The sequence below is a fragment of the Phocoena phocoena genome, chromosome 5, assembly GCF_963924675.1.
Source record: "Phocoena phocoena chromosome 5, mPhoPho1.1, whole genome shotgun sequence".
NCBI lineage: Eukaryota > Metazoa > Chordata > Mammalia > Artiodactyla > Phocoenidae > Phocoena > Phocoena phocoena.
In genome coordinates this window covers 8,908,985-9,189,026 of record NC_089223.1, presented here as the reverse complement: position 1 = coordinate 9,189,026, position 280,042 = coordinate 8,908,985, and the positions used below count along the sequence as shown (strand labels likewise).

General features: G+C 37.5%; 1 protein-coding gene across 4 annotated transcripts; it reads left to right on the top strand.

The window, feature by feature from the left end:
* The first annotated feature begins 51,749 nt into the window (after positions 1 to 51,749).
* SNCA (synuclein alpha) lies at positions 51,750 to 181,305 on the top strand. 4 transcript variants are annotated; one of them, XM_065877458.1, is made up of 6 exons: positions 51,753 to 51,873; positions 61,143 to 61,184; positions 70,930 to 71,072; positions 116,246 to 116,266; positions 179,053 to 179,115; positions 181,272 to 181,304. In XM_065877458.1, the coding sequence occupies exons 1-6, from the start codon at positions 51,753 to 51,755 to the stop codon at positions 181,302 to 181,304; spliced, it is 423 nt and encodes a 140-aa protein (XP_065733530.1). The 4 variants fall into 4 exon arrangements, with proteins under 4 accessions (XP_065733531.1, XP_065733530.1, XP_065733528.1 ...); XM_065877456.1 differs by lacking the exon at positions 116,246 to 116,266 and adding an exon at positions 72,809 to 72,813 and having other exon boundaries at positions 179,037 to 179,115; XM_065877459.1 differs by lacking the exon at positions 116,246 to 116,266 and having other exon boundaries at positions 51,750 to 51,873; positions 179,035 to 179,115; positions 181,272 to 181,305.
* Positions 181,306 to 280,042: the final 98,737 nt, after the last annotated feature.

Sequence of the window (280,042 nt, the reverse complement as noted above, 5' to 3'; positions counted from 1 at the left end):
GAAATATCAAAGAAAACAACTGGCTAATTTGAAGACAAGTCAAAAATAAATTGTCGAAACTGAAACACAAAAAAGATAAAGGTGTAGACAAAAGGAACAGTGCCTGAGATCTGTGGAACGTTTTCATATGGTATAACATAGATATAATAGGAATAAATAAAAGAAAAGAAAGAGATTAGGAAAAAAGATAAAATTTTAAAAGATAATAGACAAGAATTTTCCAAAATAGGTGAAACACATTAACCCAAACACTAAAGAAGTTCAGAAAACCCTGAGAAGGAAACTGTGCCTGGACATACTGTAGGTAAAATCCTGAAACACCAAAGAACATTTTGAAAGCACTCAATAATTTTTCTAAAAGGTCACAATTACATAAAGGGTACAGTAATTATGGTTGACTTTTCATTAAATACAATGAATGAGAGAAGACAGTGGAATGACATCTTTAAAGTACTCAAAGGAAAAAAGCCAGTTAATTTAGAATTTTATATCTATCTAGTAAAAATATCCATAAAAGTAAAGGAGAAATAAAGGTATCTACAATAGGCAAAACCTAAAAGGATTTTTCTCCAGAAGACCCACATGCCAATATGTTTGACAATTTAAATGAAGAAGATATATTATTTTTTTAAAAACTTACTAAAATTGATAGAATCATTAAAAATAATCTAAAAATCCCCATTCATAATAAACTTTCCAATAAAGAAAACTCCAGGCCCAGATGGTTTCACTAGTAGGTTCTATCAAACATTTAAAAAAGAAATATCATGTCTCCATGAGCTCTTTAAAAAAAGGAAGTAATATATTCCAACTCAATTCATGAGGTCAGAAAAACACTAGTACAAAATATTACAAAACCAAATACTTCAATAAAAACAAAACCACAGACTAATGTCCTTCACAGACATGAAAACAAAAATAACTAAATACGAACACTATGTAAAAGGCTATTATATCATGACCCCATGGCAAAAAAAATGGTAGAAAAATGGAGAAAAATGGTAGAAATTCAGATATTTGAACAAATTCGCTATCCAGAATATAAACTGAATTCCTGTAAGTAAATAATAAAAAGACAAAGAATCCAATTAATAAGTTGGCAGAAGCCTGGAACAGACACATAACAAAAAATATACACAAATAGCTAATATACACATGCAAAGGTACCCAGTATTTTTTGTTATCAGAGCGAAGCAAAACAAAACTATAATGAGATACCATTCTACCATTAGAAGAACTGAAATTTAAAAAGACAACACCCAATGTTGGAAGGGGGTAGAGCAATCAGAACTCTCATATATTTCCAGTAGAAGTGTGAAATGGTACTACCATTTTGGAGAGCTGTGAGACAATTATAAAGTTTAAATATATATCTCACCCTTGATAGAGGAATTTTACATTGAGATATTTACCCGAGAGAAATAAAAACAAAAAGATCTTTACAAGAGTATTCAGAGCAGCCTCATTCATACTAGTAGCCCCAAACTGGAAACAACACAAATGTCCATCAAGAGAAGAAGATATAAATGAAGACTGGAGAGATCTGAGATAGAAAATATAGTAGAGAACACAGTTCTATCTATATGATATCCAAGAATAGGAAGCACTAATTTATGGTGGTAGAAATCAAACAGTAGTTTTTTCTGGGGGTGGGTAGGAGGATTTATTGGAAAAGGACATGAAAGATCTTTCTTAGATGATGTAAATATTTTACATTTTGCTTTGGGTTGTGAGTAATGATTATGCACGATCGTCACATCACTTAAGAGCTGTGAATTTCATTGTATGTAATTTACACATTAATTTTTTTAAGTGCAAGAAAAAGAATTTAATAAGCTTGAAATCAAGAACAGTTGCCCCTTCTTAGCAGTGTGTTGAACTTTCTTATATTAAGTGTACAGTCTTTCCTTTATCAAGTACAACAAATCTAATATTTACATTCATCTGTAGAGCAGAGGTGATCTTCAGGGTAAAAGTCAACTTCAATTGAATTGATATTTACCAAAAATTTAGTATGCCTAGAACATGAAAGAAAAAATACAGTAGGACACTGAGAAAATTTTGCTGTTAGAATCAGGACTAAAATCCAGGGTTTGTAAAATGGAGTCAGTAATCCTTCTATACCTAATTTTGTCTTCATACACATTCTCTTACAACCATCTTAGTAAAATTTAGAGCTTAGAAGATTTGTTCTAATTTCATTAAACTGGAAAAACTTTTAAGTGCTGTTTCCAACTAACTAACCATGATATATATATATATATATATGTCATTTATTTTATATATATATATATATATAAAATAAGTAGCTGACTAGCAATCCAACAGTTTTTGTTGTTGTCGTTGTTTTCTACCGTGACAAAACTCAGTTAAAATAGAAAAATGAGAAGCCAATAATATCCCCCCATCTTAGAGGAATTAAAGAATTATGGTCATTCTACAGAAATGTGATTCAAGATGGCGGAGGAGTAAGACGTGGAGATCACCTTCCTCCCCACAAATACATCAAAAATAAATCTACATTCCTATGACTATAGGCAAAGGGACTCTCTGGATTTGCCTTGAAGCAGTCAAGAAATGACTTTCCCTTAAGTTTATCAGTCCTTCTGCTCCTAAATCCCAGTAGATAAATCTCTCTTCCAAAAACATCTCTACCCTAACAAAGCACATAGTTTTTCTCATATTTTCATGGACCCCTTCTCTCCAAATTCTTTAACTATTTCTTTTAGAACCATAGGCAGTGCAGTGTAGAAAGAAGGCAGCAGGGCAAATAATCTCAGGTTTGAACCTGAGACCTTCTTTCTCATCCTTGCTCTGTCATGGACTGCTGGTATGATCTTAGACATGTCCCTCGATCCTGCTAAGCTTCAGTTATCTCATCTGTCTTCTCCTTCCGATGATTACATGGGTCAGTGCACATGAGATTTTTTATACAATGTAAAGTAATATACTGGTCAAAGTTGGGATGTTACTATATCAAGAAACCAGAGCTATATTTTATCAACCCTATGCTTAATTTCCATTATATTCTCTCTACTCTTGACAAAGTAAGCTTCGACCCACCTATTCGTGAATTCCTTTGATCTTCAAGGAAGGATTATTCTTACTCAAAGCACCAGAAAGCCTTCTGTGCGGTTCATCTGTTTTATAAATTTTTGTCGGACACATAAATTTTGTTTTTCCTTCTTATGCCAATAGAAGGGTTAATGCTGATTTAACTTCTGATAATTATAATAATTGTTAGCTTAGTACGCACTGACTCTGTGCCAAGCATTATCTTAAGTGGCACATAAACTGCGTTGTTTTATTTCTCTCACAACCCCTGATATGTGACTCATAATCCCTATTTTACCGAGAAGTCAAGTAACTGCCCAAGGCATGGCAGCTGAAAAGTGACAGAACCGCCATTTGAACCCAGGTCCTTTAACTCTGAGGCTTTGCCCTCTTTCCAGGTTACCCTGATCTCATGTATTAAGTTAGATTCTTAGTTTTTGTTGACACGCAGAGGTCAATTTCTGTTATATTAGAAAACTGGTTTAAATAGTTAACACAGAGCTTGGTTTCAAAACAAAAGAAAACAGTCAAATTTGCAAATGCACCAAACGTCCTTCTCCAAGGTTTCTATATCCAGAGCAATCAAAATATCTGTAAAATTAAAGCCGCAACATTCTATTGTCCGAAAGATTAACAGTTTCACAGTACAAAGTCTCTTGATTTAGTAGTTGATTTAGTCTATCAATTAAGGAAATAGCTAAATAATTGTGCCATAAGCAATAATAACATGATAACATTTTTCAACATAAATGCTTTTTTTCAGGCTGTTTTCATATATATTGTTAATTTCTGCCAAAAAGTTTTTCTCTACATAAGCTCTTACTGGATTATGATAAATGCCACATATTTTAAAGGAAAATTAATGCTTTAAAAAATAAACTTATTATATGTTCCACAAATACGAACACTATTAATACTTAAAATAGACCTGTAATCTCATTAGAGGCAACAGTAGCAAACTTCTGTTTAAAACAAATTCTTTCAAGCAGAATGTTAATTGAGAAAAAATCCTTGGTAGCTCTTACCTTAAAATTCTTTGCCCAGGGATATAAACTAGATGGAAGCATGCGGAAACCTCTGTTGGCCTCTTTGTAGGCTGCTTCCAAATAGTCACTTATTTTCAGAACCAGAGAAGCAGCAGCTTAAGAAGGGCAAGGGGAAAAGCACCCTTACAATAGCCCTGCCATTATTCTTTCTGTGAGCGCCTAGCAACAGAAGCCCAGAGAGGGAGCAACTAAGATGCCTGAGGGCACTGACCCCCAGCCTGCCTCCTGTCCTTTCAGTGTTGATGTGAGCCTAAGGCTCTTACTGAAAAGTGTTATCCAACCTGAAGGTTTAGCCACTGCGATGAAAGTGTTCTTACTAATGCAAGGCTAAGAGAGTTTTCTCAAAAATCTTGATGGCATTATATTTTGTTAATAATATTTAAGCCAATATTGAAAACAGACATAATGTATAAATCTTATTTATTAAGATTTAGACTTAATTCTACCAGATTTGGAAACAAGAAAAAAAAAATGGTGGAAGCTAGGGTAACCTGCTCTAGCTTTTTGTTAGCACCATTACTGCAGACCTGGGTTGCATTACTGAGAGCATTTCACAGTCAGCCACACCTCACTGATAAAATCTGCTTTAATTCTTTGCTAAGGCATTCTATAGTTTCTCACACAGCTCCAGAGAGTGGATGGAAAATGAGTTCTTGGGAGTCTGCATCTCTGACAGAATTTTTCTAGAGTGTGGAGAAGTTTCAGTCAGCTGAATCTCTTTACACTTAGCTTCTGCCTCTGTTTCAGCATTTGTAGTATTTCTTCCGTTGAGTAAATAGATTTTCCTCTGCAAGCTTGTGGGAGGGGCCCTGTGCTTTGTTGTCTTTTGAATTTCTCAGGCCCAATCGTGCACATGATTGCTGATCAGTAAATAATGTGTAGTTCCCTTCTGTAGCTCGAAGCTTTGACATAAGTTTGAGTTCATTCCCATATATATTTTGATCCCTTGAAGATTTTTCTGTCTCTGATCAGCTGAGACTCCCCAACCAAGAGCTTTACTGTTGAAAAAGTCTACAGATTATAGCACATGTAGGTCTCTGTCTAAAACACTTTTGAAAGTTTAAAGGCATATGGATGGAAGTGTACCTAAATTCCAGTGAGTTTTCAATGTTCTGCTTTTGAGACACACACACAAAAAGTCTAACAACAAAAAGTCAAAACAACAAAAAAAAAAACCCAACTAGAACAGTGTTCTTTTTTTTAATTTAAATTCCATTTATAGTTCAAGTATTTGCATGCTTCATGTCCAAAAATTGTTTATACCTTTTGGAAAGAAAACGAATGGTGTTCTTTTTTCTTTAATGATGTAAGCATTCCAATAGCTACCCGACTACTATGAAATAGGTAGAACCATAACAAAGTATCATAAATCTCTCATGTGAAACAATCCAAAATTCATTCACAGATTTTATGAAAATACAACATCTAAAAGAGCACTGCATTCAGCTCTACATTCCACTAACCTATCCTATTTAGAGTCAATCTAGAAAACTTCCAAATTGCTTTATAGGTATATGTCACAAATAGAATGAATTAAATAATAATTAGTCATAGGCAAAGGAAAATATTTTTGCCTTGACACTAACATTTGACTTGAACTTATATTTTAAAATAAGAAATTATGCTTGATTAGACACGTATTTTCACATAAAATTGAAAAAGATGAAGATATTTAAAATAATAATTGTTGGAGCTTCCCTGGCGGTCCAGTGGTTGACTCCAAACTTCCACTGCAGGGGGGACTGGCCAGGGACCTAAGATCCCATATGCCACGTGGCATGGCCAAAAAAATGCATAAATAAATAAATAATAATTTATTAAAATAAAAATATGAAATTATTTTTATAAAAACATAACACAAGTTTGTGAATTCAACAGAGAATATCCTGTGGGTTTGATATACAGTATTGGACCTGACAAAATTAAGATTACACTATAAATTATTCTAGTAAAAATATTTTTACTCAAATATTTAAAAAACATGAAAACTCTATATTAATGCATAATTTAACATAAGCATATTATAAATAACATCTATGTAGTATATATATACTATATATAATATCTATACTGCATATACATAATATATACACATATATACATAATATACACATACAGCATGTAGGATATATACATAATTTAGTATATATAGAGATAGTGAGTGTGTGTTTGTATCCCAAATAACTCTAATACAAGGTAAAAGAATGACATTTTTAAAAAAGCAAAAATAAATAAATGAAGAGCTATGGGAGTTATTCAGAGATTACTCTTCATCCATTCATTATTATAAATGCGTGTTTGTGCATAGAGAGAGTGATAGAGATAGAAAGGAGAATCTCTTTATGGAGAATTAAACTTCATGAGGCAAGAGATTTTTGTCTTTTTATCTCATCACTGTATCTCTAGAGTGTGGCATATTTATGTGTTTATTAAATAATTGTTGAAAGCAGTTCTCAAAAGTAATGTCAAGTTTTCTGAAATCTTTTTAATCCCTAAATATCACTTTCTCTACTGTAGCCAGAGGTAACTTATGTACAGTGTTAATCATATCATGTATGCTTTCATGGGTGTTAAATCATCATCTTGCATCGTGCCTAGAATATCACCCAGATTCTCAGGCACTGAATGATCTTCTTACCACTCCAATCTCATCTCACACCACTCTCTTCTTTGCTACTGTGTCCCAGTCAAGCAGGTGCTCTCTTAGTTCTCAAACTTGTCACTTTGTCACTGAACTTTTTTTTAGACCCCTTGCTTAGAAATCTGTCTTCCTGTTCTCCCAGAGGCTGCTTCCTTCTCAAAATTAATTCTCAGCTTATGTAGTTCCCTCTTTCCTATGAGCATCTCCTTCAATATATATTTCACAATTAGTCATTCATTTACTGTTTATTTCCTTTCTACCACATGTCACAATTAGCTGTTATTTCACTTATTTACTTGTCTTCAGTCATTCTCCCAAATGAGTCACTAAATTCCATGATGGCAAAGGAACACACCGTCACCTTCATTTGTTTTATCATATTGCCTAGCATGGTATCTAACATATAGTAGGTGCTTAATAAGAATTGTAAATGAGTGGATTAAAATTACCCTCTGAAAACCCATCCCTCTTCATTTGTATTTCTCTTTAAACACTTAATTCTTCCAACCTTATGTTAGAGTTCTTTGAAGTGTAACTGGAAGGTAAGGTCCTCATTTGTCCAGGGCAAAATGTGTTTTGTATTTCCTATTTTATCCTCCATAGCGCAGATACTGCTAGCAGTCTGCTATGGTAGATGCTGTGATGTACCACCCAGGCCCCTTTTCAGGAATGGAGAATTTTCTCCCAACTGCTGGAAGACAGCCCTCAACTGCCAGTCTTCTTTGGGAATGTTCTCAGCTGAAGAGAACTGTCTTGCCCAATATCATACTTTCCAGCAACAGCCTGCAGCGAATGACCAAAATTGAAATATAAAGACCGACCACTCCCCGTCACTCCAACTATGGAGTACTCTGAGTGGGACTGGCTTAAGTCTTGGTTGGGACTGAAGAGCAGCTGAGCTTCTCCCTCTATCCACAGCCATTCCCTTCCCAAACCTTGCGTAAAGTGTTGATCCCAGGAACAGTCTCTAATAAACTCCCTTGGAAATAATCTTCATCTCAGGTTATGCTTCCCAGGGAACTTGAACTGCAACATCTGCAAATATTTATTTCCCTCTTTTCCATAGTAATAGAACACCTTATTTTTAGCTGTATCACCCCGAATGAAGGCTACACATCCTCATTTTCCCTGCAGTCAGTCACGGCCATGCGGCGAAGTTCAGTGTGTTGTAAGCAGAAATTGCGTGCCTAACTGCCAGAAAACATCTTAAAGGAAAGAAATGCACTTGCATCTTTCTTTACCTCTCCCTCCTTCCTGCTGGATGGACTATCTGGAGATCTGACAATCACCTGTTATCATGAAAATAACGAGAAATCAAAATTCATGCAGGGCAAAGCGTTAGGATGGACACACCTGGGTCCCGGACATCGTGATTATTGTTCCAGTGCTAGGCTGACCATATCCAGACTTGCTGAGTAAGAGAGAGAAGTAAACTTCTATCCAGTTTAATTCACAGTTAATGAGAATTTCCAGTGATGGGCATCCAACTCAAATGCTAACTAACATAGTAACTGACACAGAGCTTCAAACATTGTAGACTTTGACTTAAATAATTTTGAAAGACTTTGAAAATAATTCTGAAGGTTGACTCAATCAATAAATAAGTAATTATGGAAAAGTTACTATTTTTAAGGCAAATTTTCACTATGATTATGACTAAAAGATAAAAGAACAAAAGAAGGCAAAAGTATCTTCATAATGAGACTTTCTTGAATGGCACCTTAACAATTTATGGTTGAAGACAGAAAAAAACATCAAATATCATGCTTTGGTTTAAATGACCTTGACTAGGACTAAAAAAATATGCATCCTCTTCCCAGTGCCCCAATTTCCCTCTTTGCTTGTATTTCTATTATAGATATAATTTCATACCTTCTTAGCTATATTTGGTAAAGTCTAAGAAAAATGGAGTGTTCTATACAATCCTCTATTAGAATTATTCAGCTTCAAAAAGAATAAATCATGCTAAAAAGTTGACATTTCTCTCTGCACTTGGTGAAAATCAGCTGGCTCCTAAGAAACTAGTGTACTAATAAAATACAACTCAAATTTAATTTTTTACCTTATAATGGGAAAAAAATAAAATTTGGTACTCTAAAAGTTATTTATATCAGAAATGTCATCAAGATAAAATGTCATTATTCAAGGGAAGAAAGAATAGTCATGGGTGTTGAGTCTGGAATCAGTCAGATCTGAGGTGACTATCATTTATTTGCTGTATCTTAGGCAAACTACTCAGGTACTTCTGTCTCAGTTTCCTTACCTCTTAAACGGGGTGTACATAATAATGCTTTCTTCACATATCATAGCCTGTACTAAGTTGACGTGGATCTTTCATGTCTTTTCTAATTCTTGGTATTGATTGGCATAACCCGTCTTACCAACTTTACTTATGTCTCCTCCTTAGTCAGCCTAGTCTACTCAGTATCTCCCCATCTTCTGCATCAACTGCTCCTGTGTGACTCCCGAACACACGAAGACATGCACAATGTCTTCATCTTTTTTTATGACTTTGTAATGTCTCCCACTTAAGAAATTAAGATATAATTCACATGCTATAAAATTCACACTTTTGAAGTCTACAGTTCAGTGGGTTTTAGTATATTCACAAGGTTGTACAACCACCACCGTTATCTATTTCCAGAACACTTTCATCCTCCCATAAAGAAACCCCGGCCCATTAGCAGTAAGTCCCCATTCTCCCCTGAACCCCTAGCAAAAACGAATCTACTTTTAGTCACTATGGATTTGCCTGTTCTGTATATTTCCTATAAATGGACTCATACAATATGTGACCTTTGGCTTCTTTCACTTAGCATAATGTTTTCGAGGTTCACTCCTGCTGTAGCATGTACCAGTACTTCATTCTTTTCTTAGGCTGAATAATATTTACTTGTGTATATATACTACATTTTGTTTATCCATTCATCAGTTAATGGAGGTTTGGGTTATCTCTCTTTTTTTGCTATAATAAATAATGCTGCTATGAACATATGTGTATAAGTTTGTGTAGACATCTGTCTCAATTCACCTAAGAGTAGAATTGCTGGGTGATAAAGCAACTCTATGTTTTTGAGTAACTGTTAGATTTTTTTAAATGAATTTTTATTGGCGTATAGTTGCTTTACAATGTTGTGTTAGCTTCTACTGCACAGCCAAATGAATCAGCCATACATATACATATATCCCCTCCCTTTTGGATTTCCTTCTCATTTAGGAGACCACAGTGCATTAAGTAGATACTAGGTGTTTTTTCAAAGTGATTACAATATTTTACATTCCTACCAGCAATGTATGGAGGGTTCCATTTTCTCCACATCCTCAACAACACCTGTAATTTTCTGTCTTTTTTATTATAGTCACTCTGTTGGGTGTGAGCATCATTATTTTTGTTTGTTTGTTTTTTTGTTTTTTGTTTTTGCGGTATGCTGGCCTCTCCCGTTGCAGAGCACAGGCTCCGGACGCGCAGGCTCAGCGGCCATGGCTCACGGGCCCAGCCGCTCCGCAGCACGTGGGATCTTCCCGGACTGGGGCACGAACCCACGTCCCCTGCATCAGCAGGCGGACTCTCAACCACTGCGCCACCAGGGAAGCCCTTGTTTTTGTTTGTTTGTTTGTTTTTCTTTTCTTTTTTTTTTTCATTATTTTGGTATCCCTGCTCTTAAACATATAACACAATAGGAGTCAAGGAGAATATTTTTAATTAACTTGTTAACAAATTACTCTAAAATTTTCTTCTCTTTTCTGGGAATGTTCTTTCCCATTTTATTTGCCTTTCCAGATTCTACACATGCTTTTCATTTACTGCCCTTACAGAAGACTTAACCAATGATTCTAGCTCATAGTTGTTTTGTTGTTGTTGTTTGTTTGTTTTTGTCCTGCACTTTGTGGCACTTACTGTCTACACTGCCCACTTATTTACAGCTTTGCAATATTATCTTCTTATTCATACTCCTTATCTTCCCAACTCTATCTGTATGTTGTTTGATGTGTAGAACCATGCCTCATACTTCTGAGTGTCTCCTATAGCACTTAGCATATTCCCAAATTTATCTAGTAGGGCCAAAGTAAAAGTCTTTGAATACTGCTTTATTATTAATTTGGGAATATCACAATTTCCTGGTTTTCTCTTGGCTTTTGTTTTTTTCTACCTTATTTTCTAAATACTGTAAGTGTTATTTTAGCAATAAAGTTTAGATATTCTTAACTGAAATATTTATTTCCATGCTTTATTCTGTAGCCTTTTAGGATATAAAGCAAAACATTTTTTTGATAAAATGAAATGAAATATTTCTTTCAAGTAACATTCAGCCCTTTAAAATTGTTTGTCTACTCTAAAACCACTTTTAACAACCTGAGTAATTTTGGTAAGATTTGGTAAATTACTTTCAATATATTTACCGTTTGATTTGTGTTTCAGTGAGCCATTGGGTAATGGTAGGTAAAATAAATAAAATAAAAATTTTTGAAGTTGGCAAAATCATACATTTCTTCGTTAATAGATGTCTCTGTCAATGTAAACATGGCAAAGAAGAAAATAACAAAGAAAGAAAGGAAGGAAAATCCTTCCTAAACTTTGTGCTTTCAAAATAACCCAATTCTCTGTTCTTTTGTTCAGAAAACCAGTGGACTCTCCTCCACATGTCCACTTCTTTATCCCCTGGTCTTCCCACACCCCTACCAAGAGGAAGGTTTTTATTGCTTCTCGTTTCAGTTGAATCAGATATTCTCAAGCTTGCCTTGACCTGGCTTCTTGGTGACCTCTTTTGGCCAAATACTAATGGTCCGTTCTCAGGCTTCCTCTTATTCCAGTGATCAGCAGTATTTCACATGTTGGTGCCACGATCTTTCTAGAAATGCTTTCTTCACTTGGAACGTGGGAAATAAGACTGTCCTGAATTTTCATCTCATCTCATTGGCCACTCTTTCCCAGTCTGTTTCTTACTCCTCCTATGCTCCCAACATCTAAAGTTAGAGCATCCCCTAGCTTAGTACAGTACATGGTCCCCTTGCATTCCCTCTCTCCATTTAGTACTTAGATGTCATCTGATATCCAAAAAATTTTAATATCACCTATGTCCAGTTGACTCTGACATTTATGTCTCTAATTCAGTATTTTCCCTCTGAATTCCCCACAGCCATAGAAAATTGCCTACTTGAAATCCTCATTTAGATGTCTAATGGGTAATTTCAAAACTGAACTTTTCATTTCTCTATCCCCATGTTAACAAAACAAAACATCTCTAGCTGTTTCACTCGTAGTAAATAACCATAATTCACCCAATTGCTTTCTCTCACGATGCACATCCAATATACAAACAAAAGTGATACCTCTATTTTCAACATATTTGTAGAGTCTAACCTATTCCTATGACCTCCACTATTTCCAACTGAGTATCCAAGTCACAGTCTTCCCTCTCCTAGACCTCTGTGTTTCTCACTTCTACTCTGGCTTCTCTGTTATAAGTACTGCACAGCAGTCAGAGTGGAGTTTTGAAATGTAAGTCATATTATAAAACTGCTTTTCAAAACTACACACTGACTTCTTATTACATTCACTATAAAGTAAAATCCAAATGCTTTGTCATAATCGTCAAGGCTCCTCATGACTCCCTGCCCGATCTCATTGCCTATAACTCTCCATCTGGCTTACTTCTCTTGGCCATATTGACATTCTTCCTGCTACAAAAACACATCAAGTTAATCCTATTTCAGGACTTTTACTTACTGTTTCTCCTGGTTTCATCTCTGTGTGCTTTTCTCTCTTACATTTATGTCTTTTCTGACATATATCAACTTTTCTAAGGGTCCTTTTAAGACTAATCTATTACATCCATCCCTGTGTATCCTTGTTGCAAACAGTAGAATTCACTATAGGCAGTTTAAGAAGAAATAAATGTTATTAGATATTAAGTAACACACATTACACACCAACACTGCAGCTCATACCAATGATGCTGGGGTCCCACTTGCATCAATATTTTTGGGAAATAAATACCAGAAATGGCCAGTACTGTTCTCCTGGACTGTGTACTACTACACCTATCAAGAAACTCAGTGTCCTGAATGAAATAAATATCTTCAAGTTGTTCAATTCCATATTGAAATCTTAACGTTAGTGAATCTGTTTTACAGAATCCAAGATACTGCCTGCATCCTAGGTGAAAGGTGGCTGAGAAAGTAAGTTTTCTATTTTCCATTTTGGGAAAGGTCAAAACTCAGTGTAGAAAATTATCAAAATGTAATGCAAGTGCTCAAAAAACTGGTCATCCATAAATGACACATTCATTGCATATGTAAATGACATATATAAATGTATTTACTGCTTTTATTTTTTACTGCTCTATCACTTTCTGATATTATAGGATATACCTATTTATTGCCAGGTTGTCCACCCATTGAGATACAAGCTCCCTGAGAGCAAAAACTTTATATCACTGTATATTCAGCTCCCAGTATGACACTCCTTGATATTCTATGATTCTGTTAGCATGCAGATAGACATACATTTCAACTTGGAATTGAATATAATGAAGATTTTTAAAATTCATTTAAGTCATTGAATTTCTTGAAAGATAGAGGTGTCTGTGTCTTCAGGAGCAGTATAAGCAAAGTATCTGGCATCCAAGTTAATCTCACTTTGGCATCCTCAGTTGCCTCATCTGTAAAGTAGAGATCCCAGGAGTACCTGCTTCATGAGATTGTGGTGAAGAATCAATGAAACAACCTAGGACTTAGCAAAAGTCTTTCCATCTAGAAAATGTTCAATACATATTAGATAAAGTTATTATCAATAATAATATCTATTTTACCTCCATCTTTGTATATTTCTAAGCCAAATCTCCAGCCTAGGGGGGAGAAATAAACCATCCATGTGAGAGATACATCCTTGAGTGAACACAACGACTCATGTTTTAAATTAAAGTCATAAGTTAGTTGAAAGCAAGTATTTTTCTCTATTAAATAATCCATAGAAATTTTGATAGAAAAGAATCCAGGGACTACACTGGATCATAGGAAAGAAAAAACATATCAGACCACCAAAAATTAATTGATGTGGAACATACGTATCAAGTTTATCTGTAAAAGTGGAGGACTGTACAATGTTTTACAGTCAAAGCATACCTGCGAAGGTGGAAAAACAATTCTAGTTGCAGGAAATTGATGTTATAATATTCAATGTCAGTCAGAGATCAATGTATATTATGAAAAATTTGTATGGTGACTTGAATATCTTAGAATTTTCAAATCCCCTCTCCCTCAAACTTGAATGACAAGGATAAATTTACCATCAGTCAGCATATGATTGTGGGAAAAGGAGGAGGAAATGATTAAGGTTGAGGTCAAGTTCAGTAATGTGCAATGGAAAATGACACAAAATCATATTTTTCTGGTATTTGAAAAATGGGGTCATCAGCATCAAATAATTTTGAACATTCTCTACACCAACTGGTTTGCTCTTGAAGAGTGTTTAATAGAGAAAGGTAACACGACACATACATAGAGAGAAAGTACTATCATTGACTTTGAGCCAGAAAGGGATGGAAATGCTTAATTTTTATAAAAACACATGTGTAACCTTTCGGGAAATCTTTGAAGGAAAAAGGGAAGGCTTTGTACAAATCCCGACAGATTTTATTGCTAAGTCTTGATGTGACCTAAGTCAAATGCTGCTTTGTAAATGTGTCACAATAGCACTGGAACTAAAACCTACCATTTCTAATTGTAATATGTGGAATACGTGCTTATTTGAAAGAACCCTGAACCTCCATTTATCCCTGCTGGGATCATTTTCGTTTTCTATGCTGTTATCACCCGGTCTGCCTTTTCCATTTTCTTTTCTCTAGCTATTTCATGTAACATTTAAATGTATCTAAGCTTTATGTGTGTGAGCTAAGCACTCTATGATTTAAAAAAAATAATAAAACCGCAGATATGAGATTTAGGTGATAGTATAACGAATTAGTTGCCTTAGTAGTAACAATAATAAAAATAATACCAGTGCGTTATTTTTTGTTTTTGTTTTTGTTTTTTGTTTTTTTCGGTACACGGGGCTCTCACTGCTGTGGCCTATCCCATTGCGGAGCACAGGCTCCGGACGCGCAGGCTCAGCGGCCACGGCTCACGGGCCCAGCCGCTCCGCGGCACGTGGGAGCCTCCCGGACCGGGGCACGAACCCGCATCCCCTGCATCGGCAGGCGGACTCCCAACCACTGCGCCACCAGGGAAGCCCCCAGTGCGTTATTTTTGAGCCTCCTCACTTAAAGTAACAGATGATGCAGAATGTAAGATGCTTATGATTATAATTAACTGCTCAATTCTCTGATTAGGTGCTTAAGATTAAAATACTTTAAAATAAGTAGATTCAAGGAAAAACTATATGAACAGTAAAATGGTCATTTCTGTTAAAGAAGTGCCACTGAGTCTGGGCAATGGTGTAAAAAGCCAATTGCAAAACCCATTTTGAAAAATCAGAGAAAGTTGGCTATGGGCTGGGTATCTGATAAACAGGAATAATCTGATATAGTTACATGTGATAATGGTTTTGTAGGTACTTATGAGTGTGGCTTTATTTTTAGAGATACTGATTAAAGTAGAGGGATGCAATGAGTAGGTCTGGAATTGCTTTAATATATTTCAATAAAGGAAAAAAGAATAATGACCAGAATTTTGTCACAATCTTGATACTTTCATTTGGGTATAGGGCATGTGGGAGTTTATTTTATTATTTTCTTTTTTCCTAAATATATATTTTAAAGGAGGACTGAAAGCAAAAGCAATGAAAAATTGCTTAGAAATGCATAAAAAAAGAAATGCTGATAGTTTAAAAATTGCCATTTCTTTTGCTTATTTACTTTACTTCTCGTGCAGAAGGTGATTTAGACCACAGAATTCCACTGTAGGGATTTGTGTCACTGTCTGAACCACTTGATTGCCTTTATAGAATGGTGGATGAGGCCATACAGCTAAGTCCTGACCACATCTGACCACAACTCTCCTCCCTGTGGGCACCACACTGGCCTCCTTGGATGCTCTTACCTCAGCACTGTGCACAGGCTATTTCTTCTGCTAGGAACACTTTTCCCCAGGTAACCACGTAGCTTGCTTCCTTACTCCTTCAGGTCTTCCTTATTTGTCCTACCATTGAGGCATTCACTGATTATTCAATTTTACTTATCTATTTTTGTGATTTTTAATTTGAGGTGTAATTGACACATAAAATTGTAAGATATTTAAAGTGAACACCTTGATGATTTGCTATAATTATTCTCTGCAAAAGGATTCCCCCATCAAGTTAACACATCCATCACCTCGTAGACTTACCTTTTATGTGTGTGAAAACTTTTAAATTCTACTCTCAGCAAATTTCAATGATACAGTAGTGTTATTGATTGTAGTCACCACGTAATACATTAAATCTGATTATTTAATTTAAAATAGCAACACCCACCTCCCCTGCCCTAATAGTTTTTGTTTCTCTATTTTTATCATCTCATATACTATACAATATACTTATAATTTTGTATGTTGTTGACCCCCTCCCAACAAGAATGTAAACTCTTACTCAGCCATAAAAAAGAATGAAATAATGTCATTTGCAGCAATATGGATGAACCTAGAGATTATTATACTGAGTGAAGTAAGCCAGACAGAGAAAGACAAATATCATATGATATTGCTTGTATGTGGAATCTTAAAAAAAAATGATACAAATGAATTTATTTACAAAAAAGAAATAGCCCCACAGACATAGAAAGCAAAACTATGGTTACCAAAGGGGAAAGAGGTGGGTAGGGACAAATGAGGAGTATGGGATTAACATATACACGCTACTATATATAAAATAGATAACCCACAAGGACCTATTGTATAGCACAGGGGACTATACTCAGTGTTTTATGATAACCTATAAGGGAAAAGAATCTGAAAAAGAATATATATATCTGAATCACTTTGCTCTACACCTGAAACTAACACATTGTAAATCAACTATACTTCAATTAAGAAAAGAATGTAAACTCTATGAAGGCACCTCCATAGTTCCAGTATTGCTAACTAAGTTAATAGGGCAGATTCTGAAAGATAGAAGAGTAGAAATACAACAATTGTTATATTTTTGCCAATGTTTACCAGACAAGAATTTGGAGAATGGGAGAGGGTATTAAAGGAAGAAGGGCAGTGTTGCAAATGTGGTTCATCCCAGACAGGCCAAGAAGCACGGAACCATTCTCCTGGTTCAAAAATATCTCAGACAACTTTTCACAGCACAAGATTCCATCTGAGAGATATTTTGGCTGGGTGAAGAATTCTAGGTTAATAGTTTTTTCTGTTAGTACTATAAAGATGTTACTCCAAAGTCTTCTAGCTTGCATTTTGCATTGTCTCTGACGAAGAAAAGGATCTATTGACATCTTTATCTTTGTTCTCCTATATGAAGCTATCTATGTTCTCTGGCTGCTTTTAAATTTTTTCTTTACTACTAGTTTTAAGCAATTTGATAATGATATGCACTGATGTATTTCTCATGTTTCCTGTGCTTGCAGTTCTTGGATCTGTGGGTTTAAAGTTTTCATCAAATTTTGGGGAAAATGACCATTATTTCTTCAAATACATCTATATATATGTATTTTTTCTTCCTTTACCTTTAAAGATTTCAGTTACACATATATGTGACCACTTGAAATTATCCCACAGTTCACTGATGCTTTGTTAAATTTTTTTTCACTTGCTTTTCACTCTTTCATTATGGATCATTTCTAGTACTATGTCTTCAAGTTCACTCATCTTTTCTTCTGCAATGTTTAATCTGCCATTAATCCCATCCAATGTATTTTCCATCTTAGATATTGTTCACCTTGCGTCTTTTTTATATCTTCTATGTCTATACTTATCATGTTAATCTTACCTCTAGCTTATTAATCATATGGAATACAGTTAAAAGTGTTCAATATCTTTGTCTACTAGATCTCTGTCATTTCAGAATCATTTTAATGGATTTATTTTTCTCATCACATGAGTTGTTTTTTATTTCATCTTTGCATGCCTCGTAAATCTCAATAGTATGTCAGACATTGTAAATTTTTCCTTGTTGAATTCCTTTAAATATTCTTAAGAGTTGTTCTGGGATATGATTAAGTTACTTGGAAACAGTGCGTCCGTTTCAGTTCTTGCTTCTTATATTTGTGAGGCAGAACCAGAAAAGCACTTAGTTAAGGGCTAATTTTTCTTGACTGCTGAGGCAAGACCATTCCTTATACTCTGATGCCTTGTGAAGTAGTGTGTGTGTTACACTACTAGTGTGAAGTAGTGTGTATACACTCTGTGTATTAGGAACACACACTATTCCTGGCCCTATGTGTTCTTAGGAGTTTGCTTCCTCTAACTCTTCTGTGTGGTTTTCTCCCTGGCCTCAGATTGCTTCCTCAGATGTATATGTTCAGTAGTACTCAACTGAGCACTCGAGGATGACCCTCCACAGGACTCTGGTGTTTTCTGTTTGTGCAGCTCTCTCTCTCCAGTACTCTGCCCTGCAAACTCTCACTGCCTTTGCTTCTCCAGTCTCCCAATTTCATTCACATAACTCAAAGAGAACCCTCTGCTCCCTATGCCATGGCCTGGACCCTTTCTCCAGGTAGTAATCTCAGGCAACCACAGGGCTCACTTCATTTGTTTCTCATGTATCACTGATCACTGTTGCCTGATATCCAATGTCCAGAAAGCCATTGTTCCATATATTTTTCGAATTTTTTTAGTTGTATCGACAAGAGGATAAAGCCAATCCCTGTTACTCCATCTTGGATGAAATCAGAAATTTGCTAATTCATCTTCCTTTGGGGTCTATATCTGCTTAGGACATGTAAGACTGAGGACTTGTTTAAACATTTGGATTCATATACTGATTTGTCAGGTTATACTCTAAAATTAATTCATTACTGTGAGATTATTACCAATGAATGTCATATACAGCTAAACATAAGAGAAGAAAATAATCTTCATGAAATCTTTCCTTATGTGAGCTATCAGTAGTGTCAAGGAGATGAACATATTTGTTCATTCTGGAAAAAATAAATGGGATTTTTCTATTTTTTACCATTTCTGCTTTTAGAATAACTATAGGTAAGAATTTAATTCTAAAAAATAGTTTTACAATTCCACCACAATGTCCATGTAATAACATTAGAAAAGACTCTGACTTAAGCCAAGTTGAAATTACCTACTGTGGAATGTTAAACCACCTCTGTAAACAACAGCATAAATAATTTGAAATGTTGCTCAAACTATGGATAGTTTTGTAACATCACAAACCCTAATTGTTCAGAACTTTCCTGGATCTCCTTTTTTTTTTTTTTCCGGTACGTGGGCCTCTCACTGTTGTGGCCTCTCCCGTTGTGGAGCACAGGCTCCGGACGCGCAGGCTCGGCGGCCGTGGCTCACGGGCCCAGCCGCTCCGCGGCATGTGGGATCTTTCTGGACCGGGGCACGAACCTGTGTCCCCTGCGTCGGCAGGCGGACTCTCAACCACTGTGCCACCAGGGAAGCCCCTGTTTTATTTTTTAACATACTGAAATAAACTCAGGAGTTTTTTAGTAATAAATAATCACAGACAACAATCATGTATAATTTGAATTTTCTTTTTCCTCTGCAATACCAACATTCATTTAGTAAGTTGATTTCGTTATTATTAGTACTTTATATCTTCTGGCAACATAAAAACAAAAACTACAGCAATTAAACAGATAATCACATAAAAATATTTTTCCTGTATCACCCAAATAATTAAAATATATTTATATATTTTTATAAAAATTATTTTGTATAAGAATCTACAAATAAATATTTTTAGTGAATGAATAAAGTCATTCTTTAAGTTTTATCTGCTTCTATAATATTAATTACATAGAGTATTTGAAATTTTCTGATGTTTTATTAAACAAGAAGGAAATTATATAACTCACATGGCTAAACAAGTTGAATATTTTAAAATAGCGAATTTTATTCTTCCAAGTCTAAAATATATATTTATGTATTGCCATAGTTACATGATCATTCATAATTATCCTCATTGTTCAGAACAAAAAGTCATTCTCATCTTTAACATTTGTATACAAATTAAGGTTTATTATCTTTTGAAACAATCCTTAGTATCTCCTATATCTGCTGTTTTGCTTTTCATTTTTAGTTCATTTTCATTAAACTAAGTATCTTTTTAAATAGTTGTTAACTTTTAAATAGATACTTATATAATATTTATATTTATAGCAATTCCAAAACTATGACACATGTTATACAGTATAAAAGAAATGGCACATGCACTTGAATCCAAGTTCAGAAATATAGTGTGAATAAAGCACCATAGTTTTCTCTTTTTAATGGATTGACAACATGAGCTAAATTGATCCTATACTATTTTTTCTTGAAAATTAGAGAAAGAAATTTTAGGTTTAAGGTACATGAAATTTTGTTTTTAAATAACAGATGGCAGTATCAAATTCTATATTCGCTACCATTTTTTTCTATTTTTTCTTTTTTTTACTCTTTTTTTTAAAAACTCATAATGACTGTCTTAGCCTCAGAAACACAATTAGCTTTAATTCAGGAAATACAGTTTTACTGGCAATAAGTCTTGAAGAAAAATGTCTGCAGTATCTTGAACAAAATACTGTTATTTCAGCATTAATGACTGACAGCAGTTGAAAAGCTGATTGCTCAAATTTTAGAGGCATTAGCATCAAAACAAATGAAGTCAAAGTCATAATCTAATTGGTGACACTAATAGCACTGGAATGCTCCACTGTTAAACCAGGATAATCTTCTCTGAGCATCAGTAGGGATTAGGATGGCTTGTGAGGGAAAAGGCTGCACTGAAGAACCGTAGGACTAAGTAGCCACTGGGAAGCCCAAGGCCGTCACAGAGATTTTAAAAGGTAAAATAAAATATAAAATTTGCCAAATCACCTTTTTTTTCCCCCTCAAGAACTATAGTCTAGGGTAGAATATGTAGAAAGAGTTGAGGACAAGGAAGAAAGATGGAAAAAAAAAAAGGTTGTTCTCACAGAACAGAGACAAGTCCAGTTTGGTGTAGGAAGAACAGATTCATTTACCATAGAGTTTCGCCAAGAACATTAGTTCTTTAGTAGAAGAATTGAGAGTCAGCAACTTCATCCCGTTGGCTCCCCTCTTTTAGTCCATCCTGGAGCTTCAGGTAGCGCCGGAGGTAGCGTTGCCAATTTGAGGTGCTTATCTGTTTATGTGTTCTGTTACATCTCACTTTCAGTATTCCCAGTGATATGCCATGCCTTTGTGCCAGGTGTTTTTCTTAGAGCAACATTTTGGAAATTTAGCGTAAAATATTCTCTTGAATGATTATAGTCATTCCACTTGTTTATATCCTTTTTCCTTAAAAACACACTTTTCCTTTCTATTTTCTTTATCACTGAACAGTGGATTATCATATGGCTCTGTCCTCATCACTTAGCAAAGTGTTAATAATTTATCCTTTTCCATGTTTCTTACCTCATTCTTTTCAAATTCTTATTATGCTAGACAGAATAGATTTCGAATATAACTAAACTGTTTTAATCCCCTTCAATGTATTTTTTCTACTTTCTCTTTTCTATGTCAGATTATTGCTGCAGGTGTAGCTTAGAAGAGACCTCCAGTGTAGTTTATATATTCTCTATTTTCCCTTCTCTACTGCAGTTATATAAATGGTTCAAGTATTTTGACTGTACTATAAACAGTGTAAATTTGCTCTGCTGATTTAATCACATCAAGAGTATTAAGAGTTGGGCTTCCCTGGTGGCGCCGTGGTTGGGAGTCCGCCTGCCGATGCAGGCGACATGGGTTTGTGCCCCGGTCCGGGAGGATCCCACATGCCGCGGAGCGGCTGGGCCCGTGAGCCATGGCCGCTGAGCCTGCGCGTCCGGAGCCTGTGCTCCGCAATGGGAGAGGCCACAACAGTGAGAGGCCCGCGTACTGCAAAAAAAAGAGTAGTAAGAGTTAACTAAATTTATCTATTTTCCCAGAAATGAAAAACAAAAAGCTTTAAGTAAATCACTCCCCATTCTTGGTTGTGCAGAACTCTAGGGTGTTATTATACTGGGATGTCATGAGGTTTTCAAAAACAAACAAGCAAATGAACCAACAAACCAAGAGAAAACTCAGTAGTGTCTAAGGTAGATTGGGAGCTGAGGACGACTCAGGTAGGGGCAGGGGTGACAGCGCTGACACAGCTGCTGGCATTCTATGAACCATCTAGAATCCACCCAGAGAATAAGAGCAGTAGCAGAAGTAGCAAACCCAGGTGTTTACAGGTGACAGATAAGTACATATGTGAATGAGGAAAGATCAATCTTTCTTGAAAAATATAGGTATCTAGTGCTACTTTCCTATTTCCACTCTTCATACAGATGTGTCACATTACGATTCCCTTCAACGGCAAACAACAGAAGAATGCAAAATGTCAATAACAATGGCTTGAATAAGATGGGAATAATTTCTCTCCTGTGGAGAAATTCAGAGACAGTCAAGCGCTGGGATGGCAACTCTATTCCAGAAAGTTCTCGGAGACAGAACTACATCTAATCCACGGCTCTGCCATCTCTAGTATATAGCCCATGTCCTCAGGGTCCAAAATGGAAGTGAGCATCAAAACAATAAAAAAACACAGCACCATATCTGTGTTTCAGGAATTATATGCAGAAATATATAAAGAAGAAAAGGAAGCCAAAAGGTGTGCACCAGCTGTCTTTTATGGATTGTTCCAGAAGCTGTCATGTGACACTTATGCTAACATTTAGTTGGCCAGAACTTAATCTTATATCACACCTAACTGCAAGAGATTATAGAAAATGTACCTTTCTCCACTCTGCCTGGACATTATCCCAGAGCATTTCTCAACACAGAAAACCATGTAACCAATGTCAAAAAACCGGAGTGGAAGTACAAATGCTGTACTAACTGTCTGTCTCATTATTGGTTGTGGCAATCAAATCCAAATGAGTTTAAATGAAACTGGAAAATGGGAAAATGCAGTATACTTTATTGTTATGGTAACTGGAATCGTTGAAATACGTGCATTATTTTCACAGCATAAATGATACAGTTCTAAGCATGTATTTTGAAAAATTGCTGTAGGGTTTGCTTAATAGCCAGCGTATAAAGGAATATTTGTTTCTCAGTTGGCAAAAATCACAGTTTTGACGAATTTGACAAATTTTTAGCAGCTCTGTAATTTATTTGATTAAATGAAATTTTCATCTTATTTTCACAATTAGTAATTTGAAATAAAATTTAAAGGTCTAAATGGGAGAAATTTAAATTTGAATGTATTGGTTGAACTACTTATAATTTTCATTGGTAATTCAGTAACAGAATAAGTCATTTTACTAGGTGTGAGCCAACTCAAAGAGAACATGACCAAGTGCAAGTTCACTAGGTATTTGAAGTAACCTACAGAACTTCCCTGGTGGCATAGTGGTTAGGATTCTGGGCTTTCACTGTGGTGGCCTGGGTTCAATCCCTGGTCGGGGAAGATCCCACAAGCCCTGAGGTGTAGTCAAAAAAAAGTAAAAAAAAATAACCTACAGATTAAGGTTATGTTTTTATAGTCCACAAAATGTTACAGTCCATATATTCAGAAAAACGTTTTGTTTATGACATATGCATGAATAAGATGTATATATGGATAAATGGGTATAAAGTTGTGAAAGATAAGGCAAGTTTTAAACTTTTGACCACAGTTGAAACTCTCAGATTTCAAAACAAAATTTTAAATATTTAGTTTTTTGATAAATGCACCATGGTTATATAAAATGTTAACTCTAGGGAAAACTGAGTGAGAGATACACGGGATCTCTCAGTACTTTACAACTGTTTTCTAAATTTCATATTTCAAAACAAAAAGGTTTTTTAAGAAGTCTAGTCTTAAATATACTAGAAACACTTGTTCAGAGTTTTATTGGTGTTATAGCTAATATATTAATGATATTACATACAGAAAGACAGGGAAAATAATTTGAATGTGACTTGCTTTTAGTCATTCACATTCAGCCTTATCAACTTTACCTCAAGTCAGAGTATATCACCTCCCAGCTTAGATATGGTTACACTCAGCATTTAAACTAAACAGCAGGAACACTGAGATATCAAGGACTCACTATGTGTCAGGAAATGATAAAGTCCCACCTCCTCTTTGCACCGGCTCCAGGCTGTCTTAGAGAAAGCACACCCTACATTCACAAGTGGTGATCTACAGCTTCAAAAGCCAAGTGTGGAAGGAAATATTTAATCCAAGGATTCATTAAAATGTTGAAAAAAAGAAAAACTATTTCAGCTTTCCTTATAGCCCAAGTATTTTCCTACCTTCTTTTTCACAATTGAAGCTACCACCATTCCCCCAGATGCCCAAGAGAAAAACTAATTCAGATTAACGTATGATTTTTGTAGTGCACATGTGGGTTTGTTGTTTATGTTGGGCCACACCTCTCCATGGAACCCTCCAGTTCAGCTTGCTCTTGATCTGAACTGTCCAGCATCGGCTTCCGCATAGTCCCTACCTTTTTTGCTCATACAATTCATTCCATGCAGACCATCAGCTTTTTCTAGTGCATGTCCGTATCTCTGGACCTTCCCTGAAACATACGCACCCCGCAACATACATACAAACATATTCAAGGATTTTAAGGCCCAACACTGAACTCTGCTTCTACTCAGTTCAACAAATCAAAAGCATACTTTACTCTAGGCTGTAGACTAAACACTTTTCTTTTGGCCACACCGCGGGGCATGTGGGATCTCAGTTCCCCACCATGGATCCAACCCGCTTCCCCTGCATTGGAACGTGCATTGGAAGCACGGAGTCTTAACTGCTGGACCACCAGGGAAATCCCTAAACACTTCTATTCACAGAGAATTAAGACCAAATTCCTGCACTTGCAAAAGCAGTGGGGGAATTGGCCATCTAACATTATATATTTTTTTGGTATTGTCCAAATTTGGTCTATTTTAGTCCAAATGGACTGTGAATTTTCTAAATCTGCTCTACACACCTCTTTTCCCTTCATTTAAAATGCCTACCCTTTCTCTATCATTTTCTTTACAATTTTCCATAAAGATTGATCTGAAGGATCTCTGTTGTGAATTTTTCCCTAAACCATACAGCAACAAATGATCTCCTCACTTTCTTTTAAAAAAACTTTTTTACACTATTACTACAGGTCCTATTAAGTTTCAAGATGCATGAGGCTTGCCTTTACAGTTCCCTAATACCATTTATTTAATGCTCCTTACGGAATTACTTGTGATGCTGCCTGTGAATACTAGCTTCCGAAGACATTCAGAGGTTGTTCCTGTGTTTTGTTGATGAGGACAACTCCTGCAAGTCTTTGAATATGCAGGGAAATGTCAACCACAGTTGCTTTCCCCCTTAACAGTAAACAGTTAAATTTACTGTTTGGAATTTTATGTTGTGAACTTAGGACAACACATCTTCCAGTCGTGTCTCCTCTTGGACTCTTTAGGATATAACCACTAAACTTGCAGAGTGTGATCTCCTTCCATGTTGACTTCACCCTGCCTCTTAACACACCACCACCAGAGGGAGGATTGGGGAAGGGCCAGGGACAGAGCAAGAATAGCAGCCGTATTTGAGCCAAAATGTTCATTCCACCCCCACTCAGCTTAAGACCATTCATGAGAACATGACTTCACCACATTGAGGAGAAGCAAGAGAGGACACGGATCAGAAAGACCCATAGGTGATGTAGAGCAGATGTCTTGGAAGCCCTCAGAGGAGATAGGTGCAGCTACCCTGGAGTCTGGAGGTATGTCTGACTGGTGACACGGAGCCTGCCGAGTGAGTAGCACAGTGGCTGGAGGGCACACAGGGCAGAGGGTGCGTTTCAGCACTTTGGTCTCTCCTAGTGCTGTAGACCAGAGGTGGCACCCTGAAGGAAACGTGGACAGTTGAGAGGGCTTGTAAGAGCTCAGACATATGGCTCAAGACCCTGGAGCCAGCCATAGCTGGTGGCTAGCCCAGAGCCTTGAACTGGTCCTATGTCCAACATGAGTGGGTCACCAAAATAAGGCGTATGAGTGAGATAGATTCTGACTGTGCAATTGGGAACAATCTCACTAAAGAAATGCTTCTCGAAGTGATGCCGTGGTGCCCTCCTGGGTCTGTCCTGACCATAGGGTCCCAGAACAAAGCTATAAACATGAGCCTCGGGATCCTCAGGGGCATCTGGTCAACTCCACATGGAAGAGGACTAGAGGGTTGGAGAGTAGGGAGAAGGGACTGATCGATAGGAATCCTTTTCTAGGCTGTGAGTGTCCCTTCTGGAAAGCTCTGTTGACAGATCCCAACACTGGAGGGAGAAGGATTTAGAGAATTTTGAGGAAGGTACTCCAAAGGGCAGCAGGGTTAAGGGTACATACAGAGTTCTATCATGAAGAAATTAAAAAATAATATCTTTCCCCAAAGTGGTAATAGGAAGAGGTTGAACCAAGCCTAATAAGGTATCTTTCCCAGTTTTACCATTGTTTAAGTTACCCCATCTCCCCTGGGACAGAGTAAGTGTTAGGGAAAGAATTCAGGAGAATTTAGGGAACATCTCTCCTTATGGAAATGCCAGAAATGTGGGAAAACTGTTTGAGCCTAATAATAGAAATAGCTACATTTTCCTTCAGCCGCCAAAATGAAATTTAAAAAGTTCATGTACTTCTCCTCTCACCTGCTAATACCTTGGTCCCAATAATCGGAAGTGAATCTCAAAGCAATATGTATGTAATGAAGAATGTTTCGTTCACCCACCCCACTCTCCAATCCTTGCTCTCTTCTGATCATCTTATAAGTAATGCCTATGAAACTGACTCACTTAAATCATAATTTTTAGCTCCCTTGCTACCCGTTTGGAGGTTCAGATACCTCAGTTGTACACATTCACTTCCTATGCCAACAGAGTGATGCATATGAAAAGCTTCCTAATTAAAAACCACCTGGAAAAGGCTCCATCTTACTTCTTCTCTGCTTTAGATAACCTCTGTTTTAAGATTGATTTCAACCACAGATCTCCCCTGGCGCGTGAGAAGTTAGTGTTCAAACTGGAATTTAAAGCATTGTCATGCGTTCCTGAGGTATAGCTTCTGCTTCCCCATTTGGGATCTTTCCACAGACCCTATAAACATGCATTTAAATGAGCCTCTATTATTGTCTACGAAACAAATTGTGGACCATAAGAGTAAAATACCCAGTGTGTTTAAATATATAAATATGCACAGCAGCTCCGTATGCTTTTTACTGGATTAACAACGTGCTGTTACACTGTGATACTGCCAAAACGCCCTGATATTTCAAAGCAGGGAACATTCGTGCTAGAACAAGAGGAGCAGTAGCTCCAGGTTATGTCCGTGACCCCTGTGTGAATATGTTGTCGGCTTCATTGCCTAAAGCAAAACAAGAATGTGTGGAAAAGAGCAAGACTCTAGGTCAGCCCAACCAGGGTCCTTCGCCCTAACCTACGGCTTTGTGATTCTGTTGCCTTTTCTGCAAAGTGAATATCGTTATTCGTACCCAATGTAGTTCAGAGGATTGAATGAGGTTAATTAATTTAAAGCACTAAGGTCACTGCGTGAGCCATAATAGAATATCAATCAACGCTTACCATTGGTGTTAGCAATCTCTACTTTTATTTGAGTGGTACAATCATAGTATGTTTATAACTTAACATATCCACAGGATTAATATAAAGAAAAATGAATTTTCATAGTCTAGGTGCTAAAAGAAACTTAAATTAAAATAGTAAAATTGTCATTTACTTTAACTTGTGTTTCCTGGACATCAGCGCCTTGGATGTTTCAACCAGCTTAGTTCAGTGGTTTTCTAAGTATCCTTCCTGGGCCAGCGGTGTCAGCATCACCTGGGGAAGGAGCTAGAAAAGCCACTTGCTATAAAATTGTCTACACCGTGCTTACTTCAAGTTACAAATATTTACTGCGTGCCTAATGCCTCTGGGCATTTGACAAAGCACTGGGAAGAAAGAATAATAGGGTGTGTTCCCTGCATTGGAAGTGCGTATACCCCAATAGGCATACGTATTATAACAGAATAGTATACACAGTGACCTGTGAATGCTAAGGCCGATTTCACAGATCAGGAAAGGTTTTTAGGAGTATTTTAAGATAAAATTTGCATCTATTTTTAAACTGCTAAATATGTTTCAAGAGACAATAAATTTATATGTTGTATAACTATTATAAATAGCATGCTTTATTCAAATGAGTCCAGATCACATTTTCAATAGCAAAATAGATTTGTCTCATATACTTTCTTTTAAATAAAAAGTTTATTAACTTAAAGCATTACCCAGTATATCTTGGAGTCATCTTCTTATTAGAGTTCCTTAACATCCTTACATACTTCCAACACAGAGATCAGAAAGTCATTTGACTTCTCCCTCTCCTTCAGTTCTCAGATCCATGGTATCTTTAAATCATATCCACGGTATCTCCCATGTTTCTTAAATCTATTTTCTCCCTTTATATTCCCACTGCCAGTGCCTTCTCTTTAGTTCTCATAATTTCTTTCTAGACAATTATAACAACATCCTAACTGATTTCCCTGAATGTAGGTTTCATCGTCTCTAAACATCTACAGGATAACATCAGAGTGTGCTCTTTAAGCGAAATGAACCAGATTACATTGATTACATTTCTCCCTTGTTTGAGCTCTATCATTCTCCCTATCATTAGGATAAACATACATCTCAAATGTTTGTCCCAATGTAGACAGTCCAGTTTTACATCCAGTTGTGCTAGTGCAATTATTTGTAGTGTTTCCTTTTGCTCTTAGTATCTGGTTTGAATAGTAAATTGTGTAATTACCCTTTTCATTGCTTTCATTATTTAGTTTGAATCCTATATTTTGTGTATACAAAGTCTTCACTCACAATATGGGTCCTTCTATTAGGAGAGACAAGCTTGATCTCACAGCCTGATTTGTCTGTTGTAAAATCTGAGTACATCAAAATCATGGATTGTGTCTTAAACATTTTTGTACCCCTAATATTCAATACCATGTTTGGCAGTGAATAGGCATTTAATGATGATTATCAAATTTTGAATAGTTCTATTTAAAATTAAAGCTTTGTATTAGTGACAGTCTACGTGTATCATCCTCGGATTACTGGGTATAGCCAAATGGTTTTTGACCTTCTTTTTAACATGCAGATTTACTCTTTCACCAAACTGTTATTGACCATTTAATATGTACTAGTTGAGCAATGCCCTGGTAATGCTTGGAGCCAGAGAAACTGAAAAAACAGACATGTAACCAAATAAGGGCACAAGTGTTACAAGAAGACGCTGTGATTAGATTCAAGGTACAGTAAGGGCACAAAAGAGGAAGTGATCAAACATGAGGAAATGGAGAGAAAATAATGGCTTTCTGAAAGAAAGGACTCTTGAACGGAATCCTGGAAGATGAGCCGTTGTTTCTCTGAGGGACAATTTGGGAGAGGCTATCTAGGGTCAGGGCATGGAGGTCTGAAATACGCACACTCGGAAAGGAATAACTATTCAGTAGAACCGGAGGAGGATATAAGAGGAGCCACTGAGGAGGCTAAACAGGTACCCAGAGGCCAAGCCCAGAGAGGATTATTGGCCAGTCCCTATAAACGATGGTCAGTCTCTGATGTCTGTGAGTTGAGGGAAGGGCATGAGAATTATGGAAATTCAGAAAGATCAGCCTGATGGCAGTGTGGTGGCCATATTGAAGGAGGGAGGTACTTGTCTTGGGCGGCAAAAATTATTCCATAGATCTACAAAGGTGAAACAGGGTGTACATTTAGCCTCCACTCTGGAAAGTAGGAGGAGATCGATGATGGACAAAATATTAGGGAGGTAGATTTGAAGGACTTACTAACTGGATATGAAGGGTGAAGAAAGATGATCATCCAGTAAGTTACAGGTTTTTATTTTGAAGAATTTAGTGTTTGGTGTATGCTGCCATTCAACAAAACGAGAACATCAGGGTGAGAAATAAACTTTAGAGGAGTAATAAATACACAGAGAAAGAGAAGTCTGTAAAGAAGACCAAGAAGAAAAGTAGGAAAATAATCATAAAAGTACCATGTTGTAGAAACTTAGGGCTGGAGATTTCGAAGCGTAGAGGATTATCAACAGTTAAAAATGCTATAAGCCGGCCTTGGATTGTAAGGACTGAAAAGCATAAGAAATATATTAAGATATACACAGCTGAGTTCAATAGTGCCTTTGACAAAACCTTGGCATAAGGTGTAAACGTTTATTCAGTTACAACCCACGTTTATTGGAGTCAGTTCTTCTAGGTTTCGAGTTCTGGACAAGGAACTGTGAATACCGACCTGAATAAGCCAAGCTTTCTTCAAGGACTCATGGCTCCAGAGGGCAAGACAAACTTGTCAACCAAGGTAGCCACTTGATGGAGCAACCTTGCCTTGATTGAATATAAATGTGAAGCCCTAAAGATATTCTTTATTGCCTTTAACCATAATATGCCCATTTTCTCTTTCCGATACCTGAACAGAATCTGGGTAGAAATGATAACTTTCTGACACATTTCAGTTATTAAATTTAGTCCAGGAGATGTTAAAGCTTCAGTAGCATAACCACGTCAAACTTCCTCTTCCCCCACGTTAGGCCAGACCTGTAGATCCAAAGACGTGTAGTGAGAAGAGGGAGGATGGTGTCTCTGGAGATACCCCTCCCTCCCTGTCCTTTGGAGTACGCAGAGATGAATTTAGGCACTGGTTGCCTGTACATGGTGTGTGCATGTCCCAGGCCCATTTGTTTTCTTCGGATTCTATCAGTTTATTGTAGCCTTTGCCAATACTTGGCTCTCTGCGTAGCATTTGTGGGCAGTGTCACTTATTCCTGGTCTCTTTTCCTGATGGAGGAGAGGTGTCGTCCCTCACGTGATAGCCCTACTCCACGTGCCTCATTAGTGACTCTCCCAGGAGCCCTATAGCGCCCTCCTGCAACCTCTGTGCTCCATCACTGCATGCATAGGAAGTACGGAGTATGATCTCACTTGCTCCGGGGCTGCTGCAGGGAACTGTAATGGAGAGATGCTTATCCAAGCCTTCTCAGGAGCACACCACCACTGTCCCTCCAAGGACTTCAGGTGACATGTGGTTTCCCCTTCAGAAATGTCTAAATCAGAAACTGTAACCATGGCTCCAGTCACCATGTCTACATCCCCCTCTTAATGTAAATGGATCCACGTCAGAAGTCAATTTTCTTGGCCACACCAGGTAAATCTGTAGATCCTATAGCTCAGCAACCATCCAACAAGGGCAATAGACACAACCTCTTGTTCTGGACATCTTTTCTTGGAGCAAGTTCCAACTTAGCTGTCCAGATCTCTCCTTATCTCCATGATATAGAATTAAAAGAAATAGTTTTGCTTTAAGTAAATTCTGGAGAAAAGTGTCTAACCCGAGTTGTTGGTGAATCTCTTTAGAATGTGGGTGCTGGCACTGTTTATTCTTCAGTTTGGAGTCTTTGACAAAATTCTGGGAATACGGGAAAGTCACAGTCAATAACCTGTTAAAGAAATAACTCTAAAATGCTATGCTCTATATAATTATATATGAAAAGTATAAGCATATACCATCTATAAAGAATAATACTGAGGAGGCGGTAATTAAAAATAGGGAAAACAAGAGGAAAGAAATTATGCAAATCAGAATAAGATTCCCAGCAAAAGGCAAGTCGGAATTGGGTTTTCAAGAATGAGTAGGAATTCATTAAAGAGATTATGGTGTTTATGCTAAGAATATTCTTTTAATAATCCATTCTGGCTACCCTATGTAAAGTGGAATTTAGGTGTGCGGGATAATATTGTATAACTTAGTTCTGGGAAGCATAAGCAGGTCCATGAACTTGGGAAGGTCACTGGGCAGCGATGCTCCGTCACTCTCATTCCCTCTGTGTGGACAAATGACTTGCCCTTTGATTCTTCTCTTCTCTCTCTGTAAATGGGCTTCTTGGCTCACTCAATCTTCTTGGCCATGGCTAATCATGGCTACCTCAACAGGAAAACCAGACTGACCTTCCGGTTTAGTTCCCCAAGGACAACTGACTAACCATTTGTCCTCCTCTCTCTAAGATTCCCTGAAGAAAAATGCTGACTACCTGGACAGATGCCATGAATCCACTCCTAATCCAATTACATAAGGCCAATCACTAGAAAGCGGCATAAAGTGGTTCATGGGAGGAGGTTGTGGACAAAGAAAAGTATCTGCTGGGAGGCGTGCATAGAAAGGAAATGGCCAGGCTGTGTTCAGACAAAAAGAAAAGGAACTTCAGACTAATGAAGGATTTCGGCTTAGGTGTAGGTTTAAGGAAGTTCATTGTATGTTTGTATGTTTCCCAGTAACTTGGGAACTCCAGGTTAGACAGGGTTTCACTGCTGAAGAAAATTTAGGGGACCCAAAAGGATAACGTTTAAAAAGTTATGTTTTATTTCAGGGAAGTGGTGTAGTATAGCAACAACGTTAGAAGAAGTACAGCATCTGAGCCAGAGACTGTCTCCTGACAAGGGACAGTCAGGTGTGAGCTCTTCTCCTTCCCCCTCTGAACCAGTGAGTCTAAACAAACAGGGGGCATGAACATCACCAAGCTTCACACATTGTTTATGAACACTCTGCCCCATAATAGCGAATTCCAGTGACCCTGGAACTGGCCTTCGTGGGTGGGCTAGAGTAGAAGATCTACCTGCATGTCTCTGACGCCTAGTCAAGGCATGAAATGTGGTGATGAGTAGTATTGTTCTGTAACCATGAGGGCGAGATAAGTTTCGGGGGGTTTGTATCAGCTTGTCAGTATTGTTCCTTAAGATCCATGAGTTCAATGATTTCCACTTAGTCTCCGTGAGACCCCTGAAGTGTTATACCACTGGGGATGGTTACATAACAAGAATATACCTACATGACCAGCGAAGTATAAGAAACCTGACCTAGATTCCATATTACACTCCCTGGTTCAGAAGAATTCCGTGCCCATGTAGGTTGTCCCTAATCCAAGAGAGGCAGTAGACAGCCCTTACAGAGGGGACGACGGTGGGAGCCTGCACTTGACCTTTGTGGACCCCTTCTTGGAAGACGGTCTTTGGCTCTGATGAATATACTTACTTTACTGTTCTTGCTGTATCGTATCACTTTTCTGCAGTGAGGTATGAATTTATAAGTATCATTTTAGGTGCTGTAAGGATTTTCTGGCAGCTACAGGTGGTAATGATATTTATTGAATGTTACCCGGGTAGCAACAGTTTAGCTCTTCTAAACATGTGCATATTCATGTTACCTAAAGCATAAAGCTTTCCAATAGTGTGTACATCTTTAAGGTCGGTTGATAAACTGGTCTGGACTGCTCCTAACCTAAGAGCATAACCTACTGGATAGTCAATGTCAGTTAGATATGAGGCTTGGGGAAGAAGGCGTTTGTAGATAAGAGAAGAAATACTTGCTTATCCTGGTGATGACACCATCGTGAAAGGTCTTGAGCCAGTAGTCTTATATGGAGTTATTATTCTGGGGAAAAAAATCCGACTTTAACCACTTGAAATGTTATTCCTTCTTGTGAACATTCTGTGTTGACTTGAGAAAGTTGCTGGAAGTGGCCGTTTTTCATTTTGATCACTTAAGGTCTAGCTTGAAATCTAGCATTATGAATTCAGTATGTTGACTGCTGGTTCCTCTGAATCCAGCATATTCCCTGGATAAAAACTGTCTGACACTTTGTCCTGTGGGAGTTGTCCATATCTGAAGTAAACACTGAGCGTTAATGCATGTCAGATCTCCTCTTGCCACTTTGAGATTTTTAACACCTGCTAGCTCGGAAAGTTAAAATGTGCAATCAGATGAAAAACACTACAATGTTTTTAAAATAAAGAACTGAGGACGTAGTTCAAGAATTTTAAAAGTTCAAGTGTTTTGTCAATAAACAATAAAAAGTAATTTGTTGTCTTACAGAAGGACAGCAACAAATATGTGATGCAACTGAAACATTCGAGCAAGGGCTCTATTAAATTACTAAAGTCAGTTCAAAGAAACATTAGACCTATGTATTAATATACTTGACTGTTTCTGAAAAGAATATGAGTTAAAATTTTTCTCAAAAATTGATACTAAATGAAATGTCAAACACAAATGAGCGTTTAATTTGGTGTTCTTAACGTAATCATGTACTTTAATTTAGACTGTATGCTAGTTAAAAAAGCAAATGGATCTACTGTGAGACCAGCCATTTAGGAAACAAATATAGCTGAGGAAATTATGACAGTTGTTATGACTTCCTACTCATCACCGTAAACACGTGTACTTATATACATGCATGTATATTTATATGTCCACATACACTTACAGATATACAGATATATTTCAAAGCTATATGTTACATGATTTAAAAAAATGACTATACATTAGTGGGAAAGCAACTCTTGAGCTTTTCACAGATCTTAAAAACAAGCATTTGAGAAATGAATAAAGAGGAGAAGCAAGAGGGGAGAAAAGGGAGGAAGTGGGAGGGAGACGGGAAATGCCCCTGGGATAACAGTGTGATAACTTGGTGCATTCTGAAAACGTTATGTAATAGAGAAGTGACTCATGTTGGCAACTACAGATTGGACTCACAGTTTCATGTCATAACTGTGCTAAGTACCAACCAGGCTAGAAATGCATTAATAGAAAAAGCACTGGGATTGAAGGCAGGAGGTCTGCTTCAGATCCGGGACTGATACTTGAAGCCCTCTAAAGACTCAGTTTCCTCCAAGTGAAAGAAATAAAGGGACTAATGATTCATACCTCAAAATTTGATGGGAGGGTTAAATGCTATAATGAAGCAATGAGAATATTGCCTGCTGTCAATGAGTGTTCAAGAACTACTACCCCTTCTCTTTTTCCCTATGAGAGGTGGTGAGTTCTTAATCTGTACATTTTGTTTGTTTTACATCCAGACAGGGAAAGGCAAGAAACTATCTCAAGTTTTTCTTAATCTGTGATTTGGAGAAAACACGTTTTCAGTCAAATTATCCTTGTGCATTGACTGTGCGATACTAGATAGTGAGAGCGTTAGTTTTCAGACTTTTGTGCAGGAATAGTAAAACAGAATTCTATACATCGATACGTTTAAGCAGAATTTCCACTGAGCAGTTCTAAAAGAATTAAACTTTTTTGTTCATATCCTCCTAATTCAAATTTTTAAATCAGTTACTGAGGCAGAGACTAAAGATGGCTTTTTCTTGCCTCATTGAAAGAACTACAAAAAGAACATTTAAAAAATACTAAAATATTATTGTGCATTTTATTAATATGTTTAATATTAATTATTTTAGGTATCAGATAAGACCAATAACCTAAAAACTTTGTTTATTCCATCTGTTTTTTATGTTCCTAAGATAAACTTTTTGTAAACTATTCTATAATTTTAGTTTCACTAGATCAGAATAATCTTAACTTTGTTTTACCTAAATCACTCAGTAGATCGATAAAGTTTTAGTCAGGAAAATGGGAACAATAGTCAGTTTTTAACAGAGGATATTTAATATAAGAATTGGTTAAATTGTATTGAAGGACTGAAAAAGGACATAATAGGATAGCGCAAAGATTACTGAGTGCAAGAAGCAGGTATCGCTCCCGAGACTGGGGCCACAAAGGCCCAAGTTTGGAGTTATGGGAACCTAAAATCTGAAAGCAGGCCTCCTGTCGAGTTGGCGTTCACGCTTCTGAGGAGATGGTGCCACCAGGCTTGTGCTGGCATCACAGGAGCTCAGAGGTGCAATCAGACCCATGAGGAAATCAAACCCATCAGGAGGAAGCACTGCCTAGTGGCTGGTGCCGAAAAGTAAGAAGCCCAGGAGAAGAGTCCCTCATTGTAGGGCCTCAGACATCTGAGGAGAGGGTGCTGCCCTCCTGGTCCTGGAAACCCAGAGGGGAGCAATGAGATTGGTTCTGGAAATTAAGAACAAAGCTAGAGATGAGGACCGATTGCTGCTGCTGGAATGAACGAAGATGGCTGGAGTTGGGTGACACTGACGACAGCATCAAGTAAGAAGGGTCAAACCTCTTCTCCCCTGCATCTACTCTGCCTCTAAGGTCCCCATTTGGCAGAATCCAAGCAGAAAGTCAGCAGGCAAGGGACCATGATCTGTGGATCCTAACCCCAGTACCAGAGAAAAAAGAAAGGAAAAATAAACTTGGACTAAACAGCAGTAGCTCTGTAACTGGCAGAGTGACACTTCGTAAGTTTAGCGAAACCTTTCTTATCATCACTTTATTTTCAGCAAATTTAGTTACCCAGGTATTAATGTGTGCTTTTTTGGTAATACTCCATCAACAAAGAATTGAGTATCTGGTATTCATGGAAAACAGTGTTGTCATATAATTTTCAATTCAATGTTAAATATCTTGATTTAAATACAATCAGAGAACTGTTGAATTATCATCATCTGTTCAATTGATTACCCAAATATGAGGATCTAGTGCTGAAGTCAGCATTAGTTCTGATAAATTATTACTTTTTATCAAAACTATAAATATTCATTAATAAGATATATCTTCTTTGAAGACTCTGTAAAATGATGAATAATTTATTATTATAAACTATTGTTATTAATTATTATTATTATCGTCATCTGCACAAATACTCTGCTTTGGTATTTATTCTTACAACAGAGTCCTGTATCCTGAATCTGCGCAGTGTTGAAATCAAGCTCCTCTATTTACTGTATCCAATGCTGGAAAATGTGATAGTGATTTGATTAGGCACATAAATATATGATTTTAGTATATAAAGAAACTAGCCCTTCATGTTGCCAAAATTTTTCCTGCTTCTGTAATCATCTCTGTTCCTGGTGTCTCTTTTTAGGCTGAATTTATTTTAAAGTTTCACTTGAATCACAATTTTGTCACTGAATATACATAGCAGAACACAAAACACATTCTATCACAGTTGGAAGGACAGGAAATTTGAGAAATATAGTATAAAATTAACACAATAACCAAGAATATTCTAATTTTCCCCAAGGAATACATGAATCTACACCCTACTGGATGGCAGCTGTCACATTTTCATTTTCTTTTCAGCGTTTCCAATAATTCTGTCTTTGAAAAGTGTTTTTGTCAGGATTGACAGCTGCAGAACTGAGTCTGGGAAATAAACTATCCAACATCCAGGTAAAAAGAATGAAGAAAGATGAGTGAGTTCTTCAAAGTTGTTCTTTACTATTCTGATGTTTCTTCACCCTATAAAAATAAACAATTTTATCATCTGGATAAGTTTGTTATATTAATAGGACAGTAAGAGTAATAAAAAAGAGTAAAGTAGAAAACTGGATAAGAAAAGGGAAAGAATTAAATGCCTGAACCAATCTTATTCTAATGAAAATTTTAAATAGCCAAACTAGAATGATAGCATATTTTTGTTGAAGTATAATTGATTTACAATATTATATTAATTGATTTACAATATTAATTGATTTACAATATTTATTATATTAATTTCAGGTGCACAGCACAGTGATTCAATGGACTCTATAGATTATAATCCATTAAAATTATTAGAAGATGATAGGTATAATTACCTCTGCTTTACAATATATCCTTGTTGCTTATCTATTTTGTACATAATCGTTTGTATATCTTAATCCCATACCCCTAATTTGTTCCCCCGTTGGTAACCACTAGGTTGTTTTCTATATCTGTGAGCCTGTTTCTGTTTTGCGTATACATTCATGTTATTTATTAGATTCTACATGTAAGTGATATCATACAGTATTTGTCTTTCTTTGTCTGACTTATTTCACTAAGCATAATATTCTCTAGGCCCATCCATGTTGCTGCTAATGACAGTATTTCACTCTTTTTTATGACTGAGTAATATTCTGATACACACACACACACACACACACACACACACACACACACACACACACCCCACATCTTATTTATTTGTCTGTTGATGGACACTTGGGTTGCTTCCATATTTTGGCTTTTGCAAATAGTGCTGCTATGACCATTGGGGTGCAGGCATACTTTCAAATTAGTGTTTTTATTTTTTTCCAGATATACCCAGGATTGGAATTGCTGGCTCATATGTCAGTTCTATTTTTAGTTTTTTGAGGACCCTCCATACTGTTTTCCATAGTGGCTGCACCAATTGACATTCCCACCAACAGTGTACAAGGGTTCCCTTTTGTCCACATCTTCTCCAGCATTTGTAAACTTTTTTTTTTCTTTTTTGCAGTACGCGGGCCACTCACTGTTGTGGCCTCCCCCGTTGCGGAGCACAGGCTCCGGACGCACAGGCTCAGCGGCCATGGCTCACGGGCCCAGCCGCTCCGCGGCATGTGGAATCTTCCCGGACTGGGGCACGAACCCGTGTCTCCTGCATCGGCAGGCGGACTCTCAACCACTGCGCCACCAGGGAAGCCCGCATTTGTAAACTTTTTGATGATAGCCATACTGACATGTGTGAAGTGTTATCTCATTGTCGTTTTTATTTGTATTTCCCTGATAATTTTTTGAATAATATTTTGGATCAAAATTAAAATAGCATTTAAGTCATCTCACATATGCAGCAGTCTGCCTTTAGGAAGCTTCTGGAGCAAATTGCCAGGTTTTCAAGATAAGTACTGTCAACATCAAAGCAGAACCCTGGTCCCTGGCAGGATTCCCTTGGGTAAGTGGACAGTTTCCTGCACAAGGAAACATTGGAATCCAAGGAGAGACTGAATCCTGTAAACTGGAAATCAAGGGGTGAAGAAGTGCTTGGGGACCTCCTGGATCCTTCCCCTGGACACATATGCCAGGCACCAAAGATAAATGAAAGAGTGGGTCTCATTTGTTCAATAAATAGTCATTGTATGAACTGAATATTTAGTAACACATGGGTCCACAATCAGAATTTCAAAGCCCAGAAAAATACATGTAAAAGATAAATGCCTTAGAATATAAATCATGCTCTCCATCATCCTGTTTAGTAGTGAACATGCACACCTTCTATTGAATTGTCTGGACAGTTTGGAAATGAAAGTCCTACAGGCTAGAAAGTTTAAGAGCTAATGGATGCTTTTGACCTTCCAGCTGCTTATAATAAGGGTGGTGAAATCAGACAATACATTCTTTATAACCTGATTATAATTCAGTTCTTCAAATTCTCAGTCCTAAACACCAATGATTTTTAGGTTAACCTGTCCACCACACCTTTTTTAAGAATGAGAGCTGAAATGATGTCATATGATATTGGATAGAATGGTTTTAGAGCCTTAAATTCAAGCTTTGAAACATTAGTTTTGGTTGTGCCTATTTATTTTAAAATATTCATAGTGCCAGTCTTTGTTCTTTACCCCCAGATTTTGTTCTCCACCCTCTGAAGCCTATAAAATACAACACAAGCACTTATGAAGGAGGAGATGCGCTGGTGCTTATTCTATGTATTTTATTCCCTGGCATATTTAATTATGAGAGAGTAGACGAAGGGATTAGTATGTGTAGGAAAATTACAGCCTCCACATCATCCACTGGGGTGATACTGGTTGGTTAATCTTGGGCCAGTCCCATAGTTTCTACAAACTTCAGATTTCCTGGGAAAAAGTATGATGACAAGGCTCATTGTGTAGCTGCATAGTTTTATTTGAAAATATGACTAGCATTCTGAAGTATGTTATCTAGAGCTACCGTAACAAAGTGCCACAGAGTGGGTGGCTTAAATAACAGAAATTTATTTCTCATTTTTCTGGGGCTAGAAATCTGAGATCGATGTGTCAGAAGGGTTGGTTCCAGCTAAGGTCTCTCCCCTTGGCTTATAGCTGGCTGTCTTCCTCCGGTGTCCTCATATTGTATTCCCTCTGTGTGTGTTTGTATCCTAACCTCATCTTCTAATAAGGCCATCAGTTATATTGGATCAAGCCCACTTCAATGACCTCATTTAAACTTAGTTACCTCTTTCGAGATGCTGTCTCCAACTACAGTCATATTCTGAAGTGCTGGAGGTTAAGACTTCAACGTACAAGTTTGGGAGGGACATGATTCAGCCCATAACACTTGGGATATTAATTCTACTAGTTTTTAGTGCCTTGGTAAATGAAGACCAGTATTTTAGAAGGAGAAAGTCATGAGAAATAAAAAGACAAAACTGAAAGAGAGAAAGGTTAGGGTTAAAAGAGGGAAAGAAAAATCCTGACTAAATGACAGTCTGCCTAATTATGTAAAGCTTCTGCATTCTATCCTCTATGTATTCAGAGAGGTTTCTGTATTGCTCTTTACCTTCATTAAAGGTCTCAGTATGTCAATCAGAATACACAGTTCACATATGGGAAATTTCTTCATGATACCTTCTCTAAATCCATAGAAAAAATAAATTTTCATATCTGGCAAGTGTGCAGAAGCTCACCACCATTCCAGCACTGATAGAATAATTCAAAAGGATTTTAGATGAGACCTGTCATATTATTACCATCTCTAATTAGCACTCTAAAAGGTATAACATTCTTTCTACGCAATTAAGCTCTACTCAGAAAGGTGTTTAAATTCACTTTGTCCTGGGGAGAGGAACGATGTGGAAGAAATCTTGAGAAGTGGGATTATAGTAATTATGAGGGTATACATCATCCAGGCCAAAAAGCCAATGCTTTAATAGAAAAAAATATCTTGTAAAAAATAATTCCATGGATGTTATTAATTAGTTACTATAAGCAGGAATCAATAGAATACATATTCTGCAGTGTCCTCTTGTTTGGGTAGGAGTTAAAGGGCATGCTCCTCTCTGACAGGGAAAAGTGACTTTATCTGGACGTTTCTCCTTGGAGAGCAGTCTCGCAGATTCTGACCCTTTCCACAATGGAGAGAAGCACTTGCCTTGCTTCGCTACTGCTCTCCTCTGCCACTCTGCTGGGTCATTTTTAGGCCATGATAATAAAAGATGCCTGAGAAACTCTGCTCATCTTCAGATAAGTCTCTGTGTACCGTTGCAACATGCATCCCATAGCTTTGTAATAAAGATAGGGGACCCTCACCACTGGCAATATTCTCAGTCAAGATTTTAAATTTCCTGAAGAAAAACAGTGTATTTCAAATACACTTAATGTTAAACAACTCTTTAAATTACAGACATATATATATATGATTATTAACTAGATATTGTATATATACAAACAACGTTGAAAGCTGTTCAGCTGTTTCAATTGATGGCTCCCAAGATGCAGCTGGCAGTACTGATGCAATTTGATAGATTTTTGGGGGAAGCTATTCTAATAGAGCTGACTTTAATGATAGGGAAGAGAATTGTCTTGGACAAAATAATTTTTAATGTCTTTAAATATTTTCATCTCTGACAACTTTTGGCTCTTCTAATTTGTTTCAAATTTTCAAACTTCTAGTTTAAAATACAACAGCATGTACTATGTATATGTTGTGAATGGCTGACTCTACCTCCTTCAGCTTCACTTCTTGATGCCAATCACTTCTTAAAGTTTTAATTTTACAGACAATAAAACTGAATGGTTTTAAATAAATTATTTTGAGAAGTTACTAATACATACAAGATACTCTTGGGCTAATTCTCCTTTGCTTCTAAGTAAAAAAAAAAAAAAGAATTGTTGCTTGACCTTTGTCTTGGTGTTTTTCTGCTTAACTGGAAAAGTTTTTATAACCTCATTGTCTTTTTCCTAAAGTTAGTAGCTCTTCTATGTCCAGAACTAAAATCTATCTCTCACTTCTGCAAGCATTATTTCACCATATGCAGCATTTGTCTCAGGAGAAGAGCAGTAAAATGATTGATTAGCCTGTTTTTTTCCCCCCCTAGAATATGCTTTATAAGTAGAATCAGTTCTTTCACATACCATCAAAATAATTATTTATATACATTATTTCAATCCATTTTCACCAAGTTGTGAGGTTGGTACCGATAACCCTTATCTTTTCAAGAGCAAAGAGCAAGTGGAGAAAAAGGTCAACCGCAAGCACGTGGGGCTGCATTGTGTGCTGCTTAGGAAGAAAGAATATGGAGACAACACGGCTCATCGTTTACTAGTTGTGTTACATATCACATAAAGAGTAAGTGACCTTAGATATCTACCTCATCAGAAATTTAACTGGGAAAATGGCATTGGTAAATCCTTTTGTGTAAAATGCAAGAACATTCATACAGCTGTATAAAACAGCATAAAATACATTTCTTTGAGAATATGACTTCTGTTTTTTCTAAGGATGTATTTCTAGCAGTGAATTGCAAAGGTATGGACATATTGAATGGTTTTGATATATATATATTTTTAAAAATTTTTTTATAAAAGGTAATTTTTAATAGGAGAGTCAACAGGTTATCTTATGTTGCTGGACATACTGATATTTTTTTATTTTCCTTTTTCTTATATGCATTTGTGTACTTTAATGAGCATATACTTTTCATGTAACAACAAAAAATAAAGGAGAATTATATTTATAGAATATCATTTCAGTCTATCCTGTCATGGCAATCCATTGACTTTTAACATATCTTGAGAGTGTTTTTTAATTATTTAAATATTTCCTGCAGGTTAAGACCATAATCCAAGATGATCAAGAAGATTGAATTCTCAATTAATTGATTGTTGCTAAAGACTCTCATACAGAGATAAACTAAGACATTAAACAGAGGTCCCTTTTATATTGAAAGCACCTGGCAAATAACTTGACTACTATTCTTTCTTTACTGTATATACTGTATATCTGCATTATGTGTATATGTGTGTATGTGTTTGTGTATTATATTTTTTTGTCCACATCTTGATGATCTTGTAAGTATATGCTATTTCCTTACTTGAAAATCAGCTGCATACATTTGAGTAATATCAGTTAGATTTTTTATATAAATCAGTTTTTCCTTTTTGATGATTACATTATATGAAGATGTCTGAATATTATTTTTTTCTTTCTTAGACATGTATTTGAAGACATATCTATGAAACATCTAGATTTCCTGTAGAAATTGGACATTTACATATTTAGCCAGTCTATTTCTGCACTTTAAATTTTGGTAATGTAAAATAAAAATACACAACTTTGTTTTTAAATCATTTTCATAAGTTTAATAGCCAGTACTATTTAAAAAATCCTTTTTTGTGGTAATCTGATTACTTGGAGGTTCTTCTTATCCTGATCTAAAAAACGGAAAGCATTTAGTCCAATATTTTAAGGAGGAAAGTTAAGGGGAATTTAAATGGAAATAGGCTCAGAAAAGAATCTGTGACTTGAAGAACAATCATTGTTTACCATAGAGAAGTTGATTTAAAAGGAACTCATTCATAATACTTTATATATGAAAAAATTATTAGACTGAATATATAGATAAGTTCTTGTCCTACTTTTGTGAAGATAATAGAAAAAAACTCCTTATATTAATAAAAAGTAATAAAAATAAATTAAAAATAGACGATTAAATACATGATACAGTGTAATATATTTAGGCAAAATGATATTACAACTGTGTGTTTATTTACATGGATATGTTTTGATGTTAACGTACTTATCAGGTAACCATTAAGAAATAATTTCTTATTTTCTTGTCTTTCTTAATAATATAAATTTCCAATTTTAGGTGGGATAACTAGCTTTCAAAACATTAGTGATGTGCTTTTTATATAGTGTTGAAGAAAATTTCTTAAATGTCACTTCATACTGTTAAATTATCTACAGAGGAAGGTACATCAGATGCCTTGATAATTATGGTATTATAAGAAACATAGTCCTTTTGCTAATTTGTTGTGATTTCTCTGTTTATGAAGGCATTAAAACTTGTTTAGGGCTTCCCTGGTGGCGCAGTGGTCGACAGTCCGCCTGCCGATGCAGGGCACGCGGGTTCGTGCCCGGGTCCGGGAGGATCCCACGTGCCGCGGAGCGGCTGGGCCCGTGAGCCATGGCCGTTGAGCCTGCGCGTCCGGAGCCTGTGCTCCGCAAACGGGAGAGGCCACAACAGTGAGAGGCCCGCGTACCGCAAAAAAAAAAAAAAAAAAAAAAAACCCCAAAAAACGTCAGTTTAACACATCATATGCAAACATTAATTTTCCTGAAATGTTTCTTCATCCATTTATTTTGTGCCTTTCTGCACACAGATGCTATTGAAAAGTATAAGTCGGTCTGTCACTGTCCCATCAGTCTGTCCATTTTCTTCACTCAGCTGGAACATGAGAGGCTGAGTTTATCTCTGAACTGGATATTCATTCTGAAGCCTTCAGGGTTGCTTTCACAATGAGTCTGGCAAACTTGGAACACCATTTGTTGTATCATTTTATTTTTCTCTCTTAGAAAATTAACATAATTCAAACAGAACTCTGCCACCACCCCTTTAAAGAAACCAGGTTCCAAGAATGTAAAACTATCAATAAAGACAGTGATATATTTCTATTTCTCTATTTTTGCAGGGTCCTGAGGCAAATTGCCATGAGTGATGTTGTTACTGTAATCTACACATTAAGGAGAGAAAAGAGATATTGGCAGATTTTCTGCTAATGACCTCTATCAATGTCTCTAGACTCCCCACACTCTCATCTCCCCACAACTTCTATCCCTGGTTGGAAATGTTTTCCTTGCCATAGTAAGGCAAAGTTATTGACGGGGAGGCATCAGATACCTCGGGCGTGTGTGGTGGGAAGGGAGGTTGGGGAGGGCTGGTAATAATGTTGAAAACTACTGCAAGGAAAACAGTGTTTCCTAGGGCACCCTAAAATATAGAGGCTAGATAACAATAATTGCCTCTTGTATTGAGAGATTCCACTGTGCTTGGTTCTTTCCTAAAAAGCATATTATTTATTCCTTACAGCAATCACATGAGATGTCATCCCCATTTTACAGATAAGAAAATTAGAGGTTAGAGAGTTTGGATACTTGCTCTCAGTCCTGCTACAAAGTAGTAGAGCCTAGATAAGTCCCTGCATTTAACCTGTACCCAGTTCCTCTACTTTCTGAAAGTCTACCATGCTTACTCACTTCTTGAGTTCATAAATATGCTTTCCCTTCAAATATTAAAGTTATTTGAATTTTTTGTTCGTTTCATTTTTAATTTAAAAAAATTTTAAATTGAAGTATAGTTGATTTACAATGTTTCAGGTCTACAGCAAAGTGATTCAGAATATATATATTCTTCTTTTTTTTTTTTTTGCGCTTTGCGGGCCTCACTGTTGCGGCCTCTTCCATTGCGGAGCGGAGCGCAGGCTCAGCAGCCATGGCTCACGGGCCCAGCCGCTCCGCGGCATGTGGGATCTTCCCGGACCGGGGCACGAACCCGTGTCCCCTGCATCGGCAGGCGGACTCTCAACCACTGCGCCACCAGGGAAGCCCAAAAAAATATATATTCTTTTTCGGATTCCTTTTCCATTATAGATTATTACATGATATTGAATATAGTTCCCTGTGCTATACCGTAGATCCTTGTTTTTTTAAATCTATTTTATATATAGTAGTGTGTATATGTTAATCTCAAATTCCCAATTTATCCCTCCCTCTGCCTTTCTCCTTTGATAACCATAAGTTCATTTTCTATGTCTGCGAGTCTATTTCTGTTTCATAAATAAGTTGATTTGCATCATTGTTTAGATTCCACATATAAGTGATATTATACGATATTTATCTTTGTCTGACTTACTTAGTATGATACTCTCTAGGTCCATCCATGTTGCTGCAAATGGCATTATTTCATTCATTTTTATGACTGAGTAGTATTGTCGATGGACATTCGGGCTGCTTCCATGCCTTGGCTATTGTAAATATTGCTATGAACATTGGGGTGTGTGTATCTTTTTAAATTAGTGTTTTCGTCTTTTCTGGATATATGCCCAAAACTGGAATTGCTGGATCATATGGCAATTCTATTTTTAGTTTTTAAAGGAACCTCCATACTGTTTTCCATAGTAGCTGCACCAATTTACATTCCCACCAACAGGGCAGGAGGGTTCCCTTTTCTCCACACTCTCTCCAGCATTTATTATTTATACACTTTTTGATGATGGCCATTCTGACCAGTGTGAGATGGTACCTCATTGTGGGTTTGATTTTCATTTCTCTAATAATTAGTGATGTTGAGCATTTGTTCATGTGCCTGTTGGCCATCTATTTGAACTTTTGGATCCCCCAATATTTAAACATCTTTTCTACCTAGCTTTAAAGGCTTTAATCATAGAATCTTGCATGTCTTAATATTCTTAGCACCAAAACCCACAAGGCTATTTAAAATGATGTCCAATTGAATTTTACATCTTTCACATGGCACTTTCTTGTGGTTACAAATTATGGTCATTCGACATTATTGAGGATATACTACAGTATTAATAAGTATGATAAATACATCGTGCTGGAATAAATGTCAATTATTTTTTGCTGCATGGGGTATCGTAGAAACAACATGAAGTTGTCCATGGGGTCAAATTAAATAATCTTCTCTGAACCCTATATGTCCTCTTCATTGTTTTTCCTATTTCTTTGGAGTAACCCTGTCTCAAGTGCAACCCCTTTCCAAAATCACACACAATGCCATCCCAACTGTATGCATTAGGCTCTCCCTTCTGTGCCCACCATGAAGTGACAAGAGAAGCCTACCAAGATCTCACTGCCTCCTGTTTTCCATACATCTACTGAAGATGAGAGGAAGGTGCAGACAGAGAGAAACAAGAGGCCCAAGAATCCACATTACATTGCTCCTTGTGTTTCACGACAAATATGGAATATTATTCAAAGACAGTAAAGATTGTATTTTCCTTACTTAAACACATTCAATCAATTCTTATCCTTCCTTTAGTATATGGTCACGGGAAGCTTCCGTATTTTTCATGTCGTTCCACTTTGCAAGCTCAAGCTTAGCACGTGGCACACGTAAAAAATCAGTTGTTTTATGGGGAAGATAAAGAGAGCCTAGGTTAATCATGCATTTCATAGACTGTTAATCTTTAGCTAAATTACTCTATTAAACTCAGATAAAACAATCCTATTAAAAAGTAGCAAGATATTTAGATTTCATTTGTCAAAGAGAAAAACAAACATGAGTGTAGTCATTAACAAAATACGCACATCAGTAATGCCTCCCAATAGGTTATCCTTCCATATTCCTTATGAGGTACAGGCCATTCAGTGAGTTAATTTGGTTTTTTTGTAGTTTGAATTTTAAAGTTATATTCAAACAGTTACAAATTTTCTCAAGACTATGTTGTCACCTAATGATGAAAAGAAAAAAAAATCTATTAACTTTCGGTTCCCTTCTTTGTCCTCGAGTAGTTCTGCCTCCTTAGGATTGCTGGGCTAAGAAAATCCAGGTAGAATGTAAGGAATGTCACTATTAATATCACCAGTAATTAAAAGTTTATTGAATGCTTACTTGTCCAAGGCACTTTAAGGGATGAAAAGAGGAGTATGCAAGAGGGAAGAGATACGGGGACATATGTAAATGTATAACTGATTCACTTTGCTTTAAAGCAGAAACTAACACACCATTGTAAAGCAATTATACTCTAAGAAAGATGTTAAAAAATAATAATGCTAATGTGAAGAGTTTTGAAAGGTAAGAAAAAGGAGTAAAATATAGACTTAAAATTTTAAATGACAAAAAATTATTTTATAATTTTTTCTTTTTTGTGGGTGATGGAATCATCTTCCCCTATAATTACCAATATAGAAATGGCAACATTTCAAATATGAATGCAATGTTTTAGAACATAAGTTCTCCTTGATTTCCATTGTCACCTCCAAATTCAAATGCTATTTCTAACAGAAGTGGGTCCCACTTTTTACCTCCCACCCTATGCCGTGCCCAATCTGCAAGGTTCCAGAGATTACTGCCAGTTCAGGAGACGATTGTGCCTTTTGGAACAGTTCCTGCTGGATTATCTCAGCTTTGCCACTTAAGAGCTATGCAATTTCTGCATTTTACCAAAATTCTTTGAGCTTCAGATTCCCTGTCTACAAAAGATACATAATAAAACTTAACTTACCCACTTGTTATGATTAAATGATCATACATTAGTCCTTTGCCAAGCATAATGTACCATATAAAGGTGCGGAATCATACCTGTAAGAAGCACAAAAATGTAACGACCGCTTGAAAATAATTCTCTCATTGGTCTGCACAGGGCCTAAAATATCTGTCACTTTACTCACCCCTTTGACTTCTCAAGGAGGTCCCTGTTAACCTATAAATATGTCATATCATTGAATATTAAATATTCATCAAATATTTATATTAAATAACTAGTTGTGATGGGTCACAATGGAAAACATTTATTATTGGCAGTAATAAAAAGAAACATCCGGAAGCAATAAAAAGAAACTTGATTCGTGCGACAACATGAATGAACTTCACAGGTATTAGGCTGAGTGAAAGGAGCCAGAGACATACAAAAAAAAATGTTCATAATGTATGGTCTTATTTTTATGAAATTCTAGAATATGTACAACTAAAAGGGGTGGGAGGGAACTTTCTGAGGGATGAAAATGTTTTATTTCTTCAAAATGGTGAGGATAACACTAATGTATATATTTTTCAAAACTGATTTAAAGGAACACTATAAAGAGATGAACATACCACTGCATGTAAATTTTACTTATATTTTAAAAAAGACCATCGAAACATTATTGTGTTTATTTAAAAATAGTTCTTATATTTTATGGATGCATGCTTAATTGCTTACAGATGAAAAGATATATGCAATTTTGGGGATTTAGTAAGGAAAAATGGGGGAAGGGAGTAGTGGTAAAAATGGGGAGTGGATGAGAATATAGATGAATCGTGCATTGGAAAGTAGTGGAAGTTGGGTGATATTCCACTGAGAGTTCTTTATTCTCTCTGCTTTTGTATATGTTTGAACATTTCCCATAATAAAAAGTTGAAAAAAGAGGGATCATTTTGGTTCATCTCCCTTCACAAGAGAAAACTGAACAGAAGAAGAAGGACATAACTTGTTCAAGCTCTCAAAGCCAGAAAGCAATCCAACTCCCAAGTTTAACCTACTTTCTCTGATCCCAAGGAAACAAAATATAAGCGTTTTGGAAAGGTTACTTTTCAAATGCGCCCACCGATAATGCAAGGAGTTGTTTAAGCAACAAATATACTTGCTCCCTGTCTCTTTTGGTTTCAAATGGCTGTTTTGTAGATTTAAATTCCTTTTTACTCCCATTTCAGAATGTGAGTGCAAGGATCAGAGAAAGCTTTTTTTTTTTTTCTACAAAAAATAAACACAACACAAACAAAAAAAACATACAGCAAAGACTTCTTTTCCCCTTCCAGCTCTAAAAGCATCCTCCCATTCCAGGCAAAAAAAAAGCAGAGGCAGATCTGTTACGGGGAGGCGCTTGGGTCTCCATTCCGGTGTGATCCAGAACACCTGTTCTCCCTCCAGCTCCCTCCAATTAAGCAATGCAAAAATTGTCTTGAAACCCGTGCGAGTGTCTGCCTGTGTGTCTGTGTGTGGGATGCGGTAGCGTGTCAGCACCGAGGACAACGGGAATCAGAAGTCGGAAAGGTGAGTGGTGTGTAGAATCTCCCTTTGCAGAAGGGGCGGAAGAAATTGCATCTGCTGGGTCAGGAGACTCAATCACGCTGGATTTGTCTCTTCCAGCCAGGCCCTTGAATCTGCAAAGTAAATTCCACTGTGAGAACGAAAAGCTTTACAGCCGCTTGGTTTCGACGGCTGGGGAGACTATTCCTTCCTTGTTCCACTGATGGGAAAATCAGCGTCTGGCCGCCGCTGTTTGGTGGAAAAGAAAATGGTGAGAGTGGGGGTGGGAAGAGGATTTGACGAGCTTCCTCCTGCCTCTTCAACCTGTAACTCTTCTTTACTCGTCTTCTCTCCACCCGCGAGACCATTTCGGGCTCATGAGAGGTTAAGAGCAAACGTTCATCTGGAGGCTCTTTAAACAAAAGCATCGTTAACGTTGTGTCCTACGACCATTAATCAAATTTCAGCGATCCGAGGGAAACGTGCTCTTGGCAGTGCCGATGGGAGCACCCTTCCTACGCTGCCTGTCTCCTTCAGCGGCTCCCCGAGAGACTGGCTCTATCTTTGGTGGTCGGTCGCCCAGACTTCCACTTCCTCAGGCTGGTTCTGACATGGGGGTCCCCGTGAGGAACCAGAGGAAAAGGCGGAGACGGGGAAGGGGGGGGATGGGAAAGAGGGAGAGACATCAGTCCAAGCCTAACCGCTCCGAATCTCCGCAAGAGCCCCCGTGACTTGAAGTGAGCCCCAGAACACCCCCACCTTCCAGTCTCCCAGGACCTGTGCGGGCTGCCGGAGCTGGAGGGCCAGCCTTCCTCCACCCCCCATCCCCAGCCGAGAAGAGGAGTGAAGAGCGCGCGGCGGGGAAAGCGGCGAGCGCCGGGAGAGGGGCGGGGAGAGGAGCTGACAAATCAGCTGCGGGGGCGGTGAGCGGAGGAGAAAAGGACGAGGAAGAGGAGGAGACGGAAGGACCGGGAGGAGGAGAAGGAGAGGGGGCGAGCGAGCGCGCGCGGCCACGCGGGGTGAGGTGTGTGCCGGCCTTCGAGCTGACCCGGGGACCGAGCCCCGCCTTGTGCGTCCTTGGCGCTCTTTTCCCTGCCTTCCCTTGAGACCTTCTGTCTTCTTCTCTCGAATCCTCCCGTGCGGGGGACGGGGAGTGGCAATTCGACGCCGGGTTCGCGGGTTGGCGTCCCACGCCCCCAGCCTCTCCTCTCACGGTTATGCAGACAGCCGCCTCCTCTGGGGACCATCCCTCTTCTGGTGCCACCTCCACCCTTCCTGTGCGCTCTTCATCCTCTCTCCTCCCACTTAAATAATATTTGGGAATTGTTTTACATTTTTTAAAAGTGCGGGTGGGGGAAGAATCCGAGTTCTGAGGAGTCGAGGGAATCAGGTAAGTACCTGTGGATCTAAACGGGCAGCCTGGGAAATCATGGAGAAAACCTGGTGGGAGAAGAGTCATTGCGAACGCCCGGGAGGCGGGGTTGGTGCTGCAGTGAGGACCGGCCGTAGTCGAGTCTCTCCCGGAGGTGGGTTCTCTTATACCTAATGGTGAGCTTGCGGAAAGTAAATCCACCTGGCTTTCCTTCTGCTTCCGGTACTCCCCGCGTCTTGTCCTCAAAGGCTGAGAGGTCCGGTTTCTCAGGGGTAAGCTGTTTCTTTGGGAAAGGCAGGATGCTCGGTGGAGTATGAGTATTCAACTTTTATTTTCCGCTTTCCTTAAATCCCGCAGTCCGCTCTCTCTTGTTAAGTAAACAAGCTGTGTTTGGCAAATCATTAAATGGAAGAGCAAAGAGGGCAAGCCAGCAGGTGGTAAGGGGTTAACAGGTGCGGGCGCCGGGTGGCTGGCGGGATCAGCGCGCGGAGAACGCCCCCTCGGGGAGCTGGCGCGCATCCCGAGACTGCCCGCGGGTGTGAACGCGCGCCTGCTTGCGCAGGGTAGATGGCCGAGGGCAGGGTGCGTGGTGGGGTGGATTAGGGCGAGTGCGGGGGCGCTGAGGTTCAGCCACACCCAGAGTGAGTAGTTCCCTCCCTTGCCCTCCTGACGTTTGACCTGTTAGCTGCCTTCGGGGATTTATTTTAAGAGTGTCCCTGACCCCGTGCCCCCAGCTCCCTTTACTTTTCCTGTAACCTGTCTTCTAAACGCACTTCTAAGTTATACTGTTACCATTTGGACCCTGGGAAGTTAAAAGAGGGGTCCATCTTTTCATGTAATTCCACTTCGGAAGGGCTGTAAGAACAGCTGAGATGATTCATCCTAATCCATGTTTAGGCGGCTAGACTTTTACCAGCCAAGATGGATGGGAGATGCTAAATTTTTAATGCAAAAGCTAAAAAAAAAAGGCTGCTTTGTCCGATGGTGGAAATGGAGGTACACTTAAAAGAATCCCACACTTTTGGGGAGTCTACTGATCTTTCAGTGGTTTTTACCTTGGGTGGTTCTAATTTCGTTTTGTTTTACCCAAAAGTTCTCAAAGTGTATTTTGTGTTCTCCAGTGCGGTGTAAAGGAATTCATTAGCCATGGATGTATTCATGAAAGGACTTTCAAAGGCCAAGGAGGGAGTCGTGGCCGCTGCTGAAAAAACCAAGCAGGGTGTAGCAGAAGCAGCGGAAAAGACAAAAGAGGGTGTTCTCTACGTAGGTAGGTAAGACCCAAGTGTCACTTGGTTATTTATTTATGACTGATGCGTTACGATGACTGATATTTTATTTATTTATTTTTAAAATTAATTAATTTATTTTTGTTGTGTTGGGTCTTCGTTTCTGTGAGAGGGCTTTCTCTAGTTGGGGTGAGCGGGGGCCACTCTTCATCGCGGTGCGCGGGCCTCTCACTATCGCGGCCTCTCTTGTTGCGGAGCGCAGGCTCCAGATGCGCAGGCTCAGTACTTGTGGCTCACGGGCCCAGTTGCTCCGCGGCATGTGGGATTCTCCCAGACCAGGGCTCGAACCCCTGTCCCCTGCATTAGCAGGCAGATTCTCAACCACTGCGCCACCAGGGAAGCCCTGACTGATGTTTTAAATGCTGGTGTTTCCCGCTTGATTCAGTTTTGCATCTTCACTTGTCAAAATGATGGACTGAATCAGAGGTATGTGTAGGTAGGTAAATGTGTGTGTGTTTGGGCTATAGTAAAAAGTGGGGCTATTTTCTTTTTCCAGATCATTTAATTTTGCAGTAATACTTAGGACTTGGTTTCTTTTTTAAAATGAATGTTTCTATGCATAAGTAACTATAGCTCCGAGGACAGTTTTTAAAACTCAGTCTTAAAAAATAATCGAGACTATTTTAAGAATCAGACTCATCCATGGGCTTTTGATTTCTTTTATCATCATGTATAATATATGCTAATTTCAGTGTATTCTAATTTAAAAATAAGACTTTGATATGACCTTGAGATATGTAAAGACAGACCTTCTGTGGCCCTGGAAAGGAAAGGACAAAAAAGTCTTTGGTGGAGTTACTTCTTGCTACCACTTGGTAAGCCGAGGACTAAGCTCAAGAAAATGCTTAAAGGCTGCTGATATCTCCGAGACATTTATATATTTCATTTGTGTATCAAGTGATACACACAATAAATGATGAGATTGATGCTTATTATTTCTACTTGTTTATAAATTCCCACCTTGGAGTATTCTTACAGACCCTGACTCTCTTGAACTGTGTTAGGCTGGGTGTTATTTTACAAATCACCTCAACCTCTTTGGGGAAGAAGCAGGCACACACTCATGCATAGGGATAGACACATGCACGCACACACATACACTTACCCACTGCCCATCCTGCCTCTCCTCTTTCTCCTTTGAGCTCTTCCACATTCTCTGGTGGCAGTTGTAGCAATAGTAGCCGAAGGATGAGCAATGAAGTGGAGGATACGCGCATTTAGAATACTCTGCCTGTGTCTGTGGGGTGAAAGAAAGCTACACCGTCTCTCCAACATCGATGGGCTGGAGAAAAGTTATACTTGGAATGATTTTTATGAATCCTTCTCCTATTTTTATCTCACTGTTCATAGACTCTTTTTGTGTTGGCTTAATCTTACCACAGATCTCTTTACTTTGAAACATATATTCATTGGATTAAAAGATGTTACAAGAGGGAAAAAAATTGATGAGTTAACTTCAAGTTTTTTTGTGAAGTGCGGATTACATCTTTTCAGAGGGAATTTGGGATACCGAATCAGTGACGTGCAGATAATCAATATCTTCACATTTGTCCTCAGTTTTCCAAGTTGGGCAAGTGCATGCTTGCAACTATTCTTTGATTTCAGTTACTTTATAACTTACTAACTTTAAAGATTTTTTTAGTATGATAATATCCACTTTATTAGTTTGTAAGGAGCCCAGAAAATACTGAATATTAAATTAATATATTGCAGTTTTCCAGGTAATAAGCAGGATTATCATCTGGAAAGCGTTGTATTTGTTTTCATTGTCAACTATGAGTTTGGGCAAATAAAATTATTTTACTTTTTAGAGGTTAATTCTGTTATTTGTCCTGAGATTATTAGATGAAGTTTTAATTTGTTTATGTGACACGTGTTTTTTAAACATCACCTTCAGTGTTTATTTTGGTATTTAAAACATGGTGCATTCTATAAACTATTCATCAGTTATGTTTTAAAGTCAATTAAAAGTTGAATACAAATACAGGATTCAGGATGAAGAGTGACCATGTGAAGACATAGTAGTATAGTTCAGGTGTTGGCAGGCTTTTCCTGTAAAGGGGTAGATAGTGAATATTTTAGGCTATGATATATGTTTCATCTGCTCAACTTTGCTCTTACAGTGTGAAAGCAGCCATAGACAATAATTAGGGTGGCTATGTTCCAATAAAACGTTACTTACTAAAACAGCTGGAGAGCTTATTTGGCTCATAGGCTGTAGTTTGCTGACTCCTGATAAAGGAGAAAAAAACATAGATTTGGCATCAAACTTAAATTCCACTCCAGGCTACACCACTTATTACCTCTAGGATACTGGGGAAGTAACTTAACATATCTGAGCATCACTTTCCTCATTTGTAAAAATATGATTTGGATAAATGCAACTACCTTGCAGAGTTTTTGTGAGAATGTCATAATAAAGCAGAACATATGAATAATAATAACACATTTTTAAAAAATTAAAGACTTTATTTTTTATAGCAGTTTTTAAGTTAACAGAGAAATTGAGAAGAAGGTACAGAGGTTTCCCACGTACCCCATCCCCCCATACATTCATAGCCCCTCCCATTACCAACATCCTTCACTAGATGGTACATTTGTTACAGCTGATGGACCTACACTGACACATCATAATCATCCAAAGTCCATAGTTTGCATTCGGGTTTGCTCTTGGTATAATATATTCTGTGAGTTTGGACAAATGTATCATGATATGTATTCATCATTATAATATCTTATAGAATATTTTCAGTGTCCCCCAGCCCCAGGCAACCACTGATCTTTTTCTTTCCATAGTTTTACCTTTTCCAAAATGTCATATCATTGGAATCATATGTAGTTTGTTCAGATTGGCTTCTTTCACTTAATAGTATGCATTTAAAGTTCTCCCATGTCTTTTAATGGCTACACCTGGTTGCTTGCAAGTTTTGGCTATTATGAATAAATCTGCTGTGCAGGTTTTTGTGTGGACATAAGTTTTCAGCTCCTTTGGGTAAATACCAAGGGGCACAGTTTCTGGGTCATATGGTAAAAATATGTTTAGTTTTTAAAGGAACCATCAAACTGTCTTCTGCAGGGGCTGCACCATTTTGCATTCCCACCAGCAATTAATGACAGTTCCTGTTGCTCTAAGTAGAGCAATATTTGATGTTGTCAGTGTTCTGCATTTTGGCCATGCTAATACGTGTGTAGTGGCATCTCATTGTTATTTTAATCTGCATTTCCCTGATGACATAGGATGTGGAGCATCTTTTCAAATCCTTCTCTGCCATCTGCACATCTTGTTTGATGAGGTGTCTGTTAAGATCTTTGGCCCATTTTTTAATCAGGTTGTTTGCTTTCTTGTTGATTTTTAAGAGTTCTTTGTCTATTTTGGATAACAGTTCTTTTTCAGATGTATCTTTCATGAATATTTTCCTGTCTGTAGATTGTTTTCTCATTCTCTTGACATTGTCTTTCACAGAAGTTTTTAATTTAAATGAGTTCCGGCTTATTAATGATTTATTTCATGAAGCGTGTCTTTGGTGTTACAGCTAAAATGTCATTGCCATACTGAAGGTTATGTAGATTTTTTCCTATGTGATCTTCTAGGAGTTTTATAGTTTCACATTTTAGGCTATGATATATACTGGGTTTTTTGTTTGTGAAGGGTGTAAAGTTGGTGTATAAAATTATTTTTTGCAAGTAGATGTCCAGTTGTTCTAGCACCGTTTGTTTAAAAGACTGTCTTTGCTCCATTTTATTGCCTTTTTTCCTTTGTCAAAACTCCACTGATTATATTTATGTAGGTGTATTTCTGGGCTCTCTTTTCTGTTCCCTTGATCTATTTGTTTATTCTTTTACCAATATCACATTGCCTTGATTACTGTAGCTTTATAGTAAGTCTTGAAGTTTGCTAGTGTCAGTCCTCTAATTTTGTTCTTCATTACCATTTTGGCTATTTTTGGCCTTTTGCCTCTCCACACAAACTTTAGAATCAGTTTGTCAACATTCACAAAATAACTTGCTGGGATTTTGATTAAGATTACATTGAACTATAAATCAAGTTGGGAAGAGCTGACATCTTGATAATATTGTATCTTTTATCCATGAACATGGAATAGCTAGCTCTCCATTTATATGGTTCTTTGATTTTGGTATCAGAGCCTTGTAGTTTTTCTCATATAGATCTTGTATATATTCTGTTAAATTTATATGCTGCCATTGTATTTTTTTGGTGCTAATGTTAAATGGTATTGTGTTTTTAATTTCAAATTCTCCTTGTTCATTACTGGTAGATAGGAAGGTGATTGACTTTTTAACCTTGTATCCTGCAACCTCTCTGTACTAACTTATGAGCTCCAGGAGATTTTTTTGTTGATTCTTGACAGTTTTATTTCTTCTTTCCCAGTCTGATACCTTATATTTCCTTGTTTTATTGCATTAGCTAGGGCTTCCTATACGATGTTGAAAGAAGTGGTGAAAGGGGATATTCTTGCTTTGTTCTTGGTCTTAGTAGGAAAGCTTCTAGTGTCTCACCATGAAATATGATGTTAGCTGTAGCTTTTTTGGTAGATATTCTTTATCAAGTTGAGAAAGTTCCCCACTATTTCTAGTTGACTGGAGTTTTTTTAATCACAAATAAGCGTTGGATTTTGTCAAATGCGCTTTCTGCATCTATTAATGTGATCATGTCATTTGTCTTTTTGAGCCTGCTGATGTGATGAATTACTTAATTGACTTTCAAACGCTGAACCAGCCTTTCATACCTATGATACATCCCATTTGACTGTGGTATATAATTCTTTTTATACATTGTTGGGTTTGATTTGTTAATATTTCATTGAGAGTTTTTGTAAAACACACTTTTATATGTAGGAGCTATGGTTATTACTGTCAAATAAACTCTCTAACAGAATAGTTACTTTGTCAATATATTTTCTTTCTATCATTTCATCCTTCATTACAAGAACTATTATCAATAACTAGCTTGAAAGATTAGAAATGCCTAAGGAAATTTTTCTAATTTCACTTATGGCTGAAGAAGTTTGGCACACGTTTTTCCTAAGCCTCATGAGAAAAGTAACCTCATTCCTTTACACTATTATGCTTTTGACAACTATCTTTTAACTAATTGAAGAATCACCATAAGAATCAGTGTTGGGGCTTCCCTGGTGGTGCAGTGGTTGAGAGTCCGCCTGCCGATGCAGGGGACACGGGTTCGTGCCCCAGTCCGGGAAGATCCCACGTGCCGCGGAGCGGCTGGGCCCGTGAGCCATGGCCGCTGAGCCTGTGCGTCCGGAGCCTGTGCTCCGCAACGGGAGAGGCCACAACAGTGAGAGGCCCGCGTACTGCAAAAAAACAAACAAACAAAAGAATCAGTGTTATTTTTGTGATTTTTTTTCTCCTTTTGTGATATCTTGGTACATAAATTTTCGATCAACCTACTTCAACTTAACGGACAAAAAATTTCTCAATCAAATAGCTTAGAAATTATAAATTGAGAGTCAAATTCAAAAGCAAAAAAAAAAGTAGTTCTTTTTATGTAATGTCAAGTATTGTAACAGTAAAGGCAAGGCAAATCTTCAAAACCCTTCCAGTGACACTCTGCTCAGTAAGTAGCAGTTGTCAAGACTGTGGATTGATATCAAACCCCCAAGTCACAATGTGCTTCACCTCCACCGTATTCAGATAGCATAACTGCACAATAGCATAACTGAGTCCTCGCAAAGATTAGGCATGACTTCTGACCTCCTCCACTCTGTAGCTTTGTGAAGTCCTGAGAGACAAGAGGGGAATGGGTGTGGGCCACCTCAGCTCAGGGAAGCCATCAGATCTAGTGTCCCTTCAGCTATATCTATTATGAACTCTACCTACCTATCTCTCTCTCTCTCTCTCTATCTATCTCTCTATCCATCTATGTTACTAGTCACATAGCCACTTGGCACCTATTTTGTAGCTATATCTTTTCAATTACAGATTATTCATCAATTAAAGGTTAATCATCAATAACATACACTAATGAACAATTATGACAGCAAAAAAAGTTCATTGGTTTAAGCAACCTCCTCAAGACTTTCACGTATCTTAATTCAGGATACATTCCATGATTTAGCCAAAGATCAAATTATCAGTTATAACTGAGGTAGAGAGGAAAGACCACAGGCCAACTGTTAAAAATTTTTTTACTAGTCATTTTTTTGAAATAAGGGGTTCAAGGAGTGGCAGGTGGGTAGTGATAAGAACTGTTCTCTTAAATACAATTGCATAGTTCCAGTATACATGAACTTCAGTTACCACAGTCAGTTAAATAAAACCAGTCCCTAACAGTACAGTTCAAATTTCTATCACCGCAATACATAAACTGTGAGTTATTACATAAAGTATAAACTTTGCTCCTAGCTCTTTAGCCCACAATCACTACATAAGTAACAGAAACTCATTATTTATGATCCATGGCCAAATCACATGACTTCTTTCAAAGTTTATTTGTGATCAGTCCGTTGTAACAGGCAGTGGCTCTATGATCTGTTATTCAGTTTGTACAGACAGCAAAGCCCATAGTTAAGTTACCTCCTTGCCTCCCAATGATAAACACAGAGGATATTTTACAAAGATGCATAATTGAAAGAGGAAATTGACCAAAGAAGTGAATGTCAGCAAAGAAATGAAGTGAAAAATGCTGAAAGTAAAATTTGAATCAGACATAAATGTATTTATAGAAGGAATAGCTGACTGTGAGAATGTGGATACTGCTGCCATTGAGGAGACTCTTGATATGCAGCCAGAGGAACTTCTCGAAGGTGAAGGTATCAACATAAATGGAAAATGTGTTTGTGATGAGTAGGCTGAAGCTGTCCCAGAGCAAGTGGTGCCATATAAACACCTCACATGAAAGAAACCATCAGAGATGTATCATGACATTAAAAATACAAAAGCTAAGGTTTTGGAAACTGGCCCAAACTTATGGAGGAGTATTAAAACTTTCTAAGACCTAGAAAAGATGCTCAGCTTAATATTGAAAGTTATACAATGGGGAGAAGACAAGCACTGTTTAAACCACTCATAAGTTTTTTACAAAGAAATAAAACACTTGTCAATGTTTTAAATTACAGTATACAAAATAAATATTACTTTACTTAGTTTTTAATTTCCCTGTACATTTTAAAATGACTAGAGGAATTTTTAATGTTTTGACAGAAAATTTTAAAGGTCATGGAACAACAGTCATTTTTATCACTGATTAATCAGAATTTTCCTCATTGATTATTAAGATCACTTTCTATAGCTTCACCTCAGTCATTTTATGTGCAGTCATTTTATGATTCCACAATACTATGCAAAGTGATCATTGCCTGAAACATACACACACACACACACACACACACACACTTCATATTGCATATATGTAAAATACTATCCTGTAACCTTTAACGTATTTAACAACTGCATAATTTCATTTATATGAGTTTATGATATGGTGATTTGTCCTGTGTTTTAAACTGAAAATCTCTTTACAAATATTATATAAGAAAAATAATAACAATTATCACTTACTAAGTACTATGTACTAAACACTGTTTTAAGACCTGTGCATGTATTATTTGCTTTGATCTTCATGTTGATTGTGTGATGTGTATTTGTTTATTATGTAGTGAAGTGAAGATTTAAATCTAGAAAATCAGAATCCAGAGCTCACTTTCTTAACTACAAGGCTGTATTTCATTTTATGCTCTATATTTATTAGAGGTCCTTAAATACGTTCAAATTGGAAGTTCTTAAAGATACTTAAATTGCTTTATTAAATGTAGAAACTCAGCTGGACTGTTTTGTACAGTGTAAGTTTAAATATAATGCATGCAAGTGATACTTAATGCCTTATTTATATATTTTTATTAAAAAATTCAAAGAAAAATTTCAATATGATCATGTATATTTATTTAAATCACCTTATTGGTCATCATATTATTTATATCATTGATATGCACTTCTAAATAAGTTTGGAACTAGAAACTGCCTCAGACCAGTGTTTCTCAGATTTGATCCATGTATTACCTGCAGTAGATGGTGAGGATTGTTAAAAATGCAAATATCTGTACCGGATATTTAGTGAATATTGAAACCCTGACTCAATAGTCAACATTTTTTAACCTTGCTTCCACTTAACTGATTCTGCTGTACTCTCCAGTTCAAGAACCAGCTTCTTAGAGATTATTTAATTAATCTTATATATTAATTTTGTTGGTAAGGATTTTTATTTGATAAGGAACTGAGGCTCTCTTACACTTTTTTCCTCTTGTAAAATGTGTTTACAGTTATTTCTAGTATACTCAGTGAGAACTACTTTATTTGACTTATAGGGTAGTTTTCAAATGAATCTTCATTTTGTTGTTATTCAAAAACATTTTATGAAAAAGCTGGTGTCAATTACACTAAAAAATCCAACATTAAAGGGCTTATGAATAAAATTGTTCACAAACTTAGTTTTAATGACACATATTAATAAATGACTTGTGTAAAAGCTTAGTAATGGTCAAGAATTGGGGCAAATTCCTCTCTTGCCACTTCTTGAAGCTGGCATTAATCATACTTGAATGATAAAGTACTGCATTCCTTCTAAAGGTTTGCCTGGCTTCGTAGAAAATATGGGCTTAGGGTCATAGAGCCCTTAATTTGAATGTGGTTGTAGCCAGTTATTACCTGTGTGACTTTAGGCAAATCATTTAACTTTAATTTGTAATTGCTTCATATGGAATAAAATGGGCATGATATGAAATGGGTATTACAAAGTTTAAATGAGATGAGATGTAAAATACCTTTTACATAATAGGTGTTCAACAAATGTGAATTCTTTCTCTCGCTCCCCCATCTGTTTATGTTTCATGGGTTACCTAATCTCTTCTGTATTGTACTTTGGTAGAACTTCTGCAATTCTGAATGCAAAATCACCTACCCACCCAGCCCCAGTATTATCTCAACATTTTTTTCCCCTCTGTAAGTTGATGTGGGAAGTGGGACACAAGGGGTTGAAAAGTCATCACTCTGTGCTAAAATCATAATTGGAAAGTATCCTGTTAGCTTTGCTTTCTTCTATTTGCTGTAGTGATTGCTGGATTTCTTTGTTTTAGACTTTTTTCCCCCCTGAGGATATCTTAACACATGGGCTTCTGAAGACTGAGATACTGTTTTTCCATTAGATGTATTTCAAAGTGGCTCATTAGCAGTAAAGGTGACTTTGAGACTTACGGTTTCAATTTGTTTGTTTTTATAGGATCCAAAACTAAAGAAGGAGTGGTTCATGGTGTGACAACAGGTAAGCTTTGTGGAGCTTATATCCAGGGATGATATTGAAAATATCTAGTAAGCAGTATAGCCCTAGCACTGATCATTCAGAATGTAAATGTAAATAACCACTCTGCCCATAGAGGAGCATTCTAGGGAACATCAGCTTTGTTTAATCTTGATTCTTTTTTTTTTAATCCTTTTAAAAAATCTTGATTCTTTATTAAATATTTTTAAATAGTTTAAGTATTTGTTGTAAATAAATAAAGCACAATGTGTGTAACTGTCAAGAATGATGATTGAATTAACCAGTTTAATTGTTTATAGTAGTGTAGATTTGAGTATTCAGACCAACTTAGTGTTCTTGGCAAACCAATAGCATAAATATCACATAAGGATTGCCATTTTCAAGGAATGAATTAAAATTTTCTGTAGTGTATAATGAAATATTCTGACACTACAATATATGAATTATAACATTTCCTTGATGATTCAGAAGACTTTTTAGGAAACACCCTTGGGATGATCAGTAAATTACTTATTGTCTCTTTTTGGCCTAATTTCACCAAGATTTTGAATAAGTCTGTAAGAAGATTACAGTAAATGAATAGCAAAAATTATGAAAATTATGGTGGTGATAATGAGGAAGAGGAGGAGGATAATGATAGAAACAGAAAAATCAAGGGAAAAATCACAATTTAACAACCTTAAAAGCCCACAGACTTGCTGTGACTGAGTTTCATTTTGTACGTACTCCAAGCTTTCTGACAGGTGTGGTAAAACAAGAGATATAATCAGAAATATAATTCATATAATCAGAAAACAGTAAACATAACAAGCCTTCAGAAAAATAACATGCTCCTATTGATAAATTATAAAATAGAAATTGGGAAAATCAAACGGGAATATTGGGTTTTTTTTTTTGTGTGTGTGTGGTACGTGGGCCTCTCACTGCTGTGGCCTCTCCCGTTGCGGAGCACAGGCTCCGGCCGTGCAGGCTCAGCGGCCATGGCTCACGGGCCCAGCCGCTCCGCGACATGTGGGATCTTCCCGGACCGGGGCACGAACCCATGTTCCCTGCATCAGCAGGCAGACTCTCAACCACTGCGCCACCTGGGAAGCCCCAAACGGGAATATTAATACTGTATTGTGGTTAAGGCCATAAACACTGGAGCAAGACCACTTTAGTTCGAATTTCTGCTTACCCCTTACTAGCTGTGTGATTTTTCTGCAAGATTCATAACCTCTATGTGATTCAGTTTCCTCATCTGTAAGAGAATTCAGTGAATGAATATATATAAATATATAGAATACTGAAGGCAAATAGTATATATTAACTAGGTGTTACTTACTATCAATCTTGAGCTACATTTTTGCAGCTAGTGGAGAAAAGTATTTACATGACTATTTTATACATATTTTTGATAAAAAATTAGGGTATAAAATTAAAACAGGGAGTTCCCTGGTGGCCTTGTGGTTAGGATTCCCAAAATCGAGGCTGTGGACTTTGGGAGCAAATGTAGACTTGGGGTTTGCTGTATGCTAAAGACTAGTTTTTGATCTTTATGTTTATCTTAGTATAGTTTTTAGCGCTTGTTATCATTGGTGGATTTGTTTATTGGTATGGTTGCTTGCTCTCTTTTTTTAAAAATTTTAATAATATTATTTTATATTTTATTTTAATAACTTCATTTTATTTTATTTTATATTTTTTCTTTCTTTCTTTTTTCTCCTCCCTTTTCTTCTGAGCCATGTGGCTGACAGGGTCTTGGTGCTCCGGCCTGGTGTCAGGCCTGAGCCTCAGAGGTGGGAGAGCCAAGTTCAGGACATTGGTCTACCAGAGACGTCCTGGCCCCACAAAATATAAATTGGTGAGAGCTCTCCCAGAGATCTCCATCTCAATGCTTAGACCCGCTCAATGCTTAGACCAGCTCCATTCACTGACCAGCAAGCTCCAGTGCTGGACACCCCATGCAAAACAACTAGCAAGACAGGAACACAACCCCACCCATTAGCAGAGAGGCTGTCTAAAATCATAGTAAGTTCACAGACACCCCAAAACACACCATCACACGCGGTCCTACCCACCAGAAAGACAAGATCCAGCCTAACCCACCAGAACACAGGCACCAGTCCCCTCCACCAGGAAGCCTACATAAGCCACTGAACCAATCTTACCCACTGGGGGCAGACACCAAAAACAATGGGAACTATGAACCTGCAGGCTGTGAAAAGGAGACTCCAAACACAGTAAGTTAAGCAAAATGAGAAGACAGAGAAATACGCAGCAGATGAAGGAGCAAAGTAAAAACCCACCAGACCAAACAAATGCAGGGGTAATAGGCAGTCTACCTGAAAAAGAATTCAGAGTAATGATAGTAAAGATGATCCAAAATCTTGGAAATAGAATGGAGAAAATACAAGAAATGTTTAACGAGGACCTAGATGAACTAAAGACCAAACAATGATGAAAAACACAATAAATGAAATAAAATATTCTACACAAAGAATCAATAGCAGAATAACTGTAGCAGAAGAACAGATGAGTGACCTGGAGGATAAAATAGTAGAAATAACTACCGCAGAGCAGAATAAAGAAAAAAGAATGAAAAGAATTGAAGACAGTCTCAGAGACCTCTGGGACAACATTAAACACAACAACATTCGAACTACAGGGGTCCCAGAAGAAGAAGAGAAAAAGAAAGGGACTTAGAAAATATTTGAAGATATTATAGATGAAAACTTCCCTAATATAGGAAAGCAAATAGTCAATCAAGTCAAGGAAGTGCAGAGAGTCCCATATAGGGTAAATCCAAGGAGAAACACGCCAAGACACATATTAATCAAACTATCAAAAATTAAACACAAAGAAAAAATATTAAAAGCAGCAAGGTAAAAGGAACAAATAACATACAAGGGACTCCCCATAAGGTTAACAGCTGATCTTTCAGCAGAAACTCTGCAAGCCAGAAGGGAGTGGCAGAACATATTTAAGTGATGAAAGGGAAAAACCTACAACCAAGATTACCCAGCAAGGATCTCATTCAGATTGAACAGAGAAATTAAAATTTTACAGACAAGGAAAAGCTAAGAGAATTCAGCACCACCAAACCAGCTTTACAACAAATGCTAAAGGAACTTCTCTAGGCAGGAAACACAAGACAAGGAAAAGATCTAAAATAACAAACCCAAAACGATAAGAAAATGGTAATAGGAACATACATATTGAAAACTCCTTATATGTAAATGGATTAAATGCTCCAACAAAAACTCATAGACTGGCTGAATGGATACAAAAACAAGACCCGTACATATGCTGTCTACAAGAGACCCACTTTAGACCTAGGGACACACAGACTGAAAGTGAGGGGATGGAAAAAGATATTCCATGCAAAATAAAAAGAAAGCTGGAGGAGCGATTCTCAGATCAGACAAAATAGGCTTTAAAATAAAGACTATTACGATAGACCAAGAAGGACACTACATAATGATCAAGGGATCAATCCAAGAAGAAGATATAACAGTTGTAAATATTTATGCACCCAACATAAGCTAACAGCCATAAAAGGGGAAATCGACAGTAACACAATCATAGTAGGGGACTTTAACACCCCACTCTCACCAATGGACAGATCAAAATGAAAAGAAATAAGGAAACACAAGCTTTAAATGACACATTAAACAAGATGGACTTAATTGATATTTATAGGACATTCCATCTAAAAGCAGCAGAATACAGTTTCTTCTCAAGCACCCACAGAACATTCTCCAGGATATATCATATCTTGGGTCACACATCAAGCCTTGGTAAATTTAAGAAAATTTAAATCATATCAAGTATCTTTTCTGAACACAATGCTATGAGACTAGATATACATTACAGGAAAAAAAACTGTAAAAAGTATAAACACATGGAGGCTAAACAATACGCTATAAATAACCAAGAGACCACTGAAGAAATTAAAGAGGAAATCAAAAAATACCTAGAAACAAATGACAATGAAAACACAATGAGCCAAAACCTATGGGATTCAGCAGAAGTAGTTCTGAGAGGGAAGTTTATAGCAATACAGTCCTACCTCAAGAAACAAGAAACATCTCAATTAAACAACCTAACCTTACACCTAAAGCAATTAGAGAAAAAAGAACCAAAAAAACCCCAAAGTTAGCAGAAGGAAAGAAATCATAAAGATCAGATCAGAAATAAATGAAAAAGATATGAAGGAAACAGTAGCAAAGATCAATAAAACTAAAAGCTGGTTCTTTAAGAAGATCAACAAAATTAATAAACCATTAGACAGACTCATCAAGAAAAAATGGGAGAAAACTCAAATCAGTAGAATTAGAAATGAAAAAAGAGAAGTAACAACTGACACTGCAGAAACACAAAGGATCATGAGAGATTACTACAAGCAACTATCTGCTAATAAAATGGACAACCTGGAAGAAATGGACAAATTCTTAGAAAAGCACAACCTTCTGAGACTGAACCAGGAAGAAATAGAAAATATAAACAGATTAATCACAAGTGATGAAACAGAGACTGTGATTAAAAATCTCCCAACAAACAAAAGCCCACGACCAGATGGTTTCACAGGTGAATTCTATCAAACATTTAGAGAAGAGCTAACATCTATCCATCTCAAACTCTTCCAAAATATAGCAGAGGGAGGAACACTGCCAAACTGATTCTACGAGGCCACCATCACCCTGATACCAAAACCAGACAAAGATACCAAAAAAAAGAAAACTACATCCAATATCACTGATGAACACAGATGCAAAAATCCTCAACAAAATACTAGCAAACAGAATCCAACAGCACATTAAAAGGATCATACACCATGATCAAGTGGGATTTATCCCAGGAATGCAAGGATTCTTCAATATACGCAAATCAATCAATGTGATACACCATATTAACAAATTGAAGGATAAAAATCATATAATAACCTCAATAGGTAAAGAAAAAGCTTTTGACAAAAGTCAACACCCATTTATGATTAAAAACTTTCCAGAAAGTAGGCATAGAGGGAACTTACCTCAACATAATAAAGGGCGTATATGACAAACCCACAGCCACCATTGTTCTCAATGGTGAAAAACTGAAACCATTTCCACTAAGATCGGGAACAAGACAAGGTTGTGCCCGCCCATTCTCCCCACTATTATTCCACATAGTTTTGGAATTTTTAGCCACAGCAATCAGAGAAGAGAAAGAAATAAAAGGAGTCCAAATCAGAAAAGAAGAAGTAAAGCTGTCACTGTTTGCAGATGACATGATACTATACATAGAGAATCCTAAAGATGCCACCAGAAAACTACTAGAGCTAATCAATGAATTTGGTAAAGTAGTAGGAAACAAAATTAATGCACAGAAATCTCTAGCATTCCTATATACTAATGATGAATAATCTGAAAGAGTTATTAAGGAAACACTCCCATTTACCATTGCAACAAAAAGAACAAAATACCTAGGATTAAACCTACCTAAGGAGACAAAAGACCTGTATGTAGAAAACTCTAAGACACTGATGAAAGAAATTAATGATTCAAACAGATGGAGACATATATACCATGTTCTTGGATTGGAAGAATCAACATTGTTAAAATGACTATACTACCCAAAGCAATCTACAGATTCAATGCAATCCCTTTCAAACTACCAATGGCATTTTTCACAGAACTAGAACAAAAACTTTCACAATTTGTATGGAAACACAAAAGATCCCAAATAGCCAAAACAGTCTTGAGTAGGAAAAACGGAGCCGGAGGAATCAGGCTCCTGGACTTCTGACTATACTACAAAGCTACAGTAATCAAGACACTATGGTACTGGCACAATAAAAGAAATATAGATGAATGGAACAAGATAGAAAACCCAGAGATAACCCGCGCACATATGGTCACCTTATGCTTGATAATGGAGGCAAGAATATACAATGGAGAAAATACAGCCTCTTCCATAAATGGTACTGGGAAAACTGGACAGCTACATGTAAAAGAAGGAAATTACAACACTCCCTAACACCATACACAAAAATAAACTCAAAATGGATTAAAGACATAAATGTAAGGCCAGACACTATAAAATTCTTAGGGGAAAACATAGGCAGAACACTCTATGACATAAATCACAGCAAGATCCTTTGTGACCCACCTCCTCGAGAAATGGAAATAAAAACAAAAATAAAAATGGGACCTAATGAAACTTAAAAGCTTTTGCACTGGAAAGGAAACCATAAATGAGACAAAAAGACAACCCTCATAACGGGAGAAAATATTTGCAAATGAAGCAACTGACAAAGGATTAATCTCCAAAATATACAAGCAGCTCATGCAGCTCAATATCAAGAAAAACAACCCAATCCAAAAATGGGCAGAAGACCTAAATAGACATTTCTCCAAAGAAGATATACAGATTGCCAACAAACACATGAAAGGATAGTCAACGTCACTAATCATTAGAGAAATGCAAATCAAAACTACAAAGAGGCATCACCTCACACCTTTTAGAATGGGCATCATCAGAAAATCTACAGACAATAAATGCTGGAGAGGGTGTGGAGAAGAGGGAACCCTCTTGCTCTGTTGGTGGGAATGTAAACTGATACAGCCACTATGGAGAACAGTATGGAGGTTCCTTAAAAAACTAAAAATAGAACTACCATGTGACCCAGCAATCCCACTACTGGGCATATACCCTGAGAAAACCATAATTCAAAAAGAGTCATGTACCACATTGTTCATTACAGCACTGTTTAAAATAGCCAGGACATGGAAGTAACCTAGGTGTCCATTGACAGATGAATGGATAAAGAAGATGTGGCACATGTATACAATGGAATATTACTCAGCCATAAAAGAAGCAAAATTGAGTTATTTGTAGTGAGGTGGATGGACCTAGAGTCTGTCATACAGGGTGAAGTAAGTCAGAAAGAGAAAAACAAATACTGTATGCTAAAAATATATATGGAATCTGAAAAGAATAAATGGTTCTGAAGAACCTAGGGCCAGGACAGAAATAAAGATGCCGACCTCAAGAATGGACTTGAGGACACGGGGAGCGAGAAGGGTAAGCTAGGACGAAGTGAGAGAGTAGCATTGACATATATACACTAGCAAATGTAAAATAGATAGCTAGTGGGAAGCAGCTGCATAGCACAGGGAGATCAGCTCTGTGCTTTGTGACCACCTAGAGGTGTGGGACTGGGAGGGTGGGAGGGAGACGCACGAGGGAGGAGGTATGGTGATATATGTATATGTATAGCTGATTCACTTTGTTCTACAGCAGAAACTAACAACATTGTAAAGCAATTATACTCCAGTAAAGATGTTAAAAAAATTAATCATCAAATAAAGAAAACAAGTATTCAGCTTATGTTTGCTCTGTTCCAATCCAAGATATATATAAACTGCCCTCTCGGGACCTTCTGTAAATGGCATGTTATGAAGCATTATTTTTTATAAGAAATGGATATCAGACAGTTGTAGACTATGCTGTATGAAGGGAGCTTATGTAGAGTAACAACTTTCCATTTTAATAGTTGAAGGAGAATCCATGTGGTTGAGAAAGCAGATAACCACGTTTTAAGGTTCAGAGCCTGTGGTAAAAATTAAAGAATACAGCTAATACTACCATCTAATGGAGGCTGTGGAGATGCGCTGCAAGGATAACTGTTGACAAAGTCAGAATTTTTGAGTCTTCTCCAGAATGACAAAATGTAAACATGGGTTTTGGGGTTCGTGTGTGTATTTGTGTGTGTGTGTACATGCACGCACGTATGTGCATGCTGGAGGTGGAGAGACATACTGGGCAAGGAACAATTATGGTGCAAAACAACAGTTCAGTAGTAAAGATACACCTAAAATTTTATGGGATCACGGGAGGAGGAACAAGGACATTTGTTGGGAGGGGAGGTTTTTAACATGGAGGTTGACATTTGAGGTGGGTTTTAACAAAGGAGTTCGAGGTCAGTGAATAAGCCACTAGATAAATCAAGTCTAACAGAAATCTTTTAAAATGTGTGTGTCATTGCTATATGTAAACTCTGCCATTTTGTAATGTAACGAATTTACTTATTCTTACAGTGATAAAATCTAATAAGCTTGTAATGAAGTACAAAGTACATTTTACTGTGCTGTTTATGTGCATTAAGTGTATATGTATGTAAATCTAGAATTATAAAAATAAACTTGTGGCTGGCAGAAAAGTGAATCTGTAAAAAGATCAAAATTTATATTTGTCTTTGAGATTTTGTAACCAGAAATGTTCATTTTCAAGTAAAATTTTCTATTCATGTTCTTAGAAAAGAAAAAAATGAAAACTTAGCGCCCATCATTCACTATTTTTAAAGCATCAACATTCTGTAAATGTTTAAAAACATGAGATTTCCAGTACAGCTTTTCACCGGCATTTAAACTGAACTTTGCATTGAGAATAGCCATGACTAGTTAGCAGGCATCAACCATATCACCTGTTGTGAACTCTTCCTGGTTTTAGACTCTAGGGTCACATCTGCTTCCCCACGTTGCCTGGACTGAGGAGTGAGGGTCTTTGTCCTTACAGCCTCTTCAGCTTCCTTGTCCTACATAGTGTTTTCAAAACCCAGTTGTTTTGTCCACACGATTACTGTTTAATCACTGGCCTCTCCCAACTGGTGACATGAAATCTGTACAATAATCATGTGACTAGCACATAACACTTAACAGCTAACATAGTGCAACTCATCGGATTCCTCAGAAAAGAAGGCAAACGTTACATAGATATAGGTAAGAATGCAAGACCAAGGCTTTATGAGTATAAATGTTATAAAGTTTAGGTGAAGGGTTGTTTTGTTTCTCTGTTGACCTTGAAATTGTTAACAGTGCAGAATCTCATCTTTTACCTCTTTAACATAAAACTCTTCATTTAATTGCAACAAACTTTTTAATTGCAACTTCCTTTATTTGATATTTGTATGGAGGTAATATAGAAAGATTAAATCAACAGTTATATCAGATATAGTCTTAGAGAATTTTTGATGTGAGATTAAATCTCTTCTAAGTCTAATCCCGAACTGTTTATACCCTCTTAAAATTTTAACTTATTTTTAAAAACCTACTGAATCACCATATTATATTTTTTTAATGAAAAGAAATTGTAAGTGTGCTCAACAAACCATTTCATTTTCATACTTTATGTCTAGCTCTTTTGTTCCCATTAAAATGGTTGAAAATCAATCTCATCACTAAAACCCCTTCTGTTTCAACTATCTGATGTTTCATAAAAGGATCAAAGTTCCTTCGTAAGCTTCCCTTACTCTATTGTTTATTTCTGATGGTAACGTGTGAGAGCTCATACGTGTTCTGTGACTCAGAAGTTGTGATGAAACAAACATCCTGAGTGAGATCGAAGAATTGGCATTGAAATTGAAATAAATTTCATGCTAAGTTTGATACAACTGCCCCTGTAAGCATCGCTTGCTGTAAACTTTCCTTAATAAAAAGTAAACCAAACGGAAATTGCTTCTGGTTCTAAATTTTTGATCATTAAGCTTGAAACACCTCTTAATATCTGCATGATTACAACAGACTATCTTAGCAAAGATTCTGTTGATATGTTTGGCTAAGCCACGCTCACTTAGAAATCTTGGTAGCTTTTATTTCTTCTTACTCTTTAGTTATCTACGTGTGCAAATATAGGCCTCTAGAAGTTGATGTCTAGTGGAAATGAAATTATTTTAAGTGGCGATCGGTCCATCATCCCTTAATCTGTCATTCTTGATTTATTCCAGTGGCTGAGAAGACCAAAGAGCAAGTGACAAATGTTGGAGAGGCAGTGGTGACAGGGGTGACTGCAGTAGCACAGAAGACAGTGGAAGGAGCAGGGAGCATTGCAGCTGCCACTGGCTTTGGCAAAAAGGATCAGTTGGGCAAGGTACGGCTGTGTACATTTTTTTGTTTTATATGTAAGCTTGTGGATCACGGTGAGTTTTCAGGCAAGGCACTAGGCAGGAATAAGATGCTTACTTGTGGGAGGGCTGACTGACCTTCCCTCATAAAAAAGTACTACCTTTATATGTGTATTCTTTTTGGAGGTATTCACCCAGATAAATGCCATGAAAATTGTACAATAATCATGATTGTTTTATTTTCCGGAAAAAAGTTAATGAAATGGACAGTTTAACAAATACCCAAAAGAACAGTGACATTCAGAAAGAATGGGTGCTTTTATGTTAGCTATGAATCTTGGAATTTCTCTTTGTTGGAATATAGCAAATGCTTTGTGCCCGATCTCTAAATGTTCAAAAGTGAAGATCTTTTACTTGATTTCTTTATAGTGACATCATCTCTTATTAAAGGGCAGATTTGCTTATTGCGTAACAGTTCATTGCCAAATATACGTCTGTGGAAACTGAGAGACTTAAACTACGTTACCAACCAGAGATCATTGTTTTGGGGTGGTTTTTCAGTTCTCAGAAGAATTCTGACTTCGCCTTTCTTGACAAATATGAGACTCTAGGAAGATTATTCAAGAGTTATTATGACTTTCATTTTAAACAAGTAAGCAATAGAAAATGAAGTGTCAACTGGAAGATGAAATTTTACAAATTTCCTGACCACAACAGCAGAATGATTCTTTTTTTAACTGAAGTGCAGTTGATTTACAATGCTGTGGCAATCTCTGCTGTACAGCAAAGTGACTCAGTTATATCCATAAATACATTCCTTTTTAATCCTCTTCGCCATTATGGTTTATCCCAACAGATTGGATATAGTTCCCTGTGCTCTAGAGTAGGACCTTGTTATTTATCCATTCTTAATGCGATAGTTTTCACTTACCAACCCCAGACTCCTAGTGCATCCCTCTCCCTCCCCCACTCCCCCTTGGCAACCACAAGTCAGTTCTCTCTGTCTGTGAGTCTGTTTCTGTTTTGTAGATGGGTTCATTCGTGCCATATTTTAGATTCCACGTATAAGTGATATCATATGGTATTTGTCTTTCTCTTTCTGACTTACTTCACTTAGTATGATAATCTCTAGTTACATCCATGTTGCTGCAAATGGCATTATTTCGTTCTTTTTTATGACAGAGTAGTATTCCATTGTATATAGGTACCACATCTTCTTTATCCATTCATCTGTTGATGGACATTTAGGTTGTTTCCATGTTTTGGCTATGGTGAAGAGTGCTGTTATGAACGTAGGGGTGCATGTAATATTTTTGAATTATAATTTTGTCTGGGTATATATGCCCAGGAGTGGGATTGCTGGATCATATGGTCATTCTATTTTTAGTTTTCTGAGGAACCTCCACACTGTTTTCCATAGTGGCTGCACCAACTTACATTCCCACCAACAGTGCAGGAGGGTTCCCTTTTCTCCACACCCTCTCCAGCATTTGTTATTTGTAGACTTTTTAATGATGGCCATTCTGGCTGGTGTGAGGTGATACCTCATTATAGTTTTGATTGGCATTTCTCTAATAATTAGTGATGTAGAGCACTTTTTCATGTGCCTACTGGCCATAGATCTTCTTTGGAGAAATGACTATTAAGGTCTTCTGCCCATTTTTTGATTGGGTTGTTTGTTTTTTATTGTTGTTGTTGAGTTGTATGAGCTGTTTGTATATTTTGGAGATTAAACCGTTGTCAGTAACATGATTAGCAGCAGAATGAGTTTTGCTTTTTCCCTGCCATAGTGCCTCCTTGCTATTCCTTGAACATATCAAGCATACCCTTGCCTTGACTCTTCCCACTGTCTGGAAAGCTCTTCCCCAAGATTATACACTTGCCTCACTCCCTCATCTCCTCAGGTCTTTACTAATCAACAGCTTCTCAGTGAGGCCCTCTCTGACCTATTTAAAATTGGAACCATTCTCCTCATCTCTGGTATTCCTGATTTCCCTACTCTTTCTTTCTTTTTTTTTTTTGGCCAAAGCATTTATCACCTTTAAAAATAATAGCTAACTTATTTTAATGCATATCATTTATTTTATTTCTCCCATTCTGAAATGTAAGCACCACGAAAGTAGAAGATATTAGTTTGTTCACTGTTATTTCACAAGTGTCTAGAAGAGTGCCCTGACACATAGGAGACAATTAAGGAATATTTATTACATTAAGAAGGGAAAGAAGGAAGGAAATCAGTGATAAGATAGTGACTTTTATTTCTGTGTCTTTAGTAAATATGTGTGTACTATAGCAACCATGGCTCTTCAACCATCCAAAAGTTATCATCAAAATGTTTTGGAATAGATATCCTGAAAGCTCTAAGAAAGTATCTTTATTTGCTGACAGACTACTCTGGATCGTTTCCACTCCATGTAATCCTATGTAGCAGGCCTATCTTGATGGATCATTAAAACATCAATGAAAAGGAAGGACTGAAAACCTGTGACATACTGAGATTTTATCACGTGTAGTTACATTGTCTGGAACAATTGATGCTACTTCTGGAAAATCTGGACTGGACTTCCAGTGAAGTTCTTCAGCTAATACTTGAATGTATGGTTGATGATAGTAGTATTCCTTTGTACAGACTATGCTTTTCAAGCTATCTTATTACTCATGCTAATAATTATAGTATTTCCTATTTCCATCTGAAATTATAATTCTATGTATAGCTTTATTCCATTTCCAAAGTTCAGAGGGTCCCTCAGATTTTAGCACAAACGCAGTTAATGTGTTTTGTGTCCCAGATCCTTGCCAACATCATAGAAATTATGGACCCTCTTCCCAGAAAAATGTACACTCATATACATACACCAAAGGGCTTAGTGGGATCATGGAAGCCCATCAACAGACAGAGCCCATGATTTAGATCAGTTTCCTGATTGTACAAATGAGGAAATTTACAGAGGGGAAGTAAGCAGTCCAAGGTCACATAGCCAATTGTAATAGCCTGGGTACCAGCAGAGGTCTTCCATCTACTAAGGTCATTTCTCCAACCCCTCCCTCAAAATTTACCTTGCTTTTGGTTTTTCATAAATGAAATTTGGACAACCAGGTTTAACTGGGAAAATTCTTTACTTCAGAATATTAAGAAACCAGGGAAGCATGTACCGTCTGCATCACACCCTCATTTAAGGTGTACAATGTGAATTGCAAATAAGGCATGAAAATGTTTCATTTCTTACAAAATTGGGCTTGCTTTTTACCTTTCTAAAAATATTGCTCTTTGTTTTAATGTTTTTTAAAGCAGAAATCTAAATGATGTGACAAAATTAACCATTTGGAGATATTTCTCTTGTGGGTACTTTTCGGGTCTTACAAATTTCTAATATGAAAATGAAGCCATAAACCTAGAAATTACAGCATAGTTGTAGCAAAAAAAAATTGAACTGGGAGTTTAAATGGCTGATTTTCATCCCTGCTCTGTCACGAACAGGCTCAATGACCTTTTGAAGATCTCATAAGACTCTTTCTTGTATAATGAGGAATATACAAGAAAATTGTTAAATCCCAATTTAGCAAATAAAGTTCTGAGTTTCTGTAGTAATTCAAGGAAGATGCTACTAAACTTTCGTTTTGGCCACATCTACAGGATGCCCCAGATTCCCGAATTTAAACAAAATTGTTGAATTTGTTCGTTATGAAATTTGAAATAATTTAATCCTTCAAACTCTTATCAAAGTGATGCTGGTGAATGGCAATAAGTACTTCATTGTTGCTTTAACCACTTGTTTATGACCCCATTTTGACACTCATTATTCATTGAAGAAATAATGCTTGCTCACTGTGTGCCAGAAACTTTGCAAGATATTGAGGTTAAAATGATAAGAAAACCATACAGTTTTTCTCTTCATTGTGCTTATAGTCTAGTGACAGAAATCAGTAGTAATCATCTAATCACCACACAATAAGTGTGTAGTTATAAACTGTGATAAATGCAATGGAGTACATACATAATGCCAAGAATATCTAACTAGAGACTTGACCCAGCTACTGCAGGGTAAGGGGGAGGGGGAGGCAATACAAAGGCTTCCCTGGGGAAGTGATGTTTGAACTGAGATCCAAAAAAATGACTAGCAATGTTCAGAAGTGAGAGTTAGAGGAAAAGGATTCCAGGCTAAAGCATCAGCAAGAGGAAATCTAACGTGGTAGGAGGGGAGCATGGCCAATCAAAGAGGACAGCTGGGACCAGAGAAAATAAGGATGTAGCCGGGCCACGTCACAGTTGGCCATGATAAAGACATTGTTCTTTGTTCTAAAAATAAAGGAACCTATTAAAGCATTTTAAACACTTAATCTGGATGTCAGGTTATAAATTTGCCTGTGGAAATGATGTCTCTGCCTGTAGGGTGAGAAACAGATCAAAAAGAGGAAAGAGAGGAACCCAGGGACCAGTTAGCAGGCTATGATAGAAAGAGGAGATGATTGTGAATACCAAGGTGTTGGTGAGGGAAAAAGAAAGAAATGGATTAATTCAAGGGCTACACAGGAAGTATTATCAACGAGATTCAGTGATGCATTTCTCAGGGCTTGGTGGAAGAGGAATGTGATAAGCAGGGCTACTAGGTGTTAGCTTGTTGAAGTGGATTCGTGGCTGTGCCATTCTCTTGGTCATTGGTTTCTCCCTTTGAATATCAGGAACACTGCAAAAGGACTGGCTGCATTGGTGTTCAGCCCGTATGCCCTTTGAGGGCATTTGGCCCGTCATTCCCAGATTGATGAGGGGACAAATCTTTCCTTTCTCCCTCCCTCCCTTCCTTCCTTCCTTCCTTCCTTCCTTCCTTCTTTCCTTCTTTCCTTCCTTCCTTCCTTTCTCTTCTTCTTTCTTTCTTTCTTTCTTTCCTTTCTTTCCTTTCCTTCTTTCTCTCTCTTTTTCTTTCTTTCCTTCTTTCTTTCTTTTCTTTTCTTTCTTTCTTTCTTTCTTTCTTTCTTTCTTTCTTTCTTTCTTTCTTTCTTTCTTTCTTTCTTTCTCTTTCCCTTCCTTCCTTCCTCCCTCCCTTTCTCTTTTCTTTCTTTCCTGCCTTTTGTGTTTTCTTGTGTTTTTTTTAAACCAAGAGGTCTAGTACTCCTTCCTTTCTTTCCTTTCCTTTCCTTCTTTCTCTCTCTTTTTCTTTCTTTCCTTCTTTCTTTCTTTTCTTTCTTTCTTTCTTTCTTTCTTTCTTTCTTTCTTTCTTTCTTTCTTTCTTTCTTTCTTTCTTTCTCTTTCCTTTCCTTCCTTCCTCCCTCCCTTTCTCTTTTCTTTCTTTCCTGCCTTTTGTGTTTTCTTGTGTTTTTTTTAAACCAAGAGGTCTAGTACTCCTTTTTATTTTTCTCTTTCTATCTGCTAAATTCATCTCTTCGGGAATGATTGTTCTGGTGTACTCATCTCTTTTTGATGAGAGGTATGACCACAGACACCTAAGTGTTTTTGTGAATTTGAGCATATGAATGAAGCCAGTAATAATTTCTAATTATAAGATACTAGATTAAAGGACAAATAAGATGTCCCGAATTTTAAGAATTTTTTGTAATCAAGTATTATTAGCTTCTTTATTTAATACATCAGAATAGTACATCTACTGATCTCTGTGTTTACCTACCTACACACAAGAGGTTACCAGCCGTACAATTCATTTCCTGAAGCTCATTCACCCGATTAGCACAATAGAAACAAGCTACAAATTGGCAGAGGTATTCACGTTTTAAGTTCAAACAAACAGTGATGTTATATAAATAAAATTTGTTTCCCACTTCTATTGAGAACAAATGATCTTCTTGTACCAAGAATATTATAAAAGAAAGGCACTTGAGTAAGAGTTATTATGTAGTGCGTCTGTGTTTACAATATACAGCGGTTCACTACGGTGTTTGCTCCATTCCAACCCCTCAGTAGTGCTCTGCATGTGTTTGCTGCTCAAATAAATCCTTACTGAATACGTGAGCATCTCTTCAATGCTATCTGGAATGCCCTAGAACAGTTGGATCCTTGGTGTCCCTGAGGTTTATATTTTTGTAATTTTCTGCACATGTAGAGAGTGAAAGCTCTGAATAAGCTATAAAGCCACTGCCTGACAAATAGTACAGCAGTCAACTTCATTATCACATCCCATTTAGGCACTGCCCTATCTACATGGAGATGAATAGGTTTTATAGAAGAAATAAGCTTGAAATATTTATGGCCTCAGATACTTGAAATATTCAGGTTTCATCTGTTTATTTTTTTCTTCAGAATCATAATAAAGTTCCTAATCAGTGCCATTTTGGAAAAATTAGATCATATTATAAACCATTTTTAATATCCCCAGCACAGTTACCCAGAAAATACTTATGTCAAATGTATAGAAGCATGCATAATCTGTAATCCTGCCTTAATTTGTAAGAGGATAGCTCACCAAATGTGTGCTAGGTGACTAAAACAGAGCAGAAATGAAAAATTTCAGATTTGACACTGTCATCTATAACATTTAAGTGTCCTTGTTTCCTTTGACTTACCAGAGCTATTGTGTTTAGCTTGATCCAAATTTACTTTTAAACACTTGAGTGTTACGGACCTTCTAACTAAATGATTAATCAGATGATAAATGTTGGCCTCAGCTAGCTCATTTGATGCTGATTTCACGGGTAAGGCAAAGGTCACAGGTAACCTTTCAGATTTCTTTGAAGAAGCATACGCATATCACAGACGTGGTCTTAATATCGTTTATAAGAAGGTAATACGAGATGTCAACATTAGTGAAGTATTTTAATTTACAGTAAACTTTTTCCTTTAATATTTATTAATGATTGATACACTGTATTTTCTCACATAATTAGAAGTTTGAGTCTTGCCTTGTGCTTGACCTTAGAACATAACCAACATGACTGTTAGTTGTATTTAAACCTAAACTAAAACTTCGGAGGCACAGTGCTCTGCCTGATTTGTGTTTGTGGTGGAAGCAGTGTATACGGCTAATATCACTGTAATCTTAGATGAAAGCATAATGTAAATAAAGAAAAAACTGATTGACCTAATTGATTTGTTTCAAAATGAATATGATCAGTAATAGTTTGCAATGTGGTATGTAAAAGTCAGTATTCTATACTCGTGTGAAAGACTACGAGTGTTACGTAAACTGTCTCCACTAAGAAACTCGTCCATTATGATGGGATTTCTGTGTATTTAATAGTATTTCACTGGGTTCAGGATGGATGAATCACGATTCTTAATGACCCTTAATCTTGTAAGGTTGTAAGTAGGAAAGCACCCTATAATTATATATAAGATTGTAAGGGACATAGGCCTACGGTTAAATTTTCATTAAAATTCAATAGCATTCAGTCATTTAATGGGTACTTTGTATGTGCTGATGCCCAGCTGGGCACCATGGGGAATACAAAGGCAAATAACACGTGGATGGCTCCTGCCTTCAGGAGATGTGCAACCCAGGCAGGCGACCGATGTATTTACCCCTGGGAAGGACGAGCATCTCTGGTCTTTGAGAGCATGTATTTGTAACAAGTGTATATCCATTATAGGGAAAAAAGTGCTTTCTGTTAGTCATGAGAGAGACTTTTCCTCTCAGTAAATATTGTCTTTAAATTTTGTTTTTGTCAGTAGACTGTGAAATTACCACACACAGAGATAAGAGCTACAATATTTTAGTTGTTTAGACGCAGCTAAAATATAAAACACTTCCACCTGAATCCTAGGACCAGTGTAAGCATTGTGTAATACAACAATAAACAATAAATTTTAAAATTGTCATAAAACAATAATGTGTAAGCATTACAACCCTGCAGTACATACGTGAGTACAGATCCAACTTCAGTCTTCAGAAAACCAATTGTGATGATAGTTTTGTTTGTTAGAGAAATATATTATAAGAAGGGTATGATAGAACTGCTCCAGGGCACACCAACAAGTAGCTTTAAATCACATTTGTGCGATTGGTTTATTCCTTCATAAATGCTTAACATGGATTGCAGTTTTGCTGAATGCGGTGTGAGAGCAATACCCATACTTTTATGAACTCATTGTCATTGCGCTTGCGGCTAACGTGTATTGCTACCATCCCTTCACATGCAAAGATGACATGATATTTTTGATAGTGTTTCATTAATCAGATACTACTATGTGTCAGATGATTTCAAATTTAGGTGTTTTTTTAAAAGCTCTATTAACATCTGAGCCATATTTCCACCTTGTAATTCAATGAAAAACAATATTAGTAACAATAATTTTAAGTGGCAGGAATAAAAGAAATAAGGTGTGTTTATTTATCATGATATACAGTAAGCTTATTCCACACTTCAATGATGATCAACTTGTGTATTCCTAAAAAGTAAGAATAATTTGATTTTTTTGTCCCTTGAAAGAAAGGCTTTTAGTTTTCTAATTTTCAGGGAGATGTTTGATGGTGGTCTTTGCTTTATCAAGAGACAATAGAAAAAGAGGTCCTAGGTTCTCAAAATATTCAAAATATACACAAATCTGGAACAAAATATGTTTACTTGAGTTTTAGAGGAACAGAAATAAGATAAATGAGATGTCGATTTGCATGCAAATACGTAATTATGGGAACTAGAGTTGGGCGATTCATCTTATCAATCTAATTCTTCTGTGAGGGGAAAATGAGTAGTTTGTCACCTCAAATATGAGGTAAGGCTTTTATAAAAAAACTTCATTAAAACTTTACCAAACATTTGTATATCTTACAATTTAAATATTCCTCTTTACCAGGTAATTCTGGTGTCACTAAACAGATGTATTAAGAAAAGTATTATTTAATTCTTACTAAAGCTATAGTGTACATTAATACAAAGAACACTGAGACAGAAATTATGTTTGTTGAGTGAATAAACAATCGAATGAACAAAAAAAATAGAAAGAATATATATTTTATCTTCCTGATTAGAGGTGGAAGCTGTCTTATTTTTCTTGTGTGTTCTTCACAGCACATAGTATGATGAACGTATTTGGAGCTCCAGTCATAAGAATGAATTCAGTTGCAGCTTTGGGGATTGGGAAGAATAATGTGAATTTATAATGTAAGAAAATCACATAGAATTTAACTGTCTATGCTTACAAGGGGGTGATGTAAGTCTGAGAAGCCATAGTAGCAAATCATCTCCAATTAACACGTATACACATTTTATCCTATTTGATTGTTGGGGATCCTCAAAAAAGCAGAAGATTGCCCTTTCGTTATACACTGTACTGTTTCTTGCCACACGGGTTTTCTGGTACATACAGCTTTGCCTTAAGGTCCCAGTTTTTACTTGGTGGATTGTGTATTCTCTACTATCTGTAGCAGAAATGGACGAGGCACATCCTTCCGACATATGTCCCTGAATTTGGGGCTTAATATAATTATCACGCAAAGCATATGATGTCATTAAAAATACTTCACCTTTAATTCCTGACACTGCAACATATGTAAAATAGGCACCTTTAAAAATAATAATCTCCACTAAATACTAATAACTGCTTATAGTGGCAATCCTTCTTCCATGGTATTTTTCCTGCAAAGGGAAGGGAACATTTGTGTTTGAGGCAGATCACAAGTGTTCTGACTAAAGCTGCCCTCAATCTGTTGTTTCATCTACGATGATAGCCAGCTGGCCTCTATCTTTGTACTGGGCTCCTGGTTTACCCACACCATTGGATTTGGTCAGCTATAGGAGAAGCATGGCTTAGCGCAGAGGGCATGTGCTTTAAGTCAGGGAACATGGAGTTGGTCTTGTCTCTTTGGATGACGCCATTTTACCCCTCTGAGCATGGATTTTCTCCTCTGTGAAATAACAGTGTTGGATTAAATGAGTTCACAGTGTTTTGAGTCTTTGTTTAATGGCTTGAATTTTAGGCCAGTTTGTTCAATTTCTCATTGCCAGACTTCTGGCAACTCATTTAACCTTTCTAAACCGAACCTACTCATCTGTAACTGGCCAGTCACTGCACAGAGTCGGAGTGTGGATGAAATGAGGTATGGCAGACAAAAGATAAACAGCCAGCTGCAATGCATTGGAGTTATAACATTTCGCTAAGAGGAGCCTACGTTTTCTCTTAGTTGTGTTAGATATATGATTATAGAAGGTGTCTTCTATATTTGTTTATATTTTGATGATACTTAACAAGGAAATTGTAAACACAAAAGGAAAAACCATTCACTGAACAGTCTATTAAATAACATAAAGTCATACTACTATTATTTTGTGTTCGATTTCCCCAGTATGGTCCCACTGATTATTACATACGTGTTATAATTAGAAAGAAACAATTTTGGGAAACACTGGAGGAAACAAAGTTAAAAATCTCTTTTAAACTAAAGAAAATCTAGAGCCCTAATATGTTGTGTTAGGCATATAGTTGCTGTCTTTCCTATTGCTTTTTTGACGCAAAACCCTTGGAGAGTAGTTCTCGGTATTCTGTGGAACACAGGTTTGAGATGCCCCAGGCTAACTGAAGCTGTCCCCACTCACTCTTCTCCTCCTCTTCTTAATATGCCTTGTTTCTTGGTTCTGGATTAGAGGTATTTAGAGAGATTACCAGGACTCAGCACCCCATATCCAAATCCTCTTCTTTTATACCCATTTTCTATAAGATCCCTTGGGACAAGGCCAAAGAGAGGACTCTGTTCATATGAAGCTTTTGTACCAAATCCTGACAAAGCTCCCAGATGGGGGCAGGTCTAAGTAGTTTGCAGCTGTGAAAATTGGCTGAGGCATGTTCTTGGCCCTTTTCCCTTTTACTCAAAGGCAAGGAAGTCCTTCAAAGGCAAGAGGCCAGAGAGGTTCTCCTCAAGCTAATTTTCTAGAGTGGGAGCAGTTCCAGAGGAGGAACGACCCCCATACTCATCTGACTTTGGCACCTTCATGATAAGCGCTAAGGCCTAGTTTAATGTTTAAGGACTTGTACTTAATCTTATTTTAGTTATTTTTAGTATAAAACAGACTCATTGTATAAATATTCAATCAAATTCAAGATTTATTTGTTGCCAGAGCTTAACATGAGCTCAGAGTTCCCTCTCCCCAAGTTCACTTAAAATGGGATGGTAGGTCTGCAAAGGGCGAAAGGACGAGGGATGGGGCGGGAATATCCTTGCTCTTGATGGGTTCTGGTTTTCATTCCACACAGCCACTGATGTCCTGGGTGACTGTCTGATGTGGCCTCAGTGTGCCTGGCTGGTCCCCTGCTCACCTCGGGCGTCTGGGACAGCCATGTCATTGTCTCCACATTTTGGCTGGCCAGAGCCTGCCAACACTTCTTTCCAAGGCCTGATCTGGACCCATGGGAAACCTAGGAATCCTTCCCACACCAGCCTTAACTCTTAGAAGTCAGGGTAGGCAGGGGTGATGGAGATTGAGTCTGAACTCGCCAATGTTGTATGTCAGCCACCAGGTCTCTGTAGTTGTTGCCTCACACTCTGCCGGCACTGGGAGAGCTCAGCAGGCCCTGTTCCTCAGGCAGCATCCCGCCAGGGAACAAGGCACCAGCCTCCTTGCTCACAGACATCCCCAACCTCACAAGGAGGGTCCACGGGAAAAGACAAACTCTAATGCTCCACTTCACATCTGTTCCCCTGAAGATCTCTTTTTTCTTTTTATACTTTACTGATGGAATAAGACGAAAGGGTCTGGTATTTGAACTTTAATGATTTAGTTTCACTGTCTCAGCTATGAGTCCCTGCACCTTCTACTTGGATGTGGGATAGGGAGGGGACCAGCTGTTAGCTGGGGTTCAGTTGGTGGGACATTTTCAGCAACTTGATGTTGGAAATGTCCTTCCCACAATACGGTTGGCGAAAAATTGATACAAATCATTCTTGAGGACATGTTGGAAATCTCTATTAAAAACATTGAAATTATGCATATTCTTTAAATCAACAATTTCATTTCAAAGAATTTAAATGATCATAAACTTCAATATAAGGATGCTCACCTCATCATTGATTATAATATTAAATTTTAAAAAAATACTAGAGGGCTTCCCTGGTGGCGCAGTGGTTGGGAGTCCGCCTGCCGATGCAGGGAACACGGGTTCATGCCCCGGTCCGGGAAGATCTCACATGCCGCAGAGCGGCTGGGCCCGTGAGCCGTGGCCGCTGAGCCTGCGCGTCCGGAGCCTGTGCTCCGCAACGGGAGAGGCCACAGCAGTGAGAGGCCCGCGTACTGCAAAAAAAAAAAAAAAAAAAAAAAAAATGCTAGAAGTTTGACAATAGGGACTTAGTTAAATACATTATGGTTGATCTATACAGTGGTTACTCTGAGCCGTCATCAAAATGTTGGTGTAAAAGAATAATTGATGGAGAGGAAGAAAGCTCTTGCTGCATTAAGTGGAAAGAACATATAATAAAACAATATGAACAGTTTGTGTAGTATAACCTGTTTTTATCAAAAACAACCGTGTGTGTTATACGTGTGTACAAAGATCTGAGGTGAATGCACCCGGCGCTCAGTTTTTCTCAGTGAAGCACTCTTTGCATTTCCAGCTGGGTAATTCTTTGCTTTGGGAACTCTCTCATTCACTGTGGGATGTTTCCCAGCCCTGGGCCTTGCTTGTTAAATACCAGTAGTGCTCCCCAGGCATCGTACCAACCACACAAAGCCCTCCTTGAGGAAACACTGCAACTGAGTGACTATTTCTGGGTCCCGGATTATAGTCATTTATTGTTTCCCTTTGGTTACTTACACTTTCTTCAATTTCCTTTAATAAGTATGTATTGAATTCATAACAAAACATAATAAATGGTATTTGTAATATTCCACCCTAAGCATTCTTCTGCTTTAACCATAACGAGACCTTCAAGAGACTAATTTCTTTCCCTAGTTCCTGCTTACATTTGTTCTACTGATTTAAAAAAATCATCTTAGCTTCATAGATATTGAAAATACAGTGGTAGTATGTGCTGTCCATCCTTCACCGGTCTATTTATTCATCCATTCATCTGATTCATATTTATTAGAATTATGCTACGTGCAAACTCCTGTGTCAGCCATCATCAGAAATGTAGAGATGTATAAGACCAATTTCTTATGCTCTAGGCATTGACATCTAGCTGTTAATCATGATGAGTATATGTAGGAGTCTATTAATGTATTAATATTGTGGACCCTGCTTGAAGATTTCTTCCCCAACCTCCTTCTCTTCCCTTCAAGTTTGAAGGAAGGCTGTCTCTGAGAGAGGTATCATAGCACTCACAGTCTCTTATTATTTCTCAAAATATCTGGTTTAATACACTGCTTCCATTTATTCCTCTTGATCACAATTATCAAACCAAATTAACATACTATCTCAGCAATTCTATTTTGCTATCTAATAATATTGCTTTCCACATCCAAATTTCAAGATAAATTTTAACTAAGGTTTTCGAGGAGTAATGGGGTGTTCTGTCCAAGTGAATTGAATCATTTCTTTGTTCTCTCGTTTTTGGCAAGTATATCTGATCATTTAGGGCCTTACTCACAATCTGACTTTGCCAAATATTATAACAAAATCTGATTATAAATATTTTGGGCTCTGAGAAAGCTGTTATCCTCTTATATTCATGTATCCTAAAAACTTGGCCTTTCTCATCTCAATATGGTTTAGCCACAGCACGCCCAAATCCCCAAGTTTACAAAGAACCTTTCAGTGTTTTCGTTAACCTGTCTCATAATATCTAGGAAGTTGTAAAAGTGTCACTTTTTTGATAGACTTTTTACTATAGTAGGTTTATTCCTATTGGAATTAGATAACTCCATCCACAGTGTTACATAGGAACAAAGGCCTTGTCCCTGGACCGGGAGGCCCTTACATTCTTTAGACTCTGTAACCTCAGGTATCATCTCGTTAATAGGTACTGCCTTTGGTTAATAGTAGCTAGCAGATCTGATCATTCCAAATGCCTAGGCTCACATTTTGATATAAATTTATATTTTTAGACCTAAGGTTTATTGAAGTGTAACAAGGATTGAACCATTAATGTATGTATTTGGAAGTAGAATTCAGTTGCAAATAGAAATTAGTTTTTCACACTTAAAAAATATAGGCAGAGGACTTCCCTGGTGGCACAGTGGTTGAGAGTCCACCTGCCGATACAGGGGACACGGGTTCGTGCCCCGGTCTGGGAAGATCCCACATGCCGCGGAGCGGCTGGGCCCGTGAGCCATGGCCGCTGAGCCTGCGCGTCCGGAGCCTGTGCTCAGCAACGGGAGAGGCCACAACAGTGAGAGGCCCGCGTACCGCCAAAAAAAAAAAATATATAGGCAACTATAAGAAAACAAATTAAGGCTTTAAGGGGGTAAAAAAATTCCACAAAGTGCCTATTTTTTAGGTGATAAATACCCTGGAACTGTTTGAGAAAAAAAGTATATTTCTTATATCTAACAAATATTTGTGTTTTCATTCTTTATAGAAAGATTGAAATTTCTTTCCTCCTTTACACCTTCCTTTTCCTTATTTGAAACTAATTGATTCCTTTATAAAAAGAAACTGCAAAGACTTGTGGGGTGGGAGGTGCTCATGTTACGACGGGTGGTTCAGAGAGTGTGTGTGTGTGTGTGTGTGTGTGTGTGTGAGAGAGAGAGAATGTGGGTGTGGATTGTATGTGTGTAAAATGCGATTTATGGTAGCGTTTTCTTTAGAAATCTTCCTGATCTTCTCAGAATTCAACCATTTTATAAATGCATCTCCATAAATCTCTATCTTTGGAATACATGAAATGGCTTTTGGCAGTACTTCCTTTAATGTAGTATACTGGAAATTTGCAAGTTACTAGCCAGGTTAGCCAGTGGCTGTCCGTCACCCATAGAATGAAGCCCTAAGGTCTAATCCTGTTATTCAAGGCCCTTCTTTATCCAGCCTTCCTTTCTTTTCAACCATATGTTTCACAATTACTCAAGAAAACTCTTCAGGCAAGGCAGACAAGTGTCTTCAAAATACCTTCCAGTTACTTAACAGAATATGTAACTTTTAATTCTGCCTTACCTTTGAGAGGGCTTTATGCCTCCTGTCTGAATTTTATCCAGGCTAAAAAGCCCAGATCAAGCCTTCAGAAATCCAGAAACTTTCCCTAACTACTGGAATGCACAGTACTTTTACCTCACTTAGTCCTCTTAGCGTTTGCAGATACAGCATACATATTTGGTTGATCGGGCCAAAACCTTGATTCTTTTCCTTTCACATCCTTCATCCAGGTCTTTAGCTAATCAGTTTACCTGTATTTCAAAATATATGCCTGATCTCCCCGTGTCTCCCTTTTCCACTGCCACCACCCTTGCTCAGGCCCTCATCATTTCTCACCTACATTCCTTCCCTCGCCTCTTAACTGATCTCCCTAATTCCACTCACACAACCTAGATAGTCTGTTCTTCACCACAGTAATTCTTTTGAAACAAACCAAATCATCCCTCCCCTGTTCTTAATCACCCAGTGGCCCCCCATCACACATAGAATGAATCCACATCCTTCCTGTGGGTACAGGCCGTATGTTGTCTGGTTTTCATTAAGTTTCATTTCCTGTCCCTTTACCCCTTATACACTGCCCTCCAGCTACACTGGGCTTCTTGCTGTTTTCCAGACCTGCCAAGCACATTTCCAATACTCACGAAGTATACGTAAAATGAGTTTTATTCATTTAAATGTGGACTATTTCCTTCTTCTAAAAGCAAAGACAAATGCTACAGTTGCCTTTAAAAAAAAAAACTACCCAGAATTTCTGATCCTAATTTTAAAAAGACAAACTGTAAGAATGTGTGAAATGAGAGGGTGTGGAGAAAAAGGAACCCTCTTGCATTGTTGGTGGGAATGTAAACTGATACAGCCACTATGGAGAACAGTATGGAAGTTCCTTAAAAAACTAAAAATAGAGCTACCGTATGACCCAGCAATCCCACTACTGGGCATATACCCTGAGAAAACCATAATTCAAAAAGAGTCATGTACCACAATGTTCATTGTAGCTATTTACAATAGCCAGGACATGGAAGCAACCTAAGTGTCCATTGACAGATGAATGGATGAAGAAGAAGTGGCACGTATATACAATGGAATATTACTCAGCCATAAAAAGAAACGAAACTGAGTTATTTGTAGTGAGGTGGATGGACCTAGAGTCTGTCATACAGAGTGAAGTAAGTCAGAAAGAGAAAAACAAATACCATGTGCTAACACATATATAAGGGATCTAAAAAACAAAAAAAAGGTCATGAAGAACCTAGGGGCAAGATGGGAATAAAGACGCAGACCTACTAGAGAATGGACTTGAGGACACGGGGAGGGGGAAGGATAAGCTGGGACAAAGTGAGAGAGTGGCATGGACATATATACACTACGAAACGTAAAATAGATAGCTAGTGGGAAGCAACCGCATAGCACAGGGAGATCAGCTCAGTGCTTTGTGACCACCTAGAGGGGTGGGATAGGGAGGGTAGGAGGGAGGGAGACACAAGAGGGAGGAGATATGGGGATACATGTATATGTATAACTGATTCACTTTGTTATAAAGCAGAAACTAACACACCATTGTAAAGCAATTATACTCCAGTAAAGATGTTAAAAAAAAAAAAAGAGTGTGTGAAATGGCAGATATTCTCTCCTTCAGATTTCCATGTAATTTGGGTGCATATTATTAATTTGGTATATTATAGAATATGAGCCTCTTCTAATGAAATGACTTGTATCCTTCATACTTATCACAAAAGTTTTGGCTTTTCCATACTTTTATAACCACTCTAGTTGATGGTACATGGAGACATGAAATTAACTTTCTCAAGAACAAAGCAACCGTTTCACTTAAAAGGTAAATCCTGGAGATTTCAAAACTGCTTATCACTATACATTATTCATTTTGCAATAAATATTTTCTTAGTAAACCACATAAATTAGAACGACTGTTGAACAGATGGGCAGAACCACAGGCATCCAATATTAAGCAGTTGGTGAGCATAAGATGCCAGAAAGAAGATTTAGACCAACAGGCAGGAAGTTTCCCATTGCTCTTGAAAAGGGATGATCCTTTGCTTCTGACTTTTTGCTATATGAAAGTAATGCCTTCCAAAACAACTTTCCATGTTTTATATCCAAACACACATTCAGGGCTTTCACATGGTAATTGATATATAAATAATAAAATGAAATGTTTAGGCGGATTGAAAAAGGAACTTCCCCCCTGCTTTTGCCTTTTATGCGAGGATGACAGCTCTGAAATGTCTTTCCTCTGTATGGAAATCTAACAGTGTTCAGTCGCAAGACAGTGAGAGGGAGGGAAAGGCTGCACACTGAGGAACAGGGTGTCATTTGTCGCTGCCTGGATTCATCAGCCGTGTGGAACTCTGAGCGGTCGTGGCTGACAACAGACTCCTTTACTTATTTCTTCTGGAATACTTCAGCAATACAGATTTCACTAAGAGCAGAGAAAAACATTAAGAACTAGATAGCTAAACTTAAAAGCTTTTACACAGCCAAGGAAACCATAAACAAGTTGAAAAGACAACCCTCAGAACGGGAGAAAATATTTGCAAATGAAGCAACTGACAAAGGATTAATCTCCAAAATTTATAAGCAGCTCATGCAGCTCAATAACCAAAAAACAAACCACCCAATCCAAAAATGGGCAGAAGACCTAAATAGACATTTCTCCAAAGAAGATATACAGATTGCCAACAAACACATGAAAGAATGCTCAACATCATTAATCATGAGAGAAGTGCAAATCTAAACTACAATGTGATATCACCTCACACCAGTCAGAATGGCCATCATCACAAAATCTAGAAACAATAAATGCTGGAGAGGGTGTGGAGGGAAGGGAACCCTCATACACTGTTGGTGGGAATGTAAATTGATACAGCCACTATGGAGAACAGTATGAAGGTTCCTTAAAAAACTAAAAATAGAACTACCATACGACCCAGCAGTCCCACTACTGGACATATACTCTGAGAAAACCATAATTCAAAAAGAGTCATGTACCACAGTGTTCATTGCAACTCTATTTGCAATAGGCAGGACATGGAAGCAACCTAAGTGTCCATTGACAGGTGAATGGATAAAGATGTGGTACATATATATAATGGAATATTACTCAGCCATAAAAGGGAATGAAATCGAGTTATTTGTAATGAGGTGGGTAGACCTAGAGTCTGTCATACAGAGTGAAGTAAGTCAGAAAGAGAAAAACAGATACCATGTGCTAACACATATATATGGAATCTAAAGAAAAAAAAAGGTCATGAAGAACTAGGGGCAAGACGGGAATAAAGACGCAGACCTACTAGAGAATGGAATTGAGGACACGTGGAGGGGGAAGGGTAAGCTGTGAGAAAGTGAGAGAGAGTCATGGACATATAACATATATACACTGCCAAATGTAAAATAGATAGCTAGTGGGAAGCAGCTGCATAGCACAGGGGGATCAGCTCAGTGCTTTGTGACCACCTAGAGGGGTGGGATAGGGAGGGTGGGAGGGAGGGAGTTGCAAGAGGGAAGAGATATGGGGATATATGTATATGTATAACTGATTCACTTTGTTATAAAGCTAACACACCATTGTAAAACAATTATACTCCAATAAAAACGTTAAAAAAGAAAAAAGAACTGGATAGCTTTTGTGATGTGGAGTAGTCATCTCTGAATTTTGATCGAGATTCAAGAGAAAGGCTTTGTAACTTATTTTCTCTAGGTTATACTGGTTTATCCAGAATATTCTAATTTTAAGGTGTATCTTTGGGTGTGATAGATTTTCTTTACAGTAAATAAGATTCATTGAAAGCCACAGATAAATTCTGCCTCTTGTAAATGTCTGATCTGACTGAAACCATTTTAGTTTAACAATTCCTCCTTTGTAGGAGGGAATCAATAGATATCCTACCTATAGGAAAATTATGTGTAAGGGCCACTAGCTTCACAGCCAAAGCAAAATTGGCATATATTTGCTCTTTCTTAATCCAAAATATATGTCTCAGACTTAGATGCCAGGGAAAATTGTGTGAGCAAGATGACTTGAGGACCACAGCCCCTCTCACTTCCTGTGCTCAGACCCCTTCTAATTGATGGAGTCAAATTTGAGGAGCCGGAGAGCAGACCATTGTGCCCCTGTCCGTACAGCCTCACAAAGGTAGAGGTCATGGCAACCACAGTGATGGCGATCATCTGTACATTTTTTATGCCCAGATAAATTGGGATATTTGTTTGGAACTCATACTTTCTTCCACATCAAAAATTTTGGGGAATCGGTGATGTGAATCAGTGTGCCAAGTTTTGTTTGATTTATTCATTGTATTTTTTGTGGAATTATTTCAGTCCAAGATGTTCATTTAGTTGATCTCTACCCAAACTTTGAACCCAAATCAGCCAAACACATAGAAAGAGATGGTTTTTGCTGCCCTCATGGTTAATTCCTTTTTTTAATAATGAATTTTTAAAATTTAGTAAAATGTGCTTTTGAAAATGTTTATTCATGTACTGATTTTCATGACTTCTTCCCTTTTACTTTAATTATATGTCTATATTATTTGTTGTTCAAATTGATTTACAGCTTGCTTTTTTTTATTGGGATATAGTTGCTTTACAATGGTGTGTTAGTTTCTGCTGTACAGCGAAGTGAATCAGCCATATGTGTACGTATATCCCCTCCCTCTTGAACCTCCCTCCTGCAACTTGCTTTTAATGTTAGTACCTCTGAGCTTCTCTCTCAATTCTAAGTATTTCTTTCTTAATGTGTTTCCTATGTGTTCCTTTTCAGATTATCAATAGAAGGTTTATTAGTTATTTTTTAGAGTTGTATTTGTTACTTTAGGGAATCTGTTTTAAAATATTTAAAATGCAGTCCCCAGTTAATATAACATTGGAGTTTTTCCTGTTAGAGATACGTTGTTTTCTCTACATCTCACTGGGAGAAAAGTTGGCATGATACTGTTATAGTGTACTTGGCTGATATTAACTTTTCTAAGGTGCATTGTTTCTGAGAATACCATTGTTTGGTTTTATCCAGGCACACTTCTCACTAGTTGGTACAGTCAGTTCTTTTTTTCAGAACCAGTTATTGTCTAGATATTAAAACCTGCCATTTTTTATCTGCTCATTTCAGATCCTTCATGTGATCTATGTTAAACACAATTTGCGTTCTCAGTTTTCATTCTTTTTAAACACTGTATTTTCAATGAAGGTTGAAGGTGATTCCCTAGATAGCAACCAGTAATGACTGTAACAGCAAAACTCTTTAAAAAACAACCTTATAGGCAAATATAGAACTTAAAGAGCCCATGCAAATTATATGAGGTCCTATTTATATTACTACCTCTTTTCACATCTAATAGTCAACTAATATTTAATGAATTTCTGTGCAGTGCCATATGCTATGGTAACTTTTAGGATATAAGAATGAACAAGAGATGTTCTTATATCTTAGGAAAAAAGAACATCCATCTCTGTGTAACAGTTATTCTGACAAATCTCAGTAACGCTAAAGGAATAGTTTTCCCAGATCTATTTTAGACTCTAGACACTGAGCTCCATGTCGTTTTCTCCTTATCAGGCTGGAATCATTCCAGGCCTCCTAGCTTCTGGGCAACCATGAAAATGAGACAGAGAGGATACTAAATCTGCAACAAATTTATCTTGATATTCTGTTCACTCTTGATCGGTAATGAAGGTCGCAAATAGAATGAGGTGGTTGTTATGTGTATTTTTCTTTATTTTCCTTTTCTTTTTTTGGTTGATAGGAGAAAAACGTAAAACAGCAATATGAACACAGGGCCAGTCTCTAAAACTAATTCTTGAGTAAATAGGAATCTTGCCCTTAAGGATCGCCACGTGAAGAGCTCCCACATTCTCCTACTGTCGACAGAGTAATCTATTGTATGTGGTACAGTTTGAGTTCTAGAAATGGCCACTGCAGTTCAGGATATACGATGTAGCCTTCTCCACTTCTCCATGAAGAGTGGAATTACGCTACAGTCATTAGCTGTGTAACCATGAACAAAGTGCTTTGTTATTCAGTCACATCATTTGCATGAAATGAGAATAATAAAATTCACGTCTCAAAGATGTGGTGACCGCCTGGGGTAAATGTGGGCCCAGAACCTGGCACAAGAGTTTCATATTTATAGTTCTCTACCGTTCTTCCTTAGTGCTCCAGAGGACATGTGTAGTACCACAACTACAGCAGTGATCATACCGTGTGGTACTTAGTTGTGAACTTCCCTGCCACACGGTGAACTCTTTAAAGACCATCACTGATATGACCTTATCTTATACGTGGTGCTTTGTGATTCTCCAGTTGTTCGCCTAGTGTCAGACATACAGCATAGTTATTAAGTGCTGGTTGTTCTTGTTACAAGAGCTTCACAGTAAGATGGGTAGAAAAAAAGAATGTATTTTCCATTTTACAGATTCAGTTTTGAGTCTTGAAGAAATCAAGTGAACCAAGGTTACATGATTAGTGAGTGGCTCAGATGGAACAAACTGAAACTCGGTGATGCAAAGCTCAGTGCTTGCCCCACTACATCATAGAGATCGTTGCATGTCCCAGGAGAGTTTCACATCTTGTATCACATGATTCTCATCTGTGTATTCGTATGTACCAGAAAAAGTGTCCTGCTACTCAAACTTGCTAACAGTTAGCAGCCATTAGTGCTTAAATCTTCACCAAATGAAACATTGATATCAATGCAAGAATGCACGGGGAAAGGTTTATATCCTATGTACATCGTTAAGTCAGCATTTTTCAACCACTCCTTAGCTAAACCGTTTAACTGTTAGAAAATTCTTTATATTTAGCATACAGCCTTTTTATAATTTCAATACATTTCCTCATCACCATCATAGAAAAGCAGAACCTTTGGTACCCTGATCTTTCCTTGGCCATTTGCCTAGCCACAAAATAGCTATCAAACTGTAAAGCCCACTACACACCTATTAGAATGACTAAAATCCAAAACATTGACAGTGCCTAGTACTGGGAAGGACGTACAGCAACAAGAACTACCAGTTGTTGCTGGTGGGGATGCAGAGTGGTGCAGTCACTTTGGAAGACCGATGGGCTGTTTCTTACAAAACTAAACATACTCTTCTCGTGATCCAGCAGTCTTATCCTTGACATTTACCCAATGGAGCTGAAAATACATTCCCACAAAATCCTGCACATAGATGTTTCTAGAAGTCTTACAGATAAGTCCCAAAACTTGGGGAAAACTAAGACATCCTTCAGTAGGTAAATGGATAAACTTTGATACATTCAGACAATGAAAGATTATGCGGTGAGAAAAAGAAATGAGCTATCAAGCCACAAAACACATGGACGAACCTTAAATGCATATTTCTAAGTGAAATAGGCCAGTTTGAAAAGCCTACATACTATGTAATTCCAACCATATGACATTCTGGAAAAGAAAAAAGTATAGAACAGTAAAAAGACCAGTGGTTGCCAGAGGTTGGGGTAAGGACAGAGGCATGAGTGAATAGGTAGAGAACAGAGGATGTTCAGGGTAGTGAAACTATTTTTAATGATACTGTACTGATGGATACATGGCATTATATATTTATTAGAACTCACAGAACTATACAAGACAAAGAGTAAACCCTAAGGTAAACTCTGGACTTTAGTCATAATAATGTATCACCACAGAATAAGAGTAGGGTGGAGAGAGTTTCTGAAGGGTAAAAGGAAGAAACCAGTATATCCACAAAAGAAACCAATAAAAATGGAAGACATGGGAAGAAATAACACTGAAAATATAGAAGTCTCAAAACTATGTTTGGTAACGTTTTATGGAATTTATTAAAATTCAACCTGGAGTGTATAATATTTGGCAGGCCAGGTTTGTCTTTAGAAAAATCCTTGTGAGATTTATACAAGAATTTATTAATAATGAACACACACAATACTCAGATTACAGGCAGTCATGTTATACAAAACATGGACAAGAATATAATAGAACAAAGGATTTCATGACTACACAGGCAATCCTCGTTTGCTTTCATTTATGTACTGTTAAAGGCTATCGTGTACGTAGTAATATAGCCACATAAGATAGTAAACTTGACATTTATGCAACTGTATGTTTGCACACACCAATATGCATGGCCTTTCTACCTAGCTGATATTTGATTCATTTTTTTCTTCTCTAGTTTATTCCCTAGAACATTCTCTACAAAAACTGTTTCTCACATTTTTCACAATGTAGGCCTTTATTTTAATGTTATGTAGATTCCTGACTCACTGTCTTCTGAGTTTTGCTTTCTCTCTCAGCAATGTCGGATATTCTCATGACTATATTTTTGCCTGTTTCTAGCAGGATCTCTTTCCTAATATACACTCTCATGTCTTTTGTCCACTGAACATGTTTACTTAGATATCACACTATCACTTTGATTTCATCCACTCTAAAGTTGAACTTAATCTTTACTGCAAACAAGGAATCCCTCCACTGATTTATCACCATTGACACAAGTATTTTCCCTTTGACCCACAGTATAAACCTTTGGTGTATTCATAATACCCTCTTTCCCACATTTAGCCGTAAAATGATTCTGGGATCCTTATCTTTTCCATTATTCCTCCCATCTCTTCCATTGTGGTTTGGATAAGACTCTCATCAGCTTATGCCTACATCAGTGCACCAGGCTCTCAGCTCATCAACCTGTGGCTTTCCTTTTCCTCCCAGTAAAGTTTTCGCTGCCGTATGTTCCACCTCACACGTCATATCCCATTGAAACACACTTAACTGGCTCCTCATTCATTAGAAGCCAACGTGTATGGCATTAGACTGATATTTTAGTGTTTACATTTTTTGTTACAATGTTATATCTTTCTTCATTTGTTTATTCATATGCTTAAGAGCTGGCTAACCTTTGAACACCCACCAAGTTCAATATCTAGCTTATGAAGTCTCTAATGATGGCTCATCCACTGTCACCAGATAGATCAGGCTTTTCCTACTTCTGTGTGTGTGTGTATCTTCTATACCTAAAACCCCTTCTTAAATCTCACATGTTTAAGACACACGTTTGCCCAGGATCTCAAAAATCCCTGCCATAAATTCATACAGAACCTGCTGTCTACTACTTCTACTGAACTTCTCAGAGATGGCTGCATTGCATCAATTATCTTTTCAGTACAAAATCTTTTTTTCCACTTCCTTGTAATTACTTTAGTGGTGCACTGTGATTTTTTTCCTCTTGGTTTCCTTAGTAGCTAATACAATTTTTTTTTTTTTTGCATATGATAGGTACTTAATCAATGTTTCCTGTTGATTTCTACCCCTGCACTGTCCGATATGGTAGATGTTAAACTCGTGTTGCTGTGAAGCACTTGAAATGTAGTCAGCCTGAGTCGAGATGCAGGTGTAAAACACACACTTGATTTCAAAGACTCAGTATGAAAAAAAACCTGTAAAATTTCTCAAGAATTTTTGTGTAGATTACAGGTCAAAACTGTAATATTTTGAATGGTATGTTAAACAAAATACAAAATTCATCTGTTTCTTTTTACATTTTAAGGTGGCAATTAGAAAATTTTAAATTACATATATGACCCAACATGGTAATTATATTGGACAGGGCTGCCGTAGACAATAAGGCACATGAGTGATGGGTACTGCCAGTAATGTGATGATCAGATAAAATATTAATATTTCTTGATGGTACATTATTTTTAAACTTATTGCTTATGTGGATGTGTTTAACAACGGTCATGAGAGTGCAGGTTAGTTACAGGTTTCATCTTTGGACTAACTTGTAAGGCTACAGGAGAGGACCCAAGTTATCTGAATACTTAAGAAATTTTTTCACGAGCAGAATTCTGAGTGGCTTTATACATCTTCATATGCCTTTTAATTTGCGGTCTCAGTAAAGATTTTCCTTAAAATGAATACATAGTATTCAAATACATCCTTGTCTTCTGATTACCTTTTTCTGGCACTGAGACTTACAGGGACACTTCGGGTTGTGTGCTGCATGTTGCAGTTTGGTTGCATGTATTAAGTGCTCATTATGCTTCTAATAGTTCAGATCCCTGGGGTGTTTGAGTTTGTGTCTCAACTTTTGCTGTTTTTAACCTAAATGTTAACACTTTGATGAAACATTGTGGAATCTCTAAATGGCTCAATAAAAATAGGTCTTCTTCCGTAAGGAGTGATACGGTGCAGAGTGTTGGATCTAGAGCCAGGAAGCCTGTGCCGTCCTCTGGTGCAAAGTTACATACGTGCTGTACTTCTGGTTCTTCATCTGAAAAGTGACGATAACAATAAATCCCAGAGTGTTGCTGTGAGGATTCAATGAGATTAAGCACTTAGAATATAAATGGTGCTTAGTATGCTCTCAAAAAATGTTAGGTATTGCTATTGGTATCTCGATCCTTTAAAAATCTTAGCTTCTTCTCTATCAGTAAAGCTAAAGTTAATATTTCAGATAAAACTTGGAGGTAAACAATGGAAAGTTACCGAGTGTGTCTTGGTAAAACACTTGTATGAAGAATATTTAAATGACTCTTCCAACTCAATATGAAAAAGTATTTTTAATGGGCAAAATAAGACATATAATGCTCACCTTCATTGGTCAATAGAGAGATGTAAGATAAAGCCACAGTGAGATACCACTACATATCCACTGTAATACCTAGAATGAAAGAAACCATTATTACCAAGGTTGTCAAAGATGTGGAACAACTAGAATTTTAACATACTTCTGATGAGATTGTAAAACGCTGTAGTAACGTTAGAAAAGCAGTTAGCAGTTCCCTGTAAGGTTGAACACACAATTCATGACCAGAAGTTTCACCGCTGCATACTTAACTAAGATTAATGAAAAATATGTCTGTACAGAGACTTATACAGAAATGTTCATGGCAGCTTCACTCTTGCTAGTTCCAACTGGTAACAACCCAATTGTCAGTCAACAGTTTTGTTATATTCACACAGTAGAATACTACTTAGCAATAAAAATGGAATTAACTCCTGATGACCTCAGCAAGACGGATAAGCCCCCGAATTGTCTTGCTGAGTGAAAGAAGCCAAGTACAAATGAGTACATACTATAATCGCGGAAAACACACGTCTCATCTTCAGTGACAAAAAGTAGATCGGTGGCTGTTGGAGGTGGAGTGTCAGTGCAGGAAGCCCTGGGAAGTCATCCAGAAAGCACATGCGAAGACTGTGATAGAATTACAAGAGATCTGTTGGGGGCAATACCCGTGACGGGTGAAGGGAGAATGGGAGCAAAAGGAGGCTGGGAACGCCTTGAGACCACCATGTAGGTTTGTGACCTGTTTAAGAAGAGGCAGAAGGGAGAATTGGGTGGCAAGAGCCTCAGGCTGCGGTGCAGCTCCGGGGATGTCCTAGCTTCCAGTGGGGAGCTCTGGTACAAAGATAGCTCTTTGAGGAGTCATACACTGGGCAGAAATGTCCAGGTCCTAGTTTGATCACTGTTCTTAGTCATTGGCTGGAGCCTGGCCTTAGTTCTTTTTTTTTTTTTTTAACATCTTTATTGGAATATAATTGCTTTACAATGGTGTATTAGTTTCTACTTTATAACAAAGTGAATCAGTTATACATATACATATGTTTCCATATCTCTTCCCTCTTGTGTCTCCCTCCCTCCTACCCTCCCTATCCCACCCCTCTAGGTGGTCACAGAGCACCGAGCTGATCTCCCTGTGCTATGCGGCTGCTTCCCACTAGCTATGTACCTTACGTTTGGTAGTGTATGTATGTCCATGCCTCTCTCTCGCTTTGTCACAGCTCACCCTTCCCCCTCTTCGTGACCTCAAGTGCATTCTCTAGTAGGTCTGTGTCTTTATTCCTGTCTTACCCCTAGGTTCTTCATGACCATTTTTTTTTTCTTAAATTCCATATATATGTGTTAGCATACGGTATTTGTCTTTCTCTTTCTGACTTACCTCACTCTGTATGACAGACTCTAGGTCTATCCACCTCATTACAAATAGCTCAATTTCATTTCTTTTTATGGCTGAGTAATATTCCATTGTATATACGTGCCACATCTTCTTTATCCATGCATCCGATGATGGACACTTAGGTTGTTTCCATCTCCAGACTATTGTAAATAGAGCTGCAATGAACATTTTGGTACATGACTCTTTTTGAATTATGGTTTTCTCAGGGTGTATCTGGCCTTAGTTCTTATACTGCAGTGGATCTCATCGCTGCTGCAGTGGGAAACTGACAGCACTCCTTGCCCCGAATAAACTTTTGAATCGAAACCTGAGAGGTGTACCTTCATTACTACCAACTGGGCCACCGTGGAGGTAGGGGGAGGGAATTAACGAGCAAAAGGCATAAATGAAATTTTGGGGAGATAGTGAAAATATATGATTTCTTCAGTGTGCTGCTGATTATATGGGATTATTAATACATCAAAACTCTAGAAATGTACAATTAAAATGTGTGTACATTATTGTAGGCAAATTATCCCTCAATATAATTGACCTTTTAAAGTCACAGACTCTCTTTTATATATGAGAACAATCTAAAATCACCCTTCCTTCCAAAAATTAGTTGCCCTGTGATCAGCACAGCAGAAGTCAACTTGAAGAAGATGAATGAAACATATGACATTTAGCAAGGGAGAAGAAGATGGACCTTGTCCTAAATTAATAAACTTGAAAAGATCTACTAATAACATACATTTTGAAAGGGTTACAGTGTTTTCCCATTATAAAATAGTGGATCTACAAAAGGGTTAGATGATTTTTTTATTTTCCAGGGAAATAAAACCTTGAAGATCTATTGAAGAGTCTAGAGAAGTAAAATAGGATGGATCTCTGCTAGATGAGGTACTGAACTTTCAGAACATGTGGAATAGGGTTGTGTTGGTTATGCAGGGGTGATTTTCAATCACTGGGCCTGTGGTAAACTGACCTTCCTCCCCGTAACTTTCCCCTCTTCTCCTCCTGCAGTCGGTTGTTTCAGTCATCTTCAGCTCTTCCTCTCCCTCACTTCTCTCACCTTAGTCAGTCATAACGTTCTGTGATTTTACTTTCTAGATACCATATTTCTGGAATTCGTCTTAAGACCTCAGAATCTCTTAGGTGGACAATTGCAGTATTGTATTTCCAACTCGTCTCTTTTTTTCTTTTCTGCTGCTGTATCCAAATCCATGTCTCATAATTGTCAGAGTTGTTACCTGCTTAACCCCCGTTGGCATCTCTCCTTCAGATTCAGGATGCGTTCCTGGGCATCAACCTGGCTGTACAAGCCCCCCCTGTGTGCCAGTTCAGGCCTTCTCTCCCACCTCATCTCTTGCCTCTGATGCCCCACATTTTCCCCTCTGGTTGCTTGGTGTCCTTGGGCGTGCTCCGCATATCTTGTCATACATATTATGGCTTTTGACAAATTGTAACTTTGTTAAATAATTTATTTCCAAAATTTGACAAGGAACTTTCTGAAGGCAAGGGTTGCACCCCTCTCATTTTTCAAAAATCCACAGCATTTTACAAAGTCCTTAAGTAGAGAGGAGCTGCAAATGAGATAAATCAGTTGTTATTTAGTGAGTTACTTCTCTTTTGCTTTATTTTTAATAAAAAGTAAGAGTTATGACTTTTTATTTTGTAAAATAAATACTGCTGAGTTTGACATAAATTTTAGGAAACCTGGAGGTATTTCTTTCTAAATTTTTCTTTCAATAATCATCCTAAATATTTTTCCATTAGGTGAAAAGTAAGAGAAAAAAATTAAGAGCTTCAGTATCTTTCCATGAAGTGATATTTTGATGAATGAGGCTCATGAGTTACTTGAATCTCACCACTTTTAATAGGGGCAGATATCAAGCTAGATTTTTCTATCTTAATGTAAATCAGTTTCACTGAAGGCTTCCAAATTGGACTTTTTTGCCTGTGGTGAGGAGTTGTTTTCTCTTGTAATATTAAAGAAGAGAACTTTTTAAAATTTTAGTCTATCCCGCCAATATATATTAGAAGCAATTTTAAGTGTCAGTCCCCCATCCAAATTGAAAAAGACTTACCTGAACCTGTAACCAGTAGTGGCTATGTCCTGTGAAATGAAACAGCTGATTTTTTCCTCTATCTGATGATCAAGTAGCTCAGGGTCCTTCCCAACACCCTGACAATGGAAGTAGGAATACTATGTGCATTGCATGACTTGGTGATATTTCTAGGTGTAATACTATATTGCAGTGGTACTTGAAGCAGTTCCATGGGACCATGTATTATGGACTTTTAAAAAAAATTATTTTATTTATTTATTTTTGGCTGTGTTGGGTCTTCCTTGCTGCGCACGGGCATTCTCTAGTTGCAGCGAGCGGGGGCTACTCTTCATTGCGGTGTGTGGGCTTCTCACTGCAGTAGCTTCTCTTGTTGCAGAGCGCGGGCTCTAGGTGCGTGGGCTTCAGTAGTTGTGGCATACGGGCTCAGTACTTGTGGCTCGCGGGCTCTAGCGCACAGGCTCAGTAGTGGTGGTGCACAGGCTTGGCTACTCCGCGGCATGTGGGATCTTCCTGGACCAGGGCTCGAACCCGTGTCCCCTGCACTGGCAGGTGGATTCTTAACCACTGCGCCACCAGGGAAGTCCTATGGACTTTTTTAACAGTTGTCAAGTCCACTTGACAAAGTGGACTTTGATCAGAGAATCCCCAAATAATAACCATGTGGTGAATGAGGCCTGGATTGTAATGTGATGAGAGCTAAAATAGCTTTAAGCTTATTATGTGGGAAGTAAATAGAGGAAAAGTTCATTAAAATGCTCCTGAACTTTTATTTCTTTATTCACAGGTTCTTCTCATAGCTAATATTGTTAAACTGTGTTCATTTTAAGTAAAAAATATACAAAATACAGATCTGCGGAGGATAGCAATGTTGGAGTCGGGGACGGTTTTTTTCTCCCTCACTCTCCAGAACACTCAGACCACTGACTTGGCTTTGCTTAAGTCTTTTCTCTAACTCCACCATGACAGTGTCAATTCAGGTCTTCAGAATATCTCACCTGGACTCTAATAATAACTAGCTGCCTGCTTTCCGTCACCACAGCCTGTTCCTGCTACATCAACATACTGTGTCGTATTAGTAACACACTCTAACCTGTAGGTAAGAGCCTGTTTTAAGGTTCTTTATCTGAGACTTGGGAACATCTGTTTGATCAGTGGAGAGTCTTTAGGACCTGAGTGGTCCTTTGGACATTTATGCAAAATACTGTGCTGTGGTAGGGATGTGAAATTTGAGGGAAGTGTTCATGGCTTTCATCAGGTTCTACTAGGGTTAAGTAACACATAAAACGTTAAGAACTTTTACAATAGGGAGAATTCAGAGCTTCTCTCATCCCCGCCATCAACTCAGCCACCACTCTACATCGCATTTTAGGTTCTGAAACTGAGTCCGTATGGACACGCAACAAAGTCAGCATAATAGTGGGCACAGCTTTAAGTGGTAGAATAAAAGGCCCCTAAGGTTCTTTACCTACACAAGTGGCATTAATTCAACATTCTTCAACTCCTACTTTGTACCAGTTCCTACTCTGGGTACTAGAGGTACAGAGGCAAAGCATATAAGATTCTGCTTTCATGGGACAATTAATAAATGAGTAAAGAAATAAACAAGGTGATTTGGATAGGCGTAGGTGCTCTGAAGAAAATGAAACAGAATGCTGTTATACTTAATAATAATAATACTATTTGTTCATACTATATGCCAGGCTCTATGCTTTAGGAATTCACAAGCATAAGCTCAGTGAATCCTCAAAACAACATCTTGGTGTTAATACTCCCGGTTTACATATGAGAAAATTAGGCTTTAAAAGTCTGTATTCCCCCAGATAACATAGCTATTAAGTGACAGAACAAAACTTTTGGCTCATTCAAAATGTAGACTGTGTGCCCATTATGTATCAGACATTGTTTTAAGGGACTAGAATACAGCTACAAACAGAACAAATAAAAAGTCCTGCCATCAAGGAACTGACATTTTCACAGAGGTTAGGCAAACAATAGATAAAAAATAGTATAATATAGGGGATACTGTGTCATGATAACAAAGAATGGCCTTAAGAAACTAGAAGAGGCAAAAAGAAGCAGATTCTCCCCTAGAGCCTCCAGAAATCAACACATCCCTGCCAACGCCTTGGTTTTAACCCAGTGAGACGCCTGTCAGATTTATACAGAACTCTAAGCTAATAAATATGTGTGGTTTTAACCCACTGAATGTGTGATAATTCATTACAGCCACAATAGGGTAAAACTCTAACAAAATACTTACATTATAGAACAATAGAACGTAAATGTGACAAATAATATCTATGGTATTATTGTAAATGCTAAAGAAGTGAATGGATTCAAAGCACTAAGAACAGTGTTTGACATAAGTAATAGATGCTATAATATTATCATTATAATCAAAATTTAGGCACTAAAATAAATGGCATACACGTAAGGAGGTATAAGAAGATTTCCTTGCTGAAATAGAAGTTATAACAGAGGATATAACGGTAGATAACAGCTATCAAATTAAGGAAAACTGAATGTCTTATTGGGTTAAATCTAATTTAAAAGGCCATATGAGATGTATGGTAGGCTTTTAAGAGGAAAATGCAAGCTAAATGATAGATTAGACTCTGACTGCTCTGTGTATAAGAATAAAGAGATGATGGAAATATCAAGAGAAAAGGTTGACACACTTTATATACAAGTGACAGGGTCATGACCAGGGAATTAGCAATGGGAATAAATAACTATACCAGAAATAAACCAAGGAGGTGGTGTTAATATCAGGGAGTGTCCACAGAATGACTCTCTGGCCAGAGGCTGGGCTGCTGTGAAGGAACTGCATCACTAGATTTCGCCAGGGAGAAATTGAACAAGATAGGCCTAAAAAGTCAGTTATACCACTAGCTTATGGCTTAAGCAGGTCACTCAGACTCACATACCCTGTTTCCATTTGTAAAAATGAGGATGTGTGTTACAGGATCTCTGAGGTTCTTTCCAGCTGTAGAATTGTATAACTTTTCCTTGTCTCCACAGTGGAAATTTGCTGTTATATTATTTGGGTTGGCCAAAAAGTTCATTTGGATTTTTCCGTAACATCTTAACAGAAAAACCTGAACGAACTTTTTGGCCACCCCAATACAAGTATGAGATCAGAAACACTCATTTAAAAAACATTAAATATAGGGACTTCCCTGGTGGTCCAATGGTAAAGAATCCTCCTTCCAAAGCAGGGACACGGGTTCAATCCCTGGGGATTGGGGAACCTTGGTTGGGGAACCAAGATCCCACATGCCGCGGGGCAACTAAACCCGCACGCCACAACTACTGAGCCCACACACCTCAACTAGAGAGCCTGTGTGCCACAAGCTACAGAGCCTGCATCCTCTGGAGCCCATGTGCCACAACTAGAGAGAAAAAAACCCGCAGGTCACAACTAGAGAGAAGCATGCGTGCCACAACAAAAGATCCCCCGTGCCACAACGAAGATCCCATGTGCTGCAACTAAGACCCAGTGCAGTCAAAAATAAAATAAATAAATAAAATTTAAAAAATAAAAGAATAAAAATAAAAAACAAAATATTAAAAAATAAGCATTCTACAAATAAACACAGATAACAGTTAGATTCTATATGTCTGTTTCTCTTCAAAATGTGTCCACAATACAAACCATCCAAAGGTGAGAAATTTTTGTGACGTATTAGTACAAGTGAAAGATGTTTTTCCTGAAGTTGGAAGGCCCTTTTCATTTTTGAGCCCTTTTCATTTTTATAAATAAAAGCAATTTGGAGGGCTCAATATTTATGTTTGAGAATAGTCAGGTCAAAATTACTTGTTTGTAAGACAATTTTACCTGTAGGAACCATTGCCATATAACATAGAAGCCAACAGTTCGGCAGTAGGTATATTTACACAAAGCTTGAAAATTTTAATCAGCATGATTTTGAGGCAGCAGTATATCATTACCTTTGCAAATGGTTGGGGTAAAAAACCCTTCACCAGGCTAAGTGTTTATGATGGGCGAGGGTGATGAAGGGAGGAGATTGGTACTTTGTTTTCTTTGTGGAAAAGGAAACGCATTCTTCGTGTTTGTCACACTCCTAAATCACAGCTGTGCAGAATTTATGAATATATTCTTCTGAGACACGAAAACTGCCACTGAAGGAAATCAACAACTTGGTCTCCTCACACCCGGAGAACAAGATGAGAAACATATCTGTCAGTGACATTAGTGTTGACCTGTGGAGTAACTCCTCTTAAGAAAAACAAATTAATTCAATGACTATCGTACTTAATCTTTGACCTTTATTTTCTAAGAGATTTTTCCATATGACATGCTGAGCTGTTTCAATTTTGTCAGTGAGTCCCCTGAGAAAGGTGAGACAAGACCACAAATATTACCTAGCACAAAATCTTTAATAGGCATTATACACCAAAGCATCACTTAAGTACATAGAGTACAAATCATTCTCACTAATGGCAGAGAGCATAGCATAAAATACTGAATTAGGGCAGATAAAAATATTGAATAGTAACTAGTATTTTGAACTAGCTTGCAGTGTTCCATTTAGGGTATCGAATTGATACCTGCTGTGTGTGTGCGTGTGTGTGTCTGTGTGTGTGTGTGTCTGTGTGTCTGTGTATGTATGTATATTCATGGCAGAGGTGATTTTCCCGAGGCTGGGATTCAGTTACCCACATAAGCTACTGCTAGAATTATCCTTCCACCCTTCCATTGTCCTTATTCATTGCCTGTAGTTCTCACTTTTCTTTGACCATCACTTGTCATCAAAGATGTGGTCCTTTACCTGCCAATTGCTGCTAAAGACCTAGCACGCAGAGATTTAGGTAGCATTCACACTACCTACCAAGAACCAGACCACAGGTACTGCCCATGGTTGCTCGTAAAGACTCAGTCCCTATCTGCAGCATCTTTCCTTTTACCCTGGGACCCCCCTCCTGCCTAGAACCTTGGGACTTCTCATCTTCCTCTTGAGACCTAGAAAAACTTACTACTGAGAACTAGGACAACTAGGGCAACTAGAGCTAGTAGAGAAACCTGGGTCTTGAGAATGAACTTTTGGGTTTATTGGTTAGATAGTAGTACCAATAATACAGTGTTGTAGTCTCACGACATGGTAAATAAGAGAGACTGTTTTGGATTTGCCTTGGGAACTAAAAAATCCCCTTCATTTAATTCCTGTGTTGGAAATACAGTCTTAATTCCAGCACATGACTTACAAACACATTTTTGGAGGAAACACATTCATAATTGCGGAGACAGTGTCCTAGGTAACAATGTTCTCTTCCTGTTATAATTGTTAAGTCATAATTTGTTTTCTTATTTATCCTCACATGTATTGGTTCTTTTCAGCCCAATTTGGTAGTAGTATTACAGATAATGAAGAAAACTTGTATTTTTTGTTAATTTATCAAAGTACTTGATAACATTTTGTATGTAGTACATTAATCAGGAGATTTTTATAAGATTATTCAACATAATGGATAAATGTTGAAATTGTGTATAAAATCTAAATGATTATTGCATCTTAAACAAGATACTGCCCTGTCAGCCCTGTCTTTGTGAGAATTTTTGACATCTATTGTGAATAATCAAAGAAGAGAGTGTATTTTTAGCATGAATCTCATACCTCCTACATAGAAGTGAAGCATTTACCAAAACATTTATGAGGCAAAATGTTTCTGAATGTGTGCTATACACCTCCTATAAACCTCTTTTCTTCTGTAGCTAGATTTCAGAGAAAAGCTTTGCTTCGACCAAAAAATCATGCACCACCAGGCTTACACATATATTTTATAAGTAAGCAGTGTTTTGGTTTGTGATAAAGGATATGAAAAGGTGAAAACATTAGGCCCACATAATTAGGATCTTGTTGGTCATCTGAGTTATGCTACTGGACAATTGAAAAAAATGTTCAGTGTCCTCATGCTACCTTTAGACCGTCTCAAGCTCGGGAAGATACTTTACAGTTAAGGGAACAAAAGAAGAAAGATTTATATTTCAATCTGAGTGAAGCATTCATCTTTGTGTGCTTAATCCTGCTATTTAGAGAGGTAGTAAAAAGATGCTGGTCATCAAAGAGAATTATAAGTCCAGGCAGCCAATTCCGGTTTCTCAGTCCTTTCAGCTCTTCTTTTCAATTCAGATAGAATTTTGAAAGAAATATACATGTCCACATTAGGTTGTCTCTGGGGGATGTTTTTACTACTAACTTTCAAAAATGTCACTTGCTAACATTTCCTTTCATGTAGCTTTAATTAAAAATTAATTAATTCATCATCTTCCCTTGCTCTTCTCATTTTCCTTTCCTTCCCTCATTTCCCTTCCCTCTTGGTATGGGGACATGTTAACATGGGTGCTGGATGTCTGAGCAAGGCTGTGGGAAAGGATAGCCCTGCAGGGGTTAACTGTGGTGTGCCCAGAAGCCAAAGAAGTGGGAGAGGGGATGGAGGGGTGCAGAGATGGTGGGTGAAACATGCAGCCAGAGTGGTCATAATATTTGTCACACTGAACAAGTACTTGAGCAAACGATAAATATATAATAATTTCAGTGTACTGTGCCTTCATGGTAGTGTTGTATCACTGTTGACTTCCTGCTTTTGAGTTGTATTGTGTCAGTGTAGAAGAATTTTTTTGTTTTGGGGATGTACATATTGGACAATTTAGGTTAACGTACCACCATGCCAGAAACACACACACACACACACACACACACACACACACACACACACAGACATAGGTGGGCAGGGAGAGCATATATTGTTTGTGTGTTTTTTTCTTTCTTTTTTTTTTGGAGTAGTATAGGAGTCCAGTTTCATTACTTTGAATGTGGATATCCAGTTTTCCCAACACCATTTATTGAAGAGACTATCCTTTCCCCATTGTGTGTTCTTGGGGGTCTCTGTGAAAAATTACTTGGTCATATATGAGGTGGTTTATTTCTGGACTCTTTATTCTGTTCCAGTGATCTATGTGTCTGTTTTTAATTCCAGTGGCATACTGTTTTAATTACTATAGCTTTGTAATATAGTTTGAAACCTGGAAGTGTGATGCTTCCAACTTTGTTCTTTCTTACGATTGCTTTGGCTATTCAGGGCCTTTTGTGATTTCATAGGAAATTTAGGATTATTTTTCTATTTCTATTTCTGTGAAAAATGCCACTGGAATTTTAATAGGGATTACATTGAATCTGTAGATTGCTTTGGGGAGCACTTGACCGTATTAATTCTCTCAATCCATGAACACAGGATATCTTTCATTTATTTGTCTTCAATTTTTTTCATCAATGTCTTGAAATTTTCAGTGGACACATCTTTCACCTCCTTGATTAAATTTATTCCTAAGTATTTTATTCTTTTTGATGCTATTGTAAATGGGTTAGTTTTCTTAATTTATTTTTTGGATAGTTGTTGTTAGTGTATATAAACACAACTGATTTTGCATGTTGATTTTGTAAACTGCAAGTTTACCGAATTGTTTATTAGTTTTAACAGTTTTTTTGTGGTCTTTAGAGTTTTCTATATATAAGATCATATCGTTTGCAAATGGAGGCAATTTATCTTCTTTCCAATTTGAATGCCTTTTATTTCTTTTCCTTGCCTAACTGTTCTGGCTAGGATTTCTTTTTTTTTTTTTTTTTTTTTTGCGGTACGCGGGCCTCTCGCTGTTGCGGCCTCTCCCATTGCGGGGCACAGGCTCCGGACGCGCAGGCTCAGCGACCACGGCCCACGGGCCCAGCCGCTCTGCAGCATGCGGGATCCTCCCAGACCAGGGCACGAACCCGCGTCCCCTGCATCAGCAGGCGGACTCCCAACCACTGCGCCACCAGGGAAGCCCTAGGATTTCTATACTGTGTTGATTAGAAATGATGAGAGTGGGCATACTTGTCTTTTTCCTGACCTTAGTGGGAAAGCCTCAGGTTTTCACAATTATGACGTTAGCTGTTGGCCTGTCATATATAAACTTTATTATGTTGAGGTACATTTCTTCTCTACCTTGAAAATATATCTAATATGAAATGTATTCTCTAGCATTTGGTACATGTGGCAGCATAGCACCTACTGTTTTATGGCTGTGCTATAATCTATTTACCCTCCCTTTTAACTTAAAAGAATAATAATTTTAATCACAATTACACATAAATCCATACCGATATCCAACAAACAATTAAGCAAACCATCAGTTCTGCAGTTAGAGTTCTGCAGTTCTGCAGTATAAAGAGTGTCCTGTTACAGAGAGTTCTATATCTAGAGATGGCTAGCATACATTTGAGTTCCAGATCTGTCCCTAAGTACTACTGTGCCTATGATCAGATTACACGGGTCTCAATTTACTTATGAATACAGTACCACACTTTATTTGTAATTTTATGTATTATAATGTTTTGATGAACATCTTTAAATTAAAATTTTTGTTTATATCTTCATTAATTCTTAGAAGAGATTGGAGAACATTGAAGATGCATATCTGCTGCTAAAAATATTGAAAATGTTTTGATATACAATAAATGTATTATACTTAGTAAATATTTCTCTTTTTTTTTTTTTGTGGTACGCGGGCCTCTCACTGTTGTGACCTCTCCCGTTGCAGAGCACAGGCTCCGGACGTACAGGCCCAGCGGCCACGGCTCACGGGCCTAGCCGCTTCGCGGCATGTGGGATCGTCCCGGACCGGGGCACGAACCCGTGTCCCCTGCATCGGCAGGCGGACTCTCAACCACTGCGCCACCAGGGAAGCCCAATATTTCTTATTTTTAATGTATTCACCTTCTTGTTTTTGCAGTAGTTTCCTGAACAAACACATACGAGGTCACTAAAGAATTAGAAGAGGGCTTCCCTGGTGGCGCAGTGGTTGGGAGTGCCTCTGCCGATGCAGGGGACGGGAGTTCGTACCCGGGTCCGGGAAGATCCCACATGCCGCGGAGCGGCTAGGCCCGTGAGCTGTGGCCGCTGGGCCTGTGTGTCCGGAGCCTGTGTTCCGCAACGGGAGAGGCTACAACAGTGAGAGGCCCGCGTACCGCAAAAAAAAAAAAAAAATTAGAAGAATTTTACAAAGTCATGTAACTGAATATATCTTTTGATATCAAAGGAAATAGCTGATCCTATAGAAATAATTTAGGAATTATAATCATCACTTATTTTGAGAGCTCTCTGACTTAATTCATACCATTTACCCTCTGTAAATTTTCTGTGTTATAAGAGGATAATATTATCTACCTAGAACAGTAGTTGTGAGAATCAAATGAAAACATATGCCGTTTACAAGTGGTAAAACACTATATATTTTTTATTATTATCGTTAGTTTTTGATAAAATGCTCAACTTCATTGAGAGACCTTTAGTATCACTTTCAGGTTATATTAGTTTTCCTCTAACATTTCTTAAAATTAATGAATAAATATATTGACCTCTGTCTTTCAATAAATAGGATATATTTCTACAGTAATGTCAGAACATGGTGAAAGTTTCAAGCTCTTTTTGGAGGACAGGTTTATGAGCAAGATTAAAAATAATAAAATGAACAAATGGACTTACATGAAGCATCTTCAAAAACATTTAACTCCAAGAGGGCCCAATTTCAGGAAAAATCTGACTTGTTTTTCACGGACATTTCAAAATAAACCTAGCTCATATGATACTGTTTTAAAGTGGGAAAAGGAAAGAGCCATCTGAGAATCTCTGGAATATTGCCGAAAGGGTAATTTGGCATCTTATCCCACCTTCTGGATGCAGTTGATTGGCAGCAGTTATATGATGCCAGAGGCATAGTGGGACTAGAAGGAGGAAACCAGAGAATTCAGTGTTCTGGCTCTAAAGAACAGATTGTTTCTTTACTAATAAAGTGTTACCACCCCATCTCCCAAATCTGTATTACATGATGTGTGGGATCAGTCTCTTTTATGTTGCTAGACTTTCACATTCTCTTCCCTCACTCTTAGAAGAAACATTGCTTGATAAATATTGTTAATAGTGCCATTCCATATTTCTAAAAAAGAGTTACTTTTACGGTGAATTTATGCATCTGGCTGAAAATGACTAAATTGCTCTTCAGATATTTAAAATAAAATATATTGTTATTCTAAAAGGAAGATTGTTGGAATCTTAAATTTAGTCAATTAGAATGATCGCGAATTCTAAATGAGTTTCTAAGATTTGTTCAGCTTCCACTACTTTGGGAAGGAACAACTGAAGAGAAATTTTAATGAAGACATCTCTTTACACACGTGGTAGTGTTATGTTTAGAAAATACTACCATGAATATCTTATAAACATATACTAAATTCCTGAGAGCCTTGGGAAGCTTCAGAAATGCCAGGGAAATTTTCAAATGTAACAGTGAATGTAGAATCTTCAGTCTTAGCATTGGAATGGTCCACCACAGGCCCTCATCTTCAGATTCATTTTTAGACCCAGAGTAATCAAGTGACTTGGCCAAGGTCATAAAACTAGCAGGTAGTCGGATGGACACTAGAATAAGTATTGCTTTCCCTAATGCTATAGTCTTATTACTGAGGCTCCTTTGTTTTGAAAGTAATGAAGACCCTTTCTGCTGTAGACGTCCTTTCCTTGATGTTTCACATTTTTAAGCAGTGGAGGTACAATTCCTCTGTACCCCATTTCCAACCCATCTCACAAAGAACTTAAAAAAAAATGATTATCATCCTCTCTCCTTTTGCTGCAAGATGATTGATAGTGACAACATCCAGTATAAACATTTCTCTCCAAGGCAGGGTTTCTCTGTTGATTATTAGAAATGTTATACATTATCAAGTGTACAAAATTTTTCTTCAACAAGAACTTTCAAGTTTTTTTCCCTTCACCTTATTATAGCAATCTGAGTGTTGCAGTCCCATGTTCTCCTAATGCCTGTGCTTATGTCCATTTTACTCACAAGTGAAAGAAGCACGTCACATGGAATTTGTCACAGAGGTTTGGACTGCTTATGCAAGATAGCCAAGGGTCACCAGACACAAGCATCCATCCATCCATCCATCCATCCATCCATCCATCCATCCATCCATCTGTCCACTATCCATCCATTCCTTCAGCCGATAATTACTGACTGCTCTTGAGTTGCCCTTAGATGTAGTTTCTCTCATTCTGTCATGGAGGAATCTGGGGAGAGCCATAGAGTATACTCTTTTCTTTTTCTTCCTTTTTTAGTGTATTTCCTTTTATCTTGTCCAGCCCAGACCCTGGCCTCTTTGTTGTACTTCAGGTTTCTTATTGTTCAAAGTTATTTCTGTACCATAGATTATTCTCTTGGTAACTTTGTTTCTTCACTTATGAAAGTAACTCAGAAAAATGACCCAAAGATTACTATAAATCATAGACCATAATCTATAATACTGTCTATGTCAAATTTATAGTTTAAAGTGTTTCAAATACAGACATTGAAAAATAGATGCCTCATATAAATAATAAGTAGATTTTATTATTCCCCACCCCATACTGAAAATCAGTGTTAAAAAAAGGAAAAAATAGCTGTCTTAAGACATTTATCCTGGAAAAAAGCCTGTTATTAAATAAAGGTATCTTCATACAGTTTATAAACGCACAGTTAAGAATATGTTTTCCTAAGCATCCATTTACATGTTAGACTTTTAAGATTGAATGCAAATATTTGTTCTTCTTCAAAAGAAATATTTTAAAATTTTGGTAAAGGCAGATATTGAAGCTAGAGATAATGAAATGTTTAAATTACTTTTCATCCCCTTCGTGAATGAAAAGTGATGAAAAGTACTTCCCACAATGTAACCTTAACTATACCTAAATGTAGACTCTAGACAATATAAGATATCTTTTCTGCCATTCAAAAGCCACACTTATAGATGCTAAAACTGGTTATGAAAGCAGAATTCGTTTGGCTGGTTTGCGAATGGCCCATTCACTTGACCATAAGAACAATAGTTAGGGCTTCCCTGGTGGCGCAGTGGTTGAGAGTCCACCTGCCGATGCAGGGGACGCGGGTTCGTGCCCCGGTCCAGGAGGATCCCACATACCGCGGAGCGGCTGGGCCCGTGAGCCATGGCTGCTGAGCCTGCGCGTCTGGAGCCTGTGCTCCGCAACGGGAGAGGCCACAGCAGTGAGAGGCCCGCGTACCGCAAAAAACAAACAAACAAACAAAAAAAAAAACAGAAAAAAAAAGAACAATAGTTACAGGTAATGATACGAGATCACCAGGCTCAAGGAAGAGTGTCTGATCCACCAAAAGTATGTATGTAATGATTAGGGAGAAATGTGTATTTTCTCAAGTCACCTTTGTAAAAAAATTTAAATAGCGGAGTAGAAGTCTGACCTTGAAATTTCATTGCAGACCCAACCTGTTTGTCATTCCTGTTCCCTGGTGAAATATATCAAACAACTGGAGCCTGGAACTACCATTCTCATTCTTAAAAATCTTTCTTAACATTCTGTTGATAACTGGCATAAGCATAATTTTTTGTCTTACCTGATTCTTCCAACATTTTATGATAGAACCTTAGAGTAGCCTTAGTTAGCAGGTAAATAATAATTTAACCATTGATGGAGGGGGCAGTTAGTCCAAGGGCAATTAGAAGTAGGCTTGGAATGATAAGAAATAAAATAGTTCTAGAAGAATTTGTAGTTAAGGTGTTAGCATGACATTACCTGTCTCCTGAGCATTCAGAAACCACCAAGTCCATGTGGATGCACCTTGTATTCACAAAGGACTAACCACACGGGTTCCTGCTGTCGCTCCAGAGAGACCGGTGGCAAGAGCACCGTTCTAAAGGTTTAAAGAAAATTTTTAAAAAGGCTTGTAAGTGTTGGTTCAGCTAAAACCGGATATTTTCAGTTGGTAATGGCTTGTAAAAATTAAAAGAAGTTCAGCATGTAGGTCATTAACCTTGGTTATGTTCTTTGCTGTCGTGATTATTAACCATCTGTTCTCAAATCTAAAGAGTTTTCTCTTTTCTAGATTATACTCATTCTCACATTACTAAAATAACTTCACCATGTTTAAAGACAAGAAAACTGTAAAAGTAACACCTTCCACATCATTATTTTTAATGATGAATTCCGAATGAAATACTCCCTTCTGAGATTGAGAGAGGAACCAAATGACATTTTTGCTACTTAAGTTGACGAGTTTTAAGTGTTTATAAAAGACATGTATCTGGAAGAAAAATGGCAAAAGTCAGGTATTTGGCAATCTCTCCTTTGAGAATTAAGTTTATAAAATAAATATTAGGAAATGTTTTCCATTTATGTGCTTGTTTAGAAACAAAGCGTGAAGGATTTTTAAAAAATATCTAAAGCCAGTGTATAATCCTAAAGTGAAGGAAAGTGGGGTGCCACTGTCTTTAGGTACAATACTGCACTATTGTCTTACTGTAGAGCCATTTAACTGAGAAGAGGGCCTCTTGTTTAACATGAAGTGTGAGCTATAATCAGGTTTCTGTACTCACTGGGACATATAATTTGCTTTTTCTGTGAGTGGTGTTGAACGGTACTGAGATATCTACCTCTCTTGTGACCGCAGTTTGTGTGGCAGTGCAACTAGTCAGGCTTAGAGATGCTCTCCCCTTGTGTCGAAGAGTGATACCTGGTGTGAAGCTATGAGTCAATAAAGGCTTTGACTTTATAAACAGAGTGTAAACTTGGAAACCACATGGCTTCCAGTTGCATTTTTACAGGATAGTGAAACATATTTCACACTTTTCCTACAAGATATTGTTAATGCAAGCCTTGTTACAAACTATAGCTAGTTGATGAAGCAATCAGCTGATTTGCTATTGATTTTGTGTGCTATGTAAGTACATATGGGAGTCCCTATATGTGAGGCTCTCTATATAAAGAAGTCTAATTGAATTCAGCAATCACTTGGGCCTCTACTCAACTGCCCTTAAGGCTTTATAGTCTAATTGATAAGGGGAGATGAATGAATGAATGAATTTTTAAGATCCCTTACTATGACTAACGTTTTAATTATTTAATAAATAATAAAATCAGTGCATTCATAAATAAAATAAATATGTGAGTGTTATGAACGATAATTTTGGAGAAAAATAAATAATTATAGTAAAGGATCTTTTATCTTGGAACTACATACAACAGGGAAGTTTGATCATATCCTTGAAAAATTTTAACGAGAGAAATAACCTGAAATTGAAGCTTTCAAATAATGAATCTGATGGCAACGCACAGAATGCTTTGGAGAGAGAAGTTAGAGGTAGGAATGATAATTTGAAGGCCATAATAGATTCATCTGAAATCTCAAGATTTTGGAGTGACTATTCTAACTGGCAGTCAAATAATTAAAAAATTGCTCCTTTTAAGATAAAAAAATTTTGCTAACAATGGCCCATGCATAATATTGATAATTTTTAAAAAGTATTTTTCCTATTTTATGAAATGGATTTAGAAAGACTTTTGACAGATAATTTGCATGATACTAATTGATGGACTTTTCCAAAATGATAAGCTGATGTAGTGTTTCTTAAGGTCCCCATTATAAATAATGTGTGAAATATTTGTTATTGGTTTTGAGCTTTGACCACAGACTATTCTGTACATTCAGATGTTTCCTAAAAACTCTTTAGAATTTTTGTCATCTTTGACATTTGTTATCTTTGTGTTCAGGTTTGAACTAGGGATGTACATCTCATAATAGGCAGCGAAAAGAACCGTTGTCTAAGATGTATAGCATTGGTCAGAAAACTCAGTGGCATCAGAACTCTGCACTTAGGGTTCACCAAAAGGTGACAAAGCATGTGGATGAGATCCATGAAAGGTCTTCCTCAGGAAACCAGTGAAAACCACACATGCACATACCAGTAAACATCTTTGCAGCAGGGAGGGAGGGCCATGATAGTACATCCTGGATGGTCATTAAGGAGTGGGTTTCTGTTTCCACAGGAACATGGCATGGACCCAGCCTAATAAGTGGGCACAGGTACTTGGCATTGAGAAGCAGAATTCAAGGCAGGATCCTAGGTGTACAAATGGAGGCACCTCAGGCAGGGGAACTACATCTCTGGAATGTAGGCTTAAAAACACCCTCTCGGGACAGAACCTTGTATGCCATACAGGGGTTTTTATGTGTATTATGGGGCACAGATAGGAAGGAGATGATTCTGTGAGCCAGGTGACTACCATTAGCTTGTAAACAGATAATTATTCAAGGAGACTTAGATAAAAAGGTAGATGCCCAGTGATCATTTCCCAGGTACTTCCATGATGAGCCTCATAGGAAGGTGACTTGGCGTCTAATGTCTCCCAGGTCTGACTCCAACAAAGAGAAGTTAATTAAGGACATATTATGGACAGAGAAAAAGAGGAGAGATCCAATATATCAATAGAAATATCGTAGGTAGGCATTTGAAGCTGCTAAATTGTCTAGAGCCTTAAGTCAGGCTGGTTTTGGAAACTGAGAGGTAGGTAAACCTCATGGGAAATCAGTGGGTCCAGGCATTACAAGAGTTTCAGAGAAATGGTGAGGGGTCATTTGTTTTTGATTATAGCTAATCTCACAATAGTTTGAGACCCCAAATATCTAGTTCTTGGGAATATGTTTTTTGATTTTAATCTTTTAGCCTCTGATTTTTAAACATAATTTTCAAGATTTAATATAATTACGAGGATAGTTTATGAACATGTGCTTCTTAATAACAGGAACTTTTATCTCTATGAGTCCACAATAGAAGGTTTTAAATTTCCAGACCCACTGAACCACCCAATCTTATGCAACCTCTACATGCACAAAACACTTGCGCGTTCACACTATGGGTTTGAGAAACGATGAGTGGTGTCATGGCATCTCAAAGTATTAGAATAAATGTGAGAGTACAATGTGGAAGTAAGTATAAAGTGATGTGAGAACACTGAGAGTCAGGATTTGAAGTCTGAACGAGAAGATCGTAAAAAGCTTCACAGAAGGGTTATTGAACGTTAACAGCACCAGACCGCATCTAACCAGGCTTTTCCTACCTTGGAAAAGCAGCCCTGTGCTGCTTTCCTTTGCCTTCTTTCCCCTTCTCTTAACAACTCTTCCCTGCACTTCAAACTTCCCGCAGGCATTGCCTCCTCCAGGAAGTCCTCCTGAACCTCTCCTCCTCCTCGTCTGGCTTATTATATATCCCTTCTCTTTGCCCCCACGTGCACACTCCTGACCTTGCGCTTGCCAGACTGTTTTACAGTGATCTGCTTATTCATCTCCCCAGTCAGACTATGAGCTCATTGAGAGCAATGGCTATTGCGTTCACTTCTGTATCCTCAACGGCTTGCTGAGAGCCCAAGAGGGGATACCCAGAGGTGAAGCTGGGAAGTGGCTTGGGCCACGTGGTGAGTGACTCTTTGTGAGATGTGAATTTGAACTCTAGCCAGTAGGAATATGGACACATTGACAATTTTTCAACAGAGGTGTGGTGAATTCAATTTCAGAACCAAAGCTCTGATGGCACATATTGAAATAAGAGACTAGAGATGGGAACTCCAATTAAGAAATGTAAGCACAAGTATAGGTGAGAGATCACTGAAGGTTTGAACCAGATTACAAATGTGAGAATAGAGAAAAAAGTTAACAATTTGGGTGTGAGTAGTTGAGCTAATCAGGCCTAATACTTGCTTTTGGACAAAGTAAAATGCTCGCAACTTATCATTTCAGCCAAGGACTGTAAAAAATATAAATCTTCACAACCTTTTTCATATACCTGATTTGACAAAAGAGTAGTCCAGCCAGTTCCATTGCCTCTAAACTCCACTACAATCCTAGGCCAGTAAAACGAGTGAATTCTACTTATCCCCAGAACTCTAGATGAAAAGTTTATTGACTTTTTTCTCTAGTCGTGTGTCTAAGTGTGGTTAGAACTTTTACCTTATGTTTTAATAAATTTTTACCATTACCATTTATCTTTATAAATACTTCAAGCAAGTAAATTGTTTCCTTAACCTGAAAAATTTGCAACTGTATAAAATTATTTTTTCCATAAAAAATAGAAATGTTATAATACATATTTTTGGAATTAAGTAATTATAATTTTGAAGTATTTGTTATATAAAATATTTCAGGTCATTTGAAATGTGATGTGATTATAAAAATACTTCAACTTTGTCTTTTATGTGTTTATAATGATGCTATTCACATAATTACACATTTTTGTACCCCTGCTAGTGATCTTTTCTCCAAACCTTGATAAGGCATACTTCTGTGTGCTCTAACCACTGTATTGGAGTCTACATTTACATCTGAATAAACAATATTAGTTTAAGGCTGTTGCTAAAATAGTAGTAAGAATATGCATGAATTTTACCTTCAAGTAAAAAGTTTTATAGTATTTTATGCACAAGTATAGAATTCATTTTCAAACCTTCAGAATGCCGACAAAGGAATGGTCAGAAGACTCTGGGTTGATTATTACAAATCTCATGACCTTTCATAGGTGGATTAGTGAATATCCTATAGGGAGACCCCAGGTAACAGTTCACTCTGGCTGCGCAATCAGAGGGTCAAAGGGACCCTGAACTACGCATGACCCGGCAAATCATCAGTATGCGTGCTCTCTTGTAATGTTTTCCTGAAACTTTAAAAGAGAAGACAACTTGGGAAGCACTAGATATTTATAGCCGTGGATCTTGAAGAATAAAAATATAAATGGTCAGAGTGCTAGTGATTTGTCCAGGCAGGGCTGTCTTGGGACTGCTTTGCAGCAAGGCTGACTCTGAGAGAGACGAAAGACACACTTGCTTTAGTCCCTTGTTTCTTCAGACCACACTTTTTTCCCCTCGCAATTAATACCTCTAGATGTGAAGGCTGAGAAAAGGTACCTGTCTTGCTTTTCTTTCTCTCTTACAACTTATCGGAAGTTACACTGGGGCAACATATCTTTTTTCCAGACTTTGGCCATGTCTCTTCTTTTGGTGAGTCAGCTTCCTTCATTTTCTTTCGTTTCATAAATATTTTTGAGTTGTCAGTACTAGGTGCTATAACACTTACAGGTGTGTTTTACAGGTCTGTATCTGTTTCCTAAACTTTGCAGTTTAACAAAAAGTCCATGAATAAGAATTATGAGTTCATTATTTAATCGTCATTTCCTGAACATTTGTAGTTTGTCAGGGACTGGATTAACACTAGAGATTCAAAGACGAATGAGAGAAACCTCACACTTAAAGAAATTTCTATGATAAGTTCCATAATACAAGTAGTTTCAGAGACCTGGGAGCATGGAAGCAGGTTGTGTTCTGGGCCTTCTCTTAGCTTTGTCAGATTCTTCCAAAGCAGAGTCCGATATACAGTGCAGAATGCAGGTAGTGGATTTGGGTGGTAATCCCAAGGAAAAGGAAAGAGTGTGGCAGGTCAGAAGAAAAAGCCAGTGTAAAGGTATGCTGTTGGATGCAGTGGGGCTTTTTAGTCTCGGCAGCCTCTCAAGAACCATGTAGACAGCTTCCCTGAATTACCTGCCTGAAGGAAAAGAGGAAGAAACATTTATCCATCAGGTCCTGTGTCCCATTGTTTGAGAGCTGCCCTTAGGGTATTAGCTCTGCAGTTCTGCAGGGGTCCCATCTTAACTTTGGCACTGGAGAAACCCCCAGTCAGAGGCAAGAAGGCACAGCATACTTAAGGCAAGGTGCTGGCCCAAAGTGAATCAAAGCCCTTAAGAAATTGTGCGTCCGGCACTGGCTGACATCAGAGGAATTGGCAAGCAACTAAGGAGTGGCACTTTTGATGTTGCTTTTGTTCTGAACCGTGGTTCCCCTTGTATACAGGTTAGTGAAGGCATGCTGGACCAATGGATTAACATGCAAAAAGCATGGGCGGCAAAGAGCACAAATTAAATTCAAGAAAAGGTAAGCTGTGTTGTGCCTTTACTGACTCTGAGTCGGTTAGAAAGAGGAGGCATGTGGAAGAGAGGCCAGAGTTGAGATAAGAATGTTGGGGGCCTAGATATCCGGTTAGAGAGAGTTAACTTTATCCCACAGGTGACGAGAAGCCCCTGAAGGGTCTTAAGATTTGTGTTTTAGTGGTGCCTTCTCACCAATACTGAGGTCTGACTTACAGGCAGCAAAAACTAAAGTCAAGAAGACCATTCTGATGAATAACGAGGCAGGTATGAGAAACATGTCATCTTAAACCAATGCGTGATGCTTATGCTGTATAATCAAGAGGATTTAACAGACTTGATATGAAAGGAGAGGGGGAAAAAAAGGAAGTAGTTTATTGTTTATTTTTTTATTCTCCTTTTTTCTTTTTTTTCCTTTTTTTTTTTACTCACCCCTCCATCTGAGCGTGGATAAAAATTCTGGGTGTCCCTCCCACTTGTCTCTTAGATGAAACAAATAAACCTTTATATATTTGGAAGTGTGTAAACAAGTATAAATATTAGGAACAAACATTTTTTTAAAGCACTAAGCAGACTCCTTTGGGTGGGGGAGACCCGGTTCAATTCTTTGCCGGCAGTGTGCTTTGTGACTTTTGTCCATGATCTTTACATCTGTACTCATATTTTGCTAGTTGGAAAATGTTTCTCTTGCAAATTAGTGTTAGTGTTGTTATGTGTTTTACTATTTACTTTTCTACAATCAGAAATCAGTGATCCAAGTAATTCTGAACATTTTAAAACATGCAGTCTTCAGGGCCAGTATGTAGTGCATGAAGAAGAAAATGCCATCAAAATCGAGAAAAATCTATGATTCATCCGCCTATAAATGTGCTCGTAGCTCAGGAGAAACACAGCTGTTTGTGTGTTTCAGAATCAAACTTCCCTAAATGAATACAGAGGAACAGTTACGGGTGAAGTACTGTTGAAGCAGCAGTCAGCTCTCAAACACGAAGGCCATCCCAGTAAAAATTTCTCAGCTTTTATTGCCTCAGTCTAAAAGTTGATCTTTTCTGTAATGGTTGAAAGCAAAATAACTGAACACGATATGTTGCAATTTTGAAATATCTGGACAATATATTGAGGTGAAGCCAGCTTCCCTTAAATGGGGGACAATTTACTGGTTGTTTGCTCTCCAGGCAGATGAGAGTAATGACCTTTCTCTCCTTTGTCTCAACATCTCATCTGTTACTATGCATCAGGAAAGCAGGACATCATAAATGGAGGTACTATTGAAGGAAGTAATTTGACAAGGGACTGGTAGGCAAATAAGAAGATTGGTGTGGACAGCATATATACGGGTTTCGTTTTTGTATCCATTCGGCCAGTCTGTGTCTTTTGGTTGGAGCATTTAATCCATTTACATTTAAGGTAATTATTGATATGTATGTTCCTATTACCATTTTCTCAGTTGTTTCGGGTTTGTTTTTGTAAGTCTTTTCCTTCTCTTGTGTTTCCTGCCTAGAGACGTTCCCTTAGCATTTGTTGTAAAGCTGGTTTGGTGGTGCTGAATCCTCTTAACTTTTGCTTGTCTGTAAAGTTTTCAATTTCTCCGTTGAATCTGAATGAGATCCTTGCTGGGTAGAGTAATCTTGGTTGTAGGTTTTTCCCTTTCATCACTTTAAATATGTCCTGCCACTTGAGGGTGTGGAGAAAAGGGAACCCTCTTGCACTGTTGGTAGGAATGTAAATAGATACAGCCACTATGAGAACAGTATGGAGGTTCCTTAAAAACTAAAAATAGAACTACCATATGACCCAGCAATCCCACTACTGGGCATATACCTTGAGAAAACCATAATTCAAAAAGAGTCATGTACCAAAATGTTCATTGCAGCTCTATTTACAATAGCCAGGACAGGGAAGCAACCTAAGTGTCCATCAACAGATGAATGGATAAAGAAGATGTGGCACATATATACAATGGAATACTACTCAGCCATAAGAAGAAATGAAATTGAGTTATTTATAGTGAGGTGGATGGACCTAGAGTCTGTCATACAGAGTGAAGTAAGTCAGAAAGAGAAAAACAAATACCGTATGCTAACACATATATATGGAATCTAAGAAAAAAAAAAAAGGTTCTGAGGAACCTAAGGGCAGGACAGGAATAAAGATGCAGACGTAGAGAATGGATTTGAGAACACGGGGAGAGGGAAAGGTAAGCTGGGACGAAGTGAGAGAGTGGCATGGACATACATACACTACCAAATGTAAAATAGATAGCTAGTGGGAAGCAGCCGCATAGCACAGGGAGATCAGCTCAGTGCTTTGTGACCACCTAGCGGGGTGGGATAGGGAGGGTGGGAGGGAGATGCAAGAGGGAGGGGATATGGGGATATATGTATACATATAGCTGATTTACTTTAGCAGGAACTAACACAACATTGTAAAGCAATTATACTCCAATAAAGATGTTAAAAAAAAAAAAAGATTGGTGTGGACACAGGTGATTTAGGATTGGGGGATGATTTGGAACCAAAGAAATGATAATTAGAACCTGGTGTGTGTATGTGTGTGTGTTTGTTTTAGCAGAATGCGTGAGAGAGAAAAACAGGCAGACTTCTATCTCCAATGCTTAGTCCTCGGTGAAATCTTGGAGCACTTTTATAATTTGGGGGATAAATGAATCCCTGAGCACTTCAGGTAGAATATTAGTCACTTGAAGATATGATAAAATATAAATTTATACTCTATGCTAATTTAAAACAAGGAAAGAATACCAAAAGAAGGTGGCCCAGTGGGTTTTAGATCTACTATAGTGTAATAGTTCCAGTCATGGAGGCTGTTGAAGAGAAAGAATACAGAGAAATGGTGAGACGATGACTTTTTAATTTGTGTCATAGTAGACTCTTCTCTGTGTTTATGGGAAAGACCTGGAGTTAAGAAAAGATAACCAGATATAAATCATCTACTGATAGGTAAGAACTGTAGTAAATTAGTGTCAGATGCAATACAAGTGCCATTACTTAATATTATTAAAATATTAGGATCAGTTTGTATGTCTTCCTGCTAGTACTGGTACTTTTTACTATTTAATTAATATTTATTAATCTTAATTTCTAACTAAATTCCTGAGAGAGAGTATTATTTACAAAACAGACTTTATCTTTCTTTTAAGAATGATATATTAATATTGTAGGCAGCCTAATGCTCCCTCTTCCCGGTTTCCCACCCCCTAAAGAGGTCCACATCCTAACCCCTGGAACCTGTGAATGTATAATGTTATGAAAAAGGGAAATAAGGTTGCAGATGGAATTAAGTTTGCTAATCAGCTGACCCAGCGATGGGGAGGGTACCAGGATTATCCAGGTGTGGCCAATGTAATCACAGGGCTTCTTATAAAATGAGAGAGGGATGCAGAAGAGTCAGTGTTAGAGTGATGATGCTTGAGAAAGACTCGAACAGCCATTGCTGGCTTTCCAAGAAAAGCCATACGCCAAAAGAGGCATATGCCAAGGAATGTGGGTAGACTCAGGAAGCTGGAACACATGGGAAATGTTTTCTACTCTAGAACTTCTACAAAGAAGTGCAGCCCTGCTGACACCTTCATATCAACCCGGTGAGACCCATTTCAGACTTCTGACCTGCAGGACTGTAAGATACACATTTCTTTTGTTTTAGCCACTACATTTTTGGTATTTTGTTACAGCAGCAGTAGGAAACTATATAATTAGAAATCATAAAGGAAAATTAAGTAGACATAATACTAAAAGAATTTAGAAAAGCTTATGAGTTTTGTTGCCAAAATAGGAATTTAAAATTCATTATTACTTTTAAAATGTAATTCTGTGAACTATGTGACGATCTCTTTTCATTTCATAAAGTATTATTTGATGAAGTGTGAAAAACAGAATGAACTATAATTGAAATGTAAGTTAATGCTATTGAAAAAGAAATAGAAAGAGCATACCACACCGGAAGTCTTTCTAATGGATCTTTGTGTTATCTACCTTTACACATGTTCGTGGATTCAGAGGTGGGTTATGCGATATGATTATAAAAGCAAAAAATTTTAAGGGGAATATATATTTTATTCAATGAAAACTCAATACAACTGTTATAGGCCAGCAAACATGACATGTTTGGAATGTCAAACCATATTTATTATATTTAAAATTTTAGGAGAGATTAAATTAAAGTTGATACTAGATATTGACTTCTAATTTAAGACATAGCTAAGATGTGGAACGGTTTCATATTTGGAGAGGGAAAAAAAAAGCTTAAAGAAATTCAGCTACACAGTTCCACCAGGAGGTAGAAGATACTTGGTAACTCTAAATTTTATCAATTATACATTAAAGGAAAATGCTTCATTCTACTATCATTTGGAAAGAAAAAACAGAATTTTTACATAGTGTCAAAAGAACTGAATATCAGTATTAAAAGCAAGAAAGAGACACAGTGTTTTTACTCACTTCTTTCTCCTGCCCCTTTTAGAAATAAAAGTCAAATTTTACTTTTTGTAAAAACTGAATTGAAGACTCAGTCTCAGGAAGGTCCAAGATTTAGATTTTAAGTGATTCCTATACTAGAAGTTTTAATATTTTGTTTAAACTGTCTATGCTTTAGCTTCTACCAAGTCTAGATTTAAAAACAAAGAAACCAAAAAAACTGACCCGTTTGGACTCTGAGTTGGAGGAAACCGATTAAGTGGCCCAATAATATCACACTTTCTTCCCTCAATATCTTTTTTATTTTTTAATGCAGAAACGGATTGTATGGATTTAGTCTTGGGATCTCACAAGCGCTGGTATTGATATTTCACTTTCCCCCATATCTTGACAGCAACTTGAAATAGGATCTCAGTAGTTGAAGCAAAACTGGGCTCTGAGATTTGGTTAAAAATTATTGGGCTGAGAGCCTGTTGCTGAGGAAAGAAATAACAAATTCTGAGCATATTTTTGGAGCCAAATGCCAAATTGTCTGTGCTTAGTATCGCAGCTCCAGGCTTATCTTTCAAAATGATTCTAGACCAAATGCCAGAACTGTTCTGGTTCTGGGTATAGAATTCTATTCCCCAGTCATAGGAAGCAAGAAGCATTATCAGGATTATATGTGACCCCTCTTGTTTTTCACAGTAAGGGTCCTTTGCCTTTTTGGTCATATACCATTCTGTGTTTTGTTTTTACATTTCATAATTTTAAGTTGATTATTTCAATAATAAGGACTTTATGTATGTACATATTTTAAACATTCAAAAATTTCTAAAAGCAATAACAAATTTTGTAATGTAAAATAGATACAGAAAAAAGGAACTTAAAACATTTTTTTCCCTACACTGCCCTACTTTGGCATCTGCATTTTTAAAATTTTCCATTATTAACTCTCAGTTTGATGAAAGTAGCTGTTACCAAGGCAACTCTGTAACTCCACCCAGATAAACATGAATCTTGAGTCTTGAAGATAAGTTTCTATGCCTGTGAGCATAGATTCAAGATGTTTACAATTGATTAAGCAAGAGCAGATTTGAAGATAGAGAACCATGTAATATATACATAATATATATGTATTATATACATATATATAAGTAGGACAAGAAAAGGGTTAAACATATCTAAACTTTTTTTTTTTACCAGTTTATAGCTATACATTCATAGCTATGCATTTTTATTTTAAATTTAAGTAACTTTATAAAGCAGTTGCTTCCCCATGTAAATATCTGGTATATTTTCAATAGACTGAGAGACTTATAAGGTCATTTTTGTAGCCAGCTATTTGTTTACTTTATTTCTTTCTCAATTTCACTACCCAATATTTTTGTTTAAATCTTTCAGCAAGCATTAAAATGCATGTGAAATCAGATGACAAAAATGCAATTGCAGCCTAAGGTGAAATAGAAACAGAATGCCAATCGTTCATGGAGGAAAAGAATCTACTTCTGAAATTAAAACAATTTTTTTTGTTCTGTATTTTCAAATCTGTTCTTGCTTAATCAATTGTGAGCATATAAACCTACAGAAGCAATGATAACTTAAAAGAGGTTATCTACAAAGAATTAAATGAATTACAATAAATTCTCATCACTTTCAAACATAGGTCCACACTCATTTTTCTATTCCTCAGATTTTGTGGGAGGAATATCCAGCAAGAAATTTAGTTCAGTGAACACTTCAAATGTCAAGATTCTTACCCACATGGGCAACAGCTCTCTAAAGATTGTGCCTCTTGGTCTATGCTCGTCTATCTGCTTCTCTGACACCGGAGATATTCTTAGATCAGCAGGTCCTTCCCTCCACACATTAATCTGAGGCTCAGAGAGATTCTAGGAGGCAGGGAATTTGTGGTTGGGAGCAATATCCCTTTAATGTAAGGATTAACAGTGTCACCATATTTGAGTGAGAAAGACCCTCAATATCTTTTAAGACCAAGGAGATCACATGACTTCCAAATTCATAAATTTGTCATCTACCAGTGGCTAGACACTTTAATTATACTCAAACATGTAGCGAGAATTCCTCAAGGAAATCCCTCACTCCTCCAAATAATTTCGTTCCTTGGATCCCCATCTATTGCTAAAGAAAACAACTATGTTCTAAGACTGTCTTCATGTGTGTGTTACCCCTACTGGACTTCGAGATCCTGAAGGTCAGGGATAGCATCTTATTCTTCCCAGAATCTCCCACACTTTGTGCTATGCTGGTAACAAGGCAGATGTTTGCTGAAGAGTTGAATAAGAATATGTACAAGGAACAGAATTAGTTTTGTTGGAGGTGATGTAATAAAATACATAGCAGCTTTGAAGCGTAAATCTTCAGAGCGACCAAGAATCTCTCTTTATGTCTTGGTTAACTGCCCTTAGATTTCTGCCATTGAATCAAACATACAGCATAATACTAATTCTATATGTTCTTGAATCTGACACCTAATAATAACGTATACTATGGACTTAACAGTATTACTGTAAGAATTTGAGGAGATAGACAGAGAGGGGAATATACACACTAATTTTAAAAATGTATCCCAATATCAGAAGCCAAAAAAATATGGACAATCATGGGTCATTGAACCAAAGGAACACGGTATTTTAAACTACTGAGTTTACTATGACTTGTTAGCAAATCGTTATTATCGCTGACATATTGAGCATTCAATATGTACCAGGCACTGGATTATGTCCATGTATTATTCCATTTAATCTTCACAGTAACCTAGGATGTAGGCGTTTCGAGAAGTTAAAAATAACTTGCCTTTGATCAAAGACCTAGTATTTAGAATTCGCAACACGTCCAGCTCAAAGCTCATGCTTTTAACCATTAGCTCCTAGATTTATTTGCAATCCAAACATTAGCTCCCAAATTTATTTGCAATGCGAACATTAAAAGGCAAGTCATAAACTTAGTGTTACCCATGTATCTACTTACTTAGGTTTATTTTCAAATGGTGGTTTTATCTTAGTTTATAGATTAACCAGTATGGCATTGTTTCATCTCTTCACATTATATAACAAGGTCTTATTTATAGATATGGAAGGGCCTGGTTACAGATACACCTGTTTCCTATGCTTTTTCACAATGGTGAAATGCAACAAGAAAATGAAACAATTTGCAGATACCTGTAGGCCTGTGGTATCTGAATCGAAATAAACACACCTACAACAGAGGGAGAAAGCGTGTGAAGTATTTCAGTGAACAAAGGCCACTCAGTCACAGATTAGGAAAAATGATAACCAAAGCACACCTAAATTTTTTCATGCCAAGTTCATAAAAAGACCACTTTGTTTAAACAAACTGTGTTTTATACTTAATGTTTCTGTTGAATATCAGATTTTTTTTTCCTAAGATTTCTTCTGCCTATTTCAAATTAATAGGACATGGTGTACTTTTAATTTGCCCTGATTTCTTAGGAGGCATGTAGTAAAAGTCTTAAGACAAGGGTCTCCGGGTTGCATTACTGGTGTTAGAGTTCTGCTTTCCCATTTACCAACTCGGCCATCTTGGACAAGTCATCTGCCAAGCATCTTGGCAGATGTTTTTAGGACATGACTGTTTCACTCTAGCTTCAAATGAGAGAGCATACCTGAGTCTTTAGAACCCTAGATGTCAGGCTTCTTGCCTCCACGTTGAGATAAAGATGCACTGATGGGGAAGAGGTAGAGTCCTTTATTTGGCTGCAAAGAATTTCTTGAAAGATGTAGACACCCTCCAGCCCCAGCTTTGAGAGTCACCTGATCCAGCCCAGGTGCCTAGCTAAATGAAAGCAATTTTCCCCTCTAAGCAGTCTAAATTCTTGTGATTTGGAGAGGTACTAAGTCCAGGGAATTCTGTGTGTAGTAGGTTTTTATTATATAGGCCTGTGCTTCCCGGGAATATTCTAAGTCAGCACCCGAGTCAAAGCCATGACTTAGATGCAGATTAGACTTAGATGCAAATCTTAGATGTTGCCAAGTCAACTTGGGTGTCACTTGCCCTAAAAGCCCTAACTGCTGCTACCCTGACTTTCATTCCCAAGCTATTCACGAACTACCTACTCTGTGCTGGTCTCTGTGCTCACTCCTGGCTTGATCTGCCTTTTCTTATATTCTCTTCTGTTCCCCCTACTCCCCAAGCCATAAACATATGCAGTAAACCATTTTTTAAAACAAATTATATTTCCATCCAAAATACGTATTTTATTTTCTTAAAACTACTACTATAAGTTTTGCATGTACCATTCCAGAAATTTTCCTGTATGTGCACATAGACAAATACACTTATGTACCTAACTTTTGTGGTGTTGTTTTTCATATTATTGTTTTGCATCCTGAGTTATTTCATTTTGCTTCTTACCCTATCCCTGATACTTTCTTGAGCTAGTTGAGCATTAACTTATGTGACTCTGGACTTCTTCTAACCGGGGCTAACCTGCCTGGTGTGAAGCATGGCTTGTCACAGGATTGCATAAGTAGAGCTAGGAAAAATACATTTTAAGATCAGCTTTTCTGCTGAAGTAACAGAGGTAAATGAGCTGTGACACCTATTTTCTTTTGCAACTAGGCAAGTGTCTTCCAAGTCACATGATTTTAATTATATAGTATTTGTGTGTGTATGTTTAATTTATGGATCCCCTTAAGTTACAGAAGCAGGACTATGATAATTACCTGAATTGGGTCAGCATCCATGGTATCCTGAATACTGCTTTGATGCAAAGAAGAGTTTTACTTGTAGATATAAGGAACCATTTAAATCCTGTTTTTGACCAGATTTTTGTTGTAAAGAACATTATTTGGAACAGATCCGTCAATGACTGAGATATTCACCAATACATAAGCAAACATACAGCCGAACTACCTGATCACTCACAGCCCAGCAGCCTCAGGCTTAATCATGTTCTTTCCCGTTTCTACGACCCAGATCCATTGGGTGACTGAGAAATTGGAGCTCAGTTGCATGGGGAAGCAGCCAATGGGGGGAGGAGGGTGGTGAGTCTAGGCTGAGAGTGGGACTGACAGCAGGACCAGAAGCAAACCACTTTTCTGATGCTGTGGCCATGACAGTCCTCAGTGTTTAGGATGTGGCAGCCAACAGCTCCCTCATCCTCCATCCAGTCAGTCGCAGGTGCCTAGAAAATGTCACTTTCCAAGTGTTTTCGGATCCTGTCCGTCCTCCCAAGCTTATCAACATTAACATAGTTCAGGGCCTGCTCACCTCTCCCGCGGCCTCAGAGTTCCCCACTGTGCGACGCTGCACACCCCCAGCTAGAACCCCTCAGTGACTTCCCACCCCAGGCAAAATAAAGTTCAGACCTCTTGTGAACACAGTCAGGTGCTCTAAGCCTAGCTTTATCTTCTTCTGCAGACTCATTTTTTGCTGTTGACTTCCAATGCCACTGAGGACATAGTGTCATGAGTACATGAGGAATAAATGTAAAGCTGAAGATCCCAAATGTAAAGACCATGCAATGAAAGGTTTATAGTGATGCACAGGAAGTCATACAATACAGTGGTTGAAAGCTTCATTTTTACAGTCAGACCCTTTGCCAACTCTGAGATTTTGGGCAAGGTATCTTAATCTTTATGTGCCTCGGTTTCTTCACGTGTGAGATGAGGATAAAAACTACCCCTACTTCATAGGATTTAAATAAAGAGTGGTATAGTACACTTCCTAAGTGTTTAGGGTAACAACTGCAAAGTCAGTGGTGGTTATTACTATAAAGGGAAGATTATTTTTTTAATAGGCCTTTATTGGAGTATAATTGCTTCACAATACCGTGTTAGTTTCTGTTGCACAACAAAGTGTGTCAGCCACATGCATACACATGTCCCCATATCCCCTCCCTCTTGAGCCTCCCTCCCACCCTCCCTACCCCACCCCTCTAGGTGGTCACAAAGCAGCGAGCTGATCTCCCTGTGCCATGCAGCTCCTTCCCACCAGCCAACTATTTTACATTCGGTAGTGTGTATGTGTCCATGCTACTCTCACTTCGCCCCAGCTTTGCCCTCCCACCCCATGTCATCAAGTCCATTCTCTATGCCTACCTCTTTATTCCTGCCCTGCAACTAGGTTCATCACTACCTTTTTTTTTTTTTTTTTAGATTCCACATATATGCATTAGCATACGGTATTTGTTTTTCTCTTTCTGACTTACTTCACGCTGTATGATAGACTCTAGGTCCATCCACCTCACTACAAATAACTCAATTGCGTTTCTTTTCATGGCTAAGTAATATTCCATTGTATATATGTGCCACATCTTTATCCATTCATCTGTCGATGGACACTTAGGTTGCTTCCATGTCCTGGCTATTGTAAATAGAGCTGCAATGAAAATTGTGGTACATGACTCTTTTTGAATTATGGCTTTCTCAGGGCATATACCTAGTAGTGGGATTGCTGGGTCATATGGTAGTTCTATTTTTAGTTTCTTAAGGAACCTCCATACTGTTCTGCATAATGGCTGTATCAATTTACATTTCCACCAACAGTGCAAGAGGGTTCCCTTTTCACCACACCCTTTCCAGCATTTATTGTTTCTAGCTTTTTTGATAATGGCCATTCTTGACCAGTGTGAGGTGATACCTCACTGCAGTTCTGATTTGCATTTCTCGAATGATTACTGATGCTGAACATCTCTTCATGTGCCTCTTGGCCATCTGTATGTCTTCCTTGGTAAAATGTCTATTTAGGTCTTCTGCCCATTTTTTAACTGGATTGTTTGTTTTTTTGATATTGAGCTCCATGAGCTGTTCGTATATTTTGGAGATTAATCCTTTGTTTGTTTTTCATTTGCAAATATTTTCTCCTATTCTGAGGGTTGTCTTTTCATCTTGTTTATGGTTTCCTTTGCTGTGCAAAAGATTTTAAGTTTAATTAACTCCCATTTGTTTATTTTTGTTTTTATTTCTGTTACTCTAGGAGGTGAGTCAAAAAAAGTCTTGCTATGGTTTATGTCAAAGAGTGTTTTTCCTATGTTTTCCTCTAAAGGTTTTATAGTGTCTGGTCTTACATTTAAGTCTTTAATCCATTCTGAGTTTATTTTTGTGTATGGTGTTAGGTACTGTTCTAATTTCATCCTTTTACATGTAGCTGTCCAGTTTTCCCAGCACAATTTATTGAAGAGGATGTCTTTTCTCCATTGTATGTTCTTGCCTCCTTTTTCATAAATTAGGTGCCCATAGGTGCGTGGGTTTATCTCTGGGCATTCTGTCCTGTACCATTGATCTATATTTCTGTTTTAGTGCCAGTACCATACTGTCTTGATTACTGTAGCTTAGTGGTATATTTTTAAGTTGGGGAACCTGATTCCTCCAACTCCGTTTTTCTTTCTCAAGATTGCTTTGGCTATTCGGGGTCTTTTGTGTTTCCATACAAATTGTAAGATTTTTTGTTCTAAATCCATGAAGAATGTCATTGGTAGTTTGATAGGGATTGCATTGAATCTGTAGATTGCTTTGGGTAGTATAGTCATTTTCACAATATTGATTCTTCCAATGCAAGAACATAGCATATTTCTCCATCTGTTTATGTCACCTTTGACTTCTTTCATCAGTGTTTTATAGTTTTCTGAGTACAGGTCTTTTGCCTCCTTAGGTAGGTTTATTCCTGGGTATTTTATTCTTTTTATTGCGGTGGTAAATGGGATTGTTTCCTTAATTTCTCTTTCTGACTTTTCGTTGTTGGTGTATCGGAATGCCAGAGACTTCTGTGCATTAATTTTGTATCCTGCAACCTTACCAAATTCACTGATTAGTTCTAGTACTTTTCTGGTGGCATCTTTAGGATTTTCTATGTATAGTATCATGTCATCGGCAAATAGTGACAATTTTTCTTCTTCTTTTCCAATTTGTATTCCTTTTATTTCTTCTCTGATTGATGTGGCTAGGACTTCCAAAACTATGTTGAATAAGAGTGGCAAGAGTGGACATCCTTGTCTTGTTCCTGATCCTAGTGGGAATGCTTTCTGTTTTTCACCGTTGACTATGATGCTTGCTGTGGGTTTGTCATATATGGCCTTTATTATGTTGAGGTAAGTTCCCTCTCTGCTGACTTTCTGGAGGGTTTTTGTCATAAGTGGGTGTTGAATTTTGCAGAAAGCTTTCTCTGGATCTGTTGAGATGGTCATATGGTTTTTATTCCTTAATTTGTTAATGTGGTGTATCACATTGATCGATTTGCATATATTGAAGAATCCTTGCATCCCTGGGATAAATCCCACTTGATCATGGTGTATGATCCTTTCAATGTGCTGTTGGATTCCATCTGCTAGTATTTTGTTCAGGATTTTTGCATCTATGTTCATCAGTGACATTGTTCTATAACTTTCTTTTTTTGTGATGTCTTTGTCTGGTTTTGGTATCAGGGTGATGGTGGCTTCATAGAATGAATTTGGGAGTGTTTCTCCCTCTGCAATTTTTTGGAAGAGTTTGAGAAGGATCGGTGTTAGCTCTTCTGTAAATGTTTGATAGAATTCGCGCTGGTCCTGGACTTTTGTTTGTTGGAAGATTTTAATTGAGGTTTCAATTTCATTACTTGTGATAGGTCTGTTTATATTTTCTAATTCTTCTTGGTTCTGTCTTGGAAAATTATACCTTTCCAAGAATTTATACATTTCTTCGTGGTTGTCCATTTTATTGGCATACAGTTGTTTGTAGTAGTCTCTTATAATCCTTTGTATTTCTGCAGTGTCAGTTGTGATTTCTCCTTTTTCATTTCTAATTTTATTGATTTGCGTCCTCTCCAGTTTTTTCTTGATGAGTCTGGCTAAGGGTTTACCAATTTTGTTTAGCTTCTTAAAAGAACTAGCTTTTAGTTTTATTGATCTTTGCTATTGTGTTCTTTGTTTCTATTTCATTTATTTCTGCTCTGATCTTTATGATTTCTTTCCTTCTACTGACTTTGGGTTTTCTCTGTTCTTCTTTAGTTGTTTTAAGTGTAGTTAGATTGTTTATTTGAGATGTTTCTATAAACTTCCCTCTTAGAACTGCTTTTGCTACATCCCATAGGTTTTGATTCATCATGTTTTCACTGTCATTTGTTTCTATGTATTTTTTGATTTCTTCTTTGATTTCTTCAGTGAGCTCTTGGTCTTTTAGTAGAACATTGTTTAGCCTCCATGTAGTTGTGTTTTTTACAATTTTTTTCCTGTAATTCATTTCCAGTCTCATAGTGCTGTGGTCAGAAAAAAATGCTTGATACGATTTCAGTTTTCTTAAATTTTCCAAGGCTTGATTTGTGACCCAAAATGTGATCTGTCCTGGAGAATGTTGCGTGTGCACTTGAGAAGAAAGTGTATTCTGCCCCTTTTGGGTGGAATGTTCTATAAATATCAATTAGACCTATCTGGTCTATTGTGTCATTTAAAGCCTGTGTTTCCTTATTTAGTTTCTGTTTGGATGATCTGTCCATTGGTGTAAGTGGGGTGTTAAATTCCCCTACTATTATGATGTTACTGTTGATTTCTCCTTTCATGGTTGTTAGCATTTGCCTTACATATTGAGGTGCTCCTATGCTGGGTGCATAAACATTTATAATTGCTATATCTTCTTCTTGGATTGATCCTTTGATCATTATGTAGTGTCCTTCCTTATCTCTTGTAACAGTGTTTCTTTTAAAGTCTACTTTATCTGATATGAGTATTGCTATTTCAGCTTTCTCTTGATTTCCATTTGCATGGAATATCTTTTTACATCCTTTCCCTTTCAGTCTGTATGTGTCCCTAGGTCTGAAGTGGGTCTCTTGCAGACAGCATATATATGGATCTTGTTTTTGTATCCATTCAGCCAGTCTGTGTCTTTTGGTTGGAGCATTTAATCCACTTAAAATAAAAATAAAAATAAAAAATAAAAAAGTTATTATTGATATTTGTGTACCTATCACCATTTTCTTAATTGTTTGGGGTTTGTTTTTGTGTGTCTTTTCCATCTATTGTGCTTCCTGCCTAGAGAACTTCCTTTAGCACTTGCTGTAAAACTGATTTGGTGGTGCTGAATTCTCTTAGCTTTTTCTTGTCTGTAAAAGTTTTAATTTCTCCATCAAATCTGAATGAGATCCTTGCTGGGTAGAGTAATCTTGGTTGTAGGTTTTTCTCTTTCATCACTTTAAATATATCCTGCCACTCCCTTCTGGTCTGCAGAATTTCCACTGAAAAATCAGCTGATAATATTATGGGGACTCCTTTGGATGTTACTGTTTTTCTCTTAGTGCTTTTAATATTTTTTGTTTGAATTTAATTTTTGTTAGTTTGATTAATATGTCTTGGTGTGTTTTTCCTCGGCTTTATCCTGTGTGGGACTCTCTGTGCTTCCTAGACTTGGGTGACTATTTCTTTTCCCATGTTAGGGAAGTTTTCCACTATAATGTCTTCAAATATTTTCTCAGACCCTTTCTTTTTCTCTTCTTCTGGGACTCCTATAATTCGAATGTTGGTGTGTTAAGTGTTGTCCCAGAAGGTCTTGAGATTGTCCTCAATTCTTTTCATTCTTTTTTCTTTATTCTGCTTCTTGGCAGTTATTTCCGCCATTCTGTCTTCCAGCTCACTTATTCATTCTTCTGCCTCCATTATTCTGTTATTGATTCCTTCTAGTGTATTTTTCATTTCAGTTATTGTGTTGTTCATGTCTGTCTGTTCTTTAGTTCTTCTAGATCTTTGTTAAACGTTTCTTGTATTTTCTCAGTCCCTGCTTCCATTCTGTTTCTGAGATTCTGGATCATGTATACTATCATTACTCTGAACTCTTTTTCAGGTAGACTGCCTATTTCCTCTTCATTTGGTCTTATAGGTTTTTTACCTTGCTCTTTCATCTGTGACATTTTTTTTTCCCATCTCATTTTTTTTTTTTTTTAATGAGTGGGATTGTGTTCCTGTCTTACTGGTTGTTTGGCCTGAGGTTTCCAACACTCGAGTTTGTAGGCTATTGGGTAGAGCTGGGTCTTGGTACTGAGATGAGGAACTCTGTGAGACTTCACTCCAATGAGTATTCCCTGGGGTCTGAGTTTCTCTGTTAATCCTGTCGTTTGGACTCAGAGCTCCCACCGCAGGAGCCTCCGCCCAACCCCAGGCTCGCCCATCAAGATCCCACAAGCTGAGTAGGGTGGCAAGAAAAAAAAAAGAACAATAACAAAGTAAAAACTAAAATTAGACTAGGAAACTAACAGATATGTTAGAAAGAATGTAAAAATAAAAATATAGATGAATCAACAACCGGAAGGTACATCAGTACCACAATAGTAAAAAAAAAGAGGAGGAGGGAAGAGAAAAAAAAAAGGAGGGGGTGCTGGAAGGCCTTGGCTGTGGAGCACAGGGCCAAGCAAGGGTGAGGTTTGGGCAGTGGGTGGGGCAAATGCTGAGGACCCACAGGGCTGGAAAAGGCCCTGGGGGCCATGGGGTTGGGACTTAGGCTCAAGGAACAGAAGGGGCCCAAGCGTGCCCTCCAGCCCTGGTCTCAGAGGGCAGGGGACCTCACCTGGGAGCCCAGCAGGTTTCCTGGGCTCTAGCGGGCACGGCAATCACCCTCTGCTTACTAACTCCTCCCGGAGGGCCCCTCCTGCCTGCCTCTCCTGATCTCCCCTCGGCCACCTTCCTATGCCCCCAGGACCCACACAACCTGGAGGGGGCTTGGAGGGCAGGGGATCGGCCTGGGAGCTCAGCAGACTCCCTGGGCCTGAGTGGGCTAGGCAATCACCCTCATTCCTCTCCTGCCCCTCCCACAGGGCCCCTCCCACCTGCCTCTCCTGATCTCCCCAGCCCCAGAGGCCCCCTGGCCTCCACTTCTCCTCCCACCTCAGTCCCCCTACATCTTACAGTTCACTGTGGGGTTCCTCCCATCTCCTTGGGGGTCAGAGTCCCCCACCAGCTGCTGGCAGGCGCCCTAGTTGTGGAGAGACGCTAACTCCGCGTCTTCCCACACTGCCATCTTGACTCCTCCTCCTAAAGAACGGGAAGACTATTAACTTTATATCCATATTTAAAATGTTCTGATAGATAGACAGGTATAGCTATAAAATAGAGGTTAGAGAATGCCCTGGAAAGAGTTGGCTACAGGATGATTGAAGAGAGTGATGGAAGAATAAAAGGTGATGGTAAAGGGTAAACCTTCAGCGAGAGGAAGAATGCAGCTCCAGGTCTTGCAGGATCTTGGAGAAGGGAAGGACAGATCAAAAAGACTATTCTTGGGTTTTGGGCCTCTTTTGCCAAAATGCAAATTAGAAATTTGGGGTTTAAAAATTAGGGCAATCATAGCATTTGGTTTCCACAGAATACTTATCCCTAAAAATAATAAATAAGAAGCCCAAGAGATAAGAGACCGCCATGGGGAGCATTGAATTTAAAACTCATCTGTTAATTATTAAAATAATAGTTTAATTTTCCAATATAAATTGCAAATTAAAAGAAATGGGTTCCAAATTTGTGACAGATAATGTAAGGATAAAACCTATTAAGATATGAATTCCATCTCTTTAGAGATCAAGTCTGTGATTTATCAGTATCCAATCAAACCTTCAGCTAGTACATTTAGACTCACCATAATTTCAGAATGTTACTTAATGATGCCAATTAACAGTACAATATCTCTAGGTACCACATAGCCCTAAAATGATTTGTGCAATTTGATTGTCAGTAAAACTGATCTACAAGGAATATTTATGCTCTATGTGAATTTATACATACAGGGAATATCAATGAAACAATATCTGCTGGGATTAGAAAATGAGAACTTTCATATCTCCCCAGTTCCTTTTTCTTCAAGGGTATGATCTTGTATAGGATAGTTCTGCATAGCAAGGTGCGTATAAATATTCTTTAGCTAAGGTTAAACAAGACAACTTACTGGTTCCAGCATAGCTATTAAAATCAATTAGTTTGTCGTTAGGTTATGTTATGTTATGTTACCAGTTACAGCTTTGGTCCTTTTATCATTTTCCATTCTATTTTCCACAGGTGGGGTTTTTGAAGCTGAATGTCCTTTGGTACCTATAAGCTTTATTGAAAGATGTATTCATTTTTTGGGTCTGCTGATTTTTATAATCATAATTGCACTCTTACAGAGTTCTTGCAGTAGTACATATGATTTATAAATTTTGTTATGTTGTACATATGAATAGGCTTTTCCTTATGGAAAGCAAATATTGAAGTTGATCTGAAGTTTCTTAAAAGACTAATCAAAAGTGTTACAGCTTTAAATGTTCTGGAATTTATATTTTAAAAGTTACATGTTAGGAAAACTCATGTTCTCTGGGTATATTAGAATCTGTAGATAATCCACCCATCAACTCTATAACTCTCCAACGCCACCTTTCCTTAATAAATAACGTGAAATTTAGTAGTGGAAATTTATCAGTGAGCTTAACCCTATGTAATTCAGTTAATTTAGAGATTAACTCTCAACCCATTTTAAATGCGGTTTACAATTTACAGTACAATTTCCTATGCAAACTTCACTTATTCACTTACTGAAAAAATATTGGCGTGCCTGCAAAGTATAAGGCATTTTACTTAGCCTAGAGTTTACACTGTTACGTAGCTTATCCTTTAAATATTATCAAAGATCCTAAGAAGATGAGAAAATATCTGAGAAAAGACAAAGGGTTGATTCATTTTAGAAAAATGTTTGAGGATTTTTCTTGTTTTTTGTTTTGCAAGGCATAAAGTTAGCATCTTTGTTAAAAAGAGACATTTCAGATTTAGGATGTGAGACTCAAGTTCCAGTAAAGCTGATTGAATAGCTGCTCCACTGATGACACTGTCACGTGAACTCTGAGCGGTGTTGCACAGCAGCTGCGGACTTCAGCTTTCATGATGGTTAATTCCTTCCATTCTCGTTAGTGACTTTCTGAGCTTTGGGATTTCCTGTAGTACCTAGGGTATAAAGGCCTATTTATCTAAATGAAAAACAAAGAATAAGATGTAACAAATATGCATAAATGGCTTCATCCCTTTATTGTCACAGAAAATGGATGTGGGAGACATTAAAGCTGATGCTAGAACTTATGACTGTGTTTTTAGCTGGAAAATATCTCATGCCAAGTTTTATGTACTTTGGAGTTGAGAAAGAAATGAAATTTTATGCACTGTCCTCTCTTTTCTTGGAAGAGCTGTCTGATGAATGAGTGCTGTGTAGACGGAGTAGATATATAATTACAGGCTTTCTCGACCCAGTTCCCAAATAGTAGATGCCATTTTAGGAGTGCCTCTAATAGCCGTCCTTTGGCTCCAAGCCATATCTAGACATATCCGGTCTGCTCTCCATTTCTATCCACTGTGGCCATACTGTTCAGATAACACTGTAGTTCTCTATTCATATAACACATATCAACTAGTCTTTTAGGATAGTGAAAGCTGTGCCTACCCAGGTTCATGGTGTTTGTCTATCATTATGGTTTCATAAGGAAAGGCAACAATCCTAGGTCAAGTGCCACAAGAAAGAATAACCCACTGGACATTCGACTGACCCATTCATTTGCCCTCTCTTCACTTAAAACAGCCCTCTTCCAAACCTGCAGCTGGCACAGATCAAAGTTAAGTTCAAAAAGCTTGTGGTTCTTGGCCAACCACTATCTTTCTTGGCATAAGAAAGTTTGGGGTCTCTTAAATACTTCCTGCCTAATGCTGGTAGATTGTATTTAAAGATAATAAATATACCAAAATATTAGCAAATAAATAGGATTAAAAGGGTAAATTAGGTGGAAGATGTTTGTAACTATAAATAATGGAAATGATGATAGTATAATTGTATAAAACCATCCTATTATAGAAGAGAGGGGCTAGATTATAAATGAAAGCATTACTTAAAATGAGTTCAGTCACAGGTCTGGAAACATACGAATAAATGTGTCTATGATTTAGATTGTTCCCTCTCTGTAGATATAACCTTTGGCTTTTTTTTTCTTCTCATAAAAGGAATGCCAAGGTAAACAACATAACTTTTTTTCTATAAACATTTCTGTATGAATGCCTCAAAAGAAGGATTATTGGTTAGATTTTCTTATTACATGAGATTATGAAAAGTGTCTCTCAGTTAATTCAGCACTACTTATTTCCAAGGGCCCTACATAGGGGAGCCATTCCCATATAAATTACTCCAAAATTCACAAAATCAGTGTGGACGTGTAGGCAGAGATGCTGATATAGCCCAGCAAGGGGTTTGCCCACTTGTTTGTGATTATACAAACACAGTTAGAGAAATATATAATGTATGTCTAGAATCCTATAATAGGGATTTTTTCACGTACTGTATTATAAAAAGATTAAATGTCAAACAGATTAGGTAATGGAATTAATTGAGTGAAGACTTTAGACTATGCACCTTGAGCATCACTGTTTTAAACCACAAGTCTGTTTTATGCATTGCTCACTTATACTGAATCCAGTTGGATTCTGGTGGCTAGATAATACCTTTTTTGTTTTTGCGGTCCGCGGGCCTCTCGCCGTTGCGGCCTCTCCCGTTGTGGAGCACAGGCTCCGGACGCGCAGGCTCAGCGGCCATGGCTCACGGGCCCAGCCGCTCCGCGGCATGTGGGATGCCCCCCGGACCGGGGCACGAACCCGTGTCCCCCGCATCGGCAGGCGGACTCTCAACCACTGTGTCACCAGGAAAGCCTGATAATATCCTTTTTCTGGGATAAATTTTTGTCCTCTCATGTTCCTAATGGTGCACAGACCAGCATTGAACAATGGTTATTTTCTGTGGCTTCCAAGATTTTCTATAATCATCTTAAGTGTTTTAGAGATCATTCTTAAAAAGAACATCCACGGGGAGGGACTCACATAGAAAATTTTAAAGGGGTTTTAATTGAAGGTCATTTTTTATTGTCATTAGATAATGTTAATCAGATTGAAAACAAACCTGTCACTGAGCAGAACTCAAAACACCAGAGCCACTTGCCAAATGTAATCTTTTAAAATAGGAGCGCTTGCAGTTAAGATGAGTATTCTGTCACACTTGAGAGAATGTGGGTCCCTGAAGACTTACATGAATGCTCAGCTCTTACTGAACCGTCTCCTCACAGATGACTTAGTAAATGTCTGTTTTTGCATCAGATAATGGCTTACAAGTTAATCTTCCCCTGCTCCCCATTACACACACACACACACACACACACACACACACACACACACACACACACCTTCTTCCCAGACAGCTTATAAAGTAAAAAGGAAGACTTTGATTTCTGACTGTGTACTTGATGGTACCACACAGCCAGCCGCACAGCTGCTCATCACACTGGCAGAGTTTGCAGTTCCAAAGACACTGAAAACTGTGCATGTATTAGGAAACTAGCAGCTTTCTGAAATAACTTTTATTGTAGTCTTTTAAATTACCTAACATTTATTTTTACCTCATGTTTTATAATATTTGATAATAGAATTGACAAATGCAATTTTGAACTCAACTGTTTAGAATAACTATCATAATAGCAACCCCCTAAATGCCTAAATTTCAGGTCTTTCTTCCCTGCCATAAACATTTTGACTTGTAGCAGGTATCCTGCCCAGCTCCAACAGATTTCATGTCGGAATTCATTGCATTAAAACAGACATTGTTTTGGGCTTCCCTGGTGGCGCAGTATGCCCACGTACCGCAAAACAAAAAAACCAGACATTGTTTTAAAGCCTATTTCAAGCAAAAGCTGTCAGTTTTGATTCAAGTACACCTTAAGAAAGTGACACAGAACAGTGAAGTCCAACCTCTCAGAACACACACATACTGTTTTTATTTAAAGATAGCATTGCTCTTTCCTGATAGATTACATTATGCATGTATTCCTCATAGAGAGTTTTTATAAACCATTTCAACATCTCTGAAATAAACATCTATATTTTATTCTTTCTCATTCCGTCAATAATGTCTTATCTAGAGGTATTTCTGCAAGTATGATACCAGTGCTTAAGAGACTGGGAGTGAAGAGAAGTAATAAACCAAACCCCCAGAGTAAATGTGTGTGAAATGTTTAAGGACTGTAGACGGAAATGGTTCCAACAAGAAATATATTTGTCCAGTCCAGATTGCCTTAGCCTCAAGGTAAAGGTCTTTTCTGGTATATAGACCTGATTTTATTGAATGACGACCTGACTTTATTATATACACAGAATTTCCATTTCTGGCCATCTTTTGTAATTAGCGCCTAAAAATTATTTGGAGAATGACTAGAATAAGAGCAAATATATATAAAAAGGACCTAGTTTATAAGCCCAAATAATGCATAAAATTCTTATCTCACATTACTGAGTTGTCAGATATTATTTAATGGTTCTTTCCAATTATTCCACTTAATTTTTTGCTTACCCATTTGCTGAATGTCAAGATATCACAGGTCAAAAGGGGGGAGAGTATTGAAAACTTTAGACAATTACACTTAAAAGGAAAACAAAATCGTTATTTGTAAATATACTTATATTGTGTGACATCTAGAGCTTTTAAAACATATTATTCTTATAAGTCTAGGTCTCCTATAATATCCATTTTACAGTTGAGTACTTTAAAATATATATATTTCCTTTTAATTTGCCTTTGAAAATGCCAAATTAAAAATAGGGTAGCTAATTCTGCATTCCACATTTAGGTCCAAACATTTAATTTTAGCAATTTTGCAGGCTCTCTGGAAAACTGTCTACCGTTTACTCGTTAAAAATGTAAGGAATAGATAACACAGGCCATCTTTCAACTTTCCCTGAGCTCTATAAAATCTGTGCTTCTTTCTATTCCCTTTTGTCAAGAGTTCTGAGGGACTATAGTTTAAGTCTGACAAAGCATTTAGGAGAATATTTAAGCCTAAATTCTTTTAAAGCTGTTATTTTCAGGACAAAGTAACATTGTGTGTTTTGAGGTCACGTATATATTTAAGGTTTCAAGTTATTTGTAAAATAAGATTTCCTTTCTATTAAATATATTTAATAATTTAAAATTATGAAAAGTATCTACCTGTTTACACTTTCCCCATGCTAATAATCATAAAAAATTTTACCCTATGGTCAGAGTATACTTCCTGTAGGGTTTTTTTTTTGGGGGGGGATACAAAAAATCATGTATTTGCCTTAGTAGAACTGATGAAATGAAAATAGTATATAATATTAGCAAATATATGCTGAGCTATTTTCTATCAAAATTTTATGATAATTCTATTTAAAACAAGCATTTTAAATCTTCCAGTTTCTCTTGCATTTGTATATTTGAGCATTTTTATTTTCAAAATAGGACATTTTCTAGTTCCACTGAATAATTTTTAACATGGTCTACAAATACTGCATTGTTTTCAAAAATTTATCATCATAAGTACAAATTACAGTTGCCTGAGCTCCAACTGGAGACTAAATGGATGACTGAACTTTATTACCCTGACACCCCCGCCACCCGCTATGCAATATGGCCACACAGACGAGTACATATCCCATCTGATTCACTCTCAGTGCCGTAAATGTTTTAATAGTTTTCTTGGAATCTGGAAATGGAGCTGTCCACAGATGATGCCTCTTCCTTTGTATCTCATTGTTGTCTCCTTTACAAATCAATTAATTAAAACTTAGATGTGAAATTAGCACTTGATGAAATTTTACACAGCCCTGTTATTATGATTCTGTGGGTCAATAAAAATCCCTGGAGAAATGAAAGTCTTAGGTGCAGGAACACCCACACATATCAAATACATTTTTAAAGTTTTAAAAAAATTACTATCCATTTTAAAACATGTTAAATGTGATTTAGATATGAAATACTATTTGCTTTCATTTTTTTCCAGATTAAAAAGTAAATGCTTACTATCTATTTTAAATGGTAATCCCAGTGATTAAAACAGCAATTTGCTTGTCATATCTCAGCTAAATCTAACCAGTGGCCACAAGCTCTACCATGTTCACTTGCCCCTCAAATGCATCCTATTAGGCCAGAGGAAACTAGGAGAAATATAAGATGGTTCGTGAAGGTCCATCAGTATCACAAGAAAAAAACAGATACTGAAAGCACATGTTGTACTGACAGCATCGCATGCAGGCGAGTGAGAGCACATTACTACTGTCAAATCAGCTGCAGTTCTTCACGGTTGAGAGTCAAGTGAAATGCTTAAGTGTATTGAGTCATTGAAGTTAGAGACTAATTACAGCTAGATTTATGGCTGTGCTAAAATAACGTTAGCTAAAAACCCGACTAAATTCCCTGACCATATCAAGTCTGACTGATGCCTCACCTTATATTTGGGGAGCATCATTTATCCTCACTTCTGTTTATTTGACAGCTTGCCAGTATCCGTTAAGTAGCCATGAGGAAAGGGAAAAGCACTGTGTGATTCATGATAAGACACTGGGATTGATTTGTGGCTTTTGATAATTCCCGGATGCTGTTATCTGGTTTAGTATAGAGACAGATCTGTAACTGTAGATAATCGCTGACTGTTAGTGTCCCAGGGGTCATTTACTTGACCTAAGTGTCTTTGGATCTGAACAGCCTGAGGATAAACGATATTCCTCTCCATTGCAGAGTTCCATCTGCAGGGCCTAAACCTCCCCGCAGTCTCCCAGTGATTTATCGCAGTCTCCAAGGGTATCTCACATGTGCTCAAGAACAAGTCTGCCCACTTTCATCTGCTTTCCTTTCCTTTTTGGAATCTGCTGCCCTTGAGTTACTAAGGGAGGAATCATGCCACTGATACCCTTGCCAGGGACCTTGCCTCTTGTGCCCTGAGTACTTCAGTTACTCAGTCAATCAAACGGGCACCTTCACCATTTGCTGCAGTTTTCTCCCTCTCTTCCCCTCCTTTAGATCCCTAGAGCCAGGTGGCAGAACAGATACCGTTTCCCCTTTTGCACCTTTACATCAGTACTTGCATTCGCGGGAGACCACCTCCTTCTCATTTTTTTTCCCAAAGCATTATAAGATAGATGCACAGAGAATGCATAATAAGAATAGAAACCCATTAACCATTTGGATTCAGTCAGTTCAGTTTATGGAAAGTTTACATAGGAAGGTCACATTTAAATTGAGATCAGAAAGGCAAGAAGGGGTAAACCATGTGATAGAATGTTTGGGGATGGGGTGTTTAGAATGTGAGAAGTATAGAGCAGAACAAGCTGACATGTGAAGGCCCTGAGGATGGGAGAGTCTGGTGGTTTTAACGGCATGAAATGGCCAGAGTACCTAGAATACAGGGAATATGAGAGCGGAAAGAGGAGATGGAGGCTGTAGATATTTCAGATCTTATAGTGAAAAAGTTGGGATTTCTGTATAAGCTATGCGAAGCATTGAAATTTTATGCAAAGGGAATTAAGGTTGCCCTATTTATGTCATCTGTGATTTATGACCAAAATTGTGCAAGAAAGAAAGAAACAAAAAAGAAACAACAACAACAGTGGGACTGTGTGATGCTTTTGGCCACAAAATGCTATATATCCATTTTCACAATGTAAAAATCTACTAATGGAAATTTGGATATGCCTGAGTTTATAAACATTAAGCTTTATTGGGGAACATTGCTAAACATGGGATTTATTGCATGGATGCAAGTTAACAAGTGGGAAACATCTCAATACCCATTGAGTTTACCTTCCTGGAAAGAAATTGCTAGGTACGTACATAAAACACTTTGTTTCTTTGAAGAAAGTAACTCTACAAATAGAAAAATTATAACTGGTATGTCCTGACAGCTTCCAAAGTCATCACTCAAAAGTGAATGTGGAATTTGATTATTGAAATGGCTCAGATAACAGCCAAGTTCTCAAAAGCATTTGCTTTCATAGTTTCCTTCCAAAAACAAGGACTCTTGAATTTACATTGTCAAGTGTTCGTCTCAGAGTAGAGATATTTTAAATCTGACTGTATTTTGTTTTGAAAAAACAAACTATATGTTTATAACTATATTATATTAAATGATTTATATTATACTTAAAAGGAATACCATTCTACTTGTGCATCTACAGTTATGTGTCTGCCTGTAGGATCACAACCATCCATTTGTTGAAGGTGGTCAGATCTTCAGAGCATGCTATAATAGTAGATGTTCTAGATCCAATTGTTCATTTTATGTAAGCCTTTTAAAGTGACAAGCCATTGCCACAAAAACAGTAGATACTTAGTACAAAATTTCATTGTTTTGTTCATATTTCTGTTTTTCAAAAAAAGTATGTTTTGTTCATACTTTTACCACAAATACCAATTTCTTTTGACTTTAAGCAATGAAGTCCAATGCTTGTTTCCTCTCTCAAAATAACTCCCTCTCCCTTCATAAATTTTATACTTATTCACCAAGGACTATTCCAATATTGGATGCTAGTGTCTGTGTTTCTTCCTGGAATAAGTGTTAGTTAATCTCCTTGGGTGTGTATGTAAACTGGGGAATGTGGAGGAGAGGACGAGTAGTTGTCTAGGGAGTTCCCTCATCTCTGTAGGAGAGCAGATAGATGCTCTATATGAAAAGCTTTTGAAAGAGGAAATGGAGCAGCTACTTCCCTAGGGCTTCCTCAGTGGTCAAACTCCTTCATGGCTTTAGATCCTCTGGTTTTTGTCCTTCGGAGGCCACTTGATTGGTTGGGTAGCCATTGTTCTTGTCCATACTTTGTCACACCTGTACTCTCCAGAAAAGATGCTTGGAATGAGCTACATGCTTTCTCTGAAACCACTAGAGTATGTAATACGTTCCAAATAAAAAGGGAAATGAAAGAGACAATATAATTTATGAAAATAATTTACAGCAACACCCTGTGGGATGTATGTTTTTAAAAAAATCCACCTATTCTTGCTGAGTTTCTAAGTAAGGAGTCAGTATATTGAGTGTGGCTTAGAGATTTGGAACATAGCTCTTTTTTTTCATGTATTTACCTTTAAAGGATGAAAATGTTCAAGGAAGTTTACTTACCTAGTTTAGGTAACAGATTATACTACTTAGGAAAACTATAAATATGAGCCCCAAATATTTTCTGAGTTTTTAAATAAACTGAAATAATACAGAGTGTTACAATTAAAGGGGAAAAAGACAATTCAACATTGCTTCAAGTAAACTTAGCAATTGGTCTTTCTATAGTGTGTTATAGTTTTCAAAAAGTAAAAAATATGTTTCACACAAAAATAAAATGAATGCATGTCAAAGGTTTTGTTCAGCTGGCTAATTAATATTGGAACCACTAATCTGGTTCAAAGGAGAATTTGAGGAATAAAGATTATAGAAACAGTGAGTCAAAGGAATTCTGAAATGAATTGGCTAATAAATACAAAACCAGTTAATATTTTACTGGCCAACAAGCTGTAACCTTTGGGATTACGTATTCTACTGGACAAAACTTAATTTACAACTCCAAGGTATTTGGGCTCAAATCAAATAGTTAATCACAGTCTAACTGAGATGTTTTCTTTTAGATGCTTTAATAATCATTTAATGGACATTTAAATGTTATTTTTAACAGGCTCACCAATGATTATTAAAACATCTCCTTTCTTTATTCCCAAGTTTTTACTTTTCTCATGTGTGCAAGTACTATGAAAATTTAAATAACAGACATCACATAGGCCCCAAAACCCCTCCAAGAAAGCATTCTAGTCTATGATATATATATATATGTGTATGTATGTGTGCTTGTGTGTGTATATTTACAGATGCATTTGTGTATTTGTGTATTAACAGAACTAAATATGCCGAGAAACCGTTATTAACTAATTTTAGAGCAGGTGGTATGCTCTAATGAGAGATAATAGGAAAATGAAACAGTATTATAATAGAGGCTTGCATTGTACTCAAACTTTTTTTTTTCTTTTTCTAAACCCTTTCTTAAAAGTCATTTATAAGATATTAGTTTCTGAGAAATGTGGCACGATTTAACATCAAATCCAGAGGGAAGGAGAGACTTAGGAGTAGATGGTAATTGGAGAAAGTTTTTTTTTTTCTTCAATATTTCTTGTACTTGTGTTTGAATCACACAGTTATAAAAGTTCCCATCTTACTGTTATATTTTAAATGTACTGCTGAGATACACAGGGATAAAACTGTTAACGAATTCTGCTAAAATTTTAACGGTATTCAAGGTATAAATATTATCCCATTTGCCTGAATTCCAACCATTAAGGTAAACAGTAGTAGACAGTTTTGACACAGATAGCTCCCAGGTATGCATACATGCCTAAACACACACCCACATACACCCAGGCTTGTTCTGAGAGGCGATGTGGCCTGGTAGTTCAGAGTATATCTTCTGCAGCCAAGCTTCCTGGTTCCATTTCCTAGAAGTTGAGAGAAGTGGGGTAAGCTAGTTATGTCTGTAGAGTGGACCTCATCCTAGCACCTACCTCCTACAGTTATGGTAAAGCCCCCAGTAAGGATCTAACAAGTGGTAAATTAAAAAAAATATATATATATATATTATATACTATTAATATCTAGCCTACAATTTCATTCTATTGTCAAGACACTTTCAATTAAAACATTGTGTATACCCATTCATTTTTTGTAATTCTGAAAGGCTGCTCTTTTTATTATTAAGTACTTTAAGATTGGTACTTTCTTTATCCAGATTCCTAAGCTGCTGTAGGAGTCCCATAGATAACACCAGGAATAGAAAATGCACCATGTGTAATGAGATCTGGGAGCTTCTTTTGCAAGGGAGTAAGGGCTAAAGAGTGACTTGGGCGATAGAGCCACAAGGATCAAGGCTTTTCTGGAAGTGCGTTCTCTCAGAAAAGCTGATTATCTTTTTTTCTCCCCAGATAAAATGTCCTTTTCTCAAAAATGGAGACTTACCAGTCAATGTGTATGCAAAAGCCTGGGACTCAGCATTTATAATGAGGACCTCAGGTGTTACCCATGCATATTGGTGTTAATGTTCTATAACTAACTATACATAAAAGGTAAATAAGTTTTGAAAATTGTGTAAAAACGTAATATCACACAATATATTTTTAACATATTATACAACAAATTGTGATATCTTTATGGGGTGATAGTATCTCTTCTTACTTGGATCTGAATCCTAATTTCTGCTATATAAATCACTGAGGGATTCCTATTTTAAAACAACTAAATTGAGTTAATTTTTTTAGTAACTCTTTCTGTTTTCTCCACTGGTGTTGTATATACATTAATTTATTCATTTTTTAAAAAATTTTTACTTGGTATTATTTGCTAGGCACTGGGCAAAGAACTGTAGAAGGAAAAGATGAATATGTCATCCCTGCTCTTGGGAACTTACAACCCAGTAGAGGACACCAGCCTACACCAATAGTTTCGAAATGGGCAGCTTCTGCCGAACTACCTCTATGGGGAAGGTGTTTAGGGGAGCACCCAGGAGAGAGATTAGCTCTGACAGAGGATATCATGGAAGAATTCATAGGTGAGGTACAGTCATTCGATGAAAATTTACAAAGCAAGTACTAGGTGCATGCACTGTTCTAGGATCTAAGGGTGCTTAGAAGAAGACTTTTAGGTTACTTCTCTTAGATCCTTTCTCTTCTAGTGGGCATGTGAGCTGGCCTTAGAAAAAAATAATTAAGGAAATGAAGGAAAATGAAGCAGCTCTTATCACTCAGTTTGCTTGCTTTTGTTTGTGTTTTTATTTTAATGCAGCACAAGGTAATGACATCCTCCAAAGGTTAGGACTGGATGTACTCTGGTTCCCGTCCCTACAGCCGGGAGCCAGGATCTCCTATCACTGCATTAAGTGGGGAAGGCCCCTCTAGGGAAATCTGAATTGCTCTGGGGCTAATCAATTATCAGTTTTCTTCTTGTCTACCTAAGCTGTGATATAGTGTAAATATAACTTTGGCATCTTGATTGCAGCAAGCACCTGATTCCTATTTCTTTACTAGCTCAATTGAAATCAAATCAGAAAAGTACATTCCAGGTTAAAAAATATGTGTAAAATTCATGATGACCTTCTTTAAAAAAAAAAGTGCAGAAATAAGATTAACGCCCATTCCAGAGACCTTTTTGAGAATATTTGTATATCAGAAAATTTGGCTGAGAAGCGACCTGTTTCTTAATGCATTTTTTTCTCTTTTGATAATGAAGAGCTAAAAATACTTAAAGCTGCAGAACAGCAACGTGTCTCCAGTGATCCTGTTTTAATTAACGTGGTGATCTATGTAGAGAAAAGGGACAATTGCAACAGTCCCTTCGTGATTATCTAGCGAAGGGCTTCAGATAATTACAGCAGGAAGGTTATCAAGACGCGAAACACCCTGTAGAAATCTGACCTCTCATTTTGATTCAGGCATTTTATTTAAAAAACAATCTTTTCTTTCATGTTGGTGTCTAAGCTTCACAAATTCAGCCTAATGTTAGATGGATCAAATCAAAACATTGCTGACTTCATAGTTGGAGGATTTCAATATAGTAAACCAGGCTTTTAAAAATCCTATAGTGAGAATAAGAGGACTGAATGAAAAGAAAATCAAGAAATTTTCAGGTAGAAATAAACAGGGAAAACTGGAGCGGAATAACGAAACATATTCAAAATAAGAAGTATTAACTCTTGGCAAAGAAAAAATATAGTCTCAATGATATGTTCCGTTCGTAAAGATGATCATTAATTAGTGGTCTTGCTGGCGGAAACATTGGAGAAAACGCGGAGCCATCACATTCATGAATATTAAAATCACCCATTAGCAAAACTTCCCTTTTGCTTAATTTCACAACTGACAGTCCAAATAATATTCAGGTTTCCCCCACTGTAATTTAAAAAAAAATAAAAAGCTTAAGCTATCAGCTGAGTTTCTGGACTTTATAAATTCAATCAGTCAGGAAATGCATAAAAATATTTTTGTTCAAGCCAGCTTGCCTTCATGATCTTTCTAAATCTTAAAAAAAATAAATTTCCCATCAGCCGTCTTTCTAACTTGAATAATGGTAGTGTTTTCTGAAAATGATAAACTCTCTCCTTCGTGTGCCTCAAGATAGAGTGCATAAACCATCCTTAGAGATTGAGCTCTTGATTCTAAATCGTCCTTTGTGATACCAAGTAAGGACACTGCTTCGTATTAAGTGGTCACAGCATGAAGTACAGCCAGAGGCAACACTGACTTTCTAAACACCTTATATTCTTTTTAAAATGACTGACGTAGATTAGATTACAAGCAGACCAATGCATAGATGTTATATTTCCAGCTCCCTGTCTTTTTCCCTATCTTGGCATCCTCTTTTCTCAGGTGCCTTGCACTCCACGGTGGTATGTATTCACACTCACCAAGGCAGTTGTCCTTCCTGCCAGAAGTAGCTGTGAGATTTAAAGAGAAGACCGGAGGAGAGAGGTGTACTTAACACCTAAGGCTGAATAGCTACTAGGAGTGAAATTGGGATATCAGTTACAGAGAGGTGTAAGGGTAATGGATGTGCAGGTTCATCTTTAAATATTTATGGAAATGATTTCTGTTCTGAACGTGATTCAGATTAACCCATATCAATCTTGTTCGTTAATTCATTAATCCATTCAATACATAGTGTGCTTGTCCGTGAAGAAGGTAAAATTGAAGATCTAAGCTTTAACATTTAGATACTCGGGGAACGCTTGTTTTAAAACACCTGTGTGTAACTGGTGGGTATGTGTGTTTTGAAAGTCTCATTTTACAGGTATGCAGGTGACATATAGATTAGATAATCTGTCAAATTACAATAACTTAGCAGCAGTACCTTGAAAGTGGCTTCAAGAAGTTTCTTAACTAGTGATATTCTATTATATCAGGCTGCTTTTCTCCTGAAGTAAAATGTTGGTATCTCTCTTTTGAGGGAAACATTGATGTAGTTGATCATTGCGGTTTTCACACGTGCTCCAAGGAGCTCCATGAATTCCTTTGATGTGCCTAAGTCCCCGGTCGGTACTGGGGGACAGGGAATGATGGGCAGGAACCACTTTTATCTGTTTACACAGAGATCTTTTTAAGCGTCTTATAAAAAGTAGTTATTTTATACTTCATAGTAATTACACTGTGATGATGATGAAAAGGTTTAAAATGACTGGATTGTCAGTTCTGGGCAGGAATTGCACTGTGGTACCAATTAGTCATAGGGAAGCTCCAGCCTGCTACTTTCTGGGCATTAAGCTCGTAAGAACACCAACACAGTTCTACCACCTGGCTTTTGTTTCGTTTAGTTTGCAATATCCAACGGCCTTCAAATATTCCATTTGCCTAGTAAAATTCAACAGAGGCAGACGTTCTTTTCCAGGGTAAGCTGCTGAGTCTGCTAGGAAAGTAAATTGTGTACACTGGCTCTTCTGCTCCAGTGGACTTTCTTATAAAATCACCTTTCTGCTGCCTAGTTCTTGGCTTCCACAGAGATGGGATTCATGGGTACTCCACACCAAATTATGGTTTGAGATGTAAAAAATGGAAACAGGAAAGCCACACAGAATAAAAGAATGCCAGCACTTAGAAAGCTTAGGGTGAAAGAAGATGGAATAGTTCCCTAGACTTAAAATTCAGAGATATCAAAATTAAACAAAATCAAGAGGAATCTAAAATGAAGGTAACCAAAACAATAGAACTTTGTTTAGAAGGAGGTTAAAACATATATTCATTCAGAATAATTACATATAGATTTATATTGAATTATTTTTATCTTAAAAATCAAATTTCAAGTTTGAATTTCATTTAAAAATGCATTATGCAGTCTCCTTTATATAGGTCAGTTTTATGTCAAAGTGACTTTTTTCTTGTTTCCAAATACTTGGAATTATTTTAAAATTTTTATTGTATGATTTAGAAATTTGGTTGACTAGAAGGTGGTTTTGTAGACACGTATGGTATTATTTATGTGTCTTAGATTTGGCTTTTAGTTAATGTAAAATAATCTGGGCCAGCCAGATTCTTTGTTGACAAACTAGCTATAAGGCCCAGAAGGTCAGCCTAGAGGAGAAACTGGCAGTAGAACTCTCCGAGGCAGTGGTGGTTTTTCACTTCTTTATCTGTTGAGCCCTCTTACATTATTGCTGTAAAACAGTTCACAGTGAACTCAGCCCATGTGAAAACCTCAAAATTTAGGCTAAAGAAAATCAGGATATTGGGCTGGTTGATTCAACTAACAAGTGATGATACCCAGATTCCACTTGGCACTCCCAGCTTCTCAGCAGTCGTTTTCTTTCTTTCTAATGGATATTTTAGTTTTCAGAGTCCATTGTGGTCCACTTCCCTAAAGACCACAACAATTAAAAACTTAGCTTTAGCATAAGATTGATAAGGTTTTGAACTCTGCTTGACTATTAATCATCTTTTCATGACTTTAGGCAAAAATGTAATCTCTGACATTCATGTTTATCATCAATAAAATGGGATGATTGATTACTTTACAAGATTAGTTAATAAATATAAGTTCCCTCCCCTGTCTTTTCCACCCCTAAACATTTCATCTGTGTAATCTCATTACTATCTTACCTAGAAAATAGGGACTCCTTGCTGCAGGCTCCTTTGACTTCTCTCGTCTCCATCTAGAAAGGTCTCTGCATGTTAATGTGTCCTGCCTCTCCCAAAGTAAACGTCACCCGTGTTGTTGACTCCGTCCCTTTCTCTGTCTTTTGAGATCTTATTCTATGAACCAACCCCTCTCTGCCTTGTATTGTGAAATTCTTCTCCCATTGAAATCGTTAATAAGCCTCTTCATTTCTTTAGAATAGCAAACAAAAATAAAAAAAACCCTACTCATCTCAAATCCTGTTGCTCTCAAAATTAAATGTCCCAATAACTTTCCCTACTCAAAGCCTCACAAAATTTTGTCTGCTGTCATGGCCTCCAGTGGTCTTGCTTATTTCTTTATCCCCTATAATTTGACTTTTCCCTCCATCTTTTTCTGGACTATTCAACAAACTTAAACAAACATTTAATAAACATACATGCATCCCCCAAGCAAAAAATGCTTAATACTGGAAGTGCATGTAATGTGGTGCTCTCCCTCATTTTCTTTTTTCATTGCTTGAAACTGCTAGCAGTAGTACCAGTCCATTAGTAAAAGGCCTGTTTCATTTAGCTGCTGAAACATTGTTGCTAGCTGTTTTTCATATTCCATCTCTTACTTTGCCTTAGCTTTTTCCCCTCTCTTTCCTGCCATGCCTCCTAACTCAGAAGGTTCTTCATGTGATGCCAGCTCGTCTTTCTTCAGTTGCCTCTGTTTCTTAGTTTTGTGAGCCCTGACAACTTCCTCAAATACCTCTATGGGGTAAATATTCAAAACACATCTCTATGTTTCTGAAGTCTTAACCCTAGTATCACATTTTCAACATATATTTACGGAAGCACCTCAGACTCAACATAGCAAAAAATGACTTGGCCCTTAAAATCTACTTCCTCCTCTTTTACTATATTGCTATAATAATGGTCCCCATTTTCCTAGTCAAACTCAAAACCTGGTGGTTTTTATCCCATGTCCTATGTCATTTGCCCACATCCAAGCAGTGCTGAGAGAACAAGTATCTCACATTTCTGCACATTTTGCAAGCAAGGCACCAAACTGCCTTGTGTTTGAGGCCATGTTTCAAGGATTTTTGTATAGTGAACAGCTTGGAAGAGAAAAATTGTTTCTCTCTCTAAAACAAAGGGCGGGTGTGCTTACAGCCTTGGTTAGAGATAGTGTCTCTTTCTGGGGCAAAGGAAAGACATGTTAACTGGCGATTATAAAAGATTCCGGTTGCCTAAGCCGTGGGTTCCTCTTCTATAATGCAACCCACTGGCTGTGTAGGCATTTACCTGAACCTCTCTGTGGGAATTAGGGCTTGGGGAATCTGGTCAGGAAAATGATGATACTCTGACTACTGCTTTTATTATGAGGAATAAAGTCATTTGTCTCTGACCCAGGACTCTTGTGTCCTTGGCCAGCATCCATAAAGCTGTGGCAGGCTAACTTGTTAGCTTGCAAGTAGGATAAAATCTGAGTTATCACAGTCATAAATAACAGTTGCTAAATTCTGTCCATTCAACTTCTACAGTAGCTCTCAACACCAATCCCTTTGCTCCATTTCCAATCCCATTCCTCTAGTCATCTCATTAGCTCTCTCTGGATTACTGCTATGACTAATCCCCTACGTGACCCATCCATCTCTGCTTCCCTTCCTTCCAAACTGTTCTGTACATCGTTTGCAGAACATTCTTTTTCAAACAAAATATGTACCGTGTAACTTTTCTGTGTGATACACAGAACAAGTCTTGAATGTTTAAACCCTACTAAATGGCTATGAGGATACTCCTCTATCTCCATACCCTATTCTCCAGCCAGACAGATTCACTTCCCTGCCACTCTGTTTTGTCCATGATGTGTCCTCTCCCTGAAGTTCCCAGTCTAACAGGAATATTCAGACACAGTTCTAACGATGTTTCCTCTAGCCAGAATGACTTCATACCCCACTCTGAACATTTTACTTTAACTTTCCTTATGCCCTTTTATCACATTTACTACCTTGTGTTTTACTAACTTTTATGTATCTTTTTTTATTTATCTAGCATTTATCTAGCATTGTACATTCTATGATTCCTGATATAAGTACTATACGTAATTATGTTTATTGGATTTATACTGCTAATTACTTTCTTTTGATTAGTTGAGTAGGTTAATATTGGCAATATGATTGCATATTTGGTAATATAACACGAAACATAGAATCTCTATCTCTGAATTAGGCTGTAGAGAAGCATTTTTCTGTATCATAGTTTTTAATCAAAATTTGGAGGTGCTCATGGATAAATGGTATGACAGAAATCATCATTTTAAGGTCAGTTCTCAATACAGAACAACTTAATTCTAAATTTGCCTTCCAAAATCTTATAGCCCTTTAAACGCAAATATATCGCACATTTTGGGAAGCAAGTCACAATGCTACCAGTGATTGTATTTATGACAGTATATCACAGTCCCTGACTTATGATGGTTCAACTTAGGATTTTTTGACGATATGATGGTGTGAAAGGGACATGCATTCAGTAGAAACCATATTTTGAATTTTGATCTTTTGCAAGGCCAGCAATACGCAGTCCGATACTCTCTCGTGATGCTGGGCAGTGGCAGCTAGCACAGCTGTCAGTCAGCCATGCGATTAGGAGGGTAAACAACCGATACACAACCATTTGATAGCTGTACACCCATTCTGTTTTTCACTTTCACGACAGCGTTCAATACACTACATGAGATATTTAATACTATATTATAAAATAGGCTTTGTGTTAGATTATTTTGCCCCACTGTAGGCTAATGTAATTGTTCTGAACACATTTAAGGTAGGCTAGGCTAAGTTATGATGTTGGGTAGGTTAGTTGTATTAAATGCATTTTCAATATAGGAGGTTGTCAACTTACGTAGGGTTTATTGGGTTGTAACCCCGTTGTACGTCAAGGAAAATCTGTAGTAATGTTACAGTATTGGTATTTGCCACTTCTAAGATCTCAGTTCTCTATATTTTCCCTGTGTTTTATTTTTTATGGCGAGGTTATAATTGACTGATCTAGCAGTCTAAGTCTCACAGGTACAGTACTGACCCTTTTGTGAGGTTGACCCAAGAGTCTACAAAGGAAAAGTCAGGGATTTTAATATACAACTTGTTCTGCTTCAATTATGAAAAGCTAGTTATTGCAAGGATAAGAGGTGTTTCTTTACCAACATTATAAATATCAAGAAAAGTATATTTATCTTCAAGTACTGGTTCTGTGAATATTTCTCACCCTTCATATGGTCTAAACATAACACTGCTTCTGCTTAAAAGTCTTCATTTAAACACGATTAGAACATTGTACTTGTAGCATTTGCACTGACAGTTCTGTAGCATTTGCCTCTTATCTAAAATCACAAGGATGTACTCAGGGTGTAACAGGCCCATCTATCATTTAGTACAAAAGTTTTCGGCTGTGTTTCTAGAGGCGGCTGAGAGAAAGGGAACAAAGAGGAGAGCCTGTGCACCAGTTTGAGCAAAGCAAAACACTGCAGTTCATTGAGGAGTCAAAGGTGGCTAGTCAGATAAGGGAAAAGCAGTCATTCTTAAGAGTTTTTTGTTTCAGTCTTTTCCAAGAAAAGCATTAAAAAAAAAAATTAGCGAGAAGATGAAAGTCTAACAAAAACAACAGGTAATATGTATTGAGACAATATATGATGTGCATTTATTAGGCTATTTAGATAACAAAAATAAAGTACTTAAGACACTTTAGCAGCCTAGTAGATGCTCAGTAAGTATTTGGTACTATGACTGTGTGCTGTGGTCATTATTATAGGCTAATTTATGTTTATCACCTCATTTAGTACAACACTCTGAGAAATGTTTTATAATTACCATATTCCAGTTGAGACATCTAAATTGCTCAAAATCTCATGGATATCATCTGCCACTAGTTCAGTCTGCCACCAAATCCCGTGTTCTTTAAAGCGTATTTTCTTCTGTGCTTCCAAACTACAAACAGTACATACAGTTGTTAGAGGAAAGGGACTATTGTACAAGGTATGTACAGTGATTGTGTAACCAGTTTCAGTTTCTCAGCAGAACTAGAATTAGGAATTGTCCTCGGTATACAGTTTTCCAACACACACACTTGTACAAACACTCACACCCAAGCATGTACCCACCCCACCTACTCCTTGAGACCATTGAGACAGTGGCAGCATCTTAAATACAGAATATTCTGTGTGTTCTTTTTTTTTCTCCCTCTGACGTAAAAATCAGGAGTTCTACTCAAAAAGAAAAAAAAAACAAAAAAACCCAAAGGGAGATATAAATGGGCCAAATTAAAGAAGCAAGAATGGTTGAAAAAAATAAATACAGAGGTCTATATTGATTTACTGAGAGTTCAATAATGTAATCCAGAAATAATGGATGCTTTAACAGTAACTAAAAGAACACAAATAAACATTTACTGTTTAATTAAAGGTAGAAAAAAGACAATGTTAGACAAAGCAAAGGCTATTCATTTGTTGTGATAAGGAAATAATCTTTTATTTCTCTCCAAATTCTCTGTGGAATAATGTGGGGTCAATAATACATCATAACTAAGTGTAACACCTGCCCAGAGACTTACTGGATCATTACCTTTTAAAATATATATATATTTATTTATTTTTGGCTGCATTGGGTCTTCACTGCTGCCCGCGGGCTTTCTCTAGTTGCATTGAGCAGGGACTACTCTTCGTTGCGGTGCACGGTCTTCTCATTGCGGTGGCTTCTCTTGTTGTGGAGCATGGGCTCTAGGCACGCGGGCTTCAGTAGTTGTGGCACGCAGGCGCAGTAGTCGTGGCACATGGGCTTCGTTGCTCCGTGGCATGTGGGATCTTCCCGGACCAGCGCTCGAACCTGTGTCCCCTGCATTGGCAGGGGGATTCTTAACCACTGCGCCACCAGGGAAGTCCCCGGATCATTACTTTTTATTATGAGAATGATAAATTCTGTTGCTGGGGATTGGGAGAGATGACCATTTCCAGTGTAAAGCTAGGAAGAGTAGGCCTGTGCCCCAGGCAAAAGTTTCACTGACTGGTCAAAAGGAGTGAAGAAAGAAACTCAAGTGATGATGTTTCAAAGCACCGTGAAAACTATAATTTCTGTGCCATATATTTAGGGGAAAAAATGAACAATTTATTTCTGACAATTTTATCATTAAATTCTGTAAGAACCACTCTAATGGAAAGGTCTAAACCTGAAAAATGTTATGCATTGAATTCATAATAAGCTATTTTACCCTGTAACAAAAAGTTAATCAGTTTAATGTTTGCAGATTTAATAACCATGTGGTTAAAATGATATTCTGATTTTTGCTCTTGTAAATATACCACACACATATATATCAACAATTCTCTCAGCCTCTAACTTTTTTCTGATAAAATGGTGACAGATATTTAAATAATAATAGAGATAGCTCAATATTTACTCATAACATATTTTACATTGCATATTGAGAGTATTAATTTTTTGAAACAGAATTTTATCTTCTGTAAGCAGCTCAACTTAATGTTTTAGTAAGAAGTTTTTGTCAAGAAATTCGATAAATAATATTGCATTGTAGCTAGGAGTTCGGGCTTTGGAGCTAGATGGACCTGTCCATTCATTGAAAAAGTAAATAACTGTAGTTGTTTTTTTTTTTTTAACATCTTTATTGGAGTATAATTGCTTTACAATGGTGTGTTATTTTCTGCTTTAAAACAAAGTGAATCAGTTACACATATACATATGTTCCCGTATCTCCTCCCTCTTGCGTCTCCCTCCCTCCCACCCTCCTTATCCCACCCCTCCAGGTGGTCAGAAAGCACCAAGCTGATCTCCCTGTACTATGCGGCTGCTTCCCTCTAGCTATCTATTTTACATTTCGTAGTGTATATATGTCCATGCCTCTCTCTCACTTTCTCACAGCTTACCTTTCCCCTCCCCATATCCTCAAGTCCATTCTCTAGTAGATCTGTGTCTTTATTCCTGTCTTGCCCTAGGTTCTTCATGACCGTTTTTTTTTCTTTCTTAGATTCCGTATATATGTGTTAGCATACGGTATTAGTCTTTCCCTTTCTGACTTACTTCACTCTGTATGACAGACTGTAGGTCCACCCACCTCACTACAAATAACTCAATTTCGTTTCTTTTTATGGCTGAGTAATATTCCATTGTGTATATGTGCCACATCTTCTTTATCCATTCATCTGTTGATGGACACAGGTTGCTTCCATGCCCTGGCTATTGTAAATAGAGCTGCAATGAACATTTTGGTACATGACTCTTTTTGAATTATGGTTTTCTCAGGGTATATGCCCAGTAGTGGGATTGCTGGGTCGTATGGTACTTCTATTTTTAGTTTTTTAAGGAACTTCCATACTGTTCTCCATAGTGGCTGTATCCATTTACATTCCCACCAACAGTGCGAGAGGGTTTCCTTTTCTCCACACCCTCTCCAGCATTTATTGTTAGTACATTTTTTGATGATGGCCATTCTGAAAGGTGTGAGATGATATCTCATTGTAGTTTTGATTTGCATTTCTCTAATCATTAATGATGTTGAGCATTCTTTGATGTGTCTGTAGGCAATCTATATATCTTCTTTAGAGAAATGTCTATTTAGGTCTTCTGCCCATTTTTGGATTGGGTTGTTTGTTTTTTTGATACTGAGCTGCATGGGCTGCTTGTGAATTTTGGAGATTAATCCTTTGTAAGTTGCTTCATGTGCAAATATTTTCTCCTATTCTGAGGGTTGTCTTTTCATCTTGTTTATGGTTTCCTTTGCTGTGCAAAAGCTTTTAAGTTTCATTAGGTCCTATTTGTTTATTTTTGTTTTTATTTCCATTTCTCTAGGAGGTGGGTCAAAAAGGATCTTGCTGTGACTTATGTCATACAGTGTTCTGCCAATGTTTTCCTCTAAGAGTTTGAGAGTGTCTGGCCTTACATTTAGGTCTTTAATCCATTTTGAGTTTATTTTTGTGTGTGGTGTTAGGGAGTGTTCTAATTTCATACTTCTAAATGCACCTGTCCAGTTTTCCCAGCACCACTTATTGAAGAGGCTGTCTTTTCTCCACTGTATGTTCTTGCCTCCTTTATCAAAGATAAGGTGACCATATGTGCATGGGTTTATCTCTGGGCTCTCTGTCCTGTTCCATTGATCTGTAGTTCTGTTTTTGTGCCCGTATCATAATGTCTTGATTACTGTACCTTTGAAATATAGTCTGAAGTCAGGAAGCTTGATTCCTTCAGCTCCGTTTTTCTTTCTCAAGATTGCTTTGGCTATTCGGGGTCTTTTGCATTTCCATACAAATTGTGAAATTTTTTGTTCTAGTTCTGTGAAAAATGCCATTGGTAGTTTGATTGGGATTGCATTGAATCTGTAGATTGATTTGGGTAGTAGAGTCATTTTCACAATGTTGATTCTTCCAATCCAAGAACATGGTATATCTCTCCATGTATTTGTATCATCTTTAATTTCTTTCATCAGTGTCTTATAGTTTTCTGCATAAAGATATTTTGTCTCCTTAGGTAGGTTAATTCCTAGATATTTTATTCTTTTTGTTGCAACGGTAAATGGGAGTGTTTTCTTAATTTCACTTTCAGATTTTACATCATTAGTGTATAGGAATGTTAGAGATTTCTGGGCATTAATTTTGTATCCTGCTATTTTATCAAATTCATTGATTAGCTCTACTAGTTTTCTGGTAGCATCCTTAGGATTCTCTATGTATAGTATCATGTCATCTGAAAACAGTGACAACTTTCTTCTTTTCCGATTTGGATTCCTTTTATTTCTTTTTCTTCTCTGATTGCTGTGGCTAAAACTTCCAAAACTATGTTGAATAATAGTGGGGAGAGTGCACATCCTTGTCTTGTTCCTGATCTTAGTGGTAATGGTTTCAGTTTTTCACCATTGAGAACGATGTTGGCTGTGGGTTGGTCATATATGGCCTTTATTACGTTGAGGAATGTTCCCTCTATGCCTACTTTCTGTAGGGTTTTTATCATAAATGGGTGTTGAATTTTGTCAAAATCTTTCTCTGCATTTATTGAGATGATCATATGGTTTATCTCCTTCAATTTGTTAATATGGTGTATCACATTGATTGATTTGTATATATTGAAGAATCCTTGCATTCCTGGGATAAACCCCACTTGATCATGGTGTATGTTCCTTTTAATGTGCTGTTGGATTCTGTTTGCTAGTATTTTGTTGAGGATTTGTGCATCTATGTTCATCAGTGATACTGGCCTGTAGTTTTCTTCTTCGTGACATCTTTGTCTGGTTTTGGTATCTGAGTGATGGTGGCCTCGTAGAATGAGTTTGGGAGTGTTCCTCCCACTGCTATATTTTGGACGAGTTTGAGAAGGATAGGTGTTAGCTCCTCTTTAACTGTTTGATAGAATTCGCCTGTGAAGCCATCTGGTCCTGGGCTTTTGTTTGTTGGAAGATTTTTAATCACAGTTTCTGTTTCAGTGCTTGTGATTGGTCTGCTCATATTTTCTATTTCTTCCTGGTTCAGTCTTGGCAGGTTGTGCATTTCTAAGAATTTGTCCATTTTTTCCAGGTTGTCCATTTTATTGGCATAGAGTTGTTTCTAGTAATCTCTCATGATCCTTTGTATTTCTGCGGTGTCAGTGGTTACTTCTCCTTTTTCATTTCTTTTTCTATTGATTTGAGTCTTCTCCCTTTTTTTCTTGATGAGTCTGGCTAATGGTTTATCAATTTTGTTTATCTTCTCAAAGAACCAGCTTTTAGTTTTATTGAACTTTGCTATCATTTCCTTCATTTTTTTCCTTTATTTCTGATCTGATCTTTATGATTTCTTTCCTTCTTCTAACTTTGGGTTTTTTTTGTTCTTCTTTCTCTAATTGCTTTAGGTGTAAGGTTAGGTTGTATATTTGAGACATTTCTTATTTCTTAAGGTAGGATTGTATTGATATAAACTTCCCTCTTAGAACTGCTTTTACTGCATCCCATAGGTTTTGGGTCATCGTGTTTTCATTGTCATCTGTTTCTAGGTATTTTTTGATTTCCTCTTTGATTTCTTCAGTGATCTCTTGGTTATTAAGTAATGTGTTGTTTAGACTCCATGTGTTTGTATTTCTTACAGATATTTTCCTGTAATTGATATCTAGTCTCATACTGTTGTGGTCGGAAAAGATACTTGATACGATTTCAATTTTCTTAAAATTTACCAAGGCTTTATTTGTTACCCAGGGTATGATCTATCCTGGAGAATGTTCCATGAGCACTTGAGAAGAATGTGTAGTCTGTTGTTTGTGGATGGAATGTCCTATAAATATCAATTAAGTCCATCTTGTATAATGTATCATTTAAAGCTTGTTTTTCCTTATTTATTTTCATTTTGGATGATCTGTCCATTGGTGAAAGTGGGGTGTTAAAGGTCACCAACTATGATTCTGTTACTGTCGAGTTCCCCTTTTATGGCTGTTACTATTTGCCTGATGTATTGAGGTGCTCCTATTTTGGGTGCATAAATATTTACAATTGTTACATCTTCTTCTTGGATCAATCACTCGATCATTATGTAGTGTCCCTCTTTGTCTCTTGTAATAGTCTTTATTTTAGTATCTATTTTGTCTGATATGAGAATTGCTACTCCAGCTTTCTTTTGATTTCCATTTGCATGGAATATCTTTTTACATCCCTTCCCTTTCAGTCTGTATGTGTCCCTAGGTCTGAAGTGGGTCTCTTGTAGACAGCATATATACGGGTCTTGTTTTTGTATCCATTCAGCCAGCCTGTGTCTTTTGGTTGGAGCATTTAATCCATTTACATTTAAGGTAATTATCAATATGTATGTTCCTATTCCCATTTTCTTAATTGTTCTGGGTTTCTTATTGTAGGTCTTTTCCTTCTCTTGTGTTTCCTGCCTAGAGAAGTTCCTTTAGCATTTGTTGTAAAGCTGGTTAGGTGGTGCTGAATTCTCTTAGCCTTGCTTGTCTGCAAAATTTTAAATTTCTCCATCAAATCTGAATGAGATACTTGCTGGGTAGGGTAATGTTGGTTGTAGGTTTTTCTTCTTCATCACTTTGAATATGTCCTGCCACTTCCTTCTGTCTTGCAGAGTTTCTGCTGAGAGATCAGCAGTTTACCTTATGGGGATTCCCTTGTGTGTATTTATTGTTTTTCCCTTGCTGCTTTTAATATTTTTTCTTTGTAATTAATTTTTGATAGTTTGATTAATATGTGTCTTGGCATGTTTCTCCTTGGATTTATCCTGTATGGGACTCTCTGTGCTTCCTGGACTTGATTAACTGTTTCCTTTCCCATATTAGGGAAGTTTTCAACTATAATCTCTTCAAATATTTTCTCAGTCCCTTTCCTTTTCTCTTCTTCTGGGACCCCTATAATTCGAATGTTGGTGCATTTAATGTTGTCCAAGAAGTCTGTGAGACTGTCCTCAATTCTTTTCATTCTTTTTTCTTTATTCTGCTCTGCAGTAGTTATTTCCACTATTTTATCTTCTAGGTCACTTATCCTTTCTTCTGCCTCAGTTATTCTGCTATTGATCCCATCTAGAGAATTTTGAATTTCATTTATTGTGTTGTTCATCACTGTTTGTTTCCTCTTTAGTTCATCTAGGTCCTTGTGAAACGTTTCTTGTATTTTCTCTATTCTATTTCCAAGATTTTGGATCGGGCTTACCTCAATTATTCTGAATTCTTTTTCAGGTAGACTGCCTATTTCCTCTTCATTTGTTTGGTCTGGTGGGTTTTTTTTTTTACCTTGCTCCTTCATCTGCTGTGTTTTTCTGTCTTCTCACTTTGCTTAACTTACTGTGTTTTGGGTGTCCTGTTCGCAGGCTGCAGGTTCGTAGTTCCCGTTGTTTTTGGTGTCAGTCCCCAGTGGCTAAGGTTGGTTCAGTGGGTTGTGTAGGCTTCCTGGTGGAGGGTACTCGTTCCTGTGTTCTGGGGAATGAGGCTGGATCTTGTCTTTCTGGTGTGCAGGTCCACGTCTGGTGGTGTGTTTTGGGGTGTCTGCGGCCTTATTATGATTTTAGGCAGCCTCTCTGATAATGGATGGTGCTGTGTTCTTGTCTTGCTAGTTTTTTGGCATAGGGTGTCCAGCCCTGTAGGTTGCTGGTTGTTGAGTGAAGTTGATTATTGGCGTTGAGATGGGGATCTCTGGGAGATTTTCGCTGTTTGATATTACGTGGAGCTGCGAGGTCTCTTGTGGACCAGTGTCCTGAAGTTGGCTCTCCCACCTCAGAGGCACAGCACTGACTCCTGGCTGGAGCACCAAGAGCCTTTCATCCACACGGCTCAGAATAAAAGGAGAAAAAATAGAAAGAAAGAAGGAGGATAAAATAAAATGAAATAAAATAAAAAATAATTATTAAGAAAAAAATTTTATAGTTAAAAAAAAAGATAAAACAATATGGACGGACAGAACCCTAGGACAAATGGTAAAAGCAAAGCTATTCAGACAAAATCACATAGAGAAGCAACACATACACACTCACAAAAAGAGAAAAAGGGAAAAAATATATATATATCTTTGCTCCCAAAGTCCACCCTCAATTTGGGATGATTCGTTGTCTATTCAGGTATTCCACAGATGCAGGGTACATCAGGTTGACTGTGGGGATTTAATCCGCTGCTCCTGAGGCTGCTGGGAGAGATTTCCCTTTCTCTTCTTTGTTCGCACAGCTGCTGGGGCTCAGCTTTGGATTTGGCCCTATCTCTGCGTGTAGGTCGCGAGAGGGCGTCTGTTCTTTGCTCAGACAGGACGGGGTTAAAGGAGCCACTGATTCAGGGGCTCTGGCTCACTCAGGCTGGGGGGAGGGAGGGATACGGATGCGGGGTGGGCCTGCGGCAGCAGAGGCCAGCATGACGTTGCACCAGCCTGAGGCGCGCCGTGCGTTCTCCCGGGGAAGTTGTCCCTGGATCCCGGGACCCCGGCAGTGGCAGGCGGCACAGGCTCCCAGGAGGGGAGGTATGGAGAGTGACCTGTGCTCGCACACAGGCTTCTTGGTGGCGGCAGCAGCAGCCTTAGCATCTCATGCCCGTCTCTGGGGTCCGGGCTGGGATCCGACCAAAGCCCGAGCCTCGGCTCCCAGCCCTGCCCACCCCAGTGGGTGAGCAGACAAGCCTCTCGGGCTGGTGAGTGCCAGTTACCTATCCTCTGTGTGGGCATCTCTCCGCTTTGCCCTCCACACCCCTGTTGCTGTGCTCTCCTCCGCGGCGCCGAAGCTTTCCGCCTCCGCCACCCGCCGTCTCCGCCCGCAAAGGGGCTTCCTAGTGTGTGGAAACCTTTCCTCCTTCACAGCTCCTTCCCACTGGTGCAGGCCCCATCCCTATTCTTTTGTCTCTTTTTTCTTTTTTCTTTTGCCCTACCCAGGTACGTGGGGAGTTTCTTGCCTTCTGGGAGGTCTGAGGTCTTCTGCCAGCATTCAGTAGGTGTTCTGTAGGAGTTGTTCCACGTGTAGCTGTATTTCTGGTGTATCTGTGGGGAGGGAGGTGATCTCCACATCTTACTCTTCCGCCATCTTGGAGCTCCTCCTCTAGTTGGTTTTTAAAATGAAATAATGCATTTGAAACTCTTGGAACAGTACAAATACAGAGTACACACTAAATAAACCTTACCTATTATTGTTATTCCATGTAAGAGTAAGATGGAAAATTAAGCATTTAACAATACTTCATTTGAATGATCTTCTGAGGATATACTCAGCCCATGATATTTCTTGATAGTCTTCTAAGTAAATTCCGTTTTATCTCAGATTTGTTGAGACAAGGATAGAGGAAAGCTTTTCTAAGTAACCAAAAGAAACAACCACAACTAATGTGAAAAGAACTTAATGGTAGAAATTATAGGGTAGAGTAACTGCAACACGTATTGAAATTGACTACTGTGGTCTGAGGGGGGCATTGTTCCCTCTGCATCCCATCTTAGATGCTAAACAAAGATATTCCAACCTGAAGGCTGAGATCCTCTTGAAGAGTTTTCCTTCCAGATCTTGAAAGCCCTTCACACTGGACTGGCATCTGTTCCCAGTAGCATGGAGACTCCTGGAACCTCAGGTTACCACCTATGCATGACCGTACTGTGTTCCTGCTCTGCCTTTCTTACAGCTTTTCCTAATCTTTGCTCTCTTAGATGAAGAAGGCAGATCTTTACTCGTTCTTTAAGCTTCTTTTTCTGCGTTTCACATGCACCAATCTTGAAGCTCTTGCCTTCTCTCTCTGCTTCAGAGCCCTATGGGTCCTGTCCACCTTTTCGTGTATGAGCAGTTTGTTTTGCCTGAAGTATTTTCTCCCAGTCAGGTATTAAGACCAGTTTCCCACTTGTTTTTGAAAGCAGACACCGAAGGCTGGTTCACTATGCTCTTCACAGGAATTTCCTCCTTCCCAGGAGCCTTTCAGCTTTCCCTAGGTTCACTAAGATATGAAAGCAGACTCGCTATCTCTCTCTTTGTCAAAACCTGCACTCCCCACTGATTCCTCCCCCAGTTGCTAGTTTTAGACTTGCCTCCAAATATCAATGCATTTGCAAAGATGAAAGAACTGGCAACAGAAGAGTAGCTCTTCCTCAGGCTGACCCACTTTCACTTTGATGATATCTTATTCAAGCACTAGCCAAGGGGCTGATCTTCAAGAATTCTATCCATGCAAACTTGAATAATCAGCAAATATAAATATATATTTAGACATATATAATATCATTTTATTAATGGAGGATTAATCTTTGAACATGAAAACTGAAAATACTTTATTCCCAGACTTCCTGCTGTGTATTAGTATTTGCAACTAGGTCTATATCCAAGTAACATGAGAAAAGCTTTTTTGCTCTGCTGTGAAGTCTTATTGAGTCAGCTAATTATATGCCACTTTCATAAATATGGCAGTCACTGAGCTACTTGTTATGCTTACCAAGGGTGAAGATTTAAGATAGAATACTATTTCTTTGCTATATAATGAAAATTTCTTCTAAAAAATGATTTCACACTGATTCCTGATTTATAGACCAATTAATAGACTAGTTATTTTATAATTTATGGCTGAATGTATGTAAAACTAGATTTAAGGATACTGATAAAGAACATCCAAAAGTAATGCTAAAATAGATTTAATGTATTAGCTTTACTCTCTCCCCCAATCCCAAACCTTTTATTAAAAACAGTCAAACTTGGGCTTCCCTGGTGGTGCAGTGGTCGACAGTCCGCCTGCTGATGCAGGGGACGTGGGTTTGTGCCCCGGTTCGGGAGGATCCCACATGCCGCGGAGCGGCTGGGCCCGTGAGCCATGGCCGCTGGGCCTGCGTGTCCGGAGCCTGTGCCCTGCAACGGGAGAGGCCACAGCAGTGAGAGGCCCGCGTACCGCAAAAAAAAAAAAAAAACAGTCAAACTTTTTCTCATTTCATCTGTTCACTTTATCCTCCTCTCTCTCCCTCTTTCTTTCTGAAAGGATTGCCAAGACTAAAGAAAGAGTTAGAAGAGCAAAAGGCAAGAAAATGAGTAATATGCTAACAGATTATCCAAAGTAGAGCATGAATAGCTTCTAAATACATATAAGACTGGTTTCTCTAAAAGTATCATTTAATTAAAATGGGATTGTATTTTTAAATTACTTTTTAATTTATTATTTTCTTAATTGAAGCATAGTTAATTTACTATGTTGTGTTAATCTCTGCTGTACAGCAAAGTGACTCAGTTATATACATATATACATTCTTTTTTATATTCTTTACCATTATGGTTTATCCCAGGATATTGAATATAATTCCCTGTGCTATACAATAGGACCTTGTTGTTTATCCATTCTATATGAAATACTTTGCATCTACTAACCCCAATCTCCCAGTCCATCCCTCCCCCACCCTGCCTTGGCACTTACAAGTCTGTTCTCTATGTCTGTGAATCTGTTTCTGTTTTGTAGACAGGTTCATTTGTGCCATATTTTAGATTCCACATATCAGTGATATCATGTGGTATTTGTCTTTCTCTTTCTGACTTATGTCACTTAGTATGATAATCTCTAGTTGCATCCACATTGCTGCAAATGGCATTATTTCATTCTTTTTTTATGGCTGAGCAGTATTCCATTGTATATAAGTACCGCATCTTCTTTATCCATTCATCTGTTGATGGACATTTTGGTTGGTTTCATGTCCTGGCTATTGTAAATAGTGCTGCTATGAACATAGATAGGGGTGCATGTATCTTTTTCAATTATAGGTTTGTCTGGATATATACCCAGGAGTGGGATTGCTGGATCATATGGTCATTCTTAGTTTTCTGAGGAACCTCCATACTGTTTTCCATAGTGGCTGCACCAACTTACATTCCCACCAACAGTGCAGGAGGGTTCCCTTTTCTCCACACCCTCTCCAGCATTTGTTATTTGTATACTTTTTGATGATGGCCATTCTGACTAGTGTGAGGTGATACCTCACTGTAGTTTTGATTTGCATTTCTCTAATAACCGGCTCTGTTGAGCATCTTTTCATGTGCCTGTTGGCCATATGTATGTCTTCTTTGGAGAAATGTCTATTTAGGCCTTCTGCCCATTTTTCGATTGGGTTGTTTGGTTTTTTTTTTTTTTTTTTTTTTTGATATTGAGCTGCATGAGCTGTTTGTATATTTTGGAAATTAATCCCTTGTCGATTCATTTGCAAATATTTTCTCCCATTCTGTGGTTGATCTTTTCGTTTTGTTTATACTGTGCAAAAGCTTTTAAGTTTAATTAGGTCCCATTTGTTCATTTTTGTTTTTATTTTCATTACTGTAGAAGGTGGATTCAAAAAGATATTGCTGTGATTTATGTCAAAGAGTGTTCTGCGTATGTTTTCCTCTATGAGTTTTATACTATCCGGTCTTATATTTCAGTCTTTAGTCCATTTTGAGTTTATTTTTGTATATGGTGTTAGAGAATGTTCTAATTTCATTCTTTTACATATAGCTGTTCAGTTTTCCCAGCACCACTTATTGAAGAGACTGTCTTTTCTCCATTGTATATTCTTGCCTCCTTTGTTGTAGATTAATTGACCATAGGTGCGTGGGTTTATCTCTGGGCTTTCTATCCTGTTCCATTGATGTATATTTCTGTTTTCATGCCAGCACCATATGGCAGTGATTTCCACCAATCTCTTCCAGCTCACTTGTTTGTTCTTCTGCCTCATTTATTCTGCTATTGATATCTTCTAGTGTATTTTTCATTTCATTTCAGTTATCATATTGTTCATTTCTGTTTGTTCTTTAAATCTTCTAGCTCTTTGTCAACACATTTTTGACCAGAGATGTATTACAGCCACAGGCATTAGTTTCTGTAAAAATCCCCCAGTCAATAATGTGTTAAACATTTCCTGTATTTTCTTGGTCTGTGACTCCATTCTTTTTCCAAGATCTTGGATCATCTTCACTATTACTACTCTGAATTCTTTTTCAGGTAGATTGCCTATCTCCACTTCACTTAGTTTTATCTTGTTCCTTCGTCTGGAGCATATTTCTCTACCATCTCATTTTGTCTAACTTTCTGTGTTTGTGGTCTCCATTCTGTAGGCTGCAGGATCGTAGTTCCTCTTGCTTCTGGTGCCTGCTCACTGGTGGGTGGAATTGGGTCTTGCCCCTCAGGTGGGCAGGGCTGGGTCAAGTGGTGTGTTAGAAGTGGCTCAGGATGACTTTAGGCAGCCTGTGTGCTGACGGGTGGGGCTGTGTTTCCACCCTATTAGTTGTTTGGCCTTAGGTGTCCCAGCAGTGGAGCCTGCAGACCATTGAGTGGGGCTGGGTCTCGGTGCCAAAATGGTGACCTCCAGGAGAGATCACGCCAATGATCATTCTCTGGGGCCTCCACCACCAGTGTCCCTGCACCCACGGTGAGCCACAGTTGACCCCCATCTCCCCAGGAGAGCATCCAGGACTCGCAGGTAGGCCTGGCCCAGGCTCCTGTGGAGTCACTACTTTGTGCTGGGTCCCAGTGCATGTGAAACCTTGTGTGCACCCTCCAAGAGTGGAGTCTCTGTTTCCCCCAGTTCTGTGGAGCTCCTGCACTCAAGCCATTCTGGCCTTCAAAGCCAAATGCTCTGGGGGCTCCTCCTCCCGATTCCAGACCCTCAGAATGGGGAGCCTGACGTGGGGCTGAGAACTCTCACTCCAGTGGGAGAACCTCTGTGATATAGTTATTTTCCAGTCTGTGGGTCACCCAACTGGCAGGTATGAGATTTGATTATATCACGAAAGTGCTCCTCCTACCATCTTGTTGTGGCTTCTTCTTTATCGTTCGATGTAGGATATCTTTTTTGGTAGTTTGCAGTCTCTTTTGTCAATGGTTGGTTGTTGAGCAGTTAGTTGTGATTTTGCTGTTTTTTGTGAGAGGGGGTGAGCTCAAGTTCTTCTTGTCCACCATCTTGTCTCCTCCCCTCCCTGTCTAAACTGTTTTAGGCAGTTAAGGGCAGGGGCAGAAAGCTCTTCTGAGTCTGCTGGGCCTTAATTGCTTTCAGCTTAAGATAATCTACCTGCCGAAGTAGCAAATTTGGGGGTGGCACGTTCCGCTCCTCTTCAGTCCCACCTTTAAAACTTCTCCAAGAAGTTTCACAGTCCAGAAGTTGAGCTGGTCGATTGCTCCTCTCACTGAACCAGTGTCTTGAGTCCTGAGAATAGGTCAATTCCGTCAAAGAGTTGCCTCATTTCAGAAGGCAGTGATGCAGTTGGGCTCCCACAGTTAGGCCTATATTGTGCAAGCAATTAGATATTCAATAAAAAAGCATTTCTGTGGAAACAAAAGAAAAACAAAGGTTAATGTTTGGAGCAGACTATAAACCCAGTTTGAGTCCTAAGGGCAGCCAGTGAAGAAGATTTCTAGCTGTCAGGGCCAAAACATCTTTTGCAGTTTGAATATTTCTGGTGGCATTGGGTGTTCAGGTAAACTTTCTGAGGGGCCCACACAGCAACAGGCATAAAGACTATGTATACATGAGCTGCTGTGATGATTTCTGGGAAGTTTATATCAAGTTGTTCACATTTAGTTTGCAGAGACTCAGGAAGAGAGCAGTTTTTGTTCAGAGTGATTCCAAGTCAAGAAGTGGGTAAAAGTTGGAAATATTAGCTTGGTGAGTTTTAGCCAAATATTGAAGGAAACTAGAAGAATTCAGGATCCAGTCCAGTTTACAGGTAGAAAACAAAACCTCAAAGACAATTAACAGCACTAGAATATGATATCCACAACAGTATATTACTGAGACATGCTTTTTCTCTCTACAGTTAGCTTCATTTCTACCAAAGATAACCATGGTAAGACTAATGTCTCTGCAAATTAAGTCTAGTTTCAACAAACTTGGCCTTATTATTTACATAAGTGCAACAAGAATAGTGGCTGACCATATAGGCTCTTTTAAATCGGCTTTGTTGGAACCTTTCATAAGGAATCTCAGATTTAACTTTTAAACGCCTCTGGAGGCTAGGCAGCCAAGCCAAGGACTTACCATCAGACTCTGCCTGCAGTACCTATATATTTGGGGTAATTCTTCTCCTCTTGAGGTCCCCAAGCTATCTTGAGGTTCCTGCACCTGCCAGGAAGTGACTTTCCTTACTCGTCTGATAAGGCTTCCAGGAACCCTGTAAGGAAAGTACCAGGCTGGTTTTTCAAGGGGCATTATTGGCTCCATAAAGTCAACCTTAGTTCCTTAAACCTGTCTGGTCATATCTGACTCTGCACATTCTCAAATATGACATTCCAGTCAAAGCCTTGGTGTATAACCAGTGTTTCCAGTTGTGTCATGTTATGAGGACAGATTCCTATTGAACTTACGCAAATAATTGTAATGCCATGAAAATAAGAATACTCACTAAGAGTCTCCACATTCTGGAGGGATCAGATAGTGAGAAAAAGTAATTGTTGTATCTTTGTTCACAAAGGTATATTTCCCAACTTGCTAATAGCTTAAGAGAGAAAGAAAAAGGTTTCTTTAAATCTAGAAAAACAAAACCAAGGAACCAAGAATATTTCAAACAAAAAGTCATAAAAGTTGTTCTCATCCTCATCAGTCATTCACTCCCATGTAATTAATTCTTACTGATACTGATCTTTTGTTAGCAGTTTTATGAAGCCGTCAGTTTCTCCATTAGATTAATGCAAATTCTTACCCAGTTTAATGGTATGATCAGAAAGTTATCAAAAACCTGTACTTGTTAGATTCCTTTCCAGGAGTTTCTTGAAGGTGAAGCACTTTTGCAAGAAACCTTTTCCAAAGCATCGGAGTAAAAGAGTAACTGTCTGTAAATGACAAAAGAAAAGTCACAGTTAAAGATTTGATGAGAGTTCATTATAATGCAGTTGATAAGGAAATTTGATTATTTTTGTGACATACAGCATCTTTTTTTTTTTTTTTTTTGTGGTATGCAGGCCTCTCACTGTTGTGGCCTCTCCCGTTGCGGAGCACAGGCTCCGGACACGCAGGCTCAGCGGCCATGGCTCACGGGCCCAGCTGCTCCGCAGCATGTGGGATCTTCCCAGACCGGGGCACGAACCCATGTCCCCTGCATGGGCAGGCAGACTCTCAACCACTGCACCACCAGGGAAGCCCGACATACAACATTTTAAAATAATAACTGGAATTGTGACTGAAAACAATACATATCATTTTTAGGAATTTTATACAATTTCTGGAATACATATTAATAACATACATCCATAGAAACACAACATAAAGAAGGTTTAGTATTACTTCTTGCCTGACAATACTTGCCATGTAATTTAACATCAAATAAACTTAACTAGTTTAACATCTCTCCTTTTTTTCTTTTAATATAAGGTGAGAGAACCAATCTTTTGGGATGTTCCAGGGACCCTCTTGAAAATCCCAATTATTTCAAGGACAAAAAGATTTCATTTAGAATTTGATTTGGGGGGTTCAAATAGGATCATAGGTCATTGTGGTACAATATTTAGTCAATCCATTTAACCAAAGTGACAAGAAAATACTTTGCAGGAAGATATAGAAAGTTACATAATTGTTAAAAAAAAAATAAGTTCTTTTAATAGAGAAGACTCAGTTTTCTTAAGTAATCAAAGACTTGATAAAGAGAACATGAAGCACAATAAATTATTTTGATAAAATACAGAATCTTTAACCTCTCACAATCTTATGAAGAGCAGACTAGTCTAAGAAAATCTTGTTCTTGCAGATGAAAGAAAATTTTTAGTTTTACACGAATATAAGTAAACTATTGTTATTAAAGCTTATTTCTTAAATATTTATAATAAATGCATTCAATTTTAGCCAGTTTGACTACACAAGGCAAAATTCTCTTTTCCTATCCTCCCTCCTTCCCTCTCTCCCCAACTCTGTATATCCACTTAGTTTGTCTTTTATTTTCTGCTTTCTCATTCTGAAATAATTATTTTAGGACAAAATTAGTCTTTTTCTATCTCCATACCTCATACCTTTTCTTAGCCAAAAACACATCTTATTCCCTTGCATACAGAGTTTTTTTCTTTCTAGTAGTTTCAATTACGTATATTAATTAGAATTCTTAACTCTTGGAAACTTTAATATCTAGTGACGACTAAGTAAGCAATTGTGAACTGTCACACTGTCATTCCATAGACTGGCAAATTTAGGAGTACATTTCGTAATTTCTAGAAGTATATGCTTTCTCATAGTACAATTTTTTTTTAATGTGACACAAGACATTTTACTGACAGATCTAAATATCTTTAGTTTCTCTGTAATAAGAAGCCAAAAGTGGATAAACCTATGTTCTGTATTTTATCTTATTTGGAAATGACCTCAATGAATTTCCATCCTTTAACTTAACATAGCAAAACTCTAAATTACCAAAGAGGTTTAGAAAACTATTTAAGTAGACATATCATAAACCGTAATTATTTTTGAAAAGTTCACTTAAAATTTTTTTCTCCCCTAAAATTATTTCATTCACTTGTTCTTAACAATCATATTTAGATTACTCATAAAATGTCATGAGACATTAAAGCAGCTAGCCATCATCTTAGGTTATTTTTCTTTCTGACAAATTCTGTAACAGAGACACGTGAGCTTATTTGACTTTTAGTAAACCTAGGTCGAGTAAATTATATTTAATGCTGAAAACTCTAAAGACATGCCGATTTTAATTAAACCAACAAACTTAAACTAGCTTTTATTTACCAAAGATTGTCCCAGACCCCATGAACTTGAAAAGCATTTGGGTTAGTGTCTATTATATTTCAGAGTGTTTAAAATATTTAAATTGATAAGTGCATGTTTTTCTTTAAGCCAGTTAAACAAAGTCAGTTAATTTTTTTTTTTTTTTTGGCAAACTAATTTTGGCAATACCATCCAGAGGTAGAAATATATCGCATATACATAACATATAGACATATATAAACACACAGATACCAACAGGGACCCTAAATTTTAGCCAAGAATCAGGTACAACAATACAATTCATTAGCTCGTAAATTACAGTTGAATCCAAATTGTGTCTCTGGAAGATGGAACAAGTGAAGGTTACCACTCAAATGGCTAAAGCATTTTACTAATTTTTGTGGCAAGGACTTTCATTTGTCCGAAATAAGTAATCCTATAGAAGCTGTGGATTAACTTTTCCACAAGGGAAATTTTATAGCAGTTTGTGTTTTATTTTAAAAAGCCTCCCCCCACCTCCCACCCCGCCTTTTGTTTACTTCAGTCTCAGAGGATGGTGGGCTGTGTTATTAGTTATATCCTTGGGGTGTTTACATTTCAAAGACATGGAAGATTTACATCTTCAAGGGACAAAGAAAGAATGGGAATTGTCTCCAAGGAGTTTTGGAATATGTTTCTCTATAATTATCAGAAGTCTAGGGTAATTACTATTTTCCTTCTTTTTAGAACACTTCTGTTCCAATGTCCTGAGTTTTTACAATATGTGCAAGCATTTTGAGATGAACTGGGGAGGTTTGGGGGTTGGTAAAGATAGGTGTGTTTTGAATTGTTTCTAGAGCTGCATTTCTGGTTTTGCAAAGGTTTGCAAGATAAGGACAGTTGATTTTAATTCCTCAAAGATTGGGTTGCAGCCTGAATACTGTCAAGGGGCTGGCCCACCCATCCAACTACATTATCTTTAATTTGCTTCCTTATATCAGGGAGATTTCCAAAGAAGACGGAAATCAAAAGATTGCTATGTTCTGGAGCTTCAGGGTTTAATGCAGTATGCCTTTTAAAAGTCTGGATAAAGTCTTTAACGAAGGCCTTCAAATGTTTTCCTTTTCCTGAATGTACAATTCTGTCTCGGACCAGTTCACTTCAGGAGGAAAAAACCTCTACTGCTGCTTCTATTAGCCCCTGAATATTGGCCTCAAGCTGATCCATTTCCCGATTATTTATAGGAGGGCCTGGGTCATCTGCTTCTTCTGTGAGAGTTCCCCTCCACCCTGCCACCGCCAGGAGCTGTCTGTTTTGTCTGTTAACTACAACATAATTTTATTATATATAATCCAAAATAGTTTTTATGGAGGGGAAAAACACACCTTGTTAGCTGTAAGTGGGATTGTGAATGTACACTAATCTTTTTAACTCCTCCCTAAATTTGGTAGGAACTGAAAGTAGAGGTAAAAGGGTTTTGTAATTTAACAGAACTACCGCCATCCATAGACATGAATTCTTGCATTGGGGGTCCAGAAAACATTTGCAAGGGACATTGCATAGGAAAGCCTGAAGCTGGCAGAACCTGATTACAGGGTCTTGTAATCAGAAAAGTAGATGGAAAAGTACAAGGAGTTGTAAGGGGCAGCGAAGCCAGCCCTACCACCCATTCCAAGTGATTCTGCTAAATTCACCTCCTGGCTTTCATGATTTACACAAGTAATCTTTATACCCTGGGCCTGGTGGTCTGGACAGAGTGCTTTCTGCAGATCTTAACAGGAAAGGGAAGTTAAAACAGGTAGATGGGGCTGAACAAGACAAAAAGAATCCTTCATCTCTGGTGTTGTTGTTGTCTTTAATATAGGGGAACCACAGCAAAGCTTGTCTAAAGAGATGCCAGTCTCGTGCGAATCATGAACTCACCAGTCTGTAAGGCTAGCTCAAACAACAAGCTTATAGGACCTATGCCTGTATTCAACCCTGTGATTTTCCTCCTTATGACAAACAACACAAAAGACAAAAGAAAACCATGACCTAGGAGGAGAGGAATCAATAGAAAGCAAGAATACTCATAACAAATCTTTATCAGAACAAATCTTTACCAGAGTCACTATACCAAAGGAACTGACTCACACAAATAATGTCTCCTGCTAATCTAAATCTACAAAAAAGAAAAGGATTCTCCCCACTCTTGCTTCTACCAGATCCTGCAGGCAGAGATCCAGGAGACTGATGTGGTAAGAATTCTTACCTTCTACCAGAGCTTCCAGGATCTCTCAGCTGCAGCAACCCCAGAACAAGCAATGTCCAGCCAAAGGAGAGCCCCACGTTCGGCACCAAACTATTGGGGAAGACAAATTTTCCCTTCGTTCCTTATAGGTTCTTTGGTTGGTCTCGTAAGTAAATTGACATAAGACAGATTAACAGGAGAAAAACAAATTTACTTTCATATGTTTGAGAGCCCCACAAAGATATGGAACTCAAAGGCAGTCGGGCAATTGAGGTTTATATACTACCCTGAGCTGAAGAATGGGATAGGGGCCCGAGCTTCAAAGGGAAGGAGGGCAATTCACAGGAAGGTGAGATGAGCAGGTCTTTGGTAATCAGATGTTTTCCCTGCCATATAGATGACGCTTTCAGGTAAACAAAAAGTTCTCTCTGGTGAAAGCTCTCTTTCTGGTACAGGCCTCTAATCTACGTTCTTTTAGGCAGTTATGGAGGATGTAAAAAGCTCTTCCTGAGTCTGCTGGGCCTCGACTGCCTTCAGTTCAAATTAATCTACCTGCCACATTTTCTCCCCTTCAAATGCAACCAATCACCACCACATAGACTCCTGTTTCTTCACAGCCTATTCATTTCTCCCAACCCAAACCTGGATAATTTCAAAGCAATGCCTAGATATCTTATTTGATCTAAAAACATTTGATTATTATTTTTTAGTTTATGGACTTTCTTTAAGTAAAACCCAAATGTAATACCACATTTTAAAAGTAAACAGGAACTCTTTCATTAAATATCCAGTCAGTGTTTAAATTCCCCCATCTCATATTTGTTTCTCTTTTCTCAAAACAGGATTCCAAATAAGAGTGAAATAAGGTTCTTAAGTTGTAATTTTCTAATGCTCTCTGAAGTCCACTTTAATCTGTATGTTTCCCAAAACTTTTGTTTTTCTTGCAGTTTACTTGTTGAAGTAGTTATTTGTCCTGTATCATTTCCCACAGTCCAGAATTTGCTGATTGCATCCAATGGCGTGCTAAGGTACAGTTTGTATAGGAAAGGCAAGATACATGTTTGATGGTTTTCCTGTGATTGCATTTTTCCTGGTCGATTCTGGTTCTAATTTCTTGCTTCCATTATATATATAATCCATCTCCTGCCTGTGCTGTGCTTTCCGCATACTGCAGCATCCTATTCTGACCACTGGGTAGCACTTTAGTGAATATTCAGGGCCAACAGGCTACGTGTGAAGGATATGGTAGGATGGAATATCATACACCCCTGTTCTTAAAGGATTTTGAGTACTTTTCTTTTATTCTGCAACTTCATCCCCACTATTTCCTCAATCCTCACTAGTTTCTCTAGCCATGCCCTTGGGGTGGTTTCTTTCTACACACTAGACAATTCATCAGTGTTTTGATAAACAAAGGCAGTTCTCACTTGTGCTTTAACTAATACTTTTTGTTTTTTTCCTTCTGGGTAAACTTTTATAGTATGAAAGGTATAATGGCCCCACAGAGCATACAGTGCTTCTGAATAAACTTCTTTGATGGGTTTCAGCAATCAAATTATAAGATAATTTTGTTTAGCAGGAATAGACTCAACTGGGTTTTGAAGGAACAGGCAAGGCATAGTCAAGGATGTGAGAGAATGTCCTATTTCTCAGTTTCTGAAATCTATAGATAGTTAAAGAAAACATTTTGAATGCCAAAATTCTTTTGGAGAAGCAGCTCAGGATAGTGGTTAAGGGCACAGAGTCTGGAGTCACCTCTGCTAGTTTGAGCAAATTACTAAACCTCTGAAGCCAGATTTCCTTGGCAAGATGTGGCTAAGGACAGCCTGCCTCATGGGAGGTCTATGAGCTATTTCCACTTCATATAATACAGTTAAAACCTTAATGATAGTTTATTAATATTAATGTATTTCTATCTTAATGAAATCAGTAAAGTCTAGCAAACTTGTGAAAGCAACACATATTTATTCCTTTAGTCAGTAAAGATGCCTGAAAGTATAGGCGTCTTCTTGTGACATGTTGATACTTATTGACCATCCTGGTATTTATATTTCACTTGATTCCTCTTTTTCCCATTTATTTATGTGTCTTTACTTTTGTAGCTGACTTTCTGTCTCATCACTTATTTGACTTCTTTTTCAATATTATATTAGCATTTCCTCTGTGGCTTCTCAAATCCTGACCCACAAGTGATACATATTTTACTTTATAAACTGTAGATATTTGGAGTATGGTTTTAAAGATTAGGTAAATACATGCTCAGAAATACATGTACTTTTAAAAACAGCAGTTATTATGTACTTGCAACCTAAGTAAGTCATTATTTAAAATTAATAGGGATGGATTTTTACTTGATCCCAATACATGATCAATCTAGCCAAAGAATTCACCAGCAACACTGACCATTACTTGGATGACCTTTGAAGAATGCAACAGACACACCCAAATACACATACACACACATATCCAATAACATTCACCAGTCTTAGCACCTCATTTGTGATAGAAAGCAAGTCAGTCCTGCATATTTACTTGTCCAGTCTATATCAAAATCTTTTAACAAATTAGGTTAGAAAAATAAATCCCTAAAGCTTAAAATGCAAAGAAACAGGAAATTTACCTTATTTTCCTCATACCTGACTATCACTAAAAGTTATCTAAATACTAATGAGAGGACTAATGATGTCATTGGCTCCTCCCAATTTAAAGAAGTTATTGCTGCCCCATTTTATCACTAAGGCTATTTGATGCTTAGAGAAAGCTTAAGAAACTTGTTCAACATCACAAAAGATCTAGAATCTGTAGAAGCTAGGATCTGAATTCAAGCCTTGTGATACTACAGCCCTGGTGTCTAACCACCAATCAGCAGAACCTATGTTCTTGACGTGAACCAAGAGGTGAAACACTGAAAACAGTACCTTTACTCCATGTTTAGAAGTAAGGTATTTGGGGGATGGTTTGTATCTTATTTAATTTATAATTAACTTGGACTTTTAAAATTTATAAAACAGGAGTTAGGCAGAGGTGGATGACCTATAAGCTTCTCTGCCCAGCTAATGTAAGAATGAGCTTTAGTGTGACGTTTTCTCACCGTCATCCATTTCCTTATCCCTTTCCCTACCTGTATTTTCAAGATGAAGACATGGGGAGATGTTATTTACATCAGGCATAGTTTTAAACGGAAGCTACATTGACTGAGGGACTATTTGATATCTTTGAGCAAGTTCATATAGGCTCACGTTGCCTCCCTGCTCTTTTAATTTTCAGTCACCTCTTTTTACAATTCCTTTTCTGGAATAAATGCAAAGCAACAAAAGGTATTTAATGAAGAACACTAATAAAACCATGACCACAACAGGTTGAATTTGCGGTATCCTAAGGAGAGATAATTGGAAAACTGACCAAATAGTTGCGTTTTCTTCTGCGTAATATGTATGGTTTCAGTCTTGAAGTTTGTTTTTTAAATTTGTTTCTTTGCCGTTATTAGAAATAAAGTATAAAATATGTATGCTTTTACATTATAAATGGTTATATAAGTTAAAAACTTACAAAAAGGTAAAAATAACATGCACAGCTACCCAGCAAAAAGTACTTTTCATATTTTGTTGTACCTTCCTCCAATCTGTTTCACCTTTGTATCTGAATTCTACCTAGGCTGTATCCATAATATATACAACAACATTTATATACTGCTAAACATTGTATCCTAAAGAGGTTCTTATTTTTTATATAATTTTTATGTCATAGTAATAGATGTTTTAATAATCTTGAATTGTTGAATGATAATTTTCCTAATTCTTCACCATCCATTGAGCATTTAGGTTAACAATTTTTACTGCTGTCATTGATCCTGTGAGAAACACCTTTGTTCTCTAGCTTTGGACTGTTTCCCCGAATGGTGCATTACTTGGCCAAAAAATTGTACATTTTTAGCGTTAATAACACCTGTTGCCTCAATGTTTTACCAAAGGCACTGTATAGTTTAGAATGCTAGCAGTGACACTAAGGAGTGCCATTTTCATTACATCCCTTCCAGTACTGTATATAAGATTTTTTTCAAAATATGGTTGTGATTTTTAAAAGTGAATAATGGTACCTCTTCAAAGTCTTTGAATGCTTTTCATTTAAATATTAGAGTGAAGGAGCCTCCCAGGAAGGAATTCTGGAAGATACACCTGTGGATCCTGACAGTGAGGCTTATGAAATGCCTTCTGAGGTAAGAGTTTATACACGTGAAACTCCAAAAATAAAATTTAAGAGTTCAAGTTGGGTCCAACAATCAGTAACCCAAATCTGTCACTGTCAGATTTCCCTTATGTTTGTCCTTAAAGAGAATGACTTACTCTCTAGATGCACAAGTTAGCCAAATCCAGGACATGTATTGTGTGGACAGCTTTCAAGCTGTGAATGGTTTTTACGTTTGTAAAGAGTTAAAAAAAAAAAAAAAAAGGCAACAGCACTGATAGAGACAGTTTGTGGCCCACACAACCTAAAATATTTACAGCCTGGCCTTTTACAGAAAGAGATTGCTGGCCCCTACATTGAAGAATTATTTTACTAGACACTTTACCTTCTAAAACAAATGCCAAAATTGGAAAGTTAGAGAAATCAACTAAATGCCAAAAGTAGTAATTATTATTTGCCATCCATTTCTAGTGAGACGTTTGCATAGTAAAAGTTACTCAAAAAAATTAGAGAGTAGAAATATGATAAATGCATAGTTTGCAATGGATCAGTCTAACATTTTAAACAGCATACTTTAATTTGAAAGTAAGTTTCTTTAATAGAAAAGGTATCACAAGAGAAATTAGAAAACACTTTTAGATGAATGAAACTGACTCAGGAAGAAATAGAAAATCTGAATACATGTCTAATTGAAAAAGAATGAATTATTTAAAAACCCAGCCAAGGATAGAATTCCAGGACCAGATGGCTTCACTGGTGAATTTTACCAAACATTTAAAGAAGAAAAAATACCACTAATTACAATTAATGCCAATTAACTTATCATCCAAAAAAATAGAAGAGGGAGCACGCCCTAACCAATTCTGTGAGAACAATATTACCCTGATATCGAAACCAGACACCACCACTAAAAATTGAGTTAAAGCGTGTTGTAGTTAGGTTATTCTTCTTCTTCATGGCATTATTACAAGGCATATTGACAATCATCCCATTTGCAGAAATTGAGCTTAAATTATTTGCCTAATTAATTTTACCAGTATTTGGGGGTCTTTTTATACGTGGCACAATGCTAATAAACACTACAGAAATACAGGAAGAGTAACTGCTAGTACCCAGATGCAAGGAGTTTACACTCTAGTAGGTTTGAAAAACAAATACAAGTGCATCCCTTCATTTATTCATCATGATACCCCTAACAAACCTTATTGACTGCCTTTTATGCACCAGGCATCACAGGGGCAAAAATATACACGATGCACAGAAAAGGTTAACATTTTACAAGATTTCTTTAGATCAGTCGGGAGAAGTTTTATAGCAGAGGTGGGTAGTGATCTGCGTGGGAAGGGGTGGGAGATATGATAGGCCAAAATGAAGGGAGGACATTCTAACACAAGGAAAACTCCAAGGCATACATGTCTGGGAGTGCCTGTGGATATGTCAGAGGCACAGTGAGTAATTAAATGTGGTTCAAGCTTTGAGAAGAGTGACAGAGGAAGGCTGCAGAGATGGGTCAAAGACGAATTGTAAAGTACTGTAAAAACCTGGCCATTTAAGTTTGTACTTCATTCAGAAAGCAGCTTGAGTTATTGAAAATATGTTTTTAAGCAGGATTCTGCTATTATTAGAGTTGTTTTTTAGGAGGACTAATCTGGCCACTTTGGTTAAGACCATCAATATTTTTATTGTCTATGTTATCCAAGTTCTAGGGAGAGAGAAGGAGCTTTGAAATAGTAATAATTGAAGCCACAGATGAAGATATTCCCAACTGGGAAAGTAAAAGGAGAGAAAATGTGACTTGCCTTTAAATGTTGTAGAACCAAATCAGGTGATTTCTTAGAAAGAAACTAACACTTTAGTTGAAGAAGATGAGAGCCAGATAAGATAGACCGGCTACTGTGTCCTACAGGACTGTCATATGATTACTAAATGGCGCATGTGGAAGTAGAATTCAGACACCCTAATGCTGATCACAAGAATAATAATTCCCTTTTATATTTGACAGGAAGACAAAACTATTAAAAAGAAGAAAAATATACTGGATGTAGCAGAATAGTTCTAGAACTGTTAAGACTCTAACCTTTATTCAAAGTGGCAAGCCATGTCCCATCTCATTTTTGCCCTAAAGCCCCGATCACTGGTCACTTATACTAAAACTTCGTGTTGTCTTTCCGATTTTCCTATTATTAGGAAGGGTATCAGGATTACGAACCTGAAGCCTAAGAAATATCTTTGCTCCCAGTTTCCTGAGATCTGCTGACAGATGTACCACCCTGTACCAGTGCTCAGTTCCAACGTGCCCAGTCATGACATTTTCTCAAAGTTTTCAGTGTGTCTTGAAGTCTTCCATCAGCAGCGATTGGCGTATCTGTACCTGCCCCAACTCAGCATTTCGGTGCTTCCCTCCCACCTAATATATGATAGCAGGGTCTCTGTGTGCTGTGGATACTGTGAATTCAAATCTAAAGTGTTAAATTAAATTAAAAATACCTAAGTGACTGCCACTTATTTCTAAATCGCCACTAAGTTTTTGTTGCTGATGTTGAAAAATTGTGAGTGATTTACTATATAATATGATTTACTATAATATATTATAAGATTTTCAGGTGTCTTTTAATGATTCTAAATATATTGATGTATTGTGAAATTTAATACATATAATACTTAAATACGTGAGCATGAAACTATGCACCTATAAATATTAACTATAAAATGTTAGTTTTGTGATGTGTTTTATCTTGTGTTTGTATATAAATGGTGAAAATTAAAATAAAATGTTCTCATTACAAAAATCTTATTTTTATCCCATCTCACTTGAATAATAAAACCATGCTTATAAACAACATGCAATGAGAGCTGACACGATTAACTTAAAGTTCTTCATGGCCATTTGAAGGAGGATAGATTTTAGAGCAGTTTAAAAAGATGAGATGAAACATTAACCCTTTACTGTGGGAATTCCCTGAAGCAGCACTGCCCAAAATACGTTCTGATGCGCACTAGTACCTTAAGAGACCCTACTAAAAAAGTGGGTTCCCCTCCTACACTGTTGGTGGAAATGTAAGTTGGTGCAGCCACTATGGAAAACTGTATGGAGGTTCCTCAGAAAACTAAAAATAGGATTACCATATGATCCAGCAATCCCACTCCTGGGCATATATCCAGACAAAGCTATAATTCAAAAAGATATATATGCACCCCTGTGTTCATAGCAACTGTTCACAATAGCCAAGACTTGGAAGCAACCTAAATGTCCATCGACAGATGAATGGACAAAGAAGATGTGGTACATATATACTGGGCTGGCCAAAATGTCTGTGTGGGTTTTTCACAAACGAACTTTTTGGCCAACCCAATAAGCCATAAAAAAGAGTGAAGTAATGCCATTTGCAGCAACAAGGATGGACCCAGCGATTCTCATACTAACTGAAGTAAGTCAGAAAGACATATGATATCATGTTGTGTAATCTAAACTATGACACAAATGAAACTAACTACGAAACAGAAACAGACTCACAGACATAGAGAACAGACCTGTGGTTGTGGGGGGGGGGGAAGTGGGGAGGGATGGAGTGGGAATTTGGGGTTAGCAGATGCAAACTAGTATATACAGAATGGATAAACAACAAGGTCCTCCTGTATAGCACAGGGAGCTATCTATATTCAATATCCTGTGATAAACCATAGTGGAAAAGAATATGAAAAAGAATGTATATATATGTATAACTGAATCACTTTACAGCAGAAATTAACAACACTGTAAATCAACTACACTTCAGTAAATCAATAAATAAAAAAGTGGGTTCCATAGAATACAGAAGTGTAAGAAATGATATTGACTACATCCTCTTTAGGTAATCATAAGGCATATTAACATCAGCACGTTAAAGGCTCTGAGAGAACCTGGTTAACTTTAACCCAGGATTTTCTTTTTTTTAAATCAAATCTTTTCCTTCCAGGAAGTACCTTTAAACATCTCTGGGAACTACCAGAGAATCGCCTTAATGTCTCTAGATTTATAAAAATCTCTTGGACTCCTTTAAATTCTGGTAAACATATGCATTCTAGGAGATTTCTTTAGGAAAGGTTTTTCTACTTAGGGAAAATCTGTTAATTCCCCATAGGTGCTGACAATAAATTTGAATGTCAAAAGACCTATACAAATCAATACTTTTTTTTAATCTTTTTAATTATTCAGGAGACAAATGGCATGGCCACTTTAAAAAGTCCCCAACAGAAAGTATAATTTTAAGAAAATGTTCTAGAAGTGCTAGACAGCTCAGATGTAATCGTGAGTGATTTGATGTATATTAGGCATCGGCAAGGAGGGAAGGCAGAGTGAATATAACGACTCCCCCGCACGATCACCACAGAAGCTTAGTCTTTTGCCTAATTGGAAAGAGACTACAGAGTGTTAAGCTGCTGTGTATGTAGTCTTAAACTGGAGAGAAGCCGTAAGTCTCTTGTTTCATTAGATACATTCATGAGGAAACCACATGGAAAATTACAGCCTTTCTGTACAAGGAGCCTTCTAGTACCAATATGTGCACAGAAAATACCACGGGAAGATATACACCAGTAGCGGTTGTCTTGAACCAAGCACTTAAACAAAATTTGTGCAAGGCACGTAAGCCTTTTCAGGATTCTTGTCTCACAGCCACTGCTGAGACATCTACCTGACAAGTGCCCTGAGGGTTAGTCTGCTCCCAGGCTTATTTTGCAGACATCATCCCCCCAAGTCTGAGTTATTCAGCCTCATATGCTCCATGGGGCTTTAGCAAAACAGGTCAGGATGGGCTTTGGCCACAATTGGCAGCACAACAGTCTAATGTATGGTTTGGCATTCCAAGTCAGATCTTTTCAACATCTCCCACCAGTATGAGATATATTTCCCAACCTTCTGGCTCACCCAGTGGCTAACTATTGGATCAGCACACACAGACACATACACATGCCTCAGGACAACCAATAGTTCTCAGGGATAATGCTTTCCACATCCACACTGAGGAAGAAAAACGCAATGTTCTGACTGAAAACTTGACAGACTCCTCCGTCCACCACACTGACACCACACTCTTCCTATGTAGGATGAGTTCATCCTACTGTGTTGTTTCTGTCTTGGGCAGGAGCACAACAGGGCTGGTACCTCCCTGTTTTCTCTGTCCCTGGAATTTAAATTGCAGATACTTTTTTTTATTACTATGTGTCAAATACAGGTGTAAGTGATTTATCAATAGTAACTTGTTTAATTCTCAAAACAGCACTAAGTTCCACTACTATCCTCAGTTTATATATGAGCAAACAGAGGCACCTGCAGGCTAAGTAATGTTCTCATAGCCACAGAGCTAAGAAGTGGCCAGAACAGAAGTTCGATCAATATGGGGCCAGAGTCTGTGCTCTCAGCCCCTAGGTCACATCATCTCTCAGAGTGAGGACATACAACTATGTCAGTAACCCCCCAGAAGTCTAGAGAATGTGATAGTAGCCTTGCTTTTCTAGATATAATTATTAGTATATTTCTAGCCTTCTTCAGGCATCTATGTCTAGAATAAGTCATATTCATGTATACGGAGATTTATTTCTAATTCTAGGAGAAATTAGCCAGCTCCTGACTAACCTGATTGATCCTTCCTTATAACTAAACTATGCACATCCTGTCGCTAGGACTAAGTTATTTATTTTCAGCAGAAGGCAAAAATATCAACATAATAACAGTAGTCTACAGTAAGGCAGGCTTTTTCATCTTCCTGTTGCATCATGGGTACTTAGCTTCTGTCAAATGGCAAAAATGCATATATATAAATAAAACTGTTCAATTATACATATTTATTAATGTAATGGCTGAATTTATAAATGAATAAACTGGAAAGTACATGAATTAATAATTTATATTTTTAAATTATATTAAGCCTTGATTTTCTAGGTATATTTTTTGATACAGTAATGCTCTATTTTATCCTTTGAGTAAACCTAGATTTCAGGAATCCAAATGCAATAGAATAGCTATAACACCAAAACTATTTCTAAATATTATTTTAGTTCCAATATCTCCTGTATAATTATCAAAGATTTCCTTTATAATGTTTCTTTGCTGCTACAACACTATCTTTGATTATTTTAAAACCAGTGGTACAGATGGTTATTGGAAGCAGTTAAAAAGCATTCCTTCAAAAAGTCCAGTTTGAGCCTCTAGTAGGTTTTGCTGATATACTTCTGAAGTCAGGAAGGATTGCATAGGGGATTTCCAAAGTTGATCCTACAACTATGGTTAATACACTGAGCTAGGTCTTCTTATGAACCTTATGAAAAAGTATTCTCTGATTCCCTTAAAGGTCAGTGACCAGAAATTCCCACTGTTTCTATGGCAACACAGCAAGATACAGTGCCTTGGAAATGTGCTGCATTTTAATTAGGTTCCTCTAGGGCTTCCTAACTGCGTTTTGCAGGTAGACTAAATACCAGGTTGCTTTATATCTTGAAGTGAGATGAAAGCTAGCCCATCTGTAAATGTCAAAGCTAAACTGGGCTCCAGTAAAGTCAAATCTAAACAAATATAGTAGCAAGTCTATGTGTTTATCTTAGAAAAGAATACAACATTCTTTTCCAAAAATAATCAGGGGTGCTTGCTTAACTAGGTTGGCAGGAGTAGTAGTGAGGATCCTGGATTCTAAAAGTAGACTATGTAGGTTTGACTCCCAGCTATGTCATTTACTACCTGTGTTACTTTGAACAAGTTACTTAATCTCTTGGTGTTTCTGTTTCCTTGTCTGTAAAAATGCAGATGACAATAATAGTACCTCATAGCAGTGCTGTGTGGATTAAATGAGTTAATATAAGTAGAATGCTTAAGACTATGACTTGCCTATGGTAAGTGATCAATGAATCAGTGATACTATTAGTAGTATTGGTACAAGTGGTGGTGGTAGTGGTGATAGTAGTAGTAGTAGAGAACACTATATTTTTAAAGATAAATAAGAAATAAATATTTTAAATGTGTAGATATATTCATTTATATATCCTAATATAAAAGTTATAATAGCCAATGCAATCTTAAAAAAGAAGAGCAAAACTGGAGGCACCATACCCCCTGATTTTAAGCTATATTACAAAACTATGGTAGTCAGAACAGTATGGTACTGGCAGAAAAACAGACAGATCAATGGAACAGAATAGAGGGCCCAGAAATTATGCATATAGGGTCAGTTAATTTACAACAAAGAAGCCAAGAATATACAATGGGGAAAGGATAGTCTCTTCTATTAATGGTGTTGGGAAAACTGGACAGCCATATGCAGAAGAATGAAACTAGACCACCATCTTACACCATACACCAAAACTAACTGAAAATGGATGAAAGACTTGAATGTGAGACCTGAAACCATAAAATTCCTAGAAAAAAACATAGGCAGTAAGGCCTTGACATCAGTCTTGGCAATTATATCTTGGATTTGACAGCAAAGGTAATAAAAGCAAAAATAAACAAGTGGGATCACATCAAACTAAAAAGCTTCTGCACAGCAAAGGAAACCATCAACTAAATGAAAAAGCAATCTACTGAATTGGAGAAAACATTTGCAAATCATATATCTGAGAAAAGGTTAATATCCAAAATATATACAGACTCATACAGCTCAATAGCAAATAATTCAATTGAAAAATTGGCAGGAAATCTGAACAGGCATTTTTCCGAAGAAGACATACAGCTGGCCAACATGTACATGAAAAGGTGTTCAATATCACTAATCATCAGGGCAATGCACATCAAAACTACAAGGAGATATCACCTCACACTTGTTGGAATGGCTATTATCAAAAAGACAAGAGAAAACAAGTGTTGGCAAGGATATGGAGAAAAGGGAACCCTTGTGCACTGTTGGTGGGAATGTAAATTGGTATAGCCATTATGGAAAACAGTATGGAGGTTCCTCAAAAAATTAAAAATAGAACTGACATATGATCCAGCAATCTCACTTCTGGGTATTTACCCAAAGAAAACAAAAACACTAACTCAAAAAGATAGATGCAGGACTTACCTGGTGGTCCAGTGGTTAAGACTCCATGCTTCCACTGCAGGGGGCACGGGTTCGATCCCTGGTCAGGGAACTAAGATCCCTCAAGCTGCGGCACTGCAGCCAAAAGAAAAAAAAAAAAAAGATAGGTGCATCTTCACATTCATAGCAGAGTCATTTACAATAGCATAGATATGGAAGCAACCTAAATGTCCATCAATAGATGAATGGATAAAGAAAATTTGGTATATACAGTTGACCCTTGAACAACATGGGTTTGAACTGTGGGAATCCACTTATATGTTTTTTTTTCAATAGTAAATACTACAGTACTACATGATCCACGGTTGGTTGAATCCACAGATATGGAATCGAGGATATGGGGGGTTTGATAAGTTGCATAAAAATCTTGACTGTGCAGAGGATGGGCACACGCTAACTCCTGCATTGTTCAAAGGTCAACTGTATGTACAATGGCATACCATTCAGCCATAAAAAGAAGGAAATCTTTCCATCTGTGACAACATGAATAGAACTTGAGGGTATTATGCTAAGTGAAATATGTCAGACAAATACTGTATGATCTCACTTATGTGTGGAATCTAAAAAATAACCCCCAAAATGGAACTCATAGAGAATAAACAGGTGGTTTTCAGAGGTGGTGAGTTGGGGGGGGGGAGCGGGGGGCGGGGTGTGGAATGGGTGAAAGAAGTCAAAATGTACAAACTTCCTTCCAGTTATAAAATAAACTAAGTCATGGGAATATAATGTACAGCATGGTGACTACAGTTAATAACAGTATATTTGAAAGTTGTTAAAAGATCTTAAAAGTTCTCATCACAAGAAGAAACATTGTGGTAATGAATGTTTACTAGACACTGATCATTTCACAACATATACAAATATCAATCTTTATGTTGTACACCTAAAACTAACATGACGCTATATGTCAATTATATCTAAATAAATCATACATAAATAAAACAGTAATCAAGATTAGGATAATGGTAGAGCCACTCTGGAGACTTGAGCAGAGCCTATTTACTAATAGCTATGGGAGGATGTTAATGGTTTAATAACCAGTATGAATATTCACAGAAATCACCTAGCATCAAAGAAAGTTACTTACTACGAAATAAATATGTACCAAATGCAAACACTGTATTTATGAGACACATCTATCTTTAGACCCAGCTATACTCATCAAGTCATACATCTTCACATCCAAGTGAGATGTGTTTGATATTTATATTTATATGATATATTCATATGTTCACTACTTTTGGTACTGGTCACTAGAAAAAAAGACAAGCGTGTATATATATATATATATATATATATATATATATATATATATATATAACTCACTAGTCTAAAACAGATTATTATCAACCACAAAGGAGAAAAACAGCCACTTGAATTTCCATCTATTTCCCAAATCTCATTCATTTCCCATTATCTTCCCCCATACTCCTCTCACTTGGTAACTCTCATTTTTTACCTAAAAGGAGGCAATATTTTACATGAAAATGTCTGCATTCTAAGAGAGGTAACAGAAATACCAACAGTCACAATAGAAAAACATTGTTTCCTTCCTCTTTGTCTTTAGCAAGTCCCTAGGACGACTGCTGAAAAAAAGCAAGTGAGCTGCTAAGATGCTTGCCAGGGTTCTGTGCTATCAGATCGTCCTCTGCGGCATACTCGGAAAGTCAATCAGTCGGACAAAGCACACTTGTCCTTTTACCCACTGGACTGTCTGAAACAGCCTAGGGAACAAAGTTAGAGTGGCAGAAAATTCTTATTCAATACTACATTTTATAACAATGATCAACTCTTGGGGTAAAAATAACCAAGGACCAAATCCAGACAGATGAGCATCTAGAACATATTTTTTTGTCATATAAGGCATCACCCAGATCTCTATAGAAATGATCAGGGGAAGTCTTGAGAGGGTGCCAAGCATTTGTAGTTCAGCAGGACAGACTCCTGCTGTTGAAGATGGACTGCCATGTTGAATGATAACAGATCTGGCAAGTCCCCTTGGCATGCTTCCCCGGCAATCAGCCGTGGGCACCCCCAGCAGCTTGTACCAAGGTTTTAGCTAGGCCATTTGCCTGAGAATGATGAGTAAAAGTACGAAGCTAAGATAAAAACCTTTTCCACAATTTTCTTAATGTCATCGAAACCAAAAAAAATATGATTTAAAGCATTTGTGTATTATATATTGTTAATAACTGATGCTGAGTTCTGATTATCAGAGCAATGTTTGGAGATGAAATATTGTTGGATACTTGGTGTCATTCTGAGAAAGATTCTGGTACAACACAAAGCCATGTCAGTCATGTCTAAGAACAGCTCTGCAAATCAATAGTAAGGGGTTTTGATCTAGCTGCTTTGTACTGTCCATGGTGAGAACAGACATTCAAACGCTACACTCTTAGTTTTACACTATCATACCTAGTTCCAGGTCATTAGACATAGTTTTTAGTCATTGTTTCCATGCCAACAATTCCTGGATGCCCTAGGGACAGTTTACTCAAAGCAATTCTTTCTGGAATAACAATTTCCACATAATAGTCACCTTTTTATAGATGACAATTCATATTGACAGTTTGCAATTGACTTGAATTCCTGGAGCAGTTTCTTTAGGGATAAATCTCTCCATCCCTACTCCCACACACACCTATCACCCGCTTAAGATAGACCAGTCTTGCAATCTTGCATATTTAACTATGGAATGCATTCAATACGAAGTTGTCGATGCTTTATTCTTTAACAGTTAATATCTATAAAATGTTTCTGATTTCTGAATGCATTTTTTGTTCATATCTAACCTACATCCAAAATATTCAGACCTCACTTACAGTAACAATGAACAAAGTAAAAAAATCACTCTGGACTGTAAACTAAAGCTGAAATTTTTTAAAAAGTGAGACATCACTTATAGAGAGTGGAGAAATAAGCCTACTGAGAATATGGTGTGGAACAATACATTTAAACCCTACATTTAGATCTAAGTTTCTTTGTAGCCAAAATCTGAACGTGAAACACGAAGACTGTATAACTTTCAGTGCCTGCAGGAAGAAGATATTTTGTTATTACTTGTGATTATTTTTATTATTATAATTTTGCAGAAGGGCAGAAGAGCCTTTTTTTTTCTATTTTATGTCTAGTAGAAATGTATGACCAAACAACTCTTTTAAAAACGTAACACAGTCAAATAGAACCCTTCCAAATCATTACCACCCATAGTCAAAGACATTCATAATCAAGTTCTTTCCTGAGGAAGAAATAGTCAAGGCCCCAGGCTCTCCTAAGGATGGGTGACTGGGCAAATTACACTGACTCCCTCTTTAATGCAGGCCCACATTACGAGCAGAATAGACAGAGATGGATGTTTTAATTTTTAGAATTTCTAGGTTTCTAGAGCAGTAAGGAAAAGCCTCAAGTGATGCCTACGCAGTGGCAGAATTAAAAACATTACTTTTCCTTAAGGGAGAGGCCCGGTGGAGTGATCGATACAAATTGTGAAGGTACCTCACAACAGTCGGGTATAGAAGGCTCAGATGCTTTGTAGTACAGAACATATTGGGAGAAAAAACATTTTGAAATGCACACATCTGTGGGAAGAAGTAAATGCTGGGAAGAAGTCTAGATATATAGGTAACAGGGAAAAAACTATCCAATAAATGATAACGCACTAATGGTCCATCCAGGCAGCGTCAGGGAATTCTGACAGCAGCACTACTACAACCCAAAGCCAGGGAGGGGTTCTTTAGCGAGATTCTGGAGCCTTCTGTGAATTGGCAGGACCAAGGTCAGGCTACAGATCAAAAGGCTGGAGTTCTGAAGAGAATAAAAATAAGCTCTACTTAAAATGCCTTATCATCATGTCAACTCAGTAGCCTAAAATGTCAGCCTTGACTCAGAGGTGTTTGGCAAAATAATAAGCCAAGTTCTTACGTGATCGTGATACTTTGAAAATTTTAAAGTTTTAAAGAAGGATTATATAGAGATTTTGTTCAGAACCAAATGATTTCATACATATCTTAGGCTAAGACAAAAATATGAAAAATATTTTTTTCATGTATTTGGACCTCACAATCTCTGAGATACAATACTCACTTTGCAGAAGTTCACTCTTTGTTTTGTTTTCTTTCGGGGAAAAAAATCAAAGCTTCCTAACATACGAATTCTGAATTCCAGGAATCTGATTGGTTGGCATTGTGCCTTCTGAAAATCCTCAAGGCACACATTTGAAAAAGTTCAAATTCCTAGGTGGACCCTTAACTGAATTTATGTTGCCTGTGGTTATCTAGTTAGTTTTCTTTTCGGTGGATGCCTTCATTCTGTTAAGTTCAGACAGAAGTTGGGAATGGGATTGCTATAGTGAAATTCCCCAAGTGGTAGCGAAGAGAGAACAGTTCAAGAGAGTCTAGATTGTTAAAAGGTACAAAAAAGTTAGGAGTGAGACCAAGTCAAGATTTAGGATCTAACACAGATGTAGGAAGACTAACCAATCTCAGTTCTGTATATCAGAGTCTAGCAAACAAATTAGTGCCGACAGCTCTCGCAGAAGATTGATCCCACCTTTCCTCCCCAATCAGACCTTCCCAGTGGTAAACAAACAAACAAACCAACAAATTAAAAACCCTGCCTGACAGCCGAGGATTGGCTGAGGATCAGAAACTCACTTTATAATGGTCCAATGCCTTCATTTAATAAATAAGCAAACACCCAAGATTGCATGCACTTGCCGTTTTGGCTAGAATTAAAATAAACTTTCAACCAATAATACTTTATTGCTGCAAAAACTATTCCAGTGAAATCCACCCTAGCTCATGACAATATTCTAGTATATGTGTCTAGAAAGGATAAAAGTTATTAACACTAAAACCAAACGTACCCTGGAAACATAATAATGCTTCGAAACCTTGACAATTCTCCTATACAACCGACTTAGGATTCACTGCCTCCTTCCTCCAAAGCGCTGTATCCATTACTACTCCTAACAACTTCTTTATTGCTGGTGGGGAAAAATATATAATTTTAAAGTAATTTAAGCATAATAAATTTACATATAAGTGTACAAGAAAATAAACACAAAATTCAATGTCTGAATTTTAAGCACAAACAATAGGAACTTAGTATTTAACAATGACCCAGTATACCCACACAAATATAATTTCATCAAGTTCCTTACTGAACACATTTTTAAACTTTCATAGTACAGTTCCAGGCAGAAACTTGCTCAGAGTAAATATCTGAATGAATGACTCAAGCTATTAGATGTTATTTCTAAGTATCAAGTATCTTGTACTGGATGTTTTAAGACTGAGATGGAAAGAAACCCATTTGTACAATTGCCAAATATGAAATCATGACTAAAACTTGTTATATAATTCAAGTAAGAAACTGATAGCCTAGATAACCTTTCAAGTGCCTACTATCAAGTAGAATGATGTTTATTTTCAAAATGATATTTCTCTGTTCTGTAAACCATGACCAAGTTGTCTTAATCCTTTAAATAATCATTTAAATAATTCTTAATCCTTTAAACTCTAAATCATTGAAAACAAAAGAGGGGAGTGCTAATCTTAGGAAAAGAAAAACCTCAGTCATCTCAGGACACCATCAGCTTTAAAAAAGACAGTACTTTTTTGGGAGTATGTTTGACATTTTCCACGTATTTCAAGAAGGTTCTATACTGATCTAAAATTGTAGCAGATGGAGAAGCAGCAGGTGTGAACTCAGCAAATATACAAGAGACAAGATTCCAAACTAGGCCAACTACATAAGGCCTTTCACATTTGAGGTTAAGTAATGGATATACTTTAGAAAAGATATAAAATTGTGTGTGTGTATGTGTGTACGTGTAATGCATTAAAAATTATGAGAGTGTTTTTCTATATGACATGCCATGGATCTAGATCCTAGGACATGGAATATAAGCAAGAAAAAACAAACGTAAGAGTTAGACACAAAAGTATTAAGAAGAAACATATCCCTGTCTATTGTACAAACTAAATCAATACTTATTGTGCCTTTAACCACAGGTATATGCTTCTCTAAAGGCAAATTTTAATTTATTTCAACAACCTCATCCCCAAAACTTGTTCCACCAGTTATTTTGAAATTATTTTAAAAATAAAAACATACTATTTTAAAACCAGAATCCCTGGGTTTAACTTACAGCTCAACCACATGCTAGCTATGTAATCCTAGGAAATAGGTTTGTATCTCTGAAAATTAGATGTAAATTAGAAATAATGGTATTTACTATATTTGGTTATAAAGATTAAATGAACTCTACTATAATTAAATTACTCTTTATTACATATAGTATTACTTCATTGCTTGTCTTCAATGTTATAAAAAAAGTAAAATTTTTAAGAGTAAGGTGTAATAGAATTAAAATGATATAATTAAATGATAATTAAAATGATATAAATATTATCCAAATAAATATACACATTTGAGCTTAAATGTAGTAATTCCTTATTCTACTATGATGAATATTATAAAAAGAGAAGAAAAAAACCCAAACCCCAAAAACAGAAAAACAAACAAAACCTCGACAAGGGACAGGAGCTTCAACATGGTGGAAGAGTAAGATGCGGAGATCACTTTCCTCCCCATAGATACACAAGAAATACATCTACACGTGGAACAACTCCTACAGAACACCTACTGAACGCTGGCAGAAGACCTCAGACCTCCCCAAAGGCAAGAAACTCCCCACATACCTGGGTAGGGCAAAAGAAAAAAGGAAAAACAGAGACAAAAGAATAAGGATGGCACCTGCACCAGTGGGAGGGAGCTGTGAAGGAGGAAAAGTTTCCACACACTAGGAAGCCCCTTGGCCGGCGGAGACTGCGGGTGGCGGAAGGGGGGAGCTTCAGAGCCGCGGAGGAGAGCACAGCAACAGGGGTGCGGAGGGCAAAGTGGGGAGGTTCCCGCACAGAGGATCGGTGCTGACCGGCACGCACTAGCCCGAGAGGCTTGCCTGGTCACCCGCCAGGAAAGGAGGGGGATGGCAGCTGAGGCTTGGAACCCAGGGAGAGGACTGGGGTTGGCGGTGTGAACACGGCCTGAAGGGGCTAGTGCGCCACACCTAGCCGGGAGGGAGTCCGGGAAAAAGTCTGGAGCTGCCGAAGAGGCAAGATACCATTGTTTCCTGGTGCACGAGGAGAGAGGATTCAAAGCGAGCTTAAAGGAGCTCCAGAGATGGGCGCGAGCCGCGCCTATCAGCGCAGACCCCAGAGACGGGCATGAGACGCTAAGGCTGCTGCTGCCGCCACCAAGAAGCCTGTGTGCGAGCACAGGTCACTATCCACACCTCCCTTCCGGAGAGCCTGTGCAGCCCGCCACTGCCAGGGTCCCAGGATCCAGGGACTTCTACGGGAGAACGCACGGTGCGCCTCCGGCTGGTGCAACGTCACGCCGGCCTCTGCCGCCGCAGGCTCGCCCCGCATCCGTACCCCTCCCTCCCCCAGGCCTGAGTGAGCCAGAGCCCCAGAATCAGCTGCTCCTTTAACCCCGTCCTATCTGAGCGAAGAACAGACGCCCTCAGGCGACCAACATGCAGAGGCGGGGCCTAATACAGAGCTGAGCCCCTGGAGTTGTGTGAACAAAGAAGAGAAAGGGAAATCTCTCCCAGCAGCCTCAGGGGCAGCGGATTAAATCTCCACAATCAACTTGATATACCTGCATCTGTGGAATACGTGAATAGACAACGAATCATCCCAAATTGAGGAGGTGGACTTTGGGAACAACGATATATATATATTTTCCCTTTTCCTCTTTTTGTGAGTGTGTATGTGATGCTTCTGTGTGTGATTTTGTCTGAATAGCTTTGCTTTTACCATTTGTCCTAGGGTTCTGTCTGTTTTGTTTTGTTTTTTACTTAAAAATTATTTTTATTTTAATAACTTTATTTCATTTTACTTTATTTTATTTTATCTTCTTCTTTCTTTCTTTTTTTCCTCCCTTTTATTCTGAGTCATGTGGATGAAAGGCTCTTGGTGCTCCAGCCAGGCATCAGGGCTGTGCCTCTGAGGTGGGAGAGCCAAGTTCAGGACACTGGTCCACAAGAGACCTCCCAGCTCCACATAATATCGAACAGTGAAAATCTCTAAGAGATACCCATCTCAACACCAACACCCAGCTCTGCTCAACGACCAGCAAGCTACAGTGCTGGACACCCTATGCCAAAAACTAGCAAGACAGGAACACAACCCCACCCATTAGCAGAGAGGCTGCCTAAAATCATAATAAGTCCAGAGACACCCCAAAACACACCACCAGACGTGGACCTGCCCACCAGAAAGACAAGATCCAGCCTCATCCACCAGAAGACAGGCACTAGTCCCCTCCACCAGGAAGCATACACAACCCACTGAACCAACCTTAGCCACTGGGGACAGACACCAAAAACAATAGGAACTACGAACCTGCAGCCTGCGAACAGGAGACCCCAAACACAGTAAGTTAAGCAAAATGAGAAGACAGAAAAACACACAGCAGATGAAGGAGCAAGGTAACAAAAAACCCACCAGACCTAACAAATGAAGAGGAAATAAGCAGTCTACCTGAAAAAGAATTCAGAATGATAGTAAAGATGATCTAAAACCTTGGAAATAGAATGGAGAAAATACAAGAAACGTTTAACAAGGACCTACAGGAACTAAAGAGCAAACAAAGAGTGATGAACAATAAATGCAATTCAAACTCCTCTAGAAGGCACCTATAGGAGAATAACTGAGGCAGAAGAACGGGTAAGCGATCTGGAAGACAAAATAGTGAAAATAACTACTGCAGAGCACAGTAAAGAAAAAAGAATGAAAAGAATTCAGGACAGTCTCAAACACCTCTGGGACAACATTAAAAACACCAACATTCGAATTATAGGAGTCCCAGAAGAAGAAGAAAGAAGAAAGGGACTGAGAAAATATTTGACGAGATTATAGTTGAAAACTTCCCTAATATGGAAAGGAAATAGGTAATCAAGTCCAGGAGGCACAGAGAGTCCCATACAAGATAAATCTAAGGAGAAACACACCAAGACACATATTAATCTAACTATCAAAAATTAATTACAAAGAAAAAATATTAAAAGCAGCAAGGGAAAAACAACAAGTAACACATAAGGGAATCTCCATAAGGTTAACAGCTGATCTTTAAGCAGAAACTCTGCAAGCCAGAAAGGAGTGGCAGGACATATTTAAAGTGATGAAGGAGAAAAACCTACAACCAAGATTACTCTACCCAGAAAGTATATCATTCAGATTTGACAGAGAAATTAAAACCTTTACAGACAAGCAAAAGCTAAAAGAATTCAGCACCACCAAACCAGCTTTACATCAAATGCTAAAGGAACTTCTCTAGGCAGGATACACAAAAGAAGGAAAAGACCTACAATAATAAACCCCAAAAAATTAAGAAAATGGGAATAGGAACATACATATTGATAATTAACTTAAATGTAAATGGATTAAGTGCTCCAACCAAAAGACACAGATTGGCTGAATGGATTCAAAAAACAAGACCCATATATACGCTGTCTACAGGAGACCCACTTTTGACCTAGGGACACATACAGACAGAAAGTGAGGGGATGGAAAAAGATATTCCATGCAAATAGAAATCAAAAGAAAGCTGGAGTAGCAATTCTCATATCAGACAAAAGAGACTTTAAAACAAAGACTATTACAAGAGATAAAGAAGGCCACTACATAATGATCAAGGGATCAATCCAAGAGGAAGATGTAACAATTGTAAATATTTATGCACCCAACATAGGAGCACCTCAATACATAAGGCAAATACTAACAGCCATGAAGGGGAAATCGACAGTAACACAATCATAGTAGGGCACTTTAACACCTCACTTTCACCAATGGACAGATCATCCAAAATGAAAATAAATAAGGAAACACATGCTTTAAATGATACATTAAACAAGATGAACTTAATTGATATTTATAGGACATTCCATACACAAACAACAGAATACACATTCTTCTCAAGTGCTCATGGAACATTCTCCAGGACAGATCATATCTTGGGTCACAAATCAAGCTTTGGTAAATTTAAGAAAATTGAAATCATATCAAGTATCTTCTCCGACCACAACACTATGACACTAGATATCAATTACAGGAAAAAGTCTGTAAGACATACAAACACAAGGAGGTTAAACAACACACTACTTAATAACCAAGGGATCACTGAAGAAATCAAAGAGGAAATCAAAAGATACCTAGAAACAAATGACAATGAAAACACGATGACCCAAAACCTATGGGATGCAGCAAAAGCAGTTCTAAGAGGGAAGTTTATAGCAATACAATCCTACCTCAAGAAACAAGAAACATCTCAAACAAACAACCTAACCTTACACCTAAAGCAAACAGAGAAAGAAGAACAAAAAAACCCCCAAAGTTAGCAGAAGGAAATAAATCTTAAAGATCAGATCAGAAATAAATGAAAAAGAAAAGAAGGAAATGATAGCAAAGTTCAATAAAACTAAAAGCTGGTTATTTGAGAAGACAAACAAAATTGATAAACCATTAGCCAGACTCATCAAGAAACAAAGGGAGAAGACTCAAATCAATAGAACTAGAAATTAAAAAGGAGAAGTAACAACTGACACTGCAGAAATACAAAAGATCATGAGAGATTACTACAAGCAACTCTATGCCAATAAAATGGACAACCTGGAAGAAATGGACAAATTCTTAGAAATGCACCACCTGCTGAGACTGAACCAGGAAGAAATAGAAAATATGAACAGACTAATCACAAGCACTGAAATTGAACCTGTGATTAAAAATCTTCCAACAAACAAAAGTCCAGGACCAGATGGCTTCTCAGGTGAATTCTATCAAACATTTAGAGAAGAGCTTACACCTATCCTTCTTAAACTCTTTCAAAATACAGCAGAGGGGGGGACACTCCCAAACTCATTCTACGAGGCCACCATCACTCTGATACCAAAACCAGACAAAGATGTCACAAAGAAAGAAAACTACAGGCCAATATCACTGATGAACATAGATACAAAAATCCTCAACAAAATACTAGCAAACAGAATCCAACAGCACATTAAAAGGATCATACACTATGATCAAGTGGGGTTTATCCAAGGAATGCAGGGATTCTTCAATATACACAAATTAATCAGCGTTATACACCATATAAAAAATTGAAGGAGAAAAACCATATGATCAACTCAATAGATATAGAGAAAACTTTTGACAAAATTCAACACCCATTTATGATAAAAACCCTCCAGAAAGTAGCCATAGAGGGAACTCTCCTCAACATAATAAGAGCCATAGATGACAAACCCACAGCCACATGATCCTCAATGGTGAAAAAGAGAAAGCATTACCGCTAAGATCAGGAACAAGACAAGGTTGCCCACTCCTACCACTATTATTCAACATAGTTTTGGAAGTTTTAGCCACAGCAATCATAGGAGAAAAAGAAATATAATGAATCCAAATCAGAAAAGAAGAAGTCAAGCTGTCACTGTTTGCAGATGACCTGATACTATACATAGAGAAACCTAAAGATGCTACCAGAAAACTACTAGAGCTATTCAACGAATTTGGTAAAATAGCAAGATACAAAATTAATGCACAGAAATCTCTTGCATTCCTATACACTAATGAAGAAAAATCTGAAAGTGAAATTAAGAAAATACTCCCATTTACTATTGCAACAAAAAGAATAAAATATCTAGGAATAAACCTACCTAAGGAGACAAAAGACCTGTATGCAGAAAATTATAAGACACTGATGAAAGAAATTAAAGATGACACAAACAGATGGAGAGATATAACATGTTATTGGATTGGAAGAATCAACATTGTGAAAATGACTCTACTACCCAAAGCAATCTACAGATTCAATGCAATCCCTATCAAACTACCACTGGCATTTTTCACAGAACTAGAACAAAAACTTTCACAATTTGTATGGAAACACAAGAGACCCCGAATAGCCAAAGCAATCTTGAGAAAGAAAAACGGAGCTGGAGGAATCAGGCTCCCTGACTTCAGACTACACTACAAAGCTACAGTAATCAAGACACTATGGTACTGGCACAGAAACAGAAATATACATCAATGGAACACTATAGAAAGCCCAGAGATAAACTCACACACATATGGTCACCTTATCTTTGATAAAGGAGGCAAGAATATACAGTGGAGAAAAGACAGCCTCTTCAATAAGTGGTGCTGGGAAAAATGGACAGATACCTGTAAAAGTATGAAATTAGAACACTCCCTAACATCATACACAAAAATAAACTCAAAACGGATTAAAGACCTAAATGTAAGGCCAGACACTATCAAACTCATAGAGGAAAACATTGGCAGAACACTCTATGACATAAATCACAGCAAGATCCTTTTTGACCCACCTCCTCGAGAAATGGAAATAAAAACAAAAATAAATAAATGGGACCTAATGAAACTTCAAAGTTTTTGCACAATAAAGGAAACTATAAACAAGACCAAAAGACAACCCTCAGGATGGGAGAAAATATTTGCAAATGAAGCAACTGACAAAGGATTAATCTCCAAATTTACAAGCAGCTCATGCAGCTCAGTATTAAAAAAACAAACCACCCAATCCAAAAATGGGCAGAAGATCCTAATAGACATTTCTCTAAAGAAGATATACAGAGTGCCAACAAACACATGAAAGAATGCTCAACATCATTAATCATTAGAGAAATGCAAATGAAAACTACAATGATATATCATCTCACACCGGTCAGAATGGCCATCATCACAAAATCTAGAAACAATAAATGCTGGAGAGGGTGTGGAGAAAAAGGAACAATCTTGAACTGTTGGTGGGAATGTAAATTGATGCAGCCACTATGGAGAACAGTATGGAGGTTCCTTAAAAAACTACAAATAGAACTACCGTACGACCCAGCAATCCCGCTACTGGGCATATACCCTGAAAAATACATAATTCAAAAAAAGTCATGTACCACAATGTTCATTGCTGCTCATTTACAATAGCCAGGAAAGGGAAGCCACCTAAGTGTCCATCAACAAATGAATGGATAAAGAAGATGTGGCACATATATACAATAGAATATTACTCAGCCATAAAAAGAAACGAAATTGAGTTATTGTAGTTAAGTGGATGGACCTAGAGTCTGTCATACAGAGTGAAGTAAGTCAGAAAGAGAAAAACAAATACCGTATGCTAACACATATATATGGAATCTAAGGAAAAAAAAAAAAAAGGTCATGAAGAACCTAGGGGTAAGACGGGAATAAAGACACAGACCTACTACAGCATGGACTTGAGGATATGGGGAGGGGGAAGGGTAAGCTGTGACAAAGTGAGAGAGTGGCATGGACTTATATACACTACCAAATGTAAAATAGATAGCTAGTGGGAAGTAGCCGCATAGCACAGGGAGATCAGCTAGGTGGTTTGTGACCACCTAGAGGGGTGGGATTGGGAGGGTGGGAGGGAGGGAGACGCAAGAGGCAAGAGATATGGGAACATATGTATATGTATAACTGATTCACTTTGTTATAAAGCAGGAACTAACACACCATTGTAAAGCAATTATACTCCAATAAAGATGTTAAAAAATATATATATATAGAATATATATATTGAATATATATACATATTCAAATATATATATATACACACACACATACACACACACACACACACATATTTGAATAACCAAAAAGCTCAGTAGGCTTCAATGTTTCTTTTTTCCTGTTTGTTCTTTGCACGTGAAACCTAATCATTTAACTCTATTAAATTTTATAGAAAATTGAAAATGTAGTGGTATGATAAAAGAATAACCTAACTTTTCTCAATAATATATATATCAAAATTACATGGGGTGTTTCCTTTTAGAAATAAGCTAGGGTTTTCTTTCGTACATTACAAGATATTAGAGGCTCTGACTGCTTTTAAAGATCTTTACTCTTACTGACTGCTGTTGGAGTTAGTAAAGAGGTTTTTTATTTGCTCTCCAGGAAAATTAATAGTCATATGTCAGCCTTACTTGCCTTTATATTCAGAACTTACCAAGAAATTCAGGGATGATACAAGTGGCACATAAATAAGCAAAGAACAAAAGAAAACTATGAGTTCTTCAGATAATTACATAATTTGTACTTGGTTTCTTCTGCCCCTTCTATGCTGGCATAATGCAGTGACCGCTAGAAACCATGGCTGATTTTTTATGATTATTATAAGTGAGGAAAGGGCTGACTTCAGTGGCTGTTGTGAAAGACCTCTGTGGTCAAAAATAGCTCAATTTGTTTTCCCTCCTCTGATAATAACCAAACACTTAACTCCTTTAATGAATTCCTTTTGTTGGATCATGGGAGTGGAGAGTGGGAAACAGGAAATTGCAAGATGAAGAGACAGGCTCTCATTGTCTGAGAAGCCGACTGCTGAGCTGGAGCAACATCAGTGGGGCTCAAGCAGCAACAGAAATGCCCAAAAAACAACAACAACAGATTCCTTTGTACATTCAGTGGTGTGTTAGATTCAGGGCCAGATACCAGCAGTGCACAGAAGACAGGAACCAACCATGGATGTTGGTGAGAAGATGAAAGCCGTGCTGTTTTGCACACTGGCAAATGACATCCGTGCAAACACCAGGGGTTTTCCACTAGCCTCCATCTTTCTTGTCCTTTCTTTCTTTGGAAGAAAGAAATCAATTAAACTTGGAGACCTTGCCCTTCAACCTCAAGGAAAAAAACTAGCTAGAATGGCATCCCTGCTGTGAGAGCATGCCATTCTGCCTTGAAAGAAATTACACTGGGAAGGAGAGGCAGATGTCTCTGTGAGTACAGACAAAGGAGGCTATGAAGTCTGATTCCATTATGTTCCACAGGTTAAGGCAACATTACCAGAATTTTGCTGGTGTCCATTGTGAGTCATAATTCAATTTTAAAATTTTAACAGGAAATGTGTGTGTGTGTAAAGGTGATGACTTCTCCATGTAAGTAATATGGTTGATGAAACTAATATTGACACAGTTGATTCTAATTTTAACCTTGAAGTACAACTGAAACTTATTTCATTACATGCACAGAGGCTCTGTCTAGAATCCTAATGTCTAGTTCTGATAAGCTTGAGCAAAAGCTATGGCCTGGAGCCATCTTGATCAGACCCTAACCCATCACATTGGCCTGACCAGGCAGATTTTCGATCAGTGATAACCACTGGCTTAGCTGCAATCTATTTCCAATAGACAGAATCCAATTCCAACATAGAAGCTATTAAAATTAGCCTGGTTCTATGTGCACTATATTAAAAAGGAATAAATTATTGGAATTAGTGAAAATCATCACACAGACCCTAAAAGAAATCTAATATTTACACACTTAATAAATAATTATGTTGTGCCCAACACTGAAGTAAGGGCTTACAACTCAGTTTGAATTTTGCTTAGTGGAAATGAAAGGTATCAAACAAGAAAACAGAATGAGGTTTGATGCAATTGGTCATTATTATACTTTCTCCAGATGAAATGGATGAAACACCAGAAAAGGGAACAGTACTGGCTGGTTCAACACATCAGGCTTTTGGAAGGTTCAGTAGAAGCGCTAATTATAAGGACAACGGAATCAGATGGCTCTTGATGAGTGTAACTGATACATGGAGAAGGACACTGAAAGACTGAGGGTAATTTCACAAATCAAAAGCAAAATGTGACAGTCAGAGGTCCTCTTAGGCCACATATAAAGTAACTCTTATCTTCTACAACCTAGAACAGATAAAGCAGAGGATCTGGGCTAGTAGCTCGTCTCTAAAGAAGGCTGAAGTTTCAACTACATCAAGTCAAGGGTCCAGCGGGAGAGCAGTAAGACTCTGAGTCATGGGGTGGGGTCATGTGGGTAGATATTATTGACGCTTCAGATCCCCTTGAACCCTCTGGATCTACAGGAAGTTTCCACACCTCCCTGTTAGAGGAGGAATCAAAAGTTCCCAGTTTTCTCTTCCTTGAACACAATGCAGCAGCCTCTAGATTGTACCCCTGCCCCACCATAAGAATCTAGCCCCACATCCTTTCCTAGCCACCAGACCAAGTAGTAGCATCAAGCTGCATCAGAGTATGGCCAGTGTAGTGCTGGGACTGGAAGAGAGGAAATGGACTATATCTTGAAAAACTGCATGATTTAGCCTACAGGTACCAGCAGGAGCCTGGAAATGATACAAAGAACTGGATCCTGAGAGTGCTAGACTGTGAAGTTGGGGGGCCGAGTGGATGGTACAGAAGGATGGCTAATGGAGAGTCTACTGACACGAGTATTCTCCCATCATACAAAATCTAATAATCTGGAGAGGACCCTAGAAGATGGTGCTAATATGCTAATTCTTAATATGCTAATCAGATGGTTCTATTCTAATTTGGATGACACTCAGAAGTTTGGAGAGAACACTGGCCCACAGTAAGTGAAACAGAAATGGAATAACTGCAGATAGTGGAAGTAGGCATCTAGATGGATATGGACATAAAGTTAGAAACTCTACCAGCTGAGCATGTTCTGTGGGTGGAGTTGGAGGATACTTCTACAAAAGTGATAAATTATGCTCCAGTGAGAGGGGCACCAGCGTCATTAAGACACTCAGTGATGACTTTTCCTCTGTAAGTAAGGGAAAACAGAAGGAGATTCTATTACAAGTGGGTTCAATAATAGAATTAGGAATGATAGAATTCCAAAATAATTGAGGCTAGGTAATGGCACTTAGCTGTCAGAAGTTACAATGAACTCAAAGCCAGGCTGTTACAATGAACTCAGTGAGCTGCAAGGCTGGAGTGGCAGACAGGGACCTGAACCACAGGGCACCATGGAAATGGTTAAAAAAAACATAGCTTCCCTGAAAGCAACCTAGGAGGGTAACCAAAAGGGTATTACTCAATCCATATAATCATAAGAATTTAAGAAAGAAAGCTGAGGGCACCTGCCAATAAAATATTTCAAATTCTTGCCCAGTCTCTAGACCTGAGCCATTCTGCAGATCTGAAACATATTGACTGAAGTGCTCAGGAGGAAGGGCCCTGCAAAACCATGCAAGTGGGCAGCATGTAGACAAATGGTCCCCACAGTCTTTCCTCAAAGAGACTTCCAGCCATTTACTCAAGTAACCATATACTAAGAGGAAGGGAGTATGGAAATATTTCCAAGAAGATTAGACACTGGGTCTGAGCTAACTTGATGCTCGGGAATGTGAAACATAATAAATACGATATTGTCCCAGTTTGGCTCACAGGGAGTTCCCTGGGTCCCCAAAATCACCCAATGGTCATTTCTCTGGGACCTGGCCCTGAATAATATCATAGGTATGGATATACTTGGTTGTTCTTAGACTCCAACAGAAGTTCTGTGGATGAAAAATGTCAGCGGACACATCAGGAAACAAAGGATGTTGCAGCCATCAAGCCAGCAGACACTACAGCCACACCCAGCTATGCACCCTGAGGGGACCCAAGAAGAGAAAAGCAGGATGCTGGCCCTAGATAGCTGAGGTGCATATCAAAGGAATGATTTCAATGAACCCAGACTCGTGCATCTTCCCATACTCAGAAGAGCACTAAATTCATTAACTTGACATGTCTGGTTTTCTTTAATTAACATTAATCGTTTGATATTCTGACTCCCTGGTTTTCGTTGCAAAAGCTCCTATATGTCCTGGCTCTTCTTTTACCTCTTTGGAGCAGTCCCTCAGAGCTATCTGAGAGGCCATCTTTTGGACTTCAGTCCTCGGAAAATCCACCAAATAAAACATAATTCTCAACTTTTAGGTTGTGTGTTTGGTTTGCTTTTTTTTTCAGTTGACAGTTCCTTCTCCTGATTAGTAGATTATATTGTAGTGGGAAAGGCCACATGGAAACACCTGACACTGTCACCATCCCAACCCACCCCCACTGGCCAAGTTAGTAAATCAAAAACGTATTGCATCTTGGAGGGAATGGCAGATATTAACGTCTCAGAAAATGCAGGGGTGAGAGTCCCCACTATATCCCAAATTAATTCACTAATCAAGCAGACACATCCTGTTTGCCATGCAGAATGTGGATATTTAACATGGGCTCAGATACATGGTGTGTGGCCATTGATCTAACAAACTGTTTTCATTCCTATTTCTATTAAGAAGGAAGGTGAAAAAAAAGTTGCAGTCATTTGGAACAGACAGCAGTATACTTTTATGGTCTTGCTTCAGGGCTACATTAACTCTCCTGCCATCTATCATAATATATTTAGAAGAGATCTGGACCATCTGAACATTTACAGAACACCACGTGAGTATGCTTTATGGGCAACATCATGTTAACAGAACCAAATGAGCAAGAAGTTGCAAATATGTTAGAGGTCTTGATTAAATGCATATGAACTACAGAGGACAGGAAATAAAACCTATGAAGAATCAGGGCCCACTATATTGGTAAAGTTTTGAGGGGCCCAATGGTCCAAGCTATGCTGGGATGTCCCCTGCAAAATTACTGCATCTCACACCTAAGAGGACTTAGGAGTGTAGAAAGCTAAGAAGAAAGCATCTTTGGGTCTGTGGCAGAATATTCCATTGGTAACAATAATGCTCTGACATGTAGTAGATGTCATGCCAGATGTGAGTGGGATCCAGGGCAGGAAAACGTGGCTATGAAAGCAGTTCTACCACTTGGGCCAGAGTCTTGTGAAACTACTATTGTTCTCACATTTCTGGATGGTCCTGGCTTTCTGAATGATGAGTGATTGAATAGCAGTCTTAAATACAGATCTCCCCTGAGGCCATTTGTTTATATACCAAAGTGGTGGATAAAAGCCAGAGACTTGGGGGCACCTTCAAGATGGCGGAGGAGTAAGACGTGGAGATCACCTTCCTCTCCACAAATACATCAAAAATACATCTACATGTGGAACAACTCCTATAGAACACCTACTGAACACTGGCAGAAGACCTCAGACCTCTCAAAAGGCAAGAAAGTCCCCACATACCTGGGTAGGGAAAAAGAAAAAAGAAAGAACAGAGACAAAAGAATAGGGACGGGACCTGCAACAGTGGGAGGGAGCCGTGAAGGAGGAAAGGTTTCCACACACTAGAAGCCCCTTCGCGGGCGGAGACTGCTGGGGGGGCGGAGGGGGAAGGCTTTGGAGCTATGGAGGAAAGCGCAACAACAGGGGTGCGGAGGGCAAAGCGGAGACATTCCCGCACAGAGGATCAGGGCCGACTGGCACTCACCAGCCCAAGAGGCTTGTCTGCTCACCCGCTGGGGAGGGCGGGGCTGGGAGCTTAGGCTCGGGCTTTGGAGGTCAGATCCCAGGGAGTGGACTGGGGTTGGCTGTGTGAACACAGCCTGAAGGGGTTAGTGCGCCACAGCTAGCCGGGAGGGAGTCTGGGGAAAAGTCTGTAACTGTCTAAGCATCAAGAGCCCATTGTTGCGGGGTACGCGAGGAGAGGGGACTCAGAGCACCGCCTAAACAAGCTCCAGAGACGGGCGCAAGCCGCGGCTATCAGCACAGACCCCAGAGACGGGCATGAGACGCTAAGGCTGCTGCTGCCACCACCAAGAAGCCTGCGTGCAAGCACAGGTCACTATCCACACCCCCCTCCTGGGAGCCTGTGCAGCCCGACACTGCCAGGGCCCCATGATCCAGGGACAAATGCCCCAGGAGAACGCACGGCACACCTCAGGCTGGTGCAACGTCACGCTGGCCTCTGCCGCTGCAGGCTCACCGCACATCCTGTACCCCTCCCTCCACCTGGCCTGAGTGAGCCAGAGCACCTAATCAGCTGCTGCTTTAACCCCGTCTTGTCTGGGTGAAGAACAGAGGCCAGAGGGTGACCTACACGCAGAGGCGGGGCCAAAACCAAAGCTGAACCCCGGCAGCTGTACGAACAAAGAAGAGAAAGGGAAATCTCTCCTAGCAGCCTCAGGAGCAGTGGATTAAATCCCCACAGTCAACTTGATGTACCCTGCATCTGTGGAATACCTGAATAGACAACAAATCACCCCAAAATTAAGGCAGTGGACATTGGGAGCAACTGTAGACTTGGGGTTTGCTTTCGGTTTTTAAGTTTATCTTAGGTTAATATTTAGAGTTTATTATCATTGGTAGATTTGTTTATTGATTTGGTTGCTCTCTTCCTTTTTTTATTTTATATATATATATATATATATATATATATATAGTTTTTATTTTTTCCTTTTTGACTTTTGGTGAGTGTGTATGCTTCTTTGTGTGATTTTGTCTGCCTAGCTTTGCTTTTACCATTTGTCCTAGGATTCTGTCTGTCTGGTTTTTTTGTTTGTTTTTTCTTTTCTTTTTTTTAGTATAGTTCTCAGCACTTGTTATCATTGGTGGATTTGTTTATTGGTTTGATTGCTCTCTTCTTTCTTTTTTATAATATATTTTTGAATTTTTTCTTTTAATAACTTTATTTTCTTTTCTTTTTTCTTTTTATTTTTCTCTCTTCTGAGCCATGTGGCTGATGGGGCTTTGGTGTTCCAGCTGGGTGTCAGGCCTGAGCCTCTTAGGTGGGTGAGCCGAGATCAGGAAATTGGTTCACCAGAAACCTCCCAATCCCATGTAATATCAAATGGCAAAAGCTGTCCCAGAGATCTCCACCTCAATACTAAGACCCAGCTCCACTCAATGAACAGAAAGCTACAGTGCTGGACAACCTATGCCAAAAAACCAGCAAGCCAGGAACACAACCCCACCATTAGCAGAGAGGCTGCCTAAAATCAACATGAGTTCACAGACACCCCAAAACACACCACCAGACGTGGTCCTGCCCACCAGAAAGACAAGATCCAGCCTCATCCACCAGAACATAGGCACCAGGAAGCCTACACAGCCCACTGAACCAAGCTTACCCACTGGTGGCAGACGCCAAACACAACGGGAACTACGAACATGCAGCCTGCGAAAAGGAGACCTCAAACGCAGTAAGATAAGTAAAATGAGGAGACAGAGAAATACACAGCAGATGGAGGAGCAAAGTAAGAACCCACAAGACCAAACAAATGAAGAGGAAATAGGCAGTCTATGTGAAACAGAATTCAGAGTAATGATAGTAAAGATAACCAAAATCTTGCAAACAGAATGGAGAAAATACAAGAAACATTTAACAAGGACCTAGAAGAAGTAAAGAGCAAACAAACAATGATGAAAAACACAATAAGTGAAATTAAAAATCCTCCAGAAGGAATCAATAGCAGAATAACTCAGGCAGAAGAATGGATAAGTGACTGGGAAGATAAAATAGTGGAAATAACTACTGTAGAGCAGAATAAAGAAAAAAGAATGAAAAGAACTGAGGACAGTCTCAGACATCTGAGACAACATTAAACACCAGCATTAGAATTTTAGGGGTCCCAGAAGAAGAAGAGAAAAAGAAAGGGTCTGAGCAAGTATTTCAAGAGACTATACTTGAAAACTTCCCTAATATGGGAAAAGAAATAGTAAGTGCAGGAAGCACAGAGAATCTCATACAGAATAAATTCAAGGAAAAACACGTCAAGATACATATTAATTAAGCAATCAAAAATTAAATACCAAGAAAAAGTATTAAAATCAGCAAGGGAAAAGAAACAAATAACATACAAGGGAATCGCCATAAAGTTAACAGCTGATTTCTCAGCAGAAACTCTGCAGGCCAGAAGGGTGTGGCAGGAGATATTTAAAGTGATGAAAGGGAAAAACTTACAATCAAGATTACTCTACCCAGCAAAGATCTCATTCAGATTCAATGGAGAAATTAAAACCTTTACAGACAAGCAAAAGCTGAGAATTCAGCACCACCAAACCAGCTTTACAACAAATGCTAAAGGAACTTCTCTAGGCAGGAAACATAAACGAAGAAAAAGACCTACAATAACACCCCCAAAACAATTAAGAAAATGGTAATAGGTATATACATATCAATAATTACCCTAAATGTGATTAAATGCTCCAACACAAAGGTACAGACTGGCTGATTGGATACAAAACCAAGACCCATATATATGCTGTCTACAAGAGAACCACTTCAGACCTAGGGACACATACACACTGAAAGTGAGGGGATGAAAAAGATATTCCATGCAAAAGGAAATCAAAAGAAAGCTGGAATAGCAATTCTCATGTGAGACAAAATAGACTTTAAAATAAAGAATATTACGAGAGTCAAAGAAGGACACTACATAATGATCAAGGGATCAATCCCAGAAGAAGATGTAACAATTGTAAATATTTATGCACCCAACATAGTAGTACCTCAATACATAAGGCAAATGGTAACAGCCATAAAAGGGGAAATCGACAGTAACACAATAATAGTAGGGGACTTTTAACACCTCACTTTCACCAATGGACAGATCATCCAAAATGAAAATAGATAAGGAAACAAAAGTTTTAAATGACACATCAGACAAAATGGACTTAATTGATATTTATAGGACATTCCATCCAAAAACAACAGAATACACTTTCTTCTCAAGTGTTCATGGAACATTCTCCAGGATAGATCATATCTTGGGTCACAAATCAAGCCTTGGTAAATTTAAGAAAATTGAGATCATATCAAGTATCTTTTCTGACCACAAAGCTATAAGACTAGATATCAATTACAGGAATACAAACTGTAAAAAATTACAAACACATGGAGGCTAAACAATACACTAGTAAATAACCAAGAGATCACTGAAGAAATCAAAAAGGAAATCAAAAATACCTAGAAACAAATGATAATGTAAACTCGATGACCCAAAACCTATGGGATGCAGCAAAAGCAGTTATAAGAGGGAAGTTGGAGAGATATATCATGTTCTTTGATTGGAAGAATCAACATTGTGAAAATGACTATATTACCCAAAGCAATCTACAGATTCAATGCAATCCCTATCAAACTACCCATGGCATTTTTCACAGAAGAAGAACAAAAATTTTCACAATTTGTATGGAAACACAAAAGACCCCGAATAGCCAAAGGAATCTTGAGAAAGCAAAATGGAGCTGGAGGAATCAGTCTCCCAGACTTGCGACTATACTATACTATAAAGCTACAATAATCAAGACAGTATGGTACTGGCACATAAACAGAAATATAGATCAATGGAACAGCATAGAGCACCCAGAGATAAACCCATGCACATATGGTCATCTTATCTTTGATAAAGGAGGCATGAATATACAATGGAGAAAAGACAGCCTCTGCAATAAGTGGTGCTGGGAAAACTGGACAGTTATATGTAAAAGAATGAAATTAGAACACTCCCTAACACCATACACAAAAATCAACTCAAAATGGATTAAAGACTTAAATGTAAGGCCAGACACTATAAATCTCTTAGAGGAAAACATAGGCAGAACTCTTTATGACATAAATCACAGCAAGATCCTTTTTGACCTTCCTCCTAGAGAAATGGAAATAAAAACAGAGACAAACAAATGGGACCTAATGAAACTTAAAAGCTTTTGCACAGCAAAGGAAACCATGTAAAAGACAACCCTCAGAATGGGAGAAAATATTTGCAAATGAAGCAACTGACAAAGGATTAATCTTGAACATATACAAGCAGCTCATGCAGGTCAATATCAAAAAAAACAAACAACCTAATCCAAATATGGGCAGAAGACTAAATAGACATTTCTTCAAAGATATACAGATTGTCAACCAACACATGAAAGGATGCTCAACATCACTAATCATTAGAGAAGTGCAAATCAAAACTGCAGGGATGTGTCACCTCACACCAGTCAGAATGGCCATCATCAAAAAATCTGCAAACAATAAATGCTGGAGAGGGTGTGGAGAAAAGGGAGCCCTCTTATACTGTTGGTAGGAATGTAAATTGATACAGCCACTATGGAGAACAGTAAGGAGGTTCCTTAAAAACCTAAAAATAGAACTACCATATGACCCAGCAATCCCACTACTTGGCATATACCCCGAGAAAACCATAATTCAAAAAGAGTCATGTACCAAAACAGCCATGTACCACAGTGTTCATTGCAGCACTATTACAATAGCCAGGACGTGGAAGCAACCTAAGTGTCCATCGACAGGTGAATGGATAAAGAAGATGTGGCACATATATACAATGGAATATTACTCAGCCATAAAAAGAAACGAAATTGAGTTATTTGTACTGAGGTGGATGGACCTAGAGTCTGTCATACAGAGTGAAGTAAGTCAGAAAGAGAAAAGCAAATACTGTATGCTAACGCATATATATGGAATGTAAAAAGAGAAAATGGTTCTGAAGAACCTAGGGGGAGGACAGGAATAAAGACACAGATGTAGAGAATGGACTTGAGGACACAGGGAGGGGGAAGGGTAAGCTGGGATGAAGTGAGAGAGTGGCATGGACATATATACACTACCAATTTAAAAATAGATAGCTAGTGGGAAGCACAGAACAGGGAGATCAGCTAGGTGCTTTGTGACCACCTAGAGGGGTGGGATAGGGAGGGTGGGAGGGAGACGCAAGAGGGAGGAGATATGGGGATATATGTGTATGTATAGCTGATTCACTTTGTTATACAGCAGTAACTAACACACCATTGTAAATTATACTCCAATAATGATGTTAAAAAAGAAAAAAAAAAGCTAGAGACTTTTTCTTCTCCTCCCTGGGGAAAATGTGTTTATATTCCAGAGCAAAAGTCTCCTTCTGGAGAGGAGGAAGGCAGATGTGTCAGCTGCCCTATAAGTTCTAGTCGTCCTAATTTCAGGGTTCATATTCTATAGTACAACCTCTGCATGCAGAAGTGATCCTTGGCCCTCACTGTGTTGCCCCAGGGGGAGTTAGGGCACAGCTAAGATGCTCTGTGGGTAAACTGTCTGTTCTCTCATACAGAAGTCTGCAGTTTCTCTTAGGAGAGAGATAGATGGTATAGATAAATAGATGAAGAAAGGCCGGCTAACTTATAAGTAGAATAACATGTCAGATCCTTCACAGTTTCAGACTTAAAAATGTGAACCACAGTTTTAGGTGGAAAAAAACCATGTTGTGTGGAATTTTTGGAAAGCCCCAGTAGGAACTTCACAGCATAAATCCCACGGGTTTTGGAGCTAGACCATGTTAGCTACAAAAAAGAATTAAACTCCATGTTTAAAAACAGCTTCTGGGTTGCTTTTTAGTCCTAAGAGAGATGGAGATCATGTAGGTGATTGGCATGAACCATGAAAGAGCATGTAATTTTTATAAGAAGGCAGAGGACGAAGAGTCTAAAAGTGACAGTGGAGTGCATAGATGTTCAGATGCTGCCTCTCAACTCTGAGAAATAAGAAGAGAGAGGATATGTAGATTTGCTTGGAAGAAGAAAAGGTTAATCAAGGTCTTCTAGGGAAAACAATATTTCATGTAACTCCAAAGTGCACAAAATATTTTGTGAAGAGTTTTAGGATCTCTGAAGTTCATTACTAACGGAGTGGTAGATTTAGGGAAAGAATTTAGGGAAAATAGAAGAGAGAGAGGAAACTTAAAGTAGTATTGACGTAAGTCAAAACACTATTTAATCCCAGGAGTCTATGTTTGGGTGACAGGTGAAAAAAATAAGGACATAGGACAGGTTGACCTTGGGTCCCAAAGATAAAAGCATGATAGTGAATGAGAGGCATTTGGTCAACATGATAGGTGATTTTAGGTGTCATCTTGACTGACCTAAGGGATGCCCAGACAGCTGGTAAAACACTATTTCTGGGTGTGAAACAATGTGTGTATTTCCAGAAGAGATTAGCATTTGAATCAATAGATTGAGTAAAGAAGATCCACCCTCACCAAGTGGCATCATCCAGTCCTTTGAGGGCCCAAGTGGAATAAAACATGGCAAAGGAAAGGTGAATTCTTGCTCTCCCTTTTGGAGGTAGACATCCATCTTTTCCTGCCCTCAGACTCTGGAGCTCCTGTTTCTCAGGCCTTCAGACTCTGGGACTTACACCAATGGTCCCCTGGCTCTCAGGACTCTGGCCTGTGACAGGGAATTACACCATTGGGTTCCCTGGTTCTCAGGTCTTTGGGCTCAGCCTGAATTATACTATTGGCTCTCCTGGTCCTCTAGCTTATGGATGACAGATTGTGGGACTTTTTGGCCTCCCTAAACACATGAGCCAAATTTCCTTAGTAAATCTCTTCTGATATTATCTCTGTATATCCTATTGCTTCTGTTCCTTTGCGAAGCCCTGACGAATGCAGTCAGCTTGGGACTTAACTGTCACCAGGATGGAAAGCTGAGCAGGAGAAGCTACATGAGAGAGTAGGGCCATTTATAAACAGCCACTGACTGACAAGGGCATCAGAGGGAGGGATTCCTCATCTCTCTGGGGTGGATAGGAACTCAGCTGTGTGTTCTTTTTTCCCAAACATGCCTATTTTCAGAGAGAATTTATCAAACTCTAGAAGTCTGCCAGGCCCACTTTTCCCTTTTAAGCACAAGCGATCCTATATTGAGCCCGTGAGACAAAAGCAAAAAACCTCAACTGCCTAGACACAGAGTTAAAGTAACTATGTCTAGGTGAAAATGCAGGGGCCATTGTGGATGATAATGGAACTAACCCAATCAAATTCTTGGGGAAGTATGAGAGGTCCAGGTACACAAAGAGGCCCGTGTCGCATGCACCTATGCTATCTCCCAGTGAAACTAAGCTACTCTCCCAGGGCTACCTGATGCCTATTGCACTGGAAGACTAGATGCTGGACAGTATCCATATGGTAACACCCACATCAGCCTAGATCCCCATGTGCTCACCCTCACTGGTGCCGTTTTCCTTATTAATAAAAATAATTATGGCCTAAGGGCTCACATTTCCTGAGGGCTTAAAATATGCCAAGCACTGGGCTGTGTTTTACAAACTTTATCTTGTTTTATACTTAAACAACTTGATTTTTTTGGTTCTATTTTTAAAACCTTATGTCAAAAAAAAAAAAAAAAAACCTTATGTCACAGAAAGGAAACCAGGGTAACAAAGAAGTTACCAAGTCACCCAACTGATAAGTTGTAGAACTTGATTTCAGACTCAGGTGGTTAGCTTCAGGGCCCGGGCACTCGACCACTAAGAACGTTGCTCTGTTTCTCCTTTCTCTCTGCTTATTCCCCTTTTTCCTTCGAGAATCTCTCTGTTAGGACAGCTGCAGTTATTTGTCGCAGTCGTAATATTAGGTTTGCTCACCCAGGAATAAGTGGCAAGACAGAGGTCAGCAATGAGAAAGAAGTGAACGTGGGTTAATGTGAATGGAGCTAACTCCTTTAGAAAGCAAATAAGTTTTTGTTCACAGGAGAAGAAAGTGGAGGACAATTAACTGCTATAGTTCAAACCTATAAAATAGGGCCCAGTTCAGCTGCCATCCTAACCCTTTTAGCCGAGGCGTAAAAAGTTGCAAGTCTATTTTGGTATTATAGATACAAAACCTAAATTTTCATTCCAGACTTTTTATTTAGTAAAAAATGGAATATTTATCACATATGTAATTTTAGATGTTTTAATGTCCATTTGCTTGTTTAACTATGTGTCAAATAGCAATCATATTGATCTCTAAGGGACAGATTTACCAACAGATTTATCATGTGTTAACTCCTCCCTCGTTCCTCATCCTTGAAATCCAGCCACCATGTGGTGCAGAAGCTCAGGCCACAAGGAGAGAACATGTGTAAGTGTTACAGCTGATAACCCCAGTTAAGGACTCAGTGGACAGCAGGATTGACTGGTAAATGAATGGGCAAGCATTCAGATGAAACCAGCACCTGGGCCACAAGGCCTCTTTCTGAGCGAGAAAAGCTATCCTTTCGACCTTCAGTTCCCATATTAAATGTTAATTCCTTAAACAGTTTTCTCTGAACTCTCAGATTAATTTGCCCTTTTATGCATTATCATAATGCCTTATGGATTCCCTCCATAATGCATATGGAATATATCTATTTGTATAACTATTCATTAAAATTCTGTGCCCCCCTTACAAAGGCATTAGGGGCTGTTTTTGTCCCCAGTATTCTAATGCTGACACTCAGTAGATGCTCAATGCATATTCATTGTGTAAATTAATTGTTACTCCAATATTGTACTGGTAAGGGGCTGAGTCCCTAGCAGCTCAGAAAGACTTCGGTGTTTGACACCTCAGAAGATTGGAAGGGTGATCGTAGAAGACTGTCCAAATAGCATGGTTTTCAGTTTTGCATTTATAATTTTGTAATATAGTGTGTGGGTTTTTTTTTTAACATAAATAACTCATCTGAGCAGATTTTATTGTAAAATTACTTTTCTTCCTTTGGGACACACAAGTGACTTCTTCCACAATGTCCTTGCTTCTTTCTCTGCTGCGGTCTGCTATCATTTATCATTCAGAGAATGAGGCTATGGTACAAAAGGTGAAAAAGAAAGGAGGGCATCCAGAAGACAGACACTGCAGATTTAATCCTGACTAAACGGCTGATGGGCTGGGTGACCTAGACCTGGGCATGTTTTACATCTTCCTAGATCTGAGGCTCAGCAAAGCTGCGTAAGCAATGTTTTCCTGATGGAAAGAGATGCCCATTTATTCCCAGTTATACGTGTAGTGCAATTTGATGGCACGTAAAGCAATGACAAGATCTTGCAGATTTTTTCCAGGGGCAGCATGCTGTAGTAGAAAGAATGAGGGCTGTGATGTCAGCTAGACCTTGAACCTGGCTCTTCCACTTTCAGCTGGGTCTAATCTAAAGTGGTCTATACTTAGAATTAAATAAAAGAAAGCATGTAAAACACACCATACAGTAAGCTCTCACTGACTGTAATCCCTTTACCTGATAAATATTAAGGAATCAAAGCTATAGTGAGCTGTTCTGTATTTTAACTGGATCAATGTAAGTATTCTGGTTGTAATATTGTACTATATTTTTACAAGATGTTACCTTTGGAGGAAACTGGGTAAAGAGTACATGGGATCTCTCTGTGTTACCCCTTACAACTGTGTGTGAATCCACAATTATCTCAAAACAAAAAGTTTAATTTTAAAAAGTCTCTAGAGAGAGGGAGGAGAACCTCAATTCATACAGTGGCAGAACTGGGGGAGACTTCAGAAATGAAATTATTCATTCCCCATCATTTCACAAATGGTATGAAGAGTCATTCCATAAATGATGTAAGGAAGCCCAATGTAGTTAGTTAAGCGACCTGGGTAACACATATCTAGTAACTGATAGAAGCTGCAAAACATGCTCAGGGTCCCAGTTGAAGGTTGGGTTTATAACACAAATCCAAGTGTATATTTGAAGAGGACTCCTTGACATCTAAGTATTCTTTATTGTTCTAATTCTGGGGCTGCTGTATTTGTATCTACAGCCTTTATAGAGATGACTATTTTTTTCTGAACAGTCTTAGTGATTCTCCGTACCATTGGAGAATTTCACAAAGTCCCTTCATGTTGTACTTGAAGAAAGCATCTTTTGGCAAATAACCTTGAAATCCTGGACTCAGGCTTAAATAAGTAACCAGAGCTTAGGATTTCTGGTGTCAATCTTCTGTTGCTGCTCTTTGGCAGAAATGCCTTTGATAGGCTGTGTGCCTCAAGTCTTACCGTCTATAGGACAAAAATAATGCTGTAGCTAGTAACATGTCCATCTCTTCTTTGGTTGGAATATGATGAATGGGAAAAATTCAACATTTAGAAATAAAACAAGTTGGATATATTAATTTTAATACTTAATTTAAAACATCATTCAGGGCCAAGAAGGGCTTTTGTGTAGTATGTCTTAAAGACCCCAGTGATCTCCCTCTCAAAAGGCTCTACATCTTTGACTGGGTTCTCTTTCTGTAACTTTGCTATTGTTTTTGTTCATATGGGTTACCTCTAGATATAAGCATCTCAGAAAAGGATTTTTTTGGTGTTGTTACCACCAATGTTTTACACTGCTTTCCAGCAGAAAACCTGCTGAAACTAACAACCTGTGGTTAGAAGACACGTGATAATTTTGTCGGAAGAAGCATTAAGCCACAGTAAGGAAGGGCTGTTCTTCACGGGCCATGGTGATGGGAACCTTAATGCAAGAGCACACCTGAGTTAAGGGTGTGTATGCGGGGGAAGCAGTAAATGAAAATGGGGAGAGAAATATTAAAAAGGCTTAAGAGAAGGATGTCTCAGAAATACATTCTATATTTTACTGTTTTATTCAATGTAAGTATTTACCATCAACATAATGGTGTTAAAAATATACTGATAGTATTTTCCTAAGAATATCAAGGGGAATTTAATTAAGAAATATAAAAGTATCGTGTATATAGTAAAATAAATGTCTTAACAAATGTTAGGTGTGACTCATCGGAAACATACTAAAATTATTAAAATTAACATGCAAGTGATGACGAGGTACAGGATGTAAATGTTTTCCCACCAAAAATCATTCGCACATATTAAAGAACCAGACATATGTTTTAATGCCTTAACTGTAAGCTCTGATGTTAAAATGAAATCTCTTTTTCCATTAGTTGACTTAAAAATCCAGCTAGAATAATTTATGTATATTCCTTACTTCTACAAAAACAATTATTCAAATTTCTCTTCCATTCTTTCTTTCTCTTCCATTCTTTCGGTTGTGTACTAGCATAGCTCTGCATAAGTGGATATATCACCCTGAGCCCTCAACAGATGAATCACACTTAAAGCTAACAGCACGACACAGCAGTTAGAGATGAAGAACTGCATAGTAGCTCATTCTGTGGCTGTTTTGGTATAGCTACAATCAAGCCACTGACTGAATTCTATTTGAATTCACTGTGTTTAGAACTGCATTAGAAAATATGAAAGCATTCTTTTACGTTTTTTCTCAAGTATGTGCAATTATTTATTATTGAGAATTCCACATCTAAATGCAACAGTGTTTGAGGACAAAAGGATGCATGACACTCATAATGTCTTAGCATATGTGGCAATGTTTACCAAACACTATTTTCCTGATGTGAGTGAAATCTCTACAATGGTGGGAAAAAAAATTAGGACATTGTTTCCACCACTACCTTGCTTCTTTAACAATCCCCCCCATTTTTTTTAATCATAAAAGGAATAAAACTCTAACACCTCAGAAAAAGAGCAAAACGCAATAGTCTCTTTCAAACTTTAACTCCATTTAAGGTTGACCTTCATATCATTATACAAGTTTACTGTGTATCCTTAAAAACCTATTTCTTTCAAGTTATAAACACCTACAGATCTTATACAGACAGGCACCTACATGCACACACACACACACACAGATTTATTATATAATTTATATTGTTTTGTGACTTGTTTTCTTCACCTAATAGGTTATATAAATTAAAATTTTATTAATCATATTTGGGGTATTTCCAATTACTTGCTATTACAAACATGATGGTATGAGTATCCTCCTACTATATTTTATATATATGTAAAAATATGATTATCATACAGCTTCCTAAAACTTAATGTACTTAATCCTTTTTTAACTTTGATAGATATTACCACATTTCTTTCCAAAAAGACCAGACACATTTATACTCTCACCAGTAGTAAACCAGGGTCCCTTTCCCACCACCTCATTTTAAATCTCACAGGCCAGCTCTTCCCAATAGAATTTTCAGCAATTATGGAATTATGTCCTATATTTGTGCTATTTAATACAGTAGCCCCTAGCTATATGTAGCTATTTATTACTTGACATTTGGCTAGCACAATTAAGGAATCAAATCTTAAATTTTATTTAAATTATTTTAAATTTAAATAGCTGCAGGTGGCTAGTGTCTACCATATTGAACAGCACAGTCATACACAGAATGGGATCTGGTGTAATTTGTATTTCTCTGTTTATTCACAAAGCCGATCCTTTTTCACACTTTTAAAGTGGTTTATTTTTCACTTTAAATTATCTGCTAAATTTTGTTTGTATACTTTGCGATTTTTCTACTGTATTGTATGTCTTCATCTCATTGATTTATAAGTAATATTTCTCTTGTATGCTTATTTCTACGGCATGTTTATTAACACTTAATCTACTACATAGGCTGCAAATATTTTGTTCCAGGCTCTTATTTATTCATAGATTTTTCTCCCACTAGGTACTATCATGAATTATACATTTTCTTGCTCAGTATACTATCTGGCTGGTAATGACTTGTGTATATGAAAACTATTGGGTTTTGTATATTTATTTTATATTTTGTCACTTCACATCTATTAATACTAATTTTTGGTATTTTCATTAAAATTATTTTCTACTAATTTATTTTATAAGTTCTTCTGTCTCTTTCTCTCATTCCTCTCCTGTTGGAACTCCCACTTTGTGTATGCTGTTACACCTGAAGGTGTCCCACAGGTCCCTTGGTCTCTACTCATCTTTTTCATTTTTTCTTTCTGCTCCTGACACTGAATAATCACAACAGATCTATATTAAATTTCACCTATTCTTTCTTCTGCCATTACAAATCTTTTATTGAGTCCCCCTAGTAAGTTTCTCATATGTGTTATTTTAGTTCTTAAGTAAAATCTTTTTACTTAACTATGTTGTTATTTCTCTCTCTTTATTGATATTCTATTTGAGACATCATTCTTATATTTTCCTTTCATTCTCTAGATACAGTATCCTTTCGTTCTTGAAGGTATTTATAATCACTGATTTAAAATCTTTGACCAGTAAGTCCAGTGTCTAGCCTTTCTCAAGGGCAGTTTCTGTTGACAGTTTTCCACCCTAGGTAGGAGGCACACTTCTATATTTTTATGTGTTTCAATTTTTTATTGAGAAATAAAACTTTCAAAAATAACATATTGTGGCAAATCTGGAAACCAGATAGAAATCAGACTTCCTCCACGCTCCAGGATTTGTTGCTATTGCTCTTTGTGGTTGTTTTTTCTTTTAGTTTATGACTTTCCTTTTGCTCGTTTGTGACTTTCCTGAACTCAGTCAGTTAATCTGTGTTCTCGGCTATGCGTAGCCACTTAAGTCTCTGTTCAGTTAGTTTAGTCATCAGCTAATGATTATACTGAGATTTCCTTAAATGTCTTAGACCAATACGTTTTACAGCCTCGGCAAGGGCATCTGTGTTTACGTTTGGGTACATCTTCAACACTCCAGCAGACAATTTATAACTCTCTCTTCACCTTCAATTCCTGTTGTAGAGACTCGAAGTCAGCCGTAGGTGAGAGACTTGGGCCTTCTCAGGTGTTTGCTAGGCAAGCTCACAACGCTGCACCTGCTTGTGGCTTTTTTGATTCCCAGGAATACAAGGAGCTTTACAAAGCCCTCTAAAGTCCTCTTGTTCCCCAGCTTTCATTTTACATTTCTTTGTCAGCTTTTTATTAGCCCCAAGTGGTATTTCTACTTCAGGAAGATATGATTTTTAAACAACTGTCAGTGATTATTTTAGACACATACCCTGGGGATATGACTATTCTTACAGAGCAAATTCTAAATCAGGCCAAATAAAGATAAGCCCTAGATGCAAAGTATTACATATAGAATGGATAAACAACAAGATCCTACTGTATAGCACAGGGAACTATATTCAATATCCTGAGATAAACCATAATGGAAAAGAATATAAAAAAGCAGCAAATATATATATATATATATATATACACATACATACACATTGTAAATCAACTATACTTCAATTAAAAAAATAAAAAACAGAGGGGAGGGAGAAGATATGGAAAAGAAATGATGTTCAAGACTGCATAAGGTTCTTATTCAAGTGAAGGATACGTGACTAAAACAGAGCTCTAGGAGGACTTGCACTTCCAGCTACGTCAGTCAAAGTCACCAAGTACATTATGTCAGTAAAGCTTACTGAATTAGCTGGAGATTAGAGATTTAGCATTTAATTAAAAAAAAAAAGATGAGTCTTGAGAGTGGAGCTTTTCAGGTATCTTCCATAAAGGTCAAATGATGACAATAAAATGGGATGGAATTCAGGGGGAGTTCCAAGCCTATTTTTCCCCCTCTACTGACTTCTATACTGGTGGTTTTCACAGCTACCATGGCTGCAGTTTTGAATGTGTTCCTTTATTTTTTTTTTTTTTGTGGTACGCAGGCCTCTCACGGTTGTGGCCTCTCCTGTTGCGGAGCACAGGCTCTGGAAGTGCAGGCTCAGCGGCCATGGCTCACGGGCCCAGCCGCTCCATGGCATGTGGGATCTTCCCGAACCGGGGCACAAAGCCCGAATCTGTTGATTTTTAAAAGTGACACAGATGGGCTTCCCTGGTGGCGCAGTGGCTGAGAGTCCGCCTGCTGATGCAGCGGACACGGGTTCGTGCCCCGGTTCAGGAAGGTCCCACATGCCACGGAGCGGCTGGGCCCGTGAGCCATGGCCGCTGAGCCTGCGCGTCCAGAGCCTGTGCTCCGCAACGGGAGAGGCCACAACCATGAGTGGCCCGCGTACCGCAAAAAAAATAAAAACAAGAAAAACAACTGACACAGAGCTGGTTAGAAGGGAATGGGAATGAGGCATCTAAAACACCGTAAGGCTCACAGTTTTTACCAAGATTCAGTGATTTTTCTAAAATAAAATTTCTTCTGATTGTTAAAAGCTTTTGGTTAGTTTCCAGAGTTCTAAAAAAGTTAATTTTGATAATTTTTGCTAGTGTCTCTGCTGCTTTTGTGAAGGATTGGTTTTGGAGGGTTTTGCTCCACTATTCTATAAGTGTTTCTCCTTCCTCCTTTTATTTTAAAACAATTATAGAAGATTAGGAAAATATATCTAGCTATAGGTAATAAAATCAAAGAATGTATAATTGACATCATTTATATCCACCAACAAAAAAATGCCAAGTGAAAACATTAATGGCAACAGCTGGACATCTACATGATAAATAACAAATCTAGACAGAGACCTTACATGCTTTATAAAAATTAACCTAAAATGGATCATGAACCTAAAATGTAAAACATAAAACTCTAAAACTTCTAAAAGATAATATAGGAGAAAACCTCAATTATTTGGGGTATGGTAATGGCATTTAGATATAACACCAAAGGCATGCTCCATGAAAGAAATGATTGATAAACTGGACTTGATTAAAATTAAAAATTTTTGCTCTGTGAAAGATAATGTCAAGAGGATGAGAAGACAAGCCACAGATTGGGAGAAAGTATTTGCAAAAGACATATCTGATAAAGGGCTGAAATCCAAAATATACAAAGTACACTTAGAAGTCAACAATAAGGAAACAACCTGATTAAAATATAGGCTGAAGACCTTAACAGACACTTCACCAAAAAAGATATACAGATGACAAATAAGCATCTGAAAAGATGCTCCACATCATATATCATCAAAGAAATGCAAATTAAGACAAGATACCACTACACACCTATTAGAATGGCCAAAATCTGGATCTGGAACATTGACAGCACCAAATGCTGACAAGGCTGTGGAGCAATAGGAATTCTCATTCATTCCTTGTGGGAATTCAAAATAATATAGACACTTTGGAAGACAGTTTGACCATTTCTTATAAAACTAAACATACTCTTAACATGTGATCCAGCAATCCTGTTCCTTGGTATTTACTCAAAGGAGTTGAAAACTTATGTCCACACAAAAACCTGCACATGGATGTTTATCACAGCTTTATTCATAATTGCCAACACTTGGAAGCAAGCAAACTATCCTTCAGTTGGTAAATGGATAAATAAACTGTGGTACATCCAGACAATGAAATACTATTTGGCACTAAAAAGAAATGAGCTATCTAGCCATGAAAAGACATCTTAAATGCATATTACTAAGTGAAAGAAGCCAATCTGAAAAGCTTACATATTTTGAATTCTAACTACACGGCATTCTAGAAAAGGTAAAACTGTGGAGTCAGTAAAATCATCAGGGCTTGCCAGAGGTTGGGGAGAAGGAGGGATGAATAGGCAGAGCACAAAGGATTTGGGGGGAAGTGAAAGTACTCTATAAAATACCATAATGATGTATATATGTCATTATACATTTGTTCAAACCCATAGAATGTACAACACCAAGAGTGAACCTAGACGTAAACCATGGCCTTGGGATGATTCTGATGTGTCAACACAGGTTCATCAATTGTAACAAATGTACCTCTCGGTGGGGGGATGCTCATAAGAGGAAGCTATGTGTTTTGGCGGGGCAGGGGGTATATGGGAGTGCTGCACTTTCTTCTCAATTTTGCTGTGAACCTAAAACTGCTAAAAATAATAGTCTTTAAAAATGGACAAAAATTGTTGATGACTGAAATAGCTATTTTATTTTTATTAAATAGGAAATTGTTATGGGTCTTTGTTTTGCAAACAACATGCCTTTGAAATATAAAAATTTTGACGAAGAAATAGACGAAGCTACAAGGCTCAAGGCTTTAACATACCACTCTCAGAAATAATTATATGTATCTTGAAATAATACAGTATTTCAGTATTATACAGTATTATAATAGAGCTAAGTTTCAGAAACCTTTATACCTGACAAAAAAAATAATTTACTTTTTTAAAAAAAATCTCATGAATAGTTATAAAAATCTCTCAGCTACAAAGAAAATCTCTAAAAATTCTCAAAAGTAGAATTTCAATGCATTACATTGTCTGAGCACAATAAAACTCTAGTTTAATGGAGAGAAGATAGAAAAAGTAACAAAATAAACCTACCTAATCTGAAAAAAACACTCTTCTCAAATAACTCTTAGATTGAAGAGAAAATCAAACCTGAAAAAATTTTTTTAGGAAGCTGTGACACTTTTAACTTTCAAGAAAACTTTTTTCAAATAGCAGCTATTATTCTTTTTTGGATACATTAATTTCTTGACATTCTCTGAGGATACAAACTTCAAATAAAAAGTTGTTCTCTTTATATCTCCTCTTTGTTAAAAGCAGATTTTGATAGTATAAAACATAATTAACATCCATAATTACATTGCTCAGAGGTAATTACTTATTCTACTTCTATTTTATGCTATTCTGGTGGTTATGTCCTTAACTCTGAATAAAATAATATCTGTTTTGTGGATTAACAATTTTAGACATTATCTGTTGTTTCCTCTCTTTGAAAGATCAGGATTTGCTCACATTAGTCTCTTCTTGCCTTGTCATTTTTAACTCCTCTGTGGTTACCTTAGTAATTTTCAATAATATTCCTAAGCCAATCTTTCTTATGATAATAACTTTAGACAAGGATCTGAACTACCCTCTGTGTAATAAGACATTATTGATCCTACCATTTAATTTTCTTCTCATCTCAAACTTTCATGTGGATACCTTCATTATTATAATTTCAAAGGACAATAACATTACACTTATCTGTGCTTAGTCAAAAATGTAACCAAAACATTCAAATTCAACAAACTATAATTTCATTATTATGCCTCTGTTCACTCCTGAGCCAAGTAGTGTACTAGAATTTACCTTTCCTTCTCAATAGGTCTAATGCCACAACCCCTGAGACTCTAAAAACGTCAAGCTCAGATGGATTTTTTATTCTTATGTTCCTTTGACAAATCAAAATCAGGCCACATTTTACACTTTGTTTAATATGAGGACCATTCTTTGTGCAGCTTTATTTTTTTCCTAGCATTTTTTATTATCTTTGTATTATTAAAAAATCATATATTTTAGCAACATTTCCTCAAAATTATCCAGTCTTTTAGAGTCCTTTTATAGGTCTCTTTTAGAGACCAAGTTATAATCTAGTTGTGTTTCTCTTTTGTGCTATTAATTTTTTGCACACGTCTGGGGGTCATTTTTTTTTTCATTAGAAAGGGAAAACTAATTTAATATTGGCACTGGCACAGGGCTCTACTGTCTTTATGTATATTTGTTTCTCAAAGTATTTTCTTTCTTGAAAGGAAAAAAAAAGCAATCTCTGTGCATAGAAAGGCATGTGAATTTTTAAGCTTTATTTTAGAAGACTCATGGGCAGGTAGCAGCCAGGCACACTGTCCCCCATCTCAAAAATGGATTTCTATTTGCTTCTGCCATCTTGGGAACTACTAATTGGGGACTACTTTAAATTAAATTTGTATTTGGGCTGTTTTGAGCCCCAAAGGCATTGTGAATTCAAAACTCTACTGGGAAGAATGGCTCCCACATCTGCTGAAATCTCTTTCTGTCTATTGTCTAGTTTCTGATTTCTCCACTCAATTTTTATCATTGTGTGTCATTTAAATGTGGCTCTTAAAAACAGCTAATTATGTTCTTTGTCTTTGATGGGGAATTTAATCAATATGTTTAAACTTTTTGCTGCCATCTTGTGTTATATTTTCTATTGTTCATGTTTTTGACTGTCATTAAAAAAATTTTTTTTGTATTTAATCTAACTTTGTTACTTCTGTCTCCCAAATGAATTGCATATTCTATGTCTTATTTCTACTGTTCTATTAGTTATCCTTAAATTTGAAGCAAAATATTTCAATCCATTTTTTCCAACAATGTCAAGAATTAATCGTTTGAATTCTGATAAATTATTATAATTATTTAGTTAAGTAACTGTTTCTGTAAGTTTATGTAATCCTCTTTTAAGGATTATATTAAATTTTGGAACGGCAGCCTCAATAATTATTTAGTTAGGTGACCATTTTTCTGGCTCCTTGCTCATCACTGCTTCTTGAATCCAAAATTTTCCTCTTCCTTGGTTTGTAGCTATTTTTCTGATAATGTTTCCTCAAGCCAAGTGTATGGTTGCCATCACTAGCTAAACAATGGCTGTAGAAATACTCGCAACCATGCTAAAGTTTTACTTAAAATTCATGACTATGAACCATATGTGGATATTAATGCTGATCTGTGATCACAATACATTTCCCTATTCTATTCACTCTCCTATTTCTCTAGATCTGTGCTATCCAATAAGGCAGCCACTATCCACATTCAGGTATTTAAATTAGCTAAAATTAAATACAGTTAAAAATAGCCTGTTCTCAGCTGCAGTAGTCGTATTTCAAATGCCCAGTCACCATTAGGGATAGTGGCCACACTGCTCGAATCACTGGGTGATTCATAATCACCCCCCAAAGTTATGTCCACACCCTAATCCCCAGAACCTGTAAATATGTTACCTTACAAGGCAAAAGGGGCTTTGCGGATGTGATTAAGGTTAAAGACGCTGAGATAGGGATATTAGCCTGGATTATCCAGGTGGGCCTACTGTAATCACAAGGGTCCTTAAAAGTAGAAGTAGGAGGCAGAAGAAAAGATCAGGGTAATGAGATGTGAGACGTACTCAACAAGCCTTCCTGCCTTTAAAGTTGTAGGGAGGCACTGAGTCAAGAGATGCAGGTGGTCTCTAGAAGCCAGAACAGGTGGATTCTCCATTAGAGCCTCTAGAAAGGAATGTAACTCTGCCAACATCTTAAGTTTAGCCTCGTGAGACCATGTTGGACTACTGACCTATGAAACTGCAAGATATTAAATTTGTATTGTTTAAGCCACCAAGTGTGAGATAATTTGTTATGGCAGAAGTATAAAACTAATGCAGCTCTATATCATATAGTACAGATATAAAACATTTCCATTTCCATCATTGTATGAAGTTGTATTAGAGGGCACTAATTTATAAGATTTTAAATAATTGAAGGTGTGGTAAATGGAGCTCTCATTCACTTTCATAGTCTCTTTTTTATATATGCTCATTTTCTGGATGGTCTCCTCTAGTCTCATAACATAGATAACCATAAAAGCTGTTGATTTCCAAATTTATATCTCCAGTTTGGTCCCCTCTTCTGAACACCAGATGCATATATATATACACACAAGGGAAAATTTGACATCTCCAATGAGGTATGTAATAGACAGCTCAAACATAGCATATCCAAAACTGAATTCCTGATTTCCTCCTCGGTACACTTACTTTACCTACATCTTTCTCATCTTAATGGAAATACTATTTTTAATTTCTCAGGCAAAACACCAGAGTAACTTTTGACTCCTTGTTTCTCTCATAAAACTTATAGAACCCATCAGAAATCTTATTGAATCAACCTACAAAATGTATCTTGGATCTGATGACTTCTCATCACTTCCATTGCTACCATCCTTTTCCAAGCCACCATTATCTTTAGTCTAGACTATTTTAATAGCCCTCTCTATTAGTCAAGGTCCAGTGGAATAACAGAACCTACTTTGGGGGAATTAATAGAAACCAATTAGTTACAAAAATGTTCGAATATCTGAAAGAACAAATAGAAGAGTTAAAATAATCTGGACATTAGTTACTATAGGCAGCTGTTACCCTAACCCTAGAGGCAGTGTTACTGGAACCCAAGAGCCAAGATCACCCAACTGAAGTGGCAACCAGACTGGTCTGTCCAGCAAGGACTAGCCATGGACGATGTGCAGCAGCCACCAGAGGTACAACCCAAAGTAAATAGAGAGAGGGAGCTTGGTTCTCCCTTCTTCCTGTCTTTAACTTCATGACAGTGTTTATTCTTAATCAAATTCAGCTTGAAACCTTTTAGCAAAGGAGCCCGGGAAATCTACAGATCTGATCAAAGGAAGGACAGGGAATGGATTTAGGAGAAAAGAGCACACTTCTTAATGTGTCCCCCAGCTTCCATTATATAGCGGTCTATCTACTACCACTCCCCAACACATATATTTTATTCTGACAGAGCATGCAAAAGTGATTCTTTTATAAATAAAAACATATATAGAATGAATAAACAACAAAGTCCTACTGTATAGCACATGGAACTATATTTAGTATCTTGTGCTAAACCACAAAGGAAAAGAATATATGGCTATGTATAACTGAATCATTCTGCTGTACAGCAGAAATTAACATAACATTGTAAATCAACTAAACTTCAAAAAAAAAAAAATCACTCCAGGATTCTGCTCAAAATCCTAGAATTGTCTTTCCATAACTCAGTAAAAGTCAAACGGATTACAGCACCCATATGAGCTGCCTCCACTTTGCCTCTTTGACTTAATCTCCTCTTTTTTTCCCTAACTTAATTCTCTTCAGCTACAGTGATCAGCTTGTTGCTCCTATAGAACACAAAGAACCTGCCTAAATCTATCTTTCCAGCTGCTGGGACTTTCTTCCTCTGACATCTGCTTGGCTTACTACTTTACCTGCTTTAGTCATGCTCAAATGTTTTCAGGCTGAAGAATAACCTTTGGGCCTCATAGCAACATGTGGAGAACAGTTAACAAATATTGCATTGTAAAAGAACAGAACTGGGAGATCTATGTGGTGCCCACTGCTTTTATCGATGCTGATGATTCCTTTATTATATTAAACTATGCCAACTTAGCTCAGCTTTGCTGCCTTCCTCTGTGAGCTAATACCTAATGAAAAACATTACATTCTTATCAAAATAATAACTCTACAAAGAATTGAACAAACAAAATTGAAATGAAAATTTAGATGACACCCAGAACACTTTTGTTGTTGATGTCATTCAATACATTCATTTCATGATTCAATTCAGCACAGTATCCTGCTTGAACAAAATAAGAGAGGAGAATTCAGTAGACTAAAGCAACAATTTCATTATTATACCAAAAACAAGTACTATCTGAACAAATCAGACTTGACAGATTTTCAACATGAAGAAGCTAATCTAGTAAAAAAAATCTTGATTGTCTAGGTATCTCTCTTGTGTTTTTTTCTTTTTCAAGGAAATTCTTATTAAATACTGATTGAAGCATAGAGTTGCATGCTGCCACATTTTAAAGATATTCCTGAGTTTCTGTCAATAAAACAGCAAAAACAAAACAATATGTGATTTAAAAGTAAAATCTGTTGACAAAGCAGAAATAAATGCGTAGGCACTTCTCTATAACCAGCCCACACCACGTAAGTAATCTCCTACCTGAATGTGGTATCAGCTAAGTCTCTGCCTTCAACCAAGATCAGTTTTTCCAGTGTTGACCTGCAAACAATCTTCTTGGCCAATGGCAAGTGGGGTAGTTTGCAAAAGTGACACAAAATCTTCACTCCTTTCTGTATCTACGCCCTTTTCAATGTGATTTTCAGCTCCTCCCCTCAAAAGGTGAAAGCTTTTTCCTCTTCTCTGGATCTAGGCTGGTGTGGTAGGAGTGAAGTATGCCATTTCCAACCCTAGGTCTCAAGAGGCCCTGCGTGTAACGATGTCTTTCAGAAGTCTGCCACCACCATGCATACAAGGCCAGAGATGAGAGATGAGAGAATCCCACATGAAGAGAGGAGCTATCTCAGCTCAGGCAACCCTGGACCAACCAGCCCACAATCAACCCAGAAGCATATCAGTCACACATGATTAGCCCAGAAAAACCACCCAGCTGAGCACAGCCCAAACTGCTAATTTGGAGATAGGTGTGCTTAATGAAGAGTTGCTGTTTCAAGCCGTTATGTTTTGGGATTGATTGTTACCTGGCAATTATTAGGTAATGTCTTCGTTTGCTGGCAAATAGGGGTAAAAAAAGCTCTTGATTTCATCCTAAATAACAGCTTGGGTACTGACTAGAAGATGCAGCAGTTCTCTTTTAGCATCAACAGATTAGATAAACGAAATGACTTGTTTGTTCCCCCCAGTATCTCCTCACAGACTACAATTCAAGATGCAGGTGGCTGGCACTGAGGCACCAAGTGGCAGCACAGGGAGTCCATCCCCTTAGTGCAGAGTTGCTATCAGAGCAGAACTGGCTCTGTCAAAGCTGCTCAGGCCGCCAGGTGAAAAACTCCAAATTCTATCACTGTCACACAATGTATTGCATTGATTTTTAACTTTTGCTTAATTGAATCACCTCTTTTGTGAATAAGGAGGCTAAAATCCTCCAAACACAAGTGACCACACAAACTGAAAAAATCAATTAATAAATCAAACACTAGAGCTAGGACTCAGCTATTTCGGCAATACTGAAAAGGGAAATAAGTTTATTCAACAGAGTCTCAGACAGGAATATAATTGTTGCTGTAGCTACAACTTTGAGAGGGGTAGGAGACACCCTCCTGATACATTCTGAAAAGAAATGGACTATGCCAATTTCAACCTTGGTAGGAAAAGCCAGTATACAGCACACTAAAATTAATAATGGAATAAGCTTTGAAAGCAAAATTAATCTTCATCCAAAAGAATTTCTGAGTGGAGAAACTTTTTGCCATGAACTTCCTCAAGTCTGATTGATTATCCTCTGCCTTAGGAAGTGCTATTACTTGATATTCCCCCTGTCCCCCAGGCTCTTTTCTGTTTCTTTCCGAGTCGTTGTTAGATTTTCATTTAAAATGCTGATTGTCTTCTTATGAAGAGCCTTCTGGCCTTTGGTAATTAATTTCTGATGGTAAAATTATTTCTCTGATTATAATTTCACTTGAACAAACCAGTTAAATCAGATCCCTTTAAAAATCTTCCTGAAAGACCCACACACTGACTTCCACTTATGAATCACTGGTCAGGGCTGTGTCATCTGACCACTCTTAGCTTAAAGGACAATCGACATTCTCCATCAAGCTGGTAGAAACCCATTTTGTACTATGAAAATAGAAAAATTGATCATTAAACTACAGAAAAGGGCTTCCCTGGTGGCGCAGTGGTGGAGAGTCTGCCTGCCGATGCAGGGGACATGGGTTCGTGCCCTGGTCCGGGAAGATCCCACATGCCGCGGAGCGGCTGGGCCCATGAGCCATGGCCGCTGAGCCTGCGTGTCTGGAGCCTGCGCGTCCGGAGCCTGTGCTCCGCAACAGGAGAGGCCACGACAGTGAGAGGCCCGCGTACCGCAAAAAAAAAAAAAAAAAAAAAAAACTACACAAAAATAAAATATATAAATGAATAAATAAATACAAATATGTGTGCATAGCTCTCCTCGCTCAAATTTGGGCACTCTGTAGTCTCTCTGTGATAAAAAAGTATCAAACTGACAGGAATTGACTTGAAACATGATTGGTTTCCTGAAAAAATTTCAGTAGGGGGAGGAAAGTGATTACATTCATGAAGATGGTAAATTATATTAAAAATAGTATAATTTTTAAATAATATAATTTTTAAATAATAAGTTGCACAAACCTAGCCACTACAAATGTGGCCTATTCATCTCTCCATTGCTTTAGGGCTGCCCAGATCCCCTCTTCCTACCCAATTTTCTCTATTTTTAGTGTAAAAACTATCCATCTTCTAATCTCTCAGTTTTTAGTACCCTTTATGCTGATCAACAATTACCAAACAAACAAAAAAAGGACTTGAGCTTAATAAGAAAGACACAGAACATTTGCCTCAACTGTCAAAACTGTGCTAAGAGTTGAATTAAACCAATAATTGAAGGCTAGGTCTTTCACTCTGTCTTAAAGCATTTTTATTCAGGAACTATGCTCACTTTCCAGAAATAGACTTATCCTTGGCTTTGTAACTTATCATTCCATACATCACATTTACTTTTTTAAAAACATGGTTGAAAGAAAATCATCCAAACTTGGAGAAAATTTATTGCAAAACCAATTGTCAAGAAAGAGATAGATGCCCTTTTACTAAGCACGATTACAAATTCACTCAGTTGAATCACTCTAACCTCAAGCTGTACTGGTTCTTCTAAGATGACAATCACCTCAGCTTAGGTCTCATTATGGGTTGTCAACCTTAGGCACTTATAGACCACCTTTATATTAATGTGTAAAATGGAAAAACTTTCCATTATAAGACCATAATATAGGTCATCTCATATATGTCTTTCTAATTTTGTAATATGCCAGATTGGACTCTTGCCTTTTAAGTTAATGTAGTTCAAAATAAGAATTAGAATCAAAGAATGAAACCTAGAATCTTAGAAGTCATTTGGTAAACATGAAGCCAGTCTGTCTCAGTCAGTAGGCTTAAGGTCTGAGATCAGGGTGCCAGCATGGTTGAGTTCTAGTGATGGCCTTCTTGTGGGTTGCAGTCTGCTGACTTGTCATGGCATGCTCACATGGCAGAAAGCAGAGAGCCTGAGCAAGCTCTTGAGTCTCTTCTTATAAGGGCACTAATCTCATTCATGAGGATTCCACCCTCATGACCCAATTACCTCCTGAAGGCCCAACCTCCTAACACCATCACATTGAGGGGTTAGGATTTCAACAAATGAGTTTGGGGATGGGTACAAAGACATCCTGTCCATGATATTTCATTGAAGACTTCTATTATTGGTTCACTATCTCTTATGAGGTTACATCCTTGACCTTGCTTTAATGGCTATAATCATTTTTCATAGCTTCTTTGCTTAGAATCCAAAACTGTTTCACTAATATTATAACTCATGTCTTCTGCCAGAATCTGTGAAAATGGCAGGACAACTTATTAAGTTTCAAGAAGAGTAAAATCACAGACTTCTTATAGTTCTTAACACAGAAATCAGAAAGTGGTTGCCTTTGGGAAGAAAAACATTTGACTGGAAAGGAACACAAGGGAACTTTCTGTGGGAAGTAAATGTTCTATTTCTTGTTTTGGGTGGTGTACATATTGTTAAAAGTGAACAACTTAAAAATTAAGCATTTATTATAAATTTTAACTAATTACAAGAAATAAAATTAAAAATAAAAATGAATAAAGATTTAAAATTATAAATTTATTTTAAAATAGACACAAATAAATTGAAAATAAAATGTAATCATTTTTTTAAATTCCTCAAAATGCTATATTAAATGGTATTAAACCAATTCTTCTAGTGATAATTTTAAAATATACTTGAAATAGTACCATTGGCATACACAATGTTAAGTGACAAACATTAAATAAATATTTATGAACAGTAACAAAGTAGCAGTCACCAAATGAATTATATGAATGACAATTCAGAGGAAGAGAAATATCTGTTTGATGTGAGAGGCTTAAATGATGAATAACTCTTGATAAGTTTTAATGTTCATGTTTGGGTTTTGTGAAATGCCTAAAACTATAAGCAGGGAGGTTTTAGTGAGGATTCTCAACATGTGGCTACTGAGGGAAGGCTGGAAAATATGTCAGCAGAATTTTGTAGAGAAACAAAATAGCACTATTTGCAAAAATATCCAAATGCACCAATGACACATTGAAACCAAACGTTCTATTTTTGCAAAACTTAGTAAAAATTAACATGGGAAAAAACAGGAAAACATATTTTAAAAGAAATTGTAGTGTTCCAATATCCGGTCCTACATGTAAGAAGCTTGGAAGGCACCACTCCTTCCTAACAACACTCCTTAATTTTTTACCTAGTAAGTATAAAAAGCTGAATAAACTGAAAAGTCAACATTTCTTAGAGCTGTAAGAGAAGTGAGAGCACAGGTAAAACCACTGCCCCCCAAATTGGAGAGACTGACAGGCAAACACAAAGGACCACAATTTACTGGAGCAGAAACCCATGAGCAGCATCCTCCATGAGAACCAGTACTGAGATAGGAAAATCTGAACCATAACTAATGAATTGCTGGAGTCTCAGTGTGAACAAGTTTGAGAAATAAAACCTCCAAGGAGACCAAGTCATTGGTGGGTGGGGGAAATGTGCCCATACTTTTGTGAATTTTTACCTCCTGGAGCTCTACCAGGTTCTCATAGTATCAATGAATATCAGAGAAAAAAATTCTCCTCACGCTTCCAGCAGGGGGAGAATAAAGGATTTAACCTGAAATACACCAGAGCATTCTATTCTCCTTAACATGGTCTACCCTCAGGAGAAACTATTTTAACAGAGCTTAACCTGCTGGGGTTTTGTCAGAGCCCAATCCATGACCACCCATGTGTGCGCCCCAGCTTGAAACACACACCCACTCCAACCCCTTTTGCTCCATGTCACAGCTCCACACTAGGGTAAGGGCTGCACCAACTGAGGAGAGTGCACAGTGCATATGGATGGAGCCAGCTCAGACCCAGAACAGAATCTGAATGGGGCAAGGGCAGCCATTGCTGGCAATTCTGGAGGCAACACACTGGGAGAGGTTTGGAACTCTGACTGGGACTAGGACCAATCCAGTCCAGGCCCTGACCCATGCTGAGCACCCATCCAGCTCTTCTTGCTCCAACACTACTCCCTTATGAGTCGAAGGTGCCAGGGCTGGGAGAGGGGAGAGCACACACTTGGAGGGAATGGAGCCATCTAGGACCCAAACATCAGGACCTCTGCTCCAGCAGTGTGGGACCAGATCCTAAATCAATACAGTAATGTTGGTCACTGAGCAGAGGAAAAGCCCCAGCTCACACCAGCCTCTAGCTCTAGCCCCTCCACCTCCAGCCCCACTGCCTACCATGATGATAGCTGCCATCAAACATTGGGGGAAGACATGGCTCATGCTCACTTCAATCCAGCTCTCCCACAAAAGACACTGGGTACACACATACTGCATAGGGATCCCCACACACAAGGACACCCCTTCAAGGACACCCACACAAGACCAGAATAGGTAATCATTTCATGTAATTTCAAAGAAAAAGAGAAAGTTAAGCAAAATAAGAAGACAGAATTTGTTTCAAATGAACAAGAGAAAACCTCTGAAAAAAAATCTAATGAAACAGAAATAATTTACCAGATAAAGAGTTCAAAGAATTAGTAATAAGAATGCAAACTGAATCAGTGAAAAGAGTAGAAAAACAGTGAGAATTATAACAAGGAAACAGAAAATATAAAAAAGAGCCAGTCAGAACTGAAGGACACAATAACTGAAATGAAAAGCACACTAGAAGGAATTAACAGCAGACTAGGGGTAAAAGAAGAATGCATAAGTGATCTGGAAGATAGAACAATGAAAATTACAGCATTAGGACAGCAAAAAGAAAAACAAATATTAGAAATGTGAACAGTTCAAGAGATATCTGAAACAACATCAGGTGCACCAACACTCACATCATAGGGATACCAGAAGGAAAAGAGAGGTAGAAAGCTGTGGAAAATGTATTTGATTTAATTATAGCTGAAAAATCCCCAAACCTGAAGAAGGAAACAGATATCCAGGTAAAGGAAGAACGGAGATAATTAAAATGGCAAAAGTTAAAGATAAAGAGAGGATTCTAAAGGTAGCAAGAGAAAACAAAGTGTCAGTTACAAGGGAACCCCCATGGAGCTATCAGCTGATTTTTCTGCAGAAACTTTGCAGGCCAGAGGCAGTGGCATGATATATTTAAAGTGCTCAAAGGGAAAAGCCTGCAATCTAGGACATTCTACCCAAAAGGATTATCATTTACAATTCAAGGAGAGATAAAGAACTTCTCAGACAAGCAAAAACTAAGAGTTCATCAACACTAAACCTACTCTAAAAAAAATATTAAAGGGTCTAATGTACATGGAAAAGAAAAGGCTACAACAAGAAGAATCTATAGGAAAGGAAAAATTCCACTAGTAAAGGCAAAAACATAGTAAAAGCTGAGGATCAGCCAGTTAAATAAGCTAGTACGAAGCTTAAAAGACAAAAAAAAAAAAAAAAAAAAAAGGTAAAATCAACTACAACGACAGTAATCAGTAAAGGGACAAACATGAAGATGTAAAATATGACATTAAAAACACAAAAGGTGAGGGAGGGGACTAAAAATGTAGATGTTTTAGAATGTGTTTGAACTTAAAAGACTACCTGTTTAAAAGAAGTAGACATATTTATAAGTCAATACTTACAAACACCACAGTAACCACAAATCAAAATCTACTCACAAAAATGAGAGAGAAAGGAATCCAAGCATACCCCTCCCCAAATCATCAAACCACAAGGTAAGAAACTGAAAGAAAAAGAAAAAACAGAGATACACAAACAACTGGAAAATAAGTAACAAAATGGCAATAAGTACATATCTATCAATAATTACTTTAAATATAAGTGGACTAAATATTCCAATCAAAAGACACAGGTTGCTGACTGTATAAAAAAATAAGACCCATCTGTATGCTGAATACAAGAGACTAGCTTCAATGCTAAAGACACACACAGACTTAAAGTGAGGGGATGAAAAAAAGATATTTCATGCAAATGGAAATGACAAGCATGTGGGGGTAGCAATACTAATATCAGACAAAATGGACTTTAAATCAAAGTCCATAACAAAAACAAAGAAGGGAATTATATAATGATAAAGGGATCAATAAAAGAAGATATGACATTTTTAACATATATGCAGGTAATATAGGAGAACCTAAGTATATAAAGCAAATATTAATATACATAAAGGGAGAAATTGGCAATAATACAATAGTAGTAGTGGACTTTAACTACATTAATGGAGAGATCATCAAGACAGAAAACCAATAAAGCAACAGTGGAATTAAATGACACGATAGACCAGTTGAACTTAATAGATATCGACAGGACATTCCATCCCAAAACAGCATAATACACAGTCTTTTCAAGTGCACATGAACCATTCTCCAGGACAGACCACACGCTACGTCACAAAACAAGTTTCAACAAATTTAAGAGGATAGAAATTATATCAAGCATGTTTTCTGACAACAATCATATGAAACTAGAAATCAATTACAGAAAGAAAAATGGGAAAAACACAAACGTGTGGAGACTAAACATGTTACTAAAAAAAAAAACAATGGGTCAATGAAGAAATCAAAGAGGAAACAGAAAATACCTTGAGACAAATGAAATTAAAAACAAAACTTACCAAAATCTTTGGAACTCAACAAGAGCAGTTGTAAGAGAAAAATTTATACCAGTACAGACCTACCTCAAGAAACAAGAAAATTATAAAACAAACAACCTAACCTACCATCTAAAGAAATTAGAAAAAGTAACAAAGCCAAATGTCAGCAGAAGGATGGAAATAATAAGGATCAGAGAGGAAATAAATAAGACAGAGACCAAAAACACAACAGAAACATAAATAAAACCAAGAGCTGGTTTCCTGAAAATATAAACAAAATTGATAAGCCTTTAGCAAGGCTCATCAAGAAAAAAACAGAGAGGATCCAAATAAACAAAATAAGAAATGAAAGAGGAGAAATAACAGCCTATATCACAGACATACAAAAAAGCATAAGAGAATACTATGACCAGTCATATGCCAACAAATTGGACAACCTGGAAGAAATGGACAAATTTCTAGAAACATACAAACTGCCAAGACTGAATCAGGAAGAAATAAATAATCTGAACAGACCAATCTCTAATTTATAATAAAAAAAAATCCAGCAAACAGAAGTCCAGAACTGGAAGGCTTCACAGGGAAATTCTACCAAACATAAAGAAGAGCTAATACCTATCCTTCTAAAACTGTTCCAAAAAAAATGAAGAGGCGGGAATATTCCCAAATTTATTCTATGAGGCCACCATTACATTGATATCAAAACCAAATACTATGATAAAAAATAAATTTAAAAAAACTACCAGCCAATATCTCTGATGAATATAGATGCCAAAATCCTCAACAAAATATTGGTAAACCAAATTCAACAATGTATAAAATACACTATGATCAGGTGGGGCTTATTATAGGGAGCCAAGGATAGTTCAACATATGAAAATCAATCACTGTAATACACTACATTAACAAAAGGAAGGATAAAAATCACATGATCACCTCAATACACACAGAAAAAGCATTTGACAAAATTCAACATCTATTCATGATAAAAATTCTCATCAAAGTTGTTCTAGGGACTTCCCTGGTGGTCCAGTGGTTAAGAATCTGCCTTCCAATTCAGTGGACATGGGTTCGATCCCTGGTCAGGGAACTAAGATCCCACAGGCTGCAGGGCAACTAAGCCCATGCACCGCAACGAAGAGCCCGCATGCCGCAGCTGAGACCCAATTCAGCCAAATGAATAATAAATAAAATTTTAAAAAAAGTTGTTCTAGAGGGAACATATCTCAACATAATAAAGGCCATTTATGACAAACCCACAGTCAACATAACACTAAATGGAGAAAAAGCTGAGCGCTTTTCCTCTAAAATCAGGAACAAGGCAAGGATGCCACTCTCTCCACTTGTATTTAACATAGTATTGGAAGACCTAGCCACAGCAATCAGAGGAAAAATGTCATCCAACTGGAAGTAAAGAAGTCAAACTGTCCCTATTTGCAGATGACATGATACTTTATATAGAAAACCTTTAAGTCTCCACCGAAAAACTATTAGAACTAATAAATGAATTCAGTAATGTTGTAAGATACAAGATTAATATACAGAAAACTGTTGCTCTTCTATACACTAATAATAAACTATCAGAAATAGAAAGCAAGAAAACAATCCCACTTAAAATCACATGAAAAAGAATGAAATAACTAGGAATAAACTTAACCAAGGAGATGAAAGAACTAGACATTGAGAACTATAAAATATTGAGGAAGGAAATCAAAGACAATACAAAAAAATGGAAAGATATCCCTTGTCTGTGGATTGGAGAATTAGTATTGCTAAAATGTCCATACTACAAAAAGCAATCAACAGATTTAATGCAATGCCTTTCAAAACACCCATGATATTGTTCATAGAACTAGAACAAATAATCCTAAAATTTATATGGAACCCCAAGAGACCCTGAATTGCCTAAGAAATCTTGAAATAAAAGAAAAAAGCTGAAGTTGTTATTTTACCTTTATTCAGACTATACTACAAAGCTACAATAGTCAAAAGAGCATGGTTCTGGCATAAAAACAGACATGTAGATCAATGGAACCAAATAGAGAGCCCAGAAATAAATCCATGCACTTATGGTCAATTAATCTACAACAAAGAAGGCAAGAATATACAATGGACAAAGACGGTCTGCTCAGTAAATGATGCTGGGAACACTAGACAGCTACATGTAAAAGAATGAAAGTAGAACATTTTTTTCACACTATATACAAAAATAAACTCAAAATGGATTAAATACCTAAATGTAAGACCAGAAACCATAAAACTCTTAGAAGAGAACATAAGCAGAACACTCTTTTTTTTAAAAAAATTAATTAATTTGTTTTTGGCTGCGTTGGGTCCTCACTGCTGTGCGTGGCTTTCTTTAGTTGCAGTGAGCTACTCTTCATTGCGGTGTGTGGGCTTCTCATTGCTGTGGCTTCTCTTGTTGTGGAACATGGGCTCTAGGCGCACGGGCTTCAGTAGTTGTGATTTGCAGGCTCTAAAGCGCAGGCTCAGTAGTTGTGGTGAATGGGCTTAATTGCTCCACAGTATGTGGGATCTTCCCGGACCAGAGCTCAAACCTGTGTCCCTTGCACTGGCAAGCAGATTCTTAACCACTGCATCACCAGGGAAGCCCAGCAAAACACTCTTTAATGTAAATCATAGCAATTTGTTTTTGGCTTTGTTTCCTAAGGGAAAGAATACAAAAGCAAAAACAAACAACTGTGATCTAATTAATCTTAAAAGTTTTGCATAGCAAAGGGAACCATCGACAAAGTGAAAAGACAACCTACTGAATGGGAGAAAATATTTGCAAATGCTATGACTGATAAATGATTAATACCCAAAATATAGAAATAACTCATATGACTCAATATCAAAAAAACAAACAGCCCAATTAAAAATTCAGCAGAAGATGGGAATAGACATTTTTCCAATGAAGACATACAGATGGCCAACAGGCACATGAAAAGATGCTCAACATCACTAATCACCAGCGAAAGGAAATCAAAACCACAATGAGTTATCACTTCATACCAGTCAGAGTCACCAAAAAGACAAAATAACAAATGTTGGTGAGGATATAGAGAAAAGGAAACCCTAGTACTCTGCTGGTGGGAATATAAATTGATGCAGCCACTATGGAAAACAGCATGGAGGTTCCTCAAAATCAAAATATAGAACTGTCATATAACCCAGCAATTCCACTCCTGGATATATATCTAAAGAAAATGAAAACACTAATTCAAAAAGATACATGCATCTCAATGTTCATAGCAGCATTACTTACAATAACCAAGATATGGAAGCAATCTAAGTGTTAACCAGCAGATGAATGGATGAAGAATATATGGTGTACCTACACAATTAAGGATTACTTATCCATAAAAAAGTGAAATGCTGCCATATTCAACAATGTGAATGAACCTAGAGGGTATTATGCTTAGTGAAATAAGTCAGACAAGAAAAGCAAATATTATATGTTATCACTTATATGTGGAATCTAAAGAATTAAACAAAGAATGAATATTACAAAACAGAAATAGTCTCACAGATTTAGAGAATAAAATTAGTGGTTACTAGTGGGGAAAGGAATTAAGGAGGGTCAAATAGAGGTAGGGGATTAAGAGATACAAACTACTATACATAAAATAAATTAGCTACAAGGATATATTGTGCAGTACAGGAAAATGTAGCAATTATTTTATAATAACTGCAAATGCGGTATAATCTTCAAAAATGCTGAATTACTATGCTATACACCTGAAACTAATATTGTAAATAAACTATACATTAATTTTTTTAAAGTTAAGGAAACATACAGAATTTCTCAGACAAACAAAAACTGAGAAGATGTATTGCCAGTAGACATGTCTTGTAAGAAACTGTAAAAGAAGTTCTTTAGGTAAAAACAGTATGATATAGATCAGAAACTTGGATCTAAATAAAGCAACGAAGAGCACTGGAGAAATAAGGTAAAATTAAAACTTTTTCTTATTCTGAATTGATCTAGTAGATAATAGTTTCTTCAAAATAATAATGGCAACAATGTATTTGATTAGGTATGCATATATGTTTGTATGTGTGTTTGTATGCATGTACACTCATATGTATGCTCATAAATAAGTGAAATAAATGATAGAAATGATACCAGAGATGGGAGGGAGGAATTAGGATTATTTTGTTATTATAAGGTACTTGCATTACCCATGAGTAGTACAGCATAATTTGAGGTGGACTTAGATTAGTTGTAAATGTAAACAGCAAACTCTAGAGTGAGCAATAAAAAAAAAAATTATAAAAAGAAGTACCAGCTGACATACTAAGAAAGGACAGAAAATGGAATCAAATAAATGTTTAGTAAAAGGTAGAAAAAGAGTAAAAGACAAAAACAGAAAAAATAACAAGTAACCAATATGGTAGATATTAATTCAATTATGACAGTAACCACGTTGAGTGTTAACTATATAAATGCACAAATTTTAAGACAAAGATTACCAGAGTGGATCAAAGAACATGACTCTACCATATGCTGTCTACAAAAAACACAGCTTAAATACAAAGATACATATAGATTAAAAGTAAATGAATGGGGCTTCCCTGGTGGCACAGTGGTTGAGAGACCGCCTGCCGATGCAGGGGACACGGGTTCGTGTCCCGGTCCGGGAAGATCCCACATGCTGCGGAGCGGCTGGGACCATGAACCATGGCTGCTGGGCCTGCATGTCCAGAGCCTGTGCTCCACAATGGGAGAGGCCACAACAGTGAGAGGCCCACGTACCGCAAAAACAAACAAACAAACAAAAACAGTAAATGAATGATATACCATGCTAACAATTATCAAAAAGTTTTCAGGGATGAAGAGGGTCATTACATAATGCTAAAGGGTCCAATTCTCAAGAAGCCTTTACAATCCTTAACATGTACACATTTAACAACAGAGCTTTGAAACATATGAGACAAAACCTGATATAACTGCAAGGAGAAACACATAAATCCACTATTATAGTTGGAGACTTCAGCATTCCTCTATTAGAAATGAATATGTCCAGAAGGTAGAAAATCAGTAAGAATGTAGTTGAACTCAGCAACACCATTTATCAATGAATATAATGGACACCTATAAACTGTTTCATTGAACAACAGCAGGGCCCACATTCTTCTCAAGATCACATGAAATATTCACCAAGATAGGCCACTTTCTGTGTGATAAAATAAACCTTAACAAATGTAAAATTACAGGAGTTATACAATGTCTTTTCCCAAACCACAATGGAATTGAACTAGAAAATAATAACAGAAATATAAGGAAAATCCCCAAATACCTAGATATTAAGAACACACTTCTAAATAACACTTGAGTCAGAAAACTTTGAAGAGAAATTAAAAATTATCTTGAACTAAATGAAAATGATAACACAACATCAAATTTTGTGTGATGCAGCAAAAGCAGTACATAGAGGGGAAAATATCACAGTATTGAATGCATATGTTAGAAAAAAAGAAAGATCTAAAATCAATCATAAGCTTCTAACTTAGGAAAAAAGAGCAAATTTAATCCAAAGTAAGCATAAGAAAGGAAACAATAAAAATTAGAGCAGAAATCAATAAAATTGAAAGTAGTAAATCGACAGATTTAATTAAGCCAAAAAATGTTTTTTTGAAAAGATCAATAATACTGACAAGCTTCTAGCTGAGCTAACTAAGAAAAAAAGAAAAAGGACACAAGTTATTAATATCAGAAGTGAAGAAGGGGACTTCACTACAGATCTCATGGACCTTAAAAGGATAATTTAAAAAATTCTATGAACAACTCTGTACCCACAAATTTGATAACCCAGAAGAAATGGATCACTTTCTTGAAAGACACAATCTGACAAACTCACACAAGAAGAAACAGACAATCTGAATAGACCTATATCTATTAAAGGAATTAAATCAATCATTAATAATATTCCAAAACAGATAGCACCAGACCCAGATGGGTTCACTGGTGAATTCTACCAAACATTTAAGGAATAAGTCTTATCAATTCTCTACAGTCTCTTTCAGAAAATATCAACAGACAAGAAGGGAATACTTCTTAACTCATGCTATGAAGTCAGCATTACCCTAATACCAAAAGCAGACAAAGAGATTACAAGAAAAGTAAAACAACAGACTAACATAAGCAAAGGTCCTCAACAAAATATTAGCAAATTGGGTGCAACAATATATTAAAAAATGTATACATCATGACCAAGTGGAATTTATTCCAGGTATGTAGGCCTGATTCAACACTGGAAAATCAATTAATGTAGTCTATTATATCAATAAGTCAAAGAAAAAGAATCAAATATCAATAGATGCAGACAAAGCATTTGACAAAAGTCAATATCCATTCATGATTTTTAAAACCCTCAATAAACTAGGAACAGAAGAAAACATCCTCAACTTGAAAAAGAAGATCTACAAAAAAGCCCAATAGCTAACATTATAGTTAATGGTTGAAAACTCAAAGCTTTCCCACAAAGATCAGGAACAAAACCGAGCTGTCACTGCTGCTTTTTAACATTTTACTGAATATCCTGGCTAACGCAATATGACAAGAAAAGGAGAGGGGAGGAGAGGAGAGAAAGAAATAAAAGAAAATGTATACAGATTAGGAAAGAAGAAATTAAACTGTCTTTGTTTGCAGATGACATGATCATCTCTGTGAAAAATTGGAAAGAAATGACCAAAAAAACCTCCTGGAACTAATAAGTAATTATAGCAAGTTTGCAAGACAAATAGTTAATATGCAAAAGGCAATTAATTTCCTATATACCAGCAATGGACAAGCAAAATTTGAAATTAAAAATACAATACCATTTACATTAGTACCTCCAAAATGAAATATGTAGGTATAAATCTAACAAAATAAGTACAAGGTCTACATGAGGAAAACTATAAAACTCTGATGAACAAATTCATAGAACTAAAAAACAGAAATATACTTTGTGTTCATGGCTAGAAAGACAATATTACCAAGATATCAGTTCTTCCCAACTTGACCTATAGATTCACTGCATTCCTAATAAAAATCCTAGCATATTATTTTTTGGATACTGACAAACTGATTTTAAAGTTTATATGAAGAGGTAAAAACCAGAATAGCTAATACAATGCCGAAGGAGAGCAAAATCAGAGGACTGACAATACCCATTTAAGACTTACTGTAACCCTACAGTAATCAAGACAGGGTGGTATTGGCAAAAGGAAAGGCAGATAGATCAGCAGAACAGAATAGAGATCCTAGGAATAGAACCACATATAGTGGTTCTGTGCTCCTTGACAAAGGAACAAAGGCAACACAATGGAGCAGAGTTTTCAACTAATGGTGTTGTAACAACTAGAAATCCACATGCAAAAAAGTGAATCTAGACACAGACCTTAGGCCCTTCACAAAAAATTAACTAAAAATGGATCATAGACTTAAATGTAAAATGTAAAAGTATAAAACTCCTAGAAGATAACAGGAAAAAATCTAAATGACCTTGAACTTCGCAATGATTTATCATGATCCATGAAAGGAAGAATCAATAAGCTGGACTTCATTCAAATTATAACTTTCTGCTCTGCAAAAATGTCAAGAAAATTAAAAGAGGACTTCCCTGGTGGTGCAGTGGTTAAGAATCCACCTGCCAATGTAGGGAACATGGGTTCGAGCCCTGGTCCGGGTGCCACAACTACTGAAGCCCACGCGCCTAGAGCCCGTGCTCCAAAACAAGAGAAGCCACCACAATGAGAAGCCCGTGCACCGCAACGAAGAGTAGCCCCCGCCCTCTGCAACTAGAGAAAGCCCCCACGCAGCAACAAAGACCCAATGTAGTCAAAATAAATAATTATTTTTAAAAGCCCTTTAAAAAGAAAAGAAAAAGACAAACCACAGACTGGGAGGAAATATTTGCAAAAAACATATCTAGTAAAACAATGTTATCCAAAATACACAAAGAATCCTTAAAGCTCAACAATAAGAAAACAAACAACAAATAAATTTTAAAATGGGCCAAAGACCTTAATAGACACCTCACCAAAGAAGATAGATAGATGGCAAATAAGTATCTGAAAAGATGCTCTACATCATATGCCATCAAGGAAATGCAAATTAAAACGAGATAAACATATTAGAACAGAGAAAATCTTGAGCACTGACAACACCAACTGCTGTCAAGGAGATGAAGCAAGGGGTATTATTATTCATTGCTGGTGGGAATGCAAATTGGTACAGCCATTTTGGAAGACAGTTTGGTGGTTTCTTACAAAACTAAACATGCTTTTACCGTATGGTCCAGCAATTATATTCCTTCGTGTTTATGCAAAGGAGTTGAAAACATGTCCACACAAAAACCTGCACACAGACATTTATAGCAACTTTTTTCATAATTGCCGAAACTTTGAAGCAAATATGATGCTTTTCAGTAGGTGAATGGATAAATAAACTGCAGTATGTGGGATATTATTCAGTACTAAAAACTAAATGAGCTATCAAGTCATGAAAAAACATGGAGGAATATTAAGCACATATTACTAAGTGAAAGACAAGGCTACATACTATATGATTCCAGCTATATGATATTCTAGAAGAGGTAAAACTATGGAGATTGCCAGCAGTTACTGGGGAGCAAGGGATGAGCAGGCAAAGAACAGAGGATCATTAGGGAAATGAAACTACTCTGTATGATTCTAGATACATGACATTATAGGTTTGCCCCAATTTATAGAATGTACAGCACCAAGAGTAAACTCTAAGGTAAACTATGGACTTTGGATGATACTGATGTGTCAATGTAGGTTCACCAGTTGTAAGAAATGTGCCATCTGGTGAGGAAATTTTGATAAGGGGAAGGCTAAGCGTGTGTGAGGACAGGGTGTGTATGAGAACTTCTTTACCTTCCTCTCAATTTCGCTGTCAGCCTAAAACTGCTCTAAAAAAGAAAGTCTATTAAAAGAAAAGGAATTTTATCTGAGCAACTAACTTTTTTGAATGAGATCAAGTCTAGATACATAGATAAAATACATAGATAAAATAAGGCATTAAAGAAGCCTAAGACATTATCATAGAACAAGAGTTAGTGAAATTTGAAGAAATACATGAATGGGATATATGTAGGAAGGTAGAAAGGGGCTAGAGATTAGATGTTTAAAAGAGGAAATATTAATTTTATTATGCTTATAATAATTTAGAATTGTTCCAAAAAATTCTAAAATGGTATATTATAAAGATGTATATGAACACTTTGCAAACGGGGTGATTCCATGGAACCAGTACATGTTCATTCTTTCAGTCAAAGCATAGCCAGCAAGTTTTAGTTTCTCTTTGATGGACTAATCTAAGCCAGTGATCTTCTAACTGCAGGTTCCAATCTATCTGACAAATATTTATTTTAAAATAAAAGAAGCTATTAAAGCACACTGCACGTGATCAAGGAAAGTATTATTTTGTGAAGTTTTCATTTCCATTTTACATGTATGTGTATGTTTTCTGTTCCACAATGTAAGATATATTTCTTATTTTAAGTTCAAGTTCATAAATATTTGAAAGCTACTATTCTAGTCAGATTTCTACAGTATTTGAATAGAAAAATTGACGGACTGATGCTAGAGGAAGGTACATACTGTAACTGATTTGTTCTACCCATCAGCTTAGGATACAAAAATGTTATTTTTCATAAATAAAAACTAATTGACTCTAAACCTCCAATCAACAAGAGTCATGTCTCATCTGTCTTGTCTACAACTTCCTAATAAATACCAGCATCTGGCATTTACTTTTTGCAAAGTATTTGACCTTATTAGTATCATCCCACTAAGAGAACAGCAGCTATCTGATCGGCCCTTTACCTGGAGGGACGAGTTCCTTGCTGGTTCCTGTTTTTGTTCTGAAGGCTGTGTGATGTTGCTGTGGGATGAGGGTGGTTGGCCAATCAGCCACAATGACTGAGGCATACACTACTGTGGCTCCCCTAGCAGTAGTTTCTCAGTGGCTAAGGGAAATGTGAAGGTGCCTCTCCTCCCCAGAGTTACATTAAGCTATGGCCACTCCACGCCACCCAAGGCCCTCGCCCCCTGTGTTAGAGCAGTTCACAGATACAGCGTTTTTAGTTCTCCTCTTCTAGACAGACATCCACTTCCTCCATGCATATGGATAATGACGGGGGAGTTGAATGATTTATGCCACCCATATGCTCTGCTCAGAAACAGCCCCCCACCTGTAGCCTCAGGGACAGGGTGCTACTCTTCTAATGTCCAAAGAATCAACCTCACTGGTTACTCTATGATGCTGGAAGTTAGACATAACCTTGAGCCTAGGGTTGTTATCCTGGGAAGAAGGGGTGGCGAGGGGCATCCCAGAGACTCAGTGACAGCACTGTTCCCTCCTGGCCTGTCTTTGATGTCCAGAGCACTTCATACCCAACACTGAAACCATTCTTCCAGCTACAAACTCCATACCTCCAGCCCCAGTATATAAATCTATAGGAAGTCTCTTTTTCTTCTCCCTGATTCAAGAAGAGCCAGGTCCACCACATTTCCTGTCACAGAATTATGGCAATTGGGATATCCTCGCTCTCTCACCCGTTCATCTGACATGTTTTGGATTACCTAGGCATTCTCTCTGCTCTGTAGGCTTGCCCCTAGCTTTCTGTACTTTGAGAGATCTCTCTATGCCTGCAGGTAGCATGTTATGATGGGTCTTTTCTCAGTCTTCAAATTATACAGATTTGAAATTGATCTTGAATCTATTACTTCAAGGCTATATATCTTTTTGACTTTGGGAAGCTGGCTGAACTTCTCTGAATTTCAAGTGAGATGATTTATTTTTAAGTACTAAAGCCATAGTAGACACTCAGAAACGATTAGTTTCTTTCATTTTATAGTTTTTCATCCAAATGTGAACACATGGTAGAAGCTCAATAACTAGTTGATTTGGCCGAACTTTTGTTACAAGAAAAAAATTCCCCAATTAATAACTGATATTAGGCTAGATACCATCTGTCATTGAGAAATTACCATTTTGGTACTGAGAATGTCAATCAGGGAATTTCTTTAAATTGCTACCAATGGTGAAGTCATCAGAGGTTAGTTTGAGAATGGAGAAGGGAAGCAATTGGATAGAAATGGGTCATGTTGTATGAAAAGTTCAATAAGAATGTATATGCTTATAAAAAAATGGAATGTACTGTGCTTTGAAGAGTGACAGAAAGGAATTATTCCAGTAAGAATGACGATTACTAAAAATACCAATCCTAGCTGTGCTTGTTATACTTCTGTCTCCTGATCCTTTGAAAAACGCTTTTCTTTTTTTTTTTTTTTTTTTTTCAAACAGATGGCTATTTTAATTTACCGAGTGAGTTGTCACAGATATCACCTTTCTGGACTTCCTTCCAAAATAAAGAAAAGTTATTCCGGTGTAAAGAAGGAAAGCTATACAGTCTGTTGAATTGTGTTCTCATGTCTCTCCTGAAAACTGTAATAGCATTTCATATGGCTTCTTTGACCTGTAGGTAGAGGGTGATAAAATGAGTTGTTGGCATTATTTGCATTATGTATCTGATAGCAGTAGCTAGAGCCCGCCTTATGCACAGATGAGGTGTGTAGCTTTGTAGTAATCCTTTGTAATAGAATTAGGCATGCATCTGGAGGAAATGCATCTTCCCAATATTCCATAATGCAAATCAGCAGAGTGTTAGTTCCCATAGGGACTAAAAAGAAATTTTGGTCTATTTCTCTCAGTTTTTATAGATTAAAAATATCACACAAGAAAAAATTTTTTTTTCAATTTTGCAAATCTCTTTGATACGTAGCCTACCTGAAATTCCACTTTTAAATATTTATTTGCACATAATAAGGATTTCTGGTATTAGGTATCTTTAGTTAAAATGCAAACATCCCTGCTAGGTATAATACCTTTATCATCCACAGGTAAGGTAAGGGTTTCCCCCAATGGGATTAGTAAGGGAATGAACAAGGGACAAGTAATTGTGATGACAGGAGGTGAGGTATACTTGGGAGCGACAACATGAGTATTCTAGGCACTTGGGGGAGTGGGTCTGAGAAAGAAAGTTACAAGAATTGGGAAAAACAAGCCCAAACCAAATTTTTCGCATCTCACCATTGTAGCTGGCTTTTGTCTGAAAGAAGAAAAAAATTAAGGAAATTAGGTTATATCAGTAACAGGAGATATAAGGATCTCAGGAGAAATGGGTTTATTAGTATTTCAAATCTGATCTCAGAGCAGATGCATTTTTAGATGAAGACTCCAGGTTCACTGGAGGCTGGAATCCCTCCTTTGCCTATAGGCCCTCCACCTAAATTCAAGGATGTTCCAAGCATCTTTTACTTCTGACCAAACGATCTGCTGATGTACCAAGGTGCATAATGGAGAGGGAAACCCCACTGACCTGTCTGCTGGCCCTTCTCATCCTGTCCTCTGCTTCCTCTACAGAGGTCTCCCATTCTCTGCCCTACAGGAAGCCCCCCTTTAGACCACCCAGACTATTCCACAACACTTAATGACTCCTGGCTTAATATATGTTCTCAAGCAGTTGCAACTCCTGCAAAAATACAGCCTTTATAGTAATGTCTGGTTCTAAGCAGAGCTACCTACATTCACAGCTGAACATGACAAAGTTTCTTTAAGTATGGCATTGCTTGGTCCCCACCCAGGTGACCACAGGAAACACAAATCTTAGGCAAAGTATCGATGTCTGCAAAGCTACATTTCTGTGTCTGCCCCTGGTCACCCTTCTCTACCATTTACCTGCCTTCCCACCAGCTTTCTCTTTCACATATCAAATACTCTTACTAAAGGCTCAACTCCTTTCTCACAGACAATGCGCATCCTATTTCTATCTCTTTTATACCCCAGATCGGTAGCTTCTCCCCAGACCTTTTCTACTGCCAGCCAAACACTGTCACTTGCCATCTGCCTCTACAAGGATTAAGTCACTAGCCACTGTAGTCGCTGACCTTCAACATTCCCTGAAAGGAGTTCAGGGTGGAGATCAGGAATGAAGCACTCTGTGCTCTGGAAAAAACTGGCAAAGTAGGCTTTCGGGTAGATATTTTCTGCAGAATACTTTAGGAGCCCAAATCCTTGCATCTTCTCATATGTAGAAGAGCACTAAAATCAATAACAGTGACATCTGCTTCTCGTGACTAGCAGCAACCTACTGCCAAAATGTGTGCCTGATGGCACCCGTCCCTCCTCGACTAAAATCGTATATAATCCTGACTTTCTCCCTACCTCTTCAGAGCAGTTCCTCACAGCTATCTGAGAGGCTGTCTCCCGGGCTACAGTCCTCATTTTGCCCCAAATAAGCCAACCCACAACTCTCACACTGTGCATTTTTCTTCAGTCGACTTTACTGATGGTCTGCTCGCCATATTCCGTTTGGTCCAGTCTGATTGTCACTCTCAGGGAGCTCCTCTCCCATAATTCCCACATCCTTCTCCAGGATCATCAACTGAGAGCAACATCACCTGCCTGCGCTCTTCCCATCGCTATCCTCTCACAAACACAAAAAGAATAACGTGGTAAGTTATTTTTTTTTTTTACCATTGTATTATTTTTCCTAGAACTCAGTAGATGCTCAGAAAATTATGGCTCTTTCTTGATTTCCACACATAGTTAGTCATTCCTATTTTGGTCCACCTACTGAACTTTGTTCACATCATTATTTCTATTCTTACTACACTTTAGTATTAAAGTATTATTAAGATATATTAACTCAATATAAATTAACTTGGTTTATTTTGCTTTGTTTTTAATATTTATTTACTTATCTGGCTACGTGAGGTCTTAGTTGTAGCATGCGGGCTTTTTTAGTTGCGGCATGCAGGATCTAGTTCCCTGACCAGGGATCGAACCCGGGCCCCCTGCATTGGGAGCGCGGAGTCTTAACCACTGGACCACGAGGGAAGTTCCCTAAATTAACTCGGTTTAAACAGAGTTCCCAAGGACAAGAATGCCCATTTTGCTGGGATGACTGGAAGTAAATGGGTCATAATATGACAAATACAGTTGAATAAATCAAAAAGTTTGCTTTTATTATGCAGGGATATTTCTTAAGTTATAGCACAAAATCCTAGTTGTGGCAGAAATGAAACCATAATTTTATTTGAATAGGATAATATGGTGCTCAAGATCATGGATTTTGTAGACAGACTTCTACTTTTTAGCAGTTGTGTTACCTAACCAAGTTACTTAACCCCTCTGTGTCTTAAGACACTAATTTATAAATTGGAAATAATATTGATATAATAGTTTTATAATAATAGTGATAATATCTAACTCATATAGTTGTCCACAGTTACTGAATCAGTAGGGTTTTCTACTTCCTGAGTCATGTTGGTACTTTATATTTTCCTTACTTTTTTTTTTTTTTTTTTTTGCGGTACGCGGGCCTCTCACTGTCGTGGCCTCTCACTGTCGTGGCCTCTCCCGTTGCAGAGCAACAGGCTCCGGACGCGCAGGCTCAGCGGCCATGGCTCACGGGCCCAGCCGCTCCGCGGCACGTGGGATCCTCCCGGACCCGGGCACGAACCCGCGTGCCCTGCATCAGCAGGCGGACTCTCAACCACTGCGCCACCAGGGAAGCCCCTTTCCTTAAATTTTATCTATTTGATTTAGATTCTCAAACTAAACACTAAAAATTATATATAAATTTTTGTATTAAAAATATAAATTTGTATCAATAGCTCTGTCCCCTTTCTCATTCCCAAAATTTGACACATTTTTCTTCTTTTTCTTCATTATCCAATGGTTGTCCACTTTCTTCATCTTTAAATTAACTAGTATTGGTTTTTATTGATTAGACTTTTTTGTTTTAGTTTGTTTTTAAGTATTTTGTATATCTATTAATTTTTTTCTTCTTACATTCTTACATTATGCGAGTTTAATATATTCTCTGAACTCCTTGGCTCATTTGATGTTAAATATTTTTATTCATAAATGTATTTATGGGTATAAGTTACAGCTTAACAATCTTGAGTCTTTCAATCCATGAACATGGTCTATCTCTTCATTTATTTAAGGCTTCCATTTTTTCCAACAATGTTTTCTATTTTCTGTAAGTATTGCACATATTCTGTTAAGTATTGATGCTAATGTAGACAAGTTTTAATTTCACAACTGTTCTCAGCTTTTAAAAAATTTAGTTTAGGGCTTCCCTGGTGGCACAGTGGTTGAGAGTCCGCCTGCTGATGCAGGGGACACGGGTTCGTGCCCTGGTCCGGGAAAATCCCACATGTCATGGAGCAGCTGGGCCGGTGAGCCATGGCCACTGAGCTTGCATGTCTGGAGCCAGTGCTCTGCAATGGGAGAGGCCACAACAGTGAGAGGCCCGCATACCACACACACAAAAAAAATTTAGTTTAATACATTGTATATAGAAAAACTACTGATATAATTTCTGCTTTGAATAATTTCTTAGTGACTTAATGTACAGTCAACTTTAATAAAGATCCCTTGGGTGCTTTAAAAGATATAAAGTTGAATATATGACTATAAATAAAGCTTTATGATGGCTTTATTCAATCTTTCACCTTCTAATTTATTTTTATATCTTTAGTCTGCTGGTTTCTGAGAAAAATATGTTTATGTCTTCCATTACAGTTGAGAATTTATTAAATTAACTCTATGTTTCTATTAGGTTTTACTTAATTTGTCTTGTTGTTATACTATTTGATGTCAAAAATGTATGGAAGGTATACATTCTTTTGTATAATATTTATATTACCACTTCTGTCCTTGTTGCCAGTTGTCTGAGATTTTTATTTTCACCTTGTTATTTTTAGCTTTTTAATTCATTTTGTATTACTTATGTCTCCTGCAAACAGCTTGTGGTTGTATATTTCACCCACTACCAAGTGTGACTAGCCCTCTTTTTCTGATAATTACTGAATATTTATTATGGGAAGTGATATGTTCAGAATTATTTCTGTAGTTTATTTTACATTTTTTTATTCCCCACGCTTTTTGTTCTTTCTTCCTTTTTCTACAGTTCACTGGAATAATTGTGTTTCCTTGATTGTGTGTTTCTTGGTTTAGAAGTTAATCTATTTTTTATTCTTTTTGTGATCATCTTAATTCTATGTTTAATTCTACATATGTACAGTTAATACTGACTCTCCAAATATATCAAAAACATTATACCATTTGTACTCTCCTTTACTACTTTCCCAAATTATCACCTGAAATCTTCTCGGATTTAAATTTTAAAATGTTACTAATTTGTTCATAATTCCATCAACACTTGTGTATATTTAACTATGATTTTACTGATTTCTTTGATCATCACTGTTTTCATCTTCCATCATATTCCCTCTTAGATTCTCTTTTTCATTTGCTGGATTAAATTTTCACATAATCATTTCAAAGGATCTAATTGTAATGTATTAATTAGGAATATCCTGTCTGCAAGTGAGATACACATATAACAGTAGTTTAGACAAATAGGGATTTGTGTCTTATAACTACAAGATGTTGGTTCAGTACTACATAACATTAGGCCGACATCACTGCAATTTTATTTTCCTCATAGTTACAGAATAGCTACTGCTACAGGTCTCATGTAAGCCTTAGTAGGAAAAGAAAAGAATAAAATCTGCATCAAGAAAAAAAGAAAAACTTTCCCAGGTACTCAATGAAAAAATTTCACTTATTATTGGCCAGAAATGTATAATGTGGGCAACCTTGGCTGTTATAAGGCTATGGGAAAAGAGGATGGGAATGATGGTTGGGCCTACCAAGAAACAGCAATTTGTCCAAGGGGCTAACTTTTAGAAGACTTACCTGACTGAAAAAACTCTTTATTTTGTCCTCAATTTGAATGATAGTTATTGGGGGTATAGTATTTTAGATTCAAACTATATCTTTTCAATACTTTGAAGACATTACTTCATTTTATTCTCCCATACAGTGTTGTTGATGAGTAGATGATTGTCAATTTTATTTTTATTTCTTTATAAGTAACCTGTCATTTTGTTGGTGATGATGATCATTCTGGAGGATTTTCATTTTTTTAAAATTGTTTTTATGTGTTGCGGGTTGAATTGTGTTCCTCAAAAAGATATATTCAAGTCCTAACTCCTGGCACTTGTGAATGTGACCTTACTTGGAAACAGAGTCTCTGCAGATGTTATCAAGTTAAAATGAGCTCATACTAGTGTAGGGTGGGCATTAATCCAATGACAGATTTCTTTATAAGAGGGAAATTTGGACACAAACACACACAGGAAGAATGCCACGTGATAACAGAGGCAGAGATTGGAGTGATGTATCTACAAGCCAAGAAACACGAAGCATTGTCAGCAACCATCAGACACAGGGAAAAGGTAAGGAAAGTTCCTCTCCTAGAGCCTTCAAAGAGAACATGGCCTGACCAACACCTTGATTTAAGACTTCTAGCCTTCAGAAATGTGAGAGAATAGACTTCTGTTCTTTAAGCCACACTGTACTTTGTTACAACAGCCCTAGGAAGCTAATACATTATGGTTCTAAAACTTCTCTAGGCTATGTCTAAGTATGACTCTTCTTTTATTGGTCCTATTCGACACTAGCTAGACCCTGTAAATCTAAAGAGATATCTTTTCTTACTTCTGAAAATGTTGTTCTTTAATTTATTCCCTCCATTCTCTCTGCTCTCTCCTTCTGCAACACACTGACTTACAAAGGGAACCTACCATCTGCACTGTTAGTCACCCCCTATTCACGAGCATTATGAGCTGGAAAAAGTCCTGACTGCAGAGTCTGCTTGAATGCAGGCTTTCCTGAATGATCCTGATTGCTGTTCTAGCGGTCCTTCCTACTTTGTGTTTTTGTGTACTCTGAACATGAGATTTCTCTGAGCATTATGGGATGAACTGCCTTTTCCCATCCAACCACATCTCTGCCTATATTCTGGTCATAATTTTCTCTAGCCTCACTCTAACATCTGATCCCATTGAGTTTCTGTCTTCTAGATTTCTTTCACGATTCTGGCCTATTATCAAAATCTATTCTTGTTTTACAGGTTTATGCTTCATATTTCCTTTTTGTTACATGGATAGAATTGTCAATCTATCATTTTGAGTCAGGCCACTGACCGTTTTTAATCTATTTTTTTTTTAACCAGGTTTGCACTGAATATTTTTTCCCATTAGGCCTTTCAAACTATGTTGGTATTCAAAGCTTTTCTGTAGTTTTGTTTTTACTTTGTCTAGGACCCAAGTATAATTTGTGACTGCCTCTGAAAATAAGATATTTTTCCCTCCATAAGAGAATTATTAATTGGTTTTATGCAAGCTAAAATTTTAATAATCTCTTTTATATCAGAAATAGAGGTGGCATGGTATTGGACAATATCTCCTATGAAAAATAATCCCTTAATATCCTTTAATATGCCCAGGTTTAAATTTATTTATGTTCCAAACTAGTCATGTGTATCCGTGTAAGCCCCTAAATTTGGGAGAAGGCTAACTTGTCTTCTTTAATAAAACTGCCAACTGAGATGTTTTTTCAAAATGCCACAGTAGTCCAGTTAGATTTTCTGATTCATAGAAACACACACACACAATGCACAATTATACTACTTGCAGTATTATTTCCTAAGGCAAATTTAGTGCTTAGAGAAGGATTTTTAATTTGTACTTATGCAGGCAGATAATTTTAAGTATGTGTGGCACAAAGTGCCCCAGTGATGATCTGCTTAATTAGCAGAAATTAATTAAAACAAATGTAAAATGAACATGACACTAAGGATTTCAAAAGTGAAAAGAGGGCTTCCCTGGTGGCGCAGTGGTTGAGAGTCCGCCTGCCGATACGGGGGACACGGGTTCGTGCCCCGGTCCGGGAGGATCCCACATGCTGCGGAGCAGCTGGGCCTGTAAGCCATGGCCGCTGAGCCTGCGTGTCCAGAGCCTGTGCTCCGCAACGGGAGAGGCCACAACAGTGAGAGGACCGCGTACCGCAAAAAAAAAAAAAAAAAAAAAGTGAAAAGAAGCAGATAATATACAACATAAATTGAGCAGGTTTTATCTTTCATTTCTTTTTGTTTGATTTCTTTAAGGAAACCTATTTTTCAGGGATCTCCAATATATTAGCTCTAGGAAAATGCTTCATATCTCTTAAACTTCAGTAGCAGGGACTGAGAAGGGGAAGAACTGATGAATTTACAGTGTGATGTGATTTTTTTCTTTTTCTTTTCCCTTGGTATTATTTTACATTTTGCAATATTTCCACCATTCAGAAAAGTACAGAGAATAATATAAAGAATATTATACCTATGTACCTACCACCACATTCAATAAATGTTAATATTCTGGCATATTTACTTCATATATTTTGTCTTTTAATGTGTAAAATCTTAAGACATAACTTGAAGCCCTTCATTCACTTCCTGCATTTTGGTTTCCCTTCTTTATGTTTTGACTGTATATTTTTTCCTATGATATATAAAATTATTCCTTATCTTCTTCCTAAATCAAGCAAGGATCTTGGCTTTACCTCCCTCCTCCCACCCAACCAATCTGCTACTATTGACAAGCACTCTAGTTTCATCTCTTTTAGCTCCTAGGTTGGTTATTCTTTTATTTCACAATTAATAAATTTGCCAATGTATTTTACCAGTTTTCAGGCTTACTATTTTCTCATGCTCCCTATTCTTTTTCTCTGGATTTAATCTTCTTGCTACAGTATACCTTTGAGTAATTCTTTCTAGAAAAATATGGATAGCAAATTCTTGTACTATCTGTGCATGTGAAAATACATTTTCCCTTCTCTGTTGAATATATCCTAGGTGGAAATATTTATCCTCAGCACTTTAATGGTAAGTTATCATTGTCCTCTGGCATGCTTTGTTGCTCTCGTGAAGTCTACATTTAGTCTAACTGTGGTTCTTTCGTGGGGATCTGTCTTCTCTGGTAGATTTCAAGGCTTTTGCCTTTATTTTTGACATTCTGAAGTTTCACTAGGATGTGTCTTCCTGTGGATATACTTTTAGTGTTCCTGCTTAGCCTTCAAAGTTAATTGCCAAGATTATGACTCATATCTTTATTAAAATTTGGAAATATTTAATTACTATAATTTTGAATCCTACTTTTCTTTTCTTCCAAAACGAAAATAGAATGTTTCGTTGTTTGAATTGTTTAGCGTGTTGGCTTTCTTTCTTAATTTTTCCTCACGTGGTCAAGAACACTGACGGGCAGGCTAATGTCGACCAAAATTTCCATTTCAACCACACCTCTCCAGCCTACAAGTATTACAATGGCTTGTACTTGGCAACCAGCACGATACTGGTGATTTTGAGCCATTGTGCACAGTGATGTTGACAATATCTCAGACCAGCCACTGAGGCAGTAGACAGCTCGGCTCAGATCTTGACTGGGAGGCTTCTTCCTTCCTCCTTCTCAGACCACAGCTGTAGGGGCAAACCCCAGCTTTTTTGAGCTTTCTTCCACTTGAATGGGAGTCTTTGATTTCAGGCAGAGAACGGGGTTCTGTCCCTTATCCCACAAGAGGTACATTTAGTTTCCATTATCCAAAAGGATCAAAGTTTCCTGGCAGCATCAGCTTGTTTCTGGCCCCAAAGGCTGGCAGGCCTGCAGGTCCAACTTCATTTATCACTTTGTGTTTCAGTTCCATTTATTGTCCACAGAGATGATTGTCTTGCTTCTGAAAATAGCTAAATCTTTATAATATTTACTTTTCATGTTTAATCTACCACTATTTATATGTTGGGAGAAGAAAAGATCTTCAGAATGTATACTTACTGCATTTGGCTGAAGCACTGGGGAAACAATTTTCACATTGTATCGTATGACTGAATTATATTTAAAAATACATAAATTTGTATGTCTATATATACACATACCTATATTTTACATTTTAAAGGCTGACAACAAAGTCCTCAAATTAATACTTTTAAATTTATCATGTCTTTCCTTATACCATTATTTGAAAAACACGCTAAGTTCCAGAAGCAAGTATCTGTCCATCCTTGAATGAGGAAATCTGGGTTGATTTTATGACTCTTTGTGGTATGTGAATACAAATCAATTGGGGGAGACTCACAATAAAATGTGAAGGATTCCACTCATTTCCAAATTCAACAATTGTGTATTTTTATGGCAAAGTGTACTCTTCTCACTGAAATAGTGCCATCTACTGGTTGAATTTTTGTCGTAAAGACAGAGTTGAGTAAAAAGAGCTGCTGGGAAACTCGTTTTGCATCTAAACTGACTCCCTACTTTGACCGTCATATAATGGCTCAGTGAAGAGCTAGAAGTAGAACTTTGATCTAAAATATACAGCTGTTTCAATTTAATAATGGTACCGTCGTTATGAATGACTGAGGACATGGGGACTTAGAACTAGCCATATCTGAGTTGGTAAGCAAGAATTTTTTCATAGCACATTAGCTTTCTCTAATTTTTAAAAAATTATTTCCTTCAGCAGAAAATTTTTATATTGAAATGCAATAAATTAAAGGTACTGAGTGGTCTTCAGCATTACTGTAACATAAGAAGAAACACTTCAGCTTCTGGAATAAGGTGGCAGGACACAATGATCTGCATGTTTAGGGCATCCATCATTAATAACCTGCCTCTTCCAGAAGACTGGCATTGGGGCTACCTGGTATCTTTGTCATCTTGAGGCTCAGTATTGAGTGAAAAGGAGGCAGAAGGTAGCATGGGTCAGTCCAGGAACTGACAAATACCAATGCAAAGAAAACAGCTAAATTATATGGCAATGAAAGATCTCAAATAAAAGTTTAGTTCACAGGTTAATGTATTGGAGCTTTAGAATACAATGGTAATTTTCCTGTAAGACTCATGTTGGTAAATATTTATTTACAAGATAGGCTCATTATGTCTCATTTGGATTTGATTTCAACCAGCAGCCCCATATCCCACCCCTTGATAATTGCCTTCCTTGGGTCTACAGCCCCTAAAGGCACTTTCATTGTTCACTGAACCATAAGATTATAGGAGACCTTAATATGTCAGTTCGTCAATACTATGATGTCTAGGTAATATATCCCTCAACGCAAACCCCAGATATAATCAGCTACAGCTACCTAGAACCATAGCTGTAAGACTGATTAGCAATCAGTCAAATAAATCTAAGATCAGAGAATCTTCAAGACCCAATTATCGTTTTTAAGGTAAATGTTTTAAATCTCAGCTTTCTCATAGGGGAAATCCTAATTTTATTTTAAAAATTATTTAAGGCATCAAAATATGTATTAATTTTAAAGACAAAATTAAAAGCTCTTCTCTTAGTCCATGATCATTAGGGTTGGAAGTCATAAATTTACATGGTAAATAAAATAGTAAAAATATCAGCTGTTTTTAGAGTTGAACCCTTGATGAGTCTGATCACTTAACACCCATTAAAGACACAGATTGATATTTGGAGAAGAAAATCATTTCATAATTTTGTACTGAAGATGATGATAAAGCCCAGTTTTATCGTATCGTTAAAGTTGAGTAAAATATGAGGTAAACAAGAAAATATGATGAGAAATATTTAAAGAACTAATAACTCCATCTAATTACATAATTAAATAGTACTAATAACTACATCTCCATTAAATGCTAAAGAAAAATCTTATTAGTTTCCTGAAGGAATAGAAAATGAAGGTCAGAACAAGTAGACTCATTTTTCTCATCCAAGGGAGAAAATTTCCCAAGAAGTAGAGACTGAGGCTAGGCTGTCAACACTGGGTATCACAAGAGGACCCATTGGGCCGAGCCTTACAATTCATGCATAGATATTTGCTACCTGGGCTAAGGAGCCCCCCGCAGACAGCTTGAAATTAAAAGTTGGCCCCAAAATGTATTAATTCCAGTGATAAAAAGCTGCTGCTGTCAGTAGTCAGGCTAAGCAATCAGCATAGTGACTGTCCAGGTTTTTCATTAAAATCAAACATTCTCCATGTGATGATGAGAGCTTTGGCTGACAGGGTGGTAGCACCACAGCTTCTGGAGATAAATGTAATAGTCATAAACACTAATGGAAATTATACTTGTAAAATGGGAGAGGAAAAGGCCTTTTCTCAAGTAATATGTGTAAATGTTTGTGTCTGCTATGGAAAGTCAGCGAGAAAACCCTTACTTGATGACATTATCATTTTCCTTCAACAAATGAAATGAAAAATAAAGTTGTTAAGGGTCCATTATTTGCAAAATGATACAAATGAAAAAGAACAACATGGGACAAGCCTTTAAATAATATTTCTTGCTGGAACAGGAGGTTGGTAAATGACATTGTGAATCAGAGAAACTAGATTCTTTTGGTTTCTAACTAGTTTCCTTGCTTTTGAAGCAACTAAATTCTCACCAAAACTCCTATCTCCCTTTTTGTTTTCCACCCCCGTTCTGGACTGAATTGCATGTCCCCAAAATTTGTATATTGAAGCCCTAACCACCAATGACTATATTTAGACATTCAGCCTTTAAGGTTAAATGAGGTCATAAGAGTGGGGCCCTAATCCAACAGGACTGGCCTCCATATCAGAAGCAGAAGAAACACCAGAGCTCGCTTGCTCTCTCTTTCCCCACATGTGCACAGAGGAAAGGCCATGTGAGGGTAGTGAGAAGGTGGTAGTCCACAAGACAAAATGAGAGGTCTTTTCTGAAACCAACCCTGTAGGCACCTCAGTCTTGTACTTTCAGTTCCCGAAGTGTGAGAAAATAAACAACGAAAACTCTCTGTCGTCTAAGCCATCCAGATTGCAGTGTTTTGTTATGGCAGCCAAGTCAGACTAACTTCCAAATCCCATGTTAATGTAATTATGCCTAAATAATACAAAAGTTAAAATATTAAATGAAAACCATTTGGAGAAACTAAAAATTATTCAAATAAATGACTAACACTTAATCTGGCTACTTCTACGTGTTCTCTTTCTCTTTCCGCCTCCTCTTCTTCCTCCCCCTCCATCTTCCGCCTCCTTCTCCTTCTTTTTCTTGTTATTTATTGTTATTATCACTATTGTTAGTATGATACAGTGCTTGATGACTGTCATATTAACTCTGTAGCAACCCCCCAAGTGTTTAAACACATAATAGTATGGAAACTAATTTTTTTAAACCATCTATTGTATACTGTTCTAGGTTTATACGTGATATATTGTCATCAAATTCTGAATTATCATATCATGTCTATTTAAATGTAAGAAGAACAAACTGTCCAAGGTTATAAACTTAGTAGTTGGGAGAGCTGGAAACCTACACATTTAGGCTTTCCCTAGAACTGTGGCCTCACCACTATATCATTATGCCTCAGGAGCACAATTTGCCCAGACTATTTCCAAATTTGTATGTTTTGTTTGAGATTATTGCCTTAGCCCATTTAGTTAGAAGGTAGCATTAGTAGGTTCAAGTGCAGGGGTCTGATTCCTATTAGTTTTTTTTGTTTTGTTTTGTTTTTGCGGTATGCGGGCCTCTCACTGTTGTGGCCTCTCCTGTTGTGGAGCACAGGCTCCGGACGCGCAGGCTCCGCGGCCATGGCTCACGGGCCCAAGCGCTCCGCGGCATGTGGGATCCTCCCGGACCGGGGCACGAACCTGCGTCCCCTGCATCGGCAGGCGGACTCTCAACCACTGCGCCAGCAGGGAAGCCCGATTGAAATTTTTTTTTTTTTTTTTTTTTTTTTTTTTATGCGTTACGCGGGCCTCTCACTGTTGTGGCCTCTCCCGTTGCGGAGGACAGGCTCCGGACGCGCAGGCTCAGCGGCCATGGCTCACGGGCCCAGCCGCTCCGCGGCATGTGGGATCTTCCCAGACCGGGGCACGAACCCGTGTCCCCTGCATCGGCAGGCGGACTCTCAACCACTGCGCCACCAGGGAAGCCCCGATTGAAATTTTATAGTACTATTATTTCTTGCTTCTATAACAGTTTTATGATTTAGCTCAGAAAATCTCCATATGCTCACATAACACCCATATATATAAATTTGTATTATTTATTACAAAAACTTTTCTGTCAATTCATTTAAGAGAACTGGTTTTCTAATCATATAGACTTGGATACAGTCCTAGGTAGTCTAACACTTATTGGTTATGAGATCTTATCAAAGTTATTTAAATACCCTGGGCTTCAGTTCTTTCATCTTTAAGCAGGGAATTAAGTAAAACTAAATGTCTAAAGTGTCTGGCAAAATCCTGGTACTTAGTAGATTTTCAGCAAAGATAGTTTTCCTTACCAAAGTCATAATTATCTTAATATAAAGTATTTTTCTTAGTTAAAGATGGGCATTGTGTGAGAAGACCCATTTCACTGGTGTTGGAGGAGGTCATCAAAAAGACATGACAGCCAGTTGTCCCACAAACTGAACCCAGACAACTGGAGGCTCCCCAGCCCCTCCCCGGTTCTTGGAATGTGCTTCCGCTTGCCTTCCTGGCTCCCAGAAGCTGCTCTAAGGATACAGCCTTGAGATAGAAATGTGGTGTTGAGGCTAACTGGACTGAGTAGGCGACTGAACGCACTGGAGGCCTCTATATAAACTTTTAAGATTCTGGTGGGTGGGTGCAGAAATCTACTTGTCTTGGAGCTGCCCAAGTCAAGCCTCTTAAGCAAGTTTCCTTGCTCATTAAAAATGCCACCTTTCGGGCTTCCCTGGTGGCACAGTGGTTGAGAGTCTGCCTGCTGATGCAGGGGACACGGGTTTGTGCCCCGGTCTGGGAGGATCCCACATGCCGCGGAGCGGCTGGGCCCGTGAGCCATGGCCGCTGAGCCTGCGCGTCCGGAGCCTGTGCTCCGCAACGGGAGAGGCCACAGCAGTGAGAGGCCCGCGTACTGCAAAAAAAAGAAAAAAAACCTGCCACCTTCCAATATGGATCAGCCTGCCTCTTTCTTCCCTCTCCGCCCATCTTCTGTGTATGGAGGCCAGGTTCAGATTACTATATCTGGGAAGCTCCCAAAGATGTTGCAGAGCAACAGTTGGATTTAATTGTCATTGTGAAGTTGAGCTTCATGTCTCCTAAGTGGCTTTATCTTTGAAAACAAAATGTTTTTGACTGATACTGAAAGGGGAATGTATAGCCATGTAGCAACAGCCTTTACCTTTACAATTATGTTAACCTTAAAAAGTAGATTTCTCTTAGGACCTTGAGTAAATCCTTTTGAGCCAAGGAAAACCCAAATCGGAGATATTTTGTGGTTTACTTTGTGAATGTGAGTCAGTGAGAGGGAAGAACAAGAGGGTATAATGCATATGAAATATACCACTTAGAATACTAGTGGCCATAACAATAAAAGTCTAAACATGTAAAATATAATAATAATGTTCATATTTTTACCACAGTTTATTTTTCAAAGAAATTTCACAACTTGTTGAATAGGCAAGAGCTGAAAAACAAATAAGCTTTTAAACAATGAGAGAATTTTCATAACACCTAAACAAAATAGATTAGGAAATAAGTCTGGGAAACCTGATATTTGAATTTCAAGAGAGTTTTAGAAATGTTATACTAAGCAACTACTAATACAAAATTTTGTACATGAAGTGAATTTATTTTCTTACCACATTTGGTTTTATACTATGTCCACCTTTAGTAAATTTACTTATTTTTGGAGTGTTTGTAATTATAATATTTAAATTCCAGGGACTGATGTAACTCTCCTGTATTTGCAGTTTATCTTGAAATACAAGAATACAAATCTTTTGTTATTAGTCTCTTGGATGACTCAAACACCAGGGAAATGCTGGTCATTTGTACAAATTAGAGAAATTATAATCAGAAGTAAAGAAAGGATTATGTACATGACTGTAGGACACTGTTGTCATTTATTCATCTCTCTTAAGACTTACAGTTAGAAAATTATGATTTTTTTTCAAATTCCAGCTTCACTTTCTAATTAGATGTACTGTCTTATTTTACTTGCTTTTATTCAATGCACCAAATTAAACACTGAACAAGAAGCTTTAGGGCAAAATAGTATTTAATCTTTTTATTACCTTTATGTCCTTTTTTCTTTAACCTTACATTTCCAAAGTAAAAGAGAAACCAAAGTAAAAGAGGACCACTGAACATGAACTAAAAGATTTTAAAACAATCTAAAAATTTAATAAATTAGAGTTATGATAGAAACAGTCATAGACTCACTATATATCCATTACTGGGCACTTACTATGTGCCATTCAGGAAGCTAAGCCATATATATATATATATATATATATATATATATATATATATATATATCCATTAAACTTTATATATATACAGGTTCAAATGTTTAACCAAATTGCCCAAAATTACATAGTTAATATGAGGTTTGAATCTGAATTTTTCTGACCCCAAAGTCTATGTAATAGCCATGAAACAAGGACAGGTTAGTTCATTGGTATCCGAGTGACTGAGAACAAGGTTGATCCCAAATGAAAGAAAAATGCGGCTGCCAGGAACCAAGCATCTCCCCAAGGCATTCAGCCCTTGACCATGTCTAAAAGGAGACAGTGAGGACCACAGGCTCAGTCCAAGTGATCAGACTGCTTTCCTATGAAATTTTTAAATCTAGTTTGACTTTCTCATCTATCTCTGACTCCACGGCCAATATCTGTTCAGTGTGATCTTCCCCTGACCCCTGCTTTTGCACCTGACTCATGCTTGCTTTCACCTTCATCAGCTACATTCTGTCCCCGCTTTCTCTGGAATATCTTGAGTCACCTGGATTATAATATTGAGTCCTAGGGTTGTTTACAGGGTTTTGGAAATTTGGATTGTTTTATACTATCCCTATTTGTTATGTTGGATTTGTTTAAAATGGGAATTATATTCCTGCTTCTTTCCCATGCAGAGACTCTCCTCTCCTAGACAGTGCTAAATAAAATTGGCATCCTGGACTTGGAGTGGAAATAAAGCAACTGAGAAGCCCTATTCTGGACTCTGATCAACAAAGAAACAGGTTCCTTTTAGAATTATCCCTTAATGTCTCAACTACCCCAGAGAACTCTACTCTTGTTTTTTTTTTCAGAAATTAGAGTTGGGTGAAATTAAATCAGCAAATATCTCTTTGGTGATTCATGGAGGAGAAGCATAATGTAGTGTGAAAATCAAAAGACCTAGCTTTTAATCTTACTACAGAACAATCTTTTTTTTTTTTTTTTTTTTTTTTTTACTACAGAACAATCTTGATCAAGACACTCAACTTATGTAAGTTGTTAATGTCATTTGAGAAATGAAAGAGAGAAGCGATCCCTGAAGTCTTTAAAAGTCATATTATATAACGGCATGATTTTAGCTAGCAAAGGGGGAATTTAAAGATTAGAAGTATGAAGGAGTGGGCTGATTAACCAGGCCTCTAGTGAAGTAAGGGCACCAAGTTAATATGACACTTATAACTAGGTCAGTTTTATTTCATTTACCCCTGAAGTTTCTACTTGACATTCTAAACTTGTTTTGTAGTCTTAATGACTGAGCATGAAAAATACTGAGAAATGCTGACAAAGCTCTCTTAATGCTCGAGGTGGTTACAGCAGAAAATATACTAACAAAAAATGTTTCAAGGAGTATTGAACTTGAGTCCCCAAGCACATGTGATCACACATGATCCCATTTATGAGTTTAAGCTGCTTAAGATGAATTTTTTGTTGATTAGAAATATAAATGTGATTAAACAAATTAAAATCTTTTCTACTGAAATAAAAATTACCATGAAATAGAAATGTAAATAATAAACTAAAGTATATTTTGCAATACATATGGCAAATAATTTAACAAAAGACAAAACAATGAGCCAATATATAAAATGTTAACTCAAAAAATGTAGTATGTGCAAATTCATTCATAATTGAGTAGATGAACATTTTAAAGAAAAACATACTATACTGTATTACTCAGTTTGGAAAAGTTTTAGAAGCCTGGTAATATTAGGTCTTACCAAGGATGTGAAAAACTAATATTTTCATATGCTCTTGGAAGGAATGTAAATTGGAAGCATATTTCTGGCAGACATTTTTATAGTATGTATTACTCTGTTTGAATCAGCAAACTCTGATTTAGCAATTTCATTTCTAGAAAATTATTCTAAATATATATGTGTATGTGTGACAACATCTACGTATATTTTTCCTACACTAATATTTATAACCTGGAAAATTCAGGAAAAGAAAACAAAAATATGGGTGAGGAGGAGCTCCAAGATGGCGGAGGAGTAAGACGCAGAGATCACCCTCCTCCCCACAGATACACCAGAAATACATCTACATGTGGAACAACCCTACAGAACACCTACTGAACGCTGGCAGAAGACCTCAGACCTCCCAAAAGGCAAGAAACTCACCACGTACCTGGGTAGGGCAAAAGAAAAAAGGGAAAACAGAGACAAAAGAACAGGGACGGGACCTGAACCAGTGGGAGGCAGCCATGAAGGAGGAAAGGTTTCCACACACTAGGAGCCCCTTCGCAGGCGGAGACTGCGGGTGGCGTAGGGGGAAGCTTCGGAGCCACGGAGGAGAACACAGCCACAGGGTTGCGGAGGGCAAAGCGGAGAGATTCCCGCACAGAGGATCAGGGCCGACCGGCACTCACCAGCCCGAGAGGGTTCTCTGCTCACCTGCCGGGGCGGGCGGGGCTGGGAGCTGAGGCTCGGGCTTAGGTTGGAGCGCAGGGAGAGGACTGGGGCTGGCGGCGTGAACACAGCCCGCAGGGGGTTAGTGCGCCACGGCTAGCCGGGAGGGAGTCCGGGGAAAAGTCTCGACCTGCCGAAGAGGCAAGAGACTTTTTCTTCCCTCTTTGTTTCCTGGTGTGTGAGGAGAGGGGATTAAGAGCGCTGCTTAAAGGAGCTCCAGCGACGGGCGCGAGCCGCGGCTAAAAGCGCAGACCCCGGGGACGGGCATGAGACGCTAAGGCTGCTGCTGCCGCCACCAAGAAGCCTGTGTGCAAGCACAGCTAACTCTCCACACCCACCTTCCAGGGAGCCTGTGCAGCCCGCCACTGCCAGGGTCCCGGGACCCAGGGACAACTTCCCTGGGAGAACGAACAGCGTGCCTCACGCTGGTGCAATGTCATGCCGGCCTCTGCCGCTGCAGGCCCGCCCAGCACTCTGTGCCCCTCCCTCCCCCGCCGGCCTGAGTGAGCCAGAGCCCCCGAATCAGCGGCTCCCTTAACCCCGTCCTGTCTGAGCAGAAGAACAGACGCCCTCAGGCGACCTACACGCAGAGGTGGGGCCAAATCCGATGCTGAGCCCCAGAAGCTGTGAGAACAAAGAAGAGAAAGGGAAATCTCTCCCAGCAGCCTCAGAAGCAGCGGATTAAATCTCCACAAACAACTTGATGTACCTGCATCTGTGGAATACCTGAATAGACAATGAATCATCACAAATTGAGGAGGTGGACTTTGGGAGCAAAGATATATATATTTTACTCTTTTTCTCTTTTTGTGAGTGTGTATGTGTATGCTTCTGTGTGTGATTTTGTCTGCATAGCTTTGCTTTTACCATTTGTCCTAGAGTTGTATCTGTCCGTTTTTTTGTTTTGTTTTTGTTTTTTTACTATAGTTATTAGGGCTTGTTATCATTGGTGGATTTGTTTTTTGGTTTGGGTGCTCTCTCTTTCATTCCTTTCTTTTTATTACCCTTAAAAGCTTTTTTAAATTATTTTTTATTTTAATAACTTTATTTTATCTCCTTTCTTTCTTCCTTTCTTTCTTACTCTCTCTCTCTCCCCTCCCTCCTTCCTTCTCTCTCTCTCTCTCTCTTTCTTTCTTCTTCCTTTTATTCTGAGCAGTGTGAATCACAGGCTGTTGATGCTCCAGCCAGGCAACAGGGCTGCGCCTCTGAGGTAGGAGAACCAAGTTCAGGACACAGGCCACAAGAGACCTCCCAGCTCCACGTAATATCAAATGGCGAACATCTCCCAGAGATCCCCATCTTAACACCAAGACCCAGCTCTACCCAACGACCAGCAAGCTACAGTGCTGGACACCCTATGCCAAACAACTAGCGAGACAGGAACACAACCCCACCCATTAGCAGAGAGGCTGCCTAAAATCATAATAAGGCCAAAGACACTCCCAAACACACCACCAGACGTGGAGCTGCCCACCAGAAAGACAAGATCGAGCCTCATCCACCACAACACAGGCACTAGTCCCCTCCACCAAGAAGCCTACACAAGCCACTGAACCAAACTTAGGCACTGGGGGAAGACACCAAAAACAACGGGAACTATGAACATGTAGACTGCGAAAAGGAGACTCCAAACACAGTAAGTTAAGCAAGAGGAGAAGACAGAAAAACACAGAGCAGATGAAGAAGCAAGGTAAAAACCCACCAGGCCTAACAAATGAAGAGGAAATAGGCAGTCTACCTGAAAAAGAATTCAGAGTAATGATAGAAAAGATTATCCAAAATCTTGGAAACAGAATGGAGAAAATACAAGAAACGTTTAACAAGGACCTAGAAGAACTAAAGAGCAAACAAACAGTGATGAACAACACAATAAATGAAATTTAAAATTCTCTAGAAGGGATAAATAGCAGAAAAACTGAGGCAGAAGAACAGATAAGGGACCTGGAAGATAACACAGTGGAAATAGCTGCTGCAGAGCAGAATAAATAAAAAAGAATGAAAAGAATTGAGGACAGTCTCAGAGACCTCTGGGACAACATTAAACGCACCAACATTCGAATTATAGGGGTACCAGAAGAAGAAGGGAAAAAGAAAGGAACTGAGAAGATATTTGAAGAGATCATAGTTGAAAACTTCCCTAATATGGGAAAGAAAATCAAGTCCAGGAAGCACAGAGAGTCCCATACAGGATAAATACAAGGAGAAACACTCCAGGACATATGTTAATCAAACTATCAAAAATTAAATACAAAGAAAAAATATTAAAATCAGCAAGGGAAAAACAACAAACAACATACAAGGGAATCCCTATAAGGTTAACAGCTGATCTTTCAGCAGAAACTCTGCAAGCCAGAAGGGAGTGGCAGGACATATTTAAAGTGATGAAAGGGAAAAACATACAAAAATGTTACTTTACACAGCAAGGATCTCATTCAGATTCAATGGAGAAATATAAACGTTCACAGACAAGCAAAGGCTAGGCGAATTCAGCACCACCAAACCACCTTAACAACAAATGCTAAAGGCACTTCTCTAGGCAGGAAACACAAGAGGAGGAAAAGACGTACAATAACAAACCAAAAACAATTAAGAAAATGGTAATAGGAACATATATATTGATAATTACCTTAAATGTAAAAGGATTAAATGCTCCAACCAAAAGACAGAGACTGGCTGAATGGATACAAAAACAACACCCATATATATGCTGTCTACCAGAAGATCCACTTCAGACCTAGGGACACATACAGACTGAGAGTGAGGGGATGGAAAAAGATATTCCATGCAAATAGAAATGAAAAGAAAGCTGGAGTAGCAATTCTTATATAACACAAAATAGAGTTTAAAACAAAGACTATTACAAGAGACAAAGAAGGACACTACATAATGATCAAGGGATCAATCCAAGAAGAAGATATAACAATTTTACATATTTATGTACCCAACATAAGAGCACCTCAATACATAAGGCAAATACTAGTAACCATAAAAGGGGAAATCGACAGCAACACAATCATAGTAGGGGATTTTAAAACCCCACTTTCACCAATGGACAGATCATCCAAAATGAAAATAAATAAGGAAACAGAAGCTTTAAATGATACATTAAACAAGATGGACTTAATTGATATTTATAGGATATTCCATCCAAAAACAACAGAATACACTTTCTTCTCAAGTGCTCATGGAACATTCTCCAGGATAGATCATATCTTGGGTCACAAATCAAGCCTTGGTAAATTTAAGGATATTGAAATCGTATCAAGTACGTTTTCCAACCACAACGCTATGAGACTAGATATCAACTACTGGAAAAAATCTGTAAAAATACAAACATATGGAGGCTAAACAATACATTACTTAATTACCAAGAGACCACTGAAGAAATCAAAGAGGAAATTAAAAAATACCTAGAAACAAATAACAATGAAAACACAATAACACAAAACCTATGGGATGCAGCAAAAGCAGTTCTAAGAGGAAAGTTTATAGCAATACAATCCTACCTCAAGAAACAAGAAACATCTCAAACAAACAACCTAACATACACCTACAGCAATTAGAGAAAGAAGAACAAAAATCTCCCAAAGTTAGCTGAAGGAAAGAAATCATAAAGATCAGATCAGAACTAAATGAAAAAGAAATGAAGGAAATGATAGCAAAGATCAGTAAAACTAAAAGCTGGTTCTTTGAGAAGATAAACAAATTTGATTAACCATTAGCCAGACTCATCAAGAAAAAATTGGAGAAGACTCAAATCGATAGAATTAGAAATGAAAAAGGAGAAGTAACAACTGACACTGCAGAAATGCAAAGGATCATGAGAGATTACTGCAAGCAACTCTATGCCAATAAAATGGACAAACTGGAAGAAATGGACAAATTCTTAAAAATGCACAACCTGCCGCGACTGAACCAGGAAGAAATAGAAAGTATGAACCACCAATCACAAGCACTGAAATTGAACCTGTGATTAAAAATCTGCCAACAACAAAAGCCCAGGGCCAGATGGCTTCACAGGTGAATTCTATCAGACATTTAGAGCAGAGCTAACAATTATCCTTCTCAAACTCTTCCAAGGTATAGCAGAAGGAGGAACACTCCCAAACTCATTCTACGAGGCCACCATCACCATGATACCAAAACCAGACATGAATGTCACAAAGAAAGAAAACTACAGGCCAATATCAGTGATGAACATAGATGCAAACATCCTCAACAAAATACTAGCAAACAGAATCCAACAGCACATTAAAAGGATCATACACCATGATCAAGTGGGGTTTATCCCAGGAATGCAAGGATTCTTCAATATAGGCAAATCAATCAATGTGATACACCATATTAACAAATAGAAGGAGAAAATCCATATGACCATCTCAACAGATCCAGAGAAAGCTTTCTGCAAAATTCAACACCCACTTATGACAAAAACCCTCCAGAAAGTCAGCAGGGAGGGAACTTACCTCAACATAATAAAGGCCATATATGACAAACCCACAGCCAACATTGTCCTCAATGGTGAAAAACTGAAACCATTTCCACTAAGATCAGGAACAAGACAAGGTTGCCCACTCCTACCACTATTATTCAACATAGTTTAGGAAGTTTTAGCCACAGCAATCAGAAAAGAAAAATAAATAAAATGAATCCAAATTAGAAAAGAAGAAGCAATGCTGTCACTGTTTGCAGATGACATGATACTATACATAGAGAATCCTAAAGATGCTACCAGGAAACTACTAGAGCTAATCACTGAATTTGGTAAAGTAGCAGGATACAAAATTAATGCACAGTAATCTCTTGCACTCCTATACACTAATGATGAAAAATCTGAAAGTGAAATTAAGAAAACACTCCCATTTACCATTGCAACAAAAAGAATAAAATATCTAGGAATAAACCTACCTAAGGAGACAAAAGACCTTTATGCAGAAAATTATAAGACACTGATGAAAGAAATTAAAGATGATACAAACAAATGGAGAGATATACCATTTCTTGGATTGGAACAATCAACATTGTGAAAATGATTATACTACCCAAAGCAATCTACAGATTCAATGCAATGCTTATCAAACTACCACTGGCATTTTTCACAGAACTAGAACAAAAAAAATTCACAATTTGTATGGAAACACAAAAGACCCAGAGTACCCAAAGTAATCTTGAGAAAGAAAAACGGAACTGGAGGAATCAGGCTCCCTGACTTCAGACTATACTACAAAGCTATAGTAATCAAGACAGTACGGTACTGGCACAAAACCAGAAATATAGATTAATGGAACAGGATAGAAATCCCAGAGATAAACCCAAGCACATATGGTCACCTTATCTTTGATAAAGGTGGCAGGAATATACAGTGGGAAAAGATAGCCTCTTCAATAAATGGTGCTGGAAAAACTGGACAACTACATGTAAAAGAATGAAATTACAACACTCCCTAACACCATACACAAAAATAAACTCAAATTAGATTAAAGACCGAAATGTAAGGCCAGACACTATCAAACTCTTAGAGGAAAACATAGGCAGAACACTCTGTGATGTAAATCACAGTAAGATCCTTTTTGACCCACCTCCTAGAGAAATGGAAATAAAAACAAAATTAAACAAATGGGACCTAATGAAACTTAAAAGCTTTTGCACAGCAAAGGAAACAGTAAACAAGATGAAAAGACAACCCTCAGAATGGGAGAAATATTTGCAAATGAAGCAGCTGACAAAGGATTAATCTCCAAAATTTACATGCAGCTCAGTATCAAAAAAACAAACAACCCAATCCAAAACTGGGCAGAAGACCTAAATAGACATTTCTCCAAAGAAGATATACAGGTTGCTAACAAACACATGAAAGAATGCTCAATATCGTTAACCATTGAGAAATGCACATCAAAACTACAATGAGATATCATCTCACACTGGTCAGAATGGCCATCATCAAAAAACCTACAACAATAAATGCTGGAGAGGGTGTGGAGAAAAGGGAACCCTCTTGTACTGTTGGTGGGAATGTAAATTGATACAGCCACTATGGAGAACAGTATGGAGGTTCCTTAAAAAACCAAAAATAGGGCTTCTCTGGTGGCACAGTGCTTGAGAGTCCACCTGCCGATGCAGGGGACACGGGTTCGTGCTCCGGTCCGGGAAGGTCCGGTGCTGCAGAGCGGCTGGGCCCGTGAGCCATGGCCGCTGAGCCTGCACATCCAGAGCCTGTGCTCCACATGGGAGAGGCCACAACAGTGAGAGGCCCACATACCAAAAAAAAAAAAAAAAACCAAAAATAGAACTACCATACGACCCAGCAATCCCACTACTGGGCATATACCCTGAGAAAACCATAATTCAAAATGAATCATGTACCACAATGTTCATTGCAGCACTATTTACAATAGCCAGGACATGGAAGCAACCTAAGTATCCATCAACAGATGAGTGGTTAAAGAAGTGGTGGCACATATATACAATGGAATATCACTCAGCCATAAAAAGGAACGAAACTGAGTTATTTGTAGTGAGGTGGATGGACTTAGAGTCTGTCTTACAGAGTGAAGTAAGTCAGAAAGAGTAACACAAATTCTGTATGCTAACACACATATATGGAATTTAAAAAGAAAAACTAAATGGTCATGAAGAACCTAGCGGCAAGACGGGAATAAAGACGCAGACCTACTAGAGAATGCACTTGAGGATACAGGGAGTGGGAAGGGTAAGCTGGAACAAAGGGTGAGAGTGGCATGGACATATATACACTACCAAATTTAAAATAGATAGCTAGTGGGAAGCAGCCGCATAGCACAGGGAGATCAGCTCAGTGTTTTGTGACCACCTAGAGGGGTGTGATAGGGAAGGTGGGAGGGAGGGAGATGCAAGAGGGAAGAGATATGGGGATATATGTATATGTATAACTAATTCACTTTGTTATATAGCAGAAACTAACACACCATTTTAAAGCAATTATACTTCAATAAAGATGTTAAAAAAATATATGGGTGAGTTAAAATAGTATATGATACAGTGGGATAGTATGCATGTAGGAAAAAAACTGTTGATGTATTTTTATATTTATTAATATTGAACAAAATTTGTGAAATATTATTGTATTTCAGGCTTATTATTGTTATTAATATCAATATTTTAATTCAATTGTTGATTCATCCATTTAACAAAACTTAACAGGAATCTATGCATGCCAAGAGTTGTCCTCAGCTGTAAGGATATAGCAGTGAGTGAACTAAAAAAATTCCAGTCCCTGCTCTCATTCAAGAAGCTTATATTCTAGTGGGGATGACAAGCAATAATTAAGTAAATAATAAATAATGAGTGAAGTGAGGTAAAATGAGATAAGGGGTACAGAGAGTAAGAAAGTGGGAGGTGGTCAAGAAAGGTCTCTCTAATAAAGTAAAGATCCGCTCACGGATCTCTGTGTGCAGAGATCTGAAAGCAATGAGGAGGTAGCCATGTGGATAGTTGGAGGAAGGATGTTCTAATTCAGCAATTAAAAAAGCAAGTACAAGGGCTTGCAGGAAATCATGTGGCAGTATGTTCAAGAATGGCAAAGGAGTTAGTGTAGCAAAGAATGAGCAAGAGGACAAGTAGTAGGGAAAGACAAGAAGTGGTATAGACATAAAGGCCTTCTGGGGCAAAATGTAAAGATTTTAACTATTCTGTGTAAGATGGCAAACCAGTAAAAGATGCTGGGCAATGAAGCTACATAAACTGACATACATTTACAAGGATGGTACTGGCTGCTGTGTAGACAATGGACTGTAAGGGGTAAAGGTGGAAGTAGGGACACAGGGACATCACTCAGGAGAAATGACAGTGGACTGAGCTAGAGCAGTAGCAGTGGATGTGGAAGGAAGTTGTCTGGACATAATTTAAATGTCAACTACATATATGAGAAAGAGAAAATTCAAGAATGACTATAGCAAGTAAATATTGCATGAATTTATGAGTATATATATATTTATATATATACAGAGAAGAAAAGGATAGAGAGCTATTATAAAATGTTTTAGTGGTTATTCAATAGCAGAAATTTTGATTTCCTAATTTTTCTTCATGAATATAAAACATTTGTGAAACAAAAATGCAACAGAAGCACTTTGCTTCAGGAAGTACACTTGATCCAAGTTGCTGGTTATGTGTCCCACTTCCTTTTGCACTTGAATATTCTCTAAGAGGACTTTTAAGCTCCATAAAAGATCAAAATTTAACAATCTTAGTGATATTTCACTGACAGCAAAAATGACAACAAAAACATTGAGAAGTAAGTATGACATTCCTTTTCATAAATTTAGCAAAAAAATAAGGAAACCAAAGATATCACAAAAAGAAGATTGCAGGCCAGTATCACTGATGAACTTGAATGAAAAAATTCTCAACAAAATATTAGCAAACTGAATCCAACAATACATCAAAAGGATCATACATCATGATCAAATTTGATTTATCCCAGGTATGCAAGAATGGTTCGATATCTGCAAAGTAATTAATGTGATACACCACATTAACAAACTGAAGAATAAAAACAATAAGATCATCTCAATAGATTCAGAAAAAGCTTTTGACAAAATTCAACATCCATTTATGATAAAAACTCTCAACAAAGTGGGCAAAGAGGGATGCAAAGTTAATACACAGAAATCTGCTGCATTTCTCTACACTAACAACCAACTGTCAGATAGAGAAAAAAATTTTTAAATGCCATTTACCATTGCAACAAAAAGAATAAAATCCTAGGAATAAATCTCACTAAGGAGGTAAAAGACATGTACTAGGAAAACTATGATGAGAAGAAAGAAATTGAAGATGACACAATCATATGGAAAGATATACTGTGTTCATGGATTGGAAGAATTAATAATGCTGAAATGACTATATTAACAAAGGCAATCTACAGATTCAATGCAATTCCTATCAAAATACCAATGGCACTTTTCAAAAAACTAGAATAATTCTAAAATTTATATGGAAACACAAAAGACCCCAAAATATCCAAAGGAATCTTGAGAAAGGAGCTCACAGCTGGAGGTATTATGCTCCCTGATTTCAGACTATACTACAAAGCTACAGTAATCAAAACAGTATGGTACTGGACCAAAAACAGACACATAGATCACTAGAACAGAATAGAGAGCCCAGAAATAAACCTAAACATTAATGGTCAATTAGTCTACAACAAACGAGACCAGAATATAAAATGGGGTAAAGACAGTTTCTTCAAGTAGTGGTGCTGGGAAAATTGGACAGCTACATATAAAAGAAAGAAATTAGAACATTTTCTCATAGCATATAGAAAAATAAACTCAAAAGGGATTAAAGACATAAATGTAAGACCAGAAACCATAACACTCCTAGAATAAAACATAGGCAAAACACTCTTTAACATAAATTGTAGCAATATGTTTTTGGATCTGTCTCCTAAGGCAAAGGAAAAAAAATAGAAATAAACAAATGGGACTTAATTAAACTTAAAAGCTTATTCATGGCAAAGGACATCATCAGCAAAACAAAAAGACAACCTACTGAATGGGATAAAATATTTGCAAATGTTATGATGAATGGAGGGTTAATATCCAAAATATATAAACAGCTCACACAACTCAATATCAAAAAGACAAACAACCCAATTTAAAAATGGGCAGAAGACCTGAATAGACATTTTTCCAAAGAATACATATGATGGCAAACAGTCACATGAAAAGATGCTCAGCATCACTAATCACCAGAGAAATGCAAATCAAAACCACAGTGATATATCTCCTCATATCTGTCACAATAACCACCATCAAAAAGACCACAAATAGTAAATGTTGGTGAGGACGTGGGGAAAAGGGAACCCTTGTGCATTGTTGGTAGGAATGTAAATTGGTGCAGCCACTATGGAAAACAGTATAGAGGTTCCTCAGAAAACTAAAAATGGAACTACCATATGATCCAGCAGTTCCACTCTTGGGTATATATTCAAAGAAAACAAAGACACTAATTCAAAAAGATACATGTACCCCAATGTTCATAGAAACATTATTTACAATAGCCAAGATACAGAAGCAACCTAAGTGTCCATCGACAGATGAATGGATAAAGAAGATGTGGTATATGTGTATACAATGGAATACTACTCATCCATTTAAATAAATGAAAATTTGCCAATGGCAACAACATGGATGGACCTGGAGGGTATTATGCTTAGGTGGAGTAAGTCAGACAGGGAAAGACAGATTTTGTGTGTTATCACTTACATGTGGAATCTAAAAAAATAAACAAATGAATATAATAAAACAGAAACAGACTCCCAGATATAGAGAACTAGTGGTTATCAGTAGGTGAGGGAAAGGGGGAGGGGTAAGATAGGGTAAGGGACTAAGAGGTTTAAACTACTAAGTTTAAAATAAATAAGCTACGAGGATATAATGTACCACATAGGGAATATAGCCAATATTTTATAGTAACTTAAATGGAGTATAATCTATAACTTGGAATCACTATGTTGTACACCTGAAAGTAATATTGTAAATCAACTATACCGCAATAGTAAAGTTATTAATAAATTTTTCTAAAAGAGAAAACATATTGATAACTGCAAATAAATAATTTTAAATTCATCAGTCTAGAATGTTGGAACACCTTCTGTTCTCCCGAGCAAAACATATCTAAACCTAAGGCAGGTGCCCTACCTTCTGAGACAGGACAGTCCTTGTTGCCTAACAGTGTATGTAAATGACATCTCCTCTTTTGATGTGAAGCTTTAGCTTATCACGGCTCTAAAGTTACTCTATAGTGGGCTATTTATGAGAAGACTTTTAGATATTGTTTAAACCCCCAACCAAATGACTTTTTTCTGATTTCTTTCCTTAATTATTTAATTTTTCACCTTGAGCTATCCACTTAATTACTTTAAGTCCCTCTAGAATATGAGTTTCTTGAGCACAGAGTAGGTGCTCAAAGCTATTTTTCTGTGTGTATTGGGCAGACTCTATGATGCTTCTCAGTGATCTCTGCCACTTGATATTTAAGCCTTTGCGTATCCCTCTCCTCTTGCGTGTGGGCTAACCTAGCAACTTGCATGTAACCAATACTAGAAAAGTAATGGAATGCCATTTCTGTCATTAGGTTACATAAGAGAGTAACTTCTGTCTTGCCAGCAGACTCTCCTTTGCTGGCTTTGATGAAGCTATATGGATAGTCCCAAGTGCAAGAAACTGAAAGCAGCTCTGACTAATGTTCAGAAAGCAACCCTCAGTCCAACAGCTCACAAGAAGTATAAACCTTGTCAATACTCATTAGAGCTGGTAGGTGGACCCTTCCTCACCTGAGTCTTGCACAAGACTCTGGCTCTGCTTGATACCTGGATTGGAGCCTGTGAGAACTTAAAGCAAAGGACTCAGCTAAGGCATGTCTAGATGCCTGAAACTGAGATAATAAATCTATGTTGTTCCAAGCTGCTAAATTTGTGGTAACTTGTTATGTTGCAACAGATAACTATTTGTGGAATAAATGAATATCTCCCAGTTTCCTAGCTGTAAAGTGAGAAAAATAAAAATAGTCATATTATGGGCTTTTTGTCAGGATTAAAAAAAAGACCTAAATGCTATTCATGTAGTAAGTACCCAATAAATATTATTTGCTGTTATAATTGGGTAAACACAATTTTTTCTCTATTAGTATCCTATCTAAAATGTCTAAAGCTGCTGTCTCAGGTGCATGCCAGATTAAGTAAAAAGTGGAATAGAAGATATCACGCTCTGTGATTTCAAACTGTATTACAAAGCTATACTAATCAAAATAGTACATGTTTGCACAAAAACAGAAACATACATCAATGGAAAAGAGTAGAGAGCCCATAAACTCATGCACACATTGTCAATTTAAGACAAAGGGACTAAGGAAATACAATGAGGAAGATACAGTCTCTTCAATAAATGGTGTTTGGAAAGCTGGACAGCCACATGCAAAAGAATGAAACTGGGCCATTATCTTACACCATATAAAAAAATTAACTCAAAGTGGATTAAAGACTTGAATGTAAGACTTGAAACAATAAAACTCCTAGAAGAAAACATAGGCAGTAAGCTCCTTGCCATCAGTCTTGGTGATGATTTTTTGGATTTGCTACCAAAAACCAAAGGCAACAAAAGGCAAAAAATAAAATAAAGTGAATAATTAAATAAATAAACAAATGGGACCACATCAAGCTAGAAAGCTTCTGTACAGCAAAGGAAATCATCAACAGAATAAAAAGGCAATCTACTAAATGGGAGGAAATATTTGCAAGTCTTATATCTGATAAGGAGTCAATATTCAAAATACTTAAAAACTCACACAACTCAATAGCAACCCCCCCACACAACAAACTGATTTAAAACTGGGCAGAGGATCCAAATAGGTATTTCTTCAAGGGAAACATATGGATGGGCAACAGGTACGTGAAAAGGTGCTCAGCATCACTTATCATCAGGGAAATGCAAATCAAAACCACAATGAGATATCACCTCACATCTGTTAGAATGGCTATCATCAAAAAGATAAGAAATAACTAGTGTTGGTAAGGATGTGGAGAAAAGGGAGCCCTTGTGCACTATTGGTGGGAATGTAAATTGGTGTAGCCACTGTGGAACAGTATAGCAGTTCCTCAAAAAATTAAAAATAGGACTACCAACTGATCCAGCAATCCCACTTCTGGGTATTTATCCAAAGAAAACAAAAACACTAACTTGAAAAGATATATTCACCCCCACAGTCACTGCGGCATTACTTACAATAGTCAAGATATGGAAACAACGTAAGTGTCCATTGATAGACAAATGAATAAAGAAGATGTGGCATGTATATACAATGTAATATTACTCAGCCATAAAAAAAGAATGAAGTAATGTCATTCACAGCAACATGGATGGACCTAGAGATTAACATACTAAGTGAAATAAGTCAGACAGAAAAAGACAAATACCATATGACCTCACTTATATGTGGACTCTAAGAAAAGTCAAGCTCATAGATACAGAGAACAGATGTTAGCTGTTGGAGGCAGGGGGTAAGGGGGTGGTTGAAATGGGTGAAGGGGGTCCAAAGGTACAAACTTCAAATTAGAAAATAAATAAGTCATGAGGTGGAATATACAGCGTGGTGACCATAGTTATTAATACTTTATTGCATATTTGAAAGTTAGAGTAAATCTTAAAAGTTCTCATCACAAGAAAAAAATACATATTATAACTATGTATGGTCACAGATACTAACTAGACTTATTGTGTTGATCATTTCACAATATACACAAGTATGGAATCATTCTGTTATAACCTGAAACCAATGCAGTGTTATACATCATCTGTACCTCAATTTTAAAACAAATTGAACACATTTCTTGGCAGTTACCTCTTCCCTTGTATTAGTTAGGTAGCAACTTTGGAGGAAATAGGAGTAGTGGTGAGGATCACTGACTGGATTCAAATCCTGGTTTTACATTTATGAACCACATGAATTTAAGGAAGCCACTTCATCTCATCAAGCCTCAAGGAACAGTGGTAGCAACAAGAGGTACCTCACAGGCAGGACTGAATCAAAGTATGTAAGCACTTACTACCATTCCTAATTCAGAGTTAGTATTCAATCAACAGTAAATCTTCCCTTTGTAATCCTGAATACCTTTGATAAAGGAAGTCTTTGGTAATTCTGGAACTTGAAAGTTTCCAAAAAATAAAATCGTAACAGAGACCTGGGACCATATTATTCTGTACGTATCATTATGCACTTAGACTTGAATTGCCCCCTTGCCCTCTATCCTTGGCCTTCTATTATTTTGCACCTAGCATTCATCCTTCCCCCGTAAGATAGGGCCTCTTTGGGTCAGTTTGTCACCATCCAATATGGTGCCAGTTCATCTTTGGCGCAGGTGGCCTTCCTTATAGCCAATCTATGTGACCTATTCCAAATGAATTAAAAAAACATATTGTAGGTCT

Excerpts from the sequence above, each read along its gene's own strand:
- SNCA (XM_065877458.1), top strand. The coding sequence starts at position 51,753 with ATGGATGTATTCATGAAAGGACTTTCAAAGGCCAAGGAGGGAGTCGTG. Across the intron at positions 51,874-61,142 it reads AGAGGGTGTTCTCTACGTAG|GATCCAAAACTAAAGAAGGA; the intron begins GTAGGTAAGACC and ends TTGTTTTTATAG. Across the intron at positions 61,185-70,929 it reads GGTTCATGGTGTGACAACAG|TGGCTGAGAAGACCAAAGAG; the intron begins GTAAGCTTTGTG and ends GATTTATTCCAG.